At 48.4% G+C, this 238,937-nt stretch overlaps 4 protein-coding genes across 20 annotated transcripts; all 4 read right to left on the bottom strand.

Annotated features, from left to right (window-relative positions):
- Nucleotides 1–31,879: 31,879 nt before the first annotated feature.
- On the bottom strand, nt 31,880–40,687 carry MEX3D (mex-3 RNA binding family member D). Its single transcript, XM_035121012.3, has 2 exons — nt 39,698–40,687; nt 31,880–34,550 (listed from the first exon to the last, which is right to left on the bottom strand). The coding sequence occupies exons 1-2, from the start codon at nt 40,380–40,382 to the stop codon at nt 33,298–33,300; spliced, it is 1,938 nt and encodes a 645-aa protein (XP_034976903.3). The 5' UTR covers nt 40,383–40,687; the 3' UTR covers nt 31,880–33,297.
- Nucleotides 40,688–43,345: 2,658 nt separating this feature from the next.
- On the bottom strand, nt 43,346–64,391 carry MBD3 (methyl-CpG binding domain protein 3). Of its 3 annotated transcripts, none has more exons than XM_035120470.3 (7): nt 64,291–64,391; nt 54,849–55,008; nt 52,123–52,260; nt 50,164–50,254; nt 47,487–47,664; nt 46,527–46,730; nt 43,346–45,628 (listed from the first exon to the last, which is right to left on the bottom strand). In XM_035120470.3, the coding sequence occupies exons 1-6, from the start codon at nt 64,362–64,364 to the stop codon at nt 46,532–46,534; spliced, it is 840 nt and encodes a 279-aa protein (XP_034976361.2). In that variant the 5' UTR covers nt 64,365–64,391; the 3' UTR covers nt 43,346–45,628; nt 46,527–46,531. The 3 variants fall into 3 exon arrangements, with proteins under 3 accessions (XP_034976361.2, XP_034976359.1, XP_034976360.1); XM_035120468.3 differs by lacking the exon at nt 64,291–64,391 and adding an exon at nt 62,151–62,757; XM_035120469.3 differs by lacking the exon at nt 64,291–64,391 and adding an exon at nt 62,247–62,628.
- A 4,671-nt stretch (nt 64,392–69,062) lies between these two features.
- UQCR11 (ubiquinol-cytochrome c reductase, complex III subunit XI) lies at nt 69,063–73,596 on the bottom strand. The gene is made up of 3 exons (XM_035119358.3): nt 73,510–73,596; nt 71,131–71,276; nt 69,063–69,227 (listed from the first exon to the last, which is right to left on the bottom strand). The coding sequence occupies exons 1-2, from the start codon at nt 73,557–73,559 to the stop codon at nt 71,156–71,158; spliced, it is 171 nt and encodes a 56-aa protein (XP_034975249.1). The 5' UTR covers nt 73,560–73,596; the 3' UTR covers nt 69,063–69,227; nt 71,131–71,155.
- A 6,831-nt stretch (nt 73,597–80,427) lies between these two features.
- Nucleotides 80,428–178,416, bottom strand: TCF3 (transcription factor 3). Of its 15 annotated transcripts, none has more exons than XM_035119250.3 (20): nt 177,449–178,416; nt 165,265–165,365; nt 157,367–157,439; nt 123,592–123,668; nt 121,940–122,036; nt 116,664–116,722; nt 115,550–115,679; nt 112,277–112,326; nt 107,147–107,249; nt 105,823–105,962; nt 103,818–103,944; nt 99,371–99,429; nt 99,178–99,256; nt 97,461–97,534; nt 96,076–96,276; nt 95,085–95,214; nt 92,662–92,824; nt 91,155–91,393; nt 82,432–82,576; nt 80,428–81,237 (listed from the first exon to the last, which is right to left on the bottom strand). In XM_035119250.3, exons 2-19 carry the CDS (start codon nt 165,334–165,336, stop codon nt 82,434–82,436), a joined length of 2,016 nt encoding a protein of 671 aa, XP_034975141.1. In that variant the 5' UTR covers nt 165,337–165,365; nt 177,449–178,416; the 3' UTR covers nt 80,428–81,237; nt 82,432–82,433. The 15 variants fall into 15 exon arrangements, with proteins under 15 accessions (XP_034975141.1, XP_060131283.1, XP_034975146.1 ...); XM_060275300.2 differs by lacking the exon at nt 91,155–91,393 and adding an exon at nt 83,020–83,246; XM_035119255.3 differs by having other exon boundaries at nt 92,677–92,824.
- Between the last annotated feature and the right edge of the window lie 60,521 nt (nt 178,417–238,937).

The raw sequence follows: 238,937 nt of genomic DNA, 5'->3' as shown, positions 1-238,937 counted from the left end.
TCAATCCATCAGTAGCCGAACTAGGTTCTACACAGTCACAAAAACAAAACAAAAAAGAGTCGCAAAAACGCAAAATAAATAACAAAAACAGACAGACCTCAGCATAACTCTCAAAACCGAGCAAGTTCGGCTTCCGGGTTTGCAGTGTTTGGTTTCCAAGTTGTTTGAGTACCAAGGCGTTTAAGAACCAAGGTACCACTGTATTCTATTTTATCGATTTCCCGAAAGAAAGAAAAAATCACATATGCACTCAGAAACATATTTTTCCCCTTTGGCTTTCTTCTTCTTCTTCTTCTTCTTCTTCTTCTTCTTCTTCTTCTTCTTCTTCTTCTTCTTCTTCTTCTTCTTCTTCTTCTTCTTCTTCTTCTTCTTCCCTCCAACTTTCCCATGCCTTTTGGCAGGGAGTTGGCAGGGACCCCGAGGGCCATGCCGGGATCAATCCTGCAAACTCGGCATTTCCCAGTCCGCGCCCTGACCTAACAGAGCTCTCCGGGCTGCACTTTGGCATGTGAACATGTGCGTTTTGATGCTGGGATGTGGGTGGCACTATGGTCTAAACCACCAAGCCTCTTGGGCTTGCCGATTGGAAGGTTGGTGGTTCGAATCCCCGCGACGGAGCGAGCTCCCATTGCTCTGCCCCAGCTCCTGCCAACCTAGCGGTTCGAAAGCATGCCAGTGCAAGTAGATAAATAGGTACCGCTGCGGCGGGAAGGTAAACAGCGTTTCCGTGCGCTCTGGTTATTGTCACGGTGTCCCATTGCGCCAGAAGCAGTTTAGTCCTGCTGGCCACATGACCCGGAAAACTGCCTGCGGACAAACACTGGCTCCCTCAGCCTGAAAGCGAGATGAGCGCCACAACCCCATAGCCTCCTTTGACTGGACTTAACCGTCTAGGGGTCCTTTACCTTTACCTTTTTACCTTTGATACTGTTAAACGCTGAGGAACACACCATTGTCTCCGGCGACAGACAGATGCCAGCCACAACATATGACCCCATACGGGACAATTGCACATTCCTTTGTGGCTGGGGGTTGGACTGGATGACCCCAAGGGTCTCTTCCAACTTTACAAGGCTGTGATTGTACGATTCTGTCGCTGCAACGCCTTTTCTTTCACACGCACACATGTACACATGCGTTTGCTGAAGCAAGGTTCTAGTCCTCATGAACTGATTTAAAGGGGAACAGGGAGCCTGGAGACATTCTGCTGGATTTATGTATAGGCTAAACAAGCTCTAGCTTAGGGCCCCGCTCTCCTGGGCGCCCCAAACAAATTTAAAGGAAAAACAACAACTGGATGTGCATTTTCAAAATATAAGATAAAAAAAAAACATAACAAATAAAACCTACATACAGCAACAGTGTTTTGTGTTGCGTAGGCTCCCATGATGTAAGTCATGGGCCCTGCCTGCTTATATTAACTACAATTGCACTGTACAGGTTATAACACTTAATTTCATATTAATAAAGCAATTTATAATTATTAGTAGTTTGCATCATATATTTACACCTCTTATTGTTTCATGTTATAGCAAGTTTCTAATCTAGAGACCAGATGATGAGCCTTTGTAAATTGTGTTTCTAAAGGAACTTTTGCCATTGCCAAATGCCAATGTGTTTGCATTATTCAGTTTGCTATGAATCACAAATCATTTTAAGTTGGAGCTTAATAATTATTTCACTATGAATATACTTCTTCTTAATTGTATTTCGCTATGAATATACTTCTTCTTAATTGTATTTCACTGTTAATATACTTCTTCTTAATTGTATTTCAGTTCAACAATTATTTGGATAAAATACATATTTTGTGATGTGCAAATGGCTTTAGAAACTTATGAGGTCCATCGATGACCATATAGCATATATTCAACACACACACAAAAACCAGCGACAATTTGTTGTTGACAGAGGACAGCTGGACATAGAAAGGGCCCCATTACGCTCAGTAGCTGAGGGCCCCATCAAACCTCAATCCGGCCATGGCCCTCCTGCATGAAGGTGGAAGGATCGACACCTGCACTATGTTATGAAAAAATGCAAGGCAGCCGAAAGCAAGAAGGTGGAAGGAGGCACACATATTAATTTACAGTAACCCGGTGCAAAGGTCAAAATATTTTCACTGTAACCAAAATGGAATTACATAACGGGGAAGAACAATAATGAGTGACCTATATATGTGAGTTCTGGTTGCACAGAAGTTGTCTCGAACATTTAGCCCTACTCAGAGTAGGCCTATTAACGGACACAGCTCAGGCGGACGTAATTTGGTCCATTAATTTAAATGGGTTTTGTTCTGCGTAGACAACGCGTAGATTTGAGCTCAACGGTGCTATCATTATTATAATTATTATTATTACATCTGCTTTGCATGTAGAATGTCCCCAGCATCTCCAGGCAGCAATGGGGCGGAGACCTTGGGAGCTGCTGCCAGTCAGTGCAGGCAATGCTGGCCCAGCTAGGCCCTTTATCCAGAATCATGAGGACTGGGTGTGTGTGTGTGTGTGTCTTACTTTATTTGTAAGTCTAGCGGCAGAGCACCTGTTTTGCATGTATAGCACCCCATTCTCAACATGCGTCAAAACCCTGGGGAATAGGCGCTGCTGCCAGCCCGTGTTGGCGCCATGTGGCTTAAACCAAGCATCCAATCTGCTTTTGAACATCCCTTCCGACAAGAGGACCGTCTTCCGTAAACTAGGGCACCGAAAGGAATGAGGAGGTGCCAAATGGAAAATTCCCTGATTACCTGTTGCGATTTCCTCCTCCTCCTCCTCCTCCTTTGGAAAAGAAAAAAAGAAAATTGCTGTACGGGCGTGGCACGAAACACAGTAAATGCCAGTTAATTAGCGTTGCCGTCAGACAATGACGTGCGAAGAGAGATTCCTTGCGCTGTTTTTCTTTTGAGAGAGATAGAAAAAAGATCCTGCCACGGCTGGGACGCAGAAGACTCCCTTCACCCCAGTGGTAAATCTGTGCCTCTCGTAATAATAACAGGATTAGGGATGACACAGAGAAGAGCGATGGAGAAGGATGTCAGGAGAGCATCCTGGATAAGGCCACTGGCCCGTCCTGTCCAGTATCCTTTCCTCCCAGTGGCCAAAAAACACTAAAAACCTAGGAATCGAGATAGACTACCCCTGCACATGGAGGCTCCATTAGAGCATACAAGACATTATAGAACCTTTAGAAGACATCTGAAGGCAGCCCTGTTAGGGAAGTTTTATAGTGTTTTTATTTATGTTGGAGGCCTCCCAGCAGAGTGGCTGGGGTATGATAATAATAATAATAATAATAATAATAATAATAATAATAATAATAATAATAATAATGGAAGTCCCTGTAGTATCATTTTGTAGCACCGTTTTATAAACGTCCGTCGCCTTGCCTCTTTTTCTAGACCAGGAAGCCGCAAACCCTACTCACCAAAGGGTAAATGGACATAAATCTGACATCAGGAATCACAAGAGAGAAACCAGTAGGAGAACACTTCAATCTCCCAGGACATTCTATACAAGATCTCAAAGTAGCTGTCTTATCACAAAAGAATTTCAGAAATAGACTGGAAAGAGAAGTTGTTAAACTGCAACTCATTACCAAACTTAAAACCTTAGAGAGACCTGGTCTGAATAGAGACATTGGATTCTTATCTCATTATATAATATAAAGCTATTTTTAGCCATCTCACCCTTTCCTTTTTCCTGCAAGACCAATTGCAGTCGTTAACAGTCATCCACAGCTTTACCACTCCTACCAGCCAATCACCCATTCCCACCACCCTTCTGAGTAATACCCCTCCCCACCCTCCCACTATATATAAGGGTCTGGTGACTTCTGTTTCAGTATATCTGAAGAAGTGTGCATGCACACGAAATCTCATACCAATGACAAACTTCGTTGGTCTCTAAGGTGCTACTGGAAGGAGTTTTTTTTTTGTTTCGACTACGGCAGACCAACACGGCTACCTACCTGTAAGCCGCAATTCGCGAGGGATAAGTAGCTCATTCGGTAGACTCTGAATCTCAGGGTCGCAGGTTCAAGTCCCGCGTTGGGTGAAAGATTCCTGCGTTGCAAAGGGCTGGATGACCCTTTCCAACTCCACAATTCTATGGTTCTGTGAAACGCTGCGACCTTCCCTCACAGGGGAGCCGCTCCATCGCCTTGGTCATTTCAGCCGCCGAGTTTTTTATTTTTTTATTTCCGAAATAATTTTTAGTCGATTTTTACAAGTTATAACAATTATAACAATGTCAAATTGTTTTATCCTGTTTGTAATATTCTGTTGGAAGCTGCCAAGAGTGGCTGCGGAAACCCAGCCAGATGGGCGGAGTATAAATATTATTATTATTATTATTATTGCTTGACAGTCATAGAATCATATAATTGTAGAGTTGGAAGGGACCCCCAAGGGTCATCTAGTCCCACCCCCTGCAATGCAAGAATCTCAGCTGAATCACCCCGGACAGATGGCCACCCAACCGCTGCTTAAAATCCACACTTCAGAAAGTTTAGAAGCTTCCTTCTTGCAGCTCGAAGGCACAATTGCAAGGGGGGGGGAGGCCTACTGGTTAAGGCAGCTTCAATTGGCTGAGCCAAAGGGCCTGACAGAGACAACGCCAGTGAACACAAGTGCGTGTTTGAATGTGCATGAGTCATGTTCCCCACGTCCTATATATAGTCGGGAACTGTCCCTTCAGCACAGCTCCTCAGGGTGGGGGCTGCAGAGGGGAAAGAGGATTAAAGGAACGCAAATCTGGGAATAGGATTAAAGGGCTGGAAAGGGGCCAGACGTGCGGCCCGTTCCCAAACCACGCAAGGCGGGGGAGGAAATAAATGACGTTTCAGAAAACGGAACAGGGATGTGGCTCGTTGCGTCTCTGAGCGAGTCCTCGTTCTCAGCAGAGGCTGGGCGAGTGTCTCTGAGCGAGTCCGCGTTCTCAGCCGAGGAAAGCGGGAGGTCAATAGTCGCGCTTCTGTTCTGCCTTGGTCGGGCCACAGCTGGACGGCCCTAAGGAAAAGCGGGCCGTTTCGGGATCAAATCGGAAACCGGGACGGCATCTGCAAAGCCGTCCTTGCGAAAATAGGGACACGGTGAGCGTTTGGGTATCTGCTTGGCTCTTGTAGGAACACGATGCTGCTGGTGTCCTTTCCTACAAGCCAAAGCAGTCTCCCCTAAAACCTCTTCTGTAGAGGTCAATCCAAATTCCCAATCTCCTTTGGCCTCCCTTTCCCTTTTCTTCTGCACCCCCAACGCCCTTTCTCTCTCTCTCTCTCTCTCTCCAAACGTAACAGATGCTGCAGAAAGTGCCATGCCTGCGATTATGCACAAAAGTAGGTTAGTGGGCCAGTTTGCTAGGAAACGGGCGCCTTCCCTATTTCCCCACCCCTCCTCTCTCTTTATTTTCACTCCAGATGGGGGATCGGATTACCCACTTTCCCCTCCGCTCTGCCGCTATCGGAGCCATCGAAGGCCGGCAACATTTCCAGGTGGAAACAGGGACAGAGAGTCAGGGCTTTGCATTTCCCCCCATTTCTTGCCTTCGTATCACCCCCTTTTCCTCCGAGGAGCTTGTGGTCCCCCCCCTGCCCCATTCGGCCCCTGCAATGACCTTGCAAGGGCTGAGAGAGAGAGAGAGAGAGCGGCCGGCCCGAGTTCGCCCAGCGAATCCTAGAATCGGAAGGGGAACCCCAGGGCCATCAAGCCCAACCCGCTTCGGCTTTGTGGCTGAGTCGGGATTTGAACCCCGAACTCCCAGGTCCCGGCCTGACACGCTAACCACTACACCAGAATCGCAATTCCGGAATTTCTTCCCCCCGGTTTGTGCGTCTGTTTCTCCAATGCAAGTCCTAATCAGCTCAAATAAATTCTCTAGTGCAGGCATTGGCCCTCCAGCTGTTTTGGGACTACAATTCCCACCATCCCTGACCACTGGTCCTGTTTAGCTAGGGATGATGGGGGTTGTAGTCCCAAAACACCTGGAGGGCCGAGTTTGCCTATGCCTACTCTAGTGGAATAATTAATGGTTGGAAACGGCAGTGAGATACGGTAATTCTCCCTTCCTCTGAAACAGATAAAAATGGAAGGAGTGGAGGACGATGCTTCGCCCCGACCTCCTGGAGCTGTTCGGGCTGGATCAAAAATGTTGCGCCTCTCTCCCCAGATCAGGTTTGCTTTTAATTATATTTGCATCCTCTCCAGCTATCATTAAACTCCCCAAGTCACGGCCTTCAAGTTAATCTCAAAGGGGATCCTCCTTCTCTCCTCTGAACTTCTTACCAAAGATGCGCAAATCTGCAGGCAAACAAACAAACAAACAAACAAACAAACAAAGAGAGAAAGAAAGAAAGAAAGAAAGAAAGAAAGAAAGAAAGAAAGAAAGAAAGAAAGAAAGAAAGAAAGAAAGAAGGTGTATCATTTTGGCTCGGGTCAAAGCTGCCCACGCAGAGAGTAGAGCCCTGGTTCTTACCTCCTTCCTCAGGTATGGAGAACATCCGAACGGCCCTCTGAAACTCTCCATCCGGCCCTCAGGATATGGTCTATGCCCTCTGTTTTTGCCTGGCTGCAAAGAACTCATGCCTCTTGCTTCCCTGAATGGCAGACAGAGTGTATGTGTGCAAAAGTCAGCTGATTGTACAAAGGCAAAATTTACATTTTATCTTTCTCTTTTGCTCCGAAGGTGACCCAGAGGGCAGGGCAGTCCTGGGACGATCTGCCTCCGAGGGAGAAAACCAGCTTGTTTCCCCCTTCTCCAGAGGGCAGGACTCGAACCCGTGCCTTCACGTGACAAGAAGCGAGGTTCCGACTCAGCAAGAACTTTCTGACAGTAAGAGCTGTTCGACTGTGGGGCGGAAGGTGGCGGACTCTCCTTCTTGGAGGTTTTTAAAGCAGAGGTCCTCTGTCTGGGATGCTTTAGCTGAGATTCTTGCATTGCAGGGGGTTGGACTGGATGACCGTTGGGTGTCCCTTCCAACTCTACAATTCTATGATTCTGTGACCGTGAAGCAATAATAATAATAATAATAATAATAATAATAATAATAAATTTATACTCTGCCAACCTGGGTGGATGGCGGTGAAGAGATTTCCCCAGCCACTCTGGGGGGCTTCCAACAAAATAATAAAAACACAATAAAACATCAAACATTAAAAACTTCCCTAAACAGGGCTGCCTTCAGATGTCAGGTAGTTGTTTATTTCCTTGACATCTGGTGGGAGAGAGTTCCACAGGCCGGGCGCCACCACCGAGAAGGCCCTCTGCCTGGTTCCCTGCAACCTCGCTTCTTGCAGGGAGGGAACTGCCAGAGGGCCCTCGAAGCTGGACCCTGGTGTCTGGGCTGAATGATGGGGGTGGAGATGCTGCTTCAGGTATACCTGTCCATTTAGGGCTTTCAATGTCACCAACCCTTTGAATTGTGCTTGGAAACATCCTGGGAGCCAATATAGATCTTTCAGGACCAGTGTTATGTGGTCTCGGTGGCCGCTCCCAGTCACCAGTCTATCTGCTGCATTCTGGATTAGTTGTAGTTTCCGGGTCACCTTCAAAGGCTGCCCCAAGGAGAGCGCATGGCAGTAGTCCAAGTGGGAGATAACCAGAGCATGCACCACTCTGGCCAGACAGTCTGCGAGCAGGGAGGGTCTCATTCTGCGTACCAGATGTAGCTGATAGACAGCTGCCCTGGACACAGAACTGACCTGCGCCTCCATGAACAGCTATGAGTCCAAAATGGCTGCGCACCTGGTCCTTCAGGGGCACAGTTACCCCATTCAGGACCAGGGAGTCCCCCCCAAAACAGTGACCCCATCCAGGACCAGCCTCCTGTCCCCCCCAAAACAGTCCTTCTGTCTTGTCAGGATTCAACCTCAACCTGTTAGCCGCCATCCATCCTCCAACCGCCTCCAGGCACTCACACAGGACCTTCACCGCCTTCACTAGCTCTGATCTAAAGGACCCAGGTCTGGTTGAAAAAGGCTCCCATCTGGAAAACTGCTGCCAGTCAGAGTGGGAATCATGACTGAATAGAAGGCAGCTCCCCCCCCCCCCCGAGTGGAAAGCCCCTGAACAAATAATTGTTAAATTTGCTATTTTGGTGCAGCCGAAACGCTTTCAGCCTCTGACCCCGATTGGAAATTTCAAAAAATATTTGCTGTACCGGTACAGAGGTTTATAATGAGGCTTTTACGATGTACCTGCCCGCCTGCTCGATTTGAGGCAGCGGCGGAAGGCAGGGATAGAAATGCAAACAGCCACCTTGTGCTTATAAGCCTATTTGGGAGCTTATGTAATTTGCTATCTGCGAGTTACGTGGGGCTGGACGCAGCAGCAGCTGTATCTAAATCAGGGCCCAGCTCTCCTGAGGCAGAGGAAAGGAGGAGGGGGGCGGCAAGGGAGGCCTTTCTGGGTGCTTCTGGGGTGGGGGGGGCAAGCGGCGGAAGGAGCTGAAACGCTTCCATGTCAGTTTTCATTTGGGGGAAAGAGAGGGAGAGGGAAAGAGAGAGAGAGAGAGAGAGAAGGAAGGAAGGAAGGAAGGAAGGAAGGAAGGAAGGAAGGAAGGAAGGAAGGAAGGAAGGGAAGAGAGAGAGGGAAGGAAGGAAGGAAGGAAGGAAGGAAGGAAGGAAGGAAGGAAGGGAGGGAGGGAGGGAGGGAGGGAGGGAGGGAGGGAGGGAGGGAAGAGAGAGAGAGAGAAGGAAGGAAGGAAGGAAGGAAGGAAGGAAGGAAGGAAGGAAGGAAGGGAAGAGAGAGAGAGAGAAGGAAGGAAGGAAGGAAGGAAGGAAGGAAGGAAGGAAGGAAGGAAGGAAGGAAGGAAGGAAGGAAGGAAGGAAGGAAGGAAGGAAGGAAGGGAAGAGAGAGAGAGAGAGAGAAGGGAGGGAGGGAGGGAGGGAAGAGAGAGAGAGAGAGAGAGAAGGAAGGAAGGAAGGAAGGAAGGAAGGAAGGAAGGAAGGAAGGAAGGAAGGAAGGAAGGAAAGAGAGAGAGAGAAGGAAGGGAGGGAGGGAGGGAGGGAGGGAGGGAGGGAGGGAAGGAGAGGGAGAGACAGAGACAGAGACAGAGACAGAGACAGAGAGAGAGAGAGAGAGAGAGAGAGAGAGAGAGAGAGAGAGAGAGAGCTTGGGCAAGTCGCTGCCTCTCAGCCTAACCAGCCTGATGCGCTAAAAGATAAACAAGTTTATATTTGTTGTCTTGAGTTATATGGAGGAAAGGTTGGATATAACTACCGGTATAAAATAAATGGGAGCCAGTATGGTTTTGTAGTGGTTAGGACCTGGGAGACTAAGGTTTCAATCCCTACTCAGCCATGAAGCTGACCGGGTGACACTGGGCCTAGCCTACCTCACAGGGTCGTTGGGCGAGAAGAGTTTCAAAAAGTCCCAGGATGCCGCAAAAGTTGTCAAGAGCCCCAAGAACCGGGCACACCAGCCTAAGATCTTAGGAGGAAAGGCCAGGATATAAATGGAGGAAACAAGAAGAAGAGGGAGGATTTTAGCTATGTATTCAGCGCGTGTCCTTTGACGCGGCGCCTTGCGTGGGGACGGTTCTCTGCCCCGAAGGGATTGCAAATCGGAAATGATTTCTGCACACACACACACATCAATGCATTTCGGATGCTCATGTGCTGCTATGTTCTTACTGGGTGTTCCAAACGGCGGCTGATCCGATTAAGCTGAGCTGCTAATGCAAGGCGTCGAAAATAGTTTGGGCAAAGTGTCACTAGGGCAGAGGCTGTGGCTAGCAATGGCGATAATAACAAGACCAGTATTTTCCTGCTGGTCCAAAGGATCCCATCTCCTCACAGCGGGCACCCAGATGCCCCAGTGGTAAACCCCCCCCCCAAGCAGGATCTGAACTGCCCCCCGCCCCGGATGCTCTCGTCCCTCGACAATGATGGGAGTCGAAGCCCAGATGTGTCTGTAGGGCATTCGATGTTTCTATTGCACATTGTAAAGGTAAAGGACCCCTAGATGGTTAAGTCCAGTCAAAGGGCGACTCTGGGGTTGTGGCACTAATCTTGCTTTCAGGCCGAGGGAGCTGGTGTTTGTCCGCAGACAACTTTCTGGGTCCTGTGGCCAGCAGGACTAAACTGCTTCTGGTGCAACAGAACACCGTGACGGAAACCAGAGCACATGGAAACGCCATTTACCTTCCTGCTGCAGAGGTACCTATTTATCTACTTGCGCTGGCGTGCTTTCGAACTGCTAGGTTGGCAGGAGCTGGGACAGAGCAACGGGAGCTCACTCCGTTGTGGGGATTCGAACCGCTGACCTTCTAATCGCCAAGCCCAAGAGGCTCAGCCCAATTAAAAAACCTGGAGGATCCACAAAAAAACCAAAAATCCACCCGGGTGGGCTTGGCGGGCCCCAAAAGGAGGACATGTTTGGGAAAATACAAACGTTTGGCCACCCAGAGCAGATGGCTCTTGGAGCTTCTTCTGATTCTAGGATTCCGTGATTCCTGGTTAAATGCAAAGGGACCCCTGACCATTAGGTCCAGTCGCGGACGACTCTAGAGTTGCGGCGCTCATCTCGCTTTATTGGCCGAAGGAGCCAGCGTACAGATTCCATGTCATGTGGCCAGCATGACTAAGCCGCTTCTGGCGAACCAGAGCAGCACACGAAAACGCCGTTTACCTTCCCGCCAGAGTGGTACCTATTTATCTACTTGCACTTTGACGTCCTTTCGAACTGCTAGGTTGGCAGGCCACTGGTCCCATCACCTCCTGGCAAATAGAAGGGGAAGAAATGGAGGCAGTGAGAGATTTTATTTTCTTGGGCTCCTTGATCACTGCAGATGGTGACAGCAGTCGCGAAATTAAAAGACGCCTGCTTCTTGGGAGAAAAGCAATGACAAACCTAGACAGCATCTTAAAAAGCAGAGACATCACCTTGCCGACAAAGGTCCGTATAGTTAAAGCTATGGTTTTCCCAGTAGTGATGTATGGAAGTGAGAGCTGGACCATAAAGAAGGCTGATCGCCGAAGAATTGATGCTTTTGAATTATGGTGCTGGAGGAGACTCTTGAGAGTCCCATGGACTGCAAGAAGATCAAACCTATCCATTCTGAAGGAAATCAGCCCTGAGTGCTCACTGGAAGGAGAGATCGTGAAGCTGAGGCTCCAATACTTTGGCCACCTCATGAGAAGAGAAGACTCCCTGGAAAAGACCCTGATGTTGGGAAAGATTGAGGGCACAAGGAGAAGGGGACGACAGAGGACAAGATGGTTGGACAGTGTTCTCAAAGCTACCAACATGAGTTTGACCAAACTGCGGGAGGCAGTGCAAGACAGGAGTGCCTGGCGTGCTATGGTCCATGGGGTCACGAAGAGTCGGACACGACTAAACGACTAAACAACAACAGGTTGGCAGGAGCTGGGACCAAGCAACGGGAGCTCACCCCGTCATGGGGATTCGAACCGCCGACCTTCTGATTGGCAAGCCCTAGGTTCTGTGGTTTAACCCACAACGCGACCCGGTTATGGAACATTTATATCATTTTTACTAGTTTGTGACTCCATGCACATATTACATGTCTTCTTTTTATGGATTTTGATACAGTATAGTGTTATAAAAATACTGTCAGTATATTATTAGCCGACGTGTCGCTTGTCGTTGTTCAGAGTGTTCTGTTTTGCAACACGCGTGATTTTCTTCGCTGGAGAAACATCGGAGGGTGTGTGTTTGCGCCGCGGCGCCTGTTTTGCGGCCGGCGTTTCGTTAGCCCCAGAATGGAAAACGAGCGAGGTCCCAACCAAGGAAGAATGGCAACTTAAGTTGGCAGAATATGCGCTGTTTGCAGACTTAGCATATAGAATAAGAGAACAAGAAGAACATATATGTTTAGAGAAGATTGGAAAATGTTCATTGAATATATGGGGACTGATTGTGCACAGCTGAAAACGCTGGCAGCATTAAGATGAACTCAACAGCGTAAATAAGTTTTGATGGATGCAATAATGGAACAACTGGGTGGTATAGCTTTTTTGGGCTAACGAAGCACAGGCCGCAGTAGTGGCATACATAAATGACCTTTTTTGACCCCTGGGAATTCCAGTCTGAATTATCCCCAACAGGAAGGACTCTGGAGTTTGTTTGCTTTTTGAGAAAGTAGTTTTAAAACAATTCTTTCAATTCATTATGGATCATTTCCCAATACCCTTTACCCTTTTGTGTCTTGTTAAGATAAATTCAACAGTGCAAATAAGTAATAGCAGTTTAGGCTTTGTAAAATATGCAGGGGTTGATGACAGGTGAAATGAACCATGGAAAAAGAAGAAGAAGAAGAAGAAGAAGAAGAAGAAGAAGAAGAAGAAGAAGAAGAAGAAGAAGAAGAAGAAGAAGAAGAAGAAGAAGAAGAAGAAGAAAGGAAGTCCTTGATATCTTGAGTTTGTTCGGATGAGTATTTTAAAATGGCTAAACAGAAAATTTAATTTAAAAAAATTATATAAGGTTCTCAAACTTAATCTGTTCCGGAAGTCTGTTCCAAAACCAAAGCGTTCCAAAACCAAGGCACACTTTCCTATAGAAAGCAATGCAAAATGAATTAATCCATTCCGACTTTTTTTTAAAAAAACAACAACATGAATTTTATTATCTAATGAGACCATTGATCCAAAAAATGAAAGCAATAATCAATGTACTATAAAATAAATAAGACAGTATTGTAAATGATGATTTTTTATTTTTTTTAAAAAAATCTTACTTGCTCTGATGATAGTCATTGTTTGCAGGGGGGGGGGCACTTTTATCCATTTCCACAGTCACACAATCAATCAATCAATCAATCAGCTGAACTGGGTTCCGCACACAGTCACAAAAACAAATGAACCGAAAAAGCCTCAAAAACAAAAACTCAAAGAGCAAAAACAAAAACGCCAAACTTAATCTGTTCCGGAAGTCCGTTTGACTTCCGAAATGTTTGGAAACCAAGACGCGGCTTGTGATTGGCGCAGGCGCCCCGGAAACAATAGCCAACAGCCGCGTCGGACGTTCAGCTTCTGAAAAATGTTGGAAAACCGGAACACAGTGAAACCTCGGTTTACGAACACCCCGGCTTATGAATTTTCGGTTTACGAACGCCGCGGACCCGCCTGGAACGGATTAATTCACTTTCCATGACTTTCAGTGGGAAAGTTCGCTTCCGTTTATGAACGCTTCAGTTTATGAACAGACTTCCGGAACCAATTGTGTTCATAAACCGAGGTACCGCTGCACTTACTTCCAGGTTTTTGGTGTTTGGGAACAAAGGCGTTTGGGAACCAAGGTACCACTGTATATATATATATATAAAAAGAAACCGGCCAAATCTCTACGAACACTCACACAGACCCCCCTCGGCTGACCTTAGGGAGGGTTAATCCCTCTCCGGGGAGGGTGAGAGGGATTGTGTATTAACACAGTGCTCTACTGAGCTTGTCTAATTGAGGTTTCCCAAGAGCTATTCCGGGCCTTGTAAGCCCCTCTTTGGCCGGGACTTTGGAAAGACACCATGCTATGGCTTAGTGGTATATATAGCCAAAGCACTGACTCTGCACTCGCCCGGTTTGAAAGAGAAAATGACCTTGCTTCGTGGAAAGTTGCAGAAGGTGGAGACGCTCCTTGGAGACCCCTCCGTGGGGGGTCCCCCCCTGTCTGCCCCATCTCTTCTCTGTCCTGGCCCCCATCCCCATGGCACCCATATCACCTTACTTTTTCTTTATTTAGAATCATAGAGTTGGAAGAGACCACAAGGGCCATCCAGTCCAACCCCCTGCCAAGCAGGAAACGCCATCAAAGCATTATTGACATATGCCTGTCAAGCCTCTGCTTTAAAACCTCCAAAGAGGGAGACTCCACCACACTCCTTGGCAGCAAATCCCACTGCCGAACAGCCCTTACTGTCAGGAAGTTCTTCCTAATGTTTAGGTGGAATCTTCTTTTTTGAAGTTTGAATCCATTGCTCCGTGTCCGCTTCTCTGGAGCAGCAGAAAACAATCTTTCTCCCTCCTCCATATGACATCCTTTCATATATTTGAACATGGTTATCATATCACCCCTTAACCTTCTCTTCTCCAGGCTAAACATACCCAGCTCCCTAAGCCGTTCCTCATAAGGCTTCGTTTCCAGGCCTTTGACCATTTTGGTTGCCCTCTTCTGGACACGTTCCAGCTGTTCAGTATCCTTCTTGAACTGTGGTGCCCAGAACTGGACACAGTACTCCAGGTGAGGTCTGACCAGAGCAGAATACAGTGGTACTATTACTTCCCTAGATCTAGATGCTATACTCCTATTGATGCAGCCCAGAATTTCATCTTTGGCAACCCCTCGTATCCAAGTAAGATTGTCTTCCATAAACACGGTTTTAACAGTGAGTCCGTAAGTGACTGTGGAGGCCAATTCTGGATCCACACGTCCTTCCACAGTGGGGACATAGGTTTCTGGGTGGGAGTTGATCCCGGTGAGCGTTTGCCAAGCGTGTTTATCCCTTTCATCCTGAGTTCGAGTGTCTTCAAAGCCCATGACACCTTTGGTAAAGGCTGTTGTCCAATTGGAGCGCTTGCAGGCCAGTGTTTCCCAGTTGTTGGTCATTATACTACATTTTTTTAAAAAAGATTTGCCTTGAGACAGTCTTTGAACCTCTTTTGTTGACCACAAGCATTACTCTTTCCATTCTTAAGTTGGGAATAGAGTATTTGCTTTGGAAGATGATCATCGGGCGTCCACACAACATGACCAGTCCAGAGAAGTTGCTGTTGAAGAAACATCGCTTAGACACTTTGTTTCTTCCAGGACACCGGCATTCGTCCGCCTGTCTTCCCAAGTGATGTGTAAAAAAGGAAGTCAAACTCTGAAATGTTAAAATGATTGTAAAATGAATAAAATGTATAAATTTGAAAAGTTTGAATAAAAACTTTTAAAAATTAAAAGAAAAAAAGAAATGACCTTGCATTCTTTTCACAATGCAATGCGAAGATTGTCGACCCAATGAGGAGGGTGCACAATATCGGTTGCAAAATTGGAGGCCTGGTGTTGACAGGCCAGCATGGTCTGTGGAACTCCCGACCTCATGATGCGGGCAGAGGGCACCAGTTTGGAAGGAACCGGGGCAAATTCATGGAGGAAAGGAGCTCGGCACCAGATTCCCAGTCTTGAGCACATTAAAAGCAGCGCAGATAAAATCCCAATGGTTTAAAACCTATCCTTGAAACGTAATCAAACACTGATAGGGTTAAAATAAAACCCCAGCAATTGAAAGGAAAGCAAGGGGGTCATCAATAATTGGAATAACGGGGGGGGGGGGTTGGGGAATGCAGCATTACAAATTAAAATTAGAGACCACAAAAGGGGTGGGGAAGTCGAGATTTCTTTTGTTTATCGTAATATTGGATTTGTATCGTTGTCAAAATAATTTTTTGAAAAAAAAAATACATTTCCAGCCAGATGCTGGCAGCAAGAGGAAAAAAAATATACAAAGGCTATTCCCCCCCTCCAAAAAATTTGGACTTCTGTTTTCACTGCAGACTGTGAGGTTTTGTAGATCATTTTTTCTGGGGGGGACGCAGGGGTACGCATACCCCTAAACATTTTGTGAACCCTTGTACCTTTGTCCATTTGCTGTATTTATTTTTTTCCAATTCGAACGATAAAACTGTAGTTTTCTTGAGTCTAAATGAGAGTAACCCAAAACATTTTTAGAAGAAAGAAGCCCTTTGTAGATCTCTTGATTTCCCCTACTTTGGTGCGAAGACGGGCTATTTAGGGCGGTGGCCCATGCTGTGTTTCCATCCTCCTTGTAAAACCGTCATATAATAACCATTTCTTTTACAAGCTCCATCTCCGAGAGCAAAGTCCAACACTTATGAAACAAGACCTTAAAACTCACCTCGACTCCGACACGTTTTTCGGGAAGCGGCAGGAACCATCTGAAACAAGCGTGGAATGGATATGTCTCGATATTTGCTTAGCCTGAGTTTGTAACCTGTGACTTCTTGATTCCAATAATATCCTCCGGCGAGTTCAAGGGGGGGTGCGAACCTTCTGTGACATCAGAGCAGTCTCAACCAATGGGAAGGAGCAGCGAGCGATGGAAGACAGTGGAAATGGCTTGGGTTCATCTTTTCTGCAGACAATGAATAATTTCCCGCCCTACGTGGCCATGGCAGGTGGAAAACTCCCCGTCCACAAAACCTCGAAATTCAGACTGCTTTGTGGAATGCCTGAAAACAGCAGACTCTCCGAGTATCCCTATTTTCCAGTCCTGAATTCACAGACACCATCCCAGTTTCTGATTTGATCCCAGAATGTCCTGCTTTTCCTTTGGACATCCCTATTTTCACGGGAGAAATGTTGGAGGGGATGGAATAGGACGTCCCTATTTTCATGGGAGAAATGTTGGAGGGGATGGAATAGGACGTCCCTATTTTCAGGGGAGAAACGTTGGAGGGGATGAAATAGGATGTCCCTCTTTTCAGGGGAGAAACGTTGGAGGGGATGGAATAGGACGTCCCTATTTTCACGGGAGAAACATTGGAGGGGATGGAATAGGACGTCCCTATTTTCAGGGGAGAAACGTTGGAGGGGATGGAATTGGATGTCCCTCTTTAATGGGAGAAACGGGAGGGGGGGATGTAGTTATGCGACCATCGAGCCAAGGAGATAAGTTACTAGACAACCTTTAGAAGGCATCTGTAGGCAGCCTGGTAGTGTTTTTTTTTAATGTTTCATTGTGTTTTTATATACGTTGGAAGCTGCCCGGGGTGGCTGGGGCAACCCAGCCAGATGGGCAGGGGTATAAAAATAATAAAATTATTACTATGATGATTAAATTATTACCATGATGATTACGGAATCGGGCGTCCCTATTTTCACAGGAGAAATGTTGGAGGCTTGGGAACAGCTGTTACACTTTCATTTGGCCTAGTTTTTCCGTGCGCTGCGCTCACAAGCGCAGTTGTTTGGCTCCCCTCGATTCCTCCCTAACGGAGAGCTGAGGTCTGGCTGGGTTGCTACGGCAAAGCTAGCTGCTTATTCACCATTCAAGGCTTGCGATAACTGGGGCTGCAGAGGGGAGGGGCGGCTACACACATGGCAGCCGCGTGCTGAACCCATTTCTCAGCGGAGCCAACCCACTGGGCCAGCCAGGAGCCGGAAGCCACAGCTGGATATTGCTGCCCTCGCAACCTGGGTGACGGAAGCAGGGAACAGGGGAGGGAAAGAACGCTATTTCGCAGTAAGAATATTTCCCCGCCCTCGTCTCATCGCACTCAGAGATGCTTCCGTTCCACTGCGGCCTGTTTCCAGCCCCAAACTGCTCTGGCCTGGCTAGACTCCGGGCTCCATCCTCTCCCCCATGCTTTTCAACATCTACATGCAGCCGCTGGGAGAGAACATTAGAGGGTTTGGGCTGGGTGTTCATCAGTATGCAGATGATACCCAGTTCTACCTCTCTTTTAAATCAGAACCAGTGAAGGCGGTGAAGGTCCTGTGTGAGTGCCTGGAGGCGATTGGAGGATGGATGGCGGTGAAGAGATTTCCCCAGCCACTCTGGGTGGCTCCCAACAGAATATTAAAAACACAACCAACATCAAACATTAAAAGTTTCCCTAAACAGGGCTGCCCTCAATGTGTCTTCTAAAAGTCAGATAGTTGTTTATTTCCTTGACATCTGATTGGAGGGTGTTACACAGGGTGGGAGCCACCACCAAGAAGGCCTTCTACCTGGTTCCCTGTAACTTCGCTTCTCACAGGGAGGGAACCACCAGAAGACCCTCGGAGCTGGGCCTCCGTGGCTGGGCTGAACGATGGGGGAAGAGGCTCCTTCAGGTATACTGGACTGAGGCCATTTAGGGCTTTAAAGGTCAGCACCAACCCTTTGAATTGTGCTCGGAAACATACTGGGAGCCAATGCAGGTCTTTCAGGACCGGTGTTATATGGTCTCGGTGGCCACTCCCAGTCCCCAGTCTAGCTGCCACATTCTGGATTAGTTGCAGTTTCCGAGTCACCTTCAAAGGTAGCCCCACATAGAACGCATGGCAGTAGTGCAAGTGGGAGATAACTAGAGCATGCACCACTCTGGCCAGACAGTCTGCGGGCAGGGAGGGTCTCATCCTGCATACCAGATGGAGCTGGTAGACAACCGCCCTGGACACAGAATTGACCTGTGCCTCCATGGACAGCTGTGAGTCCAAAATGACCCCCAGGCTGCGCACCTGGTCCTTCGGGGGCACAGTTACCTCATTCAGGACCAGAAAGTCCCCCCCATCCGCCCACCTCCTGTTCCCCCAAAAACAGTACTCCTGTCGTGTCAGGATTTAACCTCAATCTGCAGGGGGTGGGGCTGGATGACCCTCAGGGTCCCTTCCAACTCGGCGCATATCCGTGCGCAATGTCAGAACGGGATGGGGGAAAAAGAGTCAGCGCAATGAAACGAGAAACAACAGGCACGCAGAATTGCATGGCCTTAAGAAGCACATTTTTTCGTTCTCGGAAACCTTGGCCAGAGATGGAGCGCCGTGCCTCCCCCCACAACTGTTCCCACCACAGCGCGGGTCTCGCATGCTCCGCTCGCGCCCTGGCACAGTGGCCCAGATCTGCCATCACGCATGGCTGCCCCCCCTGCGACGCCACCCCCTCGGGGCGGCCCACGAGCAGGCAGATGGGGCCCTCACCGCGGCTGGGCTAATCCGACACGACTTTTCCATTAGGCCCGAGATGCTGGCAAAGAGCTTTCCGGTGTCAGGAGGGGGGCTAGCAAACCCTCTTGGCTGCCCCCTCCCCCCATGAAACATGCTCTCACTGCACAACCCCACACAGATCTCCACTCTTCTGGCTCAGCAATGGTTAAGGATGCTTCGAGGAAGAGTGTGTGGCGCATTTGTTTCCTGGTTTGGCTGATAATGCGTAAAGGAAATACATGTGGGGAGGAGATACACAAGGGGTGGGCAAAGAGGGCAGGTGCCCCCTGGCAGAGGAATCCATTCCTAGGGGCAGGAGCCCCTCAACTCCCCAGATCCTATTTTCCAGGGACAGTCCTGGATTTACAGATACCGTCTCAATTTCTGATTTGATCCTGGAATGTCCCAGTTTTCCTTAGGAAGTCCTTATTTCCATCGGAGAAATGTTGGAGGGGATGGAATAGGACATCATTATTTTCACTGGAGAAACGTTGGAGGGGATGGAATAGGACGTCCCTGTTTTCATGGGAGAAATGTTGGAGGGGATGGAATACAACGTCCCTATTTTCACGGGAGAAACACTGGAGGAGATGGAATAGGACATCCCTATTTTCACAGGATAAATGTTGGAGGGGATGGAATAGGATGTCCCTATTTTCACAGGATAAACGTTGGAGGGGATGGAATAGAATCGGACGTCCCTATTTTCATGGGAGAAATGTTGTACAGTATGGCCCCCCAATAAAATGTTTGAGCACCCCACCAAGTAGACACGCATTGCCACTCAAATGTGGTGTGTTTGCCACATCTTGTGATAGATTTTGCAGGGTGGGGGCTTCCCTGCCCCCACCTATTTATTTTCATACCTTCTTTCTCTTTTGTGTCCTGGTCCGAACCCAGCGGGAATCCTGTGTCCAGTTCTGGGCCTCAATTTAAGATGGATGTTGACAAGCAGGGCAGAGGAGGGTGACCGAGATGGTCAAGGGTCTGGAAACCAAGCCTGATGAGGAATGGTTGAAGGAGCTGGGTACATTTCGCTTGGAAAAGAGGAGACTGAGAGAGGAGAGCCATCTTCCAATATCTCAAGGGCTGCCACATGGAAGATGGAACAAGCATGTTTTCTCCTGCTCTGGTGGGTTAAAGCTCGAACCCATGGGTTCAACTTACAAGGAAGGAGATTCCGACTCAATGTCAGGAAGAAATTTCTGGCAGTCAGAGCCATTTGACTGTGGGATGGAAGGTGGCAGACTCTCCTTCCTTGGATTCTCTACCTGCCATGGATTCTCTAGTTGAGATTCCTGCATTGCAGAGGGTTGGACTAGATGACCTCTGGGGATACCTTTCCAACGCTAAGATTCTATGATTACCTGCATGGAAGTGTACTCTAATGTAACGGCACAATCCCTTTCGAAAACGCACCTTGCTGTTCCCCACCACCATTTCTATGCCGCAACGGGAGCCTTGTTAAAAATGCGTGGGGCGAAATAATTGATGCAAAAAGGGGGGGAAAATACCAGAAAGCTTTTCATGCAATTTACACATTCCTTTGCTCTGATGGCGCCGTGAATATTTCAGCAAGTACCAGGCATTAAAGTTGCATGGTTACTCGTGGAAGAGCCTGTTTAATAGGACAATCGGCCAGAAATGGGGCTCAACGGCAGGCCACGCGTGAAAATCCTCAAAAGCTCAATGTGGGGGCCCCTTTCCCCCTGAACTGAGAAGCCCTGAATTTTTGCACCAGCACGGTAAAAATAATTAAAAAACAAAACGTGCTGGCCATGTGTCAGGATTAAAATGTATCTTGTGTTGTTAAATGAGACTTACCAAGCAAAGGCCCTTGGGCCAACCTAGGTATTTGGCAATGTTGTCAGTTAATGTTTATTGGGGATTTCTGCGCCAAGATAATAACGGCCTAAAAACTTTCAGCAGGCAGGAAAAACTTGCAGAGTCGGAGGAAGAATCACAGGCACTACCCAATAGGCACCATGACAGACGCTCCGAGGGCCCCTATTTTCTGGGGACAGTCCTGGACTGAAAGAAGCCATCCCGGTTTCTGGTTTGATCCTGGAATGTCCCAGTTTTCCTTAGGAAGTCCTTATTTCCATCGGAGAAACGTTGGAGGGGATGGAATAGGACGTCCCTATTTTCACGGGAGAAACGTTGGAGAGGATGGAATAGGACGTCCCTATTTTCATGGGAGAAACATTGGAGGGGATAGAATAGGACGTCCTGGATTTACAGAAACCGTCTCAATTTCTGATTTGATCCCAGAATATCCCGCTTTCCCTTAGGCGTCCGACGTCCCTATTTTCACGGGAGAAACGTTGGAGGGGATGGAATAGGACGTCCCTATTTTCATAGGAGAAACGTTGAAGGGGATGGAATAGGACGTCCCTATTTTCATGGGAGAAATGTTGGAGGGGATGGAATAGGACGTCCCTATTTTCACGGGAGAAATGTTGGAGGGGATGGAATAGGACGTCCCTATTTCCACGGGAGAAACATTGGAGGGGATGGAATAGGACGTCCCTATTTCCACGGGAGAAACATTGGAGGGGATGGAATAGGACGTCCCTATTTCCACGGGAGAAACGTTGGAGGGGATGGAATAGGACGTCCCTATTTCCACGGGAGAAACGTTGGAGGGGATGGAATAGGACGTTCCTATTTCCACGGGAGAAACGTTGGAGGGGATGGAATAGGACGTCCCTATTTCCACGGGAGAAACATTGGAGGGGATGGAATAGGACGTCCCTATTTCCACGGGAGAAACATTGGAGGGGGTGTACCCAGTGCAAGGCATATCTTTATCTTTCTGTTGCAACATGGCGGATATTTCTTCGCCAGAATTCAGATGTGCCATGAAGACGTCCGCCCGGGCCCTCGCCTTCACCCCGGGGAAGGTGGTGGGGATAGCAGGGCAGGGGGGAACTTGTTGGCTGACACCGCACTCCTTGTCAGGATGCATTAGCCCCCCACGGCCTGGCAGATCGCCGGCACCCCCCCTCCCCACTCCTCCGTCAAGCCACGCCAGGCGCAGGCGGAGCGCCCCCCTTCCCGGAGCCATGGCCCGTCGGAAGAGATCAGCTCATTCAGGGGGAAAGATGGCGGTGGGAGTCGGCGCTGATGGATCGGGGCTGACAGCCCAGCTCCAAAGTGGTTTTTAACGGGTGTGGTTCTGCCGCTTATTGCAGGGTGGGGCGTTGTTGTTTTTTGTTGGGGGGCACACACCACGTGGGGCGAACCCCCAGACGGAGAAAAAACAAAACCCGGAAAGGCTGGGGAAAGAGCGGCGGCAGCGGCAAAGGCTTCGAAAGGAGAATTTGGGATTGAAGCATCGCCAGGCAATGTTGGGTGGGATTGAAGCATCGCCCTTGCCTCCCCAAAAAACACCCTCTACTCTTCCACTGGAGGCCATTTTGGAGGGCTGTGAACAAAGGCCGGACGAGACCCATGTCAATTTTGCAAGGGAATTTGCCTCCTCTCGGGCAGGAGGTCTTGGGCAGCTGATCAGAGCACATGGCGCGATGCCCGCCAATGCCCTTTCTGAGATACCCCGCTGGGTAGTGATTCTCAGGCTCCTTCGCCCCCTCTGGGGAGCACTTGGGAATGGCCAAGAGTCCCAGCGGACTGCTTAAATATGTTTATGCAACTGCGATGTGCTAGATGCTGTGCGGATTTTAAATTGCATTTTTGCAGGGACCATGCGGACCACGGCTGATACAGGCCTCAGCTTGGGTACCGCCATCTTGGCGAAGTCTGATGAGGAGCCGTCGAAGGAACTGGGTCCGTTGTGCCTGGGGAAAAGGAGACTGAGAAGAGATATAGGACAGCCCTCTTCAAATATCTGAAGGGCTGACGCATGGAAGAAGGGGGGGGGAGCCTGTTTTCTCCTGCTCTGGAGGGGTAGGACTCGAACGCATGGCTTCAAGTTGCAAGGAAGGAGATTCCGACTCAACACATCAGGAAGAACTTTCTGACAGTAAGAGCTGCTTGACAGTGGGACAGATTCCCCCAGAAGGACACTCCTTCCTTGGAGATTTTTAAGCAGAGGTTAAAATTCCTTCAGTTGAAATTCCTGCGTTGCAGCGGATTGGAAACCCTGAAATCAATCAAAATCAATAAAAATTTGAGGTTCTGCCCCCCATTAATAAAAGCTAGACAAAAATATGGGCTGCACCCATGCTTCCGATGTCTCCTAAAAGTTGTGTAGTTGTTTATTTCCTTGACATCTGGTGGGAGAGAGGTTCCCTGTAACCTCACTTCTTGCAGGGAGGAAACCGTCAGAAGGCCCTCAGAGCTGGACCTCAGTGTCCAGGCTGGACGATGGGGATGGAGACGCTCCTTCAGGTATACAGGGCCATTTTCAAGGTCAGCGCCAACCCTTAGAATTATGCTTGGAAACGTCCTGGGAGCCAATGTAGGTCTTTCAGGACCGGTGTTATGTGGTCTCGGCGGCCGCTCCCAGTCCCCAGTCTAGCTGCCACATTCTGGATTAGTTGTGGTTTCTTGGTCATCTTCAAAGGGAGCCCCACTTAGAGCGCATTGCAGTAGTCCAAGCGGGAGATAACCAGAGCATGCACCACTCTGGCCAGACAGTCTGCAGGCAGGGAGGGTCTCATCCTGCGTACCAGATGGAGCTGACAGACAGCTGCCCTGGACACAGAATTGACCTGCGCCTCCATGGACAGCGGTGAGTCCAAAATGACCCCCAGCTACGCACCTGGTCCTTCGGGGGCACAGTTAGGGTGCCAGGAGGCCCTAACAGACCAGCCTTCGTTTCCAAACGGAAACCAAAGTATCCCCAAACCAGGCTAGCCTTCTGTGTCTGCCGACGTGGAGCCTGGCACCTCCAGCGATGGGGTGACCACGACTAGGACCTCTGCTGCCTGCCCCGAATGGACAGGGCGGAAAGAGGTAGATTGCTCCTGGCCATGGAGGTTCCCCCATCTCCGGTTCTGGGGTGGGGAGCGGCCCGGAGCTTTCCCCTCCGCCCCCTCCTCCTCGACACACATTTCAAAGGAAAACCAATTCACTTCCCAGCTCACGCACATACACACACACAAACAACAACAACAACAAAGATTCTACGGTGTCCTACAAACCCACAACATCCTTTTTGTTTGTTCTGCCTGGCAGGACAATAAGCAATGCTCCTTTCTCTTATCAAAACACACACACACAAACACACACACCCTTCGCACAATAACTTGAGGACAGCCCCCACCCTATAAGGCAACAGAGTTTTTTATTATTATTATTATTCCTTGCGGACCCCCTGCCTGTCTCCGAGGCATGAAAAAGAGGCCTGCCGTCCATTCACAGCCTTTATTATTCGCTACCAAATGGCTTCGTCTCCAGCACAACAAATATAGACAGACGGAGAGATTTAGTTGTTACCAGGTGGAAAAAATAATAATAATAAAGCATTAAGCATCCTTTTCCTCGCTCCATTTTCCGTGGCCAATCTCTGGTCCCTATTCATCTATTGCCACGGCAACCGGGATCCATCAATGGCCATCGGTGATTCGGGACAATTAGAGAGGAGATGAGGGCAGGGGGAAAAGGACGTGAGTCCGAGGCAGAGATTTGGACCAGAGGGTCGCTTTGCAGAGCGATACGTTCCCACCCTCGAATTATCTTCATTATTGGCATCACCGCCAACCCCAAGCAGCCCAGGGCCTGGTCGCTGCCCCGATTCATGTTGCGTAAACGCGGCGTTTGCGGGAGAGCAGCCTCATTTGGGTGACCTCAAAAGATTTGGTAAGGGGGTGGGGACGCTGCCTCTCTATCTGCAAAAACCGGAATCAGGTCACTGGGGCTCGGGGAGATGTCACAGAGATGGGAAACAGCATCAGCCACGCTCAGAGCTTAGCTAGTCAGAGAATCAGAGGAGTTGGAAGGGGATCCTCAGCGGTCATCTAGTCCAACCCCCTGTAATACAGGAATCACAGCTCAAGCATCCAGGACAGGTGTCCATCCAACCTCTGCTTATAAAACCTCTGCCACCTTGTTGACTGCATTAAAGTAGGGTTGAGAGTTGTTTTTTTGATTGATTTTATCATTTCATCATTATGTAAACTGCTTTGAGGTTTCCCCCACCACCACCATCCAGCATCGTATAAATTTTACGAAACCAATGAATTATGTAATTCTTCTTTCTTTGGCGATCCCTCGTAGCCGAGTAAGATTGCCTTTCATAAACACGCTCTTAACAGTGAGTCCGTAAGTGACTGTGGAGGCTAATTCGGGATCCACACGTCCTTCCACAGTGGGGACTTTGGTTTCCAGGCGGGATTTGATCATGGTGTGGATTTGCCAAATGTGCCTTCCTCTTAGCACGTTTCTCCCTTGCGTCCTGAGTTCGAGTGTCTTCAAAGCCCAGGACACCTTTGGTCAAGGCTGTTCTCCAACTGGAGCACTCACAGCAGGCCAGTGTTTCCCAGTTGTTGGTGTTTATACTACATTTTTAAAGATTTGCCTTGAGACAGTCTTTGAACCCCTTTTGTTGACCGCCAGCATTACGCTTTCCATTCTTAAGTTCGGAATAGAGGAGTCGCTTTGTAAAACGGTCATCAGGCATCCGCACAACAAGACTAGTCCAATGAAGTTGATGTTGAAGAATTGCTTTGACATGGGTGATCTTTGCTTCTTCCAGTACACTGGCATTCGTTCGCCTGTCTTCCCAAGTGATGTGTAAAATTTTCCGGAGACACCGTTGATGGAATCTTTCGAGGAGTTGGAGGTGGCGTTTATAAGCAGTGCATGTTATAAATTATTATATTTGTGACCCACTTTTCCTTCAAGGATGTGTGTCTGGCTTCTCCTCCCCATTGCACCCCCCAAAACAACCAGATGGGTGGCATATAAATATTATTATTATTGTTATTATTAGTGCTATTTGTCTAGAAAAAAAGAGGTGCCAGAACTCAGCACGAACACCTCTTTTCTTTGCTAGAATGGCATCTACATGAAAGTTCTGGAGAAGTTCTGGAACTGAGTCCAGGTGAGTTCCCCTGATAAAAACCCCTGGTTGTTGTTGAAGTTGTTGTGCCCAGAACAAACCAGTAGGCAATGGAGCTACTGCAAAGAGAGCCCTTCTAGCCAGTGCCATTCAAAAGCCTGGCTGCAGAATTAGAGATCATACAAGTTTGGCAAACGGTCACAGAAACCGGACAGCGAGAAATATCTGAATGTACAATCGGTACCGGAAACCCACAAAACGCTCACCGTTTGTACGGAGATGAAGCTGTAACTTGAAAGGCGGCATACGATTGGTTTAAGCGTTTCCAGGAAGGGGGGCAAACCATCGAAGAAGACCATCGGACGAGCAGAACGGCGGCAAAATCAGCAGAGTCCATGAGTTATTGACGTGGGATCAAGCGTCTGTCCGTCCGAACGATGGTGGAAGAATCACATAGTCCGTGCGAAATCGTTCCTGGGGTTACTGAGTTGTCCCAATATCCAGTGCCGGATTTATGTATAAGCTAAACAAGCTCTAGCTTAGGGCCCCACTCTCTTGGGGGCCCCCAAAAAAATTAAAGGGGGGGAACTGGGTGTACATTTCCAAAATATAAGATAAAAAACAAATAAAATTAAACCTATCTACAGCAACCGTGTTTTGTGTTGTGTAGGCTCCTAGGATGTAAGTCATGGCCCCCGCCTGTTAGCCTGCTCCCTAAAATATCACTGATTTGCTCATTTATATATATTCGGTGACTACATTCTGCATGGACTGGTTGTAGGGCAACATGGGCAAATGGCTTGAGATACCTATTAGGTCCATCAATGACCATATAGCATATATTCAACTTTAATATGCCTGTTGTCTTTGTCCATGGAGTTTTCTTGGCAAAATACTGGAGTGGTTTTCCAGTTCCTTCTCCAGACCAGTGGAAATGATGATATTCCAGCTGAACTATTTTAAAAGATGATGCTGTTAAGGTGCTACACCCAATATGCCAGCAAGTTTGGAAAACTCAGCAATGGCCAGAGGATTGGAGAAGATCAGTCTACATCCCAATCCCAAAGAAGGGCAGTGCCAAAGAATACTCCAACTACCGCACAATTGCGCTCATTTCACACGCTAGCAAGGTTATGCTTCGAATTCTACAAGGCAGGCTTAAGCAGTATGTGGATTATGGAGAAAGCTAGAGAGTTCCAGAAAAACGTCTACTTCTGCTTCATTGACTATGCAAAAGCCTTTGACTGTGTCGACCACAGCAAACTATGGCAAGTTCTTAAAGAAATGGGAGTGCCTGATCACCTCATCTGTCTCCTGAGAAATCTCTATGTGGGACAAGAAGCTACAGTTAGAACTGGATATGGAACAACGGATTGGTTCAAAATTGGGAAAGGAGTACGACAAGGTTGTATATTGTCTCCCTGCTTATTTAACTTATATGCAGAATTCATCATGCGAAAGGCTGGACTAGATGAATCCCAAGCCGGAATTAAGATTGCCGGAAGAAATATCAACAACCTCAGATATGCAGATGACACAACCTTGATGGCAGAAAGCGAGGAGGAATTAAAGAACCTTTTAATGAGGGTGAAAGAGGAGAGCGCAAAATGTGGTCTGAAGCTCAACATCAAAAAAACCAAGATCATGGCCACTGGTCCCATCATCTCCTGGCAAATAGAAGGGGAAGAAATGGAGGAAGTGAGAGATTTTACTTTCTTGGGCTCCTTGATCACTGCAGATGGTGACAGCAGTCACGAAATTAAAAGACGCCTGCTTCTTGGGAGAAAAGCAATGACAAACCTAGACAGCATCTTAAAAAGCAGAGACATCACCTTGCCGACAAAGGTCCGTATAGTTAAAGCTATGGTTTTCCCAGTAGTGATGTATGGAAGTGAGAGCTGGACCATCAAGAAGGCTGATCGCCGAAGAATTGATGCTTTTGAATTATGGTGCTGGAGGAGACTCTTGAGAGTCCCATGGACTGCAAGAAGATCAAACCTATCCATTCTTAAGGAAATCAGCCCTGAGTGCTCCCTGGAAGGACAGATCCTGAAGCTGAGGCTCCAAGACTTTGGCCACCTCATGAGAAGAGAAGACTCCCTGGAAAAGACCCTGATGTTGGGAAAGATGGAGGGCACTAGGAGAAGGGGACAACAGAGGATGAGATGGTTGGACAGTGTTCTCGAAGCTACGAACATGAGTTTGACCAAACTGCGGGAGGCAGTAGAAGACAGGAGTGCCCGGCGTGCTCTGGTCCATGGGGTCACCAAGAGTCAGACTCAACTAAACAACAACATATATTCAACACAAAAAAGCAACAATTTGTTGTTGACAAAGGACAGCTGGACATAGAAAGGGCCCCATTACCTTCAGTACCTAAATCCGGCCCTGGGCACAGCACTGGCTTCAAAGCCCGCAATCCTGAGGGCCAAGGTGCTCTCAGGCCCCAATTCGGCGATGTGTGTGCCAATGTCTAGGATCTCCCTATGCAGCCGATCTTGGAGATTCCCGCTTCTCGAATTTTGCCTGCAAATCACCACCAAATGCATATAGTAGTGTAAAGCGAGATATAAATGCATATATTTGTGAAAATGACAGAGAAGTATCTCACCTGCAAGAGCATGAGCTTGTTCATCTCAGGGTGGTGGGTTCAAGCCCCACATTGGGGGAAGGATTCTTGCATTGCAGGGGGCTGGGCTAGATGCCCGCCCGGGGTCCCCTCAAACTCTACGGCGCTGTAATTTATTACGTCAAGGGAAGTGATTTTGGAAATATCTGTGCAAAAATTGGATACAAGCTTCAGGATATCCAGAGAACTTCCTTGAGGAAGAAAGGAAAGGAAAAGAAAATTTTCAATCTGAGTGTGGAGGACCGAATTTGAAACCGGTAAAATTAGAAACTGATCGAAACCAAAGATCACGTCTTCAGCTATCACTATTTTTTTTTATTTCATTTCGTACAATTTGTGCACCACTTGTAACAAAAAAACAAAAAAACAACAACTCAAGGCAGTTTAAGAAAAGAATAAAATTAATAAAACGGTAGGTTAAAACGATTCCCTGGCGAAGATATTTGGGTAAGTCTTACCTGCAATAGGAGACAGCAAACGCAGATTCTTTCTGTATGACTTTGTTGGCAAAATTGAGAAGCCGAGGTTGAGTTATCAAGTGCAAGTTCAGGTCTGGCTAAAAAATTCAGATTTATTCGAAAGCCACGTTTTTATTCTCCGCTGCCGCCCTCTGCTGGTAGGAAAGGAGATGAGCAGCTCCTTGTATTCCTAAAATCCATTAATTATGGCAGGCTGTATTTTTTTATAAGATATTTCTTTAAAAAAAAAACCCATTAACTTATGAGGTTGCCAAATGCGCACATTGGCCACAGCGCCTCTGCTTATTAGGGTTGCCAACTTACCAAAGGGACCCAGGTGCATTTTAATCTTGGCATTGTGGCTTTTTTTTAAAGTCAAGGATATTTTTTTAAATCTCCAGCCTCCCCTGTGTCAAAATTGGGAACTGCGATGTCCTCGGGGCAGGGAGCCTGTCTTCTTGGGAGAGCAATGTCGAGAAGCAGCACTGTGCAGTGGTTAGAGCGCCGGACGGGGACCCAGGAGAGAGCAGGATTCGAATCCCCATTGAGCCAAGTTGGCTGGGGCACCAGTTAAACTGGCCAAAATGTATAGAACAAAAAATGAATGTTGGAAATGCAAGGGAAAGGAAGGTACTTTTTCCTATATGCGGTGGACGTGTAAGGAGGTAAAAGCTTTCTGGGAAATGATATATAAGGAGGTAAAAGCTTTCTGGGAAATGATATATAATGAGTTAAGGAAAATGTTTAAAAACACCTTTGTTAAAAAAAAAACAGCCAGAAGCTTTTTTATTGGGTACAGTGGGTAGAGAGATACCGAGACAAGATAAAAAGTTGTTCTTATGTGCAACAACTGCGGCAATAATTTTATTAGCCCCAAAATGGAAACAACAGGAATTACCAACGAAAGAAGAGTGGTGGATGAAGATGATGGACTTTGCAGAATTGGCGAAACTGACGGGAAGAACCCGGAACCGGCGAGACCAAGCATTCCAAAAAGACTGGACCAAATTTATATTCTATTTGAAAGACAACTGTAAGCAATCAACATCCTTAGCAGGGCTATCTGAAGATCTGTAAGGTGAAATTGCTACCTATTCAGGTTGAGTCATATAATGTTTTAGGTAATGATGATATAACAAGGATAGGAAACGAAGCAAAACGCAAAGAAGATGAAAAGTTTAATTTTGTAAACCGTCCGACGGGAGGGAGGGAAGTCGATAGGTTCAGTCAAGCCAGAGAGATAAAATAAGAGGGTACAAAGTGCTGCAATGTGATTATATGTCAAACCAATTCAAATCATTTAGAAGACTCTCAGGCTACCCAGCATGCCTTGCTGGTATCGGGCATCTTTTAGATTTTCGGCATCTATTAAAGATAGGGTAACAAACCCACCTCCCTTGGCCCACAGATGCGGAGCAGACAAGAATATCTTTGTTTATCGGTGATGGATATTGAGGAATCGCAGAGTTCGGCGGTACCCCCAGAGGTCATCCAGCCCAACCCCCTGTGAGGCAGGAATCTCAGCCAAAACATCCATTATTGACAGCCACCCAACCTCTGCTTTGAAACCTCCAAGGAATGAGAGTCCAAAACATCAGATTGTAATTTTTTCCTTATTTCTGTCTTTTTGTGAAACTGCTCTGAGGTCGTGTGTGTGTGTGTTTTACATCCATAAATTTTAGGAAAAGAAAAAGGAATTTGTTTCACGTTATTTAATTCTAAGGTTCGTAGCCCACCTTCCCTCCAAGGTGTTCAAGGTTGTGCGAATGGTTCTCCCGGCGACCCTGCAAGGTCTACCCAGCTGTCTGGGTCATTGCCGGCGATTTACGAGTTATGTGCTTCGATTTGTGGGGAGGGAAAGTTTCTTAAAACTGGGGTGCTGAGACTCGCTGCCCAGAGGAAAGCCAGCGAGGGGGCAAATAGAATTTAAAGCTCGAAACATGTTTTAAAAGTACAGTGGTACCTTGGTTCCCAAACGGCAAAAACCTGGAAGTAAGTGTTCCGGTTTTCAAACGTTTTTCGGAAGCCGGATGTACAACGCGGCTGTCAGCTATTGTTTCCGGGGCGCCTGCACCAATCAGAAGCCACGCCTTGGTTTCCGAACATTTGGGGAGTCAAACGGACTTCCGGAACAGATTAAGTTTGCTTTTTATTTTGCGTTTTTGTTTTTGAGGCTTTTTCGGTTCATTTGTTTTTGTGACTGTGCGGAACCCAGTTCAGCTACTGATTGTATGACTGCAGAAATGGATAAAAAGCCCCCCCCCCAATTCAAACACGGACTATCATCAGTGCAGTAAGAAAAAAAATATTTTAATTTTTATCATCTACAATACTGTCTAAATTATTTTATAGTACAGCACATTGATTATTGCTTTCATTTTATGGCTTGATGGTCTCGTTAAGACAGCAAATTTCATGCTAAATTGCTGTTTTAGGGGTTGTTCTTAAAAGTATGTAACAGATGGATCCATTTTGCATTGCTTTCTATGGGGAAGCGCGCCTTGGTTTTGGAACGCTCTGGTTTTGGAACAGACTTCTGGAACGGATTAAGTTTGAAAACCAAGGTACCACTGTATCGTTTATGAGTATCTCATAAGCGTAAATGTCTCTAAGGAACGTTAGCTTGTGAGGTTGCCAAATGCACACATTGGCTGCAGTGCCTCTGCTTATTCAGGTTGCCAACTTACCAAAGGGCCCAGGTGCATTTTTTTAATTTTGGCAATGTGGCTTGGTGGGTGTTCCCAGGGCCAGACATTTGGCCCCCGGGGAATGCTTAGGTCCAGGACGTCCCCTCCAGAATCTGTTGTAAGGCACGATACATGCTTAAACTTTGAAAGTTTATCCACAATAACGCCCAGACCCCACGCTGCAAAACACAAGCTCTTCATCGGTAGCAAAAAAAGTCTTTATTCTTCTTATTATTTTATTCTTATTATTAAGAAGGCTCTGAAAGTTCAAAAAAATAAATCTCTGCATACAATTCTTGTAATTGGCAAGTGAGATCACCAAATATATATATGAGAACTTTAGCCACAGTCGGGATAAAGCTCCGCCCCCCGTCCCAGCCCCCCCCACTTTCTTTAAAAAATAAAATATATTTTAGTTCTTAAAATTTATTCAATAAAGTAAATTATTCTCCCCTAGAAATTCCCTACATATACACAGAAGTAAAAAATAAGTTTTCTTTAAAAAAAAACAACCAGGCTGAGAAAAAGAAAACGAGTGATAATGGGGTACAACTAAATGTTTAGCCCCCGCTCTTGAGTAGGCCCACTGAAATTAACGGACATTCGTTTAAATGGGTCTAACCCTGAATACAGGCAAATTTTCCTTTCTGTGTGTGCGTATTTGTGACTTAAATTGGCATAATGGGCGATTCCCCCGATCTTTTCCGATTGTGGTGAACCCCCAAATGACCCCACACTTCTCGTGGCATGGATTTTTTTTTGGGAGGGGGGGCACAGCGGGGTTTTCTTTGTCTTACCAACAAAAATTACATATGTATGTCCACCTAAATATGCCTGAGCTCTAACGTCAGCCATAACTGGAGAAGACTCATTGCAAAAACCAACAGTTTGATGCAATTTAAACCCACTGAAGGGGTTTACTCTGCGTATGACTAAGGAAGGCAGATACATTGGGCTGGATTGGGCATTTACACAGAGTAGACCCATTGCGATCCGTGGGCATGGCCAACGTCAGTCCGGGGACATGAATAACGGCCGCGTTTGTGGCACCATAAAGTCCTGGGAAGCGTAGTTTGTTCAGGGCGCCGAGAGTGGGGAGGAGACCACCCCCAGTCCCCCTCGGTAAAAACTACAATTCCCAGAGTTACCTGGGAAGAGGGGCTGGTTGCTAAACTACCCTGGGAACTGTAGCGCCAAGAGGGAAACGGGGTGCAGGTGTCCTAGCAACTCTCAGCGCCTCAAAAGTATACTTCCCAGAATTCTCAGGACTCTTCAAAGTGGCGCTATTCTGCTTTAAATGCGTGGTGTGAATTTGGCCCGTTGACACTAGTTCTGTAGAACTGAGCCAAACGCAATCCACAAACCCGGAACCGCAAAACCCCAACCCCCCCCCAAAAAAACGTATATTCAAAAATATTAATAGACAGTGTTCTCGATTAAAGAACAACAAAACATACAACCATGGCCCCTTTCAAAGTGCATGCGGACCTCGGTTTTCGCTCCCTTCGTTAGTGTTTGTAAAAAAAAAGCGAGAAAGAAAATACTGCTATTTGGAGAAAAAGGTTGTGCCCGGATCGAGAGTTAAAGCTATCCTGTAAACAATATCGTTTTAAAATATATTTCCGTCGGCCCACCTCTCGAAATCTGCAAATCTGCTTTCATCCCCGCCCTCCCGCTCCCCCAAATTTTTTAATTCCCCTCCCGTCCACCTCCAAATCTTGCTTATTACGCAGCGAAGGCGTAACGGATGAGTTTTGAGCTCCCCTCCCCGCCGCAAATCATCGTGTTTATGTGTGTGCTTTTTATATAAAAAAAGAGGTTCATAGAAACAGTTTGAAAGTTCACAAAAAGCCGGCCGTGTTTTCGTAAAAGGGTGGGGTGGGGAAACGGGGCCGCCGGCCACCCCGGGGACCCGCCTCGCCTACGAGAAAATGTGGATGGCTTGCGTGGCGGGCGTGTGGCAGGCGGGGCACTCAGGGTCGGAGCGGCCACAGATGCGCATGGCGCACTCCATGCAAAAGAGGTTGTGGCCGCAGGGCACCAGCGCGGCGATCACCTCGCTCTCGAAACAGACCATGCACTCGCGGGAAGCCTTGCGGGGGCCCTCGGAGACGGTGGAGTCGGTGGGGGACCCCGAGGCGGCTGAGAGGCTCCCGGGCAGCGAGGACGACGAGGAGTAGCCCGTGCTGTTGGAGAACGATGAGAGGGAGCCCTGCGGCGGCAGCCAGGGGAGGGCGTTGACCGGGTCGCTTGGGATGCGCCGGGCGAGGGGGTGCTCCAGAGCCGCTGCGGCCTCTGGGAAGGTGGGCGAGTGCCGCGGAGTGCTCTTGCGGCGCTGGGAAGTACCGCTGTGTGACGAGGAGGAAGACCGGCTGAAGGTTTGCAGGGGGTCGGCGGGGGGCTCAAACGGAGACCAGATGTGGGCGGGCGCCGCCAGATCCAAGGGGAGGAAGTCGAAGGCAAAGTCGCCGTCGTCTGAGCCCAGCGCACCGGCCGGGGTGTCGCTGAAGGGGAAGCCACTGGAGCCAGAGCCAAAGGGGCTGCTGGGGGCTCCATCGGAAACGGGGCCACCGAAAAAGGTCTCCGCTGGGGAAGTGTCACTGCGGAGGCCGGGCAGGGCCCGGTGGGCCGGGTTGGGGGCTTTCGACCACAGGCTGGAGGGGCCACCGGACAGGAGGTCCAGACAGACGTCGGTGCCATTGGAGTGGAAGTCATTGTCGGTGTTTACATCGACAAAAGAGCCGGTGCGCATGGTGATGTGCGCCTCGATTTCCTCCCGCGCCCGGTCGACGTTCTCGGGCATCCCGGTCACCTCGAAGACGGGCTCCTTATCTCGACTGGGGGTGACGATGTAGGTGTGGGTCTGCTGCTGGATGCGTTTGATGGTGGCCCCCTTGGGACCCACAACCAGCCCCACCACTCTGTAAGGGACGCGGACCTGGATGGTCGTCTGCCCCGGGAGGTTGGGGGGCCCCAGGACCGAGCCCCCCGTGCCGCTGGCTTTGTTCCGCGTGGCTCGGATCATGGAGAAATGCTCGGCGGCCGAGAGGATCTCGCGCTTGGCCATTTCGACGTCTTCTTTTCTCCCCGTCACGATGAAGACCGGGTCCTCCCCTCGCACTGGGGTCTTGATGTAGGTGTTGGTTTTGGCTCGCAAGGCCTTGATCTTGCACCCTGGAGCCGGGCGGAAAGGAGGAAGGGGAAGAGAAAAGGTCAAAATGTTAGCTCGCGGTTGAAATAAATGTTCAAAAGTACTTTCCCAAGTAAACCAGAGTCCTTTTTGTTGGGGATATTTCAGACCGAAATACCCAGGTGTCAAAAAAGGTTATTTATGTATGTCACTACTGCGGCCAGGGCCAGATTTAGGTTTGATGTGGCCCTCAGCTACTGAAGGTAACGGGGCCCTTTCTATGTCCAGCTGTCCTTTGTCAACAACAAATTGTCGCTGTTTGTGTGTGTGTGTGTGTGTGTGTGTGTGTGTGTGTTGAATATATGCTATAAGGCCACTGATTGACCTAATAGGTATCTAAAGCCATTTGCACATAACAAAATATGTATTTTATCAAAGTAATGGTCAAACTGAAATACAGTTAAGAAGAAGTATATGAATATACCATGGATAATGGTAAGCTGGATGTGGTCAAAAATGAGATGGCAAGAATAAATATTGACATCCTGGGCATCAGTGAACTAAAATGTACGGGAATGGGCGAATTCAGTTCGGATGACTATCATATCTACTACTGTGGGCAAGAATCCCGCGGCGTAGAAGAAATGGAGTGGCCCTCATAGTCAACAAAAGAGTGGCAAAAGCTGTAATGGGATGCAATCTCAAAAATGACAGAATTATCTCGATACGAATCCAAGGCAGACCTTTTAACATCACAGTAATCCAAGTTCATGCACCAACTACCGGTGCTGAAGAAAGTGAAATTGACCAATTCTATGAAGACTTACAACACCTTCTAGAAATGACACCAAAGAAGGATGTTCTTCTCATTACAGGGGATTGGAATGCTAAAGTAGGGAATCAAGAGGTAAAAGGAACAACTGGCAAGTTTGGCCTTGGAGTTCAAAATGAAGCAGGGCAAAGGCTAATAGAGTTCTGTCAAGAGAACAAGCTGGTCATCACAAACACTCTCTTCCAACAACACAAGAGACGACTCTACACATGGATATCACCAAATGGGCAGCATCGAAATCAGATTGATTATATTCTCTGCAGCCAAAGATGGAGAAGCTCTATACAGTCAGCAAAAACAAGACCTGGAGCTGACTGTAACTCAGATCATCAGCTTCTGATAGCAAAATTCCAGCTTAAACTGAAGAAAGTAGGAAAAACCACTGGGCCAGTAAGATACAATCTAAATCAAATCCCTTATGAATACACAGTGGAAGTGAGATACAGGTTTAAGGATTTAGATTTGGTGGACAGAGTGCCTGAAGAACTATGGATGGAGGCTCGTAACATTATACAGGAGGCAGCAACGAAAACCATCCCAAGGAAAAGGAAATGCAAGAAAGCAAAATGGCTGTCCAACGAGGCCTTACAAATAGCGGAGGAGAGGAGGCAAGCAAAATGCAAGGGAGATAGGGAAAGATACAGGAAACTGAATGCAGATTTCCAACTACCACACAATTGCGCTCATTTCACACGCTAGCAAGGTTATGCTTCAAATTCTACAAGGCAGGATTAGGCAGTATGTGGACCGAGAACTCCCAGAAGTGCAAGCTGGATTTCGAAGGGGCAGAGGAACTAGAGACCAAATAGCAAACATGCGCTGGATTATGGAGAAAGCTAGAGAGTTCCAGAAAAACGTCTACTTCTGCTTCATTGACTATGCAAAAGCCTTTGACTGTGTCGACCACAGCAAACTATGGCAAGTTCTTAAAGAAATGGGAGTGCCTGATCACCTCATCTGTCTCCTGAGAAATCTCTATGTGGGACAAGAAGCTACAGTTAGAACTGGATATGGAACAACTGATTGGTTCAAAATTGAGAAAGGAGTACGACAAGGTTGTATATTGTCTCCCTGCTTATTTAACTTATATGCAGAATTCATCATGAGAAAGGCTGGACTGGATGAATCCCAAGCCGGAATTAAGATTGCCAGAAGAAATATAAACAACCTTAGATATGCAGATGACACAACCTTGATGGCAGAAATTGAGGAGGAATTAAAGAACCTTTTAAGGAGGGTGAAAGAGGAGAGCGCAAAATATGGTCTGAAGCTCAACATCAAAAAAACCAAGATCATGGCCACTGGTCCCATCACCTCCTGGCAAATAGAAGGGGAAGAAATGGAGGCAGTGAGAGATTTCACCTTCTTGGGCTCCTTGATCACTGCAGATAGTGACAGCAGTCACGAAATTAAAAGACGCCTGCTTCTTGGGAGAAAAGCAATGACAAACCTAGACAGCATCTTAAAAAGCAGAGACATCACCTTGCCTACAAAGGTCCGTATAGTTAAAGCTATGGTTTTCCCAGTAGTGATGTATGGAAGTGAGAGCTGGACCATAAAGAAGGCTGATCGCCAAAGAATGGATGCTTTTGAATTATGGTGCTGGAGGAGACTCTTGAGAGTCCCATGGACTGCAAGAAGATCAAACCTCTCCATTCTGAAGGAAATCAGCCCTGAGTGCTCACTGGAAGGACAGATCCTGAGGCTGAGGCTCCAATACTTTGGCCACCTCATGAGAAGAGAAGACTCCCTGGAAAAGACCCTGATGTTGGGAAAGATGGAGGGCACAAGGAGAAGGGGACGTCAGAGGACAAGATGGTTGGACAGTGTTCTCGAAGCTACGAACATGAGTTTGACCAAACTGCGGGAGGCAGTGCAAGACAGGAGTGCCTGGCGTGCTCTGGTCCATGGGGTCACGAAGAGTCGGACACGACTAAACCACTAAACAAACAAACAAAAAATACGAATAGTGAAATACAATTAAGTATATGAATTGTGAAATAATTATTAAGCTCTAACTTAAAATGATTTTTTTTTATTCATGACAAACTAAATAATGCAAACACATTGGCATTTGGTAATAATAAAAGTTCCTTTAGAAACACCATTTACAAAGACTCATACTCTAGTCTCTGGACACTTGCTATAACATGAAATAATAATAATACATCACAGGAGCCTACACAACACAAAACACTGTTGCTGTATGAAGGTTTTATTTTATTTGTGTTTTATCTTGTATTATGGAAATGTACATCAAGGTTGTTGTTTTTCCCTTTAATTTTTTTTTGGACCCCCCCCCCCAAGAGAGCGGGGCCCTAAGCTAGAGCTTGTTTACCTTATATGTAAATCCAGCCCTGACCCCAATGCATCTCCCACCCCCCATCCCCTCTTGTGTGCAAAAAATTGAAGCTGGGCATAGGAGCTGAATTTAAGAGGGGCGTGGTCCAGGGGGCGGGCAGAGGGTGTGTGTGCTCCCGGAACAGCCCAATCGGAAGCAGGGAACGTGATGTCACTTCTTCCCAGACAGCATGCCCCTCTCACAAAGGGAACAAAGCAAAGATTAAAGGGGGGGGGTTGAGAGATGCACCCCCCCCCAAAAAAAACGTTAGGGAAAATAAAAATATTTGCACCCAAGCAAAACCCAAAACGATAAGTTGGAAATCCAGGAACATTGCACAGCAGCTCAGGCCTCTTAAGGATGGAGGGCTGAAGGGACAAAGGAAGGGAAGTTTGCAGTACACGGGAAGCCCAGCCTTAGATATATAGATTTGGGGAAATGTTGGGGTGGGGGGAATTGTACGTCACAACCGGTTCCACGCTTAAAGCAGGAAGAGTGTGATACTGTTCCATTTCAGTTGTTTGCAAAACCTAAACAGATGCTTTAAAAGCAGGTTTGCTTTCATCCGTAATTTTTTTTTTTTTTTTTTTTTGCAAAAAGGAAAGGGGCGGAGGTTTCATATTCGACCTACTCTCCTTTCTGGCCCGTTTTTAAAATATATATCTCCCTTTTTCCAAGCAGGGAATCAAAAGACAGGTCGGTTTGTTTGTTTTTTTAAAAAGGGGTGAAGTTTGTTTTGAAAAGGTGAAGTTTGGAAGCGCATCTCAAAACCACAAGATAGAAAGCTGCCCACAGAGCAAATGGCAACACGGAGGTCCATCAGGAATTTGGGGAGGGGTTTTTTTTTCCGGTGGGGGAGAAAGGACTGATGGCAAAGTTCATCCTACTCAGGGTAAGGCCACTGAAATTCAGGCCCGTTCGTTCCAGGCCCATCGACCCTGAGCAGAGCTCGTTTGGATGCAACCCATTTTTCTTTAATTATTATTATTTAAATTTGGTGGAAGGTTCAAAGTGTTCGACAGTTTTACCTGGGTCTTGTTGCTCTGCAAAGTGAGGCAAGCCTTGCCCCCAGGCAGACATGGGTCTCCCAGAGAGGAGGGATTTCCCCGCCCCCTTCCAAAATCATAGATCCCTAAACTCTCTCTCTGTGTGTGTGTCTCTCTCCGAATTATAAAAGCGAGAGACAGATATAAAAGAGACATTGATTTAATTCACTTTGGGATGAAAAAAAGTCAAGCGCTCCCCAAACTTCCTTCCCTTCTCTCTGTTCCTAGGATACAGAAGAACAAAAGGATTTGGGGTTTGTTTGGGATTTCCCCCCACCCTCACCCCAAAGCAGAAATGAGATAGGCCTGAAGTTTAAGGCATTTCCTGGCTGGAGGGATCTTTTGAGGCCTTAAAACCTGTGAGAAAAAGCTCTATAGGGCTGCATTTATAAATTCAGGTGGTAAGCAATGTGGTGGTGGTGGGGATTTTTTTGGGGTGGGTGGGGAGGAAGTCAGAGATACCCCCCTCCCTCAATTTCCATCCTATGTTGAAAACAGTAAACATATATTTATGTTAGACCATTTGGGGGCGGGGTGTCCTCTAGCTTAGCTCCCCCAAGCATGCCTGTTCTCTAATTCCACCCTCCCTCCACGAAAGTCCCATTTCCAAGAGAGAGTGGGATTTTTCTTCGCAAGGCGCTGCCTAAAAGATGCCCATTTTATTTCTTGGTTAAAAGAAAGTTAAGGAGAGAGGCTGCTCCGGGAAAACACAGCCCCCCCCCATGCAAAAAATAATAATGACCATCACCCCCACGTGAATTTTACTAGGTGGGTGTCCTGGCAATGCAAATGGGAATAACCCCAGGTGGGTGGGGTATAATCAATAAAATTATTATTTGCGCATTTCGGAAAGTGTCTCCCCGTCGCTCCTTACCTGCTGGGCTCCTGTTCAAGGTGGGCAAAGCAAACCAGAAGCCCCCCCCCGCCCCCACCCCCACGGTTACCTATCCATTGACGGTTTTGTGGATTTACCTTGCCTGCCCACGATTTCGGCCACATGCTCCGAGCTGGGCACAGAGACGCACTCGGTCATGTTGACGCTCCTCTTGCGGCTGCCGATGCTGCCCAGGGGCCCGGCCAGCAGGGGGGGCTGCGGGGTGTGGGGGTGCCCCAAGTGGGCCGGGAAGGCCCCAAAGATCTCGGCTGGGCGGGCGCTGCCACCCTCGGGCCCCAGGAGGGGCAGCGCTGCTCCTCCTCCTCCTCCTCCGGCATAGGCAAAGTGGTCCAGCCCCTCTGCCTCAAGTGGTCCAGGATCTCCATCCTTTGCCTCCTCCTGATGCTGCTGCTGCTGCGCCTCCTCCTCTCCTCTACCCTCCTCCTCCGCCTTTCCTCTAGCCGCTTCCTCCTCCTCCTCCCCATCCTTGGCCAAGCCCAAGATGGAGAGCTGGTCCAGGGCGAAGCGGAGAGCGGCCGAGGGGTCCTCTTCTCCATCATCTCCATCTCCATCCTCAGCATCCTCATCTCCCTGGTGGTCTTCCGGCGCAGGAGGAGGAGGAGGAGAAGGATGCTCTGAGCCACCTCCCTTGGGGAGGAGGATGGCGTCGGGGTCGAAGCAAGCGGGGGGCAGGACCTGGGGGTTCAGAAGCAGGCTCCCCAAGCCGGGAGGGGGGCAGCAGGTGCCGGGGCCCCCCTCCAGCTGGCAGAGGGCGCTTGGCATGGCAGGCGGGTCCTCCCCCTGAACCCGGCCCCCTCCTCCCTCTCCCTCCTCCTCCTCCTCTTCCTCCTGCTGGCCCCCCAGCCTGGGAGCCCGGCCGGCTTTGGGGGGGGCTCCGCACCGCCCCCAGCTGCCGCCCGCCTTTGCGCGCGCCCCAGACCCAGCCCCTTCGCCCAGCCCCCCGCTTTGGTTTGCAAGCCCATCCAAGGGAGGAGGAGGAGAGAAAGAAAGGAAGGAAGAGAGGGAGGGAAGGAAGGAAGGATGGAAAGGAGGAAGAGGAAGAGGAGGAGGGGAGCCAAGCCTGCCACCCCTCCGCACCCACAAGGCGCCCCAGCCTCGCCCCGCGACGCCCGCGCGTCACCCGGTGCCCAACAATGAGAGCCGGCGCCGGGAGGAGCGGCCGGGAGGGCGCATGCGCCCAGGGGGGAGAAGCAGGGGGAGGGAGGGCAAATCACAGCCACGCCCTCCTCGCCTCCCTGGACCCGGGGGGGGCAACGGGAAGGGGGGGGGATTGCTGCTGCTGCTGCGGATCGTCTTCCTTCCTTCCCTTCCCTCCCTATCCTTCCTTCTCTCCCTCCCTCCTTCATTCTTCCCTTCCTTTCCTCCTTCCCTTCATTCTATCCTTCCTTCCCTCCTTCATTTCTTCCCTTTCCTTCCTTTCCTCCCTCCCTCTTTCCTTCTTCCCGTCCCTTTCCTTCCTTCCATCCTTTCCCCCTCCCTCTTTCCTAAATAAAAAAATTCCTTCAGTAGCACCTTAAAGACCAACTAAGTTTTTATTTTGGTATGAGCTTTTGTGTGCATGCACACTTCTTCATAAGTCCCTCTTTCTTGCCATCCTTCTTTCCCTTTCCGTCCCTTCCTTCTTTCCCTCCCTCTTTCCTTCCATCCATCCCTTTCCTGCCCTCTTTCCTCCTTCCTTCCCCTCCCTTTCGTCCCTCACTTTCCTCCTTCCTTCCATCCCTTCTCTCCCTCCCCTTTCATCCTTCTTTCCTTTCCCCCTCCCTCTTTCCTGCCATCCTTCCCTCTTCCCTTCCTTCCTTCTCTCCCTACCTTTCCTTTCATCCTTCCTTCCTCCGTCCCTCCTCTTTTTTAAAGGATGGCGATGCCATCCAAAAGGAAGTTGGGCATTTTTGGGGTGTGTGTGTGTTTCCCCCTCCCCAATTACTTACAAAAGGATTCCAGATTTAACAGGGGCTCTTTTATATGTATATATTTTTTTGTGTGTGCTCTGGGCTGCATGCAGACCTATCTCCCACCCTGGCTATTAGCAAGTCTCTTTCTGGGCAAAAGGTCCTTCCTAGCCCTATTTAGATATATCATGTTTGGACCTGTATCTGGGACCAAGCTATGCAACTGCTGTAATTTATCTGGGAGTAAGATCTTTTGACCAGAACAACACCTCCAATAGCTTGGGCCGATGCAGTTTTCCATAAATTTTACTTTTCAATTCTTCAGGAATGTTTCGACATAAAAACCCAACGTTTCCCAGCAAATATATCTATTTTGACTTGCACTACTTTTACGGTTTATCATTTTTTAAAATCTGTAACGTTGCCTTTCCTACAATTCGTAATTTATCACCTAGTTATTTTTTTTAACATTAATTTTAAGTGTTTGGTTTAAGTCAGGCGTAGGCAAACTCCGGCCTGCCAGATGTTTTGGGACTACAACCCCCATCATCCCTAGCTAACAGGACCAGTGGTCAGGGATGATGGGAATTGTAGTCCCAAAAACAGCTGGAGGGCAGAGTTTGCCTATGCCTGGTTTAATCTTGCTAGCGAGTTTCTACATGTACAGTGACATTTCAAATAGTCCACAAATCCCCCCCCCCAGTCTTTATTATACAGGTGAAACTCGGAAAATTAGAATATCGTCGAAAAGAGCATTTATTTCAGTAATGCTACTTATTATTTTTTCTTTTTCTTTTAATTGTTACAAAGGCTTTCTTTTGGAAATTCCACAGTAATAAAACAATTAGTTACAATAATATAAAAATAAACATTGCTATTATATTTCATTAATTACATTCCATTTATAATTGACCTGCCTAACGACAAATAATTACAACAAATAAAGGCTTGGCATATCTTGCTTTGCATGTCATGCATCTATCTCAGATATTGGTTTCGCCTTTTATGTTGCGTTACTGAAATAAATGCATTCTTCGACGATATTCTAATTTTCAGTGTTTCACCTCTACAGTGGAACCTCGGTTTATGAACACCTCGGTTTACGAACTTTCGGTTTACGAACGCCGCAGACCCATCTGGAACGGATTAATTCACTTTCCATTACTTTCAATGGGAAAGTTCGCTTCCGTTTATGAACGCTTCAGTTTATGAACAGACTTCCTGAACCAATTGTGTTCATAAACCGAGGTACCACTGTACTACCGGTACAATGTACACAATCCTTGCCGTTTATTTTGTTTGCAGCTTGCAAACCGCCTTAAGGCGGAATACAAATTAAAAGTGAAACCCCTCGTGGAGGGTGCCAAACGTTTGGGATTCCCCCCGCTACTTCACTGGATCAGCTGCACCCACCCAAGGAAGGGGAAAAGCAAAGAGTGAGCTTTCTAAGTGATCTGGGGGAAATGCAGATCTGGTAGAATTAATCCGAGCCTTGGAAAAAGCACAGAGTGACACTCTTCCCAACTTCCTCCTTCCAACACTTATTATTATTATTATTTCCAAATGGGGAAAGTGGTGAACTGTTCTACCACCTCATTGAGCAAAAGCCCAGCGGGTACAGAGATTTCCTGAGCGCCAGGAGGAGATCACAAGAGCAGTTGCGGCAAATTTTTTAGAAGGCAAGATGCTTGATCCTTTTCTCAGCGACGTTCCTCCACCTCCCAATCCTTTTCCAACTCCACAGCCTTGAGGTCGCAAAACAGCTTGCATTCAAGCTCGATGTTTTCTTGCCAAGCGTTAAAAGAAACAGACGGGAAGAAGGTACGGAAAACAGTGTTTTCTTTTTCCCTTTTTAATTACAAAACTAATAGTCCCCCCCAAACAAATATTACAAATATGATCACGGCTGAAAGGACACCATCAGTTAGTGCTAAGGAGGCGAGGGGGGGGGAAGAGAAGGGGCTCCTGAATTGCCGCGAAATTTCTAAAAGCTGCAAAACCCCGCACTATACCCCACCCCGCAAAAGCAGTAGAGAGAAAAGTCGCTTCGAGGAATAAAAGAAACTCGCTTCGGACGGGGACCACCGGGTAGTGACCAGACACCGCAAAAGTTCCTGTCCGTGCGGCAGGAACAAGGTTTCTGCTATGGCAACATCGCAGGGAGCGAGAGAAGCTCGCGGTGCCGTTTTTACTTCCGGCGAAACCTTAAAAGGAGAAGCTTTGCATGGAGTTACCTGAAAAGGTGGAACCGCAGGTGGAGAAAAAAAAGGAGAGGGAGGAGGAAAGGAAAGACAGGCATTTGTGTGTGTACAAAACGGGTAAATCCCTCCATTGTAAGAATGTGCCTCTCCTAACTTCCCCTACCCAAAAGGGAGTCTTCAAAAACTGCTTCGGAACGGAGTGAAAATTCGCGCTTCTGGGATTATGACACTGACACACACACACACACACACACACACACACACACACACACACACACACACCGAAATGGACAAAATTCAGTAGCAGGGATGGTCAATGAACCGGGTGCAGTGCGGAGCCCCACAGAAACAATCCCATAAGTGGTTTGGAAGCACCAATGTGGAGCTGGCAGGTGGGATGGCAAAAAACCCCAGCACTGGAGATGGGATTGCGGGAGGGGGCAGGTGCTACGCTGAACCAAAGCTGAAAACTGCATGGGTCCCGGGCGGCAAAAACAAGCCAGGATTTTCCGCCACAGGTTCCCGTCCTTGTGTGTGGCTCCAGAAAGCAATGGTTTAAATAGGTTCAGAACAAGCGCGGGTAAAAAGTAAAACCCACAGACTTTTGCAACGGTGCGATTAAAACCAACAGATTTCTGCATGGCAACGGTGCGATTAAAACCCAGATTTCTGCACAGCAACGGTGCAATTTAAACCCAAATATTTCTGCACGGCAACAGTGCCATTAAAACCTACAGATTATTGTACAGCAACGGTGCAATTAAAACCTGCAGATTTTTGCATGGTTTTGCACGGCGACGTGCCGGCTCCTCGGCGCAAGCGTTGCGCTAATTCCAAGCAAGCCCAATTTTGTGACAGCTTTGTGTTGTGAGGTTTACTCCGTGTACGATGCTGAACACGTCTAATAAGGCAGATTCTGCATCGCTGCAAAACCGGATGAGCTCAGCTCCCCTCTTCCAAGGACAAGCGGCACTTTCAATCTATTGCTTCTAATTGCGTGCGAGGAGCAAAAAAGGCCCCCCACCTGCCCCACCCCCAAGCAAATGATTTGAATCTAGTAAAACGGATTTGGAGAGGTCAGTATATACCGCCCTCGCAATGCACTGGTCATTAAAAACACAAATGATACAGCACCTTTAAGCTTACGAAAGTTTTCTCCAAATGGGTCCCTCCGACATTGCCACTGGATAAATGGACTTTGTGTGTGTAACCCCAAATGTCTGCACTTTTGAGAGATCCACACAAAACGTCTGGCAGCTTTTGGGCCCCCCGAGACGGTTATCGTTCCCTTCCTATGGGAAGGACCCCCCCCCCGTTACACCTCTGGGAAGACCGGACAAGTCTTGAAAATGCCCTCCCCCCCCAAGTCAGATGGAAACACACCAACGCACACACAAAAATCCCATGGCAAGCTTTCGCAGAAGGAAGGATTATCTACAACTGAAGCAAACAAACAAAGTATGGGACAGGTGGTTCCCATTTAAAAACGGTGCCTCTACCTTAAGCTGAAAGAGGACGTTAAGTTTGGGTACGTGTCTGCTAATTAATAATTAAAAACAGCCACCACCAGGGCAAATTGCATCGCTGCCCTGGAAATAAAAGATGGAGTAGTTCATGTTTGGAGTTTCTCCGAGTTCCTTCCCTGTTAACACTTGAGAAAATAACAATTGGTGGTGGGGGTGGGTTGAGAGAGAGAAGAGAGAGAGAGAAAGAGTACGGATTTTAGTAAAGTCCATCTTCAAGCTAGCCAGGATCTACTGAGCCACTGGATTCTCAAGCTTCCGGCAAATAAAGGCTGAAGACGACCGGAGGCTGGAGGCACCTCCAGGCGGCTGCGGAGATGGCATGCGATGCTGTCCGATGGCAAGCTCGCCCCATCGCGGAGCGAGGAAAGGCTAGGATTCTCAAGAGGGACTCCCTGAAGGAAGAGAGATAGAAAGAGACTTGATCCATCACAGAGGACTAGCACCTTGTTTAAACATTTTGGGTCTGCAACACTGGCCTCCGACCCTCTTTCCCTCCCTCCCTCCTCCTATGCCCACTCGCATCTCTGCTGCCCAAAGGTTTGCATGGCTGTTTGTTGCAGCAGCCCTGGCTACAAGCTCCGCAGGCGAACGGTGCCTCTGGGGCTGGCCAGGGGGTGCTGGGTGCCAGGAGCTGGGGCGGCCTCGGAGTAACCAACCTAGTGGGTGAGGGAGCCCAGCCAGCCAGTCCGCCAGCCCTTGCTGTTGGGAGTGGACAGACTAGTGGGAGGCCGGTCAGGCAAGCAGCCTTTCCTGTGCTTGCTGTCTGCAATGCCAGCCTGGGAGCTGAGTGCCCGGTGCTGAAGGGGAGCCTTTCCGCCATGCAGGCCTGGCAGCGCCCGCTGCTGCCTCCCCCCCTAGGCAAGCTGCTGGCCTCACGTCCACCTTTGTCCGGTCTCCGTTGGGCCACTGAGGCTGGGGGCATCCTCTTCCCAGGCCCCTGTGGGGCAGCGTGAGGAGGCACCTCTCTTTGGGGCAGCTCAGAGACCAGCGGCTGCCCGGAGGACTCCCAAGGAGAGGAGGCCGAGGGAACACTCCACAAGGGAGGGTGTTCAGAAAAGGGTGAGGGGCTGCCAGCTCTGTGGGGAAGGGGGGGGGCATAACTGGGCTCCTGAGACCCACAGGGCTGCCGCAGAAATAACACAATTGGTCAAGGGAGCTGCGGACCCTGGCTTGCACTGACTGGCAGCAGCCCTCTAGGGATTCAGACATGGAAGAAGTCTTTCTTTCCTGCCTGCCTGCTCTGCCACGGAGCTACAGAGTTTCCCTTGGAGCAACTGAGGGTATTGTTACCTGGACTATACGCTCTCCACCTCCGGCCCGCGATCCACGTCCTCCTCCTCCTCCTCCTCTTCTTCCTCCCCGTCTTCGTCCCCCAAGGCCTTCTCCTCGGGCGCCTCGCCGTCCCTCGCGATCTCCTCTACGTGAGCGAGCATGTCAGCCATCAGAGCGTCTTCTAGCCTCTTCCGTACCTGCTGTACGAGCTCTTCCTGTTTCCTGTTGCGGAGGGAAGGAAAGCTGAATGAGGCTGGGGGACAGTGGCATAGCCCCCCTCTCCACAACCGCCTGTCTCGGCAGCTGCTCTGCGTTTTCCGCCGCATGCCTGGGAGACCTGTGCGGAGACCCCTTTGCGGTCAAGGAGATGGGACCCTCAAGGAGCAAGAACAGAAACGGCCACAAGAGGAAGAAAAGGTTGGCGGTTGGAATACTGGGCGCAGTTAAGGCCAGCTCAGCTCAACAAGGATATTGCAGAGATTGAATAGTAGTAGTAGTAGTAGTAATTGTGAAAGAGAGAGAGGATAAGAGAGAGAGAAAGGAAGGAAGGAAGGAAGGGGGGAGAGAGATAAATAAAGAGAGAGAAAGAAAGGGGGGAGAGAGAAAGAGAGATAAAAAGAGAAAATAGATAAAAAATAGAAATAGAGAGAAAAAGGGGGAGAAAGAAAGAGGGAGAGATAAAGAGACAGAGAGAAAGGGAGAGAGAAAGAGAAAAAGAAAGAAAGAAAGAAAGAGAAAAAGAAAGAAAGAAAGAAAGAAAGAAAGAAAGAAAGAAAGAAAGAAAGAAAGAAGAGATAAACAGGGAGAGATAACAAAAGGGAGAAAGAGAGAGAGATAAAGAAAGAGGGAGAGATCAAGATAAAGACAGAGACAGAGAGATAAATAGGGGGAGTGAGAAAGAAAGGGGGAGAGAGAGATAAAGGAAGAGAGAGAGAGAGAGAGAAAGAACCTTTCCCTACTCCAGGGAGCCTCACTGACCTGATGTCCTCATCGGTCACCATGAAGGCTTTGCAGAGGGGCTGGGAAGTGTTGAGCCAGACTCCGGGGTTCTTCTCCACAGCGGCAGAGAGCTGCCCAGTGATGGGCATAGTGCTGGTGTGCAGGGCGCTGGCAATGGCCGAGAGGAGGGTCTCGTCGGTGCAGCCGGGCCCCACGCCTGTGTGGGGAAAGGGTGCCAGAGGAGACAGGGGGCAAGCGGTCACTGCAGGGCTGCTGACGGGGGCGAGGCCTTGCCCGCCTAGAACACCCCTGGTCAGAGACTATCGTAGGCCAGGCCAAGTTTCAAAACGTTACCCGTCTTTCCCCTATTTTAAGACTGTCTTATATTTATTTTACTCAATGGCTTATTTTCGGGGGGGGGGAGTGTCTTATTTTTTTAATTACCGTTAAGTACTGCATGGTTCCAGGCGCCTGCCTCCTCCTGCCGCACAGACGGCGGCAGAAGAAAGAAAAAGTTCCAGGAAGATCCAGCCTTTTCCTGTCCCTATAAAGTTGTCTCATTACCCGCCCAATAAAGACTTTAAGTGCCATAACAGGATCAGGGGCCAACCTGGCAGGACACAGGGGAAGAAAGCGAAAGGCTGTAGCAAGTAAACAGGGATGGTGAAGAAATCTCAACCTTTTACCAGGGGACGCTGTGGCTTTAAATGACTCCCAGAAGCAATCGGGTGGGTTTCCTCCCCCGCCCCGCTTGAACAAACGTGTCCCCTCCCTGCTCCGTTGCCTCGCTCGCTTTCTCACCTCCGAATGGCGAGGACCTAGCCCCCCCCACCCGTGCTCCTGTGTCTAATTAAATGAGAAGGAAGTGTGGGAGTGGAGGCTGTGAAGGTCTCCCTTTAAGAGACAGCCTGCAATGACGAATTGTCAAAATTGCCACTGGAGGGTGGCATTCCACTATAAACTCATTGTTCCACCTCCTCTCATCTTCACAGCTCTTGCTCTTCTCCTCTGGTTCACATCGGCGGACAGGGGATAACGCCGCCGCCACCAAACACCCATTAAACTTGGAGAGGGAGGAGGGGGAACCTTGAAAATCTGGGACCTTTCTCCCACCCCCTGGCCGGCAAGGGAGGGCTTGTCCCCCCCCCTCTCTCACACACACACTCACTCTTTCTGCTGCCTGCCTCTCCAAACCAACTCATCAACCCAAAAAACAAGGGGACGGAGGAAGCCGGCGAGATCATAGAATCATAGAGTTGGAAGAGACCACAAGGGCCATCCAGTCCAACCCCCTGCCAAGCAGGAAACACCATCAAAGCATTCATGACAGATGGCTGTCAAGCCTCCGCTTAAAGACCTCCAAAGAAGGAGACTCCACCACACTCCTTGGCAGCAAATTCCACTGCCGAACAGCTCTTACTGTCAGGAAGTTCTTCCTAATGTTGAGGTGGAATCTTCTTTCGTGAAGTTAATCCTCGGACTCGTTCCTGCTGCTGGCTCCTGGAGGCTGGGGGCACTCCACGCAGCACTACTGGGCGCCGACCTGGCAGGCCTCCTCCTCCTCCTCTTGCGTTGCTGCTGTTGGATCCCGAAGGCAGCCTGCCAGGTAGGCGCCCAGCAGCGCCGCGCCCCAAGCCTCCGGGAGCCAGCAGCAGCAACGTGGCAGGAGGCTCGGGGAGCTCTGCGCGGTGCTGCTGGTCGCCGACGCGGCAGGCCACCTCCTCCTCCTCCTGCTGCGGCCATTGTGCTGGGTCCCACTGGATGGCTGGGGCGCTCAGCAGTCTCTCTACGCGCAGTGCGGAGGTATGGCTTATTTTCAGGGCATGGCCTATATTTCGCAAATGCTTAAAAATCCCGCTGCAGCTTATTTTATGGCTACGTCTTAAAATAGGGGAAACACGGTACTAAAGCCGATAGCTGTTTCGGACCACCATCAGCTTAGCCCGTTTTGGCCACTTGGATCTGCGGAACTGGCATTGATATAGGTTTATAGTAATCAGGGTGGATAAAAATCAATGGTTATTTTTTAAAAAAAATAAAAAATGATTTTTTAAAAAATAATAATTGGATTTTTTAAAAATTTAAATCAGATTTTAAAAATAAAATGCTTTTGGAGGAAAAATCTTTCTAAATATAGTTTCCTATTTAAGTTATAGTCCAAAGGCTATTCATCGGGAAATAAGGATTTGTTTTAAGTTTTTCATGTGTGTCTAAGTTTTTTTTTTTTTTTTTTAAAAACCCATTTAACCACACCAGTTAACAAACATGGATACATACGCTATCATGTTATTGTTTTAGTTAAATAAATTGTTTAAATTGTTATTAAGGAAATGATTGTTTTTCTCCTTCCAATAAAGTACAGCAGAAAAGTTGTCCAAATGTAAACAGTTAACTTATTAAACCTCACCATAATTTCATCATCATCGGCCTATGTATTTCTAATTGTATAACCAAATCAGTCGTTTTTGATATAACTGTAAAAATGACTCAGAAAATTTATTATTCAAAAAACAAAACCTTCACCTGGTTGTCAGTATTAAGATTTTACCAGCAAAATATTTTGTTGGGAGCTGGCCAGAGTGGCTGGGGAAACGCAGCCAGATGGGCGGGGTATAAATAATAAATGTTTATTATTATTATATTCCCTCTGATGGTATTTACTTGACCCCAGGATGCTGGACGAGGTATTTGCAGCGATCAAAAAGGTGCGCAGTACCTTGCAAACCTTTCGGGAGGTCCATGGTTTTCACCAGCTCCTCTGCGATATCGAAGGCATTCAGGCCGCTCAGCTTCTTCTCCCAGAAGAGCTGGGGAGAGGAGGAGAGAAAGGAGGGAAAGAGAAAAAGAACGGCCCGTTAAGCACATTTCTCTGAACATCACGACGGGCACAAAAACATCAGCTGCCCACACATTAAAAAGCACATGGGAAAGTGTTGTTTGTTAAGGGCACTTGGAACTGTAGCTGTGCGAGTAGAAAACTATATTTCCCACGGTTCTTTCTTTTTTTGGGTGCAGGTGGGGAGAAGCCATGTGCTTTTAAGTCTACACATGTACACAGTCCAATGCTGGCTCTCAGCCAGAGAAAATCCTTTCCAAGTGTCATTTATTTAAAATTATTAACTACGACTTGCATGCCAGTTGGATTTTATGGGTAAAAGGGAAGGGGAAAAGATTTAACGGTTTGGAACGACAATAGCTTTAAGAGAACCACTAACGATCCTTTTCGTTAACAGCTTTGAGGTTTCATTGCAAACGAGAGGAATGCTAATCACGTGAAATAAACACTACCGACCCTTTTCTGATTCTGTAACATCTGTAGTCATAGAATCATAGAGTTGGAAGAGACCACAAGGGCCATCCAGTCCAACCCCCTGCCAAGCAGGAAACACCATCAAAGCATTCTTGACATATGCCTGTCAAGCCTCTGCTTAAAGACCTCCAAAGGAGGAGACTCCACCACACTCCTTGGTAGCAAATTCCACTGCCGAACAGCTCTTACTATTAAAAACATAATAAAACATTAAAAACTTTCCTACACAGAGCTGCCTTCAGATGTCTTCTAAAAGTCAGATATTTGTTTATCTCCTTGACATCTGATGGGAGGGCGTTCCACAGGGCGGGCGCCACCACCGAGAAGGCCCTCTGCCGCCTGGTTCCCTGTAACCTCGCTTCTCGCAGGGAGGGAACCGCCAGAAGGCCCTCAGTGCTGGACCTCAGTGTCTGGGGTGGAGACGCTCCTTCAAGTCTACTGGGCCTTTGAGGCCGTTTAGGGCTTTCAGGGTCAGCACCAACACTTTGAATTGTGCTCGGAAACGTACTGGGAGCCATCTGGGGCTGCATCTGGTCCCTGGGTCTGAAGTTCCCCACTAGAGGGGTGGAAAAAAGAAGACCAAGAGGCCCTAGACATCTTCAAAGGCAAGAAAACACATGTGACGATAGAGTTCTATCCGCCTAAATAAAGTTTCCCTTTCGCACAATATGTCCCTCACCAGGACCCGTTTACATAACGGGGCAACAGGGGCACAACAACTGCTTATATGCATTCCTGGAAGTCTGGGCCACTCCCACTCCCAACGTGAATCACAACTCAAGAGTTCAATGGGGCCAATGGCAGAGGCCCAAATCCTGAAAATGTCCTGTGATTGGACGTCATGTATCGAATCAGAACAAGGGAGCTCAGAATCCTTAGTCCAGACCAGGCACCCCCAAACTCGGCCCTCCAGATGTTTTGGGACTACAACTCCCATCATCCCTGGCTAACAGGACCAGTGGTCAGGGATGATGGGAGCTGTAGTCCCAAAACATCTGGAGGGCCGAGTTTGGGGGTGCCTGGTCCAGGCCATGGGGAGGCAAACTAAGGCCTGGGGGCCAGATCCGGCCCAATTGCCTTCTCAATGCGGACTGCGGACGGTCTGGGAATCAGCGTGTTTTTACATGAATAGAATGTGTCCTTTTATTTAAAATGCATCTTTGGGTTATTTGTGGGGCATAGGAATTCGTTCATTCCACACCACCCCCCCAAAAAATATAGTCCGGCCCCCACAAGGTCTGAGGGACAGTGGACCGGCCCCCTGCTGAAAAGGTTTGCTGACCCCCTGATCCAGACTCCAGCTCAGGCAAACACAGACCCACTGAATACATAGCACGCAGGTGTCCTGCAACAGGACCCGCTTACCTGGCGGGGTTGATCAACTGCCTTTTGGGGGTCCGTCTTGACTTTATTGCTCGGGTGGTTGGTGATCTTGGTGACGGGCTGCTTGAAGATCGAAGCCGTCTGCCGGACGGGGAGCGCCGTGTTCAGGTCGGGTTTGCCCTGAAAACAGAAGAGGCAGGTGACTCCAACAGAGCGAAAAAGGCCCTTCCCACTTCCTAAACTCATGCAAATGTCGATAAACTTGCGAGCAAGCCCTTCTAGCCTGTGAACCTTCCACCCCGTCGTAAATCGATAATAATAATAATAATGCTGCCTCTGGACTTTCGGTCAGCTTTTAACCCAGTGGTTTTTCTGTCATCTCCTTAAACAAACTTTGCATAAAATAGAATAAAAATAAAACGTACATATTTACACCCCCACCAAATGTGAACGTAAGTCCCGCTTTCCTGTCACACAAATATTCCTTGTTTCTTTGATTTGATCTGGCTGGTGTTCGATACCACCCCCAAACTAAACTTATAGCCATTGGATTTTAGAGCGGAACCTCGGCTCTCGAACGTCTCCGTTGACAAACAATTCGGAACCCAAACACTGGCAAACTGGAAGTGAATGCGTCCGTTTTCAAACGTGTCTTGGAAGTCGAACGGCTTCCGAGGCGCACGTCTCCATTTTTTTCAATGGATTTTGCCGACCGCCCTTTGATCTTCAGTTTTCAAACGTTATTCATTCCTTCATTCAATTTATACACTGCCTTATACCCGGAGGTCTATGCAAAAGCCTTTGACTATGCAAAAGCCTTTGACTGTGTCGACCACAGCAAACTATGGCAAGTTCTTAAAGAAATGGGAGTGCCTGATCACCTCATCTGTCTCCTGAGAAATCTCTATGTGGGACAAGAAGCTACAGTTAGAACTGGATATGGAACAACTGATTGGTTCAAAATTGGGAAAGGAGTATGACAAGGTTGTATATTGTCTCCCTGCTTATTTAACTTATATGCAGAATACATCATGCGAAAGGCTGGACTAGATGAATCCCAAGCCGGAATTAAGATTGCCGGAAGAAATATCAACAACCTCAGATATGCAGATGACACAACCTTGATGGCAGAAAGTGAGGAGGAATTAAAGAACCTTTTACGGAGGGTGAAAGAGGAGAGCGCAAAATATGGTCTGAAGCTCAACATCAAAAAAACCAAGATCATGGCCACTGGTCCCATCACCTCCTGGCAAATAGAAGGGGAAGAAATGGAGGCAGTGAGAGATTTCACCTTCTTGGGCTCCTTGATCACTGCAGATGGTGACAGCAGTCACGAAATTAAAAGACGCCTGCTTCTTGGGAGAAAAGCAATGACAAACCTAGACAGCATCTTAAAAAGCAGAGACATCACCTTGCCGACAAAGGTCCGTATAGTTAAAGCTATGGTTTTCCCAGTAGTGATGTATGGAAGTGAGAGCTGGACCATAAAGAAGGCTGATCGCCGAAGAATTGATGCTTTTGAATTGTGGTGCTGGAGGAGACTCTTGAGAGTCCCATGGACTGCTAGAAGATCAAACCTCTCCATTCTTAAGGAAATCAGCCCTGAGTGCTCCCTGGAAGGACAGATCGTGAAGCTGAGGCTCCAATACTTTGGCCACCTCATGAGAAGAGAAGAATCCTTGGAAAAGACCCTGATGTTGGGAAAGATGGAGGGCACTAGGAGAAGGGGACGACAGAGGACGAGATGGTTGGACAGTGTTCTCGAAGCTACGAACATGAGTCTGACCAAACTGCGGGAGGCAGTGCAAGACAGGAGGGCCTGGCGTGCTCTGGTCCATGGGGTCACGAAGAGGCGGACACAACTAAACGACTAAACGACAACTAACCCGGAGGTCTAGGGGCGGTTCACAAACAAGACCACAACATATAAAATAAAACCAAAAGCAATAACCCTCCCCCCCCCCAAAAAGAACCGCATTCTAATAGGGTGTTAGATGTCAATCAGATCAACCCAAGGCCTGGTTAAAAAGGAACGTTTTTGCCTGGCGCCTCAAGGTGTGCAATGAAGGCGCCAGGCATCTCACAAATGGGGAGCCACTGCAGAGAAGGCCCCGTTCTTCCGGAACAGAGACGACAAAGTGCATTTCTTGGCACAGCGGGAAGATTTGTGCTTGGGTAACGAAACCCCAGCCCCATGTGCGTGCCCCAAGTCCTCCCCAAATCTCCTCCTCCTCGAGAGGAGCAGAGTGAAGATTTATGGAGATTGCAGAAGTTAAGCCTCCTTGCCCTAACGGAACAAGTTGGATTTTTTTTTTGCGTCGCCTGCAGCGTAGCAGGGCTGCCTTTCGCACAAAAGGCCTATGGGAGGCTGGCACGGGGAGGGTCAAGCGCAGGGGTCCCCAGACTACGCCCCCCGGGCCAGATGTGGCCCAATTGGCCTCCCAATCCGGCCCGCGACGACCCCCGCTGCCGCCTCTTGCGGCGCGCTGCGCGGCGGCGCACTTCCAGATCTGAAAAAAATTGCCGAAAATCGTTTCTGTGCATGCGTATGGGCCTCTCCCGACCCAGAAGAGGTCATTTCCGGTGCACTTCCGGGTCGGGGGAGGTCCATACGCATGCGCACAATTTTCGGCAATTCTTCCGGGGTGTGCGCATGCGCACTGGCGCGCACTCCCCCACCCTCCGGCCCACTGCGCGCGCACTCCCCCGCCCTCCGGCCCGAAGGCGGGTAAGTCTGGGGATCCCTGGTCAAGCGCTAAGGGGCTCACCTTGGCCTGGCTGGAGCAGTCATAGCGCATCCGCTGCCTGTTCTTGTTGACTTTGCTCATGAGCATCTTTCCCGTCCGGAAGTCGAAGGTGCTCAGGTCCATGGAATTGCCCAGGTAACGGGCCAGCTGCGGCTTGCTCCGGAATTTCTTCCCGCTCGGGCTGGGGGAAAAAAAAAGAGGGGCGGGGAGGGAGAGGAATTATGGCTTCTGGGGGCGTTAGCACGAGGGCAAACCGGGTGCGGGGAAAGAAAATCTGTTCGGGGCACAGCTGCCCTACGAAAACAACACAGCCGCAGAGCAAAGAAATAGGAGGAAACCTCTTCCGTCTCAGGGGCCAAATCCCCATCACAGGGAATTTTCTGAGAGCCGTGTCTCTCTAGAGGGCAGGGCCATAGGCAAATTCGGGTGAGGCTCTTACCTTTTTTTTTTTTGCAACGGGAGACACCCCGGAGGCACAAAACGAGGTTTCTGGACACCAAACCCTTGTCCAGCGAGCAAGAGGAACTATCGCTGGTTCCAGCCAGCCAAAAGCAGAGGAGCAGGCCCTGTGAGGGGGTGGGAGTCCCAGGGGCCAGGGGGAAAAGGCACGGAGGGTCACATCCAATCCCTATATCCCTCTGGCAGGTGGACTCAAAACCCACAAGCGCGAAAGAGAAGTGCTTTACCGCTAAAGCAACTGGCGGAGGGAGATTGCGGAGAGAGCCATTGTTTGAAATTAGCCAGGGGCCAGGCGCATTTTGCACCTGGCTATCGGCCACTTGCGACCAAGTGAAGATGCCCAGGCGCCTGACGTCTCCACCATCTGGAGGCACATGCCTGGGGATCCTCGGATCTGGACCGTTTTGTCACACTTTGACCCCCATCCTGTAGAATTCACGTTCCGAATGGCCCACGTCACATTTAAAAAGCAGTGGGATAGGCCAATATATACATTTGCAATTGAAATCATTCCAAATGAGGTTTATTACCACAATTTACAGGCTTCCCGCTGTTTGGAAGGAGCAAATCAAAGTTGCATTTTTCAGCTGAATTTGGGGAAAACCGCTCGAAGCATTTGCTGTGTGTCGAGCTGTTTCAATGGCTTTTGTTCAATGGCTTTTGCAAACAGATGAAAGTCTGTACATTTTGATAATAAGATTTGCAACATGGGTAGAACAATTTCAATTGCAACCATATGCAGACTTTCCATGTATTAAGCGACTTTTCATCTTTCAAAGCTCTTAACCTAGCTCAAGGTTGTCCTCTGAACTAGCTAGATGTTTAACCAAGAATCAACCACAGTCCATCCTTTGAAAAATAAGACTTTTGAGCCGTCTTGCCCCAAAGCGGCAACTGGACATTCTGTTTTGGTGATGGCGGCCTTCGTTTAAGGAGCCCAGTTTATATATCCTGAGTTTCTAACACTGCGTCCAAAACTGGTTTGAAGTCCTTTTGTGACTTCATCCGTTTCATAATTTTTGACCTGGGAATCTATTGTGAATTATGATGTTTGTGTGTGCTATGCAAAAATCACAAAGCAGGAAAAAAACCATGAAGCCAGCCAATACCTTCCTAGTTCCATCCTTATTTCGGACATCGTGGTATATATCAGTATATCACAAGGCTGAGCACAGACACAGAGCTGAAATCTTAGTTTTAAGGAAACATTTGGCACCTAGTTTAATGGTGACATGGACCATTCATAACGTTGGAATATCATTCACAGCGGTGAGCGGGGGGGAAGCGAAGACAAGCAGTGACGATTCGCTTTAATGTCGTTCGCTGCTCCTGCTAGGCTGCACAAATAAAAGAGAGCATTTTCGTTCCTGAAATTCATTCCGAGGGTGCAGATAAAATACAGTGGTACCTTGGTTCTCAAACACTTTGGCTCTCAAACTCCGAAAACCTGGAAGCAAGTGTTCCGGTTTCCAAACGTTTTTTGGAAGCTGAACATCCATTACAGCTATTGTTTCCAAGCTGGACCTTGGTTTTGGAAGTCAAATGGACTTCTGGAACTGATTAAGTTTGGCGCTTTTGTTTTTTGCTCTTTATTTTGTGTTTTGCTTTTGAGGCTTTTTCCAACTAATTTGCTTTTGTGACTGTGTGGAACCCAGTTCAGCTACTGATTGATTGTGTGACTGCGGAAATGGATAAAAGCCGCCCCCCCCAATCCAAACAATGACAGTCATCAGCGCAGGGAAGGAAAAAAATTGACAATTTTAGTATTTATCATCTACAATACTGCCTTATTTATTTTATAGTACAATACATAGATGATCACTTCCATTTTATGGGCCAACGGTCTCGTTAGATAGTAAAATCCATGTTCAATTGCTGTTTTAGGGGTTGTTTTTAAAAGCCTGGAACAGACTTAATCCATTCTGCATCATTGCTTTCTATGGGGAATGGTGCGCCTTGGTTTTGGAACGGAATTTCCGGAATGGATTCGGTTTGAGAACCAAGGTTGCCACTGTAGAACAGAGAGAATTCTACGGGATGGAATCTTGTGTGTGTGAGAACAGTCAGGATCCAAGGATGTGTGGGCAGCTGACCTCCTAGGACCGATCCAACTTTCCCAACAAGCTGAATTTCCAATGCTGTTTCCGGAGCTATCAATTCACAACCCCCTAGGCACACCCACACACACCCCACGAAAAGCCGAGCAAATGCAAAATTTCAGCGCCTGCAAAAATAAAAATGCATAAAAAGCCTCCGAAACTCGAAACCCGCACAACTCTGAAGCTGCGGCAGGAGAGAGAAGCCTCCCGTCGTAGCGAGAGAATGTCTCCCCTTTGTGAAAAGCAAGCGCAAAGCGACTTTTGCCTGCGTGACTCTCCCCCCCCCCCGGCAACCACAACCAAGGTTGTTTTTATTGTAAAGGAAGAAAAAAGGAGAAAGCAGCTGAGAAACGATTCTGCATGCTCCCCTCCTGCTCCTCAAAGTACGCTCGCTTTGTGAGGTATTCAATAGCTTGCCCCAGCCGCCGAGGAACGAAATATAAAAAGGGGGAGGCCTTTCCCCCTCCCCTGCAATTCTTTCACTCTTTTATTTAAGGCGCTCAACTTGCAAACGCAGACTTTTGGGAGCACGGGGCGGGAGATTAAGATGAATGCAGCCCCTATTCAAGGTGCCCAAACAAACTTCCATATGTCCAACTCTGCACGGGCAAGCAAAAATCTCTTTGTTTCCCTCTTTAGTGAGGAAGGGGAAAAAAAAGGTTTTGTAAATGGATCCCGGCTCCTATTATCAATAAAAGCCAGCTTCGTTGCACCTCCCCTTTCTAGCTCCAGACACCAGACATTTTTTAGAGCCTGGAAAAGAAAGAAAAAAGCCCATGCAAAGGGCTTGCTTTTTTCAAGAACACCCCCCCCCCCCGCCACTGCAAAAAAACCCCTGAGAATTAAACAATGGATTATGCAGAGGGGCCGTTTCAAAACTTTCTTTTTGCAAGGAAAGCCCTTGCAGAGGGTTCTGGGAAAGGCTCCATGCAGCCCCCCCCCCGCCCCCGGCATGAAAATTGTACTGGGCAAAGGCAAAAATTGCAAGCCTTTGCCCTGCCCACCGCTGGCTGGCATGCGGCCCTCAGGAGGCTGACAGGAAGGAAAAGTGGCCCCCCCAGGATGCAAAGAGCTCCCACAGCCCCTGTTCTAGGTCCAAAAACACAAGACCAGAATCGACGGCATGCAGAGTTTTCCCGTCTATGCCGGGCTCCCAAATCACATCCAAATAATCTCTATTGTGCTAGGCCGTGACGACAAAAGCAGTCAGGAAAAGGAATACCTATATAACTGCCTATAAAGTACAGATTGGGGACTCAATATTTTTATTGCAACCCAGTCAAATGGCCAGGGTACAAATTCTTCTTCTTCTTTAGACCTCTGAATCCTATTTGAATTCTATTTAGACCTCTGAATTGGTCCGGGTTAGCGTTGCCATATTTCAAAAAGTGAAAATCAGTAACAAAAGTTTTTTTGGGGAAAATAAGTTCTATTTTACGGTTTTAGGACTGCTTATATTTTGAATTTTCATATTTTCTAACAACTTTAGGCGACCTCCCCCCCACAAAAAAAACCCCAACCCTCAAAGTTATTCTCTCTGATGTTTAAAATACTGATTTCTTAATTTGGGGTTCAAAAAAATACGGCCCTTCTTATACATGGAGAAATACGATAGATATGGGATGCACCCTAATCTTTTAAGTGCTTTGGGGCTCCAAAGGTCTCCATCCTAGCTAGTAGCCACCAGCTGCCTCCAAGAATTTGCCCAATCCTCCTTGCTGCCTCCTGTGGAAGCGAATTCCTAAGTTTTGAATTTTAAGTTTTGATGTGCAAAGGAAAAGCTGCTGGCGAACGTGGGCTTCCGGGCCCCCTTATCCAGCCCTCAAGGCACTTTCCCAGGCTACTCCCCTCGCCAGTCCCGCTTTCCACCCTCCTCAAATATTGTGTCCAGTTCTGGGCACCACAATTTAAAGGGGGATGTTGACAAGCTGGAAGGTGTGCAGAGGAGAGCAACCGAGATGGTCAAGGGTCTGGAAACTGAGCCTGGAGAGGAGAGTCATCTTCCGATATCCGAAAGGCTGTCATGTGGGAGATGGAGGAAGCATGTTTTCTCCCGCTCCGGAGGGTAAGACTCGAACCCATGGCTTCAAGTGATGAGAAAGGTAACATTTTCATGGGAGAAATGTTGGAGGGGATGGAATAGGACGTCCCTATTTTCATGGGAGAAATGTTGGAGGGGATGGAATAGGACGTCCCTATTTTCATAGGAGAAATGTTGGAGGGGATGGAATAGGACGTCCCTATTTTCACGGGAGAAATGTTGGAGGGGATGGAATAGGACGTCCCTATTTTCATGGGAGAAATGTTGGAGGAGATGGAATAGGACATCCCTCTTTTCATAGGAGAAATGTTGGAGGGGATGGAATAGGACGTCCCTATTTTCACGGGAGAAATGTTGGAGGGGATGGAATAGGACGTCCCTATTTTCATGGGAGAAACATTGGAGGGGATGGAATAGGATGTCTCTATTTTGACGGGAGAAACTTTGGAGGGAATGGAATAGGACGTCCCTATTTTCACAGGAGAAATGCTGGACAGTATGGCCCCCCTTTAAAATGTTTTGAGCCCCCCCACCAAGTAGACACACATTGCCACCCAAATGTGTTGCCACATCTTGTGATAGATTTTGCAGGGTGGGGGCTTACCTGTCCCCAATATTTATTGTCATACCTTCCTTCTCTTTTTTGTCTTGGTCAGAGCACACCTGGAATACTGTGTTCAGTTCTGGGCGTCACAATTTAAGATGGATGTTGACAAGCAGGGCAGAGGAGGGTGACCGAGATGGTCAAGGTTCTGGAAACCAAGCCTGATGAGGAACGGTTGAGGGAGCTGGGGATGCTTAGCCTGGGAAAGAGGAGCCTGAGAGGAGAGAGGAGAGCCATCTTCCAATATCTCAAGGGCTGCCACACGGAAGAGGGAGCAAGCTTGTTTTTTCTCCTGCTCTGGAGGGCAGGACTCGAACCCAGAGCTCCAAGTGACAAGAAAAGAGATTCCGACTTGACACCAGGAAGAAATTTCTGACAGTAAGAGACAGTGGAATGGTTCCTCCCTGGAGGCTGAGGACTCTGCTTCCTTGGAGGTTTCCGAGCAGAGGTTGGATGGCCACCCGTCATGGATGCTTTAGCCGAGATTCCTGCTTTGCAGGGGGTTGGACTTGATGACCCTTGGGGGTCCCTCCCAACTCAAATGCTTATACGTGGGCTGGAGGATAGAGAGGGGTTCGCAAGTGCTTTGCCGCGGTGCAAAAGGCACTCTGGGCTAGAAAACATGACCGACCTTGGAACAAACAACATGATTGTTGCATGAATGCCGCGGTTAGCCGGAACAAACATTGCTTCAAACTGGCAAAAGCATATCCAAGGCAGCCCCCACCACCCACCTAAAGTTTCCTGTGCAGGCAAAACATTGCATGCCCCCCCCCCATGTAAACAACAGGAAACTATGCTATTTGCTCATATTCAATTTCCTTCAGCCAAGGAAGATGCTCTTTAACAGACATCTATGCAACAGGCTGACACTCCACCCCCACCCCCCAATAAAGAACCAGCTGAAATTGCTTCTACTGCCCTGCTGGCTATAATGGTTCTTATTGGACAGGACCCACCCCCCCAATGCCCCACAGCACACCTGTAAGTCTGCACAACCACATATCTAACCTGTGACAGCTGCAGTCCCAACCACCCCACCCCCCAAAAACCTGGATGCAATAGTATTTTGAGAGACCCGCTCCCCAACAAAACAATCCACCCCAGGTTGGCTGTGGAAATGTGACACCTATGAACCATTCAGCCCCCTCCCCAAAGACCCTCACCTGCCAAGGGAGCCAATAACTGGGAGGCAATCCTCAGCGACAAGCAGCTTCCCAATTTTTAATTTCATTTCAAAGGGCTGCATTCCTCCTTTCTAATACCCAGAACTTGGCTGCAACAGGGGTTCTGTTCCTGACTCCCCCCCCCCAATAATAAACCTCGGTGCAAGAAGCACCGGGGTGGGGTGGGCCTTATTATTTCCTGCATCCATCTGTCAGTCCGTTGCTATGTTAAAGGTTCACGAACTGTCACAGTGCTCCCATGCAGCAGAGCCACGATTTTCTAGACTAACAAGATCTGTGTTTACGTTGCCAAGGGTGGGGGGGTTCGTGTGCATCAGAGACACCCCTCATCCAATGCAGGCACCCCGTAACCTCAATGCAAAAATAAATAAAATATTCCCACTCACCCCTCCCAACACCAGTGCAACGGGGTTGCAACCATCTAAAGCACACACAGGCAATAATCCACGTATTCTCCCCCCCCTCCCGCAAAAAATTCAATAGGGTGCCCATTCAATCTCAAACTCACCCCCAACCTGCCTGCTCCCCCCCCAATCTTTTGCAAAATCAAAACTAGCACTGGGTGGCAGCGACTCGCAACGGGACTGTCACTTGCGGCCTCCCCCCCCCCTACAAGCAGCAACGCCTCCCAGCTCCGATCCGTGCCAGTGCAAACCGGGGTTCCCCCGCCGCAGGACCCCCTTCTTGCATAAGCAAGCGGCAAGCAGATCACACACACACACCCCGCGCCATGCACCGAGGTGCTGCCAGGCAGTGGTGCAGCGAAAGGGCATGTCCACGGTTGTCTGTGTGATGTCTTCACAGCGCCTTTTGCGACAGCAGCGAGGAAGCAGGCAGGAAGAAAGGCCGGCTGCAGGCAGCGTACCCCCCCTCCAACCCCCCCACCCTCCTTCCTCCCGGCCCCCCCACCTCCTTCCGCCGTGGCACATTCACCTATAATAATAGACATCACTCTTGCCAGCGGAGAGCCCCGATTTCCTGGTCACTTCTTCCCTTTTCCATCCCTGCGGGAGGGCTGAGCACTCCCACCTCTTCCGATCCATAGCTTCCATGAGGCCCGGCGGGTCGGGATCGGGCTCGGCCCAGCCTCCTCCTCCTCCTCCTCTGGCCCCTGCCTGCCTGGCAGCTCCGTGCTCTCTCCCTGCCAGGGTTGCGGCTGGCGCTGGGCTTGGCTGGCTGGCTCTGCTTGCTTGCTTGCTGCAGGCGACTGAAAGGTCCGCTCGGGCTTGCAAGGCCAAGCTAGGCTCGCTGCTGCTGCTGCTGCTGCTTGCAAAGGCGCCTCCGCCGGCTGCTCAAGGGAATGGAACGTTCCCCGGGAAAAAAGCGAGCTGTCAATCACGCCCGCATCCCCCCCAAGCGCTCCTCCACCTGCTCGGAAGGGGGCGCTGCGCTGCCTTACGCGACCGACGCACGGAACGTCGCGCCGTGCGTGGGTGCGTCGCGCTTCGGCCCCCATTGGCTCACCGCGGCGGCTCCATTCATCGTCCCGCGCGCGATCCTCAAGCTGCTCTGTTCCATCCTCTCGCGTTAACTTGCCCCCCCCCCCGCCGTGGGCGAGAGCGGGGGAAAGCGCGCGCACGGGAAGCCGTTGGCGAGCTAGTTTTTTAAAAAAGTTCTAAAGCGTCCGCCTTGATTCCCGCCAATTCGCTCGAGGCGAAACGCACTTTTTCGAAGGCGGTATCCCTCCGCTCCAGGGAGGAAATATAGTCCCCAGGTGTTTTCCCTCAGGAAGGGAAAACGCGTGTCTCGCCAAAGACACGTGAACGCGGAACGAAAACACACACTCTCCCCCCCCCCAATACACACCGGGAATAAAAAGCTCGACACCCGATCACAACAAAATGCCCCGACGCGCGTGAACAAAGCCTCTTCCCATTAAGGCAAAAGTCCGACAACGTCGGAACGCAACCAACAACGCCCGAAGACGAGTTTCGCCTTTTCCCTCCCCATGAAAAGGCAGGACACGCGTGTACGACGTGGTGACACACGAAGACAAGTCCCCCCCGCCCCGTCTCTCCGCATAAAAATGCTCGACACGTATTCAACGTCGGGACACGCTCTCGACACGTGCGTCTCGCTTTTCCCCCGCATAAGACCCCCCCTCCGATTAAAAAGCCGGGCACGTGTTCCGAGGGTTCCGCCTCGCTCTGTTCCCGCGCGCAATATTCTTCCGCTCGACGCGAAAACCCAGAACGTGTGAATGCGGCCCCCGGCTCCCTGCCACTCGCACTAAAAAAACCAAAAACCCTCGCCCCATGGCAAGCCTCCTCTTCTCCCCATATCTAAATTCAATTAATGATGATGATTATGGCTCTTCTGGAATCCCCACAGCCACCCTATAGGGCTGGTCCACCCCACACCTCCCCGCCCAAACCACCACCCCGCCCCCTATGGCTCCTCCCCAGAACTCTTCCCTAGCCCCCTTGATGTTAAACACCCCCTTATGAACCGAACCCTTCACCCCACATCTCCCTATACCTCTGTCGCCCCCTAACTGCCCCCTTGGCTCAAAGGGAGCCCCTCCCTCCGCCCCCTAACCTCCCCTTTCCCTTCTCTGCCCCACAGATCCCATCGCCCGCCCCCGAACCCTTGCCAGACCCCCCTAACATTTCACCCCCACCAGCTTCCCCCACCCACCTGTTCCCTCTCCCCATAGCAGCCCCCCAGCCCTGCCCTCTTGCTTCCACCCCACAGCCCCCATCTCCTTCCCCTATAGCACCCCACCCCCCTTAGCAGCAGCCCCACCTCCAAAACAAGCCTCTGCCCCCTAGATCTGACCCCCATATCCCTTGCCCTGGATCCCTTGCAACTCCCCTCCCTCCCAGTAACACCCACCTGCCCCATATCACGCTCCCCCGACCCACCCCCTGCCCTCCAAGCTCCCTCCCGACCCACCCCGGACCCCCACTTTTGCAAGATCCCCCCCTCCCCTTGCATGCACGGTGACCCACACTGACCCCATTGTTAGCAGCGGGACCTTCGCCCCCTTTGCATGCATGCATGCAATGCGTGACCCCCCCCCCCGCTTGCAAAAGTGCCTCCCCGCGCGCCCCCCAAGATATTGCAAGCTCACCCCAAAGGAGGGCACCGGGGGCCCCCTCCTCCTCCTCCTCTCGGCCCCCCAGCTCCCCCCGGCGCCTTGGCCATCTTCCTCGCCCCCCCACCCCCGGCAGTCGAGAGGCCGCCACGTGGTCCCAAAGCACGCGACCCCCGCCCCTCTCCGCCCCACAAGCCCCGCCCCACGGCAACCAGCTAGCCAGCCGGCCAGCCCCGAGGGGGTGGGGTGGGGAGAAGAAGCAATAAGGTGGGATGGGATGGGGGGCGAGAAGCACCCCACTCTTTTTTTTTTTTAAAACCTCCTCCCCTAAGAATGGGGGCTAGGAGCTGACACCTGCACGGACCCACTGAATTCAGTGGGGCTCCTTGTTGTCACTTTAATGGAATGGGACCCCCCCCCCAAAGTGGGAGAGAAGCCCCCCACGTTTCTGTTCTGCGCCCCCCAACCAAAAATACTTCCCACCTAATACAGGTGAAACTCGGAAAATTAGAATATCGTCAAAAAGTGCATTTATTTCAGTAATGCAACTTTTTATTTTTTCTTATAATTTTGACAAATGCTTTCTTTTGGAAATTCCACAGTAATAAAACAAATAGTTACCATAATACAAAAACAAACATCGCTATTACATTTCATTCATCCCATTCCATTTACAATTGACCCGCCTAATGACAAATAATTACAATTACAACAAATAAAATCTTGACATACCTGCTTTGCATGTCATGCATCTATATATTGCTTTCACCTTTTAAGTTGCATTACTGAAATAAATGCACTTTTTGACAATATTCTAATTTCCCGAGTTTCACCTGTATGCAACATTTCTCTCTCTCTTTTTAGGGCAGGAAGGAGTTCAACACGTGATCCATCAGTTCAACAGGTGAGGTTTCCTCTCCAAGGGCAAACCATCCCAGTGCTAAGAGGTGGGGGGGTGGCTTAACCTGGTGAATTTCCCATCCTAGCTGCACAGAGTAGACCCACTGAATTTGAGGGCCAATCATTTAAGTGGGGCTCCTTAAGAGTGTGATTTAATTGAACGGAAACCCCCAGGTGTGAAAGAGAAGCCCAAAGTTTCTATACTGCACCCCCCTTTTTAAAAAAAAGCATTTTCACCTAATATACAATACCCCCCTTTTTTTAGGGCTCCTGTGCAATCAAAGCAGGAAGAAATTCAACAGGTGAGGTTTTCTCTCCAAGCGCATACCATTGCGGTGCTAAGAGGGGGGACCCGCTTAACCTAGTGAATTTCTGTCTTTCCTATACGAGGTGCAAATTCTCCTTCCGCTTAACCTTGACCAGCTCAATATTGGTTAGGGTTGCCATACATCCATGATTTTTCCTGATTCTGCCGTCGGAAACTGTTTTTGGCAATTCTCCTTTTTTAAAAAAAGCTTCTTAAAATAAAAATAAAATTTTGGCTGTTGAGCCAATTTTTTTTTATTTTAAAAAAGCCTGTGTGTCTGGATTTTCACGTTTTGAAATATGAAAAAACCCCTAAATATTGGCAAAACCCACAGTTTCCATTAGGTGTTTAATTTAATTAATTTAATACTTGTTGTTATTCTTATTATTACCTCTAAATGTTGCAATAGAAGCACAAATGCAACTCAGAATATGAAAGAATGTGAAAGGCTTTCTGGGACTCTTTTACAGTGCTACTCAAAAGTAAGCCCTTTGGAGTTGCATCCCAGGTTTGCTTACTTCAGAGAATCGTAGAATCCTAGAATGGCAGAGTTGGAAGGGGACCCCCTAGGTCATCTAGTCCAACCCCACTGAAAATGCAAGAATCTCAGCTGAAGGCGAGATGCTCATCCCTGGAGGAAAAAGTGGAATGGAACTTACTTCCAAGTAGACATGCTTATTCGGAGCGCTCTGGCAATTCGTAAATTGTACGCATCGCAATTTAGGAATGACTTGGCCTTGACATGATGGAATAACACTATAAATTATGTATAGAAATGCTCCAAAACAGGAAAATTGTCTTTTTTAAAAACAATTTTTTTTAAAAAAAATAGCTTTCGTGATAGGACAGTGGTATACTTCCACATCTCGCCTGGCGACCCCCGAATTTGCAAAAGCGTCGCCCTCAACTCGGCAGAGGAAGACGTAATAAACTCCTAAGCTGCGTTCCAACCCAACATTTAACGGACAAAAGAATCCTGGGAACTGTAGTTTCAGCCTCACTGAGCTACAATTCCCAGCAAACTCCACAAGTTCCCAGGATTTTTTGGGGGGGTGTGTGTGTGGGAAACCATGTGCCTGGGTCCCAAATGAGGGGGGGCATGTCGTACCCTCCATCTCTAGGAATAAAATAGACCCCCCTCCTCTAGGGCATAAAATAGACCCCCTTCCCTTCGTTCAAGCAATGTTGACTTTTAAAATTCACAAATAAGCTCTTTGAAAAGGTTATGCGTCCTTTTACAAGTCCGATGTACATCTATGTATCGAAATTGGCGCCTTCTGAATGCAAAGCAAGCTCTGAGCTACAACTCCCAGGTGCTCCGACACTGAGCTACGATTCCCAGAGGTGATCTCTCAACTCTTATAGCCAGGTTTTTAAAAGGCAAAAAAGCCATGAAATCGCCAAGCTCTTGCCTTGAATTTCATGTGGGGGAAGCCTTTAGTCCACCAGGTGCTGCCGAACTACAACTCCCAAGGGCCGTGCCAGGCAGGAGGGCTAATTGCCGGGGTGCCGTTTGGCAGCACCCAGCGGCCTCCCCGCGACGTGACTCGAGGCTTCCTAATTTTTTGCAGGTCACACTCCTCCTCCTGCAATACGTCGCTACTGGCCTACCTTGCAGGCTTGTTGTAAGCCAACTGGATTTCAGAGCAAGGTTGGGATATCTTTTTCTTTTCTGTTGTGGGTCACGTTCCCCGGGACTGGGGGAGAACTCTAAAGGGGTCACAGGCCAGCCGTGGGGAGAGGGGCACCTCTCTCCCCCTCCATCTCTCCACCCCACCCCACCCCTGTCCAGCAGGCTGCTGAAAGATAGACAAATCCTAGCATATGTAAAAATATATATATATTAAAATGGGGTGCAACCGTGGTTGGGGCTTCTCAGCCCCGCAAAAGATTTTTTGCACACACTCCTCCGTGTGTGCAAGGCAAAAGTGCATCCTGGGTAAAACACCTAAGGGGCCGATGATGCAGAGCTGCTTTGGGTCGTGGGCCTGAGAGCCTCCCTATAACCCTCACCCCCATTTTAGGCGCCACGCTCTCCTAAATCTGCCTCTGGGTGGGAAAATGTCTCTCCAAACATTGCTGGCTTAGAACTTCCTGACTACGGGCCATTCTGGGTGCAGGGGCTGATGGGAGTTGGAGTCCTTCAGTGCTGCGAGGGTCCCAGAGATTTCTCCCCCATTCTGGATTAATGGAACAAAATAAAAAAAATTCCTTCCAGTAACACCTTAGAGACCAACTAAGTTTGCCATTGGCGTGAGCTTTCGTGTGCATGCACACTTCTTCAGATAAGTCTGCATGCACACAAAAGCTCATGCCAATGACAAACTTAGCTGGCCTCTAAGGTGCTACTGGAAGGAATTTTTTTTATTTTGTTTTGACTACAGCAGACCAACACAGCTACCTACCTGTATCTGGATTAACGGCTTCTTCTTAAAAATGGGATTCAAAGCAAGAAAAGATGGCCACCTGCTATCCTCCTGCGGGACAGATCGAATGCCGCACTAGGATTCTCTGGGCTCGCCAGGGTTCAAATTCAACCCAAACCCAAAAAATTCTGGGTTCGAAATCTGCCATGTGCATTTCGCACCCAGCTCTCGGTCCCCTTGTGACGGAGCTGGCCTGCCTGGTGGATCCTTGGATCCAGGCTGTTTCCACACACACTCACAACACACCCTATAGGATTCTACCCGTGGTATTTTATCGGGACGAATTTCAGGAAGCAGAAAGTTGGGTGGGAAATAAGGCTTTAGAGCAGGGGCCAGCAAACTTTTTCAGCAGGGGGCCGGTCTACTGTCCCTCAGACCTTGGGGGGGGGGGGGCTGGACTATATTTTGAAGGGGAAAAAATGAAGGAATTCCTATGCCCCACAAATAACCCAGAGATGCATTTTAAATAAAAGGACACATTCTACTCATGTTAAAAACACGCTGATTCCTGGACTGTACGCGGGCCGGATTGAGAAAGCAATTGGGCCGGATCCAGCCCCTGGGCCTTAGTTTGCCTACCCATGCTTTAGAGCAGTCGTCTTGCCTCAAAATGGCAACTAGGCCTTCCGTTTTGGTGACCGCAACCCTGGTTTAGAGAGTCATTTGGCGCCTGGCTTATATATGAGTGAATCCAGAATTTAAGGCAGCATCATAGACAGACATGGCTTACCGCAAAAAGAATCCTTGGAACTGCAGCCTGTGCATTGTTAGAAGACCTTTATCCACCCCCCTCCCAAGAACTACGATTTCTGGAATATAACTGCAGCTCTGCGAGGGGAACGGGAGTCTCCTAACAGCCCTCTGCAAACTACAGTTCCCAGGAGTTTTGGGGGGCAAAAGCCTCAATGATTCAGCTTCAAATGTAAAGGGGAGATGGGAGCTAAATTGCTGAAATTCTGACGGGAGGAAGAAGGCTGTCTCTCCCTCCTGTGCATCCCAGTCGGCAATGTAAAACACGCAACCGCAAAGTGGTGTTTCCAACCACAGGCCTGTGTGCAAAAAAAGGCTCCAACATCCGCCAACGTGTGAGATTTTGCGCCGTGATTTGTGCGACATTGACTCTGCAGGGGGAGCGCGTCTCCGCAGGGAAGCAAAACGTCTATAAGACCAGCACGTCCCCGTGCGCTAAAAGAGGCTTTATTCATTTTGAAATTATCGGCGCAGCATCTGCCCGTTCGACGAGAGGAAAAGGAAGGTTCCGGGCAGTTTCAGGGGTTCACAGTTCGAAGTGCCAGCAGGCAAAGGGGAAAGGAAGTCTCTCCGAGACCCAACAGGTTGCGCTGCAAAGGGAGGGAAAAGGAGAACAATTAAAAAGGATGCCACAAAAAGCTTTGGTGCTTTGCAGGAATCGCTCAGACAATGAGGATAGCTGAAGCAGATTCCCGCAGCCAGTGTTCGAAATTAGCATTTTGCACCTGGCTATCGGGCGCCTGACACGTCAGCCATCTGGGGATCCTTGGCTCTGGGCTGTTGTCACACACTAAGACCCCACCCTGTAGGATTCCATCCGTTATATTTCATCTGCACCATCGGAATGAGTTTCTGGAACCAGAATGCTTTTTCCGTGCAGCCTGCTCAGGAGCAGAGAACAGCGTTATAGCGCATTGTTGTCGCTTGTCTCCGCTTCCCCCCCTGCTCACCGTTGGGAAGAACATCCCTACGTTATGAATGATCCGTGTTGGCATTCAGAAAAAGGTCGGAAGAGGCCAATAGATATGCGGACTGTCCCTGGATCGGGGGACTTTCCTTCTTCCAAGTTCTCCAAGCTCTTAACCCAACTCAAGGTTATTCTCTGAACTAGCCTGATATTTAACTGAGAATCAATCACAGCCAGACCATCATTTGAAAAACAAGACTGTAGAGCCATCTTGCCCCTAAATAGCAACTAGGCGTTCTGTTTTGGCAGCTGCAACCTTGGTCTAAGGAGCCGTTTGGCACCTAGCATATATCTGAATTTTTAACACTTTCCACAGTGTGTCGCACTTAGAATCAGTTTCATTACCAAAATTTGCAGAGTTTCAGCTTTTTGCAACGAGTTGCATTTTCAGTCAAATTTGGGGAAACGGCTCGAAGCACCCATTGCGCAGAGCTATTTCACAGAATCGTAGGGTTGGAAGGGACCCCGAGGAACATCCACCCCAGGGGTCAGCAAACTTTTCCAGCAGGGGGCCAGTCCAATGTCCCTCAGACCTTGTGGGGGGCCGGACTATATTTTGAAATATATATATATGAACGAGTTCCTATGCCCCACAAAGAACCCAGAGGTGCATTTGAAATCAAAGGACACATTCTACTCATGTAAAAACACGCTGATTCCCGGACTGTCCGTGGGCGGGATTTAGAAGGTGACTGGGCCGGATCCAGCCCCTGGGCCTTAAGTTTGCCTACCCATGATCTACCCCAACCCCCTGACAAATGCAGGATGATGCATCTGTCCCATACGGGGATCAAACCTGCAACCTTGGCATTATCAGCACCCACGCTCCAACCGACGGAGCTATCCGTTTTCCCCTTCCCGCCAACGTGATCATTTGTTTCTCAAGAGAAGCACAAGACACAGACTCCCCTCGCTCTCTGCCTCGCAGCTTGCAAAGGGCCTCGCTTGGGCTCCGTGCCTACACAGAAGGGGAGTCGTTCCCGGCAGTGCACAACCCCGCTGACCTTTAAATCCCTAAAAAGCCTTGGCTCAGTATACCTGAAGGAGCGTCTCCACCCCGGACACCGGGGTCCATCTCCCGAGGGCATTCTGGCGGTTCCCTCCCTGCGAGAAGCGAGGTTACAGGGAAGCAGGCAGAGGACCTTCTCAGTTGTGGTGCCCTCCCTCCCATCAGATGTCAAGGAAATAAACAACTATCTGACTTTTAGAAGACGTCTGAAGGCAGCCCTGTTTAGGGAAGTTTTTAATGTTTGATGTTTTATCATGTTTTTAATATTCTGTTGGGAGCAGCCCAGAGTGGCTGGGGAGACACAGCCAGATGGGCAGGGTATAAATAATAAATTATATTATTATTATTATTATTATTATTATTATTATTATTATTATTATTTGTGGTTCAGGTGGGGGATGGAATCATTGCCTTGGAAAGTCGTGGTTTACCCCAGAACCGATGCCAAAGAACGAGAGCCGCCTCCCGAAGGGAGCAGCCGCAAAAGGCCCACATTTATTACCCAAAGAGGACCCACCTCCTTGCAGGGAAGGGCTTGCCGCTCAGTCATCTTTCTTAAACTTGCCGTTGATCCAAGGTACGTAGTCGAGGAACAGCCTCCAGTCCGTGGCCCATACCAGCCCCACAGCTCCCACGGTGCCCCACATGGTCATCGTAGGCACCCTGCGGGAAGGAGAGAGAACAGAAGCGGTGCTAGCATACCTCTGGGCATGTTCGCATTGAGCTTTCAGAACCATAGGAAGGGACCCCCAAGGGTCATCCAGTCCAACCCCCTCCAGCAATCTCAGCCAAAGCATACCTGACATAGATGGCCACCCAACCTCTGCTTAAAAAGCCTCCAAGGAAGGAGAGTAGTAGTAGTAGTAGTAGTAGTAGTAATTTATTTATACCCTACCCATCTGGCTGGGTTTCCCCAGCCACTCTGGGCGGCTTCCAACAAAAGATTAAAAATACACTAAAAGATCAGATATTATAAATATTCCTATACAGGGCTGCCTTCAGCGGTCTTCTAAAGGTTGCAAAGTTATTTATCTCCTTGACATCTGATGGGAGGGCTTTCCACAAGGTGGGCGCCACCACCAAGAAGGCCCTCTGCCTGGTTTCCTGTAACCTCCCTTCTCGCAGGGAGGGAACCACCAGAAGGCCCTCGGGAGGTGGACCCCGGTGTCCGGGGTGGAAACTCTCCTTCAGGGATACTGCGTTGCCACCTTCCATCCCACGGCCGGACGGCTCTGACTGTCAGGTAGCTCTTCCCGGCATTTGAGTCGGAATTTCCTTCCTCGTCACAGAGAAGTCACGGGTTCGAGTCCCACCTTCCTTGCTACCCTCTTCCATTCCGTGAGATATTTGAAGATGGCTCCCCCCCCCACATCCTGCTTTGGGGAGAAGGAAGGGGACCTCTAAGGAACTGTCTTCCAAAGCCACCCACCATCTGCTGGCCACGATTGCTTCCTGTGGCTGTGAGTTCCGCAGGTTAACTGTGCTATAAGAGTTTTAAGCTCTTAGATATGTAATAAATGTTCATAAATGTACCAAGCAAACACGTACATAAATATATAAAACACATGTCTGAAACCCCACAGAAAAAGTCCTGAAACCAATGTGTCCCTCCCAAATTGACCTCAAATATTTCTCTGCAAGGTCGAAGGGAAATGGAAAAGGCCTCCCCATTGTCTTTTCGTTCACAAACCCCTGTCTTAAGGGTATGTCTGTGTATGAATAGGGTGTGAGCCTGTGACCTGGCTCAGGAAGTAAGTACTTATCATTACAAAAACACTGGCCAGGCTCCCCAGGTAATGCAATCAAGTGACCATTAACAGGTAACCTGCCAGACAGGAGATAAACAACATTCAAATTTCTGTTGTAAACCGCAGTTTCTGTGATGCATGTATGATGTATGGAGAGGTGGTCTTGAGCTCCAGGGCAGGGAATTTCAAAATGTCTATATAAGGGCAGGTACACCTTTGTTGTGGGTCCTCCTCCTTTCTCCTGCGTGTGAGGGGAGCACCCTGTTGCAACAGTTCAATAAAGATCAGGCTTACTAGTTGCTTTGCTTCTCAATATTCTCTGCTTGGCCTCTGTTATTTCTCCTACCAATGGAGAACCTACAAAGGACTCTATAAAGGCTCTTGTGTACCCCATATGGGAATAAGGGCACAAGCGTTTTTGATCCTTGCATTAATCCTAGAGTTGGAAGAGACCACAAGGGCCATCCAGTCCAACCCCCTGCTGAGCAGGAAACACCATCAAAGCATTCTTGACATATGCCTGTCAAGCCTCTGCTTAAAGACCTCCAAAGAAGGAGACTCCACCACACTTCTTGGCAGCAAATTCCACTGCCAAACAGCTCTTACTGTCAGGAAGTTCTTCCTAATGTTTAGGTGGAATCTTCTTTCTTGAAGTTTGAATCCATTGCTCCGTGTCCGCTTCTCTGGAGCAGCAGAAAACAACCTTTCTCCCTCCTCCATATGACATCCTTTTATATATTTGAACATGGCTATCATATCACCCCTTAACCTTCTCTTCTTCAGGCTAAACAGGCATTGCAGGGGGCTGGACTTGGGAGGTCAATTTGGGAGGAGCAAAACGGTTTCAGGACATTTTCTGTACTATTTTCAGTCATTGGTTTATATATTTATGTACGTGTTTGCCTTGTACGTTTATGAACATTTATGACATATCTAAAGACATCCCTAAGACCTTAACATTCTTCTAACAATCTGGCCCTGGATTTCCCAGCAAGCCAGCCCACGTGTCTTCTACTTCCTCCAATTTAAGAGGGGTTTAATTTTGGGGGGTGGGGTGGCTGAACCCCCCACCCTTTGGAGCAGGGCGGGGCGGGGCCACAGGGAGCCCCCGCCCCTTCCCCCACCCCCACTCCCGAGCACTCACTCACCAGTTGCGCAGGAGCTGCCCGTAACGGGGGCCCATGAGCTTGCTCAGCATCCTTGCGGCTTTCCGCCTGGAAGGTCACCTCTCCCTCGCGCGTGCGCAAACGGCGCCTTCCCCCTCCGACGTGCGCTCACTTCCTTCCTTCGTGCGTGCGTGCCTTCCGCCCCGCTCTCACGTGCGCGCGTGCGCAGAGCCGCGACGCCCGCCTGGGCAGCTCCTCGTACCTATAGACCTCCAGCAAGCGTCGCAAACGCGCCGCAGGATTGCGAGATCGCTTTCCGCGCGCGCTTCGGGATAACGCCCCATCCTTCCTCCCTGGGAACGTTGTCCATAGACCTGAATCCAGCGCCATCTAGCGGCCATAGCTGCGTAAAGCCAGGCACGTTGAGCTGGACGACAGCCCTGCAGTGTAGTACATTAATAATAATAATAATATCAGATATTTCCTGCTTGGCAGGGGGTTGGACTGGATGACCCTTGTGGTCTCGTCCAACTCTATGATTCTAAGATGAAGGATTAAAAAAAGGATTATAAGATGAAAGCTTTCGTGAAAGCTCATACCTAGAAAGCTTATACTTAGTTGGTCTTTAAGGTGCTACTGGAATTATTTTAAAAAGAATTCGGGAAAGATTCTTTTAAAGATTGGCTTAAGACAAAAAGTATTGATTCTCTTAAGGGAGTTCTTTTTGGATCATCTTTTAATAATTTTTTTTTAAAAAAATCTTTCATCTTGTTATTTATAATGACTACGGCAGACCAAAAAGGCTACCTACCTGAATCAATCAATGATAAAGTTCGTGATGCTCTATCATAGATGATGGTGATTATTATTATGATAGAACATGGTTCCATGATCACTGCAGATGGTGACAGCAGTCACGAAATTAAAAGACGCCTGTTTCTTGGGAGAAAAGCAATGACAAACCTAGACAGCATCTTAAAAAGCAGAGACATCACCTTGCCTACAAAGGTCCGTCTAGTTAAAGCTATGGTTTTCCCAGTAGTGATGTATGGAAGTGAGAGCTGGACCATAAAGAAGGCTGATCGCCAAAGAATTGATGCTTTTGAATTATGGTGCTGGAGGAGACTCTTGAGAGTCCCATGGACTGCAAGAAGATCAAACCTATCCATTCTGAAGGAAATCAGCCCTGAGTGCTCCCTGGAAGGACAGATCGTGAAGCTGAGGCTCCAATACTTTGGCCACCTCATGAGAAGAGAAGACTCCCTCTCCATTCTGAAGGAAATCCCATTTTATTGAATGGGAGAGAGATCACACGTAAATATATATACTGTATACTGTATCTACCGGTATAATTTTTTTAAAAAAAGAATCAACCTCGCAAGACGACTGTGGTTGCGCGGCTCTATTTTGAAAAAAGATCTATGGTCAAACATGGCCCGCTTTGCTTTAACGCGCCTGCGCGGCGCTAGCTTTCTGCCTCATTCCATTGCCCTCCTCGTCGAAGGACCCCTGGCAAGTTGTTTTGTTTTCAAGGAGAGCGGGGAGTGCGCTGCCTACTGCAGTGCCTGATTAATATCAATAATGTTCAGAGGGACTGTGGCCACAACCTCAAACTTCTTAAAGCACTATTAAGGGCAGCAAGACTTAACAAAATGCCTGCAAAAAGCAATGCACCAGACATGATTTCCAAATACGCTTTTGAGTTTTCAAAACAATGAGATCAGCCAGGATCCCACCAGCCATTTCAAAAACTCCACATTTCTAAATCGCACTAAATAAACTTTCCTTCAGTAGCACCTTAAAGACCAACTAAGTTTTTATTTTGGTATGAGCTTTCGTGTGCATGCACACTTCTTCAGATACCGCTTCTTCAGATAAATAAACTTGTTAACCAGTTGTGCTTAGCCTTGTGCAGCTGGGCCACTGTTTAATTTAATTTAAATATATATTGGTGCTAGCTACCCTCCTCACAGCTGCACATTGCACCAAACACCTAGACAAGGACTTTATTTAAAAGCACTTTTAATTAAAATAAAATATGCATTTTAAAGCGCATTTAGCCTTTGCAACTGACCTCTAAGCGGCATGTTTCTTTCTTTCCGGTTGGTGCTTCAGTTTAATAATAATAATAATATTTTATTTATACCCCGCCCAACAAAATATTAAAATACTATGGTCTGTTAAACATTAAAAGCTTCCCTAAACAGGGCTGCCTTCAGATGCCTTCTAAAAGTCTGGCAGATGTTTTTCTCTTTGACATCTGGTGGGAGGGTGTTCCACAGGGCGGGCGCCACCACCGAGAAGTTTAAAAAGTGTTATGCAAATATTAGTAAAGGCAGCATCCCATTCTTCCTAGCAAGGGCAGCTTCCTAAACCCCACCCCAGCCATTGTTGCATATCAATAATAATTTATTCCGCAACTTGCCTGCGTTTGACAGATTTCAAGGCCCTTCCTTTTAGCTAGAGGCAGAAGAACCTGCGGCTCTCAAAATGTTGCTCCCAGCTCCCATCACCCCTGACCATGGAGCTGGCTGGCTAATGGAAGCTGGGAATTATAGAATCATTGGAAAGGTAACCCCAGGGGTCATCCAGTCCAACCCCCTGCGATGCAGGAATTCCAGCTAAAGCATCCACGACAAATGGCCATCCAACCTCTGCTTCAAAACCTCCAAGGGAGGAGAGTCCGCCACCTTCCATCGCGGTGTCAAACAGCTCTTGCCAACAGAAAGTTCTTCCTTATGTTTAGTCGGAATCTCCTTCCTTGTCACTTGAAGCCACAGGTTCGAGTCCTGCCCTCCGGAGAAGGAGAAAGCAAGCTTGCTCCATCTTCCGTGTGGCAGCCCTTGAGAGATTTGAAGATGGCTCTCCTATCTCTCCTCAGTCTCCTCTTTTCCGGGCTAAACATCTCCAGGTCCTTCAACCGTTCCTCATCGGGCTTGGTTTCCAGACCCTTTTTACAGGGCTGCACCCATCTTAAGTTCCACCCGTTGGAATCAACAAGACGGAGGCAAAGCAATCTCTTTTCATTTCAGCCGGTCGGAGTATGGCAAGCAACGGTGACAACCAAACGTGCCAACTGCACGTGGCCCCGGGCACCCAATAAATTCCGCATGAAGGAGCCAGGCACCCACAAATTTCGGTGCGGCGCCAGCGCTATGCCCAATGCATAGTGCCCCCGGGGCGCAGGGCCATGCTGGCACTCCTGGTGGAAAGAGTTTATCCCAGAGCAAGTTGCCGGTTTCAAATGGGATGTTAGCAGCCAGGAACCCTTGGGTCAATCTCAATATTGTCTATACTGACCGGCAGCAGCTCTCCAAGCTTTCAGGAAAGGAGTTGCCTATGAGTTGATCCCGGGACCTTCTGTATTTAATAGGCCTTGCTCCCAGGTAAATGGGTGTTAGGGCTGCAGCCCCCCAAAGTCTTTTAAAATAGAGATTCCTTCACGGACAAAAGGAAATCCTTCTTCTTGGGCTGCCAAGGAATGTCCTGGACTAAAGCGGTGAAAATAGCGTCTGGGGGCAATTTCAGAAAATCGGCAAAACAAGCCTTTTCTTTTTCATTTTTAAAGAAACTCAAAGCTGTTGAGTTTCCTAAACTCCAACAAAAGTTACTGCAAACAACTTCAAAATCCAAGACATTTTGCCGATTTAACAGGCTGCTTTCGCCGGTTAAATCCCAGACGCATGGCAACCCTAGATAAAAACTCCCTAAAACAGTGCAACCTCACGCCATTATCTACTCAGGAGTAATTCCTATTGAGTTCAATAAGTGGAATCTAGGATGGCAGGCTTTTATTCCTACCTAAAAAAATTAAAGCAAGAACTCGACGTTCCCATCAAGGTCAGGAATGAAGGGTGTGTGAGAGAGAGAGAACCAGGGAAAAAAAACGATTTTAGTACAAGGTAGAACCTTTATTACAACTTTTTCATTGATAGGTATACAACATCTGAGAGACAGATACGGGGAGAGGGACAAAAAAGGTAATATTGTTATAAAATGTCAAATTTATTGCTACATTACTGTTATATACAGGACAGTTCTCAAAATTCTACTTTTAAAAAAGTTAAGGATTATTTAAAAATTCCAAATAATCCAGCCAGCTGTTTTTTTTTCTTGACACTTGTATAAAATTATTATTATTATTTTTTTAAAAAATGAACACAATCCATATCTTGAGGCACTCGGAAACACAATTTTAACCCCCGTGCTCCCCCACCCCCACCCGCCCGATCCCAGAAATTTGTGATTCAGTCCAAAAATGTGGGTCCCCTCCCCTCCATTCTGTGGTGCCCTCCCCACCCACCAAATACTCTTTTCTTTCCATTTTCCTCCTCCTTCTACTTCTTCTTCTTAAACTGGGGTTAGGCCTATATATATATTTATACCATATATATATCTTTCAAAACTATAATGTGTATCTGATTTAATAACAAGGATTCTCAGCCACTTACGTACAGCTGGATTTTACAATGTAGGCAGCAAAAGGAGAAAAGAAAAGAAAAAAAAAACCTCCCCATAGCCCCCTCCCCAAATCCAAATACCAGCTAGGCATGACTTAACCCCCACCTTGTCCACTGAAAGCAAAAGAGAGAGGGGTTCGTCGAGTCCTTTCATTTCCCATGAAGACTTAAGTCATAGCTAACTGTACCTGGATCGGGGCCACTCACCCCTCCCACCCCCCATGAAAAAGCAAGGATCCATTTTTATCTTTTTTTAATATATATATATATATATAAAACCCCAATAACAACAAAGAGAGAGCCCCGAAAACAATCTAATAGAGGCTGAAAAGGATAAACAGCCTCCCCCACCCCACCTAAAAAAATATAGCTTAACGGGAATCAAGGTACAATTTGTTCTCTGCAGAGCGTGAAACCACTTTTTTTAAACAAAAAGTTAACATTTTCCCATGGTGCTGTTTCTCCTAAGACACTCCCACCCACAACAAAAAAAGGGGGTTTTTTTCCCCCTCCTGTTTTTTGTTTTGCTGGTTGTCCCTTTCTTACATTTCCTAACCCCGCAACAAAAATAAATATCCCAAGATCATTTGGGACATATCTATATTACAAACTTTAAGAAAGAAAGAAAGAAAGAAAGAAAGAAAGAAAGAAAGAAAGAAAGAAAGAAAGAAAGAAAGAAAGAAAGAAAGACAGTTTCAAACCCGTTTTTAAGCTATCATAGCGACCTAAATGCAGAGGGCGTCTGGGGGTTGCATGGAGTGGGGAGGGGGGCGCGACGCAGGGGGGGAGGTACTCCGAGCGCCCTCACAAAAATGGCAGGATTCCTTTAGATAGTTAAAACCGGTCTGAAACTGGTTTAAGAGTTTGTAGTGTAGACACGCCCCTACCGAAAAGGCGAGCTCCCCCCACCCTTTCCCTGAACGGAACGAAAACACAATAAAAACAGAACCAAAATTGTTAAAATAAAATACAACTTTGAAAGGAAGGAGGAGGAGAACTTATTTTGAGACAGTGGACTGGAAAGTGTTTTTTTCCCCTGGGGTGGGGTGTATGAACTGGCACTGGACAAGGAATTTGTTGCGACTCTCCTTTAAAGAGAGATTTAGTCAGGGTGGGGTGGGAACGAGGAGATGCAAAATGTTATCCTGTCTACTCCGCATCCTCGGCCGACCCCAGAGAACACCCCCGTCCCCCCAAAAAACTTCCAGTTTGGCGCAGAATTGCCAACAGCGGGAACAGGGCCAGAAATCAGATCTGCAAGGGGAGATGAATCAAGCCAGGCGACGGGTGGAAAAGTGGGGACCGTGGGCCGAGCCGCGGGTGGCACGGGGGATACCCACGCTGCAAAAAGGGGCCCCTGTTCCCACCCTAGCAAGCGCCCCCTCCCCCCCCCGGGATGCCACGCTCAGCTTCTCTGCTGTCGGAGTTGTGTGTGTGTGTGTTTCGAGCAGAATTTGCCCAAAGTCAACTTTCCGGGATATTCGAAACCTCCGATTCCAAGGTTGCAGCGACCCATGCGAGAGTTTCCAAAGACCTGTTGCCCCCCCAACCCCCAGAGGGCAAACTTGGGAGGACGACGCCGGGACGAGATACCAGGACAAGTCGACGCGCCCTCCCGAAATCCGAGACCGCGGCGGCGATCTCCTCTTGCCAGAAACAGCGGCCCAGGCACGGCCTTCTCTGGAGGGGCGCAAAGTTGCTTTCTGTCCGCAAGCTGGCGGGGGGTCAGAAGTATCCGGCGAGGGGGCCGCCCCACCGGCCGGCAGCAGTTCCTCCCGAGCTTGCGAAATGCAAGGCGGGTCCGTCTTCGGTAGGAAGTCCTCCGTGTGGCCTCTCCGGCTTAGAACCCCTTCCGTCACGCGCACCCCACCCCAAAATCTCGCCATCTCGTCTTTTCCTCGATGCGGCTCATTTGTTCTTCGTTCTGCCTCCAGCAGTTCTTTTAATATATATATTTAAATCGCTCCCAACCTCCCTCCTTTTGTTTGTTCCACGCCGGTTTTGCTCAGGTGCTTGTTTAAAAAAATGAAGAAGATTAAGTGGGAACGTGAGCTGGTCCTTCCATCTCCATCCTGCCTTTCAAAGTCCTCCGATTCCCGTCGTCTTGAGATCCACGTCTTCCGCGAAGAGGACTTAACGTTGCCTGTAGTGTCCTTGCGTTCCATTAAAGGGGGACCACAGATGACTTTTTTTTTGTGGGGTTTAAGATGGAAGCAAAGGGCACAATGTAAGACTTTTTGAGAACCCTGCGGGATGGAGGAAACTTTTCCGGATCGCTTTGCCATCTCTCCCCCTGTCCCCTTTCAACATTCGACAGAGATTATATGAGTACATCCTTCGCTGTGGAAGTTCCTAGCCAAATGAGCCCGCCTATTTCAATTCACGTTTGTGACATTTTCGTAGCGGAAAAACAACAACACTCTCACGGTCCGTGTGTCCCCCCCCCATTCCGTCCTCGAATTTAGTTTCCTTTTTGTGTGTTTTGTTTTCAAACATCCAGTCCTCTTAATACAAACTTTTAATATTTCTGGTTGATCTTAATTTTTTAAAAAATAATATGCAACATTAACTATAGAAACAGCAGCAGAGAAAAGAGATAGAGGTGGGGGGGGGAGAAAGCAGGTCGATGGGGGGGGGAAAACAAATCTCTTCGTTCTTTTTTTTTTTTACACGTCTTTTTTCGTTGCTTACAAAACATATACGCAAAAGAAGCTAAAAAAACAACAACCCAAAACGAAACAACCCCCCCCTCCACAAAAGGCATTACTATGTTTGTTCTACGTTAAAAAAAATTATTGTAACTAATGTTCTTTTTTAAAAAAAGAAAAAAGAAAGAAGAAAGAAAAGAAAAACAAAATGCGTAGGCACAATTTCTTTTTTCTTTTTGCTGGCCTTATGTGAACACAAGCCATTTGTAATGTTACACATCCCCGCAAACAACCCCCCCCAAACTCGGTAACTGAAGGATATGCACTGAAAGTTCAAGAATATAGACTTAAGGCAATCTTTGCTGTTGATTTTTTTTGTTTTGTTTCGATAAAACTTGTTGCTTTTCCTTTCCTTTAGAGAGAGAGAGAGAGAGAAAGAAAGAGAGAGAGAGAAAAGTTCCTTCTAGCACGCTGAACTTTTCTCCGCCTGTTCCCCCCCCCTCCCCAAAAAAGGACCGCACATCGGTATTTAAAACAGGACTACAGTTTCTGGTGCGGACACGCGGCGGTTGTCGGGGAATGGAGGAGGGGGGATATGTGAGAGATCGAGCCTTCCCTTCTTCCTACAGATGTCTGCTTGCAGGGCGAATAAAAGAATTCATCTGCGGAGGGAGAGAGAGGGGGGGGGGAAAGGGTGAGAGAGAAACAGCGCAAAAGCCCGGAGGTTCGTTGCGCAAAAACACAAATCTCAAAAGCGCCGCCCGCATACTCCACCATCCAAGGCTGCATCCGACTCAGCTCTGAATCGCTTAGCCCAGTGTTTCCCAACCAGTGTGCCTCCAGATGTTTTGGGACTACAACTCCCATCATTCCTGACCACTGGTCTTGCTAGCTAGGGATGATGGGAGTGGTAGTCCCAAAACATCTGGAGGCACACTGGTTGGGAAACACTGGCTTAGCCCAGGGGTCAGTAAACCTTTTCAGCAGGGGGCTGGTCCACTGTCCCTCCGACCTTGTGGGAGGCCGGAGTATATTTTTGAAAAAATAATAATGAACAAATTCTTATGCCCCGCAAATAACCCAGAGATGCATTTTAAATAAAAGCACACATTCTACTCATGTAAAAACACGCTGATTCCCAGACCGTCCGCGGGCCAGATTGAGAAGGCGATTGGGCCGGATCTGTCCCCCGCGCCTTAAGTTTGCCTACCCATGGCTTAGCCCTATCCTTGCTCTGCTGGCGGGGCATTTTGTGCCAGGAGGATGCTACTGCGCCAGGGAAGGCAGTGGAAGACAGGAGTGCCTGGCGTGCTATGGTCCATGGGGTCACGAAGAGTCGGACACGACTAAACAACAAGAACCTAGTTCGGCTACTGATGGATTGATTGTGTGACTGCAGTACATTGTATACTGCTTTTGTTTTATGGATCAATGGTCTCGTCAGATAGTAAAAATTAGTGTTAAATTGCTGTTTTAGGGGTTGTTCTTAAAAGTCCGGAACGGATAAATCCATTTTGCATTACTTTCTATGGGAAAGCGAACCCTGGTTCTGGAACGCTTTGGTTTGGAACGGAATTTCCGGAACGGATTAAGTTTGAGAACCAAGGGACCACAGGTAAGGACCATAGAGATGTCAAAATGTTCAAAAGTAGGGAGTCCAGGGCTTAGCTTTTGAAAAAAAAAGGTGGCCCACAGTAATTCTTTTACATGATTTGGTACCAGGTTTGACCAAAGCCCACTCCAGAAGAAACGAAACTTCCCAACCTGAAGATTTCCCACTGCTCCCAAGTAAAGACCCAGAACAGGTGCAGAGAGAGAGAGAGAGAGAGAGAGAGAGAGAGAGAGAGAGAGAGTACCTTTACATATGCCCCACGGGGTTGTGTCCATCTCCTAGACCCGGATGAGATGCCGAGAGTGCCATTTGAGGGTCTCCAACAACGCCAGACACTTTCTCCTCTTCGCGGCGCTTTAAGCAGGCTGCTTTTGGGTTCAGGTTACGTTCTGAGACGAGAGAAGAGAGAGAAGCGGTGGGGAGGAGGAGGAGGAGGAGGAACTCTGGACGTTCGGGTCTGGCAAGAGCCACCTGCAACCCCAACCCAAACCAAGGAGCATCCGAGGGAAAGTGGCAAGACGGAGAGAGGGATATAAGGATTGCACAAAGCGCAAGAGGGTTGGCACCCAGGCGTCGGCCCCCTCCCCACCTTGCTGCTCCGCTACACCCCACTGTTATGGGGGATCTCTGCATGGACCGTGAACCAGAGAGCGGGGGGGGGGGAGGGGAGAGAAGAGCAGTGGCGCAAAACCTCGAGCCCAGAGCAAAGGGTGGAAGGGAGAGAGGCAGAGACACTCGTGTGAGTGAGCGAGAGAGCGAGAGAGCACAGGTGGGAGATGTGCGCAAAGCGGGGGGCCGAGAACTCGGGGTGGGGAGCCCCCCGGCGCCGTACCTCGTACTTGCTGCTCCAAGCCTAATATGACTTGCACCGCCTGCTGGAGGATGATGAGCTTGGTCTGCGCTTTGTCTGTTTTTAAGTGAATTTGGCACATGCGTCCCAGCTCTTTAAAGGCCTCGTTAATGTCCCGGACGCGCACCCTCTCCCTTGCATTATTGGCCATGCGCCTCTCTCGGTCCCTCAGGTCTTTGTCTTCCAGTGAGAGCGCCTCATCTGTACTGCTGGGTTCACACAGCACCACGGGGGTTAGTCTGGGGAGCGACGGAGGGACTCCGCGGGGCGGGCGGGGGCAGGGGGGACGGTGCCAAGGTGGGCAGCGCGGGGGAAAGTCCACGTCAGTGGTGAGCCAAGGCGGCATGGCACAACTGACGGAGGAGGAGGAGAGCCCTTTTGTTCCACCTCAGAGACAAGGAGCTGTCGAACGCTTCAGAGGCCTGGTCACCCTGCCGTGCGTGCCATTTTGCAACACGGGCAAAATCAAACTTATAAACCAGGTTGTCCCCCTATCCTCTGGGACGATACAGGCACCGTCTCTCTTTTGACACCTTGGAACCGTGGAATCGTAGAGACAGAAGGGACCTCCCCAGCGGTCATCCAGTCCAACCCCCTAGCAATGCTGGGATTTCGGCTCAAGCACCCGGGACCGTTGGGCACCCAGCTTCCGCTCGGAACCCTCGAAGGGAGGAGAGGCCGCCACCTTCCAAGGGAGACCGTCCCTCTTGGGGCAGCCGATTCCAGAAGCAATACAATAAAATCGGGGATGGCTCCCCGCCTTTTTGACTCAAGTTCCCATCAGCCCCAGCCAGCCAGCGTGGCCAATGGTCACAATGGGAGCCAGAGTCCCACCAGATCTGGGTAAGTCGCTTAGCAGTTTCTCTAAGCCTAGCCCCCGGAGTCCCTATTTTGTGATGTTGATTTTGGACGTTTCAGTAACAACAGTCCAAACCAACTGTGCCGGCCTTTGGAAATCTGAACCTCGCCATCTGGAAGGAAGGTGAGTATCCTGCCTCCAGGGAGACCTGTTCACAGCTGGAAAGGGTGGGGGGTTAGATGCGTCAAGACTGGGCGATGACACCCACCCACCCCACAACTGACAGGTCTACTGCGACTGGAGGAGAAGCTCCGTCCTTCGAGGTTGCGGTCCCTCCCTAAATATTTGCCACATAAGCATTATGCGGTTTACTTGTAGAATCGTGGACTTGGAAGGGACCCCCAGGGCTCATCTAGTCCAACCCCCTGCGATGCAGAAATCTCAGCTAAAGCATCCACGACAGATGACCACGCAACCTCCGCTTAGAAACCCCCAAGGAGGGAAAATCCACCAAACCCCAAGGGAGTCTGTTTAATGGCTCTTACTTTCAGAAGATAATAATAACAACGATTTATTATTTATGCCCCGCCCATCTGGCTGGGTTTCCCAGAAGGAGGTTATTATATTAATAATATTAATATTCATAACAACCAGTGCTGTTTTTCTAGAAAAAGGTGCTGGAGCTCACCTTGTTCTCTTAGAAAAAGTATTATTATTATTTATTATTATTTACAGTTGCAATCGAAATCATCCAGCCCCCCCCATTTCAAACCACGTTTATTCTCAACATTTGCAAACTTTCAGCTGTTTGCAAGGAGCGAAATCCCACAAAAGCCACGGAAAACATATGCTCCGCACAACATACGCCCTCAGCAGTTTCCCCCAAATTCAGCTGAAAATGCAACTTAAGAGACTGGAGAAGCCCGTCAAAGTTGCCTTTCCAGCGGATTTGCAAGGGGTGGGGGGTGGAACAATTTTGATTGCAGCTGTAGGTGTTGCCTAGAATCTATCTCCTCTCCTTTCTCCCGTCTCTTGGCATTTGATATCCGGACCAAGGCAGGAAAAAAACGACCTAAGCCTACCCTCAAAATGTGTAAAGAACGTCAGAATTTTGATGCTTGATCCGGCCAAAGCTGGGCTGGGCTGGGCTGGGGGGGGGGTAGCATCTAAGCCAGAATTCTGTTCTCGCAGCGGCCAATCAGATTCCTCCAGGAAGCCCACAAGTGGACAAGACTCCCCTTACCTGCGATGTGCAAATAAAGTGGTACCCAGAGGCATCTAGCGCCTCCGGCAAGAGAATGCGGATTGGGCCATGTGGCTTGCTTGCTTGCTTGCAAAATTTCGCTCGGCCCCTGTGGCAGTATACGTCCTGCGGTAAAATCCCATAAAAAAGCTCAAAAACTTTGGGGTTAAATCCGGGGTCAGCCACCTTTTCCAGCCGTGGGCTCCCTCAGAGCTTGTGGGGGGGGCAGACTATATTTTGAAAAAGAAAAAAATTCCTATGCCCCACAAATAACCCAGAGATGCATTTTAAATAAAAGGATACGTTCTACTCATGTAAAAACACTCTGATTTCTGAACTGTCTGTGGGACGGATTGAGAAGATGACACCCGACTCAGAACGCAGAGCTGTTTCGGAGTCCGCTTGGTTTATTTTTTGGGGGTGGGGTGGGGGGACTGTTTGGGGGGGAAAAAACCCTGAAACCTCACGCAGGATTTGAGACAGAAGCAGTGGAGGGGAAATATTAGAGGGGTTCCCGTATTAGGCAAGAGTTTGATATATACAGTGGCACCTCGGTTTCCGAACGTCTCCACTGACGAACGTTTTGGAAACCGGACACTGTAAACTCGGAAGTAAACGCTTCCGTTTTTGAACGTCCATCGGAAGTCGAACTTCCGAGGCGGCTTCCATGTTGAGTTTTCCGTTCCAAGGCTTCCTGTGTTGAGTTTTCGGTTTCCGAACTCGGACGGTCTTCCGGAATGGATTACGTTTGAAAACCGAGGTACTGCTGTATAAGGAAAGGGTTCGAATGAAAACACTGTGGAGGTGGAGGGCAGGAATCCACGAAACTATTTAATTTGAAGTCAACATGTAAAAAAAAATTGTATTATTAAAGAGAATGCAGTGGTTTTGAAACACTAGAAATATTAACGTTTCCCTTTATTTCCAGGGGAAATAATTTCCAGGGGGAAGGTTAGCGATGCAATAAGCGATTCATTTTTAAAGTTACGCAGCAGGTGCAGAAAATGCTTAAGTCTCTCTGTGGCTACGAAAGCGACGGGGGTCACCGGGCGAACCTTAGAAAACTACCTTCTACCATAGGCCCATCGAGACCAGTGTCATCCGCACAGACTGGCAGCAATCATTCAGGGTTTCAGAGAGAAAGTCTGGCAGGAGTGGAACCTGTCTTGCTGCTACGACTGTTCCCCACAAAGCTGGATGCTGGAAGATTCAGAGAAAAGGCAGCGATTCTCCACATAGCGACATAGCTAGTCTCTGGGATGCGCTACCCCAGACAAGTTTTTAATGTTTGACGTTTTATTATGCTTTTATATGTGCTAGAAGCTGCACATATAAGTGCTGGGGAAAGCCAGACAGACAGGTGGGGTAGAATTATCACTATTATTATTATTATTATTATTATTATTATTAGCCTTCATGGCTAACTTCTTCCTCCGAAGTCGGAAGAAGGATAAAGCTGAAAATCACGGGAGAATGCTTGTCAAAATTAATGGGGCTTGGCAGAGATTTGCAAAACTGACCTCAGAGAAAGGTCTCTGTTGACGTTGATTAAAATATCGGGGACCTCCTTTTTGCACGGAAAAGAAAAAGAAACAAATGGATTTGGGGGGGGTCAAAGGTTTTATGTTGGTTTATAGCAAGCAGGGGGTTTTTTGGGGGGGTGTTATATCGGGGTAGATGAAATGACAAGGGCTGGGCGATACCTGGTTTTCAACATTGCAATGTATCAGTATATCACGGCGTCTGAAAAAAAGATGGAATTAAAACAATAGCGACTATTGTTTATACGTAGCAGACAGATGAAAAACCGGAAGTTCTTTAACTTTTGTTAAAGGACAAATTTTCATCTTTCCTATTAAGTTCTTTTCTATCTATCCAGAAGGGCATGGTATTATTATTATTATTATTATTATTATTATTATCTCTTACTTCTTATCATTTCCCCTTTTCTCCTCCTTCCCTTTTCTTCTTTCCCCCTATGTTTCTATTTTATTTAGATTCACGTTGGATAAAAAAAGATCTGGCATTGTGTTTTGTATGTTTTTTTATAAACCCTAATTCAAAAAGAAGGGGGGGAAATTCCTGTAGGGGAAAAAAAAGAAGTAGTGGAGAGAGGTGTTGCTGCCATGGGATTTTGCTTGGGGGGCTTCTCAGAAGAGGCACCCTTGGTTGGCCTCCGGAAAGACAGGAATCTGGACTAGATCATGAAATTATACAAGGTTCCGCCTGCAAAGCAGGGATCCTTTTGCCCAGTGTGGGCCTTGAACCTGCGAACCTGAGATTAAGAGACTCGTGCTTTGCCGACTGAGCTGTCCCAGCAGACGGATGGGTCTTGGGTCTGAAACCGCTTGCAGGTCTCTCCTAATGTTCTTATAAAAAGGTCAAGGACCCCTGGACGGTTAAGTCCAGTCAAAGGCAACAATGGGGTTGCGGCGCTCATCTCGCTTTCAGGCCGAGGGAGCCGGCGTTTGTCCACAGACAGTTTTTCCGGGTCATGTGGCCAGCAGGACTAAACCGCTTCTGGCGCATGACGGAAACCAGAGCAGCACACAGAAACACCGTTTACCTTCCCTCCAGAGCAGTACCTACTTATCTACTTGTGCTGGTGTGCTTTGGAACTGCTAGGTTGGCAGGAGCTGGGACCGAGCAACGTGAGCTCACTCCATCGCGGGGATTCGAACTGCCGATCTTCCAATCGGCAAGCCCAAGAGGCTTAGTGGTTTAGACCCCAGCGCCACCCGCGTCCCTGACGTTCTCATAAGGCTATTGGTAAGTACAAGTTACGCCGGCTGCCTATTCCTTCCAGTATCAGTATTTTGCCTACGAATGCCAGTTGCGGAGAACACAAGTGGGGAGCTCAGAGGCCTGTTCACTTTGGGGCACCTGCAAGAACAGGACCAGCAACCCAGTCCTCTCTATACTCTGCACATGCTTGGGAGACACATCCCATCCTACACAGTGCAACGCGATTTTCTAAATACGTACGTGCCCTTCTTCTAAGGAGAGGCATTCCCCGCATCCCCTTCTCTTGTATTTGTAGGGAATGTTGCTCCTTCGACAAGGGCTGCCTGCCTGTGGCTGGACTTCAGAAGCCCGCCTCTATCTGGAGGGCATGACGTATGGGACAACCGTGTCACCGGGGGGGTTTGGACTGGACGATCCTCAGGGTCCCTTCCCCCAACTCTACGATTCCACAGGCTACAGCCAGAGAGTGGGCCAAATCGAAGAGCTCTTCAGCTGGACAGTTTTAGGCTTGGGGGACGCCAGTGGCCGACCCATCCCAGACACGCCACAACTTTGCTGCCTTCAGGAACGTGGCGAAATAATAGCTTTAAAAAGGAGATGCACCAGAGACTTCAAGGTTAGGGGAGGGTGCGCCCGCCTTTCTGCTCACAGGCTATTCCTTCCCCCGCCCGCCCGCCTTCTGCCCACCCGGGTTTTCCTGTCTCTCTGAGGACGCAGCAAGTACAAGGTACAGGGTTGGAACCACCGAGGGGGTCACGGCTGGGGTCTGTCTGTAGGAAAGCAGAGAAGGGATGGCAGCAAATGAGGCATATACGCAAGAGAGAGAAAAGAGACCAGGAAAAATAAAATGAAAAGTTATACATGTAAATAAAAGGAAGCTCCAGGATGGAAGGGGAGAGAGGAGCACAACGGGGGTTGCAGCAACGAAGGAGCTTAGCAGAAAGACGGGGCACAGGTTCTGTACTGCCAAGAAACGAGGCGCGCTGCCCTCCCGCCCTCCGACCGCCTCTGTCGAAGAGGAGAAGGGGAAACTGCATTGAACTCAAGATGCACCCATTTCGCAGATTCCGAGGAAGGAAAAGTTAAGGGCTTGCATGCACAGCCAAGCATGGGGAAAAGACATTCGCAGAGAGGAAGGGAAAGCAGCCGGACTCTCTTCCGTGGGAGCCTGCCTGGCAGAGAAGTGGACTCGCGTTTTAGCCTCCAGCCAAGCTCCCCACCCAGCCCCCGGCTATCTCTGCGCAGATGCCTTTATCCCTAACTTGGCAGCTGGGATTGAGGGACCCAGGCAGGTGGTTTTCAAAATACAGCCGTACCTTGGATCACGAACGCCTTGGCACTCAGACATTTTGGCTCCCGAACACCGCAAACCCAGAAGTGAATGTTCTGGTTTGCAAATGTTCTTTGGGATCCGGAGGACCGACGCGGCTTCCGGTGGGCTGCAGGAGCTTCCTGCAGCCCATCGGAAGCCGCGCCTTGGTTTTCAGACGTTGAACGGACTTCCGGAACGGATTACGTTCTAGAACCAAGGTATGGCTGTAATAATAAAAGACCAGGCTCATCTCTCCAGAGCATCTTTCGCTGGTCTAAGATGGTTCCCGCTGGTTGGTTTCGCTGGTTCCCGCTATGACTTTTTTTAAAAAAGCAAAAACCCAACAAAGCTCAGACTGAGCGGCTTTTCCACAACGTGTGAATAGGTTTCCTCTCGCGCGGTGGATCTTTCCCTCTTGCACCCCCCCCCCAAAAAAATCTTTGCAGGGAGTTCCCCTAACTCTCGTATGGAGGGAAACTCACAGAGGGAGGATGGGGAAGTTTCACTCCACAAGAGGAAATCCTCGTGCGGACAGAATGACTTGGATTAGTACTGTCATTTATCGAATTTGTATTTATTCAATTTGTGGCATGCTTCCTGCAGCCCCCCCCCCCCGCGATGCTCAGTGAATCTCCTAAGCTCAGCCAAGGGCACTCTAGTAAGTGGGGGGCTACCCCATCCTCCGAGTCCGAAAGTCTCGAGGGGTGGAAATAGTTTTCTTATTTATTCCCATCCCCAGTAGCCCAGTAACGTAAGGAACAGCAGGCTACGCCAAGGAGCTGATCTCAAAACTCACTGCTGCAAGGCGAGAAACACAATGAAGTATTTCTTTAAAAGCAAGCCCTTGCCCCCGTGCAAAAATTGGATGAAAAAATAAATGGGAAAATACATAGGGATTTGCTGGAAACTCGTCCAGTGGGATCTTCGCATAACCTGAATGATCTTTCCCCCTCTCTGGAAAAAAACCAAACACCTCCCATCGTTGAAAGGCAGCAATTTAGAGCCCCAAACAGCCACCCCTTTAGTGCTACAGCTGCAATTGAAATCATTCCACCCCCTGATTAAAAAGGGGTAAAGGGACCCCTGACCATTAGGTCCAGTTGTGACCGACTCTGGGGTTGCGGCGCTCATCTTGCATTATTGGCCGAGGGAGCCGGCATACAGCTTCCAGGTCATGTGGCCAGCATGACAAAGCCGCTTCTGGCGAACCAGAGCAGCGCACGGAAACGGCGTTTACCTTCCTGCTTGGAGCGCTACCTATTTATCTACTTGCACTTTGACGTGCTTTCGAACTGCTAGGTTGGCAGGAGCTGGGACCAAGCAACGGGAGCTCACCCCGTCGCAGGGATTCAAACCGCTGACCTTCTGATCGGCAAGCCCTAGGATCTGCGGTTTAACCCACAGCACCACCCTGATTGCAAATCAGCAGATTTGCAGCACTTTTCAGTGGTTTGCAACAAGCCTTTTCAGCTGAATTTTGGGGGAACCGCTTCTTGCGCCGAGCTTATTTCCATGGCTTCGTCTGCTCCTTTGCAAACCACTGGAAGCCTGCAAATGTTGATTCATAAACCTGATTTTGCAGTGGTGGTGGGTTCCGAAGGATTCCGACTGCAGCTGTATGTGGCAGTTTGGGGCAGATGAGGAAAACAAAAATGTGTGCGAGTCCCCCCCGGAGGGGCGCGAGGGGTGGCGGCATGCAGGAAGCGCAACGCTTGCTTTCCCTTATTATTTCCGGCGCGGGGAAAACAACAAATGGGAAAAAGCGAGGGGTGCGAAAGGGGAGCAGAGAAAAGCAAAACAATGACAACCCGCTAAAAACCCACGACAACAGAGACCCCAAAATGGGCAAAAAATAAACCAAGATGTGAGAGTTTCAAGGGGTTGCCAGGGGGCGGGCGAGGGGGAGGACGTCAGCAGGATTCGGAGAGGAGCGCCAGGGAATGAGGGGTTTCGGGAGGACGAGACAGACAGCCCCTTGCCGCTCGGAAAACGTCACCACATCGGAAGCCTCCACTGACCTCTAACTTGTTGTTCCAGATTCAGGATAACCGACACGGCCTGGTGTAGAATTAGGAGTTTGGTCTGCGGCTTTTCGCTGTTTAGGTGCAGTTGGCACATGCGCCCGAGCTCTTTAAAAGCCTCGTTGATGTCGCGGACGCGAAGGCGCTCCCGGGCATTATTGGCCACCCTCCTCTCTTTCTCGCGCTCGGCTTTTTGCTCTGGGGGGAGGAGGTCGTCATCCTCGTCCTCATCTTGACTGATGATTTGAAATGAGAATGAGACAAGGGGGAGGACATTTTTTTCTCGCGGGCACACCTCGGCACCGGAAGGAATCGTGCACAAATAAGGGGGAGGGGGGGAAGGGATGCACAAAACACAACAGGGCAACACACCACCCGCCACAATTTATTTATTTATTTATTTTGCAATAACTGGAACGAACGTAAACCCAACATTCCCCACCCCCACCCCAAGCACCCACCGCATGTCTCAGGGCCAGATGGTTTGCAAAGCGTGTCCCCCAAACACACACACACCCCGAAAGGAAGAAGCTGACTGGGTAAAACGGCAGTAAACCGGAAGGGGGATTCAGAAGTCTAAAGAGAAAAATAGCGCATGCTAGCCGGAGAACCATATAGGCGTGTGCCTGCAATTTTATTATTTTCGGCGGTTTCCGTTTTTCTATACAGCCGTACCTTGGTTCTCAAACGGAATCCGTTCCCGAAAACTGAGGCGCGGCTTCCAATGGGCTGAGAGAAGCTCCTGCAGCCGACCGGAAGCCGCGTCGGATGTCTGGGTTCCAAAGAACGTTTGCAAACCGAAACACTCACTTCCAGGTTTGTGGCGTTTCAGGAGCCGAAACGTTCGGGTTGCAAGGCGTTCGGGATCCAAGGTACGGGTATTTCTGATAGGGTTTGTATGGTTTCACCGTGGCCTCTGGCTAGTACAACAAAGCCTCTTTGCAGTGCCCCCCCCCCCCAAGCCCCCAGGAGATGCTCAGAATCGGAAGAGGGATGTGTGAGCCATCTCCGGGAAAACTGATTCCCATCAGTGCTGTGGGGACACAGTTTGGAAACCACCGAGCTCGCGGCTGTGGGGACGAACGCCGCACCTTTTTGTCTCCCTACCCAAACCACCCGTGAGCAGGGGGCAAAATATGAAACACACACACACACACACATGGGCAACAATAAATAAATTTTGAACATACATGCACACACACCCATGCAGACATCTATAGGTTCATCAGCGGGGCTGCAAAATGCCACCACCCCTAGAAAGCTCGGAGGGCGCCTCTCCCCATCCCCCACCCCGCTCTCCCCCTTCCCCAAAGAAGCGAGTCTCTCCTGGGGGTGTTTGAAGCAAGCTGGTTTCTTCGCTTTTCCAGCCCTGCTCACCAAGTCGTCGTCGCCCGACCTCCCGTCTGTCAAGGGGCTTTGTTGCCCGGCTGCCCAAAAGGCCTAGGATCCCGGTGGGCCCCCCCGCCCCTCCCCCCCGGAAAGGGAACAGAGAAAGGGCTGAGACCTGTTCAAAGAGCACCTTGTTCGGTTCCGCGATGCCTTCAGCTCCTTCTTCTCCTCCTCCGAGTTGTCGGCCACCGACGTGTTTTCATCGTCTTCCTTGTCCTCCCGCTTGATCTCGCTGGTGCCCGAAGAGACGCTGGCCCGGCCGAGCCCCGACGTCAAGCCTGGTAAGGGAATCAGACAGGCAAAGATGAGAGGCAAGGCAGGGGATCGGAGCCTTCGAGATCTCGGCGGATCTGCTGAAGCGAAAGGGCTAGAAATTTGCTTCCCTTTTTCTTTTCTTTTTTAAAAACGAAATATCTCCCCCCCCCCAACCCAAAACTTTTATCTTCTGGGTTGACAGGGATGGGTGTTGTAGAATCGGAGAATTGTAGCGTTGGAAGGGACCCCAAGGGTTAACAACACACTCAGTAGTGGCCAAACTTGGCCCTCCAGCTGTTTTTGGACTACAACTCCCATCATCCCTAGCTAACAGGACCAGTGGCCAGGGATGATGGGAATTGTAGTCTCAAAACAGCTGGACGGCCAGGTTTGGCCACCACTGCTGTGCATAATGCGTTGGGGGCAGGGGTCTAGGGACTGCAATAAAACCTCTGCGTGTGCGATCAGCCTCGTGATATACGGATATATCGTTATATATGGATGTATCGTGATGTCCGAAATAAGGATGGAGCTAGGAAGAAGCTGGCTTCGTGTTTTCTCCTGCATCGTGAGTTTTGCAAAGCACACACACAAACATCACGATGTATTGCCAGGTCAAAAATCATGAAACAGATATCACAAAAGAACTTCAAACCAGTTTTGAATGTGGTGTTAGAAACTTAAGATATATATAAACTAGGCTCCTTAAACGAAGGTTGCTATTGCAAAAATGGAATGTCCAGTTGCCATTTTGGGGCCAGGTGGCTATAAAGTTTTGTTTTCCAAAGGATGGACTGCGATGGATTCTCAGCTAAACATCTGGCTAGCTCAGAGGACAATCTTGAGCTAGGTTAAGAGCTTTGAAAGAAGAAAAATCGCTTGATCCAGGGACAGTCTGTGTGTCTGTCTGTCTGTCTGTCTGTCTGTCTGTCTGTCTGTCTGTCTGTCTATCTGTCTATCTATCTATCTATCTATCTATCTATCTATCTATCTATCTATCTATCTATCTATCTATCTATCTATCTATCTATCATCTATATACAGGCTTATTCTGGTCTCTTTTTTGAATGATGACACGGACCATTCATAACGTAGGGATATTCTTCCCAATGCAGAGCGCGGGGGGGGGGGGGAAGCAAAGTCAAGCGACAAGAATTCGCTATAACGTCACTCACAGCTCCTCTCAGGCAGCACAAAAAAGGCATTTCGGTCCCTGAAATTAATTCCGATTGTGCAGATAAAATATCACAGATCAAGTCATACAGGATGGGGGTCTTAGTGTGTGAAAACAGTCCAGATCCAAGGATCCCCAGATGGAGACGTCAGGCGCCATGAGTGCCGGATTTACGTATAAGTAAACAAGCTTTAGCTTAGGGCCCCACAAAAATTTTAAGGAGAAAAAAACTGGATGTACATTTCCAAAATATAAGATAGAAAACAAATAAAATAAAACCTACGTACAGCAACCGTGTTTTGTGTTGTGTCGGCTCCTAGGATGCAAGTCATGGGCCCCTCCTGCTAGCCTGCTCCCTAAAATATCCCTGGTTTGCTCCTTTCTATATATGGCTTGAGATACCTATGAGGTCCATCAATGTCGATAGAGCATTTATTCAACACAGAAAGGGCCCCATGACCTTCAGGAGCTTAGGGCCTTGTCAAACCTAAATCCTGGCACCAAGGCATCTTCACTTGGTGGGCAATGGCTGGTAAAGGTAAAGGGTAAAGGGGACCCCTGACCATTAGGTCCAGTCGTGACCGACTCTGGGGTTGCGCGATCATCTCGCATTATTGGCCGAGGGAGCTGGCGTACAGCTTCCAGGTCATGTGGCCAGCATGACAAAGCCGCTTCTGGCGAACCAGAGCAGCACACGGAAACGCCGTTTACCTTCCTGCCGGAGCGGTACCTATTTATTTACTTGCACTTTGAGGTGCTTTCGAACTGCTAGGTTGGCAGGAGCTGGGACCGAGCAACGGGAGCTCACCCCGTCGCAGGGATTCGAACCACTGACCTTCTGATCGGCAAGCCCTAGGCTCTGTGGTTTAACCCACAGCGCCACCTGGGTAACCTCAATGGCCGGTAGCCGGGTGCAAAATGCGCCTGGCAAATTCCGATCCAACAATATATCGCCCGCCCCTAACGGTCCTCCTGGACAAGAACGCCGGTGTAGCTGCGACCCCTGCATTTGCAGGGGGCTGGGATAGATGGCACTTGGTTGCCCCAGCAAGGACGTTGGGACTTTTGAGGGGAAGGACGGCACGGCGAGGCCCGTGACTCAACCTTACCGCTGAAGGCATCCGAAGACTGGCCTCTGTTGAGGTCCGGGAGCGAGCTGGGCTGGGCTGGGAGAGGGACGTGATTGTGGAGGAGACTGGGGTTGCTGGGAAGGCCGTCTTCCGAATGCCCTCCTGCCACCTGAAAGAGCGAAGGGAGAGCCAGGCATTATTTATTTCTTAAAAAGTTTTCATTTATACTTCTCAAGTTTATACATTTCATGACAGCGGTACCTCGGTTCTCCAAGCGCCTTGGTTCTCAAACGCTGAAAAGCCGGGAGTGAGTGTTCTGGTTTCCGAACGTTTTACGGAAACCGAACGTCCGATGCGGCTGTTGGCTATTGTTCTGGGGCGCCTGCGCCAATCAGAAGCCGCATCTTGGTTTCCGAACTTTTTTGAAGTCAATTGGACTTCTGGAACGGGGCTTTTGTTTTTTGCTCTTTATTTTGCGTTTTTGTTTTTAAGGCTTTTTTTTTTGGTTCATTTGTTCTTATGACTATGTGGAACCCAGTCTGGCTACTGATTGTGTGACTGTGGAAATGGATAAAAAACCCCATCCAAACAATGACTATCATCAGTGCAGGTAAAGAAAAAAAATGTAATTTTAATTTTTAGCATCTACAATACTGCCTTATTTATTTTATAGTACAGCGCACTGATTATTGCTTTCATTTTATGGACCAACGCTCTTGATAGATAGTGAAATCCATGTTCAATTGCTGTTTTGTTTTTAAAAGTCTGGAACGGATCAATCTGTATTGCATTACTTTCTGTGGGAAAGAAGCGCGCCTTGGTTTCGGAACACTTTGGTTTTGGAACGGAATTTCCGGAACGGATTAAGTTTGAGAACCAAGGTACCACCATATAACGGTTTGAGTAACCTATCTAACTTTCATTATGGGGGAAAAAAGGAGAGAATAAAATATTATAATATATCGAAAATCCCCACAAGAGCTTTCGAAATGGCAAAAGGGTAGTCTGGCACCCTCGGCTCGCCCCTTACCAGGTTTGAGTGCCGATTGGCGATTGGCAAGACAGAGGCGGGGGGGAAGGATTGGCTGAGGCTGCCAACCGTGGTGCCGTGGGCTGCCGCTGCCGCCGCCGATGCTAGCAAGTCGTGGATGTCCCTGTGGTTGCTCTGCCCCACCGCATGGTTCCGGAGGACGTGGATGGCTTCGTCCAAGTGGTCTTCCATCTTGTTTTGCTTGGGGAGAGAAACGAGAGAGGGTATCAGACAAGGCGGGGCCAAGCTGGTTTTCTACTTGCTCCGGAGGGTAGGACTCGAACCCATGGTTCCAAGGGACGAGGAAGGAGATTCCGACTCAACGTGGCGGACTCTTCTTCCTTGGAGGGTTTTAAGCAGATGTTGGGTGCCCATCTGTCACCTGAGATTCCTGCATTGCAGGGGGTTGATAATAATAATAATATTTATTCATTTATTTATCCCCCGCCCATCTGGCTGCGTTTCCCCAGCCACTCTGGGCGGCTTCCAACAGAATATTAAAATACAATAATTCACAAAACATTAAAAGCTTCCCTAAACAGGGCTGCCTTCAGATGTCTTCTAAAAGTCAGATAGTTCTTTATTTCCTTGACACCTGACGGTAGGGCGTTCCACAGGGAGGGCACCACCACCGAGAAGGCCCTCTGCCTGGTTCCCTGTAACCTCACTTCTCGCAGGGAGCGAACCACCAGGAGGCCCTCGGAGCTGGACCCCAGTGTCCAGCCTGGACGATGGGGGTGAAGACAGCTGCATTCTGGATTAGTTGTAGTTTCCGAGTCACCTTCCAAGGTAGCCCCACGTAGAGCGCATGGCAGTAGTCCAAGCGGGAGATAACCAGAGCATGCACCACTCTGGCTTGACAGTCTGCGGGCTGCCCTGGACACAGAACTGACCTGCGCCTCCATGGACAGCGCTGAGTCCAAAATGACCCTCAGGCTGCACACCTGGTCCTTCAGGGACACGGTTACCCCATTCAGGATCAGGGAGTTCCCCACACCCACCCGCCAAGGGTTGGACTGGATGACCCTTGGGGGCCCATTTCCAACTCTAAGATTCGACGATCCCATGACTGTGCAAGGCAAGCTTCCTCGTACAGATGTTTGGGGCTAGAGCTCCCACCCATCCCACCTGGAGGGACACCTAGCTGACGGTGAAATCCCCAACCCCCCAAACTCAGGATAGCTACAGTAGCTACAGCCTGAGACTCTTCATCTCAGGTTCATGGGTTCGAGTCCCACGTTGGCCAAAAAATTCCTGCAGCAGAGTTTGGGCCGGATAACCATCGGGTCCCTTCTGACTTTACAATTCTAGGAGTCTATGAATCACGTTACGAGCTCCCTTTTCCGGAAGCAGAAGCAGTGGGGAACCGGAAGGAGGAGGCTTACCAAAGTATGAAGTGTCCCTTCGTAGCTTGGGGATAAGGCACCCTGTCCTCCAGCCCGGGGCCACTGTGAAGAACCTAGGGGGGGGGTGAAATAAAAACAAGAGAATTGGTGCCAGGGTCCCAGGACAAAACCCAGAGGTGTCTGCCGCTGGCGAGATTTATTTCTTTCGTAAAACTGACACTTAAAACTTTAAAAAGGCAACCTCGAGGCCGCTTGCGAAAAAAGCAAAGCCGTGACATTTCTGGTAAAAATAATAAATCCAAAGCCACAGTGTAAAACCGTGCAAAAATAATTAAATTTAATAGGGTGGGTGGAGATTGAAATGAATGCCAACACCCAACATATCTGAAGGTTTTGCCTAAGCAAAAATGCTTTAAGTAGGTGCCGGGAAGAGTAGAGCGAAGGAGACGGGCGTCAACAAGCAGGGAGTTTCAGAAGTGCGGGCAAAAGGAGAAAGAATAAAAGGAGATCGAAGGGGAAGAGTGTGGGACTCAGTTGTCAACCTTTTTGAGTCCACGACTCCCTTGACCAACTACCGGTACATTCTTTCTGTGGCTCCCCTGTGGGGCTCAGGAGCCTCCTCTCCCCTCTCCTTGGGAGTCCTTTGGTCAACCGCTGGTCTCTGAGTTGCCCCAAAGAGAGGTGCCTCCTCACACTGCCCCACAGGGGCCTGGGAAGAGGATGCTCCCAGTGGCCCAACGGAGACTGGCCAAAGGTGGACGTGAGGCCAGCACCTTACCTTGGGGGGGGGAGGCAGCAACAGGCGCTGGCCAGGCCTGCATGGCACAAAGGCTCCCCTTCAGCACCGGGCACTCAGCTCCCAGGCTGGCATTGCAGACAGCAAGCACAGGAAAGGCTGCCTGCCTGCCCGGCCTCCCACTAGTCTGTCCATTCCCAACAGCAAGGGCTGGAGGACTGGCCAGCTGGGCTCCCTCACCTGCTTGCTTGCTTACTCTGAGGCCGCCCCAGCTCCTGGCACCCAGCACCCCCTGGCCAGCCCCAGAGGCACCGTTCACCTGCGGAGCTTGTAGCCAGGGCTGCTGCAACAAACAGTTGTTGCAAGCCTTTGGGAAGCAGAGACGCCAGAGGGCATCAGGGGAGGGAGGGAGGGAGGAAAAAGGGACAGAGGCCAGGGTTGCGCACGGCACCCCTGACCATCCTCCAAGGCACCCCAGGGTGCCACGGCACACGGGTTCAAAACCATTGGGCTAGGCGATCCCGCAAGCAAACTGCTCCCAAGCTGTTAAGGGCTTTGTATACCCAAAGTAACCCCTCAAACTCGGCCCGGGAGCAAGCTGGCAACCAGCACAGCTCTCTGAGCAGGGCAGTTAGCCCCCCACCCCGACAAAGAAACTCTCTTGTGTGCAGAGAGGAGGCAGGCTATCGAGGGCCAGATTTGATGAAGTGAACATGTGTGAGGGTCGGCCAAAGTTTTAACGGTCTGGAACGGATTGATCCATTCTGCATTACTTTCTATGGGAAAGCATGCCTTGGCTTCAGAACGCTTTGGTTTTGGAACAGACTTCCAGAACGGATTAAGTTTGAGAACCAAGGTACTACTGTAATAGCCTTTTTCTTTTTAAAAAGTCTGCTTCTTGGGTGGGGGGTGTTTTCTAATGTCATGCTCTAGGTGGGCACTCCAGAAGCGATGCTGACCTGCTCTAGGGTTGCTACATAACCCCCCACCCCCACCCTACAAAAAATGCAAAAAACTCACCTGTTATTCCCTGAGGGGAGCCCACCGGTGTGGATGGGTTCGAAGAGAAATTATTGCTAGAGTGATCTGGGGAGTAGATCTGAAAAATGGGGAAACAACAACAAAAGGTTTTTTCTTTTCTTTCCAGGAGCCAGGCAAATAATACGGGGTGGGCCCTTTTATTCCCCAAAGGAAAAACTTCTCCTAAACTTACCGAAGCCAATGCTTTTCCAAGCGCATCTCCTGAACTTCCAGCCGTGGTTCCTCGGTTACCTGGCACAAGAGGAGAGGGGGAGGATGAGGGAGGAGGAAAACGCGCACACGCGAAAGGAGAATCGCCCGCGGAAATGGGGAGCCGAGGCAGCTGCTTCGATCAGGCCCAATTCGTTTTAAATATTCAAGCAGGGATAGATTCATGCAGTGCTTTTTTTTCCTGGGGGGAACACAAGGGTACGCATCCCCCTAAACGTTTTGTGAATCTTTGTACTTTTGTCCATTTACTGTATTTATTTCCCCCAATTTGAACTATAAAATGGTGATTTTCTTGAGTCAAAAGGAGAGTACCCCTAAACATATATTTTTTGTGGGGGGGAAAAGCACTGGATTTATGAACACCTGTTACCCCAAGGGCAAAAAGGGAGATAAATGTTGCAGCGAAACCAAATGGAAATTTAGGATGTCAAGGAAAAATAGGCCTCCTCGCGATAGCAAACACCTAGAGACGTTTCACGGTTGCGATAGATAATTGCCATTGTTATTAGGTTGTTGCATCGGTTGTTGGGCTAATGGTTTGCAACCGAAAATGCAAAAATAAAAGCTGAGGAAAGAAAATAGATTAATAGCCACCGGGGTTTTGCAACCGGGTTTTGCAACAGGTTCATTGTAGGGTGAGGGAGATTAGCACGTTCTGCGTTTCCAGCCCCCCCCCCCCCGTGTGTATGTGTGTGTGTGTGTGTTTCACAACAGAACCCTCAGCCTTTCCGAGCCTTGATCCGACCACGACGCCCCTTCCCCCCAACCCGATCCGTGTAATCCCCTCCTCATCTCGTCCAAAGGGTCTGCATTTCCCCTGCCCCCCCCCGATTGCTTCTTTTTTGGGGGTTGGAATTTGCATGCTCAGAGACGAGCACCCTCCACCGTCCCGGGTGCAAAAATAAAATAAAAATAAAAATGCATCGCTCTCCCTGCAAAGACGCTGTCTGGTTACCCCATGGCAAAGACAGGCGTTCAAAAGCACAAATAATATTCCATCTATCTATCTATCTATCTATCTATCTATCTATCTATCTATCTATCTATCTATCTATCTATCTATCATCTATCTTCTATCTATCATCTATCTATCTATCTATCTATCTATCTATGAATGAAATATTTTTTGTGCTTTTTATATATAAACCTGCTTCCAACTCCAAGTAGAGGGAGGCTGCGTGCTTGCGGCCGCCGTACAAGGGGGAGGCATTAGTGTCGGGCGGCCCCTAGACAGCGGCTTAGACCCAAACGCATCTATTTCCGTAGCACTAATGGCTTTCCGACACTCCCCAAGGGATTAACCTACATCCAAGCAGGAAAGGACGAGAACTTGGGGGGGGGGGCGGGGGGGCGGAGAGCCGGCAGAAGGAAGCAGGAGGAAGAAAAGGCCAGAAGAGGGGGGGGGTTTTGGCACCTGAGACAGGTGACGGAAGGGAAATAAACCTGCGGGACCACCACCCCTGTCGCTGCAAATAAACCAGCCCCCCTCCCCGATTCATCATCGGGGTCATCGGGGCAGCTGGGAAATTCATTTTTCTGATCGCGAAACTTATGCAATGATGAGCAGGGTCCTTACCACGGGATCACATTCATCCGGTGCTTTACCAGCTGCACAGGGTCAGGTTTAAGGTGCTGGTTTTGACCTTTAAAGCCCTATGCGGCTTAGGACCCTCGTACCTGCGGGACCGCCTCTCCCAGTATTCCCCGCGGAGGACATTAAGGTCCACAAACAATAACATACTGGAGTTCCCGAGTTACAAGGTGGTTAGGCTGGCCTCGACCAGGACCAGGGCCTTCTCAGTACTGGCCCCGACCTGGTGGAACGCTCTCTCTCAGGAGACTAGGGCCCAGCGGGAGTTGTCATCTTTTCATAGGGCCTGCAAGACGGAGCTGTTCCGCTTGGCCTTTGGACTGACTCAATTCTTGTCAGACCCCGGTGTTATCCTCCCCTAAGGCTTTATCCTACAGATATTTAAATGAGGTTGCACTTGTAGATTCCAAATATTAAAATTGAATTTAATCTACATTTTAATTGAATTGTTTCTTTTATGCTTGCTTTGATATTCTTGCTGTTAGCTGCCCTGAGCCCGGTCTTGACTGGGAAAGGCGGGGTATAAATATAATAATAATAATAATAATAATAATAATAATAATAATAATAAGGCCAATTTTCTCTGTCCCGCCCTGTGTCTCAAACTCATCATTGCGCCTAGAGCAGGGGTCCCCAAGCTAAGGCCCAGGGGCCGGATGTGGCCCAATTGCCTCCTCAATCCGGCCCACGGACAGTCCGGGAATCAGCATGTTTTTACATGAGTAGAATGTGTCCTTTAAAAAAAAAGTAGCTGACCCTGCCACGCATTGCTGTGGGTAATCCCTGTGATTCCCGCCACCCTGTCCTGTCCCATGACACATCATGCCCCCTCTTCCCCCCACCCCCTGGCTCATCCCTGTGACTGGTCCCATTGTGCCCTGACCTATCCCGTCCCCACCTCCCCCCAACCCCCACCCAGGCGAGTCAGTGACTCCATTCAGCCTAGTCTGTAAAGGCTTCGGCCTAGTATGTAAACTGCAGTAGAGGTGCTGTTGAGAGGGAAGGTTCTATAGCTGCAGTAACATGTTGCTGTCGCTAGAGGGTGCTCTTTTGAAACCTCTTCTGGCTTCTTTTCCCCAGCATGCACTATTGGGTGAGTTGTGTGTTCTGAAACACGGGGTTTGGGGTTTTTTACGTGGCCCAGCTGTTACACCTGTCCACGCAAAGTGTCTTATATTAATCTCCTATTCGCATGTGACGTTGTGTCAAAATTTCAACGCATTCGGTCAAGCGGTTTTGTAGATCATTCAAGCAGAACGAACGGCGAACGAACGGACACATTCTACATTTTTATATATATAGAAGCATCTCTGGGTTATTTGTGGGGCATAGGAATTCGTTCATATATTTTTTTTCAAAATATAGTCCGCCCCGCACAAGGTCTGAGGAACAGTGGACCGGCCCCCTGCTGAAAAAGTTTGCTGACCCCTGGCCTAGAGGCTAATCTTCCCCCGGTAGAATGACGGATCCTGCGTAGGACACTTAGCTATTGGCTTTGCCTAAACTCAACCCACCCACCCCGGTCTAATATCCCCAGTGCTGCAAGATTGTCACAAGAGCTGGGGCAATCAGAATAAGATCCACTATTTGAGTACTGATTCAAAGCCCTAAGATTTATCTATATATATAAAAATGTAGACACTGCGTGCGCGGAGGTAACACCCTTGCACCGTAACTGCTGAACTGAATTGCATCAAATTAGGGCAAAGCGTACCTTGCCCATCAGGGAGGGATCTGGCATTTTATAAAATCCAAAAAAGCACACCTTTCATACCTAAAATAATGATTAAACACACAAAAAAGTGGCACGCAAATTACACATCACCAGAAGACTCCAGCAGCATCCAATAGAAAGGCAGATCGCGCGCTGTCACCAGCAAAAGCTCTGAAGGGCGGCGCCAAATAATGACGTCATCAACCGAGCAACTGAAACCACCCAGGCGGCCATTACCAGACAACCCAGTCAGGCCGGGACCAAGGAATGGAGATACAGGGTGGAGGCCTTAGCTTGCATTTAAATACTAGCCCAAGCCAAGGCCGACAGACTAGGCCTCGCCTCTACTTTACAGCCTACTTCACAGACTAGGCCTTGGCTCCACATTACAGACTAGGCCTCGGCTCTACTTTACAGCCCACAGGCTAGGCCTCAGCTCTAATTTACAGCCTATAAACTAGGCCTCAATTCTACTTCAGACTAGGCCTCGCCTCTACTTTACAGCCTACTTTACAGACTAGGCCTTGGCTCCACTTTACAGACTAGGCCTCGGCTCTACTTTACAGCCCACAGACTAGGCCTCAGCTCTAATTTACAGCCTACAAACTAGGCCTCGCCTCTACTTCACAGACTAGGCCTCGCCTCTACTTTACAGCCTACAGACTAGGCCTCGGCTCCACTTTACAGACTAGGCCTCAGCTCTACAGCCCTTTAAATACTACCCCAAATGGAGCCCTGGGTGGGGTGGGGTGGGGTGGGGTGGATGCACGAATGCATCCAATCCTCTTGTAAAACCATCCACGGCTGCACCCATCTCTGCCTCCTGTGGCAGGGAATTCCGCAGTCTAACAACTCAGCTCAGCAAGGTTAAGATTCCTTTTAGATCAAACCACAACCCTCTCTCCTTCCTTGGATGATTCTAGGATTCCCACCTTTGTTTTAGAAAGCTGCAGCCCTCGTGGCATTTCGGTTGCCGGAGCATGCATGCGCCTCCAACTTTGGCCTGTAAATTTCTGGGAAAGGAAGGCAGCTCGGATCCTCAATTATATCAGCAATAATAGGAAAAAACAAAATAAAATAAAAGGGAAGGGTTTGGATACGAACCCATGACACTCTCCGTTCCGCTGATGGGGGGCGTGTGGCTGGAAACTCCGTACTGGTTGGAGGCCGAGGAAAACCCCGAGACTGAGGGGATCCCGCCATTCACTTCCCCTGAATGCATCGGGTAATTCTGGAAGGGGACAAAGTGGTCAACCTGTTTTTTAGTAAAATTGCCCCAAAAGGATATTTTCGCTGCCATTTGATAATTCCACCCGGACAACATTCTCGTCTGGCTATATCTGGGAAACTTTGTGCGTACGGCAGCCCTACATTAACCGCATCCCCTTTACTCCATGGCAATAGGGCAATATTTTATTCTTGCCTTAATCCCCCCCCCCAATCTCTTCCCCCCCCCCATGCAAAAATGACGTTTCTCATCAGGCACCCCCAAACTCGGCCCTCCAGGTGTTTCGGGACTACAACTCCCATCATCCCTAGCTAACAGGACCAATGGTCAGGGATGATGGGAAATGTAGTCCCAAAACATCTGGAGGGCCGAGTTTGGGGGTGCCTGTTTTTGAGCTTATTTTTTAGTGATTTTCAGAAATTCTGCCCGGCGCTTTTTTCCGACGGACAAGTCCTGGATACACCTGGAAATTCTGGATGTATGGCAGCCCTAGGTGTACCAAAATGAAATTATTATTATTATTATTATTATTGGTCCCAGGGGGGAATGATTGGGTTGCTGCTTTTATTTTGATTACATATTATTTGGCTTTATATTTTGCTTTTGCTTTGCGAACCGCCCCGAGACCTCCAAGTATGGGGCGGTATATAAATTCAAAAAATAATAATAATGCTAATAAACACCCAACAACCCCTTTTTCTTGGGTTCAGGGCATTCAAACCTGCCATTGTTGCGTTCCTAAAATGGGCTATGAATGAGCCCCATTGGTCTGGAACGGATGGACACATCTCAGGGACCCCCACGTGGTTGTCTATACCAGACCAAACTGTGTGTGTGTGTGTGATTGTGGGGTGCAGCCCCGCTCTGCCCTTCAGGGACCCCTGTTGCCCTTGGAAGTTATCACACACACCCAAACCCCAAATCGGAACCAGTGAAGGCAGTGAAGGTCCTGTGTGAGTGGCTGGAGGCGGTTGGAGGATGGATGGCGGCTAACAGGTTGAGGTTGAATCCTGACAAGACAGAAGTACTGTTTTGGGGGGACAGGGGGCGGGCAGGTGTGGAGGACTCCCTGGTCCTGAATGGAGTCACTGTGCCCCCAAAGGAGCAGGTGCGCAGCCTGGGAGTCATTTTGGACTCCCAGCTGTCCATGGAGGCGCAGGTCAATTCTGTGTCCAGGTTAGCTGTCTCCAAGCTCCATCTGGTACGCAGGATGAGGCCTTCCCTGCCTGCAGACTGTCTGGCCAGAGTGGTGCATGCTCTGGTTATCTCCCGCTTGGACTTCTGCCATGCGCTCTACATGGGGCTCCCTTTGAAGGTGACCCGGAAACTACAACTAATCCAGAATGCGGCAGCTAGACTGGGGACTGGGAGCGGCCGCTGAGACCACATAACACTGGTCCAGAAAGACCTATATTGGCTCCCAGGACGTTTCTGAGCACAAGTCAAAGGGTTGGTGCTGACCTTTAAAGCCCTAAATGGCCTAGTATCCCTGAAGGAGCGTCTCCACCCCCATCATTCTGCCCGGACACTGAGGTCCAGCGCCGAGGGTCTTCTGGCAGTTCCCTCTTTGCGAGAAGCGAAGTTACAGGGAACCAGGCAGAGGGCCTTCTCGGTGGTGGCGCCCTTCCATCAGATGTCAAAGCAATAAACAACAATTTGACTTTTAGAAGACATCTGAAGGCAGCCCTGTTTAGGGAAGTTTTTAATGTTTGATGTTTTATGGTGCTTTTAATCTCTTGTTGGAGGCCGCCCAGAGTCGCTGGGGAAACCCAGCCAGATGGGTGGGATAAAAATATATTATTATTATTATTATTATTATTATTATTAATACTACTACTACTACTATTACCTCCCTCCCCCCAAAAATATCTGTGCCATTACCATCCTTTCGTGCTGATGAAGACTGCTGAAGTTGCCGGACTGCGGGATAGGGGAGGACGACGCTCCCAGGATGGCCCCGTAATTGGACTGGCTGATGGAGGTGGAGGAATTCCACAGATCCGCTGAGTTGTGAAGTCCATCTGCGAGATGAGGACAAAAAAAAGAGGGTTTCTTTTTCTCTCTCCATTTTTCAAAGAAATTATTTATGCTTTTCAAATTTATACATTTCACTAATTTTGAAAAAAATACATTGAATTTGACATAGCTCACTCTTGCCACCTAGTGTTGCATTTGTATATTGCGCTTTGCAACCTGTTTATAAAGCGTTTTACTTGCAGCTGTGTAGCTGAGTCCAGAAAGAGAGAAAGAGATAGATAGATAGAAAGAGACAGAGACACACAGAGAGTGTGACAGAGGAAGGAGATAAAGAAATCTTCTTTAAATGTTTGTTCCTCTTGTTCTCAGCGAAACATTTTTTTTAAAAAAAAACTTTTTTTAAAAAAAAGTTTGGAAAATTACATTGCATTTGGCATAGCTCACTTTCGCCACCTAGTGTCGCATTTGTATTTCGTGCTTTGCAACACATTTAAAGTGTTTTACTTGCAGCTGTGTAGCTGAGTCCAGAAAGAGAGAAAGGGAGAAATAAATGAGAGAGGGAGAGAGAGGAAGGAGAGGAAGAAAGAGAGAGAAGAGGGAGAGAGAGAGACAGAGAGAGGAGGGAGAAAGAAAGAGAGCGAAAGAGATGAAAGAAAGAAAGAAAGAAAGAAAGAAAGAAAGAAAGAAAGAAAGAAAGAAAGAAAGAAAGAAAGAAAGAGACAAAGAGAGGCGGGAGAGAGAGAGAGAGAAAAAAGAAAGAAAGAAAGAAAGAAAGAAAGAGAGGGAGAGAAAGAAAGAGATAGAGGGGGAGAGAGAGAGATGAAAGAAAAAGGAGAGAGAAGAAGGAAGGAAGGAAGGAAGGAAGGAAAATTGTGACCCTCCAGAGATGCTGTGGGGACTCCCAGAGCCCAGTAGGTCCTGAGGCCAAGGGCCATTTTGAGTTGTAGCCCAGTAACAACCAGAGGGCCACAAATGTCTCCCCCTCGGGTCAGAGTCCCATTCCCCGCCCCCCAAGTCGGACCAGGCTCGAATCCCCATGCTCCGGGCCCACCTCGCAGGGTGGTCGTACGGGGTTTTTTAAAAAAAGGCTCAGTCCAATTGAATCCAATTTAATCTTTCGAGGTTGGTAAAAATGAAGGGACAGCTCCATGGGGCCAGGTTTTTTCTCTCTGGCCCCCCACCGCAAGGCACCCCAAAAGTTCACCCCCCCTTGTTCTTCCGCCCTTACCTGGCATGTAAAAGGCTCCAGGGTAGACAGTGCTGGGGGCTTTGGAGGGGGGGTAGCTGGCCGGTTCCCTGCTATAGTCGTCACCTGAGTTGGGTGGATATACCTGTTAAAAGAGAAAAAAAGGGAAAGTTGTCAACGCTTTTCCCCAGCCAGCAGCATCTACAGAGTCCGTGCCGGGTGCGAATCCCAACGACCTCCGGAGGAACCTGCGATTCCCGAGCCTAGAAATTTTATTCTGTTTCTTTTTTTAGTCTGTTTTTTTTTCCTTTCTTTTTCTAGAGGGCCAACCCAGCCAAATGAGCAGGACATAAATAACAACTTAAAAATTATTAATAATTGGCGGCTCATGGAATATAATAAATAATAATAATAATAATTTTATTTATGCCCCGGCCTCCCCTGCCAGGGCCAGGCTCAGGATGGCTAACACCAAATACAGTATAAATTACAATGAAACGCAACAGGCTGGTGGTACCTGGTTCCAAAACACCAAAAACTCAGATGTTTTCGAACGTTTTTCGGAAGCCGGACATCCGATGCGGCTGTCGGCTATTGTTTCCGGGGCGCCTGCTCCAATCAGAAGCCGCTCCTCGGTTTACGAACATTTCAGAAGTCCAACGGACTTCCGGGACGGATTAAGTTTGCCGCTTTTGTTTTCACTCTTTATTTCGCGTTTTTGAGGCTTTTTCGGTTCATTTGTTTCTGCGACTGTGTGGAACCCAGTTCAGCTACGGATGGATTCATTGTGCGACTTCGGAAATGGATAAAAGCCCCCCATCCAAGCAATGACCGTCCCCCGTGCAGGTAAAGAAAAGAAACCAATTTAAATTTTTATCGTCTACAATACTGCCTTATTTATTTTATAGTACAGCGCATTGAATATTGCTTTCTTTTTACGGATCGATGGTCTCGTTAGATAGCAAAATTCATGGCAAATTGCCATTTTAGGGGTTGTTTTTGAAAGTCTGGAACGGATTAATCCGTTTTGCATGACTTTCTATGGGAAAGAAGCGCGCCTTGGTTTTGGAACGCTTTGGTTTTGGAACGGAATTTCCGGAACGGATTAAGTTTGAAGATCAAGATACCGCTGTACTTAATTAACCTCCTGCCCTTCACCCCGAAGACCTCAAGGTGGCGCACTTCTCCCCCCCTCTCTCCCCCTCTGCCTTGCCTGCCATGTCATCCTTACAACAGCCCTGCAAGGTAGGTCCAGCCAGGAAGCAGGGAAGTTGCATGCCCCCCCCCCACCAAATGAGCTTGGTGTCGAGCTGAGGATTTGAACTCGGGTCTCCCCGAGCCCAGCATTCTCCAGCAGCAGTGGAGCAAAAGAGGCGGGGCCTGTCAAGAGAAGGTGGAGCCTAGTCTTTTAAGAGGGTGGCGGCTTGGGGGCAGAGCTTGGTAAAATGTTGGGGTGGGGCTAAGACTGACCCTGCCCACCGAATCCTTTTAGGAGACCCCCAGGGAGGGCAGGAATAACCCCTCAATGTCAACATGGAAGCCATGGGCAGCAGGTCTGCTCAAGGGGTTAGCAAAGCTCATTCAAGCCTCTTGAGTCCAGATTTGGAGGAGATCGTAGAATCGCGGAACCGACCCCAGAGGTCATCCAGCCCAACCCCCTGCAATGCAGAAAGCGAGAGGCGTTCTCCCAACTTCTTGCATGCAGCTGACGGTCAGAGCAGGGAACGGCCGCCTGCCTCCTACTCCCTACGAGGCACAGCCCTTAAATCTCAGGGCCATGTGTTCGAGCCTTGCGCTGCGCCAAAGACTCATCGCACGGCAGCGTCTCAGGGGCTGGGTGACGGCCCCTTCCGACTCTGTCCCGGGGCTCAATACTGCTTGCACGGGCCGGCAGCGACTCCACGGGCAAGGGAGCTTCTCCCTCACCCGACCTCATGGCGACTGAAGAGCCGATTGAACAGGAACACTGGATGGTGCCTTATTCAGAGTCGGACCACAGGGTCCCTTTGGCCCAGTGTTGCCTACTCTGACCAGCAGCTACTCTCTAGCGATTTTTTTTTTTGCCCGGGGGGGGGGGTATTCCCAGCCATGCCTGCATGCCATTGGGGAATGATCTTGGGACTCATTTGCCTACCCATATGGTTCCTTTATGCGCTTCTCATTCCTTCTAAATTGTACCCAGGACGCCTTTTTTTGGGGGGGGGGTGTGCATTCAGAAATGACCGATTCTGAGACACCAAAAAACCACAAGCTGAAACTGGCCTCAGAGTTTCAAAAGAACCAGAATTTAGGCCTCCGGGAAGATTCTCAAGCTCTTTTAAAATGACGTGGGTTTTTCGCTCGCTTTGCATATATCATGGGGGGGGGGAATGGGGGTAGAACGGTTCGCCGTCCCCCGTCCAAGCTCTGACTATGAGAATCTTGCACCAATGCTAAACAGCTCTTTCTTTTTTTTAAACCCACCCAACTCGAATTTTCAGGAAGCCAGGAACAAATAATAATAATAATAATAATAAATGATTCCAAAATCGTACACGCCCCCCCCTCCAAATTTCGATGATGAGAATCTTGCACCCATGCTAAACAGCCTTAAAAAAAATTGCATCTTTTTTTTTTAAAACCACCCAACTCGGGGGGGGGGGGGAAGGGGGCGGGTTTGCAGGGAACCAGGAACAAATAATAATAATAAACGATTCCAAAATCGTACACGCTCTACCCTCCAAGTTTTGATCACCCTTGCTAAACAGCCTTTAAAAAATAATAATCATCTTGCATATATATTTTTTAAACCACCCAACTCGAGGGGGACAGGTTTGCAGGGAATAAAATAAAAATACGACCCACCCCCCCTTTCCCCCCCTGCAGCGTGTTCTGTGTAATGGAGCGAGAGGTGCAGGTTTTTGGGGTGGGGGGAGAGAGAGAGAGAAGAGGGGAGTCAGAGCGGGGGAACGTAGCCGGCTGCAAAGAATAAGAAACCCAGCAAATTGCCTTTTCCTATAATTTGATTACATAGCAGGAGCCGGGGAGCCGAGCAGGAATAATAGCTCCGTGCCATCTGCCAGGGGTTGGCAAGCGGCCAGATTTGCAGGCAGCTGCGTGGGGCTGGCGGGGATGGGGGGGGGGAACACGAGGAGGAGGGGAGACGAGACCAAAAAAATAAAAAAGAGGGTGGGGGCAGCGGGAGAGAGGAGAAAAGAGCAGCTTCAAAAAACAGGGGGTGCAAACGGAGAAAATCCCAATATAAGGGCAATCTGCAAACAGGACGGTGTGTTTGTGCATGCAATGGGAATGTGTCGTTGTCATCCCCCCCCCAAAAAAAAATTATGCAAACTGAAGCAAGGATGATTCCTTCCCTCTTCCCGGGGAAAAAAATAACCATGCAGTTCTCGAATCAGAGGAAATGAGAATTCTCCTCCGCCTGCTGTCTTTTTGGGGGGGGGATAAGATTGGGGGTTGGGTTTGGGGCTTGAGGGTTTCATTATGCACCCCCCCAAAAAAATGCAAAATTCTGGGCATATACCCCCTTCCCCTCATCTGGAAAATAAAAGAGAAAACTCAGGCGCAGAGGCGTTTCTGGGGGGGCCCCCCCCGGCTGCTCGCCCCCTGAAAACCCACAGCTTGGGAATGTCTTTGCTTGCAGGGGGGGTGACCCTAAAATAAAAACGGAGAGGGGAAGCGAGAGAACGGGTGGGTCAAGCGCGAGTTAAGTGACCGACACGCCTTATCCGTACATGTGCATTCAGGGGGAAAGAGGGTGTCCCCCCCACATCGTGGCTAGGGGAACCCAGCCAGATGGGCGGGGTATAAATAATAAATTATTATTATATATTATCGTCCTAAAAGTTTGGGGTGAAGGATGAGGAAAGGGGAGAAACTCCCCCTGAGGCTTCTGAGCTGAGATTTTTATGTCTTTAAAGTCCCAGCCGGCATCAAGAGTTCATTCGTATTATTATTATTATTATTATTATTATTATTATTATTATTATTATTATTATTATTATTTGTCCTGCTCAACCTTTAGGGTTGCCATACACCCGAAATTTCCTGGACTTTGGTGGGTATTCTGCCATCAGAAACAGTGTCCTGGTGGAAATGGCTTAAATGTCCGGGGAAATTCAGACGACGACGACTACTACTAATATATTATTTCTACCCTGCCCATCTGGCAAGCCATGTCAGAAGCGTCGATTTCGGCTCAACCACTTTGGCCAAAAACCTCAACAACTTCTGTGTCCAGATTTTCACTTTCTGAAATATGGCAATCCTACCCCCCACCACCCACCCCCGTTTTTCGATTTGGCTCCTCCCTTTCTCTGCCTCCTGAGAGTCACCTAGTCCAACCGTACAGGGAATCGAACCCATGGCTCTAACCAACCGAGCTATCCGGTGGGCTTATTCCCCGCTTCTCCCCAATATAGATTTTCCCTCTTTATTTATTTAATTTGTTAATCTTTTTTGGGGTGTGTGTGTGTGTTATCGAGTAGTTGTTGCTGTTATTGAGTAGTTGTTCCGTGAACCGCCCTGAGCTCTGCGGGTATATTCATTTAATGATGATGATGTCTATAGCTCTCAGGGCAGTTTGTGAGATAAAACCGGAACATCAAAAACACAAAATACACAGTTGAAATAAAAACGAAAAACTAACCCCCATTCCCAAATGAAAATGAAACACATTTCAAAAGGGACCTGGTTGAAGAGGAACGTTTTCGCCTGGCACCTAGTGGAGGCGCCAGGCGAACCTCCCTGGGGAGAGCATCTTGCAAACGAGGAGCCACCGCGTAAAAGGCCCTGCTCTCGAGTTGCCACCGTCCGGGCCTCTCCTGGAAGAGGCACACGGAGAAAGGGATCCAAAGATCTCAGGGTCTGGGATCCCTTGATCCATAAAGGGATTCCCCACTTCCCACCTTGTTCCCGATATAGAGTTTTAATTCCCACCCCACCCCCTTTCCCCGCCAGGTGCCCAAATGTCTCCGGCCAGCCCTGCCTGCAGCCCACCCCTCTCGAACTCGACGCATTCCTAACGTTTGCAACCGCCGGGCATTCGGTGACATCACAGAAGTCCGGCCAATGGCAGGCACAGGCTGGTAGCGCCCCCCCCCTGACAGCACAAGGGGGGAAAAACACCCCCAGCTGGGCCGACTTTGCCAAAGAGTAAAACGGAAAATTGCTTACCGAAGAGGGGAGTCCTGGAGGAACTTTCCGGACTTTTTTCGGTTGTCCATCTGAATTTGGGAGAAAAAGGGGGGAGAGTTTTTTTTAAGCATTAGCAAACATAATTACAGATTTTTTAAAAAAGCCATTCCTAATGTGGCAGAATAGATTTCGTAGCGCCAGGGGGATGCCTTCTGCCAACCGAGGTCCCCAACCTGTTGTGCCCCAGATTTATTAATTCTTATCACCGCATTTTTCCGTCTATAAGGTGCCCCCATGTATAAGACACCCCCTATTTGGGGGGACTCCGATTTAAGAAGACGGGGGGGGGGAGGTATATACTATCTGTGTGTAAGACAAGCCCAGATTTTGGACATTATTTTAGAGTAAAAAAAACCCTTAGCCTTATACACGGAAAAAGTACGGTATTTTATTTATTTGTTGAATTCATAGACCGCCCTAAACCCACAGGTCTCGGGGGTGATTCACAAGCAGATCTCGAAAGGATTAAGAAATGCATTTTGGGGTTTAAAGGGGCGAAAAAATCTCACCAACTTCTGTTGGAGTCAGAATACTGGGGGTGTTTTTTGTTTGTTTGTTTGTTTGTGTGTGTGTGTGTGTGTGTGTGTGTGTGTGTGTGTGTGCTATTGGGTTGTTGTTTTTATTCTGATGATGTATCTTGCAGTTTTATATTCAGATTTCTTTCTGCAAACCGCCCTGAGACCTGCATGCGTAGGCGGCATATAAATTCAATGAATAAGAATAAGTTTCCAAGCCGCGCTCAAAGTCCAGTGGATTTATTACGGGCGCAAGCTTTGGGTGGGCGCACAGAGGCCATGATCCGTTTTGAAAAAGGTCCCCCGAGACGTTTCCGCTCTTCCGGTTATGACCGTGCAACTCGCTATTTCGGGGCGGGGGTATTTTTAGCATTCCTGGTTTCCGTGCTGTAATCTCGAGGGTTTCGTTCTCGAACTCAAGCCCTCCAAGCTGCATAAAAGAGACTCCTGCCAAGCATCTTGTTCTCACGGGGGGGGGGGGGCAAGTATATTGCTACATGTGTACAGTGGTACCTTGGTTCCCAAATGCCCCAAACCCGGAAGTAAGTGTTCCAGTTTTCAAACGTTTTTCAGAAGTCGAACGTCCGACGCGGCTGTCGGCTATTGTTTCCAGGGTACCTGCGCCAATCAGAAGTCGCGCCTTGGTTTCCAAACATTTCAGAAGTCCAACGGACTTCCGGAACGGATTAAGCTTGGTTCTTAAGCCCGCCCCCCCCAATCCAAACAATGACCGCCATCAGTGCAGGTAAAGAAAAAAATTTTTTTTTATTTTTATCATCTACAATACCGTCTTGTTTATTTTATCGTACAGCACATTGATTACTGCTTTCATTTTATGGATCAATGGTCTGTTTAGATAGTAAAATTCGTGTTCAATGGCTGTTTTAGGGGTTGTTTTTAAAAGTCTGGAACGGATTGATGCGTTTTGCATTCCTTTCTATGGGAAAGCACGCCTCGGTTTTGAAACGGACTTCCGGAACCGATTAAGTTTGAGAACCAAGGTACCACTGTATATCCCCAGGGAGACAAAGGGCTCTCTTCCCCATTTCTCTCCGGGAACAAAGGTCTCCTCCATCTCCCCCTGGGCACAACGATCTCACTTGCCCATCTCTCCCTGCCCCAGGGACAAAAGGGCCCTTCCCTTTGCAGGTGGGTGGAGGTGACCATTGTCCCACCTGCCCCAGAATCCCCCAGTGTCGGAAATCTTCTGGCAATCCTTTATTTCGTCTCGCTTTGGAACGCTTTGGTTTTGGAACGGACTTCCGGGACGGATTAAGTCTGAGAACCGAGGTACTGCCGTGCCGTATTCCTGCAGCTTGAATTTCTAACCGTTATCCCTTCTGCGAAACCTTGAATGCCAAAATGCGCAACATGCACCCGGCCCTGAGAATTCGGAACAGGGAGTCGCACAGAGACACGACAGCCCCTCGGGTGGATAGGGGCTCCAGGCATCCGGGAACGTTTTAAGTTTCCTTTCTTTAGACACGACCCCCTTTGGGAGACGGATCCCAAAAGGCTCGGCGCTAAGACCCCGTCAGGCCAGAGCAGGCTGGAGGGGTGGGGGGGGGGGAGAGAGAGGCATTTTACAGAGTGAACCTGCTGCCACAGAACAGGTGGATTTCATTAGTTCCAAGGCGGGAGGATGAAAGCAAAAAATGGGGAGAGGAAGGGGCAGGAAATTGTGCAGGAGGGAGACCATGGGGGGAGGGCGTTGCGCAGGCAGAGCGGCCCCACGCCCTTTTCCAGACAGGGAATGTTCAAGGGATTTTATTATCATTATTATTTTTTGCAAAAAACGGTTTTGCATGAAAACGCCTCTTCGCTGGTGAGGGGGCCACAGGCAGAAAAAAAGCGTAGGTTTGGGGGCATTTTGCAAGAAAATGTGTCTTCGCTGGGGAGGGAGACATTTCTGGAGAGACTCCCTGCCAGAAACCCGAAGAGCTGCTGCCAGCCAGAGCTGGATGAAGAGATGTTTCGACTCGGTGCAAGATAGCTGGGCTTGCCAACTTCTGGAGAATCTCGGTTGTGGTTTTAGGTTTCTAGACCTCACAGTGCCGAGAAAATGCACTGAAAAGGGCACCTATTGAAGGCCTGGTTTATTTCGGGGTGGGGGTGGGTGGGTATTGCCTGCTTCCTTGACTACTACCGCCCCAAAATAAAGCAGAATAACTTAAGCAAAGTGGAAAGGGGGGGGGGAGAATGAAGCTTTTTTTTTTTTTGCACATGGCCGAGTTCTCCAACAAGTCTCCATTCCTGAGATTCCTTTCCCGCAATGAATGCCAGATGTCTGGAACCGGAGCAGAGCGTTTCCTGTAGGCACCTCCGCCCCACACCGTAATAAATGGGGAGGGGGGCTTCTGAAGAGCTGGGGGGGAGGGTCTCCCCGCCCCCAGGAGATGCAGCAGCTCGTTGCCTTTGCAAATTCACCCCGTTCCCTGGCAAGCTAGGTAGGGCAGGTTTGGGGGCATTTGGGACCAGGAGGGTTTTTGATGGAAAGTGTGCAACTTGTCCCCCCCACCCCCCACCGTGGCTGAGTGGTGGGACACCTGCCTTGCATGCAGAAAGGCCCCAGCTTTGATGCCCAGTCTCTCCAAGCAGGGTGAGGAAGGAGAGCTGCTGCCGGTCTGTGCAGGCAATATCAGCCAGATGGGCCAACATACTGATTTCCGCAGCAGCAGCACCACAAACGCCCCGCGGAAAGGCGGCCTCCCCAAACCCCGCCAGGCCCCATATATACCTATGCTGCTGTCCGCCCCTCTCCGGCGAGGGTTGTTGGCGTACGGGTAATATTGCGAGCCGCCCTTCACCCCCGTCGGTGACAACGCGCTGGGGCTCGAAATCCCCATTTCACCGGGCAGGAAGCCGGGCTGCGGGGATGAGAGAGAGGAAAACAACGCCGTCCGTGAAAAAGAGAGGAGAGAAAAAGCGGTTGACGCGCCGACCCTAGAAGGCAGGCCCATTCTCTCCCCCACCCCACCTCACCTAGAGGACGAGGAACGGGGGCACCCGGTTGTGGGTGCGAGAGAGGCAGGCAGGCAGCATATACCATTCTGACCTAGAGAGAGCCAGGGCTCGGCTTCAGAGAAGGCTGTGTGTTTCTGCTTCCCCTTGAAACCATGAGGACTAGCGCCCTGCGCTAGTTTGGGGAGACACGGAAAGACACTCTTGGGGAGCAGCTGCCGGTCAGTGTAGACACCCCCCCCCCGAGCTATAGGGGCAGCTTTGCCTGCTGCTGCATTCAGATCCTGCCCCCCACCCTCACGCCTCCTCCCTGCAAACAATCCCCGCCCCAACCCCGCAAAGAAACGCAGAACATTAAAACCCACTGCTGGCTGGCATTTATGCGCCTCCGATTAAAAAAATTAAATCCTCGCTGGCAACGAGGAGCTAGTCCCCACGCAGCTGTTTTGGAAACGCAACGCCGGGGAAAAACGGTGTGGGTTTTAAAACAGCATCTTGGTTGGAGGGTTGGTGGGGAGAGAGTATAGGAGTGCAGAGCCGGGAAGGGCCCTCCAGGGCTCATGTAGCCCAACCCGCTGCAATGCGGGCAATCTCAGCGAAAGCATCTAACTAAAAAGGAGCAGGGAAATCTGATTTCAGGAGTGCAAAGGGGCTGCCTGCCTCTTTGAGTTGGGAGTTCGCCAGATTTTCTCCGAAAACTGCTGGGGGTCTCGTAGCCGAACGAAAACTCCACATTCTGCAGCAGTCTACCTGTGAATACCCGCGTATACCCAAGCCTTTGTGCCATTTGCTGGCGGGCTCTGGGTGACCAAAACCCTGCCAAGCTCTGTACTGGCAACCCTACTAACAGCAAAAGCAGATAAGGATTAAGTTAAGGACATTTTGCTCACCTGGTTGAGAGCCGGCATGTCTCTTCCAAACGGGTAGGCACCTCTTTCTGTGCCTTTCCCTAGAGAAAAGAAGAGGAGGAAAGAAAGAAAGAGTCTGTGAGCACCCAAAACCAGGGGACCGCTTGCGGAGCTGCTGTCAACATTCTTGAACCCGCGTTTCAGGCAATGGGGGTTGGACTGCATGACCTCTGGGGTTCCCATTCCAACTTTTATGTTTGAGAACAGGGCAAAGAAGTGAGGGTGAACAGGTCTGGGAGCATTTGAGTTCACGTTTTTAAGCAAAGCTTCTTCTTCTTACCTATTATTATTATTATTATTATTATTATTATTATTATTATTATTATTATTATACCACCCTTTACCCAAAACTTCACACCTCCCGAATGAATGCACAGATCAGGGCGAAATTCTGCCGTTCTGGAGTTCGCACTCCTCCGAATTTTGCCTCCACTGAGAAAGGTATTACGCCACAGACGGTGCATTTTTGGAGATAAAAGGAGGTGTCAAAGAACATATTTTGTGATGAAATTGGGACTTAAAATATACATTTGCATATGGGTTTTCGGAAAGAAAAAAGGAAAACGCAGATTAATGTGGAAATGGGACAGGATGTAGTTGTCAAATAAATAAATAAATATTATTGTTATTTGTCTCGGGGTGGCTTCCAACAAATTAACCCTTAAACCTTAAAAAAAACACCTTCCCTCTACAGGGCTGCCTTCAGATGTCTCCTAAAAGTTGCATAGTTCTTGACATCTGATGGGAGGGCGTTCCACAGGGCGGGCGCCACCACCGAGAAGGCCCTCTGCCTGGTTCTCTGTAACCTCATTTCCCGCAGGGAGGGAACCGCCAGAAGACCCTCGGAGCTGGACCTCAGTGTCCGGGATGGAGATGCTCCTTCAGGTCTACTGGGCCGTTTGGGGCTTTCAAAGTCAGCACCAACCCTTTGAATTGGGCCCGGAAATGTCCTGGGAGCCAATGTGGGTCTTTCAGGACCGGTGTTATATGGTCTTGGTGGCCGCTCCCAGTCCCCAGTCTAGCTGCCGCATTCTGGATTAGTTGTAGTTTCCCGGTCACCTTCAAAGGCAGCCCCACAGAGAGCGCATTGCAGTAGTCCAAGCAGGAGACAACCAGAGCATGCACCACTCTGGCCAGACAGTCCGCGGGCAGGGAGGGGACATGATTGGGCTGTGGCTCCCATAATTCCCCAACCATTTCTCACGATGGCTGGGGCAAAAGGGAGCTAGCTGCTTTAAGGCAAGAAATCCTGGAGGGCCGCAGGTGGAGATGCCTTCTAAAAGCTAGATAGTTGTTTATTTCCTTGACATCTGATGGGAGGGCGCCACCACCGAGAAGGCCCTCTGCCTGGTTCCCTGTAACCTCACTTCTCGCAGGGAGGGAACCGCCAGAAGGCCCCCAGAGCTGGACCTCAGTGTCCAGGATGGACGACATTCTGGATTAGTTGCAGATTCCGGGTCGCCTTTAAAGGAAAGCACATGGCAAGATTCGCTGCCATGCACTCTCCAACTGCCTTCCCTGGTTCCAGTTTGAAGGGGAGGCAGAACTGGGAATCATCCTGGTATCTCACACCAACTGCCAAAAATGTATAAATGTAAAGCTTAGGGCTGCCGTACGTCCGGAATTCCCCAGACATAGCTGGGACCTGTCCGCCGAAAATGGCGCCCGGGCGGAATTCTTCCGAAAAACGGCTAAAATGTCCGGAGAGGAACGCAGTCATAGGGCAGCCCTTATCAGAATCACTGACTTTTTTTGCCGGTGTCCCTAAAAAAGGGGGGCGTGTGTGTAAAAAAACCCCCAAAAAAACCACCCACAAACAAATGTCAAAATATGACCACCCTACAAGTGGTGTGCTTCTCCACGACGCCCACATTCCCCGACTCTTCTCTCGAGAGGCTTAGCGTTAAGTCAGGAAGAGGTCACGGGGTTGCAGGGCAAAATCTTTTAACTGACCTAATTCCCCCCCCCCCCGCCTCTCTCAAAGCGGTTTAGGAGCTAAATTTGCCACGCGGAGGACGGCCTCTCGCACGCCCTCCCTTTATTTCTCCCTCCTCTATGCGCAAAAAAAATGAATGCCGCCGGGTTTCGTCACCAGGCTGATCTAGGGCCTAAATCCCCTCTGCCGGGAGAGAGAACCGCGAGGTTTCCCCTTATTTCTTTTCTCCACACATGCCGCCCCCCCTCCCCCCAGTTTTCCAAATGTGATCTCCTGGTGCACATCAATCTCTGTGAGACGAGGATGCGAGATGAGTCCAAAGGGGGAGAGTAGCGTTTCCTGAAATTTCGCTCCCTCCAATCGCCTTGCAAATCTAGCACCGGGGTTTAAAGGTAAAGATATAGGTACCCCCCTTAGGTCCAGTTGCGGATGACTCTGGGGTTGTGGCACTCATCTCGCTCTATAGGCCGAGGGAGCCAGCGTTTGGCCGCTGACCGCTTCCAGGTCATGTGGCCAGCATGGTAAGCTGCTTCTGGCAAACCAGAGCAGCGCACGGAAACACCGTTTACTTTCCCGCTGGAGTGGTTCCTATTTATCTACTTGCACTTTGATGTGCTTTCGAACTGCTATGTGAGCAGGAGCTGGGTCTGAAAGACGGGAGCTCACCCCGTCGCAGGGATTCGAACTGCCGACCTTCCGATCGGCAGGCCCTAGGCTCTGTGGTTTAGACCGCAGCGCCACCTGCGTACCGAGCACCGGGGTTTAAGAGACCCCGAATAAGTCACGCAGGGGGGCGGGGAGAGGGACGACCTGCAACTATCTTGGACAACTTGGGTTTTTGGACAGAAGATGCTTTGCTCCACCTTCCATGTGACAGCCCTTGAGATATCTGAAGGTGGTTCTCCTCTCTCCTCTCAGTCTCCTCTTTCCCAGGCTAAGCATATCCAGCTCCTTCAACCGTTCCTCATCAGGCTTGTTTTCCAGACCGCTGATAATCTTGGTTGCCCTCCTCTGCCCACCTTCCATCTTATGCTTAAAATCCTTCAAGGAAGGGAAGTCCACCAGGGACCAAATGTCTGAACATCTATCTATCTATCTATCTATCTATCTATCTATCTATCTATCTATCTATCTAATCAGGGTTAACTCTAAACCATGGTTAAGAGAAGCAGGCGCAAAAATCCCAAGCTAAACCACGGTTAAGAAAAGCAGGTGCAAAACCCAGAGCTGGCGCATTTGCTCAGGGTCCCAGGGACCAGAACGAAAAATGTCTGAACATCTATTACATTACAACAACAACAACCAGGGTTAAGGCTAAACCGCGGTTAAGAAAAATAGGCGCAAAACCCAGAGCTGGCGCGTTTGCTCAGGGTCCCAGGGAGCAGAACGAAAAATGTCCAGATCATCTGAATATCTATTATTTTTTAAAACCAAACCAAACCAGGGTTAACGCTAAACCGTGGTTAAGAAAAGTAGGCGCAAAACCCACAGCTAACATCTTTGCCCCAGGTTCCAGGAACCAGAACAAAAAAATGCCTGGATCCAATAATTCAGGCGCATCCAACAGGTAGATCGTGATCTACCGGTAGATCACTGGACGCCTGTGGCAGATCACTGGCTCCTCCCTAAAAAAAAGAGAAAGCTCAACAAAGTTCAACCTGAACCCCTAAAAACAGGGCTTTCCTTCCTTAAAAAAAACCCTCAACAACTGTGACCTGAAACCCCCAAAAGGGGGTAGATCACTGCCAGTTTTTAACTCTACGAGTAGATCACAGTCTCTTGGGAGTTGGCCACCCGTGGAATAATTTTATTAAAAATGCAATTTATGGCATGCTTTTTTTTGGGGGGGGAGTGGCGAGAGAGGAAGGAGGCGAGATAAGGTGGAGAGATTAAAGGCGGTGATTGGCATGGGGGGGGAGGCGGGGGGGTTAGTGGTGAGTGTGTCTTGCTCAGCCTGAACCGATTAAAAAACATTGTCCAATACGGTGTCGGCTCAGATTAGCAGGCTGGGTCTTTTTGGAAAAGGAGTTAATTGCGAGAAATAATGACTTGAAAGGGATCCCCACCCAGGGCTTATTGGCTCCCAGGCTACTTAACCACTATTTGCTGCCCCCGCCCCCCCTCCAAAATAAAATAAAACCAAACCCGATGATTCCTTTGCAGATATGCAAGTTTGCAAAAGGGAGCAGAGATCAATGGAGATATTATTGGTATCTATCAGTTTATTGACACAGGTGAATTAACAGACACCCCCTCGGCCTTCCCTCTTTCTCCCCCCCCCCGGAACACCCGGATTTGCGGGGATTAGCAGTGTCTCAGACTGGGGGGGGGCCGTTTCGGAAGAGGGGAAGGGCAGACGCAGACTGTTGCTGACGGGCAGAGATGGGAAAAGGCCAAAATTCACTTTGGGGTTCCCCCATTAGGGCGGTTTATAAAAAAAAACTTTTTAAAAAGTCTTATCTCACTACGCTAGGGATTATATAGTCTATCTGAAATTTCATGCCTATCGGTTCCTATCTTGACCCTGCTCCACTGAACTGAAATGTCAGCCTTCACGATGACATAAAGTAGGAAAACGGCCAAGTAAACAGCTATTTTCATGGAGGAGGGTCGAGATATAAACTGATGCGCATGAAATTTCAGGTATAGCTATATAATCCCTAGTGTAGTGAGATAAGACCTTCGGAGCAGACATTAAAAAATAAAAATGAATCGCCCTATTCCGAATCTTTGCAGACCCCACCCATGTGGTTTAGAGGTTAGGGTGGCAGACTAGGAGCTGGGTTCAAACCCCAAAACTCAGCTGTCCGGCCCTGTGTGCGAAAGCAGCCGTCCCGGTACCGGAAAAGCTCCTTGCGGCACTCGGGGCATGCTCAGAGGCGCCCTTGTTCTCCCGTCCTGATCGCGCTCAGGCCGCAAAACGAAATAGCACACCTGAAGCGACCGCCCTCTGCTAACCCAAACGCAGAAAGCTAGATCTGGTCTGTGCTGCTCGCTGTACCAAATGTCCCATTGACTTCAGTGGTGTCCGCACTGGTTGGCAGCGCCTCTGCAGGGTTTCAAGTGGGGGGGGGCAGAGGGGCATTCCCAGCCCTACCTTGCGAGTGGATGTGGGGCGTTCTGCATTCAAAGCAGGTGCTCTAGGGGCTGTGGTCCTGTACCCCGCAAAAGAAAGCAAGTTTGTCGTCCTGATGGTCACCTCGGGTGGAGCCCGGAACCAGAAGGGACCCCCAGCGGCCATCTAGCCCACCCCGCTGCCAAGCACCCTCGCCGAGAAACATTTTGTGCAGTTAGGTTCTCCCACCAACACAGCGGCTCTCACCTACAATCCCAGACCCCAGGAATGATGACGAAGATAGGCTATTATGGGATGGAAGTTCTCTGTGCTCGCCGTAGTGGGAGCCTTCGCCGTAGCCCTGCTGGAAGGAGGAGAAAGAAAACATTGTAGGAGCGGGTCCTTAAAAAACAAACACGACACGGGTCACTTTCCGAAAGAGTGGATAAAAATCAATGATTTTTTTTAAATTGGATTAAAAAAAATTAAATCACAATTTTAAAATTAAATGCTTTTGGGGGGGAATCTTTCTAAAGATAGTTTTCTGTTTAAGTTGCATTATTGTTTTAAGCTTTTCATGTGTGCAAAAACTCAGCCTAAGTTTTTAACAACAACAACTATTATTATTATTATTTCCATTCTAAGGTATTTTCTAAAAAATAGTTAACAAACGTAGATACATATGCTATAATGTTATTGTTTTAGTTAAATTGTTCAAATTGTTATTGAGGAAATGATTATTTTTTCTTTCCAGTAAAGTACAGCAGAAAAAGTAGCCCAAATTGTTTATATTCAGACGACTTTTTCTGTTGTACTTTATTGGAAGGAGAAAAATAATCATTTCCTAAATAACAATTTGACCCATTTATTTAACTAAAACATTCTTACTAAAAAACCTCACCATAATTTCATGATTATCTGTCTATGTATTTCTAACTGTATCACCAAATCAGTCATTTTTGATATAACTGTAAAAACTACTCTGAAAATTTATTATTCCAAAAATGAAGCCCCTCCCCCATTGTGAACCTGCTCCTACTTGAACATGGGTAGGCAAACTAAGGCCCAGGGGCCGGATCCGGCCCAACCGCCTTCTAAATCCGGCCCGCGGACAGTCCAGGAATCAGCGTGTTTTTACATGAGTAGAATGTGTGCTTTTATTTAAAATGCATCTCTGGGTTATTTGTGGGGCATAGGAATTTGCTCATTTTTTTCTTTTTCAACCTATAGTCCGGCCCCCGACAAGGTCTGAGGGACAGTGGACCGGCCCCCTGATGAAAAAGTTTGCTGACCCCTGGACTAGAACCTCTCTGTCTTATCCGGATTGAACTTCAGTTCAGGCAAGCAAGAGGCACGAGTTCGAGGAGAACGTCGCAACCCGGGCGAACCGTCCAGGAAGGCCTGGACCTGGGCTCCCGGTGGGGGCGCGGCCTGAAGAGAGTGCTGGGGGCCGGAAAGAGAGAGATGGGGGCCACATTCTGCCTCTGGGTCCGGGGTTCCTCTTTGCTGGTGCAAGAGCATTCCAAGTTAGCTGGATCGCACAAGGAATAATAATAATAATAATTATTATTATTATTAATATCCCGCCCTCCCTGGCCAAAACCGGAAGCAAGGCTGGCGAGGTTCAGGCTGAGAGTTTTGGCGGGCCGCATTAATTGCATGCACCGTTTGACTATTGATTCAAAACCCCAAAATGCATTTTATATAATTGACTTTTTTTTTGGTATATTGTATTGTTGTTTTGTTGCTATGGCCGATGGCTGGCGCAAATAAAGATTCATTCATTCAATTGCAAGCAACCCTATTTGCACCCTTTGCAAACCCGCCCCCCCCCAAAAGAACGATTCTCGAAAGGAAAGAGATTTATTTATTTATTTCTCTCCATTTCAAAGTGTGTGGTTTTTTAAAAAAATCCTTACCCTGACTTGGTCAAACGTGGAGTTATTTTGATCTCCTGCTGCCCAGGAGCCAGAGGCCGGCCGCTCGTCCAAACCTGCTGGAGAAGGGGATTAAATAAAAATTAAACAAGCCCAGGAAATTATTATTATTATTTTTTTAAAAAAAGGAATCGGCTTTGATAAGCAGCCCCTTCAAACAAAGACAGTGTTCTCCTGAAGCTAAAACAGCTTTCCTTCCAAAAACAGAACAATATTTGGATGTTTAAGAGAGAATAAAGAGACTTTTTCCTGTTTTGCAAAGTTCCCATGCAGGGATTCCCAGCTTCAGAGCACAGCTGACCGGGGGATGATAGCTTCTTGAATTTCGTCATGGGCCGGGCCGCCTCTTTCCCCACCCACCCACCCTGGAAAGCCTTGCATGCAGAAAGTTAGGGTGTCAGGATGAGGGAGGGGGGAGGAATTTGGTTAAACTGAATTCTTTTCCCTGGATTGTTATAGTTCCAGTGGTTTCGTATTCTCACACGCAGTCAGAAGAAGACCCCTCCCCCAATGCAAATCCCACCATTACTAAAGTGGGTACAGGCTATCCCCCCCCCCGAAAATAGGTTGTTCGTTGTGGTCTGTTCCCCCTGAGGTCACCCGCGGGAGCCAGTCCCTTTTGTTAAATGCTACGTTTGAAACACACAAAGCAGACGATGTTGGCCCACGCCCTGTGCTGCTAGCTTTCTGCTTGCAGGGAGTTAAAGCAACATCAGGGGAGGCTCGGGAAAAGAGCTCTAAGTGGGAATGTGGCCACTGACAAGAGCCGGGACAGGATCAGGCTCCCTGAGTAGGAGACCCCCCCAAAAAAATACCAACTACGGAAGCGGAACGAACACACACACACACACACACACACACATGCAGGAGAGGATTTTGAAGGGATGTTTTGGGCCAAGCAATTTCGATATACGAAATTTCTGTGGGTGTCAATACAGTGGTACCTCTGGCCGGATCCCGAGGTTTCTGCCAAAAGTTTGCCGCTTTTGTTTTTGCCATTTATTTGGCGTTTTTGTTTTTGAGGCTTTTTCAGTTCATTTGCTTTTGTGACTGTGTGTGGAACCCAGTTCAGCTATTGGTGGATTGATTGATTGAGTGACTGCGGAAATGGATAAAAGCCCCCCACCCAAACAATGACCGTCATCAGTGCAGGAGAAGAAAAAATAATAATTTTTATCATCTACAATATTGTCTTATTTATTTTACAGTACAGTACATTGATTCTTGCTTTCATTTTATGGATCGATGGTCTCGTTAGATCAGGCATCCCCAAAATGCGGCCCTCCAGATGTTTTGGCCTACAACTCCCATGATCCCTAGCTAACAGGACCAGTGGTCAGGGATGATGGGAATTGTAGTCCAAAACATCTGGAATGCCGGAGCTTGGGGATGCCTGCGTTAGATAGTAAAATTAATGTTCAAGTGCTGTTTTAGGGGGTTGTTTTTAAAAGTCCGGAAGGGATTAATCCATTTTGCATTGCTTTCTATGGGAAAGCGTGCCTTGGTTTTGGAACGCTTTGGTTTTGGAACGGAATTTCCGGAACGGATTAAGTCTGAGAACCAAGGTCCTTGATTCCATCCTGCTCGAGACTCCGAGGAGCCGAAATGCAAGCCCCGATGTGAGTGTGCAAGGCTGGGTGTGCAAAAGTGCAACGCTGCACTCACACGCAATAACCCCACCCCCACCCCATTGTGTGCATCGTGTGTCCCCCCCCCCAGCTTATTATTATGTGAATCGCAGCCTTTGCAGGCTTCCAATCTCCCCTCGCTGTTCATTTAACCAGAAACTTCTTTCAAAATTGCAAGGCTTCCATTCCGCAGCCTTTTGTGTTAATCATTTCCCCGGAGAATCGGTGTTTAATTGCTGTCTAATTTGCATAATTATGCATATTAATCTCCACGCCTAATGAATATTCATAACTCTCATTTAGATTTTGTTTTCTAATCAAAAAAATAAAAATCCTCCCCCCCCCAATTCCTTTCACCAATCCCTGCTCTCTCCAATCTGATTACTTCGCGGAATTGAGGTGCCGGAAAAAGATGCTAATGCGACTTGGGATAGTATTTTGGGGGGGGGTGGCGGCGGGGGCGGGGAGCTGTGCATTCCTGCACCATTTACTCCTTCCCACCCCCACCCCCACGGTGATTCCCTTTTTTCGATGCTCCGCTCTAGAAGAGTTTAATCTGCATTGGCCAAAAACGTGAAATTTACAAAACACGCTAATAATGCAGGATTGGGAGCCGCCGAGAAACTTCTAAATCACCTATACATGGGGCTCTGCCCGCAAGGAGCTTACAGATCTACATTCCAACACAGAGGACCGGTTAAAGGAGCAGATCATATGATAAAATCATTGAACTGTAGAGTTGGAAGGGAACCCCAACGGTCATCTAGTCCAACCCCCTGCAATGCAGGAATCTCAGCTAAAGCATCCAGGACAGAAGGGCCATTCAACTTCTGCTTAAAACCCTTCAAGGAAGGAGAGTCCGCCGCCACCCGGGGCTTCAGAACACCTCTGACTGCCAGAAAGCTTTCCCAGATGTTGAGCCGGAATCTCCTTTCTTGTCGCTCGAAGCCGCGGGTTTGAGTCCTGCCTTCCAGAGCCGGAGGAAACAAGCTTGCTCTCTCCCCCATGTGACAGCCCTTGAGATATTGGAAGATGGCTCTCCTCTCTCCTCTTTTCCAGGCTAAACACCCCCCCCCCGGCTCCTTCGACCGTTGTTCTTCATCAGGCTTGGTTTCCAGACCCTTGATCATCTCGGTCTCCCTCCTCTGCCCACCTTCCAGTTTGTCAACATCCTTCCTAAATTGTAGTGCCCAGAACTGGACACAGTATCCCAGGTGTGGTCTGACCAAGGCAGAATAGAGAGGGACTATGACTTCCCTTGATGTGGACACTAGACTTCTGTGGATGCAGTCTAGAATAGTGTTAGCAGAATATTCTCCATGCAGACATTAAAACAGAGACTGCCTGGAAAGGAACCTGGGTACAATAAACGCCGGTCAACCTTACAGGGAGGGTGTTTTGGGAAATAAAGCGAAGAAGCCACTGCCAGTCTCTTTATAAAGAGCTAGGAGCCTCGCACCCAGCGCTGCTCAGATATTCTAATAAAACCCCAAACCAGTTTCGAAAATGTCCGCCTGCAACCCAACAGCATCTGATGGCAGGAAAACCTGCTCCTCGATCTCAGGGAAGGCAAAAATTGCCGCCCATCTCTTACAAGGTGTCCAAACACAGAGCCATCCCCCCAAAAAAGATATAGTAAGACGGGCACCCCAAAACACTAGGCAACGTTGAACTTCACACATCGCTGGGAACTTTTAACGCTTGGCCTTATAGATGTATATACATTGCGTTGACATCTTAAAGGCACTTTCTGTGTTGTATTGTCCAAATGCTGCAGTTTCCTATTAAGTTTCCACAGTTGCTCCCCAACGTCCCCCCTCTTAACAGTAAAAATAAGGTGCAAATTCTATTTCAATGTTCACATCCCCTCCAACATTTTGCCGGTGAAAATAGGGATGTCCTATTCCATCCCCTCCAACATTTCTCCTGTGAAAATAGGGGTGTCTTATTCCATCCCCTCCAACACTTCTCCCGTGATAATAGGGACGTCCTAGTCCATCCCCTCCAACATTTCTCCCGTGAAAATAGGGATGTCCTATTCCATCCCCTCCAACATTTCTCCCGTGAAAATAGGGACGTCCTATTCCATCCCCTCCAACATTTCTCCCGTGAAAATAGGGACGTCCTATTCCATCCCCTCCAACATTTCTCCCGTGAAAATAGGGATGTCCTATTCCATCCCCTCCAACAATTCTCCCATGAAATTAGGGATGTCCTATTCCATCCCCTCCAACACTTCTCCCGTGAAAATAGGAACGTCCGACCGTCATGTCTAGATGGCATCAAGAGCCTTCTCATGCACAAAATCGTCAAATGCTCTTAGGACAACATCTCGGTGGATATCACTACTTCCTGCAGCAGCAAGTTCCGCAGTTAAACTCCTTGCTGTATGAACAAATCCTTCCTTTTATAACTGTCCTGAATCTCCCAGCTTTGGAGTTCCATGGATTTCATTTGCAAGTTGCCTTTCCTGCAAGGGGTGTGTCCTGCTGCTTTGCGCTGGGAGGCAGCAAATTGTCTCCGAAAAGTTTTACACATCACTTGGGAAGGCAGGCGAACGAATGCCAGTGTACTGGAAGAAGCAAAGATCTCAAGTGTTGAAGCAATGATTCTTCAACATCATCTTTGCTGTACTGGCCTTGTTGTGCGGATGCCTCATTATTGTCTTCCAAAGCAACTCCTCTATTTCAAACTTAAAAATGGAAAGTGTAATGCTGGTGGTCAACAAAAGAGGTTCAAAGACTCTCTCAAGGCAAATCTAAAAAAGTGTAGTATAAACACTGGCAACTGGGAAACACTGGCCTGCGAGCGCTCCAGTTGGAGAACAGCCTTTCCCAAAGGTGTCCTGGGCTTTGAAGACACTCGAACTCAGGACGCAAGGGAGAAGCGTGCTAAGAGGAAGGCACGCTTGGCAAACCCTCACTGGGATCAACTCCCACCCGGAAACCTATGTCCCCGCTGTGGAAGGACGTGTGGATCCAGAATTGGCCTCCACAGTCCCTTACGGACTCACTGTTAAGACGATGTCTATGGAAGACCATCTTACTCAGCTATGAGGGATTGCCAAAGAAGAAGAAGATATATAGGGTTGTATGCAGCCCTAAGTCACAGAGCGGACCCAGGGAAACCTAGCCTAACCCAGATGGGCAGGGTACAAATACTAAAATTATGTTTCCCATCGTGACACTAAATGCTTTCCCTTCTGCAGTGACCAAAGGCAGATTCTCACGTACTCCATATCGAGCCCGTTTGTTTGTTTGCCTGCAACCAAGGAAGACCCGATTCAATGGACCACATTCTCTTAGATTGCCTTTTACACGGCAGACCTCGTCAACTGATGCTGAGCAAGATGTTGGACCTCCAGCCCACAGTCCCAAGGGGAAGCCAAACGAGGTTTCTCCTGGCAGATCGGGACAAAGATATCACTGTCTTAGTAGCTTCCTTTTTAGCCACAATTCTACCCGAAAGGGTTCCCAATGAACTATCCTTTTGGAAAACAGGTAAAAGGTAAAGGTAAAGGACCCCTGGACGGTTAAGTGCAGTCAAAGGCGGCTATGGGGTTGCAGGGTTCATCTCGCTTTCAGGCCGAGGGAGCCGGCGTTTGTCTGCAGACAACTTTCCGGGTCATGTGGCCAGCTGGACTGAACCGCTTCCGGTGCATGGCGGAAACCAGAGCGCACAGAACTCCGTTTACCTTCCCGCCGCAGCGGTACCTATTTATCTACTTGCACTTGACATGCTTTCGAACTGCTAGGTTGGCAGGAGCTGGGACCGAGCAACGGGAGCTCACCCTGTTGTCACGGGGATTCGAACCGCCGGCCTTCCGATCAGCAAGCCCAAGGGGCTCCGTGGTTTAGACCACAGCGCCACCCGCGCGGAAAACAACACAGGGAGCAGCAGAATATCAAAATGCACACGACCATATTGTGACCTTAAAACCCTTGACAGCGTCCCCTTTGTCCTTTAAATTATTCCAGTTACTTGAAACATTTTACACTGCGATGCCAATAAAGGTATTTGATTGATTGATAATAAATTTATTATTGCTGTTGTTGTTATTGCTGAAATGAGCAGGCATGGATTATATTCTTCCAACATGTCTTCTCTAAATAAAAACCTAACTGGCTATACGGTCCACTGCAAATAAAAATCAATATTGTTCTTTAAGCAGAGACCAGTGAAATAAAAAAATACGATCGCTTCCAGCTCGCAAAGAACTTCTAAACGCCCCGTCCCGTCCCGTCGGTAGGAAGGGGCAATGATACAGGGCTCCCTTTTCCCCTCCCCTCCTGGCTACGTTAATAGAGTTATTAAAACGGGGGGGGGGGAGAGAGAGAGAGACCCCACAGATTAATTATGCATTTTAATAACCCTGATCATGAATATTCATATAGCATTCGTGTGTTCGTGTTCTAATTAAATACGTACTAATAATATAAAATGTAGCTTGTCGGGGGGGGAGTGTGTCCTCCCCCCCACCCCCCCATTAAAGGGTTTTGGCGCTGCAAAGCTCGCATGCAAACCCACCGTCTATGGTGGAGAGAAAGTGGACACACACACAAACACAGAGTGTTTCCTCCCTTTGTCGTAACACTCAAACTCGGGGTCAGCCAAAGAAGCAGGACGCTGGAAGCTTTGGGACGGATCAAAAGGAGAAATTCTTAGTGCAGAGTTAAGACTATGGAACTCCCCACCACAAGCGGGAGGGATGGCCAATGACCTTGATGGCTTCAAATGAAGATTAGAAAACTTGGGTCCCTTGTGACTCTTAAGATTCCTGGAGGATAAAGGTAAAGGGATCCCTGACCGTTAGGTCCAGTCATGGCTGACTCTGGGGTTGCGGCGCTCATCTTGCGTTATTGGCTGAGGGAGCCGGCGTACAGCTTCTGGGCCATGTGGCCAGCATGACTAAGCTGCTTCTGATGAACCAGAGCAGCGCACGGAAACGCCGTTTACCTTCCCGCCGGAGCGGTACCTACTTATCTACTTGCACCTTGGTGTGCTTTCGAACTGCTAGGTTGGACGATAAGACTATCAATACACTCATACCTCGGTTTACAACCATCTCGGTTTACAAACAAAGCGGACCCATCTGGAACGGATTAATTCACTTTCCATTACTTTCAATGGGAAAGTGCGCTTCAGTTTAAGTACAGACTTCCAGAACCAATTACACTCATACTTCGGGTTAAGTACGCTTCAGGTTGAGTACTCCGCGGACCCGTCTGGAACGGATTAATCCACTTTCCATTACTTTCAATGGAAAAGTTCGCTTCAGGTTAAGTACAGACTTCCGGAACCAATTGTGGTTGTAAACCGAGGTACCACTGTTATGTGCAAATTCCACTTCAATGTTCATATAGCCTCCAACTTTTCTCCCATGAAAATAGGGACGTCCTATTCCATCCCCTCCAACTTTTCTACTAGCCATGATGGCTTTCCGCTGCCTCTGCATTGCTTTTCCCAAATTGCATTCTTACATTCACAAAACCCACCTCGGTCAGTGGCCCTCCTAACCAGGGTTAGAAACTCGGGTGCATAGCCTAGGATCCTTAAACCAGGGGTAGGCAACCTAAGGCCCGGGGGCCAGATATGGCCCAACCCCTTCTCAATCTGACCCATGGATGGTCCGGGAATCACGAGTAGAATGTGTCCTTTTATTTAAAATGCATCTCTGGGTTATTTGTGGGGCATAGGAATTCCTTCATTATTTTTTCCTTCAAAATATAGTCCGGCCCCCCACAAGGCCTGAAAGACAGTGGACCGGCCCCCTGCTGAAAAAAGTTGCTGAGCCCTGCCTTAATCCAAGGTTGCAGTCACCAAAAAGGAAGGCCTAGTTGCCATTTTGGGGCAAGACGGCCCTAAAGTCTTATTTTTCAAAGGATGGACTGGCTGGGATGGATTCTCAGTTAAATATCTGGGTAGTTTAAGAGGACAACCTTGAGCTGGGTTAAGAACTTAAGAGAACTTAAAGAGGAAAAGTCCCTTGATCCAGGATAGTCTGCATATATATTGGCCTCTTCCAACCTCTTTTTCTGAATGGGGACACGGACCATTCATAACGTGGGAATATCATTCACAACGGTGAGCAGGGGAGTTTAAACTTTCCCCTTTCTTTTAAAACTCGCAAGTTCCTAGTCCTCATCGTGGATGCGAAAACACAGTTGCTAAGCGTATCTCTGGTGGCAGGGCCGGCTCTAGGTAGACCTCCGGTGGCGCGGCGCGCCAGGGCGCCGGGCCGGTAAGTAGGGCGCCGGGCGGCAACCATACTGCTCCCTGCAAGGGCGCCGGAGCGATCTCTGCCCCTCAGCAACAGGCCGCATGACCTGCTCGAGACTGTCCTGTCTGGTGGCAAAATCTGAGAAGGTAGGTAAGGAAGAAGGGTGAACCGGGCAAAAAGGGATTGCGATCCCCTCTCTCAAACTGAATCATTTGTCCTTTTTTTTTAAATTGTTTGACCACAAATTAACAAACATGGATATATATGCTATAATGTTATTGTTTTAGTCAAATAAATTGTTTAAATTGTTATCAAGGAAATGTTTATGTTTTCTCCTTCCAATAAGTACAGCAGTAATGTTGTCCAAATATAAGCAGTTAACTTACTAAACCTCGCAATAATTTCTTAATGATCTGTCAATGTATTTCTAATAGTATAGCCAAATCAGTAATTTTTGATAGAACTGTAAAAACCGCTCTGAAAATTTATTATTCCAAAAATGAAACCTTCATCTGGTTGTAAATATTAAGATTATACCTGCAAGAATGAGTCTTTCTGTGAAAAATAATAATGATTTAAATAAAGTCTTACTGACTAGTGATTTAAATCAAGTCTCACTGACTAGAGATTTAAATCATGATTTAAACCGTTTTGATTTAAATCAAATCCACCCTGTCCTGAGTTGTCTCATGTTCTTTTGAGCTAAATCCTTCCTTGGAGGTTTTTAGGCAGAAGTTGGGTGGTCATCTGTCCTGGATGCTTTAGTCGGGGTCCCAACTCTACCATTCCATTGCTGGTTGCTCTTGAGCACCCCCTCCAAGGAAGCTGGCCAGAAGGCGGAATTGCAGATCCACCTGGCGACTTTGCCATGCAACCATTTAAAACACAAAAAGCCCCTGCAGATCCTGTCCTTTCAGGGCTGGCCAACCTCCTGCTCCTTTTAGAGGGCGTCCTTCGGGGCCACAAACGCCGGAGGATCGCGCATGGGAGACACGTGAATTTTTTCAGGAAACTTTAAGAGACGCACAACAGATGTTCAGCAGAGCAATCTGACCCTTTGCACTGAGTTGGGCTCAGATTCCTGGGGTGTTTTCCCCCCCTTAAAGGGGGAAGGACCCCCAAGGCAGGTGGGGACGATAATTTGATTTAAACGAAGGTAGCAGACGGCTGCCATGATAAACACTTCCCTATTAAGCTGCTTTTAAGTGCCTAATCGGGGCTGCAATGGGGAGGGGGGGAGACACCGCGGAGCGAGATTTGGGAAGGGCGGGGGAGGGGGGAATCAATAAAAGAAGCCGGCCGATAATTAGGTTTAGCCTTCCGTCACGAGCAGCAAAGTTGTTTTCCACTATGCTCAAATCCCCTGCCCTCATCCTGCACAATCAGGTTACAATAATTTAATAATGATATTTTTCTATACCCCGTCCATCTTATTGGGTTGGCCCAGCCACTCTGGGCAGCTTCCAACACATATAAAAACGCAATAAAAACACTGAACGTCAATAGTAACGATGCAATGTAAAAAGTCGCAATTACTTTAGACATAAACGGCTTGCGGCAAACAAAGCATCATTCAGCCATCGATCCGAATCGAACAGTAAACAGGAAAATCAAACATAGGCAAATAATAATTAAACAGGTTGCAATGGACAGGCCCATATACAGTCACAATCGAAATTATTCCGCCCCCACCCCCATTGCAAATCAGTCTTATTCTCAACATTTTGGGCTTTCGGCTGTTTGCAAGGAGCGAATCTCACAAAAGTCATGGAAATTGAGCTGAAAATGCAACTGGAGGAGCCAGGATAAGTTGCATGTTTGGCTGAATCTCACCCGATTTGCAAGGCGGGGGTGTGTTGATTGATTTCAACTTCAATTTGCATCGTATCATTTTATGCACTGTGGCTTGCCGTTGTTTTATTGATTGCAGTTTGAAAATTATTTATTGCAAATGTCAAGAGCGAATTTCTGTTTAATTTTTATATGCAGATATTATTATTCTATACTATTCTAATGATTGTTGAGTGTTACTTTTTGATGTAAGCTGCTTATTTTAAAGTTATGTTTTATTATCACCTTTTGTATTGCATTCGATTGTTACAAGGTGTACATTTTTTGTTTCTTCCGCTTGTAAACCGCCTTGGGTATTGTAAGATAGAAAGACGGCGTACAAATTAAAAGTGATGATGAGGGTGGTGATAACAAACACTCTTAGAGGCGCTGTGGGTTAAACCACAGAACCTAGGGCTTGCTGATCAGAACGTCGGCGGTTCGAATCCCCACGATGGGGTGATCTCCTGTTGCTCGGTCCCAGCTCCTGCCAACCTAGCAGTTCGAAAGCACGTCAAAGTGCAAGTAGACAAATAGGAACCGCTACAGCGGGAAGGTAAACAGCGTTTCCGTGCGCTGCTCTGGTTCGCCAGAAGCGGCTTTGTCATGCTGGCCACATGACCTGGAAGCTGTACGCCGGCTCCCTCGGCCAATAACGCAAGATGAGCGCCGCAACCCCAGAGTCGGCCACGACTGGACCTAATGGCCAGGGGTCCCTTTACCTTTACACAGACCGCATGACGGATCAGCAGGGCCTTTAACTCAGCAGCAAAGCGCCACCTGCGTTGAAACGGCACCTACTCAACAATAAGGGGGCTTGCCGTTCGCCTGGGGCGAGCTACATCTCTCTTCCAGGTGAACAGGAAGGCAGGACAGCGCTGAACCCTTTTCCGACCAAAATGTGCACCCTTTTCCGGGCTCTTTCTCCCACTTAACAGGGGCTCGCATTTCAGAACCTGGTTTTGGGGGCCAGCAGAGGAGACGCCCAACCCACGGCGACAGGAAATTCGCCCATCAGTTTGGTAGTTTAAAAGGAAGCTACCGCTCCGAAGATCTATGGATGAAGGGCAATCTAAAATAAAGGTAAAGACACCCCTGACAGTTAAGTCCAGTTGCAACGACTCTGGGGTTGCAGCACTCATCTCACTTTACTGGCTGAGGGAGCCGGCGTTTGTCCGCAGACAGTTTTTCCGGGTCATGTGGCCAGCATGACTAAAGCTGCTTCTGGCGAAACAAAAGCAGCACACGGAAACGCCGTTTACCTTCCCGCCGGAGCGGTACCTATTCATCTACTTGCACTTTGCTGTGCTTTTGAACTGCTAGGTTGGCAGGAGCTGGGACCGAGCAACAGGAGCTCACCCCGTTGCGGGGATTCGAACTGCGGACCTTCTGATCGGCAAGCCCAAGAGGCTCAGTAGTTTAGACCACGGCGCCACCCGCATCAAGATAGGATTGCCATATTTCAAAAAGTGAAAATCCGGACACAAGTGTTTTTTCTTTGACAGTGGTACCTTGGTACTCAAACAACTTTGAACCCAAACACTGTGAACCAGGAAGTAAGTGTTCGCGAACTTTTTTCAGAAGCCAAACGTGCTCCGGTTTGAGTGTTACGCTGAGGTCTGTCTGGTTTTTTGCTATTTATTTTGCATTTTTGTTTTTGCGGCTTTTTCGTTTTGGTCTTTGTGACTGCGTGGAGCCCAGTTCAGCTACTGATGGATTGACTGTGTGGCTGCAGTACATTGTTTATCCGGAACGGATTAAGTTTGAGAACCAAGGTACCACCGTATACATTTTTTGCTGCATTCTAAACACTTCCACACAAAAAAATATAAAAACCCGCAGAGAGAGAACTTCTGAAGCTGGGAAGAAATACCACCCTTTTATTGGAGAGACCCTTCGGAGAGGGTCGCTTCCAAGTCTGAAAGCACAGGATCGGGTCGGGCAGCCCGAAGCAAACTCCAAGCCAGAGGTTTAATGCAGCTGCTCGCCTGGGGTGAGTCAAGGATCTCCTCCTGGTGAACCAGAAAGAAGCCATTCACAAACTAAACCACAGACCAGTGGCTCCCAATGTGGGCAGTGGGATAACTGGGAGGGGGGCTGGAGGTGCAAAAGACTAACTACCAGATTTTGCAAAGCTTGCTATCGCTGGATCAAGTCCATCAGTTCCGTTGAATTAATTAAACTAAACCATTTTAATTGGATTAATGTGCAATTAACTGCTGCTGTTTCGAATCGTATTCCGTTACGCTCTTCCTTAGCAGGGAGTATTTTTGCATGTTTTTTTTACAGGATAAGGGGGCAACCGGGTACGGATTTATGGGAAAGGTTTGGGAACAGCTGCGATAAGGTTGCGGCCAAATGCATTCTACTCGAGAGTAGACCTAGCCACGGCAACCACCCCAACTCGATTCCCTTTCCGCACAACACAATCCCGTCCTCCTCCCTTTGAAATCCTTACAGCAAAGTTCAGCCAAATGCTGACAGCAATCTCCGGCAGCAATTTGGGCTCGGTTCTAGCGATCAGTTAGACGTAAGGCTTGAAATCCATTCTAAACCAAAAATGAAAACGACAAAAGACTGCCTTTAAATAATAATAATCATCATCATATTTTCATAGTGCGGAAAAAGAAGGTATCTCTACCTGCATACGCAGGTGGCGCTGTGGGTTAAACCACAGAGCCTCTTGGGCTTGCCGATCAGAAGGTCAGCGGTTCGAATCCCCGCGACGGGATGAACTCCCGTTGCTTGGTCCCAGCTCCTGCCAACCTAGCAGTTCGAAAGCACGTCAAAGTGCAAGTAGATAAATAGGAACCGCTACAGCGGGAAGGTAAACGGCGTTTCCGTGCGCTGCTCTGGTTCATCAGTCATGCTGGCCACATGACCCGGAAGAAGAGTATGGATTTGATATCCCGCTTTATCACTACCCGAAGGAGTCTCAAAGCGGCTAACATTCTCCTTTCCCCTCCTCCCCCACAACAAACACTCTGTGAGGTGAGTGGGGCTGAGAGACTTCAGAGAAGCGTGACTAGCCCAAGGTCACCCAGCAGCTGCATGTGGAGGAGCGGAGACACGAACCCGGTTCCCCAGATTACAAGTCTATGGCTCTCAACAACTATACCACACTGGGTCTCAGTGTCGTCCGCGACTGGACCTAATGGTCAGGGGTCCCTTTACCTTTACCTGCATACCAGCCCTGCAAAGTAGGCCAGGCAGGCGGGGAACCGCAAGCCAGGTAGCCAAGTGAGTTTGTGGCTGGGCAGCGGATTCGAACCCAGATCTCCCTAGAGTGAGAAAGCTAACTAAGATCAAGGGGTGAGGCAGCTTAAATGTGGTCGTCCTCCCGGCCACCGGGCTGCACCCCACACTGTCCAGCTTTGCCACGCCCACTGGACACACCCACATTTTAGAGGTGGGGGGAGGGGAGAAGAAAACTTTTACTTTTTAGGGAGGCCGAGGATGAGAAAGCCAGAGGGTGGAGGCAAAATTGGATGCAGATCGTACTACGGTAGAACGGGAAGGCAGTAGCGTGACACGGTGGGGGCGGTGGGGACGAGGGTGCCCCGGGCTCCACTCTCCTCACGCAGGAGGAGCAGCGGCAGCCTGGACGGACCGCGCATAAGTTGCACCGTCACGGCGCATGCGTCGCGACACCCCGCCCCCAGGGGGCGCCTCCGCCTTTGCCGCCCTGGGCAGCCAAGCGGCAAGGTTCGCCACTGCGGGAAGGGACCCCGCGGGCCATCTAGCCCAACCCCCTGCAATGCAGGAATCTTCTGCCCCACACGGGGCTTGAACCCGCAACTCCAAGATTAGGAGTCTCTGGCTCAAAACGGTTGCAGCATCTGGGGCTTTTAAGCCCGAGAGGAAACGCAAGGAGAGGAGGCCTCAAATGCCCTTTTAAAATGGGTTAAGGGGGGCAGTGGTTCAAAATTGGGAAAGGAGTACAGTACTAAGATCATGGCCACTGGTCCCGTCACCTCCTGGCAAATAGAAGGGGAAGAAATGGAGGCAGTGAGAGATTTTACTTTCTTGGGCTCCATGATCACTGCAGATGGTGACAGCAGTCACGAAATTAAAAGAGGCCTGCTTCTTGGGAGAAAAGCAATGACAAACCAAGACAGCATCTTAAAAAGCAGAGACATCACCTTTCCGACAAAGGTCCGTATAGTTAAAGCTATGGTTTTCCCAGTAGTGATGTATGGAAGTGAGAGCTGGACCATAAAGAAGGCTGATCGCCGAAGAATTGATGCTTTTGAATTATGGTGCTGGAGGAGACTCTTGAGAGTCCCATGGACTGCAAGAAGATCAAACCTCTCCATTCTGAAGGAAATGAGCCCTGAGTGTTCACTGGAAGGACAGATCCTGAAGCTGAGGCTCCAATACTTTGGCCACCTCATGAGAAGAGAAGACTCCCTGGAAAAGACCCTGATGTTGGGAAAGATTGAGGGCACTAGGAGAAGGGGACGACAGAGGACGAGATGGTTGGACAGTGTTCTCGAAGCTACGAACATGAGTTTGACCAAACTGCGGGAGGCAGTGCAAGACAGGAGTGCCTGGCGTGCTATGGTCCATGGGGTCACGAAGAGGCGGACACGACTAAACGACTAAACAACAACAAGGGGGGGCAGAATGACTGGTTGTTTTTGATTATGAATTTTGTGTTTTTATATTGTGGTTTTATCCCGGGGACCACCCTCAGACCTGCGGAGAGAGCGCTGTATACAAATTTAACCAATAATATTAATCACAATAATAATCCTAGGGACCAGGAGGGACATCTAGCCCCCCCCCCAAGGCAGGAATCTTTTGAGAAGGTTAAATTTGAACCCGCGACTCTGAGATTAAGAGTCTCTGGCTCAAATGGTTGCATCGTTTGGGGCATTTTAGGAACCGCAGGGAGGAGAGGAGAAAGTACCCCTGGGGGTCATCTAGCCGAACCCCCTGACATGCAGGAATTCTTCTGCCCGACGCTGGACTCGAACCCGTAACTCCGAGATTAAAAGTTACACACTCTACCAGCCAAGCTCTTGCAAAGTCATGGAACCAACCGCAGAACATGCATGGAATCTTTTGCCTGTTGCAGGACTTGAACTCGCGACCCCGAGATTAAGAAACTCAGGCTCTGGCAACGCAGAAATCTGGCAGGGGAGGGATGGGGAGAGATGACAAGGAGCGGAGCGCAGATAAGCCGGAGGGTTGAAAACAATTTTTTTTAAAAAAAAACTTTGCGGCCCCCAAAACACTTCCTGGCAGCTGTGAAAACAAGGTCGCCCCACAGTGACCAAACAAAAGACCTCAAAGGAGAACGCCGCTGAGAAAAGGGGGGAGTTTTTAAAGTCAACACAATAAAATCAATTGTGTGGTTCTTTTATTTAAAGAACGCTAACACCAAGACGGAACCAGCCATTAAATACTTGTCCATATGTCTATGCCTAGATTACACACACACACACACACACACACACACACATATTTAAAAATAGTTTTGCAAGTTGTGTTCCCCACTTGTTGTTGTTATTATTATTAATAATAGTTTTGCAAGGTGTGTGTCCTTCCCCCCTTATTTTATTATTCTTATTTTAACATCTTTACTGAAAATTCAAAAAGGACTCAATCACACGTGCGCTAAACATGGCAAGGAGTAAGTAAAAACGAAGGGAAAAGGAAAATCCCCAAACTGTACAGTTTAGCAAAGTGGTTATTGTACTTCGCCAGATCTTAGCCTATTAAGAATGGATTCCAAATATCGTTGAATTTGTCCCATGGCAGGTCTGCGTTTATATGCAAGTTGTTCACACGTTTGTGAGTTTGTACAAGCCTTCAATCCAATCGTAGAAGGGAGCTGCGTTTTACTTTTTCCATTTCATCCATATCAGTCTTTTTGCTTCTTTCTCAACTTTGACCCTTTTATGCGATTTTGCACACTTTGGGGGGGGGAGGTTATGCATTGAGATTCGCTGCTGATTTATTGATTATGGATTGGTAACCCTCCGTTGTGGCTGATAAGTGTAGACAGTTGAATTGTTATCATTTGCTGGTTTTAACTTTACAGTTTGCTATTAGATTCTAATGAATTGTTTGTTTGTGCGTAACAGAGAAACCTGTTTACTTGCACCCAAAATTTGGAGTAGACAGGAATATTTGGGTGGGAGGGGCGGCGGTTGTGTGTTTCGGACTGTACCATTTTCCAACCTGAATTTTTAGAAATCCATGATTTTAAGAACAGGGAGTTTTTAGTTTGCTTTTTGACCTGGGCGATGTAAGTTTCGGGGAAACTGGGTTGAAGTTTTTCCAATTTTCAGAGTGAATTATTATTATTTTACCGCTGCTAAGCTTTAACCTCTCTCCCCAGCTAATACTGAAACAGCCTATCTAGCCCCATACTGCCTGCACTGACTGGCAACAGCTACAGCTAAAAGGTCTTATCCAGGCATCCCCAAACTTCGGCCCTCCAGATGTTTTGGACTACAATTCCCATCATCCCTGACCACTGGTCCTGTTAGCTAGGGATTATGGGAGTTGTAGGCCAAAACATCTGGAGGGCCGCAGTTTGGGGATGCCTGGTCTTATCGGTTCCAAATAAACCTAGTGGCTAAAAGCAGTTAAACTGCTAGCGAATTTGCAAAGCTAAGGAGGGGCTGGCCTGGTTTCAAACTGGATCAGAGACTTGCATGTCCAGGAGTTTGCCATATTTCAAGAAGTAAAAATCCAGACACAAAAAGCTGTTCAGCTTTACGGGGGGCGGGCGGGGGAAAGTGATAGAGCTTTTTCCGGGAAATCGCCCAAAGAAAACTGTTGAATTTCCCTAACCCCCCCCCCCCGGATGCTAATTCTGCAATTGAAATCCTAAGCAAAGCAAAATCTTACATGAATCAGCTCAAACGCTGAGGACTAGAATCTTATTTTGGGCTTTGCATGCAAAGGTCTGAGGTTCAATCCTCCGGCTTTGGGGAAGTAAATAAACTAACTAACTAAATAATCATTCCATGGTGTCACCCTGTATGGCTATGCAACGCCCCTGTCTGAAACCCTGGAGAGCTGCTGCCAATCAGAGCAGGCAACCCTGAGCTCGATAGACCATTGGTTTGACTTGGTAGAAGGCTGGTAATGAGGACTAGAATCTTGGCCCATCTTTACGGGATGGAGCCGAGCCGAGCGGAGCACTGCTTGGAGGTTGCGCAGGGTCACGATCTGCTGCGCGGGCAGCCCCGCCGTCAGACGGGTGACTCACGGAGCAGGAAAAGGAAATAAGGAGGAGAATTGCTCCTGCCAGGAAGGGCCTATTCCCTGCGCCCAGAAAAACAAGCTTGCCCCTCCGAGAAAGAAAGAAAGAAAACTTCTTTTCTTCCGTAAACAAAGTATTCCCTCGCTGCCACCTGCTTGCAACAAAAAAACAAGGGGGGTGGGAATAAAGGGGGAGGCAGGCAGCCTGGGAAATCTTTTGTCTTAAAGACTGTTTTTCCTAAGCTGCAGTTACCACAACAATACGGTGCGCTCCTTTCTTGGGGAACGCAGCTTGGCTTTGCAAAGAAGCTCGGCAAAGCAGCTTGGCAAGGCAGGACCCGTTCCGTTTGCAGATCTTATTCCGTTCCCGCATTTGCACCCTGCTTTCCGGAGCCAGGAGCTTCTCGCTCCCTCCCTCCTGCACATGCAAAACATCCCTGCGAAGTAGGCCAGGCTGCTTCCCCCATTTTGGGTGTCCTCGGGTCCAGGCGGCGGACGCGGCCCACTAACAGCATTCGGAATCCCCGAGCCGTGTTTTGCTACCGGCAGGTGACTACGGGGCCATTTCCGGGCACTAGTTGGCGACCGACGTTTAAAAACCTCAGCCTTAGTCCAGAGTTCGTACCATTTCCGTTTCGAACTGTGTCCCGTTTCCCCCTCTCGCATCCCAGGACAAGTGAATTGGTGCCAGTCGAGCAGTTGAGTTGAGATCGTAAAATCGCAGCGCTGGAAGAGAGACCCCCTGAGGGGCATCTAATCCAACCTGGAATCTCCTCTCTTGCAACTTGAAGCCATGGGTTCGAGACGTGCCCTCGGAAGCAGGAGAAAACAAGCTAGCTCCCTTCTTCCGTGTGACACCCCTTGAGATACTGGAAGTTGACGCTCCTGTCTCTTCTTTTCCAGGCTGAACATACCCAATTCCCTCAACCGTTCCTCATCAGTCTTGGTTTATAAATTTGGGCACCTGGACGTGGTTGAAGATTGAACCCGGGAACACATTGTCACAAGAGCGCCTGGACTAAAACTGTCTATCAAAACTTCACTCTTGTGGTTTATCCCCACAACAGCTACACACTTTGGGTTTTAGTAAAGCAAACCGTCTAATTTTTCAGCACCTAAATGATATCGAGCGTCAGAACAACTTGGCCACAATAAGGAGATTTTGCCCCTGGCATGACTATTTTCCACCTTCCCATTTTGACTCTCTGGCACCCTGTCTGCATAACTGAGCAATTCCAAAATATAGATGTGCTTTGACTCTCGCAAGATTGAATGTATTGAACCTCGGCTGGACTTGAGGAACGATTCCAACAGATTCCACACAAAAAACGTCCCTGTGGAGATGGCAGTCCCGAATCGGTGGCGCATGCCCTTCTGGCTTGCCCCCTTGATAAAGACTTGAGGAATGAGATTATCACCCCTCTTTTATTGTCCATTCCGGGTCGCCCAGCCACTGCCCCAGTGTCCTTTCTTTGGGCAGATCAAGAGGAGCAGGTGACAGCAAAGGTGGCAAGGTTTTTTAGCTGGGGCAATCAGAATAAGGTCCACTATTTGACTACTGATTCAAAACCCTAAAATGTATTTTATAAAATTGACTTTTTATTTCTATTCTTTGTATATCGTATTGTTGTTTTATTGCTATGGCCGATGGCTGACGCGAATAAAGATTCATTCAAACTGGGAACATCTGCATGCCTTGCCTCCAGTTCGTTAGAATCGTAGAATTGCAGCGGTCATCTAGCTCAACCTCCTGCAAATGCATGAATCTCAGCTAAAGCATCCCTGACGTACGGCCACGCAATCTCTGCTTTAAAAACTCCAAGGAAGGAATATCATATCTCCCCTCCTACGATATTCCAAGGTAGACTGCTCCTGAACACGAGCCTTTCATGCAGCTGATTCAGCCGTCACAGCAAAGAGCGGCTGACTTGACCCCCAGAAAAAAAGGGGTCCCAGAGAAAGCCCAAAAAGGATGCCAGGCCCAAGGTGGCCGTTTTACAGACCTGGAAAAACTAGGATGGTCCCCGTTTGTGCCACCTGATGCCTACTAAAGTCGGAATCCGCAACCCCACTTTTGGCCGTTTGTGGCGGAGAAAAAGTATTTCCTACTTCTGGGAAATGAATACACCTGCTTCCTACTTTTCCAGAGTCTTAGGCCGGCTTGTGATTTACAGGCAAGTAGGAATCTCGCCCAAAATATACATTACCAGTGCCCAGAAATATGGCAATTTGTTGGGGGTGGGGAGCCCAGAACGTCTGACAGAAACAAGAGACTGACGAAACGAAGCCTGGGAGAGGTCTCGAGGGACACACGCAAATTAAAAAATATAAAAAGTTGCATTTTCGTTTGCAGGCGATGGCGACAGACCAGTCTAAGTCTCTCTGCAACCATTTAACTGTACTGCAGACCAGCTTCTGAGCTTAAATGGTGGGGGGTGGGAGGGAGGAGAGAAAGAGATACCGAGAAATGTAGATTATCCAGCACTTCAAAAATAGTCTGCGTTAAAAGAGGCTGCCCGGAAATTCTAAATCCTGCCGTGCCCAGGTCCTCTTCAGTTCTGTTTACAGTGGTACCTTGGTTCTCAAACTTAATCCGTACCGGAAGTCTGTTCCGAAACCAAAGCGTTCCAAAACCAAGGCACGCTTTCCCATAGAAAGCCATGCAAAATTTATCAATCCTTGGTTTTGGAACGCTTTGGTTTTGGAAACGGAGCAAGCCTTGGTTTTGGAACAGACCTCCGGAACGGATAAGTCTGAGAAACAAGGTACCCCTGTATTTATATCCCGCCCATCTGCCTTTGCGCGCTTCCCCTGAGATTCCCAGGGGTCCTTTCATTGCCTGATGATACGTTAACAGGAAAGATTGCTAAGCTGGGATTTTGTCCAAAGGAGCTAAGTGAAACCCCAAACGGCCGTCCCCCCCCCAAAAAAAATAACCGGCAGCTCATTCACCCATCGGCTTCTGGTTCTCGTGTGCCGAACTATGAATGTGTGTTTTGTTTTGTTTCTAAAAAATAAGTTTACCAAATTTGGAGGGGGGGCGTTGAGAGAAAGAGAGAGAGAATTCCCGAGCCGATTTAAAATAGAACGGAGTTAAATTTAGGTTTCAGGACGGCTTCCTGACTTGAAACTGCGGCTCTCCGAATCTGGAATGATCATCAGGTATATAAAAAAGACTTGGCACGTTTTGAGATGCAAACTCTTGGCCGTTGCTGGATAAATTTGCCTGGAACGTCCCCTACCCCCAACCCCCTCCCGCAAAGGCAGGCTTGTCCTGCTTGCAGGAGGTTCAATCCTGAGCATCTACTGTGGTACCTTGGTTCTCAAACTTAATCTGTTTAGAAAATTTCATTCCAAAACCAAAGCGTTCCAAAACCAAGGTGCACTTCCCCCTAGAAAGTCATGCAAAACGGATCAATTTGTTCCAGACTCAAAAACAAAAATGCAAAATAAAGAGCAAAAAAAAACCACCAAGCTTAATCCGTTCCGGAAGTCCTTTGGACTTCCGAAATATTCAGAAACCAAGGCACAGCTTCTGATTGGCACAGCCCCCCCCCACAAACAATAGCCGACAGCCGCATCATATGTTCCGAAAAACCTTCGAAAACTGGAACACTTACTTCCGGGTTTTTGGAGTTTGAGAACCAAAGCGTTTGAGAACCAAGGTACCACTGTACTTAAATCAGTTCTTTGCTGAGAACAATGAGGACTAGAATGTTGCTTTATCATTAGGGCAAAGGACTGTAAATTCGATATTGGATGTCGAAGGTTCTAGCTGAGACTGGGAATGTCTGCCCCCCCCCCCGCCCACCAATCTATTTTATCATAAAACCGATTTATCATAAAATCGACCCACGTTCCCCATTATTTTCCTTACAAGCCGCCAGGGTGGATTTGATTTAAATCAAATCAATTTAAATCACGATTTAAATCACTGGTCAGTAAGACTTGATTTAAATCCTTTTTTTACAGAAAGACTCATTCTTGCTGGTATCATCTTAACATTTGCAACCAGAGGAAGCTTTCATTTTTGGAGGGAGGATGCAAGGCTGACTTGCGGAACTCACTGCCACAGGGCAGGCCGCAATTTGCTTTTTAAAAACCCAAGCAGAACTGCTTGCCTATCATATATTAGGGTGCGGTACAGATGTTTTGGGGGAGGCATCGAACCCAGGGCACCCATCTCTTCCCTCGATGATCATTTGTAGATGCCACAACAAGGATAAAAGTAAATTCCCCGCTAAGAACAGTAATTCAAAACAAAAACCATGCAGAAAATCCACAGAGATTTCAAGTCGGTAGGAAAGCAGTGTGTCGCTGCCTCCCCCCCCCCAAAAAAAAACAGCAAACATGCTTGCGTTCCCCATAGCAACCCCAAAACCTGGAGGCTTTTCAATATGGCGAAAATCCCATTTTGAAACACAGCCGGACTTTCAAATGCAAATAGCGACAGAGAAGGAACATATGGTGGAGGTTAGTTCTTATTTTTCCTAATTAAACGGCGCACTGCTGTTTTGTATAACAATGTTAATAGGGCATTTGCAAGCTTTCGGAAGGGAGGCCGTGGTGTCTCTCCCCCCCCCCCATTTTTTTAAGAGAGAGGCGGCAATTGGCAGAGAAAACTGAAGGCAGCGAAACACACACCCCGTCCCCGATCTTCCTTGATATCAACACGGTGGTTTGGCACGTTCCGAATTTAGGGGTGTTTTGGGGGGGGGGGAGAATAGTCCCCTTCAGATCCCATTGCTGCTTTTTTTTTTCAGACCGCTAAAAGCAACCTCCCTCCCTTTGGCAAAAACGCACCCCGTCCTCGCAGATTCGCATGCTGAACATGGACACCTAATTGGGTGAATTTTCCAATGGGCATACTGTGGTCCCTTGGTCCTCAAACTTAATCCGGTCCGGAAATTCCATTCCAAAACCAAAGCTTTCCGAAACCAAGGCTCGCTGTCCCATAGAAAGTCACGCAAAATGGTTCAATCCGTTCCGGACTTTTAAAAAACAACCCCTAAAACCGCAATGGAACATGTATCATCTCGAATGAGACCATTGATCCATAAAATGAAAGCAAGAATCAATGTACTGTACTGTAGAATAAAGAAGGCAGTATTGTAGATGATAAAAATAAAAAAAAAATTTTCTTTCCTGCACTGATGATAGCCATTGTTTGGATGGGGGCCTTTTATCCATTTCTGCAGTCACACAATCAATCAGTAGCTGAACTGGGTTCCACACAGTCACAAAAACAAATGAACCGAAAAAGCCTCAAAAACAAAAACGCAAAATAAAGAGCAAAAACAAAAGCGCCAAACTTCATCCGTTCTGGAAGTCCGTTTGACTTCCAAAATGTTCGGAAACCAAGGCGCTTCTGACGGGTGCAGGCACCCCGGAAACAATAGCCGACAGCCGCGTCGGACGTCCAGCTTCCGAGAAACGTTCGAAAACCGGAACACTTACTTCCGGGTTTTTGGTGTTTGAGAACCAAAGCGTTTGAAAATGAAGGTACCACTGTATTATAAGTGCCCATTAGGCTGTGATTTCTGGGATAAAAGTTGGCTTAAACCCTTCTCCTAAATTTCCCTAGTAAATCGGCCCCGCACGCCCCCACGCTGGATTGCAGTCAAGGACCCAATATGGCCCCCAGCCGGAAAATTTCCCCCTTGAAAGTCCTGCCCAAAAATCAGGTGGAATGGTTGCATCTCTCAAACCTGCCCACATCTGACAGCAATACACTGCCACAAAGTAAGCCCCGCTCCGCCCGACCCGATATCAGCAATAGTTTGGAGTTCTCCCACAAAACGGTGCGGGGGGGGGGGACGACAAAAGAGTTGCGCCCATTCGGAGCGAGGGCAAGCAAGCGCCGCCCTCGCTCGGCGCGGGCTTCACAGCGGTGCCAACTTTGCCAAACCTGCCGAGCTGGCAGCAGCTGGGAGATGCCAACGTGCCACCTGGGCCCTGCCTGACGAGATGGATCTCTCTGATTAGAAACACCCTGTACTTTTTTAAAAAAAGAATATTAACATCCAGTCGAGATTAAAGGGAGTGTTGCGTGAGAAACTTATTTACTCAAAACAGCAACTAACCATTCTGCTAACCCAAACTCCTAGTTAGACAGGATTTTCTTTCGTTTTTCCATCTTGGGATTTTCATAAACCCATTACTGAAGCGCAGACTTTTTGGTTTTTTGCAAGGTACAGTGGTACCTTGGTTCTCAAACGCCTTGGTACTCAAACAACGTGGAACACTGCAAATCCGGAAGGAGGTGTTCCGGTTTGCGAACTTTTCTCAGAAGCCAAACGTGCTCAGTTTTGAGTGCCACACTTCCGTTTTGAGTCTTACACTGAGTTCTGTCTGTTTTTGCTATTTATTTTGTGGCTCTTTTTCATTTTGTTTTTGTGACTGTGTGGAGCCCAGTTCAGCTATTGATGGATTGATTGTGTGCCTGCAGTACATTGATTATTGCTTTCATTTTGTGGATCAATGGTCTCGTTAGATCAGGGGTCCCCAGACTTACCGGGCTTCGGGCCGGTGCCTGCCGTGTCGACCGCGCGGCGGGCTGGAGGGCAGGGGAGTGCGTGCCCGTGCGCATGCGCACACGCACACGCACACGGGGAAAAATCGCCGAAAATCGCTTGTGCGCATGCGTATAGGCCTCCCCCGACCCGGAAGTGCACCGGAAATGACCTCTTCTGGGTCGGGAGAGGCCCATACGCATGCGCACAAGCGATTTTCGACGATTTTGAAGATCGCCGCCGCGCCGTGCGCCGTAAGAGCGGGCGGCGGCAGCGGGCGGCGGGGGTCGTCGCGGGCCGGATTGGGAGGCCAATTGGGCTGCATCCGGCCCGGGGGCCGTAGTCTGGGGACCCCTGCGTTAGATTCATGTTGAATTGCTGTTTTAGGGGTTGTGTTTAAAAGCCCGTTTAGCATTCCTTTCTATGGGAAAGCGCGCCTTGGTTTTGGAACGCTTTGGATTCAGAACAGATTTCCGGAACGGATTAAGTTTGAGAACCAAGGGACCACTGTATTGAAGTGCAGGGTTTTGCTTTTCAAAAAGGAAAGGGGGGGGGATGTAAGACTCTGGAAGTCTGGATCCAATTTTCCCTTTTAAACTCTTTCGCTGGAAAGTCTGAAGTCTATCAGCTTATTATCCTTCGTTATCGACTAGATTTTATAGCCTGCCTTTCCTCCGAGGGCTTCGAAAAGCAGCCGTTTCGCACTCGCGACAACAACCCAGCAAGGTTGCCCCACAGCAGAAAGACTCTAGGAAGGCAGTGGGGGCTGTAGTGGTTAGAGCGGGCATCCCCAAGCTCTGCCCTCCAAATGTTTTGGGACTACAATTCCCATCATCCCTGACCACTGGTCCTGTTAGCTTGGGATCATGGGCTAGGAGAACTAGGAAGAAGCTCTTAGAATCATAGAATCCTAGAGTTGGAAGAGACCACAAGGGCCATCCAGTCCAACCTCCTGCCAAGCAGGAAACACCATTAAAGCATTCCTGACATATGCCTGTCAAGCCTCTGCTTAAAGACCTCCTTCTGCTGACCTGCTGAGAAAGGTGGAGTGGCCAGGCGGGCAGAGATGGCCGCTGTGAACCTGGCGTCCAGAGATCTCCGCGTGGCCACAATGGGACCCGTGCCAAGTCGCAAAACGCGCCTGGTCAAAAGGTAAAACAAGGTTCTAGTCCTCAGGCTCCTGGTTTAAATAGCAACTGTGGCTGTTGCGAGGAAGGTGGCAAATTTTTATTGCTAAGACCTGGAACCCTGGGAAGACTCGACATGCCAGGACGGGTTGCCAAACCCATTTCATTTAGTTGTTGTTCTGCGAAAATGTGCCCGGTTCCAACCCTCAGTCTGACTTATGCAACGTGCAATTTATGCAATTTTTAAAAAAATAAATTTTAAAAAACCTTAACGGCCCGGAAGGGTTTTCTGTAAAATTAAAATCAGCGGGGTTGCAACCAATGCTGGCCTTACTCAAGAGTAGACCCGCCGGAAACAACGGGCGTACCCAACCGGGGTCTATTAACGTCACTGGGTCTACTCTGAGTAAGGCAAGCATCGGATGCAGCCTATGATTTTAATCTTTAGATTGGCCCAATACAAAGGAGTGGAGCAGGGGATGAAACGAAGTGTGTTTTTTTCACTGGAGGGGGGGCAGAGAATGTGTTGCTTTAAAAAGAAAAGAAAAGAGTTTAACCAGGAAGTAACACTCACTTTTAAAGCGTGTCAACTCTAATTCGCAAATTTCAGATTTATACGCAATTCAAAACGAGACCGACAACGCGCTTCTTCCAATTTCACAGCGTGTGCGAAAATGAACACGATTTGCAGTAAATGACATTTTATGACCAGACACGTTCTAAATACCCTTCCTATAGGTAGGGCTTGAGAAACTGCGATACATCGCATTTACTTGAGTCTCAAGCGCTGTCGAATCTAAAGCGCACCGCAATTTTCGCAATGTCATTTGGCCAAAAAAGGTGAGCACTGGATTCAAGAAAAATTGGCCCTGCTACCGTGTTTCTCCGAAAATAAGACACCGTCTTATATTTATTTTTCCTCCAAAAAACACACTATGGCTTATTTTCAGGGGATGTCTTATTTTTTTCCTCCTCCGCCTGCCACGGCCGGCATTGCTGCTGCGCCTATCACTATGTCTTATTTTCGGGGTATGGCTTATATTCCTTGAATGCTTAAAAATCCTGCTATGTCTTATTTTATGGCTACGTCTTTTTTTTTGAGAAACCGGCTAGTAGCAAAGTTCTTCAGATTCAACAACAACAAAATAATAATAATACCTATTTCTCCCTCGCTTGCCACATCCAAGTACTGGGGCTCATGTTCCCCTCTTTGGGAACATCAGTGTGCACAGAACAATTTATTAAACTGTTTCACATATGGACTTTCCTGAAGGAAGGTACTAGCGAAGACGAGCACATCTTATAGCCCATCCATCGCGGACATGCCTATATCTGCCTATAGACATAAAATCGTAAGGCTGTCGTCACGCTGCAGTTTGCATGGCAGGTATGGAGCTCAGAAGAGCTTCAATCTGCTGAATTAGTAAACTGTCGAGTTGGAAGCGACCCTGAGGTTCACCCCTGGGGCAATGCAGGAATATGCAGCTGCCCCAGGCAGGAATCGAACCCACAACCTAGGCGTTATCAGCACCACGCTCTAGTCAGCTGAGCTGTCCACTGGAGGCTGATGTTCATGTGTCCAGCGTGTGCAATCTAGAGGTTCTCCCTTCCTTACTGGCTTTGCTCAATCCCCAACCTCTCAGTACAGCCATTTTTTGATGGCTGAAATTCTCAGAGCTGAAATGTTTAGCCTGCGGCTGCTTTTTGAGGGTTCAAAACGGCAACATAAAGAATTGGACACAATTGTATATAATAATAAAAATATAAGATTATATGTATTGGGAAAATTTCGGGGAAACAATATGCAGGGTGAACAATATGGAAATAAAACAAAATGAGTATGAGCGAAGTCCAGGGGAGGGAGTAGGAAAATACGGAAAACTGTTACGAGAAATACTGTTAGAGGATGTATATACGGAAAAACCAAAAAAAGGTATTTTTTCACACACAAAAACCGGCAGGTTTTATGGCTTTGCAACCTCAAAACTCAAGAGCTGCCACCTTTGAAAAGAGCTCACTTCATTTTATTTTATTTTTAAACCAGAGCGGCTGGGGAAAGGCAGAACCCTTTTGCAACGTTTTTTATTTTTATTTTTTAAAAGCCCTCTGTCTCCTTAATCACAGCAGCGTATATATTAGAAAGGGATCCGGAACAAGCTGGCAAGAAGCCCCATTTGAAGCTTTTTACAGCTCAGGTGAACTTTTTGCACACACACACACACACCCAGCTCCACAATAAAGGGCGGAAGAGATTTATACCTAGGTGCGTGCGTACATATAAATATATCTTTCCACGGGTGTAATCCAGGCTGGCGTTTTAATTCTTTGTTTGGGAGACGGAGGGGGCGGGCAGGGAGAAAGGAGTTTGTCGGAGGGGGATGGAACAGCCCTCAGATGCAAAGCCAACCTTCCTTTTTGGAGAGAGATCAAAGTGTGCCAAATTAACAATTAAAGATGGGGGGAAAGAAAACAGGCGCTTGCTCCCTTGATATGCGGTTGTTGGTTTGGGGTTGTTGTGTTTTGGGGGTTTTGCCAGAAGGTAAGCTGCTGTTTTACTCGGGGGTCAAAGGGAGGAGGGAGATTTTCGGGGACCCACAGAACAGCGGAGCCGAACTGGTGGTGCCCGGATGGGAATAGCGAAGGTTTCCCCACCTAGAGGTGTAACTGGACTCCAGATCCCATGGTCCCTGGCTGTGGATGATGGGAGTTGTAGTCTAGAAACATCATTCAGCCTGGACTCTGGGGTCCAGCTCCGAGGGCCTTCTGGAGAGGACCTTCTCCGAGGGCCTTCTCCCTGCGAGAAGCGAAGTTACAGGGAACCAGGCAGAGGGCCTTCTTGGTGGTGGCGCCCGCCCTGTGGAACGCCCTCCCGTCAGATGTCAAGGTAATAAAATACTAGCTGACTTTCAGAAGACATCTGAAGGCAGCCCTGTTTAGGGAAGTTTTTAATGTTTGATGGTTTACTGTGCTTTTAATATCCATCTGGTACACAGGATGAGACCCTCCCTGTCCACAGACTGTCCGGCCAGAGTGGCGCATGCTCTGGTTATCTCCCGCTTGGACTACTGCCATGTGCTCTCCGTGGGGCTACCTTGGAAGGTGACCTGGAAACTGCAACTAATCCAGAATGCGGCAGCTAGACTGGGGACTGGGAGTGGAGACCATATAACACCAGTCCTGAAAGACCTACATTGGCTCCCAGGACGTTTCCAAGGACAAGTCAAAGTGTTGGTGCTGACCTTGAAAGCTCTAAACGGCCCAATATCCCTGAAGGAGAGTCTCCACCCCATCGTCCATCCCAGACACTCAGGTCCAGCTCCGAGGGCCTTCTGGCGGTTCCCTCCCTGCGAGAAGTGAGGTTAGAGGGAACCAGGCAGAGGGCCTTCTCGGTGGCGGCACCTGCCCTGTGGAATGCCCTCCCATCGGATATTCAAATAATATTTTTTATATATTTAAACTGGATTTTTATAAAATAAAATGCTTTTGGAGAAAGTTACATTATAGTCCAAAGGCTATCCATCAGGAAATAAGAATTTGTTTTTTAAGTTTTAAAAATTGTTTAACCACATCAGTTAACAAACATGGAGACACGTCCTACAATGTCATTGTTTTAGTTAAATAAATTGTTTGAATTGTTATGAAGGAAATGATTGTTTTTCTCCTTCCAATGAAGCACAGCAGAAAAGTTGTCCAAATATTAACAGTTAACTCATTAAACCTCACAATGATGTCATAATGATCTGTCTTCTGTATTTCTAATAATAGAGCCAAACCAGTAATTTTTGATATAACTGTAAAAACTACTCTGAAAATTTATTACCCCAAAAATGAAACCTTCATCTAGTTGTCAATATTAAGAATGTACCAGCAAGAACGAGCCTTTCTGTAAAATAAATTAATAATAATTTAAATCAAGTCTTACTGACTAGTGATTTAAATCGTGATTTAAATAGATTTGATTTAAATCAAATCCACCCTGGAGGAGGGAATTGAAATTTCCCGCAACAAATAAATTCTAGGCTGGCGATCCCTCGCCACAGATCACAGCCTATTGTACCACAAAGTCGGTAGCGACCCACTTAGGACACAGTGCCCCACGAAACAATTTACCCAGCGGAACAAGAATACCGCTAATTTAGTCTTACTACACTGGACGCGGGTCGCACTGTGGGTTAAACCACAGAGCCTAGGGCTTGCCGATCAGAAGGTTGGCAGTTCGGATCCCCATGACGGGGTGAGCTCCCGTTTCTCGGTCCCAGCTCCTGCCAACCTAGCAGTTCAAAAGCACGTCGAAGTGCAAGTAGATAAATAGGTACCACTCCAAGCGGAAAGGTAAACGGTGTTTCCGTGCGCTGCTCTGGTTCGCCAGAAGCGGCTTTGTCATGCTGGCCACATGACCTGGAAGCTGTACGCCGGCTCCCTCGGGCAATAATGCGAGATGAGCGCCACAACCCCAGAGTCGTCTGCAACTGGACCTAATGATCAGGGGTCCCTTTACCTTTACACTGGACACAACCTAAGGACCATTTCCCCCAAAACAAAAGCGCCCAGAAAGCTGGATTTTCTGCACCACTTCCGTTCTTTTCCCCATGCTCTAGCTGAATCTCAGCTTTGCTGCCTCCTCTACCCTATAATAAGTTCAGGGAACCTGCAAGAAGTTGAGCCCAGGAAACATCCTAGACCAGGGTTTCCCAAACTCGGGCATTCAGCTGTTTTTTTGGACTACAAATCCCATCATCCCTGAGCGCTGGGTCCTGCCAGCAATGGACGATGGGAGTTGTAGTACAAAAACAGCCAGAGACCCAACTTTGGGAAACCCTGTCCCAGACTTTGTGTGAGCACTCACCCCCTCCCCCAAAAGGCACTGGGGGTAACAATACAGTAAGCACAACCGTACTCAGAAAGAAGACACCCACCCACCCCAAAAAAGCCCCAAATACGACCAGAGAAAGTAAAGTAAATACCAAACCAGAGACTGAAGCTATTGAGCAGCCTTTGCAACAAACAGGAAATCAATTCTGCACAGAACAGCAAATTGCAATTCCTGGGAGAAACTTCCCAGCCAAAAAAAGGAAAAAGTTAAATGGGGTGGGGTTAAAACATCATTTTCTCTGCAGCTAGCAAAAGCAACAAAAAAAACACACAAATAGTCTATAAGGAGTGGATAATTTTTAAAGAATATTTTAAAAATTATGGTATAAAATGAAACCTTTTGACAGAACTAAACTGACCCTTGTATTGTATAAATATAAGTTTGTAGGGATGTATAAAGAAACTATACAAGAAATATGTAACTGTGCGGTATAAGGTAACCAATAAATATAGTGAGACTAATTGGAAGTCATTTTTAACTTTTTTCTTCACAAGTTTTAAAATTATTTGCATTGTAAACAAATGATATATGTTATATTAATTTTGCGGATTCTGATATTGTTGTTTGTTTCTTTCTTTTATTGTTTGTTTGTTTGTATACTTGTTTATTTGTTGTCTGTTTTTCTTCCTTTTCCGTTCTATGAATGCATGTTATTTTAAAACAATAAAGATATATACTTTTTTTAAAAAAAAAACCCCACATCATTTTCTCCCTCCTGCTATCCTGGAACAGCCATCGCCAAGCTAGGGCTCGCCAGATGTTTCACACCAGCCCAAATATCAGGAGGGCACCAGGTTGGAGACGGCCGCCCTGGGAGGGGGCGTCGCCCAACGAAACGGATCCTCGTGGGAAACTGGCAACGCAAAAATACCATCCACCCGAAAAAGCAGGAAGCCTAGCTGGAAAGGCAGCAGCAACAACAACCGCCGATCTAGACAAAGGATGAAGGAACATGCAGAACCCCAGATGTTGCTTTCTGCCCCCCCCCCAAAGCCCAGCAGCTTTAGCCCAGCAATATCCAGGGGATGGCAGACTTTGCCACCTGCAATTGAAGATGCCACGTTCCCTAGATCCAGGCAAGAGGCGGAAGAATGCTTCTATTCTCGAAAAGAATGCCTCTTCCTAGGTTAGGAACCTGTATCCATCGCGACCATAGTGGAGGGATGCCTCTACAGTGGTACCTTGGTTCTCAAACGCTTTGGTTCTCAAGCTCCGAAAACCCGAAGCCCTGTAACGGTGCGAGCTCCCGTTGTTCGGTCCCAGCTCCTGCCAACCTAGCAGTTCGAAAGCACGTCAAAGTGCAAGTAGATAAATAGGTACCGCTCGAAGCGGGAAGATAAACGGTGTTTCCGTGCACTGCTCTGGTTCGCCAGAAGCGGCTTAGTCATACTGGCCACATGACCAGGAAGCTGTCTGCGGACAAACGCTTGGCCCATAGAGCAAGATGAGTGTGCAACCCCAGAGTGGTCCGCGACTGGACCTAACGGTCAGGGGTACCTTTACCTTTTAAGCAAAAGCTCGCCCCTTCATGATACTCGGCCCTTTCTCCGAGGGTAGACCCTGCACTAAACAGAAGCTTCCTTTTCCTTTCCCTCTTTCTCAGAAAGGACAAGCGCTGCCAAGGCAAAAGAAATAGCCCAGCCCGCTCAGCCCAGCCCGGAATCTCAAACGCAGCTGGGGCGGTTGCGGCAAGAAGCCCAAATTATTTTGCGAAAAGCATCAAAGCCGGGGGTGGGGTGGGGTAGGGTGGGGGGGTTGAAGAAACCTCCTCAGAGGTGACAAGCTCCGGGCAGAGGGAGTGGAAAGGGGGGTGGGCAGTATATTTGTGTGTTGTGGGGGTGGAAGGGAGGGAGGGAGGGAGAGATTCCACTTTGTTGTAACCACCTGTAGCTTCAAAATTCGGGAACGTGCGCCGACTCGCCCCACTCGCAAGACACGCACGGGCGCAGAAGTCTCTAGAGCACACGCCCCATATCAAAGCAACCCCCCTCCATCAAACGAAGCACATTTCATGCTCAAAATCAAAGGACACAAAAAACCCAAGTTGGGAGATCCAAAAAAATGGGGGAAAGGGGGGGGTTTCCCTCCCCCCTGCACCTTGAACTTTTGCACCTGCAGTTAAAAATAAAAACGTAGACTTCTAACGAACCGTTCTTGCAAACCGGTTTTCTCCAGGTGTGGCCAGGCTACAAACCCCATTGTCCTAGACCAGGCCTAGGCGAACTCGGCCCTCCAGATGTTTTGGGACTACAACTCCCATGATCCCTAGCTAACAGGACCAGTGGTCAGGGATGATGGGGATTGTAGTCCCAAAACGTCTGGAGGGCCGAGTTTGCCTATGCCTGCCCTAGACCCCCTGGGCCCGGGATTGGCTGCTGGAAGTTGGGGGGGGGTCTGGCACAACCTCTGGAAGACACCCCTGGTCTGAGAAGAGGCATTCTCTCGCGGGCAGGAGGGGAAGGAAACCACTCAAGCAGTCAAGTACAGCACTACCTGTTTTGCTAGAGTGGTCCTGCAGGGGATGTTGGTCCAACCAGTCAGAACTTCCTGTTACACCTGGCTGGAGCATCTTTCCTTTGCTTGTGACTAGTAGGTGGGCGTGACCTTTCCAGACCTGCTAAAAGGCCAAGTCACGCAGCCACCTCCCTTCTTTTCCATCCTGCCTGATTCCCGATTCCCCTGGACTTCACCCAGGTGATCTTCCATATGGGCTAAACCTGTTTGTACATACAGTGGTCCCTTGGTTCTCAAACGCCTGGGGACTCAAACAACTTGAAACCCAAACAACTTGAAACCCAAACGCCTGGGGACTCAAACAACTTGAAACCCAAACACCGGTTTGCTCCGTTTTGAGTGTTACGCTTCCGATTTGAGTGTTACGCTGACGTCTTTCTGTTTTTGCTTTTCATTTTGCTTTTTTTTTTTGCTTTTGCGGCTCTTTTTTGTTTTTGCGACTGCGTGGAAACCAGCGCAGCTACTAATTGATTGATTGATCGTGTATCTGCAGTACGTTATAGCAATACCCCCGGTTGCGAACGTGATCCAAGCGGGAGGCATGTTCGCAACCCGCAGCGTTCACAGCCTGAAGCACCACGTCTGCGCATGCGCGTGACGTCATTTTGCGTTTCTGCGCATGCGCTGAAACCCAGAAGTAACCCGTTCTGCTACTTCCGGGTTCGGCACGATCCACAACCCGAAAACACGCAACCCGCAGTGTTCATAACCTGAGGTATGACTGTATTTATCACTTTCATTTTATGGACCAATGCTCTCGTTAGATAGTAAAATTCATGTTAAACTGCTGGTTTGGGGTTGTTTTTAAAAGTCTGGAATGGATTAATCCGTTTTGCATTCCTTTCTATGGGAAAGCATGCCTTGGTTTTGGAACGGACTTCCAGAACGGATTAAGTTTGAGAACCAAGGTGTACCACTGTACAGGTGAAACTCGGAAAATTAGAATCTCATCAAAAAGTGCATTTATTTCAGTAATGCAACTTATTCTTTTTTCCTTTTAATTTTTACAAATGCTTTCTTTTGGAAATTCCACAGTAATAAAACAAATAGTTACAATAATACAAAAATAAACAAGAATAAACATTGCTATTACATTTCCTTCATTGCATTCCATTTATAATTGACCCGCCTAACTACAAATAATTACAATAACAAATAAAGGCTTGACATATTTTGCTTTTCCTGTTTTAATTCTATCTCATATATTGGTTTCAGCTTTTAAGCTGCGTTACTGACATAAATGCACTTTTTGACGATATTCTAATTTTCCAAGTTTCACCTGCATTTGTAACTTTAAGCCGAAAGCCTGCCTTCAGGGATCGGACTGTGCTCTGCTTGATCATGAGCAAAACTTCCTTTTGTTCCTTATGAATAAGAGTGTGGTGTCTCTATTCTTTTAGGAGGGATCAAAGGGGTATCACCAGGAATAACAGAACATATCTCAACCTGGGCAAGCCAGATTAAATAGGCTTCTGAGACTCACACAAGTCTGCAACCAGCTTTCTGCTGTGTAAAAGGGGAAATGCACTCTGCTGTATAAAGAAACTTGCTAGCGAGGATATATTACTCAATATATCCTCTCCTGTTACCCACAACATTCCCACATGTCGCCCCTCTCCAGATGTTGTGCCAAAATCCCCACAACGTCCATCAACACCTCTGATGCTGCTTGCATCAATTATATTTTTATAAATTATTATATAATTATTATTATTATTGCCATGCAGGAAGCTGGAGTCCCGGCAATAGCAAGCGCAAGACCTTAGGCTCCTCGTTTGCGCAACCCTGGAGGAAAAAAAACCAGAAACACGGGGAGATATATTCAAGGTTACCTGATCCTCCGAACTGCGTGCTAGCGAGTGTCGTAGGCCTGTTTTTCCCATTGGCTACTGGCAGCGGAAACATCTGGGAAAGAAGAAGAAGAGGGGGAAAGCAGCGTTAGAAACTCAGATATATATATGCCAGGCGCCAAGCAGCTCCTTAAACCAAGGTTGCGGTCGCCAAAATGAAATTTCCGTTGCTGTTTGGGGGGCAAGACGGCTCTAAAGTCTTGATTTTTTTTCAAAGGATGGTGATGGATTCTCAGTTAACATCTGGCTGGTTCAGAGGACAACCCTGAGCTGGGTTAAGAGCTTTGAGAACTTAAAGAAAAGTCCCTTGATCCAAGAAAAGTCGGAAAGAAAAGCATTTCCTTCCGGGTTTTCCGCGTTCAAGAAACGAGGTACCACTGTATCTTGGTTTATTCCGACCTCTTTTTCTCTTTTTTAATATAATCTTTATTAAATTTCTGTTTTACATCTTAGAAAATTCACTTAAACCACCTTAAAACATTTTGCACAACATAAATACGCCCTGCCTATTTTATATAAACTAAACCAGGCATGTCCAACAGGTAGATCATGATCTACCAGTAGATCACTGGATGTCTGTGGCAGATCACCGGTAGATCACCAGCTCCCCCCAAAGAAGCTAAAAAACTTTGGCTCCCCTTAAAAAAAATAACATCTTTGCCCTGCACCCCTAAAAAACGGGGCTTTCCTCCCTAAAAAAAGCTCAGCGTCACTTTCCTCCTCCCTAAAGAAGCTCAACAACTTTGACCTGAACCCAAAAAGGGGGTAGATTTTTTTTAACTCTGTGAGTAGATTGCAGTCTCTTGGAAGTTGGCCACCCCTGAACTAAACCATTCAAAACTCATTCACACTGTTGAATTTATCTTAATGCTGGGCGGTGGGCATGTTTTCAAGTGTACACATCCCCCCTCCCCATATATTCAATCAATCAATCAATCAATCAATCAATCGTTCTTCTTGTTCTCTTATTTTGTATGTTAGATCCACAAAGTTGCGCATATTCCATCAGTTTATGTTGCGATTCTTTTTTAGTTCGGCCTTCGCTCCCGACCTTTTTTTTTTCTGAATGGGGACACAGACCATTCATAATGTAGGAATATTATCCACAACTCCGAGCAGGGGGAAGTGAAGGCAAGCAGCAACAATTCGCTATGACGCCGTTCTCTGCGCAGAAATAGAATTTTGGTTCCTGAAATGGTTACAGGTAGGTAGCTGTGTTGGTCTGAGTCGAAACAAAATTAAAAAATTCCTCCAGCAGCACCTTAAAGACCAACTAAGTTTTTATTTTGGTATGAGCTTTCGTGTGCATGCACACTTCTCCTGAAAGTCATTCCGATTGTGCAGATAAAATATAACAGACTGAATCCGACAGGATAGGGTCTGAGTGTGCGAATATGGTCCAGACCCAAGGATCCCCAGATAGCGAAGATGTCAGGCATCATCCTGGCAGTCGGGCAGCGTAGATAAAAATCTTTTTCTTTTTTTCCAAAAAAATTGGATTTATTTTTTTCAAAAATAAGATTGTTTTGATTTAAATCAGATTTTTAAAAGAAAATGCTTTCGGAGGAAAAAATATTTCTAAATATAGTTTTCTATTTAAATTACATTACAGTCCAAAGGCTATTCATCAGTATTTGTTTTAAACTTTTCATGTGCGCTAAAACACAGTCAAAGTTGTTGCTTTTTAACTGTTTAACCACATCAGTTGACAAACATGGATAAATATGTTGTAATATTATCACTTTAGTTCAATAAATTGTTTCAGTTATTAAGGAAATGGTTATTTTTCTCCTTCCAATAAAGTACAGCAGAAAAGTTGTCCAAATAATTTCATAATTATCTGTCTACATGTTTCAAATAGAATAGAATAGAATAGAATAGAATGATTTATTGGCCAAGTATCAACCATACTTGGAATTTTGCTTTGACTACCGTATATTCGGGCGTATAAGAAGATTTTTTAAGCCCAGAAAATCGCCTCAAAATTTAGGGGTTATCTTATACGCCAGGTACTGCCTGCTCGGCAAGTCCCCCGTGCGCTGCGCTAAACTGGGGACTCACCAAGCAGCGCCAGAAATTGCTTCTGAGCATGTCCGCACATGCTCAGAAGTGATTTCTGGCGCTGTGGACATTTTGGATATGGGCAGCGCGGCACCAGAAATCGCTGCAGACATTTTCGAGTTAAAATATAGAGTATATCCCAAATTCTATATTTTAACTCGAAAATTTGGGGGTCGTCTTATACGCCCAGTCGCCTTGTAGGCCGGAATATACGGTACATTGCAATGTAAAGAAGAAACATACCTCGAACAAACACTATTCCCCTCACAATACAACAGTAGAACCAAATCATTCATTTTTGATGTAACTGTAAAAACAACTCTGAAAATTCATTATTCCAAAAACGAAGCCTTCCTCTGGTTGTAAATATTAAGATGATACCAGCAAGAATGAGTCCTTCTGTAAAAAATAATAATGATTTAAATCAAGCCTTACTGACTAGTGACTTAAAAAAGTCTTACTGACTATAGTGATTTAAATCATGATTTAAAACGATTTGATTTCAATCAAATCCACCCTGCAGCTGGGCATCTTCACTTGGCGGCCGCAAGTGGCCAATAGCTGGGCGCAAAATGTGCCTGGAAAATTTTGTACACCGGGGAAGAGGTTAGCCAGAGAAGGAGAAGGGGGTGCTAGGGGGGGGGTGCAGGCAGAGGCAGCATTTAACAGCACCCAAAATCTGACACAGATTCTCCTCTCTGGGCTTACACACACACACACACACACACACACACAATCATAAGAGTTGGTAGGTGTACCCTGATGTCATCTAGTCCAACCCCTCTGCAGTGCATGAACCTCAGCTAACGCGGCCATGAAACGCAGCCTCCCTAATTCTGCTTCAAAACTTCTAAGCAAGGTCCACCACCTTCTAAGGAGGGACGCGGGTGGCGCTGTGGGTTAAACCACAGAGCCTAGGGCTTGCCGATCAGAAGGTCGGTGGTTCGAATCCCTGCGACGGACGGGGTGAGCTCCCGTCGCTTGGTCCATGCTCCTGCCAACCTAGCAGTTCGAAAGCACATCAAAGTGCAAGTAGATAAATAGGTACCACTCCAGCGGGAAGGTAAACGACGTTTCCGTGCACTGCTCTGGTTCGCCAGAAGCGGCTTTGTCATGCTGGCCACATGACCTGGAAGCTGTCTGCCGGCTCCCTCGGCCAGTAAAGCGAGATGAGCGCCGCAAACCCAGAGTCGTCCGCGACTGGACCTAATGGTCAGGGGTCCCTTTACCTTTACCTTCTAAGGAAGTCCGTCGTACTGCTTTTTAATATATGGGGTGGGGGAGCAAAATAAAAATTAAAAAACTCGCCCAATAAATTTCCTCTCGCCTCTAGTTGCAAACGAAAGTAATCTCCCTTTTTTGAACACGCAACCCCCTCCCCAACAAGAGCTGCAGTCAAAGAAGCAAAATTTCAATTTACTCGGTGAACTTCACCTAGGGTTGACATACCTGCACTGTATTTCAAACAGCAAAAATTTGGACACAAAAGTTGAGCTTCTTTTTTTTGGCCAAAGTTGCAAATGAGGTTTTGACATATGGCAACCCTAACCTCAACCCCCCCCCCCCGAAAACATTCAGATAAACCGGAAACTGCCCCTGTGATCACAGCAATATAAACATGCTTTGGCCCCAGATCAATGCATAAGCAAATATCTCTCCAGCTCCAAACACTCTTGCAGCCTTCCTGGTCAAAGTTTTGCAGGAAAGACCTGTGAAAATATGCATTTTTGATTTTTCTCTTCTGTGCTTTCTCTCCCAACGCTGGGAAGATCTGGGAAGAGGAATGATAGGGGCATATTTAAACTATGCACCTGAATCACAATGTTGTCTGTGCAAATTAAGGCAGTGTAGATTTCTAAAAAATAAAGAAAGAGCAGGCAGCCTTCTGCAACTTAGTTGGTACCATGATGTTGTGGGACTAAAAAGAAGATTTTGTCCATCCCTCAGATATGGCACAGGTTATCAGCAAACAGGTGGTTTGCGTGGGAAATGACTGTGGACCAGAAGCTTAAGCAGACTGCATTTGCAAGTTCAACATTCGCCGAGTTATGGCTCCAAGGGCCATTCACAGCGACTCTTTTCTGCTTAAATAAATTTTATTATGGTTTGTAGAGAAAAACACACAAAAGTTACTCTCTTTTCTCTTTTTTAACCAAACCAACTTTCATATAGATACCATAAAAAAAAACAAAAAGGGGCGAAAGAGAGAAATAAGGAAGGAAAGACTAGAAAAGAGGTTAAAAGAGAAAGAAAGATAAGATTCAGAAAGTTCCCAAAACACAAATTCAAGCCCCCAGGAAAATATTTCAGGTCCTTCTCTAAGGGGACATTTTCCTTTCCACATCTTGATCTACCTATTTAATTTATGGAGCTGCCCCATAGCAGAAAGACTCTAGGAAGACAGTGGGGTGCAGTGGTTAGGGGGTCAGACTAGGACCTGGGAGATCAGGGTTCAAATCCCCTCTCCGCCAGGAAGCTCGTTGGCTGACCTTGGGGTCAATCGCAGCCTCCTGACCTACCTCGGAGGGTCGTTGTAGGGATTAACTGGGGGGGAGCGAACCATGGACTCATTGGAGAAAAAGGTGTGCTATAAATGCAATGAATAAACTCACACCTGTCGCAAAATGCGTTGGAGCACCAAGGAAGTTGCCCATAGATGGAGCATCCCTAGGTTCAGAATGCTGAGGACTAGCGCCTTGCTCTGTTTTTAGGAAAGGAGCTTGCTGTTTTCCATACTGAAGATCCCGGGTTCGCGCACCCCCCCCGCCTCTCCAGAAACACACTTGCCTAAAAAAAAACCCTGCTGCGTAGGGTTGCCACATTTCAAAAAGCGAACACCCAGCCGCAAACGATGTTGAGCTTAGGGGGTTTTCTTTGCAAAAGAAAAATGAAGTTTTTGAGCTATTTTTTAAAGGAGATTCGCCATAATCTAGACTTCCAACACTGGATTTTCACGGACCTTTCAGCGCTTTCTGCCCAGACGCTGCTTCCGGGAACTGCAGTATTCCGGCTACGTCCAGGAAATACCAGACATAGGACAACCCCTAGTGTTGCCGGTCAGTGCAAGAAATACTGAGCTAGATGGACTGAGCTATGTTCTGGCTTAGGATCAATTCCACCTGTGGCGCTTTAAAGTATCGTAAGCACACCAGGCTTTTAAGAAAGCCCAGATATTTCCTGCAATTCAAGGGATGCAAAACCGCACCTTTAACTTTTTCCTTTTTACGCAGCGTCAGAGAAAGAAACAGATTTGCGAATGTGCAAAGGAAACAAGAAAGAAACGAATTAAACGACAGAAGGCAGGAGTTCCCTTAAGTTTTTTCTCTCCCCCCCTCTCTTTGTAAAATTTTCCATGCAGTGTGAAAAAATCCACCTTTAATGCATGCAGTGCTCGAGGACTACAGCTCCCATGATGCAGTGTGCTAAAACAACAACAACACCATATAAACACAGAGAGAGCTGGCACAGAGACATGAAAGGAACCAGCCAGAATCCCAAGTCTACAATTCTATGAATCCAACAGATAGCCCAAGGGCACCGAATTTCGAGAAACCGTGTACAGTAATATCATGTGCAGAATTTAGCAACCCGGGTGACCCCTTGGCCTGACCAAAGTTGAAATGGACTAGAGTAGAGAAAAGAGAGTGACGCTGTCCGCTGTCCCTCCCTGGGTTGTGTTTTATCTCTCTCCGTCCCTGGCCTCCTTCCAAGGCTCCTTATCTTAAAAAGCCAAGACCACACGACCGTCCAAGTTCAGCCTGCATGACACAACGCTCTCCTCCGACCGCACGTTGCCTGCCGAAAGTTTGCCTCCGTTCGGCTTCCCTCAGTAAAATCAACAGAAGGCGCCCCAAAAATGGAAGAATGCCTCTTTTTAAGAGGAGGCATTCCCTCTTGAGAAAGGAGAAAGCTTCTTCCTAGGCCGGGGGATCTGTCCCCCTACTGACGGCGGCCCCGCTTCAACTCCCGTCAGAATAGCCAATGGGGAAAAAAATCTGGAAAAACCAGAGATTCCCCGTCCCTTATTCTGGACTGCATGCAATAGTGTAGGTGCCTCCGTTTAGAGAGGCATTTCCTGCCGACAGATGGAAGAACATCGCTACAAGTGGTCCCTTGGTTCTCAAACGCCTTGGTACGCAAACAACTCGGAACCCAAAAGCTGCAAACCCGGAAGCAAGTGTTCCGGTTTGCGAACTTTTCCCGGAAGCCAAATGTGCTCCGTTTTGAGTGTTACGCTTCTGATTTGAGTGTTACGCCGAGGTCTGTCTGTTTTTGCAACTTATTTTGCATTTTTGCAGCTCTTTTTTGTTTTGTTTTTGTGACTGCGTGGGACCTAGTTCAGCTCCTGATCGATCGATTGTGTGACTGCAGTACATTCTTTATTGCTTGGATTTTTGGGGGATTTTATGGATCGGTGGTCTCGTTAAGATAGTAAAATCCATGTTAAATTGCTGCTTTTAGGGGTTGTTTTTAAAAGTCTGGAATGGATTGATCCATTCGGCATTGCTTTCTATGGGAAAGAAGCGCGCCTCGGTTTTGGAACGCTTTTGTTTTGGACTTCCGGAACAGATTAAGTTTGAGAACCAAGGGACCCACTGTATTTAAAAGAGGCCTTCCCTTCTGAGAGAGGAGAAAGCCTCTTCTTATTATGCCAGGAATGGGAAAACCTACAGCCCTCTAGATGTTCGTTGCCGGAGTCCCAACTCCCTCTTCTCTGGAGTAAACAAACAGCCGGAGCAACTCCACACAACTGGAAGCTTATTTTAGGAAGGGTGTTGAGAACCAAGGGTCTGGAGACCAAGCCTGGCGGTCGAAGGGGCTGGGTATGTTCAACTTGGAAAAGAGGAGACTGAGAGGAGAGAGGAGGAGTCGCCTTCAAATATCTCCCAAGGGCTGCCACATGGAAGGAGGAGCAAGCTTGTTTTCTCCCGCTCCGGAGGGCAGGACTTGAACCCATGGCTTCAAGTGGCAAGAGAGGAGATTCCGACTCAACATCAGGAAGAACTTTCTGACAGTAAGAGGCGCTCGGAGGTGGGATGGTGAACTCTTCCTCCTTGGGAGGTTTTTAAGCAGAGGTTGGCTGGCCACCTGCCATGGATGCTTTGGCTGAGATTCCTTCCTTCCTTCCTTCCTTCCTTCCTTCCTTCCTTCCTTCCTTCCTTCCTTCCTTCCTTCCTTCCTTCCTTCCTTCCTCCCTCCCTCCCTCCCTCCCTCCCTCCCTCCCTCCCTCCCTCCCTCCCTCCCTCCCCATAGCTGTCAACCCTCCCTTTTTTTTGCAGGAAACTCCCTTATTCCAGCGCTGTTTCCCGCTGCTATCCTGGATTGCTGATCCCTTATTTTCAAATCCGAAAGTTGACAGCTATGTTCCTTCCTTCCTTCCCTTTTCTCCCCCCTCTCTTTTCCTTTCTTTCCTTTTCCTTTCTTTCTTTCTTTCTTTCTCTCCCTTCCTTCCTTCCTTCCTTTTCTCTCTCTCTCTCTCTCTCTCTCTCTCTCTCTCTCTCTCTCTCTCTCTCTCTCTCTCCTTCCTCTCTCCCTCTCTCTCTCTCTCCCTCTCTCCCTCCCTCCTTCCCCTACTCCGCCCCCACCCTTTCCAAGTCTTCACAACAAGGAGACCGTAGCAATTATGCATCCCCCTTGATACTGCGACGAGGAACAAACAAGTTGGTACCAGCAACCGCTTTTGCCTCCTTGTGAGTTGCCTCCGTCCGACTCCCTCACGCACACAAACACACCCATCCAGCGTAACGCCACCGTTCCCTCCCCTCATGTTCACATGTGCGCAAACCCCGCAAGAGATAAATAACTAGAGTCTCACTTACCATACTGAAATCCAAGAGGTCACTCAGCTCCTTGTCGGTCCCGGCTGCGGCCATTCTCTGCTGCTGGTTCATATTCCCCCCAGATTCAAACGTAGTCCGTCCTTATTATTATTATTATTATTATTCCGCACGGAAGAAAAGGAGAGGGGCGAGGGATGGAGGAGGAGAGGAAGGGATGGGAGCAGAGAGGGGAGGTGGGAGAGAAAGAAAAAGAGAGAATTTATTTATTTAAAAGAATATTTGTGAAACGGAGGAACAAAACCACCCAGAAATAAACGTTTCATTTTGCGATACCATCCCCTCCTGCAGGGATCTGCGTTCAAATCCACAACAAGTGAGTTATTGAATGGAGAATGGAGGATTTTGGGGGGGGAGAATCGGTGGGTGCAAACTCACCCCCACCAATGACTTGAATTCCCCCCCAAAAAAAATGTGCCTCCCCCCCCCCGATTTCTGGGCCAGACGGGCTGCGAGGTGACAGCCACAGGTTTTTGCAAGGGGGTGGGCAGCGAATATGTGAAATGAAAACAGGATTTTTATTTTTGCAGGAAGGGAAGGGAGGGTGAAGGTACCGGGGATGCGGGTGGCGCTGTGGTCTAAACCACAGAGCCTAGGGCTTGCCGATCAGAAGGTCGGCGGTTCGAATCCCTGCAACAGGGTGAGCTCCCGTTGCTCAGTCCCTGCTCCTGCCAACCTAGCAGTTCGAAAGCACGTCAAAGTGCAAGTAGATAAATAGGTACCACTCCGGCGGGAAGGTAAACGGTGTTTCCGTGCGCTGCTCTGGTTCGCCAGAAGCGGCTTAGTCATGCTGGCCACATGACCCGGAAGCTGTACGCCGGCTCCCTCGGCCAGTAACGCGAGATGAGCGCTGCAACCCCAGAGTCGTCCGCGACTGGACTTAACGGTCGGGGGTTCCTTTACCCTTTAAGGGAGGGGAAAATAGAGACCACTTCTATCCCTGGGTACTGTTTGAGACTCTGCATCAAATAAATGCCTTTGGCCATCCTCGGAAATCAGAGAAGCTATCACTACCCAGAGAGAAAACAGGACGTAGATAGGGATGCTAAGGCCTTGGGAAGGGGGAGAGATCAGAAAAAGAAGGGGTACAGCCGGTTCCTCCCTCCATTTCACCCCCCCAAATAGGCATGAGAACGGGGGGGGGGCAGGAACTACCCCACAAGCCTTCACATAACCATGAACAAAGCTTATTCTGTTGACGATAGCAGAATGCTTTTCTCACGTTTGTGCATTTGTGTGAGTGTTAGAAACCCAGATATATAAGCAAGGCGCCCAATAGCTCCTTAAAGTAGGGTTGCAGTTACCAAAAAGGAACCTAAGATGGTTCTAGGGTCCTATTTTTCAAATGATGGACTGGCTGGGATAGAGTCTCAGCTGAACATCTGGCTAGGACTTTGGAGGACAACCCTGAGCTGGGTTACGAGGTTTGGGAACTGAAAGAAGGAAAGTCCCTCGATCCAAGGCCAGTCAGTGTATATATTGGCCTCTTCCAACCTCTCTTTCTCAATGGGGACATGGACCATTCATAACGTGGGAATATCATTCACAATGGTGAGCAGGGGGGGAGTGAAGACAAGCGACAAGAATCTGCTATAACGTCGCTCACAGCTCCTGCTCAGAATTTTGGGTCCTGAAATTCATTCCAATGGTGCGGATAAAATATCGCAGATAGGATTCTACAGGGTGGGGTTTTAAGTGTGTGAAAACAGTCCAGACCCAAGGATCCCCCCGATTCTGGAGGCCTCAGGTGCCATCCTGGCACCCAGGCATCTTCACTCGGTTGCAAGGGTGCAAAATGCGCCTGGCAAATTTTGAACGGCGTGGAAGAGGTTACCCAGAGAAAATGCACCTTGCGGATCTCCAACGCTGGCACGGACACTGGGAAAAGCCCACTGTGGGCACAACGTTGGAGACCCCCTGCTCTGGCTTCTAGGGTTGTCAGACTGCCAGGTGGGCTGGAATCTCCAGGTGAGAGCGAGAGGGTCTTTAAGAACAACCATAAAGCTATTAAGGAGACTGCGGCCACCGCTTGCAAGCTTCAGCATGGCAGGAACAGGCCGCAAAGCATTGCATGGACTCTGAGAGCGAGTGGCTGCCCCTCACCACTTCCCTTCTCCCAATTAACCTCCATCTCCAAAGCTTAGGAGATGGAGGGAGGACGAACCACCAGGGGCTGCCCTGTTACATTGCCTGGGCCCACCCCTGGGTGTTACCGACTGGCTTCTTTTCTGAAATACACATGCATTTGGCCGTCTGGGGTTCAAAGCTGCAGGCTGGGCTGCTTCCTTTTACACATATTTGCACAAGAAAACCTACACACAACTACGGAATCAGATCATCCTTTAATTATCTGCACAGGAATATTATAAATAAATCTTCCGTGGAACACTTACGTCCAGCCGGAACGAGCCCTTAAAACTCTGATAATGGGTTGTTATCCAGAGCCGGTCCAACTCAGAATAGACCCATTAGAAAGGAAGGCATGGCTCCCTTGCTTTCAGTGGGTCTACTCAAGAGGAGAAATGAGTTGGCCACAGCCCAATACCCTATTGCACGCACCCCCCAAAACTCGGCCCTCCAGCTGTTTTGGGACTACAACTCCCATCATCCCTAGCTAACAGGACCAGTGGTCAGGGATGATGGGAATTGTAGTCCCAAAACATCTGGAGGGCCGAGTTTGAGGATGCCTGCCCTATTGCAAACCACCCACCCACACAAACACAAACACAAACACACCCACACACAAATACAAGCGCCAACAAAATATTTAATCAGGTAAAGAATTGGATCTTGCAGATTACACCTTTAGGGAAAGCCTTCCTGAATCAAAATGTCTCCGACAGGTGCCTAAACCTCACTGTGCAGTGTGATAGGAAACAATATATAAGCTAGGTACCCTCGGCGGGGGCCCCTCCCAATACTACAAGTCTATTATCTCAACTATATCGCTTGCTAGTACAACAATTCACTTGTCCCGGGTCCAACAGGGCTCCCATATGCCTGGAACTTCCCCGGGCACAGCCGGGATCCGTCCGCTGGCAATGGCGTCCGAGCAGAATTTCCAAAAAGTGGTCAAAACGTCTGGGGAAATGTCCAGCAACCCCTATTGGAAGTTGTCATGGCGTTGTTGCGGCTACTCTTGAGTAAAGGCGCCCAAGTCCGCTCTGTCTTTAAGAGTTTTTTTGTGCATAGTATTTACAGTGCAGAGATAGCGGAAAACATGACCTCCTAGTCACTCGCAGAATCCGGGAGTGGACGTTTCCGGCTACGGGACCAGCATAAGAGTTTGGGCACCCCGAAACGCCTCCTCCCGACCTCACGTTTGGTGGCGCGCCTTAATTCGGGCGCCGGAAGGGGCTGCCTGCTCCCCTCCACCTCTTGGTCCTGGCGGCGCAGAGGCTCTCCAACACCGTTGAGCCCTGGCACCTCCATCCCCGCTCACTTCCCGATTCCCCTCACCTGACCCGCTGCTGCTGCTCTCCCTGGGCAAAGGGCTGGTCAGCAAGAGGGGAGGGAGGCTCCCTGTAGGAAGGCCCCCTGACAGAAGTGTTGATTTTTTTGTGTGTGGCAATTTTGATTTTTAAAAAAGCAGCTTACATTTTTTGGGGGGAGATTCTGCAACAAAAAAGCACGACAACTTTGGCCCGCCCCAAACCACCACCTTTTTGAAATATGGCAACCCTACGATATGCAAAAAAGGAGAAAAAACACACACATTGGAAACGGAAACAGCATTAACTGTGGACTAAGAAAGAAGTTTTTTAATGTAGTTGCAATTAGACCGGCGCCAGTCGCCAAGCACACCTGGCGAATTTCAAACACTGGCTAGGTTCTGTCTGATCTTGGCTCCACCCACTTTTGCCTGTAGCCCCTCCCTCACCGCTGCCATCCACGCCCCCCCCCCCATTCTCCAAGAGGGAGTGTGGCCCTCAGGATTGAGCGGCCAACCCTCGCCATTTTCCGGGCCCCTTGGTCGAAAGGGTCTGATTGTAATCTCCTTGGGGCAGAGGGGTTATCCTGCCTGGGGCTGCCAGATATATCTGGGATTCATCTGTTGGGCAGAAATTCCAAAAAAAAAAGGAGAAAAAGGTAAAAATGTCGGGGGAAACCCGGGCATGTGTCAACCCATGTTTTGGGGGGCGAATTTCCTTAAAAACAGCTTTAAAAAACAACAACTTTGGATCGGATGTTTGAATTAAGACTGGGGAAGGCAGAAAACAGATCCAGGTTCAAACGATTACCTTTTCCGTAACCAGATCAAAGGCTCTTCTCCCCCCCCCCCCCAATATGTGGTGGATTTTCAAGAACGCAAGGGCATTTTGGGAGACAATATATAACAAGATAAAAAAATGTTTAAAATGACTATACCCAAAAACAAAAACTCCTTTTAGGGATTACAGGGAGAGAAGTCCCTGAAAAGGATGATTAATTTGTTTATGCGCATTAAGGCAGCAGCTAGGAATTTTATAGGCTCAAAAACGGAAGGAAGGAAGATATTCCCACTAAAAAAAAAGGACGGATCAGTAAAAGGTGAAACAAAATAAAAAAAAAAATCCTTCCAGCATCACCTTAAAGACCAACTAAGTTTTTTTATTGTGCTATGAGCTTTCGTGTGCATGCACACTTCTTCAGATATGTGCATGCACACGAAAGCTCATACCAAAATAAAAAACTTAGTTGGTCTTTAAGGTGCTGCCGGAAGGATTTTTTTTATTTTGTTTCGACTACGTCAGACCAACACGGCTACCTACCTATAATCAGTAAAAGGTGATTTGGGTTCTGCCGAACTGGCAAAGCTGAAATAACAGAAGCTAATGGAGAAGGTTTTGTGGAAGGATGGAAATAGGATTATTTAAAGTGGTGTCATTGTATGGTGGACGCACGAGCAGGATTCGAACTATGAGCGACAGAAGGGATCAAAGATTATAGTTTTGTTAAGGTTTAAGAGATAGAAAGCAAGCTGCGGCAGAGGGAGAGAAACAGAGACACCGCGGGAAAGGGGGTGGGAAGTCGCGGGGGGGGGGTATTCTGTATCGAAATATATGTATGAAATTTCGGGAAACTTTCTAAAATAGAACTTCAGCTCAAATGATTCCATTTCCTTCGTTCCCTTTCCTCCCAGGGAGCCCAAAACAGTGTGCTGCCCTTCATTTTACCTACACAACAACCTTGCGAGGTCGGCCAGGCTGAGAGACACCGGTGGGCCCTGGGCTCCCCCCCCCAGCAAGACTTGCAAGGTCTAGCAGAGATCTGAACTTGGGTCTCGACTAGTCCCAACTGGCCACAACACCAGGGGTGTCGTGAGGGCTACCTCTCCTCAGAGGGAAGGAGGAGATAAAGGGGTGGGGTGGGGAGTTAAATTTTTCTGCCAGGCTTTGGTTTTTCTGAAGCCGTCATCAGATTTTATTCCCTTGTCAGCCAGTTTGCAAAAAGGCAGCCTGATGAAGGATTATTATTATTATAAATGTTATTATTATTATTACTATTATTACCCCACCCATCTGACTGGGTTTCTCCAGCCCCTCTGGGCGGCTTCCAACATATTGGGGGAATGAGCAAAACTCAGTGGCAGAATACCTGCTCCGAATGCAGGCAGTCCCAGATTCAATTCAATTCTCACCGTCTCTATATAGGGCAGGCAGGGGGATGGGACGAGGACTCACACATGAGACCCTGGAGCACTGCTGCCGGTCAGTGTAATAATAATAATAATAATAATAATAATAATAATAATATTTATGCCCCACACAAGATGAAAAACACAGTAAAGCATCGAACATTAAAATCTTCCCTAAACAGGGCTGCCTTCAAATGTCTTCTAAAAGTCGGAGAGTTGTTTATTTCCTTGACATCTGATGGGAGGGCGTTCCACAAGGAGGGTGCCACCACCGAGAAGGCCCTCTGCCTGGTTCCCTGTAACCTCACTTCTCGCAGGAAGGGAACCGCCAGAAGGCCCTCGGAGATGGACTTCCATGTCTGGGCAGAATGATGGGGGTGGAGATGCTCCTTCAGGGATACTGGGTCGAGGCCGTTTACGGCACGGTTCCCAAACTAAGGCCCGGGGGCCGGATGCGGCCCAATTGCCTTCTAATCTGGCCCTCGGATGGTCCAGGAATCAGCATGTTTTTACATGAGTAGAATGTGTCCTTTTATTTAAAATGCATCTCTGGGTTATTTGTGGGGCATAGGAATTCGTTCGTATATATTTTTCCAAAATATAGTCCGGCCCCCCACAAGGTCTGAGGGACAGTGGACCGGCCCCCTGCTGAAAAAGTTTGCTGACCCCTGGTTTAGGGCTTTCAAGGTCAGCACCAACACTTTGACTTGTGCCTGGAAAAGTCCTGGGAGCTATTGCAGGTCTTTCAAGACCGGTGTTATACTGTGAAGACAGCCCTGAGCAAGGATCTGATTCAGTTTAAAGCAGGTTTCACTTCGGAAACCATGAGGACTAGAACCTCATTTTATGAGAAAGCATCATGAGTACCTACTTTGAATGCTTAAGGTTCCAGGTTCTGACACCCCTCACAAGACCCTGGCCTGAAAATTCCCCCAGGGAAAAGAATGCCTCTTCTCTTCTCTTCTTAGAGAAAAGACAGCTTCATTCAGCGATAAAACCGCTAGCACCTTTGCAAAGCTCAGCAGGGCCCGGCATGGTTTGGAATTGGATGGGAGACCGCGTGTTGAGACCCCCTGGGATTGCAGCGGGCTGGAATGGATGTCCCTCGGAGTTCCCTTCCAACTCACAGGTTCTAGGATCCTATGAAATCTGTATCCCTTCAGATGTTGAAGGATTCCCTCACCAGTACCCTAGCCAGCCAGCATGGCCAAAAGACAAGAGACCAGAAATATCTCGAAGCCGCCAGGCAAAAACGGCAGCTTTCCCCCCAGCACAGAAGCTGCTGGAGCAATTTCTGGATCCGACCCTCAAAAGCTGCAATCGAGGTTTTTTATCCTACACTCCTTTGGTCCATAATGTATCCGCAGTTAAGGCTCACAGATCCACAAGTTTCTAGAAAATTTAAATGGAACTGCGGTCATTTAGTCCAGGAGTAGGCAACCTAAGGCACGGGGGCCGGATGCAGCCCAAAAGCCTTCTAAATCCGGCCCGCGGATGGTCCGGGAATCAGCATGTTTTTACATGAGTAGAATGTGTCCTTTTATTTAAAATGCATCTCTGGGTTATTTGTGGGGCCTGCCTGGTGTTTTTACATGAGTAGAATGTGTGCTTTAATTTAAAATGCATCTCTGGGTTATTTGTGGGGCATAGGAATTCGTTCATTTTTTCTTCTTCCAAAATATAGTCCGGCCCCCAACAAGGTTTGAGGGACAGTGGACCGGGCCCCTGCTGTGAAAAAGTTTGCTGACCCTTGATTTAGTCCAACCCCCTGTCAACGCAGGAAACTTTTGCCCAAAGTGGGCCTGCGATTGCCGGCTCGAGAAACAACACCAAACTCGGGGGTCATGCGACGGACAAAAGGAAACAGACGCAGAACGAAACCTGCGGAACTGACTGCCGTAAGATGTAATGCAAAAACAAAACAAGAATGCATGGAGGGATAGGCTTGTTCCTGAGAAAGGCCGGGGTGGCGTTGCAAGGAAATTGTACTTTGCACATGCTCTGCTGCCAGCAAACACTGCTCGATACACACGCAGGAGAGAGGACTGGCTTACATCTCAGAGAATTACAGCAGCGGGACCGGATCCCCAGATTTATTTACTTTTCATTTGTTTTGGTAGGAAATACATTTCCTCTTGACCACAATGGCCACGCTAAAATGAGATAGCTGTCCATTTCTACTCTGGCCTCCCTGAAATGTGCTCAGTTGCTCCAAAGTGCTTTTCGCCCACTTGTCGTTCTTCGTGTGGTGCAGTGGTTAAGAGTGCTGGACTAGGAACCCGGGAGAGCAGGGTTCTGTTACGGAAATTAGGGCCACACTCGGCCCCAAAGCTGACCCCAAAGAGACCTGGTCGCGGCCACCATCTCTCAGGCTAACCTACCTCACAGGGTTGTTGTGAGGATGAAGTGCAGAGGGAGAAAATATGCCCACCCTGAGCCTTGCTAAAAATGTGGGAGATAAATGCAACAACAACAACAACAACAACAATGTAGTTACTTGCAAAGCTGCTAGTCCACATTAAAAAGATATTTGAAGAGTGGAAGAATCGAATGCATGTTTACTCAGTGGGAAATCCCACTGGGTCCAGTGAGCCTTACTCCCATGTAAGCAGGCTCCGGACTGAAAAACAACAACAACACAACATCTCCCCTGTTTACTTGGCGCAGGATTAAGCCTCGTTGAACGTGGCACCCTTACTTTGGAGTATGCAAACAACATCCAAACCAGCCTTCATTTTTAAAAAAACAAAAAACAAACCTGCTATTTAGATTGTGTGCCCCCCCCAAAAAAACACAACCCAGCTTCTATTTTACATCATGTTTAAGAATTTAGTATCTTCAAAAACACCTGGCAATTTTAAAATTATTCTTTACACCGGCCTTCCTCGGCTCCAGCGACGCATTTAAAACTGAGAAGCCAACTGGGGGTGGGGGACTGCAAAAAATAATGTGTGGGTTTTTTTTAAAAAAAAAACCCTGCGCTCAAAGCGATATATCTTTGCTGATCCGGAGACCCGTGTTCCTGGGTTGGGAGAATACAAATTTGCTAGCAGGTGGCAGTGTGAGGGGGGGGGGAGAAAGCAAGGTAAATATGTATAGAATCACACATGGGGGGGGTTTCAGGACACAGGGAAGGGGGGGGCGTGCCACCCACAGAGAATTTCGCTTCCCCATCGAATGTTTCTACAGATATGGATATTGTTGCATGGGCGAAAAAGGTAACATCAATATTGACTGCTTCCTTGCATTCTGGGATGATGGAGGGGGGGCAGCTGTGGGGGAAGATTATCCCTTGCGGACATTCCTCCACCCGGTGGCACGCCGTTCGAGTGCCCAAACAGCACATGGGTCTTGCCACCCTAAGGCGTTTTGGAAGGACTTCCCCCAGTTTGGGAAGGAGACGGGGGTCCCAGACCTTGGGGGTGGGTGAGTGTTAAGGCCTGCGAGAACAGCTTCCTTTTGCTCTTTGCAAACCCCCCCCCCACGTGAAAAGGGCAAGGACGGAGCAAGACCCAAGGGCAAATAATACGGGACGGGGGACGGGATGGGACCGGACGACGACACAGGCAAGGCCCGATTTTGCCCTGCACCTGCCTCCATAAAAATAAATAAAAACACAATTTGGTATGGAAATGCCACGCCTCCACACACACACAAAAATACTGCGGAATTAAAAGGGGGGTTTCTACCTTCCCGGTGCGCCCACCCCCCCAAAGGAAAAAAAGAAAAGAAAACTCCCTTCCCTATTGCACTTCAACCTGACTCAGTTCCTGAGTCTCCTCCTGCCAAGGCCGGGAGTTTTATTACTTTAGGACAAAGAGTTTCTAGCCAGTCTCACCCAACCCTCCTCCTTTTTCAACTCCCCCTTCTCCCTTCCTCCATCTCTCTCTCTCTCTCTCTCTCTCCCCCCCTGCTTTCTTGTCCTCCAAAACCAATTCCCACAGCACCCATTTTCGTAATATTATTATTATTATTAATTTTTTTAAAAAAAACCCACCAGGCAGGGTTGCCAATACTTTGCGGAGTTGCTATCGAAGCATTCGACCCCAGTGCAATTTAACACACTCTCTGGAAAATCTGGGAAAAAATGGGGGTGGGAGCTGAGAGGGTGAAGGGGGGGAGAGAGAGATGGGGGAAGGCATCGCACACAAAGCAGAAGAAGGGGGCAGGTCCAGCCTCGTGCACTCAGCAAGAAAAGTTTGCAGAGAGGCACACACAAAGCTCCCAGCAGCTGCCATTCATACAGAGAGCTTTTTACTACTATCCACAGACAGGCAGACCTCTCCCCCCCCCCACCAAAAAAAATGGGTTTAATTCAGCAGGCAAGACATCTCTTTTGCATGCAAACAGCTGCTGTCTTGGAGCCCTCCAAAATAAAAATAAAAATAATTGCAAGGAGATAAACACTTTCATATTAGGGGGGGGGGCACCATTATGGTACTACAGTTCAGCCAACGGTGACAAATGTTGATCTATCCTATTTTTGCAAGCTACTCACACAGAGGCACTAAATCGGAGGTGTCTTACGGCACAAACCTTACTGGTTTCTGAAAGATCAGCAGCACAGGCAGAAATACCATAAATATGTATTTCCACGTTTAAACCTGGGAGTGTAGGGCTGGGGTGTGGGGAAGGGAGGAAGCGGCGACTCCATTGACTATTAGTCCTCATAATTCCACATGCACGCAGAAATATAAATAGATCTTTGATGCAATGCATTAATTTACTGTGCTGGTCGGAGGCCGTATTAAAGATTTGTTTGTAAATATATCTTCCTTCCAACAGCAACTTATGCAAAACAAGCTTCCAGATTGTCTGCATAGACAAGGCAGAATAAAATGTATTTTGGAAGAGTTTTTGGACTCCCTGGTTAAGACACAGACTACCAGGAGGTATGGAAAATTTGCACACACAATGGGATTTGGGACAAAACTTAGGATGGTGTTGTGTTTGTGTGTGTGTGTGTGTGTGTGTGTGTGTTTGGGAGGGGGGAGGAGACAGAGGAAGGCAAACCTGGTGCCCACAAACAGGCCAAATCAAGATTGTTTCAGACAAGCAAACACGTGCAAACAAAAAACAAAAACACCGAAAACACTAAACAGCCTTTTAAGAAAACCACCACCGGCCCAAACTTCCCTGAGTCGTTTCTTTTTGTCCAAAAGCTCGGCCTTATTCGGAGGGCTCCTTCGTGAAATTAAGGTTGTTTTGTGCAAAAAGGGGATTTTGAAGGAACGAGACAATCTATCCTTCATTTTGCTAACAATAAGGGGAGCTGTGGGTGGGGGGGGGTGGGGGGGAAAGGCAGAGAATAAAACCTGCGGTGGAAAATGGTATATTAAATTCGGGGAGCCGGCCAGCCTGTGTCGGAAAGGCTGGCTTGTGGGAAGGTGGAGCCTGGGAACCTGTAAAAGACGAATAATCTGTCCATGTGGTAGAGGCCTACCTGAAAAAAACAAAACTTAAGCCATTCCCAACTCTTTATTTACTGGATCTTTCAGGGTCAGTGGGCAGGGCGTGGGATGGTGAATTATGGAACGTCGAGCAGGAGGAATAAAAATGGGAGATTAAAACAGGAGAGATTATGATACTTTCTCAAACGCACCAGCCACCAGCAGTAGCCCGGTCGGCTGAAGTGTATATGTGGAGATGTTCGAAGGGACTGTTTAAAAAAAACCTCTGGTAGACAACTCTGGATCACAACCACCTTTGGGAACAACTCTCTGGTTTGTCCGTCCTCCGTCCCCCCAACAATCAAGCCTCTCTTTTCGCACATGTAAATTTAAGGGGGCGGAAAGTTTAACAGCCAGGGAACTGTACAATTAAAGGCCAGTGGTTGTTAATGGGGTGAATTGGGTGTGAAATTCGGGGTCCCCCCCCCACACCTCAAGGAAAAGAAACGCCTGGAATTCAAAAGCTTGCTACTGTAACCGGTTCAAAATAAAATAAAATAAAGACATCATGAACAACCCCCCACCCCACTCGCCAACAAGCACAATGTGACCTGACTCTATTCCTAAAGTCCACGAGGCAGGAAAATGGGGGGCTGGACCCCCCCCCACAAAAACAGAACTTTCAAATAGTTTTAGATACAGTAGCAGTAGCAGCAGCCCCCCCCAAAAGAACATTAACTGTGTTAGCGGAACAGGGAGACCCCCTCTCGCCCCCCCTTCCTTGCTTCCACTAACTTCCCGCCCCATAAAGTTTAACACCACTTCCGGGGGGGGGAGAGAGAGAGAGAAAGAGAGAAAGAAAGGGCAAGAGAGGGGGAAGGAATCCCTCACCATTTTAAAATAAAAAATAAATCAATCGCAGGGGGTGGGGGCGGCGATAGGGATGTGGGGGAGGGGGGGGCCACTGAGGAAAGTCGCGAAGAAACGGCCAAGTTAGTTTTCCACGGTGGGAGATTTAAGTCTGACCTGAGCCGCCCCCCCCCCCACGTCCTCACACATTACACACAAAATAGTTCCGAGGAGGGGGAGGAGTCAAAAGTGAACATTCTCCCCCCCTCAAATTAAAAGTAGGAGCCCCTCCCCCCTCCCTCCAGCTTACCTGCTCAGTTTGCGGTGAAATTGGGGGGCGCGGGGTGCGGGAACCGCGTCACATCCACGACTGGGTGGCGTTGATCCCCGGGGCGCAGCCGGGCTGGGCGCCCCGGTCCCTTCTCCTAACCCTTCCTATTGTTCTCCCGGCGGCGGCTGTGGCAAGGCTGACGGAGGCGGCTTCTTCCCCCCCCTCTCCCAGCTTTTTAATAACAATGTAATAAAAAAAGAGATACAGAGGCGAACGGAAATGGCTACAATGTAGCAAAAAAAGAAAGGGAGGGGGAAGGGGAGGAAGGAAGGAAGGAGAAGAGGAATTTAAAAAAAGAGAGGAAGAGGGGGGGGAAAGAACCGGGAGCGGAGGGAGGGAGAGAAGGAAGGAACGGGAAAGAGATTAAAGGGGAGGAGAGGACGGGCTCCGAACGTTCGGGGTCCGCGCGCGCCCCGTCCCGGCGCCCGGATTGGCCGCGCCGAACGTTCGATCGGATGTTTGGCCCGCGCCGAGCGTTCGATCGGATGTGCGCCCCGACGTTCGATCCCTTTGATGTGCCCTCGCCAACGTTCCACCCGCTTCCCGGCGGCCGCGGGGGAGGGAAGGAAGGAAGGCGGGGGGCGGGCAGGAAAGTAAAAGTGCCGCCGCTCCTGCTTTTTTTCTTTTCTCTTTTCTCTCTCTCTCTCTCTTTTCTCTCCCCTCTTTCTTTCTCTCTTTCCTCCGGCTCCGAGCCCCCTCTTTTTAGCGCTTGATTCGCTGGCTCATCGTTGCAAGAGCCTTTGGTTTTGCCCCTCTCTCTCTCTCCGTGGGTTTCTGTTTCTCTCCCCCCCTCCTCCCCCGCGTCTCGCTCGCTGGGGCAGGCAAAGGCGGACGGGCGCCCCCTTCTCCTCCTCTGCTTACACACGCATCCACACACACACACGCATCAAGGCCTCCCTTCCCCGACGTATCCTTCCGCCGCATCAACCACCATTACGACCAGCTGCACAAGTTTAAAAAAAAAATGAACGGGGTGGGGAGGGAAGGAAAGAGTTAGGATGGCTGGGCTCTGCCCACGAGGCTCCGTCCCCCTCGCCCGTCCCCCACCCGCCTTCCTCCTCCTCCTCCTCCTCTCTCCAGCTCCCAAATACTTAGGAGGGGGGAGGGAGAAATTTGGATTTTTTTCATCATTATGATTTAAAAGGGCTATCTCCCCAGAATATGGTCTCTCTCTATCTAGCAGAGGGCGCGCTTTTTTTATTTCCCTTTAAAAAAAATACACGCTCTTTTCCCCTACAGATCCAAATGTATTTTATTTTATTTTTTAGGGGTGTGGGGGCCGTGGAAGAGATGGAAGCGGTCGATTAAATGGCTGCCCTCGTGTGTGTGTTTTTTTGTTTTTAAAGGGGACGCAGTGCGGAGGGCCGTTGGTCCGCCGCTCACCCCCCCCCAAGCCAAAAACACACTTGCAACTCTTCACTCTTCTTCCATCGGCAAATGGAGGGGTGTGTGGGGAGGAAGGGTGGCAAGGGGTTCAAAATAACTGGTCCCCCCTCCACTTTTATGGAAGATCCAGCAATATTAAGGCTCCCCCCCCATATTAAGAGCTCACTCACTCTTATATATAAACTCACTCTCTCATCCCGTAAAGTGAGAGGGAGGGGTGAGAGTAAAGCCCCCCCCCATCTGGATTTCAATCTTCACACTCCAGGGTCAAGGGCCACCTGCTCTCCGTGACAGCCCCAAACAAGTTCCAGAAGCCCCCCAACTTTAAGCAGTTCCCCCACCCTCACAAAACACACACACACACACAAAATAGCCCCCACTACACAGACCTACGGGTGCCTCCTGCTTCCACCCTAAAACTATAGGGAGTTTGGGGGATGCCTCCCTCCCCACCCCACCAGATCAGGGGTCCCCAAAACCACAAAGAACTGGCAGAGGTTGAGTTAGGGTCCTTTGGGAAACCCCACAAAGCAGAACCTCCTAAATGATCTCTCACAAACCCCTCGAGTCTACATATCGGCCTCCTGTGTTCTGCACTCCCCAATCCCCCCTCCTGTGCTCCCCGGGGGGGCCCCCAAGAGTGGACTTCGGCATTTAGTGGTGACTCACAGGGCCCCACAGAACAGATCTCCCATTCCTGCCATCCCTGAGACCCACATCACAAGCCCTCCAACATTTCTCTGATGAAATTGTTGTTGTTTAGTGGTGTCCGACTCTTCGTGACCCCCTGGACCAGAGCACGCCAGGCCCTCCTGTCTTCCACTGCAGTCCATGGGACTCTCAAGAGTCTCCTCCAGAACCAGAATTCAAAAGCATCAATTCTTCGGCGATCATAGGGACGTCCTATTCCATCCCCTTCATTTCTCCCGTGAAAATTGGGGTGTCCTGTTCCATCCCCTCCAACGAAGAAGTGTGCATGCACACAAAAGCTCATACCAAAATAAAAAAACCTTAGTTGGTCTTTAAGGTGCTGCTGGAAGGAATTTTTTTATTTTGTTTCGACTACGTCAGACCAGCACGGCTACCTACCTGTAACATCCCCTCCAACGTTTATCTGATGAAATTAGGGATTCCCTAAGGAAAAGCAGAACGTTCTGGGATAAAATCAGAAACCAGTTGGCTGGAGCAACCCAGTCTGATGAGCGGGGTATGATTAATAAAACTATTATTAATATTGTGGAACAAAGCGTCCCTATTTTTCATCTGAGAAATGTTGGAGGTTATGAAGCTGAGTGCTGGGAGCTTTGAGACAGGTAAACGAAATGACTTATTCATGCAGCAAATTGTTCCATTATGGAGCAGGACTCATCTGTTCTTTTGAGCATAATCCGTTTGTTTGCTTATTTCCCTTAGACCTTTTCGAAGCCCCCAGAAGCTGGTGGCTGTGACCTCCCCCTGTGGCAGAGAGAGGCTGGCAGTCTTAGAACTTGTGAGAAGAAGGAATTCCTTGGGGAAAATAGTCCTGCAACCACCTGCTTTTCACAAGTGATACCAAGTGAACTTCCTAAAATTATTTAAAAAAAAAAATATTTATGATTCCCACCTCAAATGATTTACCCTGAAGGTCCCCAGATCTATCCTTATTCCCCTATGGAAGCGTAATTGGTTTCGTGTGCTGCTTATTTCATAGCATTGTAGAATCGGAAGGGACCCCATGGGTCATCTAGTCCAACCCTGTGCAACGCAGATCACCCAACCTGAGACTCGAAGCCATAACTCTTCGTCTTGTGCTCTTATCGGCTCAACTATCCCTTCAGCCCATTATTACCACTCCTTGTAATATTATTATTATTAGATATATTCATATCCCACGTTTATGATATGTCTTCTTCTCCTTGACATCCTAGGCCCTTTTAAAATGTGTTGTTTTCGTTTTTATTTTTTTTATGTATCTTGTGGTTTTATATTCTGATTTTATCCTGTGAAACACCCTGAGACCTGCGGGTATAGGAGGGTGTATAAATTCAATCAATAAAATAAAATATTCAAAAGTAGGCCCACTGGAATTAATAGGTATGATTTGTCCTATGGCCATGAATTTAGGTTTAGGAACTTAGGTCTATGACTAAATCTTCAGTCGTTAGAGCACAAGACTTATCAATCTCAGGGTTGTGGGTTCAAGATTCCCCAAAATTCCTGGAATAAATTGACCCAACTCAACAATTCTATTGGTTTTTTTAGGGGTGGTGGTGATGGTTATTGAGTTGGTTGGTTTTTATTTGGATTATGTATTTTGTGGTTTTATATTATGATTTTATCCTGTGATCTGCCCTGAGACCTATGGGTACAGGACAGTATAATAATAATAATAATAATAATAATAATAATAATAATAATAATATGAGCTCTTCAGCAGTGGAATGATCTGCAGGTTGCGGACTCTCCTTCACTGGAAGTCTTTTAGCAGAAGTTGGATGGCCATCTGCCACGGGATTCTTTAGCTGGGATTCCTGCATTGCAAGCCGATTGGGCTAGATGGCCTCTGGGGTCCCCATTTCCAACTCCACCTTTCTACGATTCTATGAAAATTGCAGCGGTTCTGCTGGATGCAACCCTATAGAAGTATAATTACATAATAAGGTAAGATCGATATAATTGGTTGCTTTCTTCCTCTCTTTCTTTTTAAAATTTATTTTTATATTATTTTGCATTCTTTAAAATTCACCTATACCAAAAAGAAAAGAAAAAAATACATAAAAGAAAAAAAAGAAAGAAAAAATATTTGTCAAATACACAAAATTATTTAAGGAGTACAAACCATAATTTGAATAACCTATACACAAAATTTTTTTAAAAAAATAAAAATTGCGGGTTGGGAGTTAGGAGAGAAAAGCCCGCAACGCTTAAAGGAAAGGGGGGGGGAAGCAAAACAAAATACTGTAGTAAAGTAAAGTAAATAAATAAATAATCACAGTGGGGGTGTGGCTCCCGAGAGTGGGCGGAGCGAGGAGGAGCCACGCTAGAGGGTGGAGAAATAGGAACTACTTTTCCCTTGGCGGAGGGACACGAGCAAGAAGAAGGTGCGCGAAGAGACCGCGAGAGCAGCAGCAGCAGCGTGACGAAATGGGAGCACCGGAGAGAGAGATGGAATGATAAGGCCGCGGGGCAGGGTCCAATGGGAGGGCGCGGCGGCGCGGAGTAGCGTGAGCGCCGGCCAATGGGAGAGGCCCCCTCCCTTTCCCCCCTCCTTTCCCGTCCGCCCCTCCCCTCGGACTGCCTGCCTAACCCTGCGAGCCCTTCTTCGCCCACTGAGCAAGGGGGAGGGGCCCCGCAGGCAGCTGCCGCGATTCTTCGTTTCGAGTGCGCCGCCCGCGCCTCCCGCGGTTTCAGGCGTCAATTGGTTTAGCGCTACCTGCGCCTTGGCAAATTTCAATGGCCCCTGCCGACGCTGAGTAAACGAATAAATAGGAATGAATGGGGAGGCTTGCGGGAATTGAAACACACATGCATTCCCCTCCCCTGTGGCTTCTGCTTTTAAACAAGTCCGAATTTTAGAATTCGGTCCACCCCAAATTCAGCAGTTAATGCAACGTTAGATTTGCTCCTCGCAAACGGCGGAAAGTGCAAATTTTGATGGTTTGCAATGGGGGTGCAAATTTTAATGGCCCTGCTAGCACTTAATAACAAATAAACAGGAATTAATTGGTAGGCTGTGGGAATTAAATGCAGGCATTTCCCACCCCTGTGGCTTCTGCTTCAAACAAGTCAGAATTTGAATTTGGTTCCCCCCAAATTCAACAGGAAAAATGCAACTTTAGATTTGCTCCTTGCAAATGGCAGAAAGCCTGCAAATTTTGTTGATTTGCAATGGGGTGTGTGTGTGTGTGTGGATAATTTCAATGGCAACTGTAATGTCCGGGAAGACCTGTTGGAATCAATGGGCTTCACAGAACCGCAGTTGGGTCTGTGCCACTCTAATCCCAACCCAGGACTCGAATCCATGGCCCTGAGCTTAGTAGAGTCGGCTGCCTTTTGTGGATGGATTTCTACGGGGCTGCTCTTGAGTTTGACTGCAGACAGAATGCAGGCCTAAAATTCTACTTTTTCGAAAATGGTTTGTTTGTGGGTTTTTTAAAAAAACCACCCCAAAACAATTAGTAGCATTTTTTTCTTCTTCAATATGAACCTAATTAAATATAATTCATATGATTGGATGCTGTTTGGATTTCTGCTTTTTATTTATTTAAACATTTTTTTTATTGGTGGTTTTTAAAAACTGCTTTAAAAGAAGGTTGTAGGACCACACCGATTCCCGACATGATGCTTACAAAATGGGTGCAAAATAACAATGACAACAATAATTTTATTATATATATATGCTGCCCATCTGACTGGGTGCACTCCGGCGGGCTCCCAATGGAATATTAAATAATTATATATAAAGTGCCTTGATGCCAGGCACTGTACAACCCAAATACAGTTGCCAACTTGTTAAACAGCCTTGGCTCCTGTGCATTTGCTTTTCAGTTGTTCTAGGAGGAGACCGTGCTAAGAGTTCTGCGTTGTTGCCTTTGAGGGATGAAACAAGCTGCTAATTCCTGCAGATAAAGCTATTGGCTGAAGGCTCAGGAGCAGCCGTTCGTGTCTTCCTTTCTGGTAAGCTGGCAACCCCCAAAACAATTCAGCGAAGGCGAGCAATCTTTGCAATAGCTACAATGCTCTGAAATAAAAATCCACGATCGAAAACAATAGTTTTTTTACTGGGACCAGTCGAGGTGTCACTAAAGAGCAACAAATGCCAGAACTCTTTCCAGTAGCACCTTAGAGACCAACTAAGTTTGTCATTGGTATGAGCTTTTGTGTGCATGCACACTTCTTCACATATCTTTTCTACCAGACCCTTTTATATATACCGGTAGTGAGAGGGTGGGGAGGGGTATTACTCAGAAGGGTGGTGGGAATGGGTGATTGACTGATAGGTGTGGTAAACCTGTTGACAACTGTTAATTGATCTTACAGGAAAAAGCAAGGGGTGAGATGGCTAAAAATAGCTTTATCTTGTATAATGAGATAAGAATCCAATGTCTCTATTCAGACCAGGTCTCTCCATGGTTTTAAGTTTGGTAATGAGTTGCAGTTCAACAACTTCTCTTTCCAGTCTATTTCTGAATTTTTTTGTAATAAGACAGCTACTTTGAGATGTTGTATAGAATGTCCTGGGAGATTGAAGTGTTCTCCTACTGGTTTCTCTGTCTTGTGATTCCTGACTCAGATTTATGTCCATTTATCCTTTGGTGCATGCATACGAAGGCTCATACTAATGACAAACTTAGTAGGTCTCTAAGGTGCTACTGGAAGGATTTTTTTGTTTGTTTGTTTTGACTATGGCAGGCCAACATGGCTACCTACCTGTAACTAAATTCCAGAACTATTCTAGAGAGGTCGGACTCTCTTTCATTGGAACGAGACCTTAGGGTTGTAGCAGATATCTCAAAGATGACGCTGCGGCAACTTTGAAGAAGCAGATTCCACGCTAGCAATTGTTAGGAAAGGAATTGAAAACAAAGCTGCAGGTATCATAATGCTGTTACATTGCAGGTTCAGAAAAGGGCAACCAAAATTTCAGACCCACCCAGTGTCCCTATTTTCCAGGGACAGTCCCGGATTTACAGAAGCGGTCCTGGTTTCTGATTTGATCCAGGAATTTCTTGCTTTCCCTTAGGACAGGTACCCCCAAACTTGGCCCTCCAGATGTTTTGGGACTACAACTCTCATCATCCGTAGCTAACAGGACCAGTCAGGGATGATGGGAATTGTAGTCCAAAACATCTGGAGGGCCGAGTTTGGAGGTGCTCGCCTTAGGATGTTCGTATTTCCACAGGAGAAATGTTGAAGGGGATGGAATGGGACGTCCCTATTTTCATGGGAGAAACGTTGGAGGAGATGAAATAGGACATCCCTATTTTCACGGGGGAAATGTTGGAGGGGATGGAATAGGACATCCCTATTTTCACGGGAGAAATGTTGGAGGGGATGGAATAGGACGTCCCTCTTTTCATGGGAGAAATGTTGGAGGGGATGGAATAGGACGTCCCCATTTTCATGGGAGAAATGTTGGAGGGGATGGAATAGGACGTCCCTATTTTCATGGGAGAAATGTTGGAGGGGATTGAATAGGACGTCCCTATTTTCATGGGAGAAATGTTGGAGGGGATGGAATAGGACGTCCCCATTTTCATGGGAGAAATGTTGGAGGGGATGGAATAGGACGTCCCTATTTTCATGGGAGAAATGTTGGAGGGGATGGAATAGGACGTCCCTATTTTCATGGGAGAAACGTTGGAGGGGATGGAATAGGACGTCCCTCTTTTCATGGGAGAAATGTTGGAGGGGATGGAATAGGATGTCCCTATTTTCACAGGAGAAATGTTGGAGAGGATGGAATAGGACGTCCCTATTTTCACGGGAGAAATGTTGGAGGGTATGGAGTTATGTGACCTCCCGAGCCAAGGAGATAAGTCACTATACAGCCTTTAGACGGCACCTGAAGGCAGACTTGGATAGGGAATTTTTGGGATGTTTTATTATATACCGGTATGTTGCAACCCTCCTGGAGTATCCTGGGGCAACTCAGGGCCCTGCCTGAAAGCATCAGACAGGGCAATATCATGTACCTGTCTACCCCATGGGCCTCCCTCCGGGCTCAGTGTGCTGAGCCACTGCATCTTTTGAATCCGTGTTTCGTTATTTAATTTAACTTTCCAGCCCTACCCGTTCCTTTCCTCCAGGAGTCCCCCAGTGACAAACAAAAAACCAATCCGTCTGGCTGTTTGGGGAGGCTGATTCATAGACCAGCGGTGGAGAGAAAAGAATGAAAGAAAGGAGGAGTGGGGGTGGAGTGGAGTGCAGAATCACTTTGGAGGAAAATATAGGGGGAGGGGAGAAGGCGAGAGTTGGGTTTGTTAAAGTTGTAGTAACATCATGACCCCACTGATCAAACAAACTCTCTCGCACCCAGACTTTGTGCTTCATTCCAGAGTCGAGAAATTTTTCCCGGTTCTAAAGTGCCTTCAGTTATAGTATTAGGGCATTGGGAAGTTCCTTGGAAGTTTCTCAGCTGCCCTTGCGAGGAAACGTGCCCCCAGGAATCCCCCCAAAAGCTGTGCCACAGTTTTCTTGTTGTTTTTTTCCCAATGTTTGGAAACCTCTGAACTTGTTTAGGGTTTCTCAAAGCCCTGCTGGCGGAGTCCGATGCCAAATGGCATCCGTGTCTCCCCAAAGATTGAGTTCTGGAGAGCATGGAGGCGGAAGAATGGCCTCGACGCTTCAGATCCGCAAAAGAGATCGGAGACTCAAACGGAGGAGCGACGGGGAGCCTCCTCCCAGGGGCTGGCGGTTCTGCAACGTCCCCTCCACGCTGAAGGCGGCTGAACGGCATGCTCGCACCTGTCACGGACAGAAGGGAATCGCCTCTCTCCCCTGCAGAGACTGAGCCGGACTCGTTCAGAGACACTGCAGGCGGCCTCCTCTGAACGTGATCCTGCAGAGTCTTTGCAGTGGGAGGGACTGAAAATGATCCAATCCGCTCCGATGGAGGAGCCGACGAGAATCGCCCCCTCCCGCAACTAGCATAGTTTAAGTTTATTGGGAAAGAAGGATCTATGCCCTTCTTAGTAATAGGAGCAAAAAATACCGTATTTTCCGGTCTATAAGACGCCCCCATGTATAAGACACCCCCTATTTTGGGAGACTCCGATTTAAGAAAATGGAGGGAGATGGCCTCTGTGTATAAGATGCCCCCACATTTTAAAAATTATTTTTAAGGGAAAAACCCCAGCCTTATACACTGAAAAATACGGTAGTTATTTAAACCACAGAGGGGGGGTTGGGGGGAGAACAAGTCTCCGACCGACCTCGACGAATTTAAGAAGTGGATTGCTTTAACTTGGTTAAAAGTGCCCCTACTTCCAAATCTTTAGTGGGGGGGGGGGTGGAGTATCTCTGTTTTCGTGTGCCACCCGTGTTGATGAGAGGCTGAGAAATATTTCAAATGCTTCCTCTCACGCCCTTCCGAAACGCCGCGTTTAGAAACGTGGTCATTTGGCAACTATCTTCCCGATGAAACACCCAGCGCTGGTATTCCCCCTGTTTGTTTCCTGTTCCGAGCACAAGGCCTAGGGTAGGATTGCATGTCCATCCGCTTTCAGGTCTCCTGGTGGGTTGCCAACTCCCCGCACCTCATCCCTGCTCTTGTGCCTTCAAAAGCAGCAGCTGGAAACACTCCGAAACGTGTTTGAAGCTTTCCCCCATGTCCTCCTCTGGCTCCACTCAAGAGCTGGAGAATTGCCCTTGCAGGAACCCCCAGGCCTCCCCTTGCTAAGATAGACTGCCCCTGTTGGGAAAGCTTTGCGCTGGCTCGAAGGAGATTCTGAGCCTTGGATTTTCCCTCTCTCCACTCCAAGTGCTCAAAGGCTTTCCAATTCTGGGTTTGCAGAAGCCGCAGTGTTATCGCCATCTAGCCAGCTGCCTTGGCCGAGCCTCTGAACTAACTGTCATCTGGCTGGTCCCCTGCAATCCCAAACCCTGGAGGGCATCCTATTTTCCTGGCGGATTTGGGTCTGGAATGGAAACCAGGGCCCCAGAGGCAAGGAGAGGAAGCTCAGGACCTCGGACAGTTCCCAATGGGCTTTGCTGTGGCTGAGCTAGAGAAAACGTTGTCTCAGCAAAGGCCCAGAAGCTCGGAAAGAAACGCTGCAGGGCTGGACCTTTTCGAGTGCCTCCACCACTGTTTGCAGGATCCGAAGGGGCTGCTACCAGTTCTGGAGTGTCACACACCTCTCTGGTTGCAAAGGAATCCAAGTCTGAGATTTGTGCTAGGCCACGTCCTCAGGCTGGCAGTAGGATTGGCAGTGTAGGAAGATGGGGTGTCCTCCTCAAGCCAAGACAGGGACACCCCCCCCTTTCTCCTCTACCTTGGAAAGAAGCCCAGAGAAAGAGTTGGGAGAGTAAGGGAATGCGCTTGATTGAAAGTGGGTAGGTAGAAAAAGGGGCGTCCCACCCACTTTTGACCTGGACCGAAACTATGACCACCAGTATGTGGCCCTTGGAATGTGGCCCTCTGGCCAATCTCCCAAGCCTATGACTCTTGCCGGCTCTGTGCTTTCTCTGGCTAGAATGTGGACTCTGATAAGGGATTGTATCCAATAGATGATGATGATGATGATGATGATGATGATATCTTCACCCATCACTGCCAGGATGTGTTCCCTGACACATACAGGGCTACCTTGGTTCTCAAATGCCTTTGGTGCTCGGAAACCAAACACTGCAAACCCGGAAGCAAGTGTTCCGGTTTGCGAACTTTTTTCGGAAGCCAAACGTGCTCCGTTTTGAGTGTCACACTTTCGATTTGAGCATTACGCAGAGGTCTGCCTGTTTTTGCTGTTTGCCTTTTTACCTGTTCTGCCTGTTTTTGCTGTTTGCCTGATCTTCTATTCCGCTTTCCTCTTTTATGAAGAAACCCTTTCTGGGACCCCACATTTAAATTCTTATTCACATACCTCCTTGCTGGCCCTAGTAGGACCAACATGTCCAGTTAGCCCTGGTGATCATTCGATGTCTACTGACGTTTTCTTTTTCTTTTTTCAAAAATGACCCATGAATTTTAGAATTTTATTGGTGCTGCATTTTATGTTGTATTATTCTATATTGTTTTATACTGTTTTAAAGGCACATTTTAATCAATGTTTTATATTTGCTGTTAGCCGCCCTGAGCCCAGTTTTTAAACTGGGAAGGGCGGGATATAAATAGCATCATTTATTTATTTATTTTGCATTTTTGTTTTCGTGGCTCTTTTTGTCAATTGCTGTTTTAGGGGTTGTCTTTAAAAGTCTGGAACGGATTAATTTATTTTGCATTACTTTCTGTGGGAAAGCGCGCCTTGGTTTTTGACAGAATTACAAGCCTGGTAGATGAAGGGAACGCTGTGGATGTAGCCTATCTTGATTTCAGCAAGGCCTTTGACAAGGTGCCCCATGATATTCTTGTAAAGAAGCCGGTAAAATGCGGGCTAGACAATGCTACCATTCAGTGGATTTGTAACTGGCTTACTGACCGAACCCAAAGAAGGATACTGACAAGCTGGAACGTGTCCAGAAGAGGGCAACCAAAATGGTCAAAGGCCTGGAAATGATGCCTTATGAGGAACGGCTTAGGCAGCTGGGTATGTTTAGCCTGGAGAAGAGAAGGTTAAGGGGTGATATGATAGCCATGTTCAAATATAGAAAAGGATGTCATTTAGAGGAGGGAGAAAGGTTGTTTTCTGCTGCTCCAGAGAAGCGGACATGGAGCAATGGATTCAAACTACAAGAAAGAAGATTCCACCTAAACATTAGGAAGAACTTCCTGACAGTAAGAGCTGTTCAGCAGTGGAATTTGCTACCAAGGAGTGTGGTGGAGTCTCCTTCTTTGGAGGTCTTTAACAGGCATATGTCAAGAATGCTTTGATGGTGTTTCCTGCTTGGCAGGGGGTTGGACTGGATGGCCCTTGTGGTCTCTTCCAACTCTATGATTCTATTATTTTAAAGTTTTCAAGGGCTCCGTAGCTAGGCATCTGCTTTGTGAATATGTGGATAATTCAATCTTGCTCTTTGAAGCCCTGGGTGGAAAACCAGACAGCAATAAAGGATCGATGAAGGCCTCACAGATGAAAAACCCAACAGAGTTGGGCAGAGATGGACGATGCCGCGGTCCAAATGGGGAGGGAGGGAGGAATCCGTCCACCGAGCAAAGGATAATTGACAGCGCTTCTCCTCCATGCAGACCACAAAATTCCTGTGAATGTGGAATCATGCTCCCAGCAAGCCAAAGGTGCCAGGAGGTAGCCAAGATATTGCCTGACGACGTTTCCAAGGACACAGCGAAATGTATTCTGCAGATACTCCTCTGGGAGCCTCGGATATTCCTCTGCATTTTGGCCTGTCTCGTTTGTTGGGGAAGGAGGGAAATCACAGACTGTTTCTCTGCAGAGGATGGATGGCGTCTAAACAGACTGAGGTTGAATCCTGACAAGACAGAAGTACTGTTTTGGGGGAGACAAGGGGGCGGGCAGGTGGGGGGACTCCCTGGTCCTGAATGGGGCAACTGTGCCCCTAAAGGACCAGATGCGCAGCCTGGGAGTCATTTTGGACTCACCGCTGTCCATGGAGGCGCAGGTCAATTCTGTGTCTAGGGCAGCTGTCTGCCAGCTCCATCTGGTACGCAGGATGAGACCCTCCCTGCTCAGAGACTGTCTGGCCAGAGTAGTGCATGCTCTGGTTATCTCTCGCTTGGACTACTGCCATGCGCTCTACGTGGGGATACCTTTGAAGGTGACCCGGAAACTACAACTAATCCAGAATGCGGCAGCTAGACTGGTGACTGGGAGCGGCCGCAGAGACCATATAACACTGGTCCTGAAAGACCTACATTGGCTCCCAATACGTTTCCGAGCACAATTCAAAGTTTTGGTGCTGACCTTGAAAGCCCTAAACAGTTTCAAAGACCCAGTATCCCTGAAGGAGCGTCTCCACCCCCATCATTTCTCCTGAGGGCCTTCTGGCGGTTCCCTCCCTGCGAGAAGCGAAGTTACAGGGAACCAGGCAGAGGGCCTTCTTGGTGGTGGCACCCGCCCCTGTGGAACGCCCTCCCACCAGATGTCGAGGAAATAAACAACTATCTGACTTTTAGAAGACATCTGAAGGCAGCCCTGTTTAGGGAAATTTTAAATGTTTGACCTTTTACCATGTTTTTAATGTTCTGTTAGGAGCCACCCAGAGTGGCTGGGGAAACCCAGTCAGATGGGTGCGGTACAAATAATAAATTACGTATATAATTATTATGGTGTCTAGGAACATAGGAAGATGCTGTATGCCGCATGGCGAGTCCGCCATTTATCCCCACGAGTTGGCAGAGATGCCTTCAGGAATTCAGCCCACGTGCAAAGGACCGAACAATGCTACTTCACATAAATTATGGGATAAATCTAGTCCTCAATGGCCAGAGGGAGCTGCCTTATCAAACAACACATCCATCAAGCTCACTATTGTTGACACTGACTGGCAGCAGCAACTCAGGGCTGAAGGCACTCCCGGCCTTGTCCAGAGAGGCCGGGAATCGAACCTTCTGCATGCAAAGCAGGTGCTCTACCTATGAACTACGGCCTGAGTCGATCTGTCTGGGCCAGTATTGATCTGATCTGGAGAGATCTTTCCTATTCTACTTAATTCAAAAGGGTTCTGGGAGCTTCTCTGCGTGAAAGAAGCAAGCAGAAGGTTCGTGATGTTTGGGTTATACCGTGGGTAGGCCAACTAAGGCCCAGGGGTCGGATTCGACCCAACCGCCTTCTAAATCTGGCCTGCGTGTTTTTACTTGAGTAGAATGTGTCCTTTTATTTAAGATGCATCTCTAGATTTTTTGTTGGGCATAAGTATTTGTTCCTCCCCCCCCAAAAAAAGAAATATAGTCCGGCCCCCAACAAGGTCTGAGGAACAGTGGACTGGCCCCCTGCTGAAAACGTTTGCTGACCCCTGGACTCTGGGCGATACCTGTCACAAATCTAATCCTTCGCCACATGTAGCAGGAGATGTGTGGCAATTATTTTTGGGAAGATCTGAAGGGGGGGGGCATGGGAGAAATTCAATTTGGGTCTCGTTCTACCTCATTCTGCACTCTACGCTAACCAAAACGCAGCAATTTTTTTGGAAGCTGCCCCCTTGTCCGAATTTTGCAATTTTTACATTTTCTCCAGCTTAAAAATTGCATACATGGGGAGCGTTTGCCCTTGCTAGTTCTAAAGTTTGTTATGTTGTTGATTAATTAATTGCTAAGCTCTGTCAAAGGATCACAGTACGGTTTACAGTATAAAAACAAAAAGATGACAAGCAAAACAAGACCCCACCACACACCATTTAAAAGGCCACAGATTAAAGAACTCATGACCCACATACTCTCAGCAACCAGAAACACCATAACCAGACACTGGAAAGACCTGTCAGGAGTAAGCATGGACCAATGGTACCAAATAGTATGGGAAACAGCCCTACTAGAAAAACTAACCAATAAGCTGAAACTGACACGGGGACAAATAGAAGACGACGACTTCACCCCGGTATGGCTCCCCTTTATCACATACACAGCCCAACAAGACAATGAGAAAAATCCACCAACAGCATACAAATCAATATGGCTAACCTGATCCAAAATACCCACCCACCCCACTCACACATGAAACGAAGACCACCACAGCCAGCCACAAATGAACAACCATACCCTAGGCCAACCCCAACCTCTCTCACCACCAAAGGAACACAAGGGAACAACAGAGAACCTGCGCAAGCGAAGCTGACCCCCCCCCATATATTAAGTAAAATAGAAACACCGTCACCTGACCCCCCATCTCTCCCCATTTACTTCTATCCCCCTCTTTCTTCCCAATGTCTCAACAAATGAAACTGATTTGTAAAAATGTTACGAGAGACATTGCATATATTTCTGTAAATCAAGAAAACCTTTAATAATAATAATAAGGCCACAGATTAATTAGCAAAAAGGACCAGATACTCTTCGGGGAAATTGTTTGCAAGAGGTATATATGCAAGGAAAGATTGTGTTCTAAAATGTATATATATAAGAAATGCACACTAAGATGTGGATGGATTTTTTTTCTTTCTCCATTCAAATCATCATCATCGCAAAGCGGTACGAAAAAGCCGAGGATTAGAACAATAAGAACTTAAATTGGTAGGTTCGTTTGCAGGTATGTCTGAGCCGCAATGCTGAAAAAGCTTTTTGGTGGTGTTCCTTCCAAAAAGAGGAGGAAATTGTGTGTGTGTGTGTGTGTGTGTGTGTGTTACTTTTAAAATGTCCTCCCTGCCTACTGGCTGGGCTGCTGTGATGTCGCCGACATTCTGCAACTTGAGTGGCTAGGATGCTCGCGGACGTACCGTGATGTCACAGAAGTTCGTCCAACGGCTGATTGAGGAGAGCGATGGAAACCAACAAGGCAATGTGCAAGATTTGAAAGAGGAAAGGAAGGGCAGAGAGAGAGAGAGAGAGAGAGAGAGAATTCAAAGTTCTGGGGCGATTGGTAGCGAGGGAGAAGGAACTCTCATACCTTTGTGAGTGGCAGGCGAATTTCAAGCCATGGCTCGTGGTGAAATAGGCCTTTGATCAGGGCCAGATTTAGGTTTGATGAGGCCCTAAGCTACTGAAGGTAATGGGGCCCCTTATATGTCCAGCTGTCCTTTGTCAACAACAAATGGTCACTGTTTTTTGTGTTGAATATATGCTTTCTGGTCATTGATGGACCTCATAGGTATCTCAAGGCATTTGCACAGGACATTGATTCTTGCTTTCATTTTATGGATCAATGGTCTCGTTAGATAGTAAAATTCATGTTCAATTGTTGTTTTAGGGGTTGTTTTTAAAAGTCCGGAATGGATTAATCCATTTTGCATTCCTTTCTATGGGAAAGCGTGCCTTGGTTTTGGAACAGACTTCTGGAATGGATTAAGTTTGAGAACCAAGGTACCACTGTATATAGAAAGGAGCAAACCAGGGATATTTTAGGGAGCAGACGAGCAGGCGGGGCCCAGGACTTGCATCATAGGAGCCTACACAACACAGAACACAGGTGCTGTATGTAGGCTTTGTTTTATTTGTTCTTTTATCTTATATTTTGGAAATGTACATCCAGATTTTTTTTCTCTTTCATTTTTGGGGGGCCCCCAAGAGAGTGGGGCCCTAAGCTAGAGCTTGTTTAGCTTATACATAAATCCGGCACTGCCTTGGACCCTCGCCCAGATTTTCTGTGCCAGCTTCTCTCCCCATCCAGGCAGCTCTGCACAATAATTTTTTTTTTAGTCATACTGTGAATCAGGCATCCCAAAACTTCTGTGGCCAACATACCTCAACGCTGACTTCTCTCTTTTTCGGACAGATGGTCTCTCTCCCTGTTGAATCGCCTCCTTTCTGTTCCCTGTACTTGATCAGCATCGCTTTCGAGTTCCTTGCTGGGTCAGACTGGAGGCAGCTCTAGTCCCTTATCCTCTCTGCCCTGTGGTACTGTTTGTCCTCAAGGCTCCAAGGTAGACTGCCTTGAGCACTGGATGCTCAACAATCATAGCCAACAAATGTAACCGCCATAAGACTATCCATGGCGAAGAGCCAGAGTGGCTACGTTCTACCTCCACTTGCTGGGAATCACAAATGGGGAATCATAGAATCCTAGAGTTGGAAGAGACCACAAGGGCCATCCAGTCCAACCCCCTGCCAAGCAGGAAACACCATCAAAGCATTCTTTACATATGCCTGTCAAGCCTCTGCTTAAAGACCTCCAAAGAAGGAGACTCCACCACACTCCTTGGTATAAAATTCCACTGCTGAACAGCTCTTACTGTCAGGAAGTTCCTCCTAATGTTTAGGTGGAATCTTATTTCTTGTAGTTTGAATCCATTGCTCCGTGTCCGCTTCTCTGGAGCAGCAGAAAACAATCTTTCTCCCTCCTCCATATGACATCCTTTCATATATTTGAACATGGCTATCACCCCTTAACCTTCTCTTCTCTTCTCCAGGCTAAACATACCCAGCTCCCTAAGCCGTTCCTCATAAGGCATCGTTTCCAGGCCTTTGACCATTTTGGTTGCCCTCTTCTGGACACGTTCCAGCTGGTCAATATCCTTCTTGAACTGTGGTGCCCAGAACTGGTCACAGTACTCCAGGTGAGGTCTGACCCGAGCAGAATACAGTGGTACTATTACTTCCCTTGATCTAGATGCTATACTCCTATTGATGCAGCCCAGAATTGCATTGGCTTTTTTAGCTGCTGCATCACACTGTTGACTCATGTCAAGTTTGTGGTCTACCAAGACTCCTAGATCCTTTTCACATGTACTGCTCTCAAGCCAGGTGTCTCCCATCCTGTATTTGTGCCTTTCATTTTTTTTGCCCAAGTGTAGTACTTTACATTTCTCCTTGTTAAAATTCATCTTGTTTGCTTTGGCCCAGTTGTCTAATCTGTTAAGGTCATTTTGAAGTGTGATCCTGTCCTCTGGGGTATTAGCCACCCCTCCCAATTTGGTGTTGTCTGCAAACTTGCTCAGGATGCCCTCAAGCCCATCATCCAAGTTATTGATAAAGATGTTGAATAAGACTGGGCCCAAGACAGAACCCTGTGGCACCCCACTAGTCACTTCTCTCCAGGATGAAAAGGAGCCATTGATGAGAGTTGCTCTTGCACACAGGTCCTGTAACCACTGGTCAACTGGTTGACTGCTGTGATAACAGGTTGCTGGATGAGGGGGGGGGCATTGGGGCTGATACAGGAGGGATGTTCTGATGTTCTTATAAGTCGTCTTCTTCTTTGGCAATCACTCGTAGCCGAGTATAAGATTGTCTTCCATAAACACGGTTTTAAAAGTGAGTCTTTAAGTTACCGTGGAGGCCAATTCTGGATCCCCACGTCCTTCCACAGTGGGGACATTGGTTTCTGGGCGGGAGTTGATCCCGGTGAGGGTTTGCCAAGCATGCCTTCCTCTTAGCACGTTTCTCCCTCGCGTCCTGAGTTTGAGCGTCTTCAAAGCCCAGGACACCTTTGGTAAAGGCTGCTCTCCAACTGGAGCGCTCGCAGGCCAATGTTTCCCAGTTGTCAGTGCTTATACTACCTTTTTAAAGATTTGCCTTGAGAGAGTCTTTAAACCTCTTTTGTTGACCACCAGCATTACGCTTTCCATTCTTAAGTTCGGAATAGAGGAGTTGTTTTGGAAGACGAGAATCAGGCATCCGCACAACATGACCGGTCCAACGAAGTTGATGTTGAAGAATTGCTTTGACATGGGTGATCTTTGCTTCTTCCAGTACACTGGCATTAGTTCGCCTGTCTTCCCAGGTGATGTGTAAAATTTTCAGAGACACCGTTGATGGAATCTTTTGAGGAGTTGGAGATGGCGTTTATAAGTGGTCCATGTTTCACAAGCGTACAGTAAGGTTGGTAGTACAATAGCTTTCTAAAAAAGCGTTTGGGTTTCCCTGTGAATGTCCCAGCCCTCAAACACTCTGCACTTCAATCTTAGAAGGGCCTTTCTTGGCACACTAATTTCTTCATTTGATGGACCTCTGATGTGATGGAAGATTTCGGGGTTGGTACTAGTGAGCTGTCAATGGCCTTGTCTATCTCTGGTCTGTCTCATCAGTCGTCATGGTGGGTATTGTTCTCCATCTGCTCTTGGAGACAGTCAATGCCACAGGGTAGGACTCGAACCCATGGCTTCAAGTGACAGGAAAGGTCTTTCAGGGGCACCGTTACCGCATTCTGGACCAGGGAGTCCTCCAAACCCACCTGCCCCCTGTTCCCACGAAACAGTACTTCTGTCTTGTCAGGATTCAACCGCAAACTGTTAGCCACCATCCATCCTCCGACCACATCACACGGAACAAACATTGCTTGAGCGGCGTTGCCCACGGACGGCAGGAAAAGTGGCCCCTCCGAGACTGGCGGAGGCGCCAACAAGCGCTCTCTGCAAAGGATCATTAATTTTGCTTGGTGGCTGTTCAGAAACCTTCCTTTGGGGCTCGTTCATTATCAGCGACAGACTCTGACAGGCTCTGGGAGAGCGTTGGAGCGGCTTCGGCGCTATTATAATTCTATCAGCTGAATTATGACAGTAAATATCTCCCCGTGGGGAGGAGAGGCAGGGAGGGAGGAGGAGGCACGGGGATCGATCCAACAGGAGTCTTGAAGAGTGAACAGCGGGGTCGTTTCTCCAAGAGGAAGCGGTTGCAGCCAGAAGGTGAGCTTGGGAGAAGGAGAAGGCCTCTTCTTCCATGAGGAAGACCCTCCCTGCCTGCAGACTGTCTGGCCAGAGTGGTGCATGCTCTGGTTATCTCCTGCTTGGACTACTGCAATGCGCTCTACATGGGGCAACCTTTGAAGGTGATTCGGAAACTGCAATTAATCCAGAATGCGGCAGTTAGACTGGTGACTGGGAGCGGCCGCTGAGACCACATAACACTGGTCCTGAAACACCTACATTGGCTCCCAGGACGTTTCCGAGCACAATTCAAAGGGTTGGTGCTGACCTTGAAAGCCCTAAACAGCCTAAAAAACCCAGTATCCCTGAAGGAGCGTCTCCATCCCCATCATTCTGCCGGACACTGAGGTCCAGCTCCGAGGGCCTTCTGGTGGTTCCCTCCCTGCGAGAAGTGAGGTTACAGGGAACCAGGCAGAGGGCCTTCTTGGTGGTGGCGCCCTCCCTGTGGAACGCCCTCCTGTCAGATGTCAAGGAAACAAGCAACTATCTGACCTCTTAGAAGATATCTGAAGGCAGCCCTGTTGAGGGAAGTCCTGCTAGTCTCATTGTTGGGCTGTCAATGAAAGCCTGAACGGTGCCTTGAAAAGATCTCATTTTTTTTGAGAAATAACGATGGGGAGGAGGGTGAACCCTCGTCACCTCTTGGTTTCAGACGGTGTTCCCTCCTCTCTCGCAAACACATGCAAATGCGCACCGAGTATAGAAGTCGCCCACGGACAGGAAGCCCCTTTCGCTCGCTGTGTGATCACAGAGGCAAAGGGGAATCTCCACCCAATGGAAAATGGAGAGAAAGAAAGAAAACCCGAAACATTTATTTATTTATGTGAAGCAGAATACCCAGAATAAAACACAAAACCTTTAAAAAAACTAGGGCTGCCTTCAGATGTCTTCTAAAAGTTCCCGAGTTACTTATCTCCTTGGCATGGGGGTTTCATAATTCCATCCCCTCCAACATTTCTCCCGTGAAAATAGGGACGTCCTATTCCACCCCCTCCAGTGGTATCTTGGTTCTCAAACACTGAAAACCCGGAAGTAAATGTTGCAGTTTTCAAACATTTTTCAGAAGCCAAACCTCCGACGTGGCTGTCGGCTTTTGTTTCCAGGGCACGTGCGCTAAACAGAAGCCGTGCCTTGGTTTCTGAACATTTCGGACGTCAAACGGACTTCCGCAATGGATTAAGTTTGGCGCTTTTGTTTTTGCTCTTTATTTTGTGTTTTTGTTTTTGAGGATTTTTCAGTTCCTTTGCTTTTGTGACTGTGTGGAACCCAGTTCAGATACTGACAAGCTGGAACGTGTCCAGAAGAGGGCAACCAAAATGGTCAAAGGCCTGGAAACAATGCCTTATGAGGAACGGCTTAGGGAGCTGGGTATGTTTAGCCTGGAGAAGAGAAGGTTAAGGGGTGATATGATAGCCATGTTTAAATATATAAAGGGATGTCATATGGAGGAGGGTGAAAGGTTGTTTTCTGCTGCTCCAGAGAAGTGGACACGGAGCAATGGATTCAAACTACAAGAAAGAAGATTCCACCTAAACATTAGGAAGAACTTCCTGACAGTAAGAGCTGTTTGGCAGTGGAATTTGCTACCAAGGAGTGTGGTGGAGTCTCCTTCTTTGGAGGTCTTTAAGCAGAGGCTTGACAGGCATATGTCAAGAATGCTTTGATGGTGTTTCCTGCTTGGCAGGGGGTTGGACTGGATGGCCCTTGTGGTCTCTTCCAACTCTAGGATTCTATGATTCTATGATTGATTGTGTGACTGCAGAAATGGATAAAAGCCCCCCATCCAAACAATGACTATCATCAGTGCAGGTAAGAAGAAAAAAAATAATTTTAATTTTTATCGTCCACAATACTGTCTTATTTATTTTATAGTACAGCACATTGATTACTGCTTTCATTTTATGGATTAATGGTCACGTTAGATAGCAAGATTCATGTTCAATTGCTGTTTTAGGGGTTGCTTTTAAAAGTCTGGAACGGATTAACCCGTTTTGCATTCCTTTTTATGGGAAAGCAGCGCGCCTTGGCTTTGGAACGCTTTGGTTTTGGAACGGATTTCCGGAACGGATAAAGTTTGAGAATCAAGGGACCACTGTATCCATTTATGACACATGTTTAAAGGCCTGAACAAAGAAAGGTCTGACTCCCACCCCCTCCCTCCTCAACACTGTCACCCAGCTCTTGAACTGCTTCTCCTTTCTGCACCCTCCCCCCCCCACCAAAGTGAGGGGGCACCCACCGCATGGAGGGTTACCCACACCTAAATTTAGAGGTGGCAGAGGGCCGTTGGCACCCCCACCCACACACCGTTCCCTCGAGCGGCGGTGGAGAAACGAAAAGAGAAGCGACCGGGTTTTGCGTGTGTTGTTTTTTCGGGGGGGGGGGGGTTAACCAGAAAGAAGCTATGCCACCTGCAAGGGACCGGCAAGCTTTCTACCCATGTGGAACTCTTTTCTTTCCATCCGAGGTTAACCACAGACTTACCTCTCCAGGCCGCGTCTTCAACAGAGCTTTTCGAGCGTTTCTCACGGAAGCAGTGCCGGATTTACGTATAAGCTAAACAAGCTCTAGCTTAGGGCCCCACTCTCTTGGGGCCCCCAAAACAATTTAAACTGGGGAAACTGGGTGTACATTTCCAAAATATAAGATAAAAAACAAATAAAATTAAACCTACCTACAGCCACTGTGTTTTGTGTTGTGTAGGCTCCTGTGATGTAAGTCATGGGCCCTGCCTGCTCGCCTGCTCCCTAAAATATCCCTGGTTTGCTCCTTTCTATATATAGGGTGCCTACATTCTGCATGGACTGGTTGCAGGGCAACATGGGCAAATGGCTTGAGATACCTGTTAGGTCCATCAATTACCCTATAGCATATATTCAACACACAAAAAACTGCGGCAATTTGTTGTTGAACAAAGAACAGCTGGACATAGAAAGGGCCTCATCAAGCCTAAATCCGGCCCTGATTTTGGGCATGGTTTGGGGCACAATCCACCCTATCCGGGCAGGAATAGCCTAACTCCTGTTGTCTATGCTCTGGTAACCTCCAGCTTAGATTACTGCAATGCGTTCTACGTAGGGCTGCCTCTGAAGACGGTTCGGAAACTTCAGCTAGTGCAGAATTCGGCGGCCAGGTCGCTCACCGGATGGCGAGACGGTTTGAGCATATTCTGCCAATCGTGGTTCAACTGCACTGGCTGTCGATTAGTTTCCGGGCCCAACTCAAAGTGCTGGTTTTGACCTATAAAGCCTTAAACGGCTCAGGACCGGAATCTCTCAAGGACTGCCTCTTTCCATATGAACCTACCTGATCTTGGAGATCATCTTCTGAGGCCCTCCTTCGTGTGCCTCCTCCTTGAGAGGTCCAGAGGGGAGGCAACACGAGAACGGGGCCTTCTCTGCAGTGGCTCCCTGTTTGTGGGAACACTCTCTCCAAGGAAGTTCGCCTGGCGCCTTCATTATACACCTTTAGGCGCCTGGCAAAAACATTCCTTTGCAAGCAGGCCTTTGGTTGACCTGATTGACATCCTATATAAAACATCTCTCTCTCTCTCTCTCTCTCTCTCTCTCTCTCTCTCTCTCTCTCTCTCTCTCTCGTGTGTGTGTGTGATTGGGTTACTGTTCTCATTTTGATTTTATACATCGTGATCTTTTTTGTGAACCGCCCTGAGACCTCTGGGTATAGGGTGGTATATAAATTCAATAAATAAATTCCATGCATGGAAAAGTCTTTGCTTTGGTGACAGTGACAGCTTTGCATGGGGTTCCAGTGCGAATCCTGGCTTGACCGCAAAAGACCTAGGAAGATGGAAGGTGATCTTCCTGCTCTCTCTCTCTCTCTCTCTCTCTCTCTCTCTCTGGCAAACCTTTCCACCTCTGTTGGCAACAGCTGCAAGACTTATGGAGTCCCCCACTCCTCCCTCCCTCCTCATCGCACTGTTCCCTTCCCTTCTTCCCCTCTTTCTCCCTCTCTCCCAAGTGTGATTTCCTCATCCTTCTCCCTTTCCCGCCGGCCACCCTTCCCCCTAGAACGGAGGCAAAGCAGCCTTCGCCAGGGTTGTCTCCCTTTCTGGCTGACGCATGAAAAAAGCCGGCGAGCTGAAGATGTGAGACAGCAGCTGCGAAGTGGCACAGAGCCAACACCTCCTTCGTTCTGAGCGAGACTTTGTCTTTCGGGAGAAAAAAGGGGGAGATGGAGAAAGAGAGAGGATGAAGGCCAAACCGAAGGATCTCCGCTCGCCGGCTACTTGCCTTCTCGCACTGAAGTTTCTAGTCCGCTTGAGGCAGGGCCCATATTCCATCCCCTTCAACGTTTCTCCCATGAAAATAGGGACGTCCTATTCCATCCCCTCCAACGTTTCTCCCGTGAAAATAGGGACGTCCTATTCCATCCCCTCCAACGTTTCTCCCATGAAAATAGGGACGTCCTATTCCATCCCCTCCAACGTTTCTCCCGTGAAAATAGGGACGTCCTATTCCATCCCCTCCAACATTTCTCCTGTGAAAATAGGGACGTCCTATTCCATCCCCTCCAACGTTTCTCCCGTGAAAATAGGGACGTCCTATTCCATCCCCTCCAACATTTCTCCCATGAAAAGGGGGATCTCCTAAGGAAAAGCGGGACACTCCACGATCAAATCAGAAACTGGGATGGCTTCTCTAAATCAGGGACATCTCTAGAACATAGGGGCGCTTGGAGGGCCTGAGCTGGTCTCGGAGGCTGTGCTGAGGACCCCCAGATTCTTGGTTATTGCATTGCCTTGTAACGTGGTTATTGCATTGCATTGTAAAGGACGTCCCTATTTTCAGGGGAGAAATGTTGGAGGGGATGGAATAGGATGTCCCTATTTTCACGGGAGAAACATTGGAGGGGATGGAATAGGATGTCCCTATTTTCACTGGAGAAATGTTGGAGGGGATGGAATAGGACGCCCCTATCTTCACGGGAGAAACGTTGGAGGGGATGGAATAGGATCTCCCTATTTTCAGGGGAGAAATGTTGGAGGGGGTGGAATAGGGCGTCCCTTTTTTCAGGGGAGAAATGTTGTAGGGGGTGGAATAGGATGTCCCTATTTTCATGGGAGAAATGTTGGAGGGGATGGAATAGGGCGTCCCTTTTTTCAGGGGAGAAACGTTGGAGGGGATGGAATAGGATGTTCCTATTTTCAGGGGAGAAATGTTGGAGGGGATGGAATAGGATGTCCCTATTTTCACGGGAGGAATGTTGGAGAGGATTAAACAACACAGCACAACAAAACCTCTCTCTCTCTCTGTCTGTCTCTCCTTTGTCCAGTGAAGCAATAAGTTTTACCCCACTTCAAAAAGTTATATTCCACATTTAAGGAGTGTGCTGCAGAGAGCTAGAGAGGAGTATGGCTTTGCAAAAGGGCAAAGGCCGAGGGGAAGCCCTGAAGGGCCTGGTGAGAGTCACCTGGCAGGAAAGATTTGGCCCAGAGGGTGGAGGTTGCCACCCCCTCGATCCCACAACTGGGTTGGGGGAAACCCAGACTGCCGTCCAAATTAGCATGTGGCGTCTCTGGGGTCTGCCAGCTCCCCCTTCCTCTTTCTAAGCAGCGCTTCCAGAACAGCACCATCCTCTCCCCAGAGGGGAAATTATCTTAGAAGAAGGCGAAATGCCTCTCTAAGAACTACGGCAGTGGCCCCTGTGTCCATGGTCAGAGCAGTAATGGTCCCTGTGAATGAAAATCCGGAAGTTGTTGAGCTCCCCCCCCCCCCGCAGGCATGGGTGACGTCTCCCCCCAAAGTTTTTGGCCTTTTTCGATTTTTTAATGTTTTTTTTAAAAAGGACCCCCCCTCTCTCATTGTCATATGCCCGGATATTTTGCTGATTGGCTGAAAACCCACCCGGACGCTATTTTTCTGCCTGATTCCCGGATGTGTCTGTGAAAACCGGGAAATAAGGCAGCCCTAGAGGAAACACGCTGCTGGTGTAGGTGACCCAGCAGGCTCTTCTGAGGCTCCTCTGGAACCTCCAGCTCTAGAGGCAGTCTATCTCAATTCCAAGTTTTTTAGGGGTATTTGGCCACTGTGAGAACAGGATGTGAGTCTAGACGGGCGATTGGCCTGATCCAGGAGCGCGTTTCTCACCCCTCCAATGCCTTCGTTTCTCTCAGAGACGTGGGTGGGTTAGGTTGTTGTTGGGTGTGGGGAAGAATGAAGAACAACCCCCCTTGCCGCAAGCTAGAGTTCAGTTCTGACCCTCCAGATGTCCCTGGTTTACAGGGACAATCCTGGATTTACAGAAGCCGTCCTGGTTTCTGATTTGATCCTGGAATGTCCGCTTTCCTTAGGATGTCCCTTTTTCATTGGAGAAATGTTGGAGGGGATGGAGTTATCTGTCCCCCCTCCCCCGAGCCATATGAAGCCAATCCTGTATAGTGGTTGTGCTTAGTCGTTTAGTCATGTCCGACTCTTCGTGACCCCATGGACCATAGCACGCCAGGCACTCCTGTCTTCCACTGCCTCCCGCAGTTTGGTCAAACTCATGTTCGTAGCTTCGGGAACACTGTCCAACCATCTCGTCCTCTGTCGTCCCCTTCTCCTTGTGCCCTCAATCTTTCCCAACATCAGGGTCTTTTCCAAGGATTCTTCTCTTCTCATGAGGTGGCCAAAGTCTTGGAGCCTCAGCTTCAGGATCTGTCCTTCCAGTGAGCACTCAGGGCTGATTTCCTTCAGAAGGGATAGGTTTGATCTTCTTGCAGTCCATGGGACTCTCAAGAGTCTCCTCCAGCACCATAATTCAAAAGCATCAATTCTTCGGCGATCAGCCTTCTTTATGGTCCAGCTCTCACTTCCATACATCACTACTGGGAAAACCATAGCTTTAACTATACGGACCTTTGTCGGCAAGGTGATGTCTCTGCTTTTTAAGATGCTGTCTAGGTTTGTCATTGCTTTTCTCCCAAGAAGCAGGCGTCTTTTAATTTCATGACTGCTGTCACCATCTGCAGTGATCAAGGAGCCCAAGAAAGCTCCAGGTGAATCACATTTAGTCTAAACTCTCGGTGACCATTGATTCATTAATCTCCTTCTAAACTCCCACCTCTCAAGGCAAAAACCAGTCAAACCCCTTTTTGCTTTTAAATTATTTTTAATTTTCTTCATGCTTTTACTTTTTGTAACATTGCAAACTGCTTTGGTATGTTTTTGTGATTTAGCAATGCAATATATAAACGCCTTTATGAATAAAGTAAGATGCAAACAGGGACATGGGTGGCGCTGTGGTCTAAAACACAGAGCCTAGGGCTTGCTGATCAGAAGGTTGGCGGTTCGAATCCCCGCGACGGGGTGAGCTCCTGTTGCTCGGTCCCAGCTCCTGCCCACCTAGCAGTTCAAAAGCACGTCAAAGTGCAAGTAGATAAATAGGTACCGCTCCAGCGGGAAGGTAAATGGCGTTTCCGTGCGCTGCTCTGGTTCGCCGGAAGCGGCTTTGTCATGCTGGCCACATGACCTGGAAGTTGTACGCCAGCTCCCTCGGCCTATAGAGCGAGATGAGCGCCGCAACCCCAGAGTTGTCCGCGACTGGACCTAATGATCAGGGGTCCCTTTACCTTTAAGATGCAAACAATAAATATGCTTAGAACAAGACCAAAACCCTGGCAAGCGGACCCCCGTGGTGAGGACCCCCTTATCAAGCCAGGGAGGCCTTTTGGAACAAAAATGTCTTTAGCTGTTCCCTGAAACGGCAGGCTGTGGATGCTGGTGGCTCCACGGAACAGGGGCAGCTACACTACAAGCCCTTCCAAGGAATGGGCTTCTCACATTTTGGCAGAGAAGCCTTTCCTGCCGACCGCAGTGATCGACTGGGTGTGTAAGGGACAATGCAGGGCCTCTTTGCCTAGCAGTCAGGTCCTGTGCTTCCTGGACCCTTGATCCTAACATGTAGCGTGCACCGACAGCCATTGGAAATCCCGCAAGTAGGGGGTTATGTGCTGGAGGTCATTTCCCCATGTTACGGAAAAAAATCTAGGTGCCAGGCTGCTCAGCCACCCAGCTCGTTGGGCAGAGCCCGCGGGTCCCTGCGGAACAAAGGAAGGAATCCAGCCACCAACCACAGCAAATAGCTGTAGACCAAAGTCTATTGCGCAACAGGTTCAAAGAGGAATTTTGAACCCCGAGAAAAGGGTGATGAGGACTTTTAAAAGTTTCTATCTTATCCCAGCATACAGTTCACTAAGCATCATCACTACATCAGAAAAGGGGAGGGTTATACACGATTAACATAGGAGGAATCTGTTGGGGCAACAGGCGGTTACAGGATATGTATTATATGATTTTTAAAGGTAGGTAACTTCCCTAAGCTGACAAGTCGGAAGGATACATTTAGGCACAATATTTGTAACATTTAACAACTTTTAAAGATGTGCCCCCCCCATAATTTCCGTAACGCCCCCACCAACATTATCGTTATGGAACGGGGCGTCCCTATTTTCACCAGAGAAGTGTTGTGGAGGAGATGTGTAAGATGTGTAAGAAATTAAGACAGATTGATTGACGAGGAAGGAGATAGATGATAGATAAAGAGGAAGAAGGCAGAAGAGGAAGAAGGATATAGATTGATAGACAGCATAGGTACCAACTCCCTGGGTGCCCGAGGACCCACAAAATTCTCCGTGAAGGGGCCGGGCATCCACAAATTTTGGTGCACTCTTCCTCTTCTTCTTCTTCTTCTTCTTCTTCTTCTTCTTCTTCTTCTTCTTCTTCTTCTTCTTCTTCTTCTTCTTCTTCTTCTTCTTCTTCTTCTTCTTCTCCTCCTCCTCCTCCTCCTCCTCCTCCTCCTCCTCCTCCTCCTCCTCCTCCTCCTCCTCCTCCTCCTCCTCCTCCTCCTATCTTCTATCCATCCATCCCACGTAGCCAAGTAATATTGTCTTCCATAAACACAGAAGATCAAACCTCTCCATTCTAAAGGAAATGAGCCCTGAGTGCTTACTGGAAGGACAGATCCTGAAGCTGAGGCCCCAAGACTTTGGCCCATAGCTGTCAAGTTTTCCCTTTTCTCGCAAGGAAGCCTATTCAGCATAAGGGAATTTCCCTTAAAAAAGGGAGAACTTGACAGCTATGCTTTGGTCACCTCATGAGAAGAGAAGACTCCCTGGAAAAGACCCTGATGTTGGGAAAGATTGAGGGCACTAGGAGAAGGGGACAACAGAGGACAAGATGGTTGGACAGTGTTCTCGAAGCTACGAACATGAGTTTGACAAAACTCCAGGAGGAAGACAGGAGGGCCTGGCGTGCTCTGGTCCATGGGGTTACGAAGAGTCAGACAGGACTAAATGACTAAACAACAAACACTACATTTTCAAAGATTTGCCTTGAGAAAGTCTTTAAACCTCTTTTGTTGACTGCCAGCATTATGCTTTCCGTTTTTAAGTTCGGAATAGAGGAGTTGCTTTGGGAGACGATCATCGGGCACCCACACAACATGACCCCGGGCACCCACCGGGCACCCACGGTCACTGGGACGAGCTGGCACTCCTGATAGACAGACAGACAGACAGGCCAAGGTGTGGCAAAATTCAGAGACGCGACAAAGGACTTTACAACGGGTGCAATAGGAGAGAACAGGGGATGGGTTTGCAGAGGCCTGTCGCAGGGCTGTGCGGAAGCGCTCACGGTTTCTCTCTCTCTCTCTCTCTCTCTCTCTCTCTCTCTCTCTCACACACACACACACACACACACACACAGTCTCTTGCCACGCACCTGTCATCTCCTTTCTCCCCCTCCCCCCTCCCCACAACCACAGCTGCTCCAGCATAGGCATCCCCACAAGTTCCTATTTTTCCTCCCATTGTAAAAACCAAGAGCCTCTCCCTCTCGGAGGAAGAATTGTGCATGCGTGTGTGTATTATGCAGTGTGTCGGTTCCAACCCCCTCCCCCGACGTGCTTCCTTGGGGTCCAGCCTCCCTCCCCCCCTCCCAACCTGCTTTCTGCCACCTCGTGGGCTCCCCCCCTCCCTGGGCTGTGTGCGTGGGGGTGAAATCTCTCGCCCATCTCCCAGCAAAGGAACCCATAACTTGATACGTCAAGCCAGCTGCCTTCCATGTGCCAGACAGAAGATTGATGGCTGGGTGGGGGGGGGCAGGGCAGGGAATTTTTTTGGGGGGGGGACGGGGGAAGGGCTGCGGCTCGGGGACGGACGCACGAGACCCCCGAGCATTTCCAGGTAGGTCTGGGGGCATCCTGCTGTCCGCAACCCGGGAGGGACACTGCCGGCCAGTGTAGACAATACTGATCTTGATGTACCAGCGATCTGATTCGGTATAATAAGGCCACTTCCTAGATTCCGATGTGAACCGGCCCATTTATTCAAAACCATGAGGACTAGGATCTTGCATGCTTTCTAGGAGAAGGACCGGGGCCTGGTGCTTGGGTCCCCGGCATTTCCTGGTACAGATGATGATCGTAATCATGGTGATTCCCCCTCTCTCAGGAGTGAATGCCTCTCCTGAAAAGAAGAGCCAGAAAATGCTGCTTCGCCTATCAGGAATGGGAGAGAACATCTGCAGCCCTCCAGATGTTGCCAAACCCCAACTCCCAGAATCTCTGACCAGGTTGGCGCTGGCCTTGAAAGCCCTAAACAGCCCAGTAGACCTGAAGGTTGCAGGGAACAGGGCAGAGGACCTTCTCGGTGGTGGCTCCCACCCTGTGGAACGCCCTCCCATCAGATGTCAAGGAAATAAACAACTACCCAACTTTTAGAAGACATCTGAAGGCAGCCCTGTTTAGGGAAGCTTTTAATGTTTGATCTTTTACCATGTTTTTAATGTTCTGTTGGGACCGGCCCAGAGTGGCTGGGGAAACCCAGCCAGGTGGGCGGGGTATAAGTAATAAATGATGATGATGATGATGGTTCTCCCCTTCCTCGTTCAATCGCAAAACCACCTACAGAGGCAGTGGCCAGCTTCCAAGGTCACACTCAATGAGCTTAAACAAAAAAACCAAAGCTTTACAAAATCAATCTGTATTTCTCTCAGCTTTCCTCCCCTCCTTTTTGTGGTTACTTTGTTTATATCAGATGGGTGGCATAAAGGTAATAATAATAATAATTTATTATTTATACCCCGCCCATCTGGCTGCGTTTCCCCAGCCACTCTGGGTGGCTTCCAACAGAAAAAAGAAATAAAATAATCTATTAAACATAGATTATAAAGGTAAAGGGACCCCTGACCATTAGGTCCAGTCACAGATGACTCTGGGGTTGCGGCGCTCATCTCGCTTTATTGGCCGGCGTATAGCTTCCAGGTCATGTGGCCAGCATGACTAAGAATGTGAAGGATTTCAGAAAGCACATACATGTTGTACAGTTTGAAATCTGGTGAACCAGAGCAGCACACAGAAATGCCATTTACCTTCCCGCCGGAGTGGTACCTATTTATCTACTTGCACTTTGATGTGCTTTCGAACTGCTAGGTGGGCAGGAACTGGGACCGAGCAACAGGAGCTCACCCCGTCGCGCGGATTCGAACCGCCGACCTTCCGATTGGCGAGCCGTAGGCTCTGTGGTTCTGTGGTTCTATCCATTCTTCAGGAAATCAGCCCTGAGTGCTCACTGGAAGGACAGATCGTGAAGCTGAGGCTCCAATACTTTGGCCACCTCATGAGATGAGAAGAATCCTTGGAAAAGACCCTGATGTTGGGAAAGATTGAGGGCACAAGGAGAAGGGGAGACAGAGGACAAGATGGTTGGACAGTGTTCTCGAAGCTACGAACATGAGTTTGACCAAACTGCGGGAGGCAGTGGAAGACAGGAGTGCCTGGCGTGCTCTGGTCCATGGGGTCACGAAGAGTCGGACACGACTAAACGACTAAACAACAACAACAGGCTCTGTGGTTTAGACCACAGCGCCACCCGATGGGTGGCATAAATTTATTATTATTATTATTATTATTATTATTATTATTATTATTATGAATAGTTGGGGGAGTTGAGTAACGGTATCTTCATCCTGAAGGAGAGGAGACAGGGAGGAGATACGATAGCTATCATTAAATATCTGCAGTGGCGTGCAGTCGGTGGACTGACCAAGCTAGTCTCCTAAACGTCCCCATATTCCAGTTGCAATCGGAATTACGATGCCTTATGAGGAACGGCTTAGGGAGCTGGGTATGTTTAGCCTGGAGAAGAGAAGGTTAAGGGGTGATATGATAACCATGTTCAAATATATAAAAGGATGTCATATAGAGGAGGGAGAAAGGTTGTTTTCTGCTGCTCCAGAGAAGCGGACACGGAGCAATGGATTCAAACTACAAGAAAGAAAATTCCACCTAAACATTAGGAAGAACTTCCTGACAGTAAGAGCTGTTCGGCAGTGGAATTTGCTGCCAAGGAGTGTGGTGGAGTCTCCTTCTTTGGAGGTCTTTAAGCAGAGGCTTGACAGCCATCTGGCAGGAATGCTTTGATGGTGTTTCCTGCTTGGCAGGGGGTTGGACTGGATGGCCCTTGTGGTCTCTTCCAACTCTATGATTCTATGATTCTATGATTCTATGATTATTCAACCCCCATTGCAAATCAGGATGAGTTTCGAAATCTGCAGACGTCCGGCTGTTTGCAATAAGCAGAGCAAGGTTTGACTTTCCAGCTGAATTTGGGGGAGCCACTCGAGGCGTCCGTTGTGTTGAGCGACTTCAATGGCTTCTGTTCAATCTGCCGCTTGCAAACAGCTGGAAGCCTGCAAATGTCGATCTGCAATGGGAGGTTGAAAATTTCAACTGTATGCATTAAATCCTTGTGCCTCCTTCCCAAAGCTTGAGAAGCTTCTGTCACCTGCACAATGTTGGCCCCCTAATCGCCCTCGCCAGCTGCTGACTACGGCCTTAACTGTCCCCCCCCCCCCAATGAAAAATTTCACCGCACGCCACTGTGTGGAAGATGGAGCAAGCTTCCTTTCTGTTGAAGGTCAGACCCAAACCGATGGATTCACACGACAAGGAAGGAGCGCCGAGCTAAGAACAAAGGCGGCCTCTACAAGGGTCGGAGCTGTTTGACCACGGAACGAGCAACCTCGGAAGGCCATAAAATCTCAGAATCATGGAATTGCATAGCTGGAAGGGAACACAAGGGTCAAAGGTGCCAGATTCTCCACCCAGCGATGTTTTTAAATGGAAGTCGTACGGATTCTCGGGTCGTGACCCCTTCATTGCAGGGGGTTGGTCTAGATGACCCCCCGAGATCCCTTCCCGACTCGACACTCTTGCAATTTTATTGCCGCGCAAGAGGCCACATCCTCGCCGTGCAGCCTCACAACATTCTCCACGTGTGGTGATTTCCAATGTTCTGAGCTCGCGACGGTGGGAGGGAAAGAGAAGAAGAGGAGGCTTTTTTATTCTCGCCCCACTCAGGAGCCCCACATCGCCGCACATACTTCACACCTGAGCAGAGAGGCCAGCTGTTCCTCCTAGATTCTCCCACCCCCCCAAAAAGAGGGTGTCGAGGGCACCCCATTCCGATCCCCGAATATAAGGCTACCATCACTGCGCCTGGCTGCCTTTTCCTCCCTGACAATAGAATTCATTATGATGGAAATATCCTCCAGAGGACTGCAGCTTAATTACCTCCTCATTTGCATTTTTGCATATTAATGACTGCAGTGCTGCTAATTTTTTTTTCTTTTTTTGCTGCAGTGTTTTTCCAAGACGAAGACAGAGTGGAGTTCTTTGCTAGGGTCCTTGTCTTTGAACGCCCTCCATTTTCTTCCCTCTCTGCAGATGGCGGCACTGTGGCTGGACCCCCCCCCCGAGGACAAAAGGGGCACCCTGAGCCCACAAGGATCTCTCTTAAATTCCGTGGGTTCAACTGCAGAAGCCAATTTCCTTGATGGCTGCAAAACCTTTTGCCCTCATTTATTTTCCATTAACCCCCCCCCCCGCCTGTGACCTCTGCACCCCCAGGACTGGTGTCCCAAAGACACCCCCCTCTCTCCACCAACTTTGCGCCTTCCTTCCTGCCTGACTTTCATGCCTGCAGCTCTCAGAGTCTCACAAACCTCCTCCTCCTCCCTCAGACAAAGGCACCGTAACAATAATTTTAGTAATAATAATTTATTACTTACACCCTGCCCATCTGGCTGGGTTTCCCCAGCCGCTCTGGGCGGCTCCCAACGGAATATTGAAAACACGACAAAACATCAGATATTAAGAAATGTCCCAATACAGGGCTGCCTTCAGATGTCTTCTAAAAGTCAGGTAGTTGTTTATCTCCTGGGCATCTGGTGGGAGGGCGTTCCACAGGGTGGGCGCCACCACCAAGAAGGTCCTCTGCCTGGTTCCCTGCAACCTCGCTTCTCGCAGGGAGGGAGCCGCCAGAAGGCCCTCGGAGTTGGACCCCGGTGTCCAGGGTGGAAACGCACCTTCAGGTCTACAGGGCTGAGGCCGTTTAGGGCTTTCTAGGTCAGCACCAACACTTTGAATTGTGCTCGGAAACATCCTGAGAGCCAATGTAGGTCTTTCAGGACTGTTGTTAGTGTCCAGGGAGGAGACGCTCCTTCAGGGATACTGGGCTGAGCGTCACATAGAATCATAGAGTTGGAAGAGACCACAAGGGCCATCCAGTCCAACCCCCTGCCAAGCAGGAAACACCATCAAAGCATTCTCGACATATGCCTGTCAAGCCTCTGCTTAAAGACGTTGGGCAGAAGATTCCTGCATTGCAGGGGGTGGACTAGATGACCGCAGGGGGTCCCTTCTGACCCGACAGATCCATGGTTCTATGATTTCGGCCCGGACAGCTGCTGGAACCAGTCTTGGTGCTCCGGAGAGTCTTGCAACACCGGCAGGTCTTGGAGGCCAGTGGCGGCAAATTGCAGGAAGGGCCAACCGCAGGCTGAGAAAGGAGTTTCCGCGTCCTTGCCATCGGTCCCCATTGTTTGGCAAGCGGCTTTTTTGGCTGGTATGTCACAGGCCATTACTTCCGCCCGAGGGAGCCCAACCGCAGCCTTCGGCCAAGGCAGACGCTGAGCCCCAGGCGGAGGCTTTAACTGAGTTTGACACGAGCCCAGATAAAGTTCATGGTGGCAAGGGGCTTTTTTGGGTGTGTGTGTATGGGGGGGGGGATACTCAGTCAATTTCAAACCACTGGTTGCAGCTGGCTGGCTTGTTCTCCCCATTCCCCCCAACGTGATCCCTGGAAACCGAGCCTCAGGAGCGGTCGAAGGAGCTGGGTATGTTTGGAAAAGGGGAGATATGAGAGCCGCCTTCGAATATTTCCAGGGCTGGATGGAGCGAGCTTGTTTCCCTCCTGCTCTGGAGGTCAGGATTCGAACCCGTGGCGCACCAAACCCCGCACTCGACGGGCCTCTGATATGGCTTCTGGGGTTGGGACTAGTGAGCTGTTGGTGGCTTGTCTATCTCTGGTCCGTCTCGTCAACAGCTCACGGTTGCGATGGGTATTGTTCTCCCTCTGCTGTTGGAGAAAGTCAATTTCCACGGGGTAGGACTCGAACCCGTGGCTTCAAGTGATGAGGAAGGAGACTCTGACGTCAGGAATAACTTTCTGACAGTAAGAGCTGCTCTCCCCATAAGATGGGAGGCGGTGGACTCTCCTTACTTGGAGGTTTTTAAGTCAAGGACGGATGTCCACCTGTCATGCATGGGTTTGACCAGACAACCCTTGAGGTCTATTCTTACTCTACGATTCAATCAATCAAAACACTTTATTCGGCCGATAGTCAGAAAGAAAAACATTTCTCAATACAAATATAAAAATATAAAACTGAAGGCATCAGAGGGATGCATAAATTCTACGATTCTAAGACACTGGCTGAGATTCGGTCGCTTCCCCAGAATGCCAGCATGGCAGAAACTGTGTGAAACGCAGGTTCTCCACGGCGGACATCTGGCTACCTGAAGAACTTGGGACCTGGTGGCCTAAAAGACTTGTCTCTAAGATCACGACCGGGGCACCTCCATCTGAGGTCTTAGTACTCCCAACAGCCAGCATGACCAATGGTCAGAGAGGACGGTGGCAGCTGGAGACCAGCGACATTTGGAGAGGGGCAACTGCTCCGTCCCTGGGGGAAATCGGGGTACAGGTGGCTTCATCCGTAAGACACCTTTTTGCTCAGACTCCCCCCCCCTGACCCATCAGATTGGACCCTCCTCTTTCTTAATTCCTGCGTTTATAATTGGGGGGGGAGGAATATGCTCTCTTGAGAGGGGGTGGTCTTCCCAATTTGCATAATAATAATAATAATAATAATAATAATAATAATAATAATTCATTATTTGTACCCTGCCCATGTGGGCTTCCAACAGAGATTAAAAATACAATAATTCATAAAATATTAAAAGCTTCCCTAAACAGGGCTGCCTTCAGATGTCTTCTAAATGTCAGATAGTTGTTTATTTCCTTGACATCTGATGACAAGGAGCTCTTGGCCAAGAGGCCTCCGTTCAAACTGTGATTTGCAGTTGTTTCTTGGGATCAGTGAGATGCTATCGTCCCTTGGTGCCTCTTGTGGGATGTGATACACAAGTAGCAGTCAAGTACAACATTCCTTGTTTTCCTAGAATGGACATGCAAGGGGATGTTTGGCCCAGCCAGTTGGAACTTCCTGTTTCCTCCTGGACTGGAGCATCCTTCTTCTTGCATGTGACCAGAGCTGGGCGTGACCTTACCTGTGCAGGTAACAAAAGCACAAGGCACGCAGCCATCTCTTTCTCTTTGACTTCCTTCATGGTTGGAGCAGCTTTTTCACTAAAGATGCTCAGTTGGCCAACAGAGGACAAAGGGATATGGGATAGACTCACATGTATATATAAACTGTAACTAAGTCTGCCTTAAGGGATCCAACTGTGAACGGAATGTGAGTAAACTACTTTTATATACTTTATTACAAGATTGTGGAGTGTTTATTCTTTTAAGAGGGGTATAAGGGAACTTACCAGGAATCTAATATCGAGAGGCTTAAACAAGGCTGCAACCAGCTATCCGCTGTGCGTTTAAAAGGGGAATGTTAAAACTCTGCTAAGTTATAGAACTTGCTAGCGCAAGTTAGGAAGGATATTAATAAACAATATATCCTCTCCTGTCTCCCTGAACATTCCCACACCTGTTAGGTCTGGAGACCCTTCCAGGAGCCACTCGCTGCTGCCCCCCAGTGGCAAGATGAATCACTGACACTCTTCCCTGGTCCTGAATGGGGTCACTGTGCCCCTGAAGGACCGGGTGCGCAGCCTAGGAGTCATTTTGGACTCACAGCTTCCATGGAGGCACAGGTCAGTTCTGTATCCAGGGCAGCTGTCTCACAGCTCCATCTGGTATGCAGGATGAGACCCAACCTGCCTGCAGACTGTCTGGCCAGAGTGGTGCATGCTCTGGTTATCTCCTGCTTGGACTACTGCAATGCCTCTCCATGGGGCTCCCTTTGAAGGGGACCCGGAAACTACAACTAATTCTAAATGCAGCAACTAGACTGGGGACTGGGAGCGGCCGCCGAGACCATATAACACTGGTCCTGAAAGACCTACATTGGCTCCCAATACATTTCCGAGCACAATTCAAAGTGTTGGTGCTGACCTTGAAAGCCCTAAACGGCCCAGTATCCTTGAAGGAGCATCGGGGTCCATCTGGCAGTTCCCTCCCTGTGAGAAGCCAAGCTACAGGGAACCAGGCAGAGGGCCTTCTCGGTGATGGCACCTGCCCTGTGGAATGCCCTCCCAACAGATGTCAAAGAGATAAACAACTACCTGACATTTAGAAAACATCTGAATGCAGCCCTGTTTAGGGAAGTTTTTAATGTGTGACATTTTAATGTATTTTAATCTTTGTTGGAAGCCGCCCAGAGTGGCTGGGGAAACCCACCCGGATGGGTTGGGTACAAATAATAATAAATTATTATTATTATTATTATTATTATTATTATTATTATTATTATTCCTCTCTCTTCCTTTCTCAGCCCCTTTTTCTCCCTCCCTCCCTCCCTCCCTCCCTCTGCCAACGCCCGTCCCCACATTCCTTCCCACCCTCGTGAACTTCATATGCTCTCCAATGAAAATGGGGGTGTCCTATTCAATAACAATACAAGGCTGCTTTCCGATGTCTTCCGATGTCTTCTAAAAGTTGTGACTTATCTCCCTGGCTCGGGGGGTCGCGTAACTCCACGCCCTCCCACATTTCTCCGAAGAAAATAAGGACATCCTATTCCATAATAATAATAATTTTACTGTTTATACCCCGTCCATCTGACTGGGTTGCCCCAGCCACTCTTGGGAAGCTTCCAACCTCTATAAAAACGCAATGAAGCATTAAATGTTAAAAAACTTCCCTCTAAAGGGCTGCCTTCAAGTGTCTTCTAAAGGTTGTCTAGTCACTTATCTCCTTGACTTGGGGGTTCCATAATTCCATCCCCTCCAACATTTCTCCCATCAAAATAGGGACGTCCTATTCCATCCCCTCCAACATTTCTCCCGTGAAAATAGGGACGTCCTATTCCATCCCCTCCAACATTTCTCCCGTGAAAAGAGGGACGTCCTATTCCATCCCCTCCAACAATTCCCCCCTTCAAAATAGGGACGTCCTATTCCATCCCCTCCAATGTTTCTCCCATGAAAAGAGGGACGTCCTAAAGGAAAGCGGGACATTCTGGGATCAGTTCAGAAACTGGGATGGCTTCTGTAAATCCAGGACTGTCCCTGGGCAATAGGGGCACTTGGAGGGTCTGGAACCTAGCCCAAGGGCCATGTAAAAGGAAGCCAAGGGCCATTGGTGTCCCATCCCCGTTTGAGCCGATGATTTTTATTCGGAATGTATATGTTGAGCTGCAGGGCTGGGTCTGTCTTTTTTTTATGGGGGTTGGAGCATCTTTGGAGCATCCAAGCCAAGCAGGCCCCCAAGGCTGCTCGGCCCCTGCACCTACCAAACCTGGACCTTAGAGGGTGGCTAGTTTCAGACATTTCCCAGAAAAGAACACACAGCAAATTATAGACCCTGTACAGTTACTCTCGCGTTTCAAGAGACAACCGACAGAGGTTGCAGGAAGCAAGGGAGAATTCCCTGCATGCCAAATTCCAGCTTCTTTTAGGCGGAAACCCCCAAATTCCCTGCACCCCGCCCCCAGATCCCCCGGAGCCTTCAAGCAGCTCTTCCCAAATCATCAATTGTCCTCATCATGATAAAGTCTCTTGCGCCACCTGCTAGCAGTAGTGCAGAATGACAGCCTATTATTATTCTTATTACAGTAGCCTAAACTAAAACAGGCTGGTTCGCCAGAAATCCAACTCAATGGTGTAATGTTGGAAAATGTTGATCACTTCTCCTACCTGGGCAGTTATCTTTCCGCAAGGGTTGACGTTGATGCCGAAATCCAGCATTGCCTGAGCTCTGCGAGTGCGGCTTTCTCCCGATTGAAGTGCAGAGTGTTTGAGGACCGGGACATTCGCAGGGAAACCAAAATGCTTGTGATATAAACAGATTTACTTTTGTCCTTTTCACTTGTTTACAAAGCTATTGTACTACCAACTTTACTGTATGCTTGTGTAACATGGACCACTTATAAACGCCATCTCCAACTTCCATCAACGGGGTCTCCGAACATTTTTACATATCACTGGGGAAGACAGGCGAACTAATGCCAGTGTATTGGAAGAAGCAAACAACATCAACTTCGTTGGACTGGTCATGTTGTGCGGATGCCTGATGATCGTCTTCCAAAGCAACTCCTCTATTCCGAACTTAAAAATGGAAAGCGTAATGCTGGTGGTCAACAAAAGAGGTTCAAAGACTCTCTCAAGGCAAATCTAAAAAAATGTAGTATAAACACCGAAAACTGGGAAACACTGGCCTGCGAGCGCTCCAGTTGGAGAACAGCCTTTACCAAAGGTGTCCTGGGCTTTGAAGACACTCGAACTCAGGACGCAAGGGAGAAACGTGCTAAGAGGAAGGCGCACTTGGCAAACCCTCACTGGGGTCAACTCCCGTCTGGAAACCTATGTCCCCACTGTGGAAGGACGTGTGGATCCAGAATTGGCCTCCACAGTCACTTACGGACTCACTGTTAAAACTGTGTTTATGGAAGACAATCTTACTCGGCTATGAGGGATGGCCGAAGAAGAAGAAGGTTCACATTAAAACCAAACTGTTTTATATTATCCTACTGTAGTAGTATCGTAGTAGTAGTAGTAATAACAATAATAATGACACCCAATTTTTTTAATAATTTTTTTTCTTTGTACCTGTACAAACGATTCAAAAGTAACATGTAAAAAAGAACTAGGTAAATTAAAAAAAATAAACTATTAGTGACTAATGACAAACAGACAAACCCAGCATGGGTCTTCCCTTTCCCACCTTCCCTGATTTCTTTTGTTTTCCTTGTATTATAAGTTTCCCAAAGCCATTCTCCTTCCTCTTTGTCTCCTGCGATTTCATAGAATCATAGAATCATAGAGTTGGAAGAGACCACAAGGGCCAACCAGTCCAAACCCCTGCCAAGCAGGAAACACCACCAAAGCATTCCAAACAGATGGCTGTCAAGCCTCTGCTTAAAGACCTCCAAAGAAGGAGACTCCACCACACTCCTTGGCAGCAAATTCCACTGCCGAACAGCTCTTACTGTCAGGAAGTTCTTCCTAATGTTGAGGTGGAATTTTCTTTCTTGTAGTTTGAATCCATTGCTCCGTGTCCGCTTCTCTGGAGCAGCAGAAAACAACCTTTCTCCCTCCTCTATATGGCATCCTTTGATATATTTGAACATGGCTATCATATCACCCCTTAACCTTCTCTTCTCCAGGCTAAACATACCCAGCTCTCTAAGCCGTTCCTCATAAGGCATCGTTTCCAGGCCTTTGACCATTTTGGTTGCCCTCCACTGGACACGTTCCAGCTTGTCAGTATCCTTCTTGAACTGTGGTGCCCAGAACTGGACACAGTACTCCAGGTGAGGTTTGACCAGAGCAGAATACAGTGGTACTATTACTTCCCTTGAACTAGATGCTATACTCCTATTGATGCAGTCCAGAATCGCATTGGCCTTCTGGTGGTTCCCTCGTTGCGAGAAGCCAAGTTGCAGGGAACCAGGCAGAGGGCCTTCTCGGTAGTGGCGCCTGCCCTGTGGAACGCCCTCCCATCAGATGTCAAAGAGAAAAACAGCTACCAGATTTTTAGAAGACATCTGAAGGCAGCTCTGTGTAGGGAGGCTTTTAATGTTTAATAATAATTATTTTTTCATTTTTCTGTTGGAGGCCTCCCATAGTGGCTGGGCATTTTAATGATACATTGATTTTATAGTTGTGAACTGCTTAGAACCCATTTTGGAATATAAGCAGTATATAAATTAATTTGATGATGATAATTGTGAATGCAAAAGAGATTAATCCGTTCCAGACTTAAAAGCACACACCCTAAAACAGCAATTTAACATGGATTTTACTATCTTATCAGACCATTGATCCATAAAATGAAAGCAATAATCAATGTACTGTACTATAAAATAAATAAGAAAATGAACTGAAAATGCACTGATGATAGTCATTGTTTGGATGGGGGGCTTTTATTCAACATTCCCCCCATAAAAATAGGGACGTCCTATTCCATCCCCTCCAATGCTTCTCCCATGAAAATAGGGACATCCTATTCCATCCCCTCCAACATTTCTCCCCAGAAAATAGGGGCGTCCTATTCCATCCCCTCCAATGTTTCTCCCGTGAAAATAGGGACATCCTATTCCATCCCCTCCAATGTTTCTCCCGTGAAAATAGGGACACCCTATTCCATCCCCTCCAATGTTTCTCCCGTGAAAATAGGGACATCCTATTCCATCCCCTCCAACATTTCTCCCCAGAAAATAGGGGCATCCTATTTCATCCCCTCCAATGTTTCTCCCATGAAAATAGGGACGTCCTATTCCACCCCCTCCAACGTTTCTCCCGTGAAAATAGGGACGTCCTATTCCATCCCCTCCAACATTTCTCCCATGAAAATAGGGACGTCCTATTCCATCCCCTCCAATGTTTCTCCCATGAAAATAGGGGCGTCCTATTCCATCCCCTCCAATGTTTCTCCCGTGAAAATAGGGACGTCCTATTTCATCCCCTCCAATGTTTCTCCCATGAAAATAGGGACGTCCTATTCCACCCCCTCCGTTTTTCCCGTGAAAATAGGGACGTCTTATTCCATCCCCTCCAACATTTCTCCCCTGAAAATAGGGACGTCCTATTCCATCCCTTCCAACATTTCTCCCATGAAAATAGGGACGTCCTATTCCATCCGCTCCAACATTTCTCCTGTGAAAACAGGGATGTCCTAAAGAAAAGTGGGACATTGAGGGATCAAATCAGAAACCGGGACAGCTTTTGTAAATCCCTGAAAAATAGGGGCACTTGGAAGGTCTGCAAACTTGGATGGCTTTAACAGAGAATGGGACAAATTGTTGGAGGAGGAGAAGGCTCTCAATGGAGGCTGTACTCTGCCACCATGGTTGGAATCATAGAATGATAGATTCTTTGAAAGGGACGCAAGGGTTATCCAGTCCAACCCCCCTGCCCAATCCCCTTTTTAAAGGAGATTGGCTCCTGTGGCAGCGAGTTCTGTAGTTTAACCATGTCCTTCCTGAAGCAGGACTTTCTTTCACCCTTCCCAAACCCAGGGCCGGATTTAGGTTTGAGGAATCCCTCAGCTACTGAAGGTAATGGGGCCCTTTATATGTCCAACTGTCCTTTGTCCACAACAAATTGTCGCTGTTTTTTGTGTTGAATATATGCTATAGGGTCATTGATGGACCTCATAGGTATCTCAAGCCATTTGCACATAACAAAATATGTATTTTATCAAAGTAATTGTTTAACTTAAATACAATTAAGAAGAAGTATATCAATGCGGAAGTACAATTAAGAAGTATATTAATAGGGAAATGATAATCCAGCCGTAACTTAAAATGATTTTTTATTCTTAACAAACTTAATAATGCAAATACATTGGCATTTGGCAAGAACAAAAGTTCCTTTAGAAACAGAATTTGCGAAGACTCATAATCCGGTCTCTAGAAACTTGCTATAACATGAAATAATAATAGCAAACCAGTGATATTTTAGGGAGCAGGCTAGCAGGCCACGACTTACATCACAGGAGCCTACACAACACAACACAACACACTGTTGCTGTATGTAAGTTTTATTTCATTTGTTTTTTATCTTATATTTTGGAAATGTACATCCAGTTTTTTCTTTCTTTTAATCTTTTTGGGCCCCCCAAGAGAGCGGGGCCCTAAGCTAGAGCTTGTTTAGCTTATACATAAATCTGGCACTGGTTCCCTAACCTTCCGACATTCAGATTCCTTCGATGTCTACAAGTCCCAGTGTTAGCAACGATTTGCCACTAAGGGGCGGCAGATGCCCAGAAAATAAAACTGCCTAAGTCAAAGCGTCGCCAAATGGTTCTCAGAGTAGACTCCATGAAATGAGCTCCTTAGAATAAACAAGGCTGGATATCAGCACAATAAATAAAGAATCGTGATAAATAGAACAGGGCCCTCCCTGCCATGTGACATTTTAAACAATTTTATTTCATGGAATCATGGAGTTTGAAGAGACCCCCAGCGGTCATCCAGTCCAACCCCCCTGCAATGCAGGAATCTTGGCTAGAACATCCGTGACAGATGGCCATCCAACCTCTGCTTAAAAACCTCCAAGGAAGGAGAGTCTGCCACCTTCCATTCCATGGTCAAACGGCTCTGACTGTCAGAAAGTTAAGTCGGAATCTCCTTTCCTGCAACTTGAAGCCACGGGTTCGAGTCCCACCCTCCAGAGAAGGAGAAAGCAAGTTTGTTCCCTCTTCCATGTGATAGCCCTGTAGATACCTGAAGATGGCTCTCCTCTCTCCTCTCCGTCTCCTCTTTCCCAGGCTAAACATACCCAGCTCCTTCAACTGTTCCTCATCAGGCTTGGTTTCCAGACCCTTGATCATCTCGGTCACCCTCCTCCGCCCACCTTCCAGCTTGTCAACATCCTTCTTAAATGGTGGCACCCAATTTACAACGTTGATGGCACCTTCCCATCATTTAGGTATTGACGACATTCGTATCCCACCCCCCCTCTTTTAAAAGATATCTGAAGGGAGCCCTGCTTTGGGAAGTTTTTAATGTTTTATCGTGTTTTGAATATCCTGTTGGGAGCTGCCCAGAGTGGCTGGGGTGGCCTGGCCAAATGGGCAAGGTATAAGTAATAAATTATTATTATTATTATTATTATTATTATTATTATTATTATTATTAGGTTCTCCCCTTCCTCGTTTAAACCCGAAAACCACCTAAAAAGGCAGTGCCCAGCTTCCACAGTCACACTCAATGAGCGCCATGGGATGAGTGTGGGTTTCCGTAGCCCAAATCCGGCGCTCTAACCACTACACAACCGCTGCCTCTCCCTCCTGCTACCCTAACCCTGCTCTGAAAGCAGGAGGGAATCCAGTTTGAGGGATGGGGAAATGTGCAGCGGTCGTCATTTGGAGGAGAACAAGGTATGGGGGAATTACGGAGGACGTCTCGAATTATGGGGTACTTCCTCCCCACCTTCAAGGACCATCCGGATGAGGCCAGAGACTCGGACGTCGCTCCTCGCCCGCCCAACCCCCCACCTTAAACGATTTTGCTGGCATCTGGCGAACCCCTGGGTCGCCACCTCTGACCTCTTGGCCTTTCAGCTTGATCTTCTCCCCTCCTCGCTGTGACCTTTCCGTTTAGGACGTCACCGTTTCGGAAATTGGATGTTCGGAGGGGGGTGGGGGGAGATCGTTTACGAGGTGGCGAGGCAGCTGCAGTTTGTGGGCACGAGACCCAGCCCCACAGGGAGGGGGTTAGGATGAGGATGAGCAGAAGAAAGAGAGAGGGAGAGAGAGAGGGAGGGAGAGAGGAAGAGAGGGATTCGATTTCTTGGAGGTTTTCAAGCAGAGGTTGGATGGCCATCTGTCAGGGATGCTTTAGCTGAGATTCCTGCATTGCAGAGGGGTTGGGCTGGATGACCTTTGGAATCCCCCTTCCAACTCTACGACTCTTAAATTGAGGGGAACTGGGCAGTGCATCCTGGCCTCCCTTTTAGCCTTCGGTTCGGGTCAATGCCGGATTAAAAAGTTGTTGCGGGTGGATAATGACAACAACAACAACAACAACAACAACAACAACAACAACAATTTATTATTTATACCCCGCTCACCTGGCTGGGTTTCCCCAGCCACTCTGGGCGGCTCCCAACAGAATTTTAAAAACACAACAAAACATCAAAAATTAAAAACTTCCCTAAACAGCGCTGCCTTCAGATGTCTTCTAAAAGTCAGATAGTTGTTTATTTCCTTGACATCTGACGGGAGGGTATTCCACAGGGCGGGCGCCACCACCGAGAAGGCCCTCTGCCTGGTTCCCTGTAACCTCACTTCTCACAGGGAGGGAACCGCCAGAAAGCCTTCAGAGCTGGACCTCAGTGTCTGGGCTGGACGATGGGGTGGGGACGCTCCTTCGGGTATATTGGGCTGTTTAGGGTTTTCAAGGTCAGCACCAACCCTTTGAATTGTGCTCGGAAACGTCCTGGGAGCCAATGTAGGTGTTTCAGGACCGGTGTCATATGGTCTTGGCGGCCGCTCCCAGTCCCAGTCTAGCTGCTGCATTATGGATTAGATGTAGTTTCCGGATCACCTTCCAAGGGGTGGAGGCCCCCTTGTCTCTGTGTGTGATGCCGCAGCAAAAAAAAAAAGCTATCAGAAGTCTAGTGTCCAGATCAAAGGAAGTCATAGTCCCTCTCTATTCTGCCTTGGTCAGGGCATACCTGGAAGCCTGAGTCCACTTCTCTACAATTCTTCAATTCTATGAACAGATGAGCTCACTTCCGTCGCGAGGCTTCAGGTCCACATAAAGAATTTCATGGATTCTAACAGGTCCTTCCTCATTTTCTGACCCCATTTCAGCTTTCCAACCGTGCCCCAAGTCCAGTATTGAATATGACTCGCTTATTCAGCCTTTTTTTCTGTGCAATTCATAAAAAGATACCGATTTGGGCGACGTTGCCTTGAAATTGGAATCTTGGGTTTCACCGCCGCTGCTCTTGGGCGTCTCAAGTTCCTAGACCTTGTGGGGGCTTGAAATGGGAAGGCGGGAGAAAGGAGTGGAAGGGGCTTTCTCAGGAGGGAGAGAAAACACAGAAATATGCTTTATAGCGAGTCAAAACATTGGTCCACGGAGCTCAGAATTGTCTGCCGTTTCAGGCAAAGGGTGGCCCCGATCCTACGGTACCTGGAGAGGCCAGCGCTTGAACTTGGGACCTGGGATAACTTTTGTGGACCCCACCCATAGCTGTCACCTTTTGGATTTGAAAATAAGGGATCAGCAGCCTCGCCTGTCCCAGGGACAGTCTACGGTATATCTAACAATCCAGGATAGCAGTGGGAAACGGTGCTGGAATAAGGGAATTTCCAGCAAAAAAAGGGAAGGTTGACAGCTATGACCCCACCCCATCATATATGGGGGGGGGAGATCCACCCACCTGTTTAAACCTCCAAGAATACTGAGCCTAGGGCTTGCTGATCAGAAGGTTGGTGGTTCGAATCCCGTGACGGGGTGAGCTCCCGTTGCTCGGTCCCAGCTCCTGCCCACCTAGCAGTTCGAAAGCACATCAGAGTGCAAGTAGATAAATAGTTTACTGGAAGGTAAACAGCATTTCCGTGTGCTGCTCTGGTTCACCAGAAGCGGTTTTGTCATGCTGGCCACATGACCCAGAAGCTGTACGCCGGCTCCCTCGGCCAGTAAAGCGAGATGAGCGCTGGGACCTAATGGCCAGGGGTCCCTTTACCCTTACCTTTACCTTTACCTAGGTTTTAGGTACGATCTGCACATCCTTTTCCTATAGTTGAGGTGTAATGTTCACATCGAACTGTAGGGGGTGCAGCTGGGTAGGGTTAGGAAATGTTTGATCCAGAGCCCTTCGTCTTTTTTGTCTTTTTTGGGTGGGTGTGTGAGAAAGGGTGTTTGGCAACATGGGTTTGCCAGCCAGGGAATAAGAGCATCCGAACCGGGACAGTCTTGAATACGGCTCTGCTCTATCGTTGGCACGGCAAACCTTTGAAGGTGGCGGTCGAAGCCGAGCTGTCCCCCCCCCCCCGAAAAAGGCTCTTGTGCAGGTCCTGGGTGGGCAAGTCTAGGATTCTCCTCTGCCGCGATGCTGCCTTTGAACTCTGAAAATGCCTCTCGCCTCAGCGGCGATGGAATTGTTTTGTGCGAGTTTCTGCCCTGCTAAGGTGGAGCCTGCATTTGTCGCTTGGCCAGCTTTTGCCCCTGGGGGGGTCGTGTGCCCCCTTGGCTAGGTTGCCGTAGAAGGGAACATGCTGCAATCACAGCTTTGCACAATGAACAGTGTTAAAAGTCTAGTTGTGGCTCTGCATTAGCTAGTTGGTGGCAAAAGCGGTTCTCTCTCTCCTCTTGAGTGAGACAATCAATTGATAAATTTCCACGGCATGCAACCCTCTCCCACTTAAGCCTGACACTAAGGCAGTCCGTGGCTTAGAAGTTCAGAGTTTCCTCTTCCGAGATTGTTCCTTTTGGTTGTGAACAGGGCCAGATTTAGGTTTGATGGGGCCCTAAGCTACTGAAGGTAATGGGGCCCTTTCTATGTCCAGCTGTCCTTTGTCAACAACAAATTGTCACTGTTTTTTGTGTTGAATATATGTAATGTGGTCATTGATGGACCTAATAGGTATCTCAAGCCATTTGCACATGCAGAATGTAGTCACCCTATATATAAAAATGAGCAAACTTTAATTTTTTTTGGGGGGGGGCAAGAGAGTGGGGCCCTAAGCTATAGCTTGTTTAGCTTGTACATAAATCTGGCAATAAAGTGAGGGATATCCCTGGTGTTCTATTTGAGAGACAGGTGGTCAAACTCTAACTCTGAATTAGAAACAATTGTGGTGTAAGATTAACTCTTACGGTGTGGCCTTAAAGTAGCAGATTGTAAATAGTTTAATCTTTATTTAGTTTTCAATATTTGATGATTTACTGTGTTTTTATATATGCTGTAAGCTGCCCAGAGTGGCTGGGGAAACCAGATGGGCGGACTATAAATAATAAATTATTATTATTATTATTATTAGTAGGAGTGAACGAGCACCTGTCCCCCAACCTGGACAACAAAAAACCTGTCCAATAAAGGCTATTGATCTGGATACCCGATGGACTTTCCTGGGGAGAGAGGCTGGGTCAGCCTTAGCCCCAGGCTGCAGATGGAACAACCGAGGCCGGCGAAGAAACAGAGAGCTGCTTGAGTAACGCTGTGGAGCTGGATTTAAGGTTGGAGACTAGCCTGCCCTGGGCCCACAAAGTTCTCCTTACTTGTGGTTCCTGGGTTGCAGGGGGTGAGACTGGATGAGCTTTGGGGGTCCCCTCCAACTCCACATCCCCTACCTGCACTGTCCAAGCACCCTCTCCCCTCCACACCTGCTTGCGTCAACCACGCCGACACATTGCACAGTGGGCAGCGGAGGGGGGTGGGATGGATGTCCGTCGCCTTGGCAACGGGAGCTGGTCAGCATCTTAGTGACCTCTGAGACCTCAGAAGAGACCTTTTCTCTGCCAGGGTCAAGAAGGTCAATAGATTGCATTCAAATGAAAAAGGTCATTGCAGAATGCGATCGATAGGCACGTGTGGGGCTGGCCGGTTGCCGGGGGGGGGGGGGGAAGAAGAAGAAGAAAAAGGGCTGGCGTTGGGGCAGGGAGAGTGGGAAGGAGAGTTAGAGGAGATGAAGGAGGCAAGGGCAGATGTATTTGGAAAAGCTGTGGGTCATCTGGGCTGTGGCCAGCTAACCTCAGAGTAGACCCACGGAGGTGACGGGTATCCTTGCATTTTGATGGTTTGATAATCCAACCTATACTAGACGTTTCCAGGAGTTGCTCTGAGAATGACTCTCACTGGGTGCAAAAGAAGAGGATGGAAAAGGGACTGTTTGTGGGGGACAGGAGGCGGGCAGGTGTGGAGGATTCCCTGGTCCTGAATGGGGTAACTGTGCCCCCCAAGGACCAGGTGCGCAGCCTGGGAGTCATTCTGGACTCACCGCTGTCCATGGAGGCGCAGGTCCATTCTGTGTCCAGGGCAGCTGTCTTCCAGCTCCAACTGGTACGCAGGATGAGACCCTCCCTGCCCTTGCACCGTCTGGCCAGAGTGGTGCATGCTCTGGTTATCTCCCGCTTGGACTACTGCCCTGCGCTCTAAGTGGGGCTCCCATCGAAGGTGACCCGGAAACTACAACTAATCCAGAATGCGGCAGTCAGACTGGGGACTGTGAGCAGCCACTGAGACCATATAACACCGTTCCTACATTGGCTCCCAGTACATTTCCAAGCACAATTCAAAGTGTTGGTGCTGACCTTGAAAGTCCTCAATGGCTTCGACCCAGTATACCTGAAGGAGCGTCTCCACCCCCATCGTCCATCCCGGACACTGAGGTCCACTTCCGAGGGCCTTCTGGCAGTTCCCTCCCTGTGAGAAGCCAAGTTACAGGGAACCAGGCAAAGGGCCTTCTCGGTAGTGGCACCCGCCCTGTGGAACACCCTCCTGTCAGATGTCAAGGAAATAAAAACTACCTGAATTTTAGAAGACATCTGAAGGCAGCCCTGATTAGGGAAGTTTTTAATGTCTGATGTTTTATCGTCTTTTTAATATTCTGTTGGGAGCCGCCCAGAGTGGCTGGGGAAACCCAGCCAGATGGGCGGGGTATAAATAAGATATTATTATTATTATTATTATTATTATTATTATTATTATTATTATTATTACATTGCAGCTTTGCCTTCTTTTCCCTTCTTTTCTTTTTTCGAAGGTGAATTGTGATCAAAGGCAGTCAATCCCCAGAGACAGGGCTCCGGGGACTTCCGATAAGGCATTCAGGGCGCTGTTGGACTTCCTATTCTGGCTTGCAAGTCCTGTTATCAGAATTGGTAGGAGTTGGAGTCTAGCAACACTCGAGGAAGTTGCATCTCTCATAGGGTTGCCATGTGTCCTCCTTTTCCAGGACATGACCTCTTCTTCAGGGGCGAATTTTCTGTCCGCTTGAATTTGTAAAAATATCCAAAATGTCTCTGGCTATACTTTCTGGATGAGACATAGACATGGCTGGCAGCTGAAAAATCGCTTTCCTCTTCTCTCCCACTCCCACCCCCGGCAATATATCACAGCTTCTCTATATAGCCAACATATAGTAGGGGGTCCAGGTGTCCTTTGTCAACAACAAATTGTCACTGTTTTTTGTTGTTGAATATATGCTATACGGTAATTGATGGACCTAATAGGTATCTCAAGCCATTTGCACACATTGCCATGGAACCGGTTCATGCAGAATGTAGGCACCCTATATATAGAAAGGAGCAAACCAGGGATATTTTGGGGAGCAGGCTAGCAGGCGGGGCCCATGACTTACATCCTAGGAGCCGACACAACACAAAACACTGTTGCTGGATGGAGGTTTTGCTTTATTTGTTTTTTATCTTATATTTTGGAAATGTACATCCAGTTGTTGTTTTTCCCTTTAACTTTTTGGGGGCCCCCAAGAGAGTGGGGCCCTATGCTGTAGCCCGTTTAGCTTATACAGTGGTACCTCGGGTTACAAACGCTTTGGGTTACAAACTCCGCTGATGTAGTACCTCGGGTTGAGAACTTTGCCCCAGGATGAGAACGGAAATTGCACGGCGGTGGCGGCAGCAGCGGGAGGCCCCATTAGCAAAAGCGCGCCTCAGGTTAAGAACAGTTTCGGGTTAAGAATGAATTAAGTTCGTAACCCGAGGTACCACTGTACATAAATCCAGCCCTGCGCGCAGAAAGACATTCGTGCTCCCACAGTGTTTTATTATCATTGCCAAAGGAAGAGGAGACAAATATCCCTTCTGCGTCTCTCCCCTTATTCCGCCGTTGTAAGATCTAGCTCCCATCTTACTGCTGGCCCTTCACTCCCTGTACATGGGGTGGAATCAGGGCGATTCCTGGCCAGGGTCCCTCCATGCCTCTTTGACCAGCCCGGTCGATCCTCAGACAGATTCCTTGCCTTGCCTCATGCGCTATTTCGCGCCCATCGATTTCTCCCGGAGTAAATGAGTTTGTATGGATCATTCAGCAGGGAGGCTGGGTCTGCCCATTGGTTTAGGAGAAGGGGAGATGGAGAAGGGGAGAAAGAGAGAGAATTTTTTTGGGGGGGGGAAAGAGAGATGGGAGGCTGAGAGATTTGATGGTGTGTCTGGGTACGCATGTATTGGGTACATACATGCAGGAGGCAAGCGCAGAGAGGAGCGTGAAAGCTGCGTTTGAGCATAGGAGAAAGAGCGAGAGCGCTGAACGCTCAGGATCAATGCTCGGGGTGTGAAGTGAATTAATGGAAGTCACGGAGCCTGGGATGTTAAGGGGAGATGAAGACCGGGAGAGACTCCCTCTGGGACGTGGCTGTGGCTAAATCCAACCCCACCAGGGCAGATAAGAAGAAGACAGGGGGCATTGCCCCACGGCTGCCCATTTAATATCTGAACCAGAATCCAACTGGTTGGCCTGAGGTTTAGAGCCAGGAAAGACCCAAGGCTGTAAACTGGAGGCGACAGGGTGGCGTAGAGACCAGTGTCAGATTTACGTATAGGCTAAATAAGCTATAGCTTATGAAAATTCATTTGCATTTCCCCTAGGTTGTTTCTGGGTGTTGTTTTTTTTTTTGCATTTCTGTAGACAAGTTTGGCATAATATTCACATGGCTGCGTATCATTCAGCACAATGCATTTTGTATGATTCTCGGTGCCAGATTTACGCATAAGCTGAACAAGCTCTAGCTTAGGGCCCCACTCTCTTGGGGGGCCCCCAAAAAATGAAAGGGGAAAAAAACCTGGATGTACATTTCCAAAATATAAGATAAAAACCAATAAAATAAAACCTACATCCAGCAACAGTGTTTTGTGTCGTGTAGGCTCCTAGGATGTAAATCAGGGCCCCCGCCTGCTCGCCTGCTCCCTAAAATATCCCTGGTTTGCTCCTTTCTATATATAGGGTGCCCTCACTCTGCATGGACTGGTTGCAGGGCAACATGGGCAAATGGCTTGAGATACCTGTTAGGTCCATCAGTTTACATATACCATATATTCAACACAAAAAACAGCAACAATTTGTTGTTGACAAAGGACAGCTGGGCATATAAACAGCCTCATTACCTTCAGGAGCTGAGGGCCGCATCAAACCTAAATCCGGCCCTGGTAGAGACATCTTATTCCATTCGTGTCAAGCAGACCCAGATCCACGTGTTTGGAAAGAAAGAGAAGGATGTGACGCAGAGATTTCACCCTCCGAAATTTGCAGCTATGTGGATTTCATGGTGCGATTCTCCGGCCACGTGATACTAGGGGAAAGTTGTTTGTTTGTTTGTTTGTCTGTGGGTTTTTTTTGGGGGGGGGAATGCATATGCCAGTGAGAACAGCAACTGCAAAAAAATGCATTGGGTCAGGGAAAGTTGCTGGTGAAAATGTGTAGAATCATAGAATCATAGAGTTGGAAGAGACCACAAGGACCATCCAGTCCAACCCCCTGCCAAGCAGGAAACACCATCAAAGCATTCTTGACATATGCCTGTCAAGCCTCTGCTTAAAGACCTCCAAAGAAGGAGACTCCACCACACTCCTTGGTAGCAAATTCCACTGTTGAACAGCTTACTGTCAGGAAGTTCTTCCTAATGTTTAGGTGGAATCTTCTTTCTTGAAGTTTGAATCCATTGCTCCGTGTCCGCTTCTCTGGAGCAGCAGAAAACAACCTTTCTCCCTCCTCTATATGACATCCTTTCATATATTTGAACATGGCTATCATATCACCCCTTAACCTTCTCTTCTCCAGGCTAAACATACCCAGCTCCCTAAGCCGTTCCTCATAAGGCATCGTTTCCAGGCCTTTGACCATTTGGGTTGCCCTCTTCTGGATATTAGCCCCAAACTGCCTGCATCAGGAGAAAGTCGTGCTGTCGACAAGCCACTGGTTTCCTCTCTCCCTTGACTGAGGACCTATTGGGATGATATTTGATGGGTGCATTTTAGGGGGCCACGGTTTCTGTTGTGTCACTGAGATGAGGTGGCTTAAGCCTCTGGCAAACACCCCCCCACATTTATAACATTTCTTAAACCACTGAGCCTAGGGCTTGCCGATCAGAAGGTTGGTGGTTCGAATCCCCGTGACGGCGAGAGCTCCCGTTGTTCGGTCCCAGCTCCTGCCAACCTAGCAGTTCGAAAGCACGTCATAGTGCAAGCAGATAAATAGGTACCGCTCCGGCAGGAAGGTAAATGGCATTTCCGTGCGCTGCTCTGGTTTGCCAGAAGCGGCTTAGTCATGTTGGCCACATGACCCGGAAGCTGTCTGTGGACAAATGCCGGCTCCCTCCGCCTATAGAGCGAGATGAGTGCCGCAACACCAGAGACGTCCGTGACTTGATCTAATGGTCAGGGGTCCCTTTACCTTTACTCTTCATGATAAGACGCCAGAGTGGGTTACAATATTCAGCTGTTGGCAAGAGACAATGGAGTGCGCCTCCAGGGGTGAGGTCAAACCTCTGTCCCAGCAGCACTGAATGTTCAAAGGGATGGAGTTGCAGACTAGTTGTTTCTGGAGGGTTAATCTGGTTTCCAGCCCAGTTTTCGTCCCCCATGGTAGATTTCCCAGGGACTGGTCGCTGGTTCAAAACATGACGTTGACTCAGGTCAGGGAGTGGCTTCTGGGGCGGGGGCAAAGGTGGGTAGGGCGGCGCCAGCACCACCACCGAGAAGGCCCTCTCTTGGTTCCCTGTAACCTCCCTTCTCCCAGGGAGGGAACCGCCAGAAGGCCCTCGGAGCTGGACCTCAGTGTCCGGGCTGGACGATGGGGGTGGAGACGCTACTTCAGGTATAATGGGCTGAGGCCGTTTAGGGCTTTCAAGGTCAGCACCAACACTTTGAATTGTGCTTGGAAATGTGCTGGGAGCCAATGTAGGTCTTTCAGGACCGGTGTTATGTGGTCTCAGCGGCCACTCCCAGTCACTAGTCTAGCTGCCGCATTCTGGATTAATTGTAGTTTCCAGGTCACCGGCAAAGGTAGCCCCACGTAGAGCGCATGGCAGGAGTCCAAGCAGGAGATAAGTAGAGCATGCACCACTCTGGCCAGACAGTCTCCGAACAGGGAGGGTCTCATCCTGCATACCAGATGGAGCTGGCAGACAGCTGCCCTGGGCACAGAATTGACCTGCGCCTCCATGGACAGCTGTGAGTCCAAAATGACTCCTAGGCTGCACACCTGGTCCTTTGGGGGGCACAGTTGCCCCATTCAGGACCAAGGAGTCCCCCATACCTGCCCGCCCCCTGTCCCCCCAAAACAGCACTTCTGCCTTGTCAGGATTCAACCTCAATCTGTTTAGACACCATCCATCCTCCAACAGTCTGTGATTTCCCTCCTTCCCCAATAAACGAGACAGGCCAAAATGCAGAGGAATCTCCCAGGCTCCCAGAGGAGTATCTGCAGAATACATTTTGCCGTGTCCTTGGAAATGTGGTCAGGCAATATCTTGGCTACCTCCTGGCACCTTTGGCTTGCCCCTCCCCCCCAACAGTTCTTCTATCTTGTCGGAATTCAGCCTCAATCCGTTAGCCGCCATCCATCCTCCAACTGCCTCCAGGCACTCACACAATCCACAGAGCATGAGACTTTTAATCTCAAGGGTCGTGAGTTTGAGACCCGCACCGGGCAAAAACAGGGGGTTGGGCTAGATGACCCACGTGACCCCCTTCCAACTCTGCGGTTCTGTGATACCAAGGAGGCTAGTTTTGACACTGCACCAGCCAGACAAGCAAGCAAGAGGAGTTCGCATGGTTCCGGGGCAACATTTCAGCCCGGCCAAAAACTCAAGAAGGGTGCAAAGACAGAGCTGGGGGAGGGTGTGGCCTGAGGAAAAGGGGTGTGGCTTGGCAAGAACCCCCAGGCCAGACAGAGAGGCTTAGAGGGGCTGCATTCGGCCAGTGCAGTTAGATGACCAGGGGTTGTGTGTGTGTGGTTTTTTTTTACCTGTCCAAGCGTTCAGGACTTGCATTTTTGCCTTCTTGAAAAGGCTAAGGAGGAAGAACTGGGAAACTGCCTGCGGCACGCTGTTCCTTTAAAAGAGAAGGAGGGATTGGGGGGGGGGTTCGTAAATCCAGCCCTGGCTTGCTGGGTTATTGATTGGCGCTATGGTAACGTATATTAGATTATGGATAGCTGGAAATGTGTGGTGGGCTGGGAGGGCTTGTTTGGGAAAGGGAGCCGGGGCTGTTCTTGTAAACGGGCTCCCTGCAGAACGTCTCGGGGCTGGAGAGGGCTTGCGGCATGTCGTTTGGGGCTGGCGGCGAGGGGGCCTGATCTTGCCCGGGTTAATAAAAGAAAGAAAAAGAAGAGGAAGGCGAAAGAGAGAGGGAGGGGGGAAGGGAAGGCTGCAGCTCAGGGGCAGACCACCCGCTTTGCATACAGAAGGTCCTATGTTCTGCCCCAGCAATGACAAACCTAGACAGCATCTTAAAAAGCAGAGACATCACCTTGCCTACAAAGGTCCGTATAGTTAAAGCTATGGTTTTCCCAGTAGTGATGTATGGAAGTGAGAGCTGGACCATCAAGAAGGCTGATCGCCGAAGAATTGATGCTTTTGAATTATGGTGCTGGAGGAGACTCTTGAGAGTCCCATGGACTGCAAGAAGATCAAACCTCTCCATTCTGAAGGAAATCAGCCCTGAGTGCTCACTGGAAGGACAGATCCTGAAGCTGAGGCCCCAATACTTTGGCCACCTCATGAGAAGAGAAGACTCCCTGGAAAAGACCCTGATGTTGGGAAAGATGGAGGGCACAAGGAGAAGGGGACGACAGAGGACGAGATGGTTGGACAGTGTTCTCGAAGCTACGAACATGAGTTTGACCAAACTGCGGGAGGCAGTGGAAGACAGGAGGGCCTGGCATCATGAAGAGTCGGACATGACTCAACGACTAAACAACAACAATGTTCTGCCCCAGTGGTATCTCCAAGAACACCATATAACACCGGACCTGAAAGACCTACATTGGCTCCCAGGATGTTTCCAAGCACAAATCAAAGTGTTGGTGCTAACCTTGAAAGCCCACAACGGCCCAGTATCCCTGAAGGAGCGTCTCCACCCCCATCGTCCAGCCCGGACACTGAGGTCCAGCTCCGAGGGCCTTCTGGCGGTTCCCTCCCTGCGAGAAGTGAGGTTACAGGGAACCATGCAGAGGGCCTTCTCGGTGGTGGCGCCCTCCCGTCAGATGTCAAGGAAATAAGCCTGACTTTTAGAAGACATCTGAAGGCAGCCCTGTTTAAGGAAGCTTTTAATATTTGATGTTTTATCGTGTTTTTAATATTCTGTTGGGAGCTGCCCAGAGTGGCTGGGGGAACCCAGCCAGATGGATGGAATAATGATAATGATAATGATAATAATAATAATAATAATAATAATAATAATAATAATAATAATAATATCCAAGTGTGGCTGGAAATGTCCCATCTAAAACTCCAAGGAGCTGCTGACAGCTGGTTCTCAACCTCGGGTCCCCAGGGGTTTTTAACCCCTGGTCATGTTGGCTAGGCACGATGGAAGTTGTGGTCAATTGACTTCTGGGGACCCGAGGTTGAGAAAGTCCGACGAAGGCAACAAAGGGGGCCCATGGTGCGACTCTGTGTGAGGCAGCTCTCTGTTCCTATTAAGCAGGCCTTTAATTCGTAGCCATGAGGACTAGAATCTTCCTTAAAGTTTTAGGGAATGGGCAACAGTTTGAGCCCCAGAAGGCCCCAGGTTCAGAGCTCATTGGCATATCGAGGTAGGGCTGAGATTAGGACCAGTGGCATAGCATGGGAGGGGCCCAGACGGGGCAAAATTCAGGGTGCGCATGCCAAATTTCAACAGAAAAATAAACCGCTTCGAGGTTTTTTCAATCAAGGGAGATAATAATAATAATAATAATAATAATAATAATAATAATAATAATAATATAAGCAGCCACCGTAGCTGTCACCTCCCCAGCTTTCCTCTCCCTGCTAGGAAGACCCTTCCCCACTGCTATGGCCGCCTGGCCTTGACAGGAACCACAGGCTAGGGGGTTGCCCTGGGCACTGGTAACCCACGCTACACCACTGATAAGGACCCCTGTGTCTGAATCGCCGGAGAGCAGCTGGCAAGTCGGTGTGGACAAGACTGAACTACGGAAGGCAGTTTTTCTCCGTTCCATCGGGAAAGGGGCAAGCCTGGAAACGGAAAACAGGAACGCGGGGGGAACTTGGGGAAGGACAGAAAGAAAGAGAGAGAAAGAAAGAGGGAAGGGAGGAAGGAAGGGAAAGGGGATCGGAAAAACCCTCTGAGGATAAGGCTATCTTACTAGGCATGATGGCTTTGCTATTTCTGTTTGGCAGTGGAACAGACTGTCTTGGGAATTTATGGACTCTCCTTCCTTGAGATTCCTGCATCGCAAGGGGGGTGGACTGGATGACCTTTGGGGGTCCCTTCCGACTCTACGATTCTATGCATTCAGAAGCAAAGGTTGCCTTTTCGCATCCTGCTCCCCCCCCCACTTCCCGCCCAGGGCTTCTAGCTTGTGTCGGAACCTCAAGCTTCAGGGGGTTCCTCGTCCGCCCCGAGTGCGGCAAGGCAAGATGGAGAAAGGGAGAGAAATCGCACGCACACACACAAAAAACCCCAGCCAGCCTTGTATAATCCCAGATGCTGGGATGATTACCTGCATTTAGCGAGCGCCTTTCAAAAGGAGCACTTTGGTTCCTGAGAAACACAGCCGCCACCCCCTTCATCATTGAGATTTTTCATGTGTGTGTGTGTGTGCGCACACACACACACACACACACACACACAGAAACAGAGAGAAGGAGAGAGAGCTAGCTTTGACCTTGAATACAATGGGGGTACTTTTGCCTTGCTGTCCTGCACCCTCTTAGCGACATTCTGAAGGCAAACCAGATCAATACGTAAGTGCAAAGTAGTGCCTGGTATGGATGGGATGAGAGACAAGTGTCTCTCTCTCTCTCTCTCTCACTTTCTGTGTATGTCCTGTCATCGCAGAGAGCCGAAGAATAGACAGATAGGGGAAATCAAGAAATATCTTCAGGCTGGGTGACGCAGAGTGATCCGGACAGGAGCAAGAGCCGAGGGACACCTTCTGGTATTTTCGTGCTGCTGAGCGCTTGCTCAAGAGACTGGTTCCAAGATGATGATGATGATGATGATGATGATGATGATGACGATGATGGCGTTATTCAGTCAGTTCTGGCACCTCTCTGGTGGGCACCATTGCCTTTATAAGAGTGGTCTTCTAGGTACTAGAAGAGTGGTCTTCTGGGTACTGTGGTCTTCTAGGTATCCCCAAACTTTGGCCCTCCAGATGTTTTGGACTACAATTCCCATCATCTCTGACCACTGGTCCTCTTAGGGATCATGGGAGTTGTAGGCCAAAACATCTGGAGGGCCGAAGTTTGGGGATGCCTGTACTAGAACAATGCTTTAACCGCTACGCTCACCCGGTGTGATCACTGGGTTCTTGAGTCACTCCTTAGAGTAAAAAGGTAAAGGGACCCCTGACCATTAGGTCCAGTCGTGACCGACTCTGGGGTTGCGCGCTCATCTCGCATTATTGGCCGAGGGAGCCGGCGTAAAGCTTCCAGGTCATGACAAAGCCGCTTCTGGCAAACCAGAGCAGCACATGGAAACGCCATTTACCTTCCTGCTGTAGCGGTTTCTATTTATCTACTTGCATTTTGACGTGCTTTCGAACTGCTAGGTTGGCAGGAACTGGGACCAAACAACGGGAGCTCACCCCGTCACAGGGATTTGAACCGCCGACCATCTGATCAGCAAGCCCTAGGCTCTGTGGTTTAACCACAGCGCCACCTGGGTCCCACTCCTTAGAGTAGACCCATTCAAATTAAGGGACATAGCAACATACCTAGCTGTGCCCATCCATTTCCAGGGGTCTACTTTGACTAAATGTAGAGACTGCAGGTTGAATGCCATGGAAATAGGGTCGTCCTATTCCATCCCCTCCAACATGTCTCCCGTGAAAATAGGGAATGTCCTATTCCATCCCCTCCAACATTTCTCCCATGAAAATAGGGACGTCCTATTTCATCCCCTCCAACATTTCTCCCATGAAAATAGGGAATGTCCTATTCCACCCCCTCCAACATTTCTCCCATGAAAATAGGGAATGTCCTATTCCATCCCCTCCAACATTTCTCCCATGAAAATAGGGACGTCCTATTTCATCCCCTCCAACATTTCTCCCATGAAAATAGGGAATGTCCTATTCAATCCCCTCCAACATTTCTCCCATGAAAATAGGGAATGTCCTATTCAATCCCCTCCAACATTTCTCCCATGAAAATAGGGACGTCCTATTCCATCCCCTCCAACATTTCTCCCATGAAAATAGGGACGTCCTATTCCATCCCCTCCAACATTTCTCCCATGAAAATAGGGACGTCCTATTCCATCCCCTCCAACATTTCTCCCATGAAAATAGGGAATGTCCTATTCAATCCCCTCCAACATTTCTCCCATGAAAAGAGGGACGTCCTATTCCATCCCCTCCAACATTTCTCTTGTGAAAATAGGGATGTCCTTTTCCATCCCCTCCAACATTTCTCCCATGAAAATAGGGATGTCCTATTCCAGGCTTCCTCAACCATGGCCCTCCAGATGTTTTTGGCCTACAACTCCCATGATCCCTAGCTAGCAGGACCAGTGGCCAGGGATGATGGGAATTGTAGTCTCAAAACATCTGGAGGGCCGAAGTTGAGGAAGCCTGTCCTATTCCATGGGCCAGACGGGTGGGGTATAATAATAATAATAATAATAATAATAATAATAATAATAATAATAATGGCAAACTGAGGCTCACTGATTCCATTGGGTCTACCCTGAGCAGGGCTAACATGGGCGATAACCCAAAGTGTTTCTTCTTCTTCTTTTTGTGGAAACGAGAAAAAACACAAATTACAGAGCCCGAGATGTTGGGAAGCAATTATCTTCAATTGGTGTGTTGCTAAATGCGTGGGGAGAGATTCCCCCCCCCCGTCTCTCCCCCCTTTCTTTAAATCGAACATAAAAATGCATCGATCCGCTCAGCTTGCGAGCTGTAAGACGGAAATGAGGGGTGGGAAGGGGGGGTTATGTGGGGGGTTTGGCCAGCACAGACCCAAGAGGGACAGGTGCAGATTGGGGTCGGCTAAGAGGAAGGATTCTCCCACGATGGAAAATGATGCTGTGGCTCCTCAGAAGAACAGCTGCTTATTCACCAGGAATAAGAGTAGACATTCCATGTGGTGCATTCATTTTTTGGAAAACGCTGGGCAATCAAATTGTGTCCAATGGGAGCCTCTCTCGGAGTCAGTCAGTTCAAATGTGCAGACACGATCGACTTAGGACTGTAGGACTTAGCTGGATGGAACCCTTTATTGACAATGTGGTGATTTTATTATCTTTCGATGGTCACAGATTTGCAGACCCTCTAAGTGTCCCTATTTTCCAGGGAGAGTCCTGGATTCACAGAAGATACTCCGGTTTCTGATTTGACCCTGGAATGTCCCCCTTTTCCTTAGGATGTCCCTATTTTCACAGAAGAAACGTTGGAGGGGATGGAATAGACCAGGCATCTCCAAACTGCGGCCCTCCAGATGTTTTGGCCTACAACTCCCATGATCCCTAGCTAACAGGACCAGTGGTCAGGGATGATGGGAATTGCAGTCCAAAACATCTGGAGGGCCGAAGTTTAGGGATGCCTGGAATAGACTCTGATGTTAGGAAAGATGGAGGGCACTAGGAGAAGGGGACGACAGAGGACGAGATGGTGGGATAGTGTTCTCAAAGCTACGAACATGAGTTTGACCAAACTGCGGGAGGCAGTGGAAGACAGGAGTGCCTGGCGTGCTCTGGTCCATGGGGTCGCAAAGAGTCGGACATGACTAAACAACAACAACAAATATTTTGTACCTGTTCATATTGTCCAAGGTGTTGGTTACATTACAAGTGAAATTAGAATCCTGCTAACGTTTTCATCTGCTTACAGCAGGTCTCCTAAATAAATTATTAATCCCACCCCATTCTTTTCTGAAGTTTTTGTCTTCTTGGTTCCTGAGCTTTCCGGTCAGTTTTACCATTTTGGCATAATCCAACAGCTTGGTTTGCCATTCCTCTCTGCTAGGGCCTCTTTCTGCTTTCCATCTCTGGGCTAATAGCACGTTGATGTTAACTATTTTCTTATTTGCCTGTCTGTCAGTATGCTCTTTATTATGTTTATTATTATTGTTGATGTCCTGTAATGTGTTTTTAATGTTGCGCAGCACCCTGGGATCTTTTGATAAAGGGCGGTATACATTTAATAATAATAATAATAATAATAATAATAATAATAATAATAATAATAATAATAATTCATATATACACTATATATAAAATTTAAGCTGTGTGTATTTCTAGGGTTGTCATATTGTGTGGGAATTCCTAGGCATGTCCTCTTTTGGGGGCCCTGTGGGAACGTTCAGGGAGGCAGGAGAGGATACTGTATATCGTTTATTAATATCCTTCCTAACTTGCGCTGGCAAGTTCCTTACCTTAGCAGAGTTTACATTCCCCTTTTACATGCACAGCAGATAGCCGGTTGCAGGCTCATGTGAGCCTCTCACTATCATACAATTCAGTATTGAATTGTATGTTTCTGGTGTTGTTGTTGTTGAGTCATTTAGTCATGTCCGCCTCTTTGTGACCCCATGGACCATAGCACGCCAGGCACTCCTGTCTTGCACTGCCTCCTGCAGTTTGGTCAAACTCATGTTCGTAGCTTCGAGAACACTGTCCAACCATCTCGTCCTCTGTCGTCCCCTTCTCCTTGTGCCCTCCATCTTTCCCTGCATCAGGGTCTTTTCCAGGGAGTCTTCTCTTCTCATGTTCCTGGTAAGTCCCCTTGAATCCCTCTTAAAAGAATAAAGATGCCACAATCTTATTCAAAGTCAATAAAAGAAGTTTGCTCACATCAGTTCATAGTTGGATCCCTGAAGACAGACTTAGTTACAAATATACACATGTGGATCTATCCCATATGGGGGAATAATCCCAGTGCTTCTGCTGGCTGAGAGATAAGAGCTGGGCAAATTCAGAAGGAAGTCAAAAAGAGGGAGGTGTGCTGCGTGACTCGTCCTTTTGTTACCTGGACAGGTGAGGTCTTGCCCACCTTCTATCACATG

This window comes from Zootoca vivipara, chromosome 6, assembly GCF_965207765.1.
Source record: "Zootoca vivipara chromosome 6, rZooViv2.hap1.1, whole genome shotgun sequence".
Classification (NCBI taxonomy): Eukaryota; Metazoa; Chordata; class Lepidosauria; order Squamata; family Lacertidae; genus Zootoca; species Zootoca vivipara.
Note: the sequence above shows the minus strand (reverse complement) of the source record. Positions and strands in the feature narration are given on the sequence as shown.

Coding starts and splice junctions, on each gene's coding strand:
- MEX3D (XM_035121012.3), bottom strand. CDS start 40,382: ATGCCAAGCGCCCTCTGCCAGCTGGAGGGGGGCCCCGGCACCTGCTGC. Junction 34,551..39,697: donor CGAAATCGTGGGCAGGCAAG/GTAAATCCACAA, acceptor GCCCGGCTCCAG/GGTGCAAGATCAAGGCCTTG.
- MBD3 (XM_035120468.3), bottom strand. CDS start 62,269: ATGGAAGCTATGGATCGGAAGAGGTGGGAGTGCTCAGCCCTCCCGCAG. Junction 52,261..54,848: donor ACTGCTCCAGCCAGGCCAAG/GTGAGCCCCTTA, acceptor TTCTGTTTTCAG/GGCAAACCCGACCTGAACAC. Junction 50,255..52,122: donor CAGTTGATCAACCCCGCCAG/GTAAGCGGGTCC, acceptor TCCTCTCCCCAG/CTCTTCTGGGAGAAGAAGCT.
- UQCR11 (XM_035119358.3), bottom strand. CDS start 73,559: ATGCTGAGCAAGCTCATGGGCCCCCGTTACGGGCAGCTCCTGCGCAAC. Junction 71,277..73,509: donor GGGCAGCTCCTGCGCAACTG/GTGAGTGAGTGC, acceptor TCCTTCCCGCAG/GGTGCCTACGATGACCATGT.
- TCF3 (XM_035119250.3), bottom strand. CDS start 165,336: ATGAACCAGCAGCAGAGAATGGCCGCAGCCGGGACCGACAAGGAGCTG. Junction 116,723..121,939: donor CCTGGGGTCTGGGATTGTAG/GTGAGAGCCGCT, acceptor TCTTTTCTCTAG/GGAAAGGCACAGAAAGAGGT. Junction 95,215..96,075: donor CCAATCGGCACTCAAACCTG/GTAAGGGGCGAG, acceptor TCGCTCTTTCAG/GTGGCAGGAGGGCATTCGGA.